Source organism: Lampetra planeri, chromosome 40 (assembly GCF_965212315.1).
Source record: "Lampetra planeri chromosome 40, kcLamPlan1.2.h2, whole genome shotgun sequence".
Taxonomy (NCBI): Eukaryota; Metazoa; Chordata; class Hyperoartia; order Petromyzontiformes; family Petromyzontidae; genus Lampetra; species Lampetra planeri.
The window spans coordinates 1,080,013-1,363,456 of NC_136146.1; the positions used below are offsets into that span (position 1 = coordinate 1,080,013).

Consider the following 283,444-nt stretch of genomic DNA (forward strand, 5'->3'; position numbering starts at 1 on the left):
TGGTGTTTTTGGGCCTATAGGTCCTGTGCTCAGCAACTATAATAAAAAAAAAACAGAATATTATAAATCACCCATATTTATGGACATTAAACCCATTGAAATATATCGTTGTATGGAAGTTCCGAATAAGGCAATACAATGTTTTAATAAATACAAATTACAATTGTGTCTGCGTAACTTATATCCTGATACTCCTCCAATCCCTGCCCTCCTAAACGATTCAAACAAACATCGACGAATGGTTTGGCGACGCTGCTGCGTTCCCAGTGGGTGCATCAACACAGTCACAAACAAAACGAAACTGAACACGTGCGTCAATCACACTGTGGTCTTAAAAGAAAAACAAGAATACTTCACGGGAAACATTTTATGCAATGGCCCTTCTTGATAGCACATAGTTGGAGACATCCGATTGCCCTTACGGGAATTCTTCCGATTGTTCGAGCCGTTGCGTGGATAAAAGTGATGACCTTAACATTACAGAAACTTGATCATATCCACGTTTATCCATTGAATTCCTGCTCGGATAATAGGATTAAAAAAGATCCCCGGATGAATATATGCAAAAGCGTCCGCCCCTTATCACCTCCACAAATCAAATAAGAGTGGTTGCTTAACTCGTATGGAAGTCAGGTTCGGTTACATTCTCAAAGTCTGTATAATCTGGTCTGCATGCTTTAGCCTGCCGTGAACCACGATTGCCGCTGCACTTGATCGCGAGTGGCTCATTGTACGCTCACCTTTTGGGGCTTTTGTTTCTTCTGTATTTGATATTTGGGGCTTGTCTGGCCGGGGGAGGCAACAGGCTTGGGGAGGAGGAGGAAGCAGAATCGGCATCTGTATTTAGACTGGAGGAATCCGATGAGCTATTAAGCTCTTTTTCACAGATGTCCAGTAGTTGGCGGGTCACAAGGTTACTACAGGAAACAATACGAAAAACATGATAGGAGTTGCAAAGTATAGGAAATGTAAGCAAATAACTTTTAAAATAAAGTCACGTAGAAGGGAAATAATAAAATAATACAAATATAAAACAATACAAATTATCACGACGTTTCGACTGCAACACAAGTAATCATCATCAGGTGTGAAATCCACAGCAAGAACATTGGATGATGATTGCTTGTGTTGCAGTCGAAACGTCGTGATTTTTTTATATTTTTTTATTTTATTATTTCCCTTCTACATTACTTTACCGAAAAAAAACTATAATATGAATCCCTGCAGTCACGAAAGCTTTAAATCAAAAAATGTAAATAAAGTTTTATTTTTATTTGACCCAGTTAAGCCCACTGAGCTATTAGCTTAATTTTCAGAAGCGACCCGGCTATCGTGATGGCTCAACGAGGCAGCTCATAGCGCGGTAATTTCTAGCGGCCAAAATTGTAAATCTAAACAACCTAAAACGCGTGTGTATTAAGTAGTGTGGCTGGTAGTGAGCTCCTCGGTCGATGATGATGCCTCCAGTCTCGACACTTTCACCTGCCAGCAAGCGTCGCGTGACAGTTTTTGCTCGAGGCAAAATCGCGTACATTTCGGTTGCACGGCACAACCAGATCCGTTTATCGCATTTTGGCTTGTTGGCAATGTCCTGTTGACAAATACACGCAGTCCTCGAGTGAGGGTTCACATTAAATGTGTAACTCGCCACCAAAAACACATCTGTTATCGCGGGGATAATCTTAGATTGCTCTAATTGCTATCGGGCACCTAATCCTTTCCAAGCTGCACCAACGCCTGTCCTAGCCTGGATTGTTTCCTTGGGCATTTGCCCAGACGAGTAAAATTGCAAACTAGCACTAAATGAGGCTGGGGCTTAGTTGCTTTGAAGGCCAATCCTGTAATCTTTCCCGACCGCATTATTATTTTTGGAAGAACTCCATCCGACTTCCATTCTCTCTTTATAAATTTTATACCCACGCCTCTGAATTATTACACCGCGTTTGCACATCATAATTTTGTCAAGACTGCCTATACTTTAAATAAAGCCCCTGGATACTCGCTGCATTTACTTTAAATATATTATGGGAGGGCATTTTCAACCATGACCACCACCACCACCCTCCCACCCCACCCCCACCCTTAAAAAGTTCAAGTTTACATAGAGAAATGTTCAAATAATTATTAATAAACGCATGGCTTCATGCTGAATATTGCGTTCGCAATTGCCGTTAACGCTTCCAGTTGCTGGATGACTCACTCGGCACCCTGTGCGCGCGCTCGCGTTCAGACAAAATATTTTCTTTGGGGGGGTGAGTGGGTGTGATTTTCGCGCAGGTGATGCGAATTATCCGTGCAGGGGCAAGCCCCCTCTGCTTGCTTTGAAACGCGCTGCGGTGGCAGGCACGCGGCACGGACAAGCCAGACGGGTGACAAACTCGGAGAGTGATCTTCGGCCTTGGCGGCAGACGTCATTTGATGCTAAGTCCGTATAATTCTACGCCGCGGCATCCTGGTGAATCTAAAAGGGACGTTCGTTGACGAATGAGGAGCGGTGACACTGCTTTGTTGCTATGTGCAAGCAATTTGCACGCGGCGTTAGAGAGGCGAATGAAGCACCGTGAATTTTGGCCACGTTCGCTCGGCGGTGGCGCTAACGAGCGACTCGCGGTCCGAAGATTGCGAGCTCAAGTCCTGGTTTGGGGGATTTGGCTCGGCTCATCATCGCAACATGGTCGATAAAGCTTGTATCACGTTTTGGCTGCAAGAGTCACGTGAACCCATCATGTCTAATGTGTATGAATAAACACACAATAAAACCCACATCAATTCTTACACGTGTTTCAATACACACATAGTATGACTTTGGATAATCAATATTCACTGCATATACAGTAGTTTGTCGTTTTGTTTCAGCACGTGTGTTCATAAACGCACGTATGTGTCCTTGCAATTTGCATCAGAGAATTGGTGTCAGGTGCAACATTGTTGTTCAATTGCATTTAGGCTTCACCATTTGATTAAATCATGTGATAGTAGTCTACTTATAATTGTATTTAAATATAAAAAAGTAAAGGTGCAAGCCCTGAAATGACTCGCTGAAGGCACTGCTGGCAGACGGGCCTCCACACAGAGCCTTTGTAGAGGACATTTTGGCCTACTCTTCCACGCTGGTTAGGCGTTCTTGGAGCCTGGCCAGCACGTCACTTACCGATCCACTTAATTGTGGACAGAGGTCGGGGAGGGGTACACGGAACTCGCCCATTGCTGGAGATTATTGAGATTATTTTGGTGCTGTAAATGTCCAAATGATGGGCCACTTTGTTGAGCTATTATATGTGGCCATGTGGCTTCTAAAAAATATGTTCGTACCAAAGTGGGCTTTGCCTGGTAGGATGGGGACGGTTTAGTTTACTTTGTAAGTGTTTGGGTGATTTGTTTACTTTACTTGTACTTTGCACTACTATAATGTGCTTGTGCTGATGTATTATTCTAATTTTCTTACCCGCCCTTCCTGGACATCTGTGAAAACAGGCTTTGTAGCTCATCGGATTCGTCCAGTCTGAACACATATTTTGATTCTGAAATATTCATAAAACTGCCACACCGGGAGATCGATCGACACTGTGGCCTTTGCATTGGAAGGCCAGCGTGCTAACCCTTAAACTACTAGCGCGGCATATCGATGTGTGAATACATGTGGAGCGTCAAAATGCGCAAATACATTTTACAGATTTGAAACAGACACGGCACCCCTGGCCATCGTGCGTTTTGAATCTTAAAAAAAAATATCGTAGCGCAGTTCACGAAGATCTTTGGGTGTAACGATGAATCGATTGGTGGAGTCGAGTTCGATAGTTAAGCACGTGATAAATGCACCTTCGACTTGCGTGAGTAATTGTTGACGTTTTCCCATCTCCATGCATTGTGTGTAAATTGGGTAGTGTGACCCTTGCAGCCACTGGAGGCACTACAATCTACCGCAATGGTGGAAATACGAAAAAAAGTAATATTATTTTACAAATCGAAGGTTAACCCTAAATTATAACAATTCATAGAATTGCAAGGGTGTGGAGGAAGCGGGGAGGCAGGGGCGTGCATTGTTTTACTCTGACACACAAGGCAAAGATCCCCCACGTAGCCTATTTACTTTTGGGACAAGTGCAGTTAGCGGTCAATTATTAAGGCCAAAACAGCATAGGAGGAGGTGTTGTGACCAGCACTAACTTATGGCCGCCTTTGTCTCCCTAGTGTTGATGTTTACACACCGCACCAGGTACTTATTTGAAGCTGAGTCGACGTAGGGGAGGCCCAGGACCGGTTCAGATAATCGTCACTGGTGTTGGCCGTGAGTGGGAATTGAACCCTGGTCGCCGGGTTCATAGCGCGGCGCGCTAACCGCTACACCACCGCTCCCCACAAGTCGCACACAACAACAACCGCCATTCGCCACTAAGTGGCGGTGACGTCACCAAGACGCTTGTGCCAGGCTGGGTGCACGTTGAGGCCACGTGAAGTGTCGATCGCCCGCTGGCAGGAGGTCACGGGGCAGACCGAGGTGCCACGGGTCGACTGTCTGTCGCACAAAGATAAAAAGATCCCCCATATAGCCTTGACAGACTGTGGGGGCAAGTGCTGTTAGCGAGCACCTATGAAGGCCGGAACGGTACACGTGGGGGTGCGTGGCAAGCACCACGCCCGACCGCCTTTGTCTCCCTAGTGGCAATGTTTACACACCGCACCAAGAACTCATTTGAGGCTGAGTCGACCTAGGGGAGGCCCGGGACCGGTTCAGATAATCGTCACTGATGTTGGCCGTGAGCGGGAATCGAACCCGTGTCGCCAGGTTCATAGCGCAGCGCGCTAACCGCTACACTACCGCTCCCCACACACACGCGCACACACACGCGGAGTGATGTCAGCATATCGGTACAAAGCTAAACACTCGACATTCGAGGCGTTGGTGCACACTTAGACTTGTGTCGTCTGCCAACGTCGCTGACCCTTGGATGGGAAGGACAGGCTTGCGGTGAGTGGTAGTTGTACCGCGCCGCTTTAAATTGCAATATGAAACGTGAGCTACATTTTAGCTGTACTTCTGCCACTTTTCTGATGTTTAATTTCCATGAGATGTATCCACTTTGCTATACCGCAAGAACTTTTTTTATCATTATCTTTGATGATTAAAATCGGATTGAGTGCCGGTCATGGCATCTATAAAATTGAACATTGCATATCTGGCGGATATATATACAGTATATATATTCATTTATCATGATTCACGGTTTAATGAGCTACTATACGCTAAATTCCTTATTTAACTAGATGCTGACACATTGCAATATTTAAAATGTGTAGTTTAATTTTTGATATACTTAATCATAAAAAGTGCATTTTACTTTTTCAGCTGTCTTGCAACGACCCTAGACACGCAATTTATATTTTAAATGTCTCCGAAACGTGCAGCAAGTACAAATTAATAATTGAATTCAACGTAAAAAAAACATAAGTTTGTCAGCAGAGTAGAAATTTGCGAAACACCACGGCGCAATGCGAATACAAACAGGAGCTAAGTCACGTGTATCGTTACAGACAGGGCGATGGGATCATTAAAACATTCACAAAGCACCGTGCGCTAATTGCTAAGAGGACAGAGTATCAACTTGCATTTCTGGCATCCCTTCAATGGCATTAACAAAGCCACTTGAGCCGTAGCTCGAGAGAAAACATGATATTTATTTGATCGTACACCCATTCAAATTGCATCCACAAACATCACTTTATCACTTACACACAAACAACACAACACACATCGCTCGCAATCACAAATAAAATAAAAACTACTTATCGAATCCACCGCGGATCTCTTCGAAATGCGAGGGCTCTCGATAGCAACTCTGATTTTTGTTTGCAGTTCAAACAAAACTGCACGTTATGGGGCCGTTATTTCGGCCAGAGTGCAATTTTTTTTACACCCTTAATGGGACGCTTATTCCTCAAGGCAGTGAGTTTCTGCCTGAGAGAGCCGAAAGAAAAGGGGGTTTATTCCTGCCCCCACCCCTGCCGCCACCCCCCGTCTGCCCAGAGAGGGCCTCTAAGCTGCCCGCGGTGTGGAGGGGCAGGCCCATCACGTATCTTGCACACACAAGACTGTTGTTGTTTGCGCTAAGTCTCGATGTGTCTGGGTGGCAATGCCTCGGCAGGCAGGCGGAGGAGCCGGGGATCAGATGCCAAAGGCTAGGCGGTTGGAATGCGAGGTCAACCGTTGTGCTTTCTTATGCAAGCAACCAGATGCACAATTGAATTAAATGTAAAAAAAAAGCTTAAAGGCAGTTTGGAATGAATTATATGCACCCCCCCCCCCCCATTGCTCCCCCCTCCCTGTTTATGCAGAGCGGGACACAAGACCCTCACAGTGTGTATTTATGCATTTATTTGTGTTAACGTGCGTACCGTTTGGGTGTTTTATCCTATCGCAAAGGTTGGCTTTTGAGTTTTGTCTCTCTGTTGTTTTGTGAAATCGTGCAAGCTTCGAAACTTAAACAGGGTGTACAGAATATGTACAAAATAAAAAAGATATATCATATTTACCCATTCACCCCAATCGAATCTCCGCCACTCCGCACCACCACGCAACGGGTTCCGCATGAAGAAAATTTTGAGTTGTTGCTTGTGCGGTTTTATGCTTGTGTCGCGGTGTATACCGCATGCCTTGGTGTTTTTGTGCCATTAGAAAAGCATTTGCTCGGCTCTTTAAGCCTTGGGCATTCCCCGTTCATCACGAGAAATCCTTTGCGAATTTTTTTTTTCGCGGAATTTCCAACGACACAAGATACCACCTCGTGGAGAGAATTGGTTTACTGCTTTGAGTATCAAGTCGTCATCACCGGCAGCCGTGGTCACTCCACTGCTGGACGAAGGCTTCCCTAGGCCACCACCGCCGCCGCCACCTCTCTCGGTCCTGCTACGTAACAAGAATAGCAGTTACGTTTTCTGGTAAAAACTAGAAAAAAAAACTTTAACGTGTATGCAAGACGCCGTTGGTTTGTCAATAAACTGCTGGACAAGGACCTTCCCTGCCGCGCGCAGGTCGACGGAGCCTATTTGACTCGACTTCACCACGCTGGTCGTTTGCGGGTTGTTGAAGGCGGCGAGCATAGACATGGGTGCTTTGAAGTACAGTACAACAATCAACTTTGCTGGTACTGCCTTTCACTGTGCACTGCAGCGTACAAGATCTGTTTCCTGCAGTGGGTCGCCCATCCAAGCACAATCGAGGCTTAGGGCTGCTTAGCTTGTGTGACCTGACGGGAATGGGGTGCGTTCCGCGTGATTTAGCGACTCAGTCGTGTTTTAAAGTGAAGATGGATTTAACAGTTATCGGTCACTTCCATCACGGAGCAGTGCTCACATCTCCCAATTACAATCGCGAAGAAATAGTAGAAATTCCACATTTCTATGGCGGGGGCGAGTAGATATTTTTTACATATAACTATGGCACAACCTCCGTTAACTTTCCACAGTGATATAGAAAACACACGATGCTGTTCATACACTAGTAATATACTGCATGACAGATGTATAAGGCACATATAAATAAAAGTACCCTTCATTTTCGTTCAGAACATAATACGTTTTTTTAAAATTTAAAATTAAAGCAACTGCTCGAAAACCTTTGAAGACTCCACGGCGATATTAAAGGACGTAACACTTCGAGTGTAACAGTGATTCTACAACAATCAAAATTGTTGGCATTGAGAAATATCACGTAACATGTATCCATTAAAAAATAAAAGACCCCCCCCCTCCCCCCATCCCCCCCCCTGCCTGGCAGCAAGAAGGTTGCATCGAAATATAAGACGTTTAACTTTGCCTTATTGAAATTATAAGGATGAATGATTTTGGCTTTCTCTTTGCAACTCAATCTGTATTGTGGGTGGTCTCTTCACGGTTCTTCGGTTTTTTTTTAGCACTGATTGTTCTCATTCGGAATGGGTGTATCCGTTCCTGTACGCACTCAGGAAGATAAACAGCAACACATAGGCACACGGAAATTGTATTATTATTTTATACATTTTTTTTTCTCAACCCTCGCATTGAGAGACGGTTGTGTAACCTTGCACGTACAAAAATAAAAATCACGTTGCTGCATAAATCACAGCACGCGGTTTGCTCAAGTCGCACCGTACGGGACATTTGCACCGATGATATCGGCTGCGAGATCCGCTGATCCGAATTGAAATTTTGCATCGACAAGTTACGTGACGACGTTTTAATACGTTTGTCCAGAAAGCAACGGTAATGCCAATCATTGCGGAGAGTCCAGTCACATCGAGTTGGAAGTATAGAGTTGGATGATGAGGGCCGGTGCCGGAGAACGACAGGGGCAGTGGGGATGGTGGGGGAGGGGACATGCATCACCACAGCGGTCACTGAAGACTGTGATTCCCCACCTAAGACAGTGCGCAATGTTGAAGAAGCATGTATAATCAGGTCACAAAAGCAATACACAGATCCACTGCTGTATGAAGGCCTAACCCAGGGCGTGATGGATCATGGGGGACGTCGTTTGACCATACTTCGCCGCGCTGGTCGATGCGGGGTTAGCGAAGGGTCTGGGATGGCATCAGCAGTTCAGCGATCGCTCGCTACCTACCCCCGTCATGGTCCGCGACGAACAAACCGAGTTCGCTGCGTTTATACGAAGTGTATATTTGTTCAACACAATGGAATACAACTTGAAGTGTATTTAAAAAAGAGGAGTAATAAGGCAAGAGCTGTCGAATTCATTTTCAGGAAATGTACAAGACGTGAGTCCTTTTTTGTTGCGTTACATTTAAACACTGGGTAGAGAGTCGAATAGACCGCATAGCAACGTGAAAGTTTTTTTTTTCTTTTTCTCGGACATTGAAAGCAGCAGTGAGGAAGAGTTGACCCCGGGTCAAGCCGACCATCGGTTAGAGGGGGAGGAGGCCGAATATTCTGGACTCTGGCGGAATGAACTCTGAGCCCGGTGACCCGAGTTTGGTACCTGGCCACGTCTGACATCGGCGTGAAATGTAAAACCGCCCTGCGCCCACCTTCACGAAACCCCACGTTGACCGCGCCTGGTGAAGTATGGTCAAACGGCCTCCGTTACCCCCCCCCCCCACACACGCACACATGCAACGTACGAAGGCGCTCATATCAGCAGTGGGCTGACAACGGGCTCTACACAATTGCGAATTTTGTTTAAGTATCTAACGCAAGTGACCAGGCATGCATGCACTTACTGTACACGTGCACTCGTCTGTAAATACTCAGTTTGAAATAAAAAAAAACACAACGCAAGGGGCTTCATGAAGACAAGCAAATGCTGACTTAGTACCGAGTTCATCTGTGTCAGAGGAAGTATTCTCTCCCGTGGTTAGCATCGGCGGCATGCACCCCTATCGCGAATAAACATTCAGCTCCAGGGGATATAATTCCCGTCCAACAGGTCGCATCAAGTGTGCGCCGTGGCCTCAGAAAGTGATTTTTTTTCGCTGAGCGTGGCTGTAAAAGGGGGAGTCTTATTATGTCTCTGTTATGACAACAGAGACGCGAATTCACTGCACGTATGTGTGTATGTATGTGTGTGTGCGCGCGCAGGGCGGGCGGGCGTATAAAACGTACACTTATTATAATTACTTTCATTGTAAAATTGCACTTACGAGGGTGTAAATAAATTGCCATGCGGAGGGATTGTTATTGAGCAACGTAACCCGTGGCTTTTTTGCTCGCGCGGAGATTTGCTTGGTGCCGCAACCGGCGATGATAATGATGTGTGGCTTGCGCAAGTCTCTCTATTATTATATTTTTTAGAGGCACGGCCTGGGAAAAAAAAGTGCCCGGCTACACCCGCTGCTACAACTACCCCCCAAAAAAAAACAAAGATCCCCCGTATAGCCTCACAACAGACTGGAGCAAGTGTCGAGCACAACACACGAGGGGGTGGGTGGCTAGCACCACGGCCCGGCCGCCTTTGTCTCCCTAGTGGGGATGTTTAAACACGGCACCAGGTACTCATTTGAGCCTGAGTCGACCTACGGGAAGCCCAGGACGGTTTTAGATCATCGCCATCGGTGTTGGCCGTGAGCGGGAATCGAACCGCTACGCTACCGCTCACTACTACACCCCACAACAACCACCACCACCACCACGGGCACCACCACGGATACCACCACGGTATAAGCTGTCGGAGTCCCCGGTAAGAAAAAAAACTGCAGCGTTGGCTTTCACGGGAAGGGCATTGAGCAGGGTCAGATGCTTCCCATGCTTAAGCCCACCAGATTTCGGATTAAAAATGCCAATAAAGTAGTTTTTTTTAAAGTGGCTTGCATGCAATCAGCTGGTAAGGAGACCCTATCGCCTCGTAGTTTGACCCGAGCTGGTATAAACCACGCAGCGCCATGTGTACCGAGCGGACCGGTGCCGTTGCCCGAAATGCTTTCTTCTCCACGAGACCCAATCAGTCAGTGTTGCTCAAAGAAAACAACAACAACAACAATGCACGAGCGGTCGTTTGTCAGTGCACTGCTGGATGAAGGCCTCTCCGTATGCCGTGTCACTCGTGAGGTTCATTTGAGCTCCATTTACCGTAACGCCCATGACCGACATGGCTTCAGGAGGCTTTCGTCCATTGTTGGATTGATAAAGGTCTGTAAAGTATATTTTTTCATTGTTATATACAGTATACATATGCATTTTTTGCACAGCATATATAGAGTAGAAAGATGACCGTTTCATTTTGGAGCAATTAAACATGTTAATTGATATGATTCCGAGATGCCTTAAATGCACGACTTTATTGCCTTGGACCAGCAGCCAACAAACACGCGTTCTATCGTACTGTGACTCATCAGCAGTGTGTGCGGCCACACACTGCTGATGAAATGTTTCCGTGCGGAACGGTGAATTTGGAGTCCCTCTGCGAGCGGCTCTTGGCGTGGCATAGCAGTAGCACCGTGTCGAGCAAAAATCCACGGTGGCATTGCGAGATTCTTTAGCTGAGCTGACGAGGGAGGGGGGTAGGTGCGTAGAGGGGCGAAATATTATTTTTTTTTACAAAACTCTGACAACTGTTGCAAAAGCTATAAAGCAGCTACTTCGGTATAAACCATGCATCACCAATACGGGTTGGTTCAAGGTTTTCCAAACAACATTCCGTTGTATCAATAAAACTGAAAAGCTCGCTGCCTCAAGATGTTTACATTTCCTCTAAGGCTCACACATCTGCGCTGGATATTTGGCAAAAAAAAATGTTTGAAGTGAAGAGGGGAAAAATAAAACCTGAAAGGCCATATGTGGGCATTTTTTTGTTTTCACCCCCGTGGGCTCCGTGCTGAGGGAACAAAGGGGGGCGCGGGGGGGGTGACACAAAGGGCTTTGGTTTTGTTTTGAGAAGATGGAGGTTTTCTCGGCGTGTATTGAAGTGTCTGCGTGACGGGCGACATGTCGCCGTTGCCGCGACACCGCCCCCACCTCACCTCCGTTCCAAAAACCTGCGACCAAATCCGCCTCGCGACGAGGGGCACGTCGTCGTGATCATCGTGGTGAATATTTAGAGCCCCGTCGTCAATCCACTGCTGGATGAAGGTCCCCCCCCCCACTCTGCCGCCACCGCCGCCCCGCAATTGTTCATAATAGAGTTTACACTTTGGCTTCCCCCCACCCCCGCCACCGCCTCAAATTGTGTAGGCCACGAAAGTTGTTGCACCGTGCTCATCATGATGAGCCACTACCGTTCGCGGAGCCATCATTTGTGATCGCCAGGTCGCTGCTGAAACATAAGCCAATGGATTCTAGATTTGAAGCTTTCGTGACTGCAAGGATTCATACTCTTAGTTTGATACAGCAAATCTGGCAGTTACGGTTTCACCTGATGACGGAGACTTGTGTTGCCTCCGAAACGTCGTGATTTTATTATTTTATTTTATTAATTTTAATTTCATCTTTTACCTACGTGACTTTATCGAAAAAACGAAGAGTATAAGCCAATGGCTCAGTTGGGCCTCTACCTGGAAATATATTACAAAAGTTTAGTTTCATTTGTGTGTGTATATATTTTTTTGAAGTGAATTGTTTACCCATTAAACAGGTGTTTTTTTTTAGTTAGATCCCCAAAAAACCTGCATTACGGATGATATTGGTCACAGAAGCCTACGTGTTTACCTTGCTTATACTTTTCACTCCCATCGTGTTGTTGTATCGTTTGCTGTTCTTACGTTCTGACCCCGTGCCCATACTGGGCATCTGTGGAAAAGAGCTTAATAGCTCATCAGATTCCTCCTGCAGTTTATATACAGATTCTGATGATTCTGATACATCGATACACTGGCAAGTGCGGGTTGGGGAAGTGGGTGGGGGGGGTGCAAGTTCAGTACAGATATTGCTCGCCACATTGAAGTTAGCCTTGGCAGGAAATCGAGCTCGGGGCATGAGGCGCATGGTGCAGTGCACAACGCACTCGGCAAAAAAGGCTCCGAGTTACGCGATTACATTATTGTGCCCGTATAGTAGTGGTGGGTGCACTGCCACGAAATCTAGCGGCAGAGAAATCGGATGGCGATTAGAAGGACGTGAGTCAGACATCTCTGGTTGGGGGTTGACTTCGTTCGGTAAAGTCACGTAGAAGGGAAATAATAAAATAAGAAAAATCTAAATAAAACATAATAAAATACAATTCTCACGACGTTTCGGCCAGAACGCAAGCAGCCATCCTCAGGTAAAAAAAAGCAGAGCTGTCTCTTCTACGTGACTTTACCGAAAGAACCAAGAATATATATTAGCTCATCGTCTCTCCGGGGTCGATTGAAATGATTGTCCTGTGGACAGCAGTGACCCCGTCATGGAAATGTGAAATTTCCACCACTGGCTCATTTCAGTCGGAGATCACTTTGACGTTTTTACATCGACGCAATGTAAATGCGCACCTTCTGCAGTGAGTACATATTTGTTGTGACTTTTAGGTTTGTGGTTTCTTTGGATTATAAGACATGCAAGACTATTTCCACCTGTATTTTAAAACAAAAGTTGGGGTTTCATGTCATGATCCTGTTGGGGTGTGTCTGTGTGTGCGGTAGTGTAGCGGTTAGTGAGCTACTCTATGAACCCTAGGTCGACTCCGCCTCAAATGAGTACCTGGTGTGGTGTGTAAACATCACCACTGGGGATACAAAGGAGGCCGGGCGTGGTGTTGGCCACCACCCCCTCGTGTGCCGTGCCAGCCTTCATAGGTGCTCGCTAACAGCACTTGCCCTAGCAGTCTCTTCAGGCTATACGGGGGATCTTTGTCTTTTTTTTACCAGACTTGTGTAACTTTATTGACACGGGACGCAAGTTTGAGGGTTTGCCTTGCTTAAACATTCCAGAGAATGCAGCAGCTGATTTGCATAGTCTCATCTATAAAGCGGATGAGTTGTACTTGCACAGATTTGCAAAGGTGCTGTTAACAGCCTTGCATCTGCACGGGTGCAATACGCGTCAGTTATTCCTTACACCGTTAAAGAGCCATTAGGTATTACATTTTATACCTTTTGTAAAACATTTTTTTTTTGCCAGGCTGGAATTCCAAACGCGTTAACAATGCGCTCAATCTGTATTCACAAAATGCTCCTGATTTCAATCGCTTTGCTAAGAAAATCCGTACGTTAAAAAAAGAAATCCCATCGCCAGGTTTTAATTTTTATTTTAACGTCTGACTGGGTAATTCCTTTGCTAAAGCACGGCACTTTTGAGAACACATCAATATCCTTGCGCGAGGAGCAATGAACCAATAAGAACAACAAAGGCTTTATTTACAGTTGTTTTATCCCATCTTCGACCATCTTTCGGCTGCCCCCTGCTCAAGACACATTTGCTGGACATATGTCCCAACGGCAATACGGTGCCACCACAGACCTCCTCCCATCAACCGCCGCGTAATTTAAACAACTCTCGGAGGTTATTTAAAGAGGGAACATTTTTTTTGAAGCGTCGATGGCAAGTAAATAAAAAAAAGCACGCAAATAAAATTCGGTAGAAGCAACAAAAATGGGGTCAGTTGGTTGAGTTTTTTTTTTGCTGTTGTAAAGCAAAATCTGCCACACGACGACGCACAGACGTTTTTTCCACAACATTGTGGATCTCCTCTCGTCCGCTACCCCATTCCTCCTATTATCCGCAAAAAAACACGTTGTCCTCAACGGAGAAGTGGCGGTAAATCCACTTTACATCGCGGAAAACGAGATCCGCAATGGCCGTGCCCCACATCAACGTGGATGTACTGTACTCGACACGACTCGTTACATAAATGTGTTGCGTAATGCGATCGTGTTGTGACGATGCCGTGCGTCAACATATTAGCGTGGATGTTAAGCACACCCGATGAGGGATGGGTTGTGGGCAGTGGTTTTTGGTAGTTTTATGCTGCTTTGTGAGAATTTCGGTTCGTAAGGCTTCAGATAAACGCGTTAAAAAGTCACTCTTCGTACGCATTCAGTCGAGACAAATTTGACCATTTTAAATCAACGCTTCCTATCTACGGCATAGTCGCATTTCTATACCAAGCGAGTGATTAAACAAGTCACAATGTATGCGTGTTACTATTCTTTGGTTCTTTCGGTAAAGTCACGTAGATAGAAATTATACAAATAAAGTGAATAAAAATATCACGTTTCAATCGCAACACAAGCGATTCGAAATATGTTAGGCCCAATACTTATGCCGTGGCTGATCATTATTTTAATGCGGCTGGCTCACGCGAAATTTATTTCTCTAAGACGAAGGTACTTTGCAAGCCTACCGGCTATCAACAAAGATTCATTCATAAAGCCATCCATAAATACAGACACAGTTTCAACCAAGAGGAAAGTTATACACTCGGCAATCATTGGAAAGATGTCATCAACCACTTTGGGTCATGACTTGACTTGTTTCGATGTAAAGCTTTCGTGACTGCAGGGATTCATCTTCTTGGTTCTTTCGGTAAAGTCACGTAGAATGGAAATAATAAAATAATAAAAATAAAACATAATAAAATAATTCTCACGACGTTTCGGCCACAACGGCTGAAACGTCGTGAGAATTATTTTATTATGTTTTATTCTTATTATTTTATTATTTCCATTCTACGTGACTTTACCGAAAGAACCAAGAAGACTTGACTTGTGTTTTCTTGTCAATCAACCTCCACCGTCAGCAGTGTGGTGTGGGGTGCAGGGATTTCTTGGTGGCCCTTTGCTGCATTGGCATGGCTGCTGCTTTGGCATTGCTGCTGCATTGGCATTGCTGCTGCATTGGCATGGCTGCTGCATTGGCATTGTTGCTGCATTGGCGTTGTTGCTGCATTGGCATTGCTGCTGCATTGGCATTGTTGTTGCATTGGCATTGCTGCCCTGCCCATACTCCTGGTGCTGCTGATACACTTGGGCTACGCCCATCTCCAAACCTTTATAAACAGTTTGCCTTTAGAGGCTGACTCCTTTGCCTGATGACGACCGCTTGTGTTGCGATCGAAACGTCGTGATATTTTTTATCACTTTATTCGTATTATTATTTTTTCCACCGACGTGACGTTACCGAAAAAATCTAAGAATATGAATTCCTGCAGTCACGAAAGTTTTGAGTCAAAATTTACGCGTGCACATTTACATTGGCAAATCGGTCAAGGAAATGTTTAATAACTCAATAATAATCCGTCCGTTTCCGGCGAGAGCGCAATGCTCTCGGTATTTCATTTATTGACGGGTATTTTTGGGAGACTATTAATGTTACTATCGCCTGACCTCTGATGTAATTCTGAAAAAATGAGTTTCCAGCTGGGAAGAGGGTTGTCGGTGAGTGGTGGATGTGGCCAAGCTTCGTTCGGCCGAGTCGATGACAGAGGTGGTGTTATGGGGGTCGCCAAGGTCATTTATTTATAGCGCGGAAAATACAAATGTGCTTATTCGAATGAATTGACTTTTAAGTTCCCAAATCGAATAGCTGACTTGGATAGCTTAGCAGGAGGGGGGGGGGGACACAACAACAACGCAAACAACAACGATCGCCATTCGCCACTGGCGGCGACGTCACTACGACGCTTGTGCCAGGCTATGTGCACGTTGATGTGTAGAACGCCTGGACGGCAGGAGGCCACGAGGCAGACCCAGGTGCCACAAAGACAAAGATCCCCCGTATAGACTTAACAGACTGTTTGGGGCAAGTGCTCGCCAACAGCACTCAGCAAGTGCTGTTAGCGAGCACCAATTGAGACCAGAACGGCACACGAGTGGGTGGGTGGTCAGCACCACGCCCGGCCGCCTTTGTCTCCCCCAGTGGCGATGTTTATACACCGCACTTACACACACACACACTCACACTCTCTCGCTTGCCTTCCACTCACACACACCCCCGTGCCATCTCTCGCTATTCCCTCGCTCTCATTTCTGTGGCTGAAAGCGTTGTGGCGAGTGTCTTGTGCATCGGTGGTTCCTCTTGTGTGTGTGTTGTTTAGGATCACACAGGGGTATTACCACATCACTCGGGCATCTGGTGTGCACTTGGGCACTGCCACAGCAAATGGATTTAAGGGGGGTTATTTATTTCATTAATCTCATCCTGCTGTTGTACTCAGCATATTTCCGTATGTTCGTCAAAGTGTATTATTATTATTCTCACTGCACGCGACTCTTAAATAAAATAACAAATCTCCTATGAAATGAAGCACTTAAAAGAAATGCGATCTTGTCTTGTGCCGAGGATATTTCAAATGGCAAGCACGCTCCCAGCACAATGACAAGTGACGTCCCTCTGTCTATCCACTGCTGGCTTGCCCGTGCAATGTCACTCAGGGGGTCCCTTGACCATGCCTCAACGTGCCGGTCGGCGTGATTTATGAGATGCAGCTGCATTCAGGCCGATGGTGCTCAACTTCTTGTTTGTCTGTGTACCCCTACCAACCCCTACCCCTGTCTATGAACCCCTACCAGCCCCTACCCCTGTTTGTGAACCCCCACTCCTGTCTGTGTACCCCTACCAGCCCCTACCCCTGTCTGTGTAACTCTACCAGCCCCTACCCCTGTCTGTGAACCCCTACCAGCCCCTACCCCTGTCTGTGAACCCCTACCAGCCCCTACCCATGTCTGTGAACCCCTACCAGCCCCTACCCCTGTCTGTGAACCCCTACCAGCCCCCACTCCTGTCTGTGTACCCCTACCAGCCCCTACCCCTGTCTGTGTAACTCTACCAGCCCCTACCCCTGTCTGTGAACCCCTACCAGCCCCTACCCCTGTCTGTGTAACTCTACCAGCCCCTACCCCTGTCTGTGAACCCCTACCAGCCCCTACCCCTGTCTGTGAACCCCTACCAGCCCCTACCCCTGTCTGTGAACCCCTACCAGCCCCTACCCCTGTCTGTGTAACTCTACCAGCCCTGCCCCTGTTTAGCAAAATCTCTATCATCCAACAACAAGTAAACACTTACAAAGTGATATTTTAAACTGCAACAACACTTCAAAAAATGAATCGCCGCTGCACAGTTCAAAGCAGAGTCACTTGCACCCGGCACCCCCAATTGCCCCGGTTGTCTAGGTACGGCGCGAAAGACGTACAGCCGTACATACCCCAGCTTGCTCTGGGGTTCGCCGAATTCCACGTTGCAGATAATTCAATTCGCTTGTGCCTACGGGCGACGCAGCATTACTTTAGTCAGCCACACGATATGTGACCACCAGCGTTCCGTGATTTGTCTCCCATAGCCCTCCCCCCCCTCTTAGAGAGATGCCACGAGTAGCCCACCAAAGGTTTCCGACCGCCAATGTAGACGCCATATAATTCCAAATTGTATTTTAATCCTTCAATACATCATCATATCATGAGCCATGCGTGTTTGGGGCGCAGTGTTCGTTGTACCGAGTACTCTTCGTGGCAATGCTTGAACAGTGGTTCCCTTTGCAGTGATTAAGAGGTGGAAACAAATCAAAAGCCTCATTTGCAAATGCTGGGATTTTGCCCAAACCAATCAGCGGGCTGCTCTGTCCCACCGAACACAGTGAAACGATTTTAATTATAATACAACACACGTGAAGCGCTGCCTCTCTCTCCGCTGTCTTTGTTCATGGTTGCAACTTGCAAGTGCCACCTTCTTTGTCAACGACTTGCGTTTAAAATCGCCAATGCTGCCGCCGCGGTGACGTGGACTTGAATACGCCGATTAGGGCCCTCTTAAAATCCCTTGTTTCTCTCCACTCTGCCTCGAAAATCTTTTCATATGGAAATCTACTTACACATCCAAAATCTGTGAATGGCCATAACACATGGTGTTTGCTATGGCTTCAGGTCAGCAAATCAAACACAAAGACTCGAAAAGGTCTGGGTTTTATTACGAGCTCACACTGGAAAGACATTATCTTCCCACATGTCTGCTGCAAAAATATGGCAATGCTAAATAAATTGTCATTGTGGTTACTACAATAGCTCCCCATAATTAAGTACAGTCATATGTAACAGTGAACACAATTAAACTCCAGGCTTGCATTTTAAACGTGTGGAGTAAAAGAAATCGGCCTCTTTGGCACACATGCCAGAATACATTTTTTACTGGGGGAATCCGATGAGCTATGAAGCTCTTTTGCACATATGTAAAGTAGTTTGTTTTCTTTAGCAGATGTCCCGTATGTATATACGTTGAACTTCTTTCGCACCCTACATCGTCAACCGTGCTAGACGGAGGCGCGGGACAAACCCGCCGTGAATCGAGCACGGGTCGAACGGTGGCATCGGTTCTTCTCCGCTCCAATGGCTCGCTCCACACGCGTGCGAGGGATCAACGCGTGCCGTTTCGTTCGTGCGCGCCACATGCACGAATCCCGGCAGCCACTGGCGGCTGCTAAATTCGCCCTCGCGTTAAACAAAAAAAGACTCCTCGTATTAAATCGCCGGCGGCCCTGAATTGTGACCATTCATCGAAGCACCCGGCGGGGGGGTGAAGTGATTCATCACCGCACCCCAACCACCCACCCCTAGTATCTATTCAAGATAGAATAAAAAAACATTGCTCATACCCCCCCCCCCAACCCGGACCCCCTATAGAACATTTCAACACGACGATGTCTGTCAACGAAACGGGTCGAAGGCGCAGCCCTGCAATTGCCTGTGGTAAGCCGCTGCTGGTGGACGGACATCAACTCGAGGGAGCTCAAGCGAGCCTCCCTCGAGGGCATATGCGATGCTCTTGGACACTGGGCCAGACGTTTCGGAGGAGGTGGGAGTCGCTACAGTCACTCATTGCTACTGATGAGTGGAGCAGAGGCGGGGATGTTGGGGGGGGTGTGGATTTAAGCCACTGACTTGCCCATGGTTTTTACTGCTGGCGGGAGATCGAAAAGCTGTACCATTCCTCGGTGTCCACCAAATATCTGGTGCATGGCTAAGGACTCAGATTATATTTAAATTCGATCTTTGTACATCGGAAACCTGCGTTGTCTGGGGCAGTCCGAAGGCAAATACTTTCGGGTTTGTATTGTAAGAAATAGACTTTATAATTATTATTGTTCTATGGTTCCTGGATGGTTCGTGTGTTCATTCTTGTCTGCTTATACAAGCCGGCTATTTCACTGCCCTCCGGTGGTGACAACAGACACTGCAGAAATGCTCCCAAGAAAATTTGTCCATTGACGCCCACAACAAAGTCCGCATGCTGGCATCGTTTATTTATTTTTGCTTCAAAGTGTTGAAGGCTATTTACTAAACACGAGTGAATTCCGCCGTAAAATTTCAGCCGGCATCGCGACCCTCTTAGAGTTGCTTGTCCGTTGAGATGATCACCGCATCACGCGCGTTCAGATGCGCTGCTGACGCCCTCTGGAACGCCCTTCCTTCCGATATTCGTAAGTCACTGGGAGCCACACACTTTTAAATCGCCTACATTGAAAACTCCTTTCTTTGGAACTGCTTTTTTGCCTTTAGTTTGTTGTCTCTGCCCGGCACCTCCAATTAGCACAGTTTGCTACGCACGGTGCAAAATAAGTTCAACGTACATGCATTGAATACATTTGCCTTTTTGCAGGTGGCGAATAATGCCAGATCGGTAAAGGCGCAGCCCTGGCAATGGCTCGCGCCGCTGCTGTCGGAATGGCCCTCCACTGGAGACAGCTCCAGAGAGAGCCTTCATAGAGAGTGACCGATTGTAATAGAGGCTCAAGTTGGTAGGTAAGCCTTTGTGTGGGGCACACAAGATCAAGACGATTATCGTTACGTTGATAGAGGCCAGAGCGCTGAGGTGGCACGGTAGAGTTTCCTGGGTTCAAACCCAGGCAGCCACATCTTATTAAAGCGGTTTCTTCAACTTTAGTTAGTTGATGGCTTCAGCCTGGTCATGATGTTTCCTTTGAGTTATGCACTTAATTTGGCAATATTTCAGCTTTCAGAAATACATATACTGTATTGGTTTCACTGTCACGCTGTGAACATTCGTCTGCAGCAAAGGGGGTGGTGGGAAAGCACTTCCAGTGCTCGTCGTGTGGATCAGAGGGCACTTGAAGGGATCTCAGAAGTAGTTCTGTTATACCTGCTTCTGTGAACCGCTCTCAAACATGGGTGGTCGCACTGCTCTACTAGAGTTCAGAACGTAGTGTGTCTCGATATGGCATCAATCGCACAATGAGATTAAAATATGGAGACATGCAACTTTGTTTTTCAATGCATTTATTTTCAATTAACGCTGCGATAATGATAACATTCACATCATTGTTGCATTTACTGCCACTTACAAATCATGCGTTTTGTCTTTTAATTCAAACTGTATGTCGCAGAGCTTTATCCCTAAAGCATTTTGCGTGTGTTGTGAATTATTGCAGTGGTAGTGGCTGATCGGTAGAGAGAACGCATCGCACAATCAGTTCACGTGGAGGTGCTGGGTGAATTATCCCATCGCGGGATCGCAAAACTCGGCGGCGGATTGGGGAGGCCTTCATCCAGCAGCGGATCGACCATGGCTCCCGCGAACTCTGGTCATCCTTGCAGCGGCTGCTTTTTATCCAGACATCGAACAAAGACGGCCACCGTATGACGCGGCCGTCTGGAACGCTCTTCCTTTCGATATCAGGAAGCCACTGGGTGCTATGCACTTTTAAATCTAGATGGAAAATTCATCTCTTTAGAGCTGCTTCTTCTCGTCGGTTTGTTATCCTTCTACCGCACCTCGGATCATCACGGTTGAGCAAACACACAATCAAGAGCTGGAAAAGACAGCAGCAATATTATTATTTTGCAAAGGTACTTCTGACGGGGTTGTTTTATATCTATATTATTTAATTATTTCCCTTCTACGTTGACTTTACCCAAAGAACCAAGAATATGACAGCAGCAATAGTTTGGCTCTGCGTCGTGGTGCGCTGCTACCACCACGATGGTGTGCTGCTTAGGGCGTGGGTGCGCGCGGGGGGGGGGGGTTCCACGAGAAATGCAAGAACACCCCTGTTGTCCGGTCCGCCACTACCTCCCCACCCCCCCCCCAAGGGGATCGCAGGGGCTCCCATTGTTTCAGGGATCGTATGGGCAGTAGCGATGATGCCGAGGAACGGGGAGTAAGGGTGGGTTGGGGGTGGCTCGGAAATGACAGGGGGCCCCCACCCCGTCAGAAGTGCATATGGAGTGAAATTGACTGTGTGTCAGCAGTCGGGCCTTCTCCTCGTTGGCAGCGCTTCCTGTTTAGGTTGGAGGTGCGTGGGTTCGCCCGAGAGGACAGTAGGAGGAAGGAGGCAGCCTGGGGGTTGTTTATTTACCCTCCGGATGTGGGATGGGGACTCTTTGCTGAAACTTGGCACTGCTGCTGCAAAAAGGGCAACACAAAAAAATGAAATAATGAAATGAAAATATACACAAACCTTAAAATGACAATTTTTACGCACGCTGTATATTTGAATGTGTGTCTAATGTCAATAGATGTAGAAGCTCAGTATATCTGAACGTGCGGCATTCACATGGACGCGCTCATTCGCAGTCTCACATCGTAACGCACGACACGTGTGCGTATGTATACGAGCGTAAATACCATACGCAAATCATGCGTACACATTATGTAATGTGCGGGCACCACGGTGGCGAGATGTTAACTACCTCGCCTGGTATACAAGAGGGTCGTGGGTTCGATCCCGACCCTGACGCCGGCTGCTGTATATTTCGAGTTTGCGTGTCTCTCTCCGCGTGGTCGCGTGGATCCTTCGATGGTTCCTCCGCTTTTTCACTCCACATTTAGAATCGTGCGTTTAGAGTATTCGGCTGCTGTAAATTTCCACGTGATAGTCCACTGTCTTGAGCTATCATTTGTGGCCAGGTCGCTTCTAAAAAAGGTATACATATCTCGTAAAACAAAAAATATTTTTTCGTAAGTTACAATTCATTCTCCTCCACTGTTATGTCGGTCCGATGAATGATCCCAATTCAGGGTTGCAATTTCCTTCGATAATCCATTGAAAAAAATCTAAATATAATCAAATTATTTGCATTGTTTATCCTATGTTATCGTTTCGTATACTTGTGTTCTCCACATTACCCGAAATGCAACGTCAGCATAGCAGCCACGTGATGCTCGACGTAAAATGTCAACGATCGATTCTCACCCACGAAATTCGACGCACGTGTCGTGAGCTGGGAATCACATTCGCGAGGTGGCTGGGTGACTCCGAGGTCAGAGCACTGAGCTTGCCACTGCCGAGACTCTGGGTTTGAGTCGTGGTTTCAGCCACAGCCCGTGATTACATCGGAGTCTCAAGTTCAGTGAGTTTAACGGTTTAAGCCCAATCACCAGTAGCCACACCTGGCAATCACGTTGTATTTTCTTTTTCTCTTCATTTGCCTAAATTCCAGCTCTGAGAAAACTATTAAAATATGAATCAATCTCGCAGCAGAGTGTGTGCGAAAATGCGCCACCGTTGTGTGGACGTGAAGAGGCCAGGTGAATGTTTTTTTTTTGCAGAATAATTTCAGTGAAAATCTTTCACGCAACCATTCCTGGCCGCACGGTCTCGCCGACGCTCCGTGAGATTTCCTCACGGATTCTTTGTTTCGTGACGCGATGCCGATGATAGCGCATTGGTAGAAATGACAGATGAATACCTTTGCAAAATAATAATAATAATCACGTTTTAAAGATTAATATAAATGAGTCATCATTGCAAGCATAAACGTACGTACACACGCGTGTAATGTAAAGATTTGCTCTGAAAATAACGTGTAGGCAAATATTGTGCAGAGATCAAAAACCCATATACCCTACAGGTGCCAAATAATAATGTTTGGGTGTAGATATGTAAACCACTGGGTTTTATGTTGCTTCATTGCGGAAATTAGTAATTAGCCATATTGCCTAATGTTTGAGAAATTCATCGTTATTATAATTACATAATTTACTAACATTAAATAAAATGTATTCGAGCAATCTAGAAAGGTGTTAACAGATTAAACACATTCGGTTTCGCATATTTTTTTCCAATTTAAAGTTGATGGCAAGATTGCGTTGAATAGCGAGTCAAATGAACATAATAAGAGTATATAAAACAAAAAACCATTAAATGAAATGCACTACATTTTTACATCATTGCCTGCTCTAAACATCTTGACGTATACCCATAATATTTCTCACGTAACTTTTGCAGAGCGCCGCACGCTAGCCTCTCTTGGCACAGCAACCGCGTGATAACTCGCAAAACCACCTCTGCAAACGTAACCTTGGTATGCCGGTGGCTCGGAGTGTTTGATAAATTCACTCCGACATGTCTTGCTTCGGCGTGGGCCATTGGGGGGGGGGGGTGGGGGGGGGCATGGCTTTCGCTGCGAAGCGCACGAGTTACAGCCGAACGTCAGGAAATGCGTCGAGAGCTCTCCAAGCTCGTGCCAGGTGCTTCCTGCAGAACTGTCTGCCGGCGTCGTGCAGACAAATTTATTTCGATGTCCGACGCAGAACGATATGTCTGTCCCCCAACTGTAGGTGCGTTGCAGGGATGAGTTTGAGGTGTAAACCATTTCGGTGCATTCAGATCTTGAACGGAAAAAGTGTTTGGATATGACTTATCGTCAGGGTAACGTAATAGTTTAACGTGTTTGTGTGCTATCAGGAGTGATGGCACCCGATGGCGAGTGACTCCGCTGTCAGTCGCAGACGCGACGTAGTTTTCAGATAATTGTGGTGGGTAGCTGGATTTCCATCGATGTCATATTTTTCCGATTGTTCCGTTAACAAAAGCAATTTTTTTTGGGATCATCCCAACTTTCATATCGAGGCGAAGTTTTCCAAATTTTTATTCCCGCTATTTCTCGTTATTCCAAAAATCACGGCCACTGTTTTCACACCATCTCGTGGCAGACTGCGCCGTGCACGGCAACGCGGTAATCGTGCGGCGGTCGCGGCTGTGCATTCGGTGCCGAGGGCCGGACGTTGCACTTTCAACATGTAAAGTTGGACCAGGACCACTTGAAGGTTAAGCTCACAGCGGCTGACACTTCTGATGAATCACCAGCCGGGAAACAAATGGTTTGAACCGTCACCCACAAATCGGCTTAATTTGAGAATTGCTCGCATCATCTGCGTGCTGCGTGTATCCTTTGCGTGCGCGCACGTAAAGTGAAGAGAGCTGACCTAGTGCTTCCTGGGCTTGTATCAATGCATTGATCCAAAAATCGATCAATGTGCTCACAATGTATGCGTTGAATCAACGACAGGAGAATCCCCCCCACTCTCCCTTTCTTGCGCTCGTTCGGGGCAAGTTATTGACAGATCCCGTTGCCCGCACCTACCTCTCTGCATTTCCATCCTGCTACCCGGGTGAAGAGGCAGCGGACGAGCATGGATAAATGACTGTGTAACAATTTTTTATTATATATTTTTTGTTGCTAGGTAGAAAGTGTTATTTCCTAATTGCTTATGCCTCCAAGGTACAGAAAATGGCCTTTATTCCCCGCAAACGTTGCTTTTGTGACCAGGACAGTGATATTTTGAAATTTACCTATTTTCCAGAACATTCCAGATAGATTCAGTGCTGAGTAAACTTGGAGTAACTTCTAGAACATTCTGGAACCTTCCAGTAATATAAATAGTAGTATAAATACAGGGGCCTTAAGCCCACCAGTGCAGTTTAGTTCCAGCTGCCTAAGTGGATACATATCTGCATTTTTCTGAGAGGGCATCAAGAGGCTGCAAGCATCCGGCAGACACATTTTGCGATGTCTGCGGCCAATGTATCAAGACAAGAGAGAAAAAGTACTCTGTGGAAGCATCTGCTAAGATGTGTGAGGCCTACAAGGCATATTTCGGCATGCCTATCGGGGATCAAGACAAATCCTGGGCACCTCATTTCACCTGCGAGCAATGCAAACAAACTCTGGAAGGTAAGATGGACAATTGTTGCTCGGAATTTTACGTTATAAAATTTGTAAAAAAAATTATTGTAAAAGTTTTTAACTTTAAAATGTTTTACAATTTTCAATGTTATTGAAAAGATATACTATATATGAAAAATGTTGCGAGAATCTCTTACACATTAGTCATGGGTGAAATAAATGTATTTTTGTAGGATGGTATAGACGGGAATAGAGAGCCATGAAGTTCGCTATCCCAAGAATGTGACGGGAATCCACTGACCACTCAAGCAACTGCTACTTCAGCATGGTGGACCCTTCCAAACGTCGGACTAGCAAGAATACACCTGCTATCACGTGTCCATGAGCTCCCCATGCCCACTCCTCCGGAGAGAGAGCAGCCGTCTTTAGAAGAGACCAGCAAGTCAGAGAGCGAGGAAGATATAAATCCAGATGACTATTTCAGAGGTGGAGCTGAGGAAAGAAACCCATACTACCCCAACCAAAAAGACCTCAACGACTTGATCAGAGATTATTATTTGTTTCTTTCGGTTAAGTCACGTCTAAAGATAAAATAATAAATTAAATTAAATAATTTAATTTATTAATTTATTATTTTATCTTTAGACGTGACTTAACCGAAAGAAACAAATAATAATTCCTGCAGTCACGAAAGTTCTAAAATTAAGATTGATCAGAGATCTTGGTTTCACCAAGTCCAATGCCGAGCTTTTGACGTCTAGGCTCAAACAGTGGACCTTGTTGGATGAAAGTGTGAAAGTCGCAGATGAGAGGAAGTGTCACCAACCTTTTTGCAGCTTCTTCACCCATCAAGATGGGCTCTGCTTCTGCCACAATGTGACCAGTCTGTTCGAGGCAATCAGAATCGGCTGAAACCAGAATGAGTGGCGCCTCTTCATTGACAGCTCATCCAGGAGCCTCAAAGCCGTGCTGCTCCATAATGGTAACAGGTACCCGTCTCTTCCCCTGGCTCACTCGGTGCAACTCAAAGAGGATTACAACAGCATCAAGACCTTGCTGGATGCCATGAAGTATAATGAGTACGGCTGGGAGGTCATCGGAGACATCAAAATGGTGGCATTCATGATGGGTCTCCAAGGCAGGTTCACCAAATGTCCCTGCTATCTTTGCCTTCGGGACAGCAGGGACACCAAGGCGCACTACCACAGGTGGGACTGGCCACAGCGGACCGAGTTCTCTGTGGGGAGAAACAACGTCAAGTGGGAGCCACTGGTGGACCCCCGGAAAGTGCTGATGCCACCACTGCACATCAAATCGGGCCTTATAAAACTATTTGTCAGAGCTGTAGATAAGGAGTCGGCAGCCTTCAAGTACCTTCATGACTTCTTCCCTAAGCTGTCTGAGGCAAAGGTCAAAGCCGGTGTCGTCGTCGGACCACAGATAAAGAAGATTTTGGAGTGTGATGAATTCCCCAAGAAGCTCACTAGTAAGGAGAAAGCGGCTTGGGACAGCTTTGTCGCAGTGGTCCGTGGCTTCCTGGGCAATCACAAGGTCGAAAGCTCTGTGGAGCTGGTTGAGACTCTGGTGAAGAATTATGGCACAATGGGCTGTAGGATGTCCCTCAAAGTCCATATCCTTGATGCTCATCTTGATAAATTCAAGGAGAACATGGGAGCGTACTCGGAGGAGCAAGGCGAGTGCTTCCACCAGGATATACTGGACTTTGAACGCCACTACCAAGGACAGTATAACGAGAACATGATGGGAGACTACATTTGGGGGCTGATTCGTGAAAGTTATTTACAGTATAATTGTACATCTCAAAAAAATAGTCACTTCTAAATCTTTTGTAGTTATTTATTTATTACTTTAGTATGAATACATGTTAATTTTGATTTATATGTTTTTTTTCTAACTTTATGTGAACGAAAAGACACAAATTCGCCCGTTTTCTCATTGAAAATAGGTAAAATTAAAAATATCACTGTCCTGGTCACAAAAGCAAAGTTTGCAGGAAATAATAGCAATTTTCTGTACTTTTTAGGCATAAGCAATTACGACATCACACTTACTACCCTGGAACAAACATTGTGTTACATCATGTAACAGGACGACTTGGCCATTACTTCTGCGTAAGCGTGGGTAATTTGAGGATGCCGAGAATAAGAAGAGGCAGACAAATGGGGTGGCAGGGAAGCTGATGTTTTTCCTGCGTTTTTGAATAAATGTGTCTGCACAGCCTTTTGGACGTACACCACCCGACTCCATTGCCTTCGTGGGGGTTACGTGATCATACTTGGCTGCCACGGTGGCTATGAGATGTGACCTTCCTCGCCTAGTTTGCAGGAGGTCGTGGGTTCGGTACCGACCCTGACGCCTGCTCAGTATTTGGAGTTTCCGCGTCCCTCTCTCTCTCACCACTGTCACGCGGAGTTTTCTCCGGATCCTCCGGTTTTACCCTCCGCATTTAGAATAAACGTGCGCTTCGTCTGTTTGGCTGCTGTAAATTCCCACGTGACAAGCCGCTTCGTTGAGCTGTCCTTTGTGACCAGGTCGCTTCAGAAAGAGAGCCACATAGCACAGTGGGGCCTTACTTAGTAAAATAAAATTGTATCGTGACTTAAAGCTTTCGTGACTGCAGGAGTTCATAATCACGTAGAACAATTTTTTTTTACTAAAAACTACGACCTTTCGATCGCAACATAAGCAATCGTCATCAGGAGAGAAACGTCGTAGTTTTTTGTAAGAAAAAAGTGTTCTATGTGACTTTACGGAAAGACCCAAGAAAAATGTATTATCTTCTTGGTTCTTTCGGTAAAGTCACGTAGAATGGAAATAATAAAATAATAAAAATCAAACATAATAAAATAATTCTCACGACGTTTCGGCCACAACGCAAGCAGCCGTCCTCAGGTCATTCAGACGCTGTCTACTCGACAGACCTGCTCTCCACCTGAGGACGGCTGCTTGCATTGTGGCCGAAACGTCGTGAGAATTATTTTATTATTTATAATTTGTATTATTTTATTATTTCCATTCTACGTGACTTTACCGAACGAACCAAAAAGATGAATCCCTGCAGTCACGAAAGCTTTAAATCGAAAAATAAATTAGTTCAGCCTTAAACACAGTGTGCGCCGAGCGCGCGCGAAGGAGATACCCTCATCGCCGTGCTGCTGTAGCCACGCCGTAGGGGGTCTGCTGCATTCAAGGTCTGCCACCTTAATGCGATGCAACCGAGGTTCACGTTGGAGTGACTGGGTGGCCCAGAATGTTACCCGCCTGCCTCCTCGAGTCCCAGTGTATTTAATTTCGAGTTCCGCCGCTCGAACCTTTCCGTAAATGAGTTCCAGGCACGTCAACAAGACAGCAGCAGCAGCAGCAGCCAGTCGCTCTGTCCTTGCACCGTGCAGTTCCCACATTGCATTCACAATGGTGAGCCATTGTCCACCAGAGGTCACGTGCAAATGAACTTTGCAATATGGATTGTATCCCGCCTGAAACAAAAACATGGCTTTGCCGTCTTAACGAGATGGACCCAGATGAAGGGAAACACTTGAGGTGAAGTGAAAGTGGTGGAATAATAACGTATGCCTGGCTGCGTGCGTACAAGAAGCGTTGTGTGGGTGTTAGACGAAGTCTGGATTGTGAGCAGCAATGTGATAGATAACCGGTTTGTATGTATGATGAACTTCTTTGGCACCGTACGTAGCCAACCGTGATAATTGGAGATGTGGGGTTTGTGTGTGTGCGTATTGTTTGCGGTAGTGTAGCGGTTAGCGCGCCACCGCTACGAACCTCGGTGACGTGGGTTCAATTCCCACTCACGGTCAACACCAGCGACGATTATCTGAACCGGTCCTGGGCCTTCCCTAGGTCGACTCAGCCTCAAATGAGTACCTGGTGCGATGTGTAAAGATCGCCACTCGAGAGACAAAGGCGACCGGGCGTGGTGCTGGCCGTGCCGCCCATCATAGGTGCTCAGAACAGCACTTGTCACAACAGTATGTTAAGGCTATACGGGGGGTGGTTGTCTTTGTATTGTTTGCACCTTTATTCGCACTCTTCCCGAAACATTTAGCAATTCAAATGTAAACTATCATATTTCAGGTGGGAATAACAGCTAAGCACTGAAATGAGTGAAGCAAAACGGCACAAACACTCACACACCACACGCACACTTGTGTTCGAGTGAAACTCTCGCTATCCGTGTTGATGCTGGGGGCACTATTGACACATCCTATAATCCACTGAAATAACTTATCCTGCCATGTACAGGAGGTTTGCCCGACAACTGATGGCATCTGTTGGACGGACACCGATGGAAAGCACACGTTGGCGTGCTCATCTTGAGCAGTTATTGAAAGGCGAAGCTCAAATGAAATCATGAATCCAAGAGGTCGACGAGAGCAGATCGATGCCCTTTTCTGTTTTGGGAAAGCTGCAATTAATTATGAAAAGTGACACATGTCAGCGTTGCTAATAAAAAAAAAAGTGAAACGTTTTTAATCGGCGTGTGTACATTTACCGCGATCGCACGCGGATCGCGAAACGTGAACGTGGAACGGGGATCGGTAAAAGTGCGCACAGAAGCGTGGGGCAGGTGCATCATTCACGTGAAACCAGTGGTCCTTAACCTTCACTGCAGCCTTGCATGCCTTTGTTTCTCAATCGTTACAACATTTATAATGTTCATAAATACATTGGGGTTTGATGAAACAAAGTAGGTGTACCTACGTGCCACGTGCTTAATTTGTGTTTTAGATTATTTACCTTTCAAAAAAGACACCGTGCGGGCCATGTCTCGCACCCCCCCCCCCCCCACAATAAAGGGCATCACGCACCCCCAGGGAGTGCGTGCACCCCAGGTTAAGGAGAACCACCGGAAGGCGTGTTACGGGGAACTCGTGCAACATTCGAGACTTGACGTTGGCTGTTGAGACAAGTGGGCTTGTGTCAATGCCGCGAGAAGGGATGATGGGGGTGGTCGTCAAGACGAGTCAGCGGAGTGGCATCCAAGGTGGGGAGGGGGACAGGCCAGAGAGCACGTCCACCGTGGAGATGGAGCGACGGCATCAGAGTGTGAACTTATTTCGCACCGCACGTAGGCAACCGCGCTAATCGGAGGTGCGCGGGAAGGGCAACGGACCGAATACAAGAATAGCAGTTGGACAGAAATGTATTTTCAATCTGTGAAGTGTTGCAGTAGCTAGGAATATCGTTGCGTCGTGAGACCGTGAGATATGGTGACGGCTTGGGAAAGGCCTTGGTCCAGCAGCGGATAAATCACAGCTCACGATACTGATGATCCCCTACGGCCATCCGTAGATTAAATGCAGATAAAAAGGATAAATATTCCACGCGACTTTTCTCGTCCACCCGCAAATGCAGGTGATGGCGTGGATTTCGTGCGACTGAGAGCGTGGATTGATATGGGCAAGGTGGTAATTTTGACACCGTGGGTGGTGACACATTTTCCGGTGTAACGAAACTTGTGGACGGGAAGATCAATTTGATTGCGTGACCTATTTTCCGTGCGATAACAAACAAAACAACAACCCGCAACATTTCTCACACCCGCGATCATCGCGGTTGGCTACGTGCGGTGCGAAAGAAGTTCAACGGAGTGTGCATACACACTGCGAAAAGATGCAGGCGGCATGCCCACCGATTGTTGTGCAGGTCCAGGGTTCGGATGTGGCGGCCGCCCCGGTTAATACTGCGGGTCTGCAATCACCGTAATAACAGTACGCGGCGTCTGCTTCACAGCGGACAATCGAAACCCGCGACGTCATTCGCAACAAGAGTCAACTACTGAGTGCCGGCATCAGGGTCTAAGCTTTCCATCTACTGTCAGACTGATGCCTCAGGTCACGCCTGCATATTGAGACTCATCCTGGGCCCTTGAGTATTCACCTGGCTACACAAGGTCCCATTCGAACTTGAAACTGTTGGATCAGTTCACTGCGCAGGGCGGGCACTACTTTGGGTTGCACTAAATGTCTGTAAATATCGAGAGGAGGAATTTTTTTTCCACACGACTCATCATAGCCACGTAAAATTTTGAATAATAAATGGGAGATTTTGCAGATGGATTAGGACATGTTAATACGTTGGAAGATTGGAAATAGGATTTTGTCAGTATCTGGTAATAAATATGTTTCGATTTAAAGCTTTCGTGACTGCAGGGATTCATCTTCTTGGTTCTTTCGGTAAAGTCACATAGAATGGAAATAATAAAATAATAAAAATATTTTATTAATAATAAAAATATGTTTTATTTGTATTACTTTATTATTTCCATTCTACGTGACTTTACCGAAAGAACCAAGAAAATGAATATGTTGTTGGTAAAAAAAAATGAATTTTTTTAATTCATCCGTAGTCGATCCACTGCTGGATGGAGGCCTCCCCAAGCCGTTGCCACCTCTCACGATCCTGCGATGTAACGATCCACCCAGCACCTGCTCATGAACTCATATCATTGCTCCATATGTTCGGTGCACGCGCTCGTGGGATGCGTTTCACTCCTTCACTGCCACTGTTATTATTCTTGACTATCGGAAATCTGTATATATAAAAAAGTAAAAAAAGAATTATGCTGGGTTTTTTTAAACAAAGGTTATCAAACAATGGATACTGCCTGACATTTTTCGAGAGATTTTCCCCATAAAGTGAGGATTGATGCCGTTCGTCGAGACGTCTTGAAAATGATTTTCATAACTAAATGTAGTGTTTGCCTGGCTTCACACCGGCCAAGTAAAATTGTCCCAGGAAAAGGCAGTGTAATGCCAAATAAGTACTTCCAAAAGGTTAGGGAAACATGTGGACGAAAATTGGTTCCGAGGGCAGTTGGCAGTTGTGCTGCTGATTCTTTTTTTTTAAACGCACCTTTGAAATAAACGTGAACAAGTTGGGTTCTCTTCAGAGGTGAATTGAATGTCTACGTTTTCAACCGATCCGTTTAAATCCTACAGTGATTTTTTTTTACACGCAAAGTCGGCGATCAATCGTTTTGTCAGAAATTATTTAGCGAATTAAGAAGGAGGCTCGTTTGATCGGTGACTGGTCTAGCCCAGGTTGTTGTCTACTCGCTGGTCAAGAAGGCGAGATCCACAAATCTGCCTACGTTTTTAATGTTCCAGCAGCGCATTTAGACAGCCATGTGGATTCTGTGCACTTTGCATCACCAATCGTCATCTGCTTTGGTCCATCCCCTGCTAGATGAAGGCCTGCTTAAGTCGCAACGCAAATATCACGATCCGACGATCTAATAATCCACCAAGCATCAGCACACACACCGATTTTATCGCTTCCTCTCCTTGGTGAATGCACTCTCTCTCTCTTTGATGCATTCCACTCCTTGGTTGCCACTCCGGCATTATTATTCTTATCCCAGGCTACGTCTGCCAATTCTCTCTCCCAATTCGACAAAATTTGATTCGCCTTGACGGGGTCACCGAGTTGTTCTGCAGCGATGGTCCACTCCAGAAGACCTCCCCGCTGCACCCAGTGATTCTTTCTTAGTGCCCCGTGCTATTTAACTTCCCCAACTGAGCCCACCAGTCGAATTAAACATTTTTAATGCTCGGATGTCTAACATTACAATGAATACTTTTTTCTGATCCACTTTGCACCATTTTCACTCCCGTACTTTTTCGAATGGTTTTTTTTTTTTGACCGTGCGTGGTTTTTAAAGACCCGTCGCCCCCTTTCCTAAGGCGGTACAACTTGTGCTATGAAGGTTGCACGCGTTTGTTTTGTTCCTCGATACCAAAGTCCGTAACTTATCTTTCTGTCCAACTACCGTCTGTTGGTGCGGGGGGGGGCGAAGAATCTAAAAAAAACAATCGGCGCAATTCGCGAACACATTCTGATCGCTAAGCAAGCCACTCGATGGCAGATAATCTGCGTCAAGGTGTCAACCCGCCGAGTGAAATGAAACATTCTCACGCAAGAAAATAAACACCGCCAACGCCGCATTTTTCCACACCTGGAGTGAGTGCCGTCGTAAATCCAAGGTGGCTTGTTTTCTTTGTCAGAGTGCGGTTTAATTAATCCCCTGTAAACCATTTGCCATTTCATTTTTTCCCCTTGCACGTCACTTTTTAATAGCTGTAGGAAGCCCTCTCGAGGCAGCTATGTCTGAGGAAGTGTCACTTGCCCTCCTGTGTTTTTACTCCGACGCTTTGTAAACAGTTCTCCAACACCCCCCCCCCCCTCGCGCGGCGAGGACTGCACGTTTAATAGCGAACGGAGTGCTTTTAAACGCAAACGAGTTTCGTGGCAAATTTTGTAAAACACCCTATCTGCATCCTGGCCTCTGCCTGACTTTACCGGCAGCGGTTGGCCGCTTGGCAGAAGACAAAAACGCCCTCAAACAACATTTTCACTGCGCCGCGCAAAACAATGAGGGCTTTAGCTCGCGTGGGTCCCATCGAGCGGCCGTGCTCGTATGCTCGAACGCCTTTTTTGCGTTTCCTTGCCGGGAAAAAAAAGAATATCCATAATTGCATTAAAACCAATGCGATGTTGTGAAAACACGCGTGTTGTGCCGATCTGTGTTTTATTTTTTTATTTTTGCGCAAGACTTGAACTTTAACGGACAATGAATGATTTCGGTATTTTAAAATGTACAGCATCTATCCTTGGAATTTTTTCCATATACATTTTTTTCTGGAATACCTGCACAAGCCAGAGCTTGCCCTACGAAGTTAAGCAAACACGGTGCCATATGGTGCTAGTTGTTGAAGGATCTCTGCTTATTTTCCAACCACTTGCCTTGACCGTTTGCGAGACATTTTTGACGAGATGAACTCCCCTCCTGCCCCCTTCCCCCCCCCCCCCGACTGTTTTGACTGTTCCCTCTGAGGCCAGCCTATTGGGTAGTCTTGTGGCTGAGACTAATTATTTCGTACCGAGGATAACATTTTAAACAAAAGAGGGGGTGGGTGGGGGTTTGGGGCAAAGAAACAGATTACTCAGCCGGTGTACAGTGCTTGGAACCAACAGGGAGTGTGGTCTTTGTCACGGTCAACTTGTAAATCAAACGCGAGCGCTCTCCAACTCGCTCCGAAGAATCCTGTCCCAGATTCACCCCGAAATGTTTCGAGCTACAGGTGTGTGCGCGCCGTGCGTGCGGGCGGGCGGAGTGAAAGACCCTCCTCCCCCCCCGTCGATGTCCGTGAATGTTTGTTATACATAAAGTGTCCATGGGCCAACGTAGCTCCCGAAAAGTGTCCCTTATGTGGAAGTCGCCTCGTTGAACCTGTGCGACTCTGCAATGTGCTCAGGCCGAGGATATATTTGTATTCTCACCCCCGCCCCCCCAATGATCCGCACCGATTAAGAGTTGCATCTTTTGCCGCTTGAGCAGCCGAGCAGGACGATGAGACGAGGCTGCTTTTTCCCGTGCGTCGTTGCGCGTCTAGAAACATGAACTCATTTTTTTTTATTTCACCAGGTAAAGGCCCACCGAGCTATGTAGCTCTTTTTTCAGAAGTGGCCTGGCCACTGGTGATAGCTCAACGAAGTGGCTTATCGTCACGTGGAACTTTATAGCAGCCAAATAGCTCTAAAATGCGTGTTGATTCTAAATGTGAAAGGGAAAAACCGGAGGACCCAGAGAGAAAGAAAAAATCCACGTTACCACTGGGAGACAGACACGCAAACTTTAAATTAACAGGTTTCAGGGTCAAGATCAGACCCACGACCTTCTGTAAAGCAGGCAAGAGAGATAACAGGTAGCATTGTAAATGTTACTCGAATAGTAAATGGTGTGGGCTTACTCTCCAACACACCGGTGTGCTGAACTAGTAACGAATTGGCACGTTTTGTTTACGCGACGAACCCCTACTAATTGGCTGTGTCGGGTGGTGGCGGATTTAACGACACATTTGTATATAGGGTGCTTCAAAAACATGTTAACACTTCCGAGAATTTGCAACAATGCCACGAGAAATTGTGCCCTCCGGGCTCTGGAGACCACCTGGAGAAGATTCCAGGCACGTGTTGACAATGATGGCAAACAAGCAGAGACCCTTCGACTTTTTGAAGCTATTAACATTACATTTATTATCATGTTACAGTGTATTATCCGTTATTTTTCCATTACAAACGATAGTCCCATATGAGTGTTACACATTTTTTTTTAAGCACCCTGTATATACGGGATCTAACCCACCAAAAAAAACATTATGGGGACAACATTTGCTAGCCACCGACACTTTGGACTGTAACCCGGTTGGTCGCCTTCGGCACGAAGCCAAAACACTCGCTGAAAGTCGCTCTCCGGGTCGCCCTTTCGGGTCGTGCTCCCCACGTGGCGTTCTCCAGCGGCAGGGGCGATGCCCTTTTGTTGTTGTTGTTGTTGCTGATTGCATTCACGTGCCGGGAGCTTCGGTCGTCACTCTCGTCAATTGAGTCGGCCAAACATCCTTCAAATGTAGAGCAGGGACATCCTCGCAAAAAACATTTTTGTTGTCATTAAGACTCGTCGAGACATTCCGAGATCATCAAAAAGGGACGCGTTTAGTGTCGCCGTGTTCTTGCAGACGCACGTGTATCTGTGTTATCGTTCGCTCGAAAGGAACGCTGTCATTTACTTAACAACACCAACTACTACTATTGCAATTGCTTGGTGCCGAATGCCTGATAAGAGAAAATCTAAATCGCACACCAACTCTCTTCTTAAATGTCGTCTCATTGTGAATTGTTGAAATGGGTGCGTGCCAGTCAGAGTATTCGAGCCTCTCCATCCCTAAGAAGCAGGCGCTGCCCAATACGTTACTCAACGCGAGTGCTCGTGATTTAAATTTCACTATCAAGGCGACGTTATCAATTTTCATACGCAAGATCCTGCGTTAGAAATAAACAATAACGACGAGACGACTCTTCGTAGTTTCGTAACACCGTGATGCAACGCGGGTCAAAGTTCGTCTCGTCGTTTCCGAGGAGAATCGTTCGATTTGCGTCATTCATGTGGAGGTCATCGACAAAATAATTTTGAGAACGAATTGCATTGCTCTGCACAAAATGGTCAGCGCTGTGCTCTTGATGATGCTCGCGGTTGGCTCTTCTGTGACCGGCAAGCCGCGCAAAGCAACGCTCCAAGCGAGCGCTTACTAAAAAAAACGATACACATATATACACCACAGCTACAAAAACACTTGCCCCAACATATCAGGCAGCAATGAGTCTCCGTTCCCACGCAAAGTAGCTGCAAGCACGTGTAAATCATTTGTCTTTATCCGTGTAACACAATTTAGCAGCTTGCCAATGTGAATGAATAATGATGATAGCAAAACTCCTACGACTTCCACCCTCCCCCCACTCCCCATCACAACAGCGGACACCAGCGGAGAACCACGTTTTCCGAAAACACTAAAAATCCGCCTCCCCCCCCACCCCTAAAAAATAAAAACGTATCCGATCATCTGTGTCAATATCACCCGACTGAGCAATGTTTTTACATGCTAACATAAATCATTTATCTGTGATTGTGCTCATAAATGTAAACCGTTGGCATGCGTGCAAGCTCACAAAGACAAAGATTTCCCCCCACCCACACCTATAGCCTTTAACAGACTGTAGAGGCAAGTGCTGTTAGCGAACACCTACGAGGGGGTGGGTGGCCAGCATCCACGGCCGACCGCCTTTGTCTTCCCCAGTGGCGATGTTTACACACCGTACCAGGTACTCATGTGAGTCTGAGTCGACCTAGGGGAGGCCCAGAACCGGTTCAGATAATCGTCACCGGTGCTGGCCGTGAGCAGGAATCGAACCCGGGTCGCCGGTGTTTATAGCGCAGTGCGCGAATCGCGACACCACCGCTCCATACACACCACACATGCGCACGCATACACAGGACCATTATGAAAAGCAACGTCTGTCGAGGGCTTCACCAGAGATCGTGAGCTTGTGAGCGGTCATGTGTTGGATGCATTTAGTTTTGGTGGCCACTAACCCGAGCCATTATTATTTGTCCAATGCACAGTTTAACACTTTCAAACCTTTTTTTCTCTCTCTCATGGTCCATTCCTCAAAGGAGTGGTATTTTTCTTACTGTGTTCATTCCTCTCCCCTCTCAGTAATTAATCAGGCAAAAACCTGTCAGCCGCCTCAATTGAACGAGTCAAATATAACTATTAATTTCCTAACTGGTGTTTGTAGGCGTTTTTCTGGCACAGTACTCGGCTGGGAAAACCCTATAAAAGACCTCAGCCTCATATTTAACTCCCAACTACAAGCTTCCAGCTGTTACATTCAACTTCCCAGGAAGCTTAGAAATCATTTGTCCTGCGCTATTGAAGTGCCGGGTGCGTGGGGGTGGCGGCTGGGGCTGTGAGATTTGCGATAAATGCGTTAGGCTGCGGCGCTTGTGTGTATGTGTGTACGGTTGAACTTCCTTCGCGCCGTATGTAGCCAACCGTGGTCATCCCAGGTGCTTGCAGCCAACGCTCAAATTACCTTTCTTGTACTTTGCACGACTGTCTTGTGTTTGTATTGTTTGTGTTTTAGTAACGTTCTTACCAACTCACCACGACCGCAAAACTGTGGATGAAGAGCTTTATAGCTCATCGGATTCCTCCGGTTCGTTTTTGCGGCCGCACTTTTCATTTTGCGATATACGACACGAAAGATGCGAGACGTGGGATAATGCAGCTCCCCCCCTCCTTCCCCCAGCCTGGATACGAGGTCACTCGGAGGGATTTCAGAAGTAGTTCCACAACAGCTCCCTTTCGCGCGGTTGATTTCCTCTGGCACACGCGTGTTGTACCGCACCGCTCCGCGACGCTTCCACATGGACAACTTTGTTTCATGACACGATGCCGATCGCGCAGCTGCGGCAGAGCCGTGGGAGAGTTGGTCGTTTAATTTTTGTTGTTACTTCAGACGAAACAAAAAATGGATCGTATGGTTAAAACGATATTGGCACAAGCGAGTTTGGGGCTCTTCCTGGACATGTAGAGAGCCTCTTAGTCAGCCCACTGCTGGAGGAAGGCCTCCACACGCTGCGTCGGTCACGGGGGTTACTTGACAGTATGTTTGACCGCATGTTTGACCGCGTTGGTCAATGCGGGTTTTGGCGAAGGTGGGGACCATATCGTACAACGATTCGTTTTGTGGCCTGTAGCGTCTTAATATGCGCGCAGTGCTCGCCCATGCCAGCGCTCGTGCAGGCTCACACCTGCTCAGCTGCTGAGATATGATGAGAGATCAGAACCGTGCCACGTGTTTTAGTAAAAGGCCCTGCTTTTATATACAATGTTTATAAAATTAAATTGACGTGTGAAGTCGCTTCGTGCATAACGCTAAAGCAGTGTGGCGGTCGTTTAACACAGGCGTGATCTAGTTTGCATCATATTCGAGCTACTTTGATGGCATTTCTTTTGGGCTCGATATGCAATTTATATAAATTAAGTACATTTTGGGTGGGGCGGGGTGGGGGTTTAACAAGGTGAGCTTCGTATCTGTTTAAGTAAAGATTGGGTAAGATCTTGACTTAAAGCTTTCGTGACTGCAAGGAATTCATATTCTTTGGGTCATTCGGTAAAGTCACGTAGATAAGTTCAAAGAAAATAACAAAAAAATAACATTAACAGATTGAATTTCTCACACCAACACAGCCACCTCGCGCGCTCTACTCGACGTTGCTGCTTTGCGATCTTCCATTAACATCCGAATCTCTCACATTAACATAGTCACTTTGGCACGCTCGGCGTTCTTACATTAACATGCATTTTTTTTTACCTGGCAGCCCTTTGATTGGTGGAAAAACCCACCTCGGTCGTGGTCACTGCCCACCACTCACATTAACATTAGCTGCCCCACCCATGCTGCTGACATTTGGGCTACGCCCATTTAAAACCTTTATTAACATACTCTTTGGTCCTTTCGGTAAAGTCACGTAGGTATAATTATATTTTATTGGTTCTTTCGGTAAACTCACGTAGGTATACATGTATTTATATTTATACCTACGTGAGTATGGATCCCTGCAGTCACGAAAACTTCAAACTTTTATGAACAGTTTACCTTGAGAAGCTAACTCCCCTTTTCCTGATGACGACCGCTTGTGTTGCGATCGAAACGTCGTAGTTTTTTTTGTTATTTTCTTTGAACCTATCTACGTGACTTTACCGAAAACCCCAAGGAATATTGGGTAAGATGCAGAAAATAAATACGATAGCTGCTGGATGAAAAGAAAAGTGCGCGGAATACTTTCTCCCCTGTCATTTACGAACTCGTGCAGATTTTTTGATTATTATGATTAAATATATTAGCGCGCAGTATTTTTAAAATAAACAACGCTCCATTGCTTAACCCTCCTAAGGGAACTTGTCGAACAAAAAAATACAACTTCAAGACGGGTTTTATGAGTAACCGTTTAGCCGAGTTTGAGTTATTGGAGCTTTGGGAATTAACTGTTTGCTAACAACAAATTAGCAACCCAAGTCATTATTTCAGGGTTGGCTCAACACAAAAAAAAAAATCATTTGACAAATAAGCACTGAAGAAATGCTCTCACGTCCCCGAAATGACAAATTGGGTCAAATAAAATATTTGTTACTCGCCTTATTTTCGAGTTACAAGCCAGCGGATTTGTCCCGACGATTTATTTTCCCTTTGAGGAAATATCGCACGCGTGGTTTAAACGCGTAGGGAGATACATCCTGCACTAAATTACCTAACCTGTCTGCCGATCTTTTTTTTTTACAAATCTCCAGTAGAGGGCAATTGCGATATGAAGAAGGCAAGACTAATCTACATTGGCTCAATATCAGACGGCGTCTCTGGAGATCCCGTATGACAATTACAGAGAAATGGATTAGTAATGCAGTAAGTGGCAAAATATGCTGCACGAATCCCCTAACAGCTCCCAGTGGCAACTCTCGCTACACCTTGCGTTCGCTTTGCATTACCTTCACGTCGGTACTGTCAGCTGCGTTGCGTTTCTTTGACCACGGCCAACAGGGTGATCGAAAACACACGCGGCACAGCTTCGGACGTGTGCCCCCATCTCGCCCCCCCTCCCCAACCCCTTCGGTGTGGAGGAAGGCGTGGGAGGGGTTCATTCACGTTCCGTGCAGCGGCGAGCTGCTACCTACACCCACACACGCCGTCGCTCACCTCCTTCACCTCCTGCTCTCTCTTCTCCTCCTCTTCCTCTTCACCGAGCAGCATGCAGGGGGAGATGCATTTCACTTTCTGTCAGTCCCCGCAGCGAAACTGGAATGTCTCAGAGAGTCCTAAACTGCATCTGGTGTTTTTCTTTTCTGGACCACTAATCTGCTCAAACAATGGAATGTCTGTGCAGCTCGCCTTTGAAATTAAATACTCTGTTTATTCTGTGCACAGCCCTGGCTGGAGTGCAACCTTTGCAAAGCTGTGGACCTTCTGAGTAGGCCATCTCTCTCTCGTACGCCCTCTCACTCACTCATTCACTCTCTCTCTCTCTCTACGGATTCTTGTTATACAAATCTGTGCATAGCCCTGTTGCAAACTGATGTTTTTTTCTCTTCCATCAATTCCATTTTCAGCTGTCTTTCACGCTGTTTCCTCGAATTTTATTTACCGTTCACTTTGCTCCAATGTCCTCTCTCGACTCCACAAATCCGTCAACTTTGTACCTCGAGGCATGACTTCATTTTTTGTCCTCTTCCTCTGCCGAGCCCACTTGGTGTGGCTTGTGCCACACGTTCCCTTTGCGCAAGCTCGCGCTGTCAATGTGACCTATTGGACACCGCAAATCGTCGCGACGTCTTTAACCCATCGATACCGTTTGCCACATTTGCTTTCGATGGCGTCGTCTTGCACGGCTTGGCTCCGTTATGATCGGACGAAAGGAGGCTTCTGCGGCAGAAGTTAGATCTGGCACGAAACGAACTGCAAACGCCTTTATCACGCGTCGCCTCGGGCTGCAGCAATGGTAGAGAAAGCAATTTGGTAGCGCTTAACGACATAATGCCCTGTAACCTGATTAATTATAATTCGAATTTTGGCGATGCGAGCGTATTGGCAATGATTGCAGGTGCCCATTAGGCCATGGCGTTGAACGTCGAACTGCGAACAAGGACCGGTGCCAACATCGACATGAATGAGTTCATAGAAAATACTGATGCGAGTCGCGAATTGAAAGTGTGCAGAAAGTTTTTGTGACCACTTCGTAAGGATTAAGCGTATCATGCATGTGCACGCTAGTTTAGATGAGCAAAACAACGCACTTATTTTTTGCTATAATTTATTCTTTACTTTAATTCTTTGGCCGATGTTCCGTATCAAAGGCGGAGGCCAAAAGCTACTGTTTAAAGTGCCAACCTGCAGAGTTGCTGGCTTTTATGCGTGAGAATCGAGGGATAGGAGAGAGCGATAGAGAGAGGAAATCCCCTGCAACGCCGAAGCACCACCTTGCAACCCGCAGTCCCGTTAGATTAATAATTCATGTCATAATAAATTATTCTTCCCAGTGATGTTCGACTGGATTATTATCAGCCCTGGCGGCATAATGAGTTGCATGCAAGGGAGAGATAATGAGACGGTGGTGGATGATAACACGGGGGGAGCTTCGCCTTGCGAGTCGCCACAAGTCAGAGGCACCCACGCCGTTGTTAGCTCTGTCCGGTAAAACAAAACAACAACAACAACAACAACAAAATACTCCGTGGATGCCAAGCCACCGTTAACCACCGTTAAAGCAGTAACATCTGCATCGCTTTTTTTGTGTGACCAGGGGAGGGGGGGTCTTGAAAAGAAAACAGCGTGGGAGCACACAGCGTGTGTGACGTGGATTTTCCCGCGTTGGGCGCAAATTGAACGGGGGGGGTGGGTGTTTTTTTCCGCTGCAAGCGGCGTGGTGTGTGTGTGTGTGTGTTATCGTGATTATTGTTGTCAGATGACGGCCTTCTGTCTGGCGGGGAGCCTTGGGCGAGGGTAAGTGTGCACCGGTCAGTTTCGGGGAACAAAAATTTAACTAACAATGTTTAGGAAAATTTAATGGTCAATAAAAGTCGCAAAGATGAACGATTTAAGTCACGTAATTATCTCCAGAATGTACGCAATGTTGAACTTCTTTTGCACAGTACGTAACCAACCGTGCTAATCGGAGGTGCAGGGGAATGACGATGAATTTAACACAACCAGTATGGTTAGTTTGCCCGAATCTAAACTGAAGTTGATTATGTCTGCTGCTTGTTTTGTAAAATACCTTGGATACACAACGCTCACACACAAATTGATTAAACCAAATATCGTCCATCAATAATACTAACTCCCTGTCTTTGAAGGAAAAATTGAGCATTCCTTTTGCGATTTTAATAAAAAAAACTTCAGTTTTTCGGAGCCTTAATTCGTGACCGCAATCCATCGTTCTTTAATCTGAGATCAAATTAACAAGAAATGCCATCTTAGAAATGTCGCGTCTTCAAAGGACACGTGTGGTCTTTCGCCGAAGACTGTACACCTGGATGAATTGAAGTCACACTTAAAAACAGATGCAATCGCTTTTATTCGTAGCGATTAGCGCAGTAAATCGTCTCAATTGCCTTTCATTTTAGTCTGAGTTACGCGGTGCGTTTGGGGCAAATCTCTGGAGCGTATTTTAATCCACCTTTAGACGACTCTTATACGTAGGCGTCAGCATGCGTTTGTCTATCTCTTAAATGCCTCGACAGGGCTTTTTTGTTCAAGACATGTTGACTCAAAACGAGCAGCCTCACGCTGCGTTGGGCGAAGAGTACGTTTGATATTTGCAAAGGGATGGCAAATGCCTTGCACCACTGCGACTGACTTTACCTACGCATTTGTTTGTTTGCTTTACTTATTGATGTTGTCTGCTGTCTCCCTCCCTCTCTCTACCTCCCCCCCCTCTCTCTCTCTTCACCCCCCTCTCCTCCTCCGCTGTCTTGGAGTGTTTGTGTGCATGGCTGTCTGGATTGTGCAGACGGGCACTTTACCACACTAATAGCGGCCTAAATATCTTACCTCTCCTCCTCCTCTCTCTCTCTCTTCTATTTACAAAATCTTCCCAGAGGAATGTGTTGGTCGGAAAGCAGGGTAAAATAAGCAAGCGCCGCATCGCTAAGTGGCACTTGCCACTTGTGATTGGCTTACGCCGTCTCTGATGGTCTGTCTCAGTGGATTGGCTGTCACGGCTTGAGGTGCCTTTTCTCTTTTTTTATTCACAGCCTTGTATTTTCCATTCTAGATTTGAAGCTTTCGTGACTGCGAGGATTCATACTCTTAGGTTTTTTCGGTAAAGTCACGTAGGTGTTGCCTCCGAAACGTCGTGATTTATTATTTTATTTTATTTCCATTATTACTTTTATTAACTTTTAATTAAATTTTTTACCTACGTGACTTTACCGAAAAAACCTAAGAGTTTGTATTTTCCATTTCCGCACCGACGGCGTGTTTTGTAGACGCTGTGTAACGACCCGGGTCGTACAAGGAGGTGGCGGTCACCACGCAATTTGTTTTTGTTTGTTTTGAGACGCGGTGAGATTCGCTTATTGAAGAGTTTTGTTTTTACTTAAACGCATGTGTGGGACAACGATTCGAGTCTTGCGTTGATTAATTTGCAAGTAAAACGTTTTTATTTGTTTTCACAAACGAATAAGCCTGCCTTCCACAGTTCTATTGTACACGTAGGTAAGTGGCTTCGCTCGGTCGCTGAACATGTATAATATTTTACCCATTGGCAACTTTGATCATCTTCAATTCGTTCGAGGCGGCTATGGTCCCGAGTTTCAACGTCACCCCTTCTCATCGGCACGGCGCGCCCTCTTGAAATAAGCCAAACGTTGACGTGGTGCGGCCTGACGGACCGATGCGTTGACATGCGATTTTCCTTATCGCAAAAAAACATCACGACCCCAGCGTGCCTTGCGTCTGAGAGTTGTTCTCATACACAGGGTGTGCAGAATGAGATCAGTGAGCGAAAGACTTCAAATTTTCTCCCACCTTCAAATGTGCCAAAAAACTTTCCCTCGGGACAATTTTTGTTTTACATTCACTTTTACTTCGGATAAGCACACGGTACAGACGCTGACAATTGCCGGCAAGTCATCGTTGCTCGTGCTCTACTTATCTCTCGACAGCAGGGGTGGGGAACGTCCGGCCCGCGGGCCGTATAAGGCCTGCAAAATCGTTTGGTCTGGCCCTGCCAAGGCAACCGCAGGCGGGACTCGAAATTCAATAAATCTAGGAGCAAACCTGGAAAAGCAGTTGCGAGTAGCAACATCATCAATACCAGCTGACATCACACGCCTCACCAAAGAGAAGCAGTTCCAGCCATCACATTAGGGGTGAGTTAATTAAATGTTTGACCAAATATAAACAGGCTAATTTTTTATTTGATAATTTTGTATGGCCCGCGAATGATATTATAAATATCCAAATGGCCCTTGGCAGATAAAAGGTTCCCCACCCCTACTCTACAGGGGTGGTGGTGCAGCAGTTTGCGCCGTAAACCCTAGCGCGACTTGAGTGCGATTCATGACCATGGTGACCGAGCGATATTTGAACCGGACCTGATTCCCACTCCATCGCGAAGCCAGACTGACTGGTGTGGTGAAGTATGGCCAAGCAACCCCCCATGTCATGGGGAGGCCTTCATCGAGCAATGGATTGACAAAGGACTTTAAATTATTATTGCGTGGTATACTATTAAATTTTGGCTATACCGAAGCATATCATTTTTTTGTATTTTTCTCTCAAATTGCAATGGGTTCAGTATTTATATTACTTTCAATTACTATGTAGGTGCAATATGATGTCTTTGTTATTAAACGTGTAGCGTTATTGATAGAAAAAAAAATGATTTTTTTAACGCCCATATGTGTATCATTTCTAAATAGCAAAATTACGCCGAATGGGACGCAATTTTATGCATGCGCGACTTTAATTTTAATTTAATTGTAACTTCAACTCTCGGTAATTACGTCGGAAGTAGATGCTGGTGATGAATGTAACAAACACAAAAAATCCGGAGCGAAAATTACTCCGCTTAATAGCGCCCATCAGTTAATATCGAAGAAATGTGACGGTAGGACGAACGCCGTCACCTTGACTTGAGCGTCTGGCCCGTATCGCTGCACGGGAGCCAGCCGGAGCCACAAGGGAGCCGGACAAGTGCGCAAGACGCGTGGGCGTTGTGAGGCAGCGAATGAGTAGAGACCGCATGGCCGATGGCCTCGGCCATGCCCCCACCACCGCACCGCGCCTTTTAATTTACCTTGTTGCAATGTCGCCGCACACTGAAATGAACGACGCCTACCCACCCCTCCTGCATAGAATTTAATTCACAAAAGGGCGCATTAAATAAGATCGACGAGTAGCAGCAGCTACAGCAACAACAACGAAGAACCACGGGGGGTTCCCCTGTTACCCACGACGTCTTCACTTGCCGCCCTCAACTGTCGCAGCGACGTCGCGTCCCCAGAGCGTCTCTTCCCTCGCAGTGTGCGAGCGCTCACATCTTTTTTTGTGTGTGTTTGTTATCGTCGTACATTTTCCCGATTTGGCCCGGCCGTGACATCTTGATTCATTTAAAAGTGTCTGCGGTGATTGCTGCCACTTGGTTGTGCATTATTTATTCGGTTACAAGCCTCAACTTCTCTTGTATGTGTTTTCAATGTTTTATCCCTTTCCCTGCAGGTATTTTAAACACAAAAAAGTTGCAAAGAATTGAAATGCATAATGTGACACCCCCCCATAAGTTTAGTAAGCTGCTTGAGGATATTAGAATGCAAGCGCTGTCAAACGGCAATACCAACAATGGAAATACTCGCAACCGCTGCGCTGGGGCATATTTATAATATCGTTGTGCACACGGCAAAAATATAAAATCGTAACATCCAATGGCGTAAGTATGTAGGAGCTCTCCGTCTGTTCTTGAACGCGTTTCTGAGATTGGAGAAATACTCAGAGACCCGTCGGCCCAAGCATCTAAAAGAAAAAAATGATGCGGGAACTTCATTGAAAAAAAAGGCCTTGAAACTCGTTGAGGCTTCCCGGCATAACAAAAAGAAGTGCCGGATCAAAGGGTTTGGCAAGGGACTCTGATAAAGTGAGTGAAACTACTCGCTGATGATACCGCCAGGCATTAAGCCATGATGATGAGAAACTCATCCACTCTGGCAATGCCTCTGAGGGCAGTTATTCATACCTACTGTCTGTGACCTGTAAGTCGTTCTTCGTCACGGCTCAAGACAGCTCTTTGGCTTGTACCGTATTCTTCGGATTATAAGGCGCTCGGGAAAGTAAGACGTACCCAAAAACTTGTGCCCGGTGTCAATAAACGTATAAAAATCTGGTCTCATACACACACACACAACCTACCGGATGGCACGGCATGCCTCAAAATGTATGCTTTAAAACACAGGACAAGAATGTGCATCTTCTAACCTGGAGATTACGGTAATATTGGCCATTGAACAGTGAAATATGTTTTGTGGTTTAATAATTGCGCATACATTAAAGAGGGCCGTGTTCACAATCGCGCGATTTTATCGATGCGTTTTCATTCACACGCGGACTATTTACGCGTGCGGCTCACTCACGCATCCGTGAGTGGATGCAGCGTCTGGCGATTTGCTCACACAGCCTCCCCCCCTCGCTCCGTCGATCTTCTCGGATATCCAAACGCCCCTTTTACGACTCACCAGGTGAGCGTGCGTGTGGCGCCGGGCACTTACACGCCGAAAAGAAAGACTAGATTCGAAGCTTTGGTGACTGCAGGAATTACTCTTTGGTTCTTTCGGTAAATTCACGTAAAAATGAATTAAATAATAATATAATACAACGTTTCGATTGCAACACAAGCAGCCGTCATCAGTTACAAATGAATGAGAAAACAAACAGTAAACTTGTAAATATAATGCAATATAACACAGCGAGTCGACCAACATAAAACACCCCACCTGGTTGATTAACGTTCTTCCAAAGATTGCTACATTTGAGAGAAAGACAAAACATAGAGACGGAGACACACAAACAGACACACAAGCAGAGAGAGACTCACACATAGACAAATAATGTAATGAACCAGGTGGGATGTTGACTGTTGTGTTGGCCGACTCGTTGTGTTGTATTGCATTCCATTTCCAAGTTTACTGTTTGTTTTCTCATTCATTTGTACCTGATGATGGTTACTTGTGTTGCAATCGAAACGCCGTATTCTATTATTATTACATTTCTTTCTACGTGACTTTAACGGCGAAAAAAGTTTAGTTTTTTTGTCGCAGCAACAACAACAAAACCCACACACGCGCCATCCCACGATGACTCGTGACGTTTGCAGTTGATAGGCGAGAGGGAGGAGTGTGTTGGTGTCATTTAATAAGGTGCGACAACACCCTTGGCTGGCATTGGCCTGTCAAAGTAGCAGTGGCACCAGATGGCAGCATTTGCTGCCGCAATTGTGCTTCTTTTGCGCCAGCGTGCAACATTTCTAGGCTCAAACTCGACTCGTATTTTGACACGGTGACATCACGTTGTTGTGTTTATGGGAACATGAAAACGGTAATTGAGGACGCCCATTTTTTCATTATAATTCAATACGTTCATTATTTAACTTACACCCTTGCTTATGGGATGTAACACTGAATTGCACATTGTTCATATCCATTTTTATAGCGTTACTGAGCGGTATATTTGAAAAGTGTATTAGAGTGGTATATTTGACACACACATTCGCGTGCAAGAGTTGCAATGTTACATCGGCATTCCGCAGTATCCTCTGCAATGGTTGAGGCTACCTTTGTACTCGTTTTGCATGTTCCATGAGAACATTACGTTATATCTATTCACATTTTTTTTTTGTAACAAGATGAATGAGCATATTAGCAAAGCGAATTAATGTTGTAATTTCTCAATTCACAGCAAAGTTGGCCATTCGCAGTTGTAACGTTATATTTTCATATATATTCTAAAAAAATGAAATGTTCGTTGGCATAACCTGTGGGAAAAATGTGTTGGGGATCCGTAAAAAATACAACTTCATACGTATACATTCTCAAAATTAAGTGTCTTTCAGCAAAATGTGTTCAGTCATAGGTTTTTGTAGGAACATATTTTAAATATTTTTTTCTGGAAGCGAAGCAATTTGTTAAACCCAGAGCAATAGAATATTACGTTCTACACATTTCACGCAACATTAAAACAAGTTTTCACCTGACTTCCTTATTCATCCTCCGCCGCGATTCATCGATTAAACGCGAGCGCTTCCTTTTAAACAAGTCGGTGCAATTGTTTGCGAGCATCCACGGTGATGTCATTCAACTTAGGTGAAGGTAAAAGCGCAGCCCTGCAATTCCCGTCTCATGCCACTGCCGGTGGAAGGACCTCGACCGGAAGGGTGCTCGAAAAATCCCCTCGGGGGGGGCGGTGTATTTTGGCCTACTTCTCCACGCTGGCCAGACATTTTTGAAGAGGCGGGAGGAGTAACCCACAAATACCTCGTCACACACGTGACCTGCCAATCAAGCAACTGTGGCGGACACATTGCTGATGCCGGCTTCACAGAGGTGGGGGAGTGGGAGAAGCAGGGTTTTAAATAAATTAATAAAAGTTGCCCATTGCTCTCACTGCCGCGCCAGGAGATTGCACCGGCAACCTCGGGATTGCAAGTCCAATGTGCTCGTAAACCATCGCGCAACGGCATGCATCCACAATACCACTATTTTGTGGATATTTGACAAAAAAAAACAAGTGGATTTTTTTGGTAAAATGTTTAGAAATTGAGCCACAGATGCCCCGGGGTGTTTGTAAGAATACAACCCCTTGTGCCTTAAGGTGCCCGCACAGGAATGTTGACATGCTTTGTTCTCTCAACAAAGTGTCTGGGTTCAATGTATCATTTCACACGGCATATCTGCTCAATAACATGTTGCATTGTGTTTCTTTCGCGTGGTAAACTAATAAACCAGTTTTAAAAGAATACTTTGAATAGTCTTAGGTTTTTTTTTTCTGATTAGATGTGATTGGATTCAATACCGTTGCGATTTGATGTTGAAACTTGGCTTGCAGAAGTTCACACTGTGATTATAAGCAAAACATAAGAAATGGGGAAAAATTGGACTAAGGAAGCTAATGTTTTGAAACAATACATTAGGCATTTAATTAATTTATTGGTTGTGTTTGCATTTCGAACTGTCGGGGTGGCCCGTTTGTAGGCAGGTGAAATCACACAAGGCGTGTGTATGTTTTTTTTCTCTCTCGTAAAGCTAACTTACATTTTTTTTATCCTGGTGTAAAAGTGGCAAGCCGGTATCTATCCATTTTACAAAGTACCAATCTCATGAAGTGCATTGGCGAGGGCCAAATGTGCACTTCAAAAATCCTGACCTGTCAAATTCGGGCTGAACACCCAGAGCCAGCGGGCATCCCCCGCTCGCTGTATTAATCTGTCAGCTTTGTTGCGGCGGAGAAAGGAGTGGAATGGTGGTGGTGGTTGGGGGGAAGGGGGATTGTGGGAGGAGAAATCAAAGGGATGCGAAGAAAACAACACAAAACACAGAACCTTTCACTGAAAACTCAACCCCCAAGCTCCAGTTTTAAACTCCGCAGAGCTAAAAAAAAACGACTGTGCGATATCATTTTTTGTTTCTGTTGCGACTGCTGTTGCAACGGCTCAAATGAGCCCGTGAGTTTTTCCAGACTTCACTTTGAACCTGCTAATGCACAGCTTTTATCAGCAGCTTGATTTATTTATAACAAGTAACTACACCTGCAACGGATTTATTACGTTACGCCGATTGCCCTGACAGTGTTTCCCCCCCTCGGCTCCAGCGTGTAATTTTTTCAGCTTTTGTTTCCAAACGTTGTTTTTGAACCGCCTCGCAGCAGGTAACACAATACACGACCAAATTAGCTTCATTATATTATATATAATGTTTTCTTTTAATCAAGCTGTACTTCGTAAAACATCTGCGGGCTGAAAGGGAATCCAACAAAGACTTGTGGGGGAAAAAAAGTCAAACCACCATTTTTTCCATTTCAATGCAACTATGCATTGTTTACATGACCACATTTGTGCTAGTAGTTAAGCCCTCGCCTCTCTCTTGCTTATTTATTTATCTAAGTAAATACCAAAAAAAAGGAACAGTTTACAAAAACGTTGAAGCGTGGACTTTGAGCGATCATTCGCACATGTGACGTGTTACGTAAAATTAACCTCGCAACTGTAACCTTAACGAATATACTCACTTTAGTTTCGTCCGCGCGGCTTGATCGTGTTTGTCATTGGTTCAAAAAAAATAATTTCTCCAGCGTAAGATGTTAACAAAATAGTCTTACGCATCGGCTTAAAAAAATAAGAGTGAAGCCGAACAAACTTGCTGTTTATTTCCTTTAGAGGAGAGGAGAAGGGGTGGTGGTGGTGGTGGAAGGAGAGAAATGAAAAATAAAAAACCTGTTTTTCTTTACTTTTTTTTCTCTCGCTGTGTCTGCTCGACTGGCGAGCTCGGGTTTACGTGGGGTCAAGATGCGAAAAGAATTCAGACGGCGCCTCGTGCACGGTGCATTACGGTAATCCTGTTGGGAAACTCCCCACAACTTTGCCACTCTCCTGCTCGCGCGCGCCTCTCTCTTTACTTTTGGAGAGAAACCTTGCACCCACGATCAAGAAGGGGGGGGGGGTGTGGGGGGGCGAGGTGGGGGGGTCGGCTGCATTTTGTGTTCCCTTGCCAGAGGACTCACCCCCCCCCCCAGCAACACAAGTCACGCGAACCGCGCGATTTGTTTTAATTACAGAGAGCCTCGGCAGCGAGCGCGCGCACAGGCACTCGCGCGCACGAGAGAAAAAGGGGGAAAATAATAATACTTCGTAAAATAAGTAGGTGATGGAGCGTGCTAGCTAGCTAAGCAGCGAGTTTAGCTAGCGAGCAAATAATAAATAAAGTGGATAGAATACAGGAGGTGAGGGTGGGGTTGGAGTAGAGTGGAGGAGGGGAAAGAGAGGGAGGGGGGAGAGAGAGAGAAAAAAAATCGCAGACCAGCAAGGGCAAGGGTGGACCAACTGCAGAGTAAATAAGAGCACAAAATAGCTCGGCGCACGTAACACTGTAGCCAGCCACTCACTGTCAAGGCGCAGGAGACGACCGCGGGTGTTCTTAGCTCGTCTCGGGCAAGAAGGCTGCTGTTTCAAATGGAAACGTGGTGACGGCAACAGAAAGTATACGTTCAAAATAGAACTTCTCAAATAGGAGGTAAATGTTGTGCGTGATAGTTTTTAAAAATTCATACGTAAAGTAGATAGGATCGAAAGAATAAAACACCGCAGGGAGTGGAGCGAGCGACGAGTTAGTGGAGAGTGAGAGAGCGAGTGAGACCAACAAATCAAAGTTTGTATGACGCCGACCCATGCTGGTTCCTGTCTGGGTACCCGACTGACAGGAGGTAAGGAGCTAATTTCATTGCGCCCGCTCGATTGCAATTACTCTGCTGGTGCTGTGCGGGAAGTTGTGGTGGTCGCCCCCAACACGGATCGGCGCTCTGCTGCTACCGCTGCTGCTGCTGCGATGATGTTGGGTAGATGGTGGTGGTGGAGTTGGTGGTCCGTGGGCCAGCCTGCGAACTTACTGATTGATTGAGAGCCCCTTTCAGAGTAAATGTGTGGCGGTGGCGGTGGGGGGAGGGGGCTTTTGTGACGGTCGTTCCGACGGGAGAGAGTAGATTGTCTGGACGGGCTTAAAAAGTGTTTTTTTTAAAGGTTGGTGGTGGTGGTGGTGGGGAAGCAGGAGGAGGGGGGAGACAGCGGAGGAGCTTTTGTGGAGTTGAGTGTAAGCGTTTTTTGGCGAGTTCTAACAATAACAACAAAAAACTAAATCTTAAGTGTTATGATTTCTTAAATGTTATGAAATCTGAAATGTTTGGATGGTGGTAGGTTTCCCTCCTGATTATTGTTATTAATGGCGATAATTTACTGAATATAGTTTTAATTGCGGTAATCCATAATAGGAATGATTTAGGGTGCCTCGTTTGTATGTTTTGTTGGCTTTTTTTTGTGTGAGCCAAAACAAAAAAGAAATATTTTGCATTGAAACCAGCCCGAGTGTAAATTCTGGTCACAATAGTTTCAGCTCCACGTCAAGCAATGCCCTGCGCAGTGCATTGTCTTGATTTATTGGTGTCATACGGTGTTGCACAAGACGCGTTCTGTTCAGGCAGGGTAGCACTTGTTGTATAGAAAGGGTTCAAATGTCTCTTGTGGGATAGTGGATCTAGTAACGGACTTCCCGCACAATAGCCTGCATTGCGTCCGGGCGCATGGGGTGTTAAGTGTTCCCAATCAGATAAATAAAATGCTCAGAGCCTCTCCCACATGCAGTCAACGTCAGGTTATGAACCTCACAAAACTCAGACGTGTAGATGCAATGTTTGTTTTGTTATCCATTCATTCCGCCAAAGATGGAAGTCTTTAAATATACGGTTGTAGATTTTTATTTTACGTGTGCGTCTGTAAGTATTGCTTTTCAAGGGCCTGGTTTGTTTAACATTTTTTTTGTTCTAAAAAGAACCCCTCCGGTCTATTGTTGCAGCGTTTTTCATCAGAATTGACTGCGCGTTGTTAGGGTTTCCCCCCCCTTTGCAAAACCAGTTTAGTCAGTCTTGAGCCGAGTCAGTCAGAGGGATACGAGGCGCGGGTGTCGGACAGGCGATCTTCCGGGGCGGTTGAGTAAGCCATGAAGGTCATTTCCAGCTCATGATGCATAAAAAATAATCAACGCTGTCGCCCACCGCACAAAGTCGGGCAGGATTTATACGGCGCGGCTGCTCGTACAGTAATTGTTTCATTCTCATTTGCCTAGTCATGGCTTTTTTTTTTGACAAACCCGAGGACGCCCGCGTTCAATGTGTGCGTGCGATAAATTTCCATCTTTGCGCCACTATTTCGCCGTCGCTGCAGTTCGGGTGGTGAGGCGAGGCTCGGCCGCGTCGGCGCGCGCGGCAAACTTCTCCTCCTCCTCGCCGTCGTTCGCCCGCGGCACGGGGCTGCTGGGGCAAGCCCCGGGGTAAGGGGAGGAGAGCGAGCGACTGAGCGGGGCACGTCCGGACGGACGCGCGCGAGTGGGGGTTAAGGAAGAAGAGGCAATACAAAAAAACTGGGGGGGGGGGGGGTGGGGAGTGCGAGTAAAAATCGAGAGAGAAACGAAATAATATAATAATTAAATGGAAACCAAAAATTTGTTCTCGCTAAATAATTTAAGAAACACATAGAGCACCATTTAAAGCGATGGGCTAATTGTGGAGCGGGGGGGGGGGGTTACGGCGGCGGCGGCGCGCGCTTGCTGCTAATGGGCCAGATGTGATGAGCGTGTCGCGTCGGCAGATCGCCGAGGAAGTGATCTCTCTCAGGGCGCAGCAGCCGCCGTCTGGAGCCGCTGCCGCAGCAGCAGCTACCACAGCCGCCGCAGACGCAGCCGCCGTTGGCCGTGGAGTTTTTTGTTGTTTTTGTTGTTGTTGAGTGAAATGTCGCTGAGCCTGACCTGGTGGGTAACGAGAGCTGCGGCGCGTTCCCAAGGCTGACGGAGCTCTTCCCTTCTTCCCTCCTCCCTGCTGCCGCTACTGCTGCTGCTGCCGCTGCTCACGTGCGCACTCGTGCAGGTAATCGTTCCGCCTCGCCGAAAGTGTTTTCTGATTCGGAGCGGTACGGTGGCGAAACGAGAGAGAGAGAAAACAAATGTTTTGGTAACTTTCGAAGCGGATTTTTTTTTGGCGTTTTGCGCGAGTGCACCGGTTTTTTTTCGTGACAGAATTTTAGGAAAATTGCGATTGGCATCTGGATCAATTAAGGGCGCTTAATTCGGCGTGAATGGTTTTATTTTGAGGTTATTTTTTTTCTTTTGCAATGAACGCTGTTAACATTTTTTTGCCGGAATTATTTATTGTAGCATGGAATACGTCGCAGAATATTGACTGTATTTAAATTATTCCATATTTTACATGACGCGCTTTAACGTGTTGCTAACCATAAACCATTACATTTAATCGATCTCAATTATATGAATCGAATAATATTTTGTTGAAATATTCCTGTGTAAGCTAGTCTATGTTTATTACAGATATGAATCGGGCTATTTTAAATGTTTGTTGGGAAATCATTCAAATATCGGTCACAAAACCAAATGTTTAAATTCAAACATGCATACGGGCATATATTACCCCTGTCTAAGTTGTCAACGCATTTCAAAATCTTTCTAAAAAGGAGCCAGAAGGGAAAACACATTTAATGCAAACAAATGCTATTTGGCAAAACGTAAGCAGATAAGCACAATTTTTATTCATTTAAGAAATACGCTCTTCAACGCGTGCAATATTTAAAGGTGCCCCCACGGTGGGCAGTTTTTTCGTACGTTCCCATCTTTAATGCCGCTAATGAAGGACAAGCGCGTGTGTGTGTGTGTGTGCGCGCATATATATACGTACAGCAATTTTTTTTTTGAGCGTATGTAGTTTGGCTCATTACGCAGCAAGTTTCGTTGCAAAGGGCCCCTGTCCCTGCCGTGTGCCGGCAGGCGAAGGTTCCCTGGGATTCGCTGTATGGGGACCGTCTTTCCCTACCCCATAATTAATACTCTTGGCTCACGAATGTGGCCCATCATTAGCTGGCACATAGGCCACTCCGCGGAAGCCTCCCAACACGCCAAAATCGAAAATCGTCCACATTGTTCTCAGAGGCTTAAGTCACACTGTCCACACCTCCCTTTGCCGTGTAGGGTGAAAAAAAATTATAGAATAAAGAAAAGAGTACCTACCTCTGTGTTTCAGTAGCCACGAGTTCTTAGAAGCTCAACACCAAAAATGCCTTGGAAATGTAAATTTGATGTACCTGCTGTGCAGAGCCGTGTGTCTAAAATCGTTGGCTTCTGTTAAAAGTCACAATTACGTGAAGGTTCTTTTTTCCCCCGACCACGACAGAAGAAAAGAAAAGCGATACATTTAAGGCGTTGCATTTATTTACGTGTGCGTCCTACGTGCGCTTGCAAGTATCCGTGCAGTCAAAAGAAAATTCGCTGCCCAAAACGAACATTGAGGGCGGGTCTCATCTTCTATTCACAGCCCTGAGGCAGTGGTGGAAATTCCACCTTCCTATGGCAGGGGGTTAGGCGATAACACAGGGCATCCCACCCGTTGACTTTTCCACAAAGTGGTTCTACTTTTATCGACCCTCGAGGGACGATGGACTGAGCCGCTCACTCGCTCTTCCACCACTAAGCGCACCCAGCCAAATGCACGCCGAATCATTAACCTCTAATTAACACGCGTGTAAATTGCGTGCACATTGCAACGACACATGTTGTCACTTATGCCTCATTTGGGAATCGTCGTTAACGAACAACCCACTGTCGACTTCTCCACAAAGTGGTTATCTGTAGCCATATATATGTACATATGGTTGCATGAATGCACATGTGTGTGTGTATACATATACACACACCGCATATTTGCGATTCCTCAAGATAAAATGTTTAAAAGCTGTGATTATAATTTGTAAAAAAAAGTATCGTCATGTGACTTGCGCCTTGCTCAACCACGTGACGGCCTGAGTAGTGGGTTTAGGGTAGCAGACTGACACCGGACATTCTCGCGATTGTTTGATAGGATTTTTTCATAAATACTCGCACGCATTGTACGGTCAATCACATGTGTTTTTTTTTTATTTGAAGTCAAGGTGTGGAGTATAATTGAACGGTTGGTAACAAGGAACACAAGTGGGAGGTGTCCGTACTGGGCCCGATATCATCACAGCCTCCTGTATTTCACACCTAATTTCATTTGATAGCGACTCATTTACTATGGTGGTTTTGTTTTCAGAAGCTTATCGGTATACAGATCGGCTTGCTTTCAAAGAAAATTACTCGCCGCTTGTTAATTTGCTCAACTTGTTGATTTTAACGTCGCCTAAAACTTTGCGTCTTAATTATGATCGTTTACGAGTTACAAACAACAAAGGAGGGGACACTTAATATCTTGACCGAGAAAGATTATCTAAAACGTAACGATCATTTTTGTACAAAAGTCCCGAGAGAGTTTTAGGGGAATGCATTTTCAAAATTTGTATGGGATCCTTGGTTTGCAATAGGTCTCCAGGGCATTTGGAAACCTTTAATCAACTGTCATTGGCAGGACCGGTCAGCCCAGGCCTGTGATTGTATGTTTTTGTTCAGGAGATCCTGTGCATTTCTCGGTTCAAAACCACAAGGTCACAGCATTATCAACTCACAAACCCTGGGGATCGCTCTTCCATCGCTGAGCCAAAAATATTCTTATTACCAGCATCTTGGGATCTAATTGGTCATGATATTTTGGCCTGAGTCAAGGCCGGTGTTTTTTTTATTTCTAAGCTTGAAGAGAATGTTTTCTCTGTAAGTGGACCATAGCATTAGCAGCTGTATTTATTTATATATTTGTAATATATATATTTTATTACTCATCCGATGCACGTGATATGCTTTGAGTATCATGGTCAGAGCACGTCTCCGCCACGCTGAAGTAATTACAACTAAGTAGGTACATCTGTAACGCCGAACATGGCATCTTCTTGAGATGACCGCTCTGTTTGTCGCCAAGTTTACATTAGCGTGGGACACGACGCTGAATCCCTCTCCTTGTAAAGCTTTCACTGCCGCTGCTGCCGCATGCACACGCACAGAAGTGCGCCCAGCGATGAGGCAAATGCGTATCACATGGTCATCGTGAAACTCATAAAGGGCACGGTCATGCAGAGCGAGGTCGGCGAATTCCTCATTCTGCGGGCTAACAAAAAAAACACACACATCGTTTCGTTGATTCGTCCCTACTTTCACGGATTCGTATTCGCTCGTGCTGTTGGTGATTAGAAATAAGGCACTACTGTTGTTATCATTATTATTGTTATTATTATTGTCACCACCAACGTTATTATCGTACTCTTCTTCGACAGCAGCGTTGATATCGGGCAATTTTCGACAACTGCTGCATAAACGCCTTGTTCTGTGTGGAAATCATCAACTAACGTTATACTCGCATATTTACTGATATCAACATTGTATCCCCTCTCCCCCCCACCCCCTAAACAAAACTTTGGATGCTCCCGAATTTACGCTCTCTTGCTTGCCGCTCCGTCTCTATGACGTGGACTCTGCCCAAGGCCCGCATATTATTCTCGACAGCTGATGGGATGTGGACTGGGCAAATGAGTGACCAACTCTCTCAGGCCTTCAACGCCTGTCGGACGCCTGTGGCTGAGCTCCCGCGTCCCGAGGGCCTCCGGCATCTGCATCTTGTCGGAACTCAATGCCCGGTGGCACTGCTCGTGCGACGCAGCGGTTGCAGGACGTGCCACCCTGTGGAAGGCACTCCGCTAAACCCGCACCGCGTCGCGTGTCGCTTCTAAATAAGTCGAGGCTCAGCGGAAGAACGAGTGGCGCGCAGTTGGAATGCTCGTTTTGGGGGTTCGCTCGTCTCATCATCCATCCGGCGTCGCTAAAACACGTACCACTTTGTGGGAGATTCATCAGTGGTTGTTCTGTGGGTAGACTCGCCCCTGCCATGGCAATGTGGAATGTCCACCACTGGCTTTAAGCAGTAAATGATCACCACTTCGTGTGAGCAGGAGACCACTTTACCTTGGTTTGACACTGGCCGGGTATAGGTTGGGGGCTTTATGCCAAATCTCCACGAACCACCTTGGCTTCTTGTAAACAGGTTGCCCTGTCAGGTTACCTGAACTCCACACAACAGCAACGATCGGTCGGTTTTTTTATTCCTTTGAGCTATTTTTGAAGCACAATCCATCTCTCTCTGCCGCTCGACCACACCTGGTATACAGGAGGCTATGGGTTCGATCCCAACCCTGACGCCTGCTGTATATTTGGAGTTTGCATGTCTCTCCCCGTGGTTGCGTGGATTTTTTTCTCCGGGTCCTCCGGTTTTTTCCTCCTCATTTTGAATCGGTGGTGCGCTTTAGAGTATTTGGCTGCTACAAATGTCCACACGATGCGCCACTTTGCTGAGCTATCATTTGTGGCCAGGTCCCTTCGGACAACGAGCCACGTAGCTCAGTGGGCCTACTCCCGGTAAAGCAGAAACGGTGATGGTGAATAACTAAAACGTGCCGCTTGCGTCTTTGCGTGCGTTTTGCGTCTTTGCGTGCGGCGCGCTCGCTCCGCTAGTTTGGCGTAAGTCGGTCGGTGAGCCTCTCCGTGGCGACCAGTCTCTGGAGATTCTCTCGTCCCCCGGTCGCAGCGGCGATGTTGAGAATCCATCTTTATTTTTTTGACAGCGTGCGCTGTTACTCCCCCTGGTTTTTTTTTAAGAAGGAGAGAGAGAGAATGATTGATTGAATTAGGTCTTTTGACGTGAATGTTACCGAGGTTATGAGTAACCTTCATTCATTGTGCACCTGGGTAACTTCCCCCCCACCACCACCACCCAAGCAGGAAGAGCAATGCGTCCTCTGCCATCACTGGTCTGACGCCATCCTCACGTGAGGGAGGGGGGCGGGGGAGGTTCCTCAATTCCCGCGTAATTGCCAGGACGTCAACCCATCTGCCCACAGCCTGGCCCAACTTTTCCCAGCTTCTGCCGCGCGTAGCTTGCGTGAAACGCAATGAGAGTGCTACCGGATAGGTGGTTGCCAGCTGCTTTTGCTTTGCGTGATCGTCATCATCATCAACCATGGATAATCCACTGCTGCACTGATAGATTAACCCCCACCCGCACTACCCCAAGCCGCTGCCACCTCTCATGGTTCTGAAATGAACGTATTATTCTGCCCAGCACCTGCACAAACACTAATTTCACCGCTCTCATCTCCTCGGCAGAAGTCTTTTTTCGTGCTTTCCATTCCTTGGCCGCCGCTCTGTTATTTGTCTTGTCCGTCGTATCAAAGTTTGGGTGATGTCATCAAACACTTGAATGTTGTCGCGTCCATGTGCTCCTCCTTCGGCGACTCAATGTGATTCTGAGCGTGCATCTTTCCATGCTTCTGTGGGCGCTTGGCAGGTTCATGTTTGCGTCCCGCGTTTTTCACGAGCGCCCTCGGCGTTTGCGAACGCCGTCTCGCAGGGCTTGACTCGCCGTTGTTTATATTCAAAGGCCGTTGTCATCGAGGGAAGCGTTGCCGGTTACTGATAATTTAGGAAACAGCCGTCGAAGTCAATTGAAACAACAACGATAATACGATTGAGCGTTTAACGTTTTTGGGGAAATGTGTCACGTAAGAGGGTGAAAAGGTCCAGGGAGAGCGAGTGATAGCCGCTGTACGAACGCCGATTTAAAAGTCTGGGATTAAAATGCAGTGGGGGGGGGACTCAACTTTTTAAAGTGGCTGATCAAAGTAAACCAACAAAATTAGATTATATTAAATAATAACTGATAACTGTGCTTCGAGGCGGCAAATTGCAAAGCAAAATTATTCATGTCAATATGCATATTGTGTTGCTCTCCTTGTGAGTGCATGTGTTTGTTTAAATTATGGATGCAATCTGTGCAAAATGAATGACCAATTTTTTCCAAAACCTCCAGAAGAATAATACAAAGCTACAAGCGTGGCTGCTTTTTGCTTCATCTGTCCAAACGCGTTGACGTTTGGACAGATCGTCGGCCTGAGGCATCGCGACGTCGGTGCACGTTTGTAATTAATGACAATAAATGTACAGCCCCCCCCCCATTTGCCAATTCACTGCCGGACGACGACCTTCCAAACGGAGTATTGTTGGCGATGAGTACTGTTTCGCCATACCTCACCTCCGATAAGCACATTTGGCTACTACGTACGGTGCGAAAGAAGTTCAGAGTACCTACATGCATACGCCGGCCAGTGTGGATTTGGTTCAGTGGTTAGTCCAGTACCGGGGGCTCAAATATCGTTCACCAACTGATGCTTGCTGTGGCTGGGAATTCAAACTCAGGTTACCAGCGCTAAGCACTAAGCCATCACTCCGTGCCCCCCCTTGCAACTCAAATCCACCTTGGCGTTTTGGTGAGAAAGTGATTCGCAAATGAATGGCGATTTGTTTAAAGAAGATAGGGGGCTTCTTGTTAATTTTTGACCAAAAAAATAGATCAACGTTTGTTCAAGTCCATGAAGACGAGAAGAAAATGTTGCACTTGGCAGGTCATTACCAGTAGGTTCCTCGTCTTTGCAATCTACCTCCGGTCATCAGACATCCTTCTGAAAACGTTGTTTTCGCTTGGAGAATATCGCTCGGCGACTCGCTGCGATCGAGTTTGCGCTATTGCTTGCGCACGTTTCGCGCTACGTTATTTTAATCTCACTTGTTTTTTTCAAACCTTACTCCGCGCGACGTAACAAGGAAGAATAAATTCACTTCCCGACTAACGTTTCCTTCCTTACCTTGTCAAAAATGTCCTTGCTTTCGCCCGTTAAATACCGGAGCGCGCATTTAGTACAACGACGTTATCCATATTTGCCCCAGTAGTAACACCTCATGATGTGCACACTTTGTTACGTTTCTCCACTAACGTTTATTTTACTACGTCGTTGAAAATATCTCTGCCTGTGCGGGGGGGTGGGGGTGGAGGCTGTAATGCATTAATTATAATGTAAACGTCATTACTATAGCAGTATCAGTAGTAGCACAGTATTGTTGTTGCGCGTTCTAACGGTAACCAGAGACTGTTTCGGAAGAGTCCGCTCGGCGATTCGCCGACAAACCAGCGCCGGCGTTGCGAGCAAAGTGGCTCGCGCGAGCCGTCGAGACGAAAGATAACACGACGCGTGTCGCTTTCTTTGGCTAATTAATCATAGCACCTCTGGCGCGAGCAATGTCCTCCGATGCCAAACCGCACGGAAAAGGATTTAGCTCTTCTGGACCCCGTTGCTTTTTTTTTTGGGAGTGGGGGGGGGATCCAACACTCCACCCCCCTCCACCCGCAACGCTCCACCGGTTTTTTTTCCCTTCTGTTTTATACCCAAAAATCGTGGCCGGCTCCTCGTGAAATCCGGACTCCCCCTTCATGCACACCCCGTGGCCTCCACGCGTTGCTCACAAGGGCAGCTTCTGAAACTCGCCGAGGGTCTTCCAATCAAAAGAAAAGTGACACGCTCATTATCCTCGGAGCATGGTCGGCGTCTTGCCCTCCAAAAAAACATCAGAAAGCCGCTGTTAAGAAACGATTTACAATTAATAATGAGAAGAGTCTTTTCGCGAGGATCGGTTGCGGTTTTTTTTTTCCATTTCGTCAGAAAAGAGAACCACGTCGCTGATTTCTCACCAGCTCATCTCTGCTTACACCTTTAAAAAATCCCATTTATAGATTTGTAAAAAGTGCCTTTTTTATCTACGGGATGGGTCACGGCAACAATGAATGTCGAACAGCCTTCTTAACCGGAATAATTTGAACAGTTAATATATGGCAGGTTCATTTATTATATATAATTTTAATATTCAAGCTGGCTCCACGCTGTTAGCCAGGTGGCAGGGACCATTTTTGGGAAAGGCTCCAAAAGCAGAGAGTTTTGCGTGCCAAATGGAACACCTGTGTCTCACATTGTCCTTGCGTGTTGACGAGCTTCGGTGGTGATGCCATGGGAGGCATTGCGAGCTCGTTATGATCTACCTGATTGGGACGACTGTTTTTCCAACAACTTCCTGATGCCTTCTTCCTTGGGAATTGCACGCTTTGCAAGGATTTTTTTTTTCACAACAAGGAGCAGGAAGCGGTCCCAAGGAATAATTAGATTTCGGTTGAACATAGCGTGCGCGCAAAGGATTGCGTCCGTCTGACGATAATAATGACGATAGTTTAATCCTTAGTAGGATTTCCCCGACGTGGAACTGTGTTTTTTTATTGTGTAAAATGCAGATTCGCACAACATAAGGAGACCGATAAAAATAAACCTTTACATAACATTAATAATGCACGAAATTAAGTCGGAGCTTAATTAAGAGTGTACATGTCATCGCTAATATCAAGCCGGTGTGTTGGTGCAAACAATTTAAAGATATTAAATTTCTCGTTCTATTTTCACCTCACGAGCATTTTATTCTCCACATATATCTGTGCTCAGCAAAAATATAATTAATTTAAAATAAAGCCCGCATATTCGGGCTTTTAAATTATACATATATGTATTAAAACATCGAAATTAAGCAGAGTTTTTATATTTTAAATACATAAGCAATAGCAAGATACGTAAGAATAACAACGGCTATTCACGTACCGATAATATATATCAATCGCTCTGGCGTAAATTTCCAGTCAATAGAACCGGAGTGAATATCACGCGTGGAGCGTGAATGTTGAAAGCATTTAGAATGTGCAGTGCTATTCGACGTAATGTGACGTTCCATTGGTAACTTGACAGATCTGCAAATTTCAAAGTCCCAAACACGGTGAGAATTACATCCGGGTAATTCACAAAATAATGCAGCGCTAACGCTCCCTGCAGAACTTGACAGAGGCGATAAACAACACTAACATTTATACATTTTGATTTAAAGCTTTCGTGACTGCAGGGATTCATATTCTTGGTTCTTTCGGTAAAGTCACGTAGAAGGGAAACAATAAAATAATACAAATATAAAACAATAAAATTATCACGACGATATCGTGTTCTCGGTAGAATCTTCCTCCTCGGCGTCAGACGTATTGCAAAGCCAGTGACGAACTTCACCGTGTCACGCTCCACCACAGGAGGCCAATTCCTCGGTTCACTAATGATGGGTGCACGACATATGGTTTAGGTGTTTAGCACTTCAGACATGAAACGATTTGCAACATGAGGGTGACCCTGCCGTACGAGTAAAGTTTAAATTGACAAGCACGGCGTGGACTCTGAGTCATCTACCGAGCCTAGCTGGAACATTACTCGGATTTACATCAGCGGCTCATGCGTGTTGTGTGTAGCGCGTGTCGTGGTTGTGACAGGCTGTGATTGGTGCAAGCTTTCGTGTGTTTATTGATGTTCATGAATCCCCCAAGACGGGAATTGATGAAGGCTGCTGGCATTTGTGTTTCAAGTCCAATTCGTTATAAAACAAAATCTAAACGTCACTTTATCAGATTTTTGCAACAATTAAACAAGTTGTTTACATTTTCTCTATCCACTTTTTTTTTCATATTTGTCCTTTTTTATACTCTGACAAATAAAACGAAGTTCATGGAATTGGTGGTGTAAAAAATAATTTGTTCAACCTGTGTTGATTTGCATCTGCCTTGACTCCCTACTCGATCTCACCTTCACATTTCACTTTCCCTCTTTGCTCGCCGCGCTTTGCTAATTCCATTATTCTCTCTGTCCTTTTCTCTTTTGTCATTGCTCGGTGTTGCCCTCGTGCAAAGAAGGGGTGACGCCGTGAGTTCGTGCGTGTGTGCGAGTCACCCAGTGGTTGTTGTTGTTTGTGTGTTACTGCAACTCTGTCTTGCATTCTATTCTGTCGTTGAAATCTAAAAAATGAAATATTAAACGAAAAAGCATTAACTTACGGCGATTTTTTTATGTTTTAAAATAATATTTAAAATTTAATATCCCCGTGTCTATCCTATTGTAAAGAGCATTCGGTTATCTCACTCCGAATCCCACTGTAAATCGCGGAGAGAATGCTACTGGGAGTTAAAATTAAAATTTTACGGTCACTGGAAAGGGAGACAAAAAAAAGTCATACCTCCAAAACACGCGAGGGAAGGTCACCCACTCCCCCCAATGTGGCTAATCGCGCAGAGAGACTGTCTGGAGCAGTGTGTATCCCTTGCGAATAGATTCAGACCTTGTGTCGGAGAAACAATTTATTTATTTATATTTCAAGACTTGTCTCAAGTGTTGCGGTGCCTTAGGGACGCGGGCTGATTGATAACCAAAACGGAATGGTGGTGGTCGCGTTGTGTACTGCGCAGCACGTTGGCGAGTCGATCTCGTCGTCATTGTGCCACCGCTGCGTGGCTATCCGCGCTCGTGATGTCTGGGGGGGGGGGGGGTGCCGTTGGTTCTACCGCACCAACACCGGCACACGGTGTCCGACGTTTCGCCGCAGGTGCCCGGGAGCTTGTTTAGGGTGTGACTTGAGGAGCGAAAAACAGTGTCGTCCTTGGGGTTTATCTCCACCGGTGTGTGTGTGTGTGGAGCGTGCGAGCGTTTGCCTAGGAGGGCTGTAGTGGGAATCTCCTCGCTAATTTCACACACAAATGACCTGGCGGTGTGGATGTTGGTTATACGACTTAAACGGAACTCGAGATTAAATCCTCTATTCCTCATAACTGCGGTGCCATTTTTTGTTCATTACAATATAGAATGTCCCTTTAAAGCAAATCAATAAATGGTCCCCGTATATATCGATAAACAAACTTTCAATTACGACAAAACACAAACAAAATGACAAACTAGAGTTTCACGGTGGTAACCGTCAACTTCCAAGAGCTGGAATTGTAAAAAAAAGAATATTCTAAGTGTGCGTGCTTATTTCGTTACTAGATTACAACGTAACCGATCAAATAAATGAAAGACCAGAGCAATAGCAGCAGCAGCAGCGGGCTGGAATTGCAATGTGTACGAGCACCCACCTCTCCCCCCCAGTGTTTAAGCTTTGCATTGCGATAAAGAAGTTTAATCATAAAAATCCCACTCATGGCGTATGTGTTTGCATGAGTGCGCATGCAAACAGACCTGCCCGGCAGTATTTACTTTCACCATGGTGACAATCAAGAGGCTGGGAAGTAGGACCCTTCATGTGCTTCTCTAAAAGCTCTGCAACCTCAGCTGGGGTTTTTTTTCTCTCCCTTTGGCCTTTCCCCGCAATTTTATTGGCAGTTCTCCCAGGTAGCAGAATTTTTCCCATAGCCCCACCTGACATCACATTCACCCCCCCCCCTTAGATTCCAAAGCGAAACTCTCCCCGGTGCCGACTCCGTGAACGTCCGTGCAATGAAACCCGCAAGTGCTAACTAACGCACGCGCCTGTGATGAGTGTAAAGTGGTCCATTTAAATTAGCATTTAATTGATTAACAAAAAAAAACATCCCCCTCAATGGCTAGATCCTAGATCAAATACGTTGCGCGGTGAATACGATGTTTTCTCTGTTTGGCGGTTAATTTAAAAGTGTACAAGAAATACAAAAAAGGGTCTAACGCTGAACATTTTTTTATTTTCATGTTTTTTTTAACTCTCTCTTCCATTGATATTGATCAACGTAAATCAGTCAGGTTGATTGATAATGCAGCACTCCACTGATGCACTGCAGTCACTGACCGCCCGTCAGTCGTCTCTTATTCACTCTTCTATTGCTACTGTCGTGATTACCGTTTGCTGTGAACTTAACTCATTGATTGTTCCAAGAATGTAGAGAATCCGGTCTATCAGACCGACTGTTTGGTGTCATCGACCACATTGTGTTCAACCACCACCACCACACTGAAGATCACAATACTTATCATTCTGCTGCTTGCCAATCGCACAGCTCCGCTTTGCAATTCCCTTTCCTATCATCGTCCACTTTTTTTCCAATGCTCTCGGAATAATGGCCTTACTGAATTCGAGAAGCGTGTCACACTCTTTATCTATGGATATATGTTGAACTTCTGTTCGCGCCGTACGTAGCCAACCGTGCTAATCGGAGGTGCGATCTGTCACAGCTATATAAAGGTGCTGTTTTATGGGCCTGTGCTCAAAAACTGTTTAGATAAACAAATAAATAAATACTTCCAAGTTCAAGTGCGGAGATAAAGGAGGGCAGCTTCCTCACCGAGTGAAGCTATAAACCATTAAACCATTTTTATTTTACAGGAAAGACCGACGGAGCTATATAGGATTTTTTTTCATAAGCGACCTGGCCACATATGATAGCTCAACAAAATGGCTCATCGTGTGGAACATGCAAAGCAGACAAATGCTCGAAACGCGTGTTGCTAAATTTGGAGGGGAACAAAATCCACGCGACCGCGGGCAGAGAGAGAAATGAGAACACGCGCAGCAAGCTCCAAACACACAGCAGGATCGAACCCACGAACCTCCCTGCATACCGGGCGAGGTAGTTAACATCTAGGCGAGACGACTCAGGTGTTCGAGAAGTCTCAGACTGCCTCCCCCACCCACCCCCCTCTCTAGATCATCTTGCAGACGTCTCCCGAGCGAGAGCAGCGGTGGTGGCGGCCGTGGCGGCATTTAGCGGCATCACCATCTTGCCCTGCATGAGACGTCTCGTATTTCCTTAAGCACACAATCCCACCCCGCCTGCACAACCCCACACACACACGCGCACGCACGCACGCGCACGCGCGCGGCAGCGAATGTGTGGGTAAGTCTGGCCATGGTGTGTCAGTTCCCCCCCGCGGCAGCAGCAGCCGCCGCCACCCTCCCAACCATCCTCCTCCACCCCCAATGCCTTGAGGAATAGGAATTCCTTTGTTGCACTCTCCCCTCGCCGTCGGTCTAGGAAGGAAGTGAAGAAATTTGCAGTTTACAGTGCGAAAGACGCGTACACTTTGGCGGAAACGATGTAATGCGTTACTCACTTGGCGAGGTGAGCGGATGGCGGCCTTCTCCTTCGCTCTGGGGCGACGCGTGGAGTTGCTTCTTGGCGCAGTTCTCAGCGCCGTGTCGCGTGTTGGGACACGCTGCGCTACGAACCCGGCGTCCCGGGTTCGATTTCCCGCTCACCGGGCAACGCCGGTGACGATTGTGATGAACCGGTCATGTGGCGTCCTTCCCTCGGTCGACTCAGCCTCAAATGAGTACCTGGTGCAACGTGGGAACATCGCCAATGGGGAGACAAAGGCGGCCAGGTGTTGGTGCTGGCCACCCACCCCCTCGTGTGCCGTGCCGGCCTTCATAGGTGCTCTCGCTAACAGCACTTGCCCCAGCATCCCGCTAAGGCCTTACGGGGGATCTTTGTTTTCGTTATATTCAACGCGGCGTAATTTGTCGGTCACAATTATCGTTTTGGAAACAATGCCGCTCTGTATTCTAATGGCGTGAACTCCAAAGTGAGCTTGAACAGCGCGTGATTGCTTTCACAGTTAGGAAGAGGTCACCGAGGCCGTCACGCGAACACTCTTCGCCCAACCTGCGCTGACCAGCGTGGTGAAGTATGGGCAAACTACCCCCAATGACGAAACAGTGTTGAGAAAAAAGGTTTTAAAGCAGCGTACATTTTAGGTCACGGACATGCACACACGCACACCGATGGGGTGCGCTTCTTCTCAAAATTAAAGGATTAAATAAACCTTCCTTTCAATCCAACCGAATTTTGTTTCATTTGTGCAGACGGTCAGATGTACGTTTGAAGCGGTGTTCGCGAATTTGCGCCGTCACACGACTACTTGAGCGGAATTACCCTGACGCGCGTGAGAATTCCTCACCAATTCAGTTCGGTCCGACAAGGGCGCGCCACCGGTTTTTTTCCTGTCGTTACGTCGAAGTGAAATCGAATTATTCCCGGGTAAAAAAAAATTGTTCCCAGGAACGTTTGCCGCAACGTTTCGCGCAACATTGTTTTGTCTTTCGTTATTGGAACGGTGCAGATGAAGCAGTCGCGAATTTTCATTTTTGCAATTGCCATTGCCGTAGAAATGTTTGTTGTTGTTTTAATACGGAATAACATAAATGAATGAATAAATAAATAGATTGGCCAGTAGTACTTACTCAAAGAGCTAGAGTGTAAAAAAGATCTGCACTTGGGTGAATACGATGAAACATTCATCATTTTAAATACGGGTGCCCTATGCATAATTTATGCTGTTTTAGCATAGGCTCCGGCGATAATATTCGTGACGGGCATTATTTTCATATCGTCTCTCTGAATATTACTGCAGTAAATAATAGTGGGAATTAAAGGCGCACGCACGTGTCTCTTTTTGCCAGTCATTTATTTGCTTGTTTAGTAAATTAATTGAGTGTTAATTTGCATTGACTCGGGCAGTGCAACATAATTGCTCTCAGCGGAGATGATTTCTTTTTACATAAAAATATTTATCCTAACGATGATGCTGTGAATCGCTTTTTTTTATAAATGGTCACTGCCACCTTTGCAAGAGTCCGTATCCACTTTCTTTATCAGCCGTATGATGCAGAGAATTTGTCAGTTAACATTTTTTTTTTACAATTCCCAAGACTGCATTCAAAGCAGTGACCTTCAGAATGTCCCTCAAATCAAATTTTCTGCATTATATCCAAGCGAGGCTTTTCCTTTTTATCTGCAAGCCCTCTTTGATTTTTTGACAGGAGCCTGATTAATTTAATCATGGCATTTTTAATAATCTCCAACAAATGGCCATCAGCTTTTTAAGCCGTCCTTTCTCGCACTCTCCTATTATGCCTTAATCAAATAAATAAGCCTCACAATTAATGCCAAAATTACTCCTCTGATATGCATCTCTGAAAATAGCACACGTAATCTCACAAAAAAAATGTGTTTTGTGCCAATTTGTCACGACGTGAATCTAATTTCGGATACAATGTGCGTCTTGGCATCATAGAGGCAATCTACTCAAATTGTTTAATCCGCAGGAAGTAAACATTGAAAATGCTGTTTAGTGACGTCACACATCGGCACGGAAATGAATTAATCCCACGGTGGATTGATGATGGCTGGTGATGGCGGTGATGATGACAATTATGATAATGTGCTATATGTTGTCGTTATCCGAGCTGCACTTTGATAAGCACGTGTCAACTGAAATTCTTAAATGTGTGTACGTGAAAACGTTCTTGATTTTGGACGCACGGAGATGCAGCACTAATGTAGGTGGTTAGATGTTGATTATTAAATGTTTTCTTACAGTGAGAAGATATTTGCCTCTGTTTGAATGTCTTTCCTGACAACACTTCATTATCATTATCACTGCTGGATGAAGGTTGTCCCACATCACCATCCCTCAAAATCCTGCGATGCCACAACCCATCTCACTTCAGCACGAGTTAATCGCATTGCTCTTACCTAGGTGCTCTTCGTCTTACTCTTAGGTTGTTTCGGTAAAGTCACGTAGGTAAAAATAAGTAATAAAAATAAATAATAAAATAATTGAAATAATGATAGAAATAAAATAATAAAACACGACGTTTCAGAGGCAACACAAGTCTCCGTCATCAGGTGGGACCGTCACAGCTAAAATTGACTGTATCAAGTGAGGCAAAATTCCTGGCATTCGTCTTGGTTGCGTTCCTTCCCTTTGGACTGCCACTTCAACATTCGGCTTGACCGCTGGGACGCGTCCTGTCGAAATCCACTCCCTTCGCTCCTTCCGCGCGTTTGTCCCACTCACGTGGGGCTGTTCTGCTGTCCTTGCCAACCTTCTGCATGCTGCCCTGTCCTGCGCCCTTCTCTCTTTCCGCTCAACGTACCGCCGAGTACGATCGCACCGCATCGCCCTCCCACCTCTGCTACTGCTTTCCTCGAAATCCACTCACTTAAAAAAAAAATGCTCAATACGATATAAAAAAATTATGTTGTCTGATATATATCTTTTTTGTGACCAAAATTATTCATAAAGGATTTTGAGTTACATTGCGTAAGTAAGAATGTGTCGTAACCCTCCACCACCCGACACAGCCAATTGGTAAGGGATTTGTCACGTAAACAAAACGCCAATTAGTTACTACTTCAGCCCACCGGTGTGTTGGAGAGTAAATCCACAACATTTACAATCTGAGTAGTACGACGTTTCGCTGGTAATTACATCAACCAGTATCATCGGGCGATTTGCCAGAATAGTGAAGCAATCCACCTGCTTCAGGTCTTAAATAGAGCAGCAGGGTGACGTCATCATCATTATGATGATGATGCATATAATTTATTGGCATTCACAGCATGACATCTATACTCTTAGGTTTTTTTCGGTAAAGTCGCGTAGGTAAAAAATAAAATAAAATAAATGAAAACAACTAAAGTATTTTATTTTTTACCTACTTGACTTTACCGAAAAAACCTAAGAGTATGAATCCTTGCAGTCACGAAAGCTTCAAATCTAGCATGGCATCTCTCCCGGGTTCTTTTTGTACCTGTCGGTTTTTGTTTAAATGTGTTTTGTCAGCGTGCATGTTTACAAACTCTACGTCCACAGCAGGCAACATGCACTCCTTCCGTACGGCTTACTTAGATGCAGGGCAACAGCTTCGATTTCACATTCAGGTGGTCAGGCCAGATAACCGGGTCACGAGCAGCGGAATGTGTATCTGCTTCATGTTTGTGGATCGGGGCATTACGTAGTTACACTTTGTACAGACGCTTCAAATCAAGGTTGTACGGTCTGTTCTGGATGAGCACAGTCGCACACTGCCGGAGAGTTTTTAATTTTCCATTTGTGCATCAGTTATCCGCATCTGCCGTGCTTTGTGCACTGATTGAAAACGTTATCGTGCAGTCATATTGGTGTTCTGCTGATCATGATTAGATTAAAGTTTCTAAAGATACTTCACCCTTCTCCTGCTCACTTCGTCATCTTTATGCCAGTCCACCCTCGCTGTTCGCCTGGGGTAAATGTGCTCTGTTGCCTTTTAAATTTCTATCCCTCCAACAATCGAGGTGCTTTGTTCACCAAACTTATTGTGAACGACTTTTCCCCCTCTCATATTTATATCTTGAGACCGAGCCTGCATCATTCATCGACGAGTTCTTCGCTAATTTTCTGTCGGCTCATTCCCCCTTGGGTGTCATAATCCCCGTGTCGTGAACAAATAAATACATCTGTAATCATTCATATCGTTCCCCATTCATGTTTATGCATTTTTTTTCTGCACATCAAATTTTCTGAAGTTATCTTCTTATCTTGCCGTCATTCGGCTCGGTGGGAGCGTATCAGCTTGCTTGATGTTTCTTCTGATCTGTAGTTTTTTTTTACTTAGTCACGCAGTCGGAATGTAGCCTTGCCATCTTTTGTAATGATTTTGATCATAATTAAAAATATATGTGAAGCCAGTTTTAGGCGTAATAATTATCATCATTCTAGCATTTATTTCCGTAGGACAGTCTCACTGAGTCTCAAGATGTTTGTTTTTTCATCCGTACTCTGAATTGGCACGTTTTGTCAATGACATTGATGTGTGTTTCCCACGGGGGAGAAAACTGGCGTGCCAAGGAGAAAAGCTCTCACAAAACAGTTGGAAACACTCAGCGATCGGCACAGATAGATTCAAGAATCCATCGCTACACTGCCATATCATGGCCACCTCGCATGGACATGTGTATAGAGTATTTGGCTGTGATAAATGTAGACGTGATAAGTCACTTCGCTATATAACTCATTGGGCCTTACCTGTTGAAATAAAATAAAATAGTTGGAGTTTAGTTACGTATATATCTAGTTTAATCTGATAGCAATGTTTATAGATATTCACTTGACGGCTTGCTTATTTTATTTCTCATTAATTTTCCGAAAAAGTTATTTTTTTTCCGCCTCCGATTTCACACACGCAGAGACGCACAGGTGCAGTGAATTCCTTTGGATATTACTCCATGTTGTTCGCGCAGTGCCCTGCTAGCTTGGGCCCTTGTGTTGCTATTCATTATTGGGCAGTGACAAAACATTGCCCACGTCCCTCCCCCCAAGAGAACATTGAAACGCTGCCACATGGTCACCACAACCGATGGCAAAACTACAAAAGCTGCTCAGCATTATGGACCCGAGACTTCGTGAAATTGCATCCAGTTAACCCTTTCCCGTCTCGATACGCCTGCAAGTTGCAGGGTGTGGGTGTCCCGTTCACCGCTGAATCTCGGAACGTGCAAGCAGCTCGGCTTTCACTTTATTTAGAGAGGTGTAGCGCCGTTGTTTTTAAAGACATTGTTACTCACCGCAGAGAACAATAGCGACACGACCACACTCTATGTAAGCCGGAGCCGAACTGTGCCACATGCCCTCCCGCCTGGCCTTGTGGGAGCCTCGGTACGTCTTCCGACCTGAAGGTGTACCAATAAAGTTATTTTATGACGTACGTCACCGAGAACGGAATCGGAAAAAAAAACTGATGACGTACACCTACGTCATCGGAATGGGAAATGGTTATTAGACTGCCGGAATAATAAGCAACTCTAAAAATCACGTCCCTTCTTGGACAATTCCACAAATATCTCAAGTTGGTGACAGTGGAAACAAGATGACAGAAGGCCGCATCCCGTTGTGGGTGATGACACGGCCCAGGGGTGACGCCGTTCGCCGCTCGTTGCGGAGCTTCGCTGTTCAAATCCGGCGGCCGCCCTGGTTATTACTGCCACTGACTAAGAGATGTAAACGCCTGATATGCAGGAGGCCATGGGTTTGATCCCGAAGCTGACGCCTACTGTATATTTTGAGTTGGCATGTTATCTCTATCTGTTGTTGCGTAGATTTTTCTCCGGATTTCTCTGGTTTTTAACCTGCACATTTAGAAAGGCTTTCAGAGTATTTGGGTGCTATAGATTTCCATATGATAAGCCACTTCACTGGCATATCATTTGTGGCCAGCTCAGTGGGCCTTACTTGTTTAAAAAATGTGTTTAAAAATAATTTTAAAGATCCCATGACGTTATCCGCAAGAGTGGGTATTGTGGGTGTGTATGTGTTGAACTTCTATTGTACAGTACGTAGCCAACCGTGCTTATCGGAGGTGCGAAATCATGGTCCAAATTGACCAAATGTTGAACAAATTCTCCCCGCAAATTACCCAATCGTGATTAAACACGGCAATTATCGCCAACCCCCCCCCCACCACCTCTCCTCTGTGAAAACCTGGCAGCACCCACTTGTTAAGGAGCCATGAGAGCAGGCGAGGTTCTTCCGTGCGAACGAACCGTAATGGAACCTGGAGCCCTTCCTCTGTCCACTGCTCAATGAGGGCTTACTCATGGCGTACTTCGCCAGTCGCCGCGGGCTTAACTTGCCGACCCGCCCCTACCGGGACATCCGTGGAGAAGAGCTTCATAGCTCATCGGATTCCTCCTGCAGGCTCAATAAAGATTCCGATTCTCATTCTGATGGCTGTGATATCATAGAAGTACAGTAGAACAATGGACTTTGTTGCAATGCCCTCTACTTTGCACGGCGGCGTTACGGGAGCCGCTTTTCTCATGTAAATCAGACTTATTCCGGGTAGTTTGATCATGGGCAGATTGACGATCGTTAAACGCTCTATCATTGCAGTTAACATCAAATTTAATTGTAAATTGTATTGCTTAATTGTGCTATAATCTTGCGTATCCGACCGCCACATATCTGCCCTGACCAATTAACACACCCACACCCAGTGTGGTGTTTGTGCATGGTGGTGTAACTGTCATTGTAGATGTTCACATTTCCGTCAACGCTAAAATCGCCTGTGAGTCTGACTTGCGATGTTGTACGTAGTATAAGTGTCTAATGCGTTTTCAGGTCGTGAACAATGCCCTGACCTGAACAATTACATTTTCCCTAAGAAGCCGCAAGCACTAGCAACGAAACGTCGGACGTCAGCAGTGGCTGTGTCATCGTTTGAGTTGATTTCCGTCAGCGTGCGAGCCTTTCCATGAGTCGTTTGTTTAAACGGATGAGACATTTGCGGTTTTTGAAGACCGCATAGCGAGAATTCCCCGCTAATTTCAAATCCAAATGGCCTAGGAAAGTGGATTTCGAAAAGAATGTTGTATTTCAATGCCACTCGAAAGTGACAAAGAGAGAGCGCGAGAGCGAGACACACAAAGCCCAACCGCGACACCTACGTAGAATTGGCCTGACGCGAAATTATCTCTCCTCTTTCTCCTCCCGGTGACGGTCGACGGCGGCGGCGCGCGACGCAGACTCTCCTCCACCATGCAGGATGGCGGGATAGAGACGGGAGGCGGCAGGGTTATTGCGAGCCCGGTGAGGATCAACGGCGGTCAGCTGGAGGGCGGGCGCGAGTTGGGCGGCAGGATCAACGGAGACGTCGCGGCGCTGGAGATGAGCACCGCCGAGATGCTCCACCTTCAGCAGCAGCAGCAGCAGCAGGTACGCGCACGGAGGACTCGACGCGGGAGAGCTGGGGCCGGCGGGTGATCGGGCGACAACTCGTGGCCGTCGGGTGCGAGCTCCTTCGAACGACTTAGCTGTGCGCGGTTGTGCGAGGGATCGGCGTGTTCGCGTTGTCGGCGTCTCCCGACCCGATTTGTATTTTTTTTTTGCGCAGAGACGCGCGCGAAACGTACCCCCGACAAAAAATAGTGCCACGCCGCGCAGTTCCTGAAACGAGACGAAAACCGTGGCCGTGTTGCCCGCAGTGGCGGGCGACGAAGCTGCGAGCGTGCCTCGTCCTCGTTAGGAATCATCGGTGCAGGCGCGGGGCGTCGACTGCATGCAGTGGCAGTCATCTCGAGCCACCGTCTCGCCCGATTGCCACTCTTAAGAGGTTGCCAGTAGGTGGCAATGCAACAAATGGGGTTGCTTACCTGTACGTGTGGATTTCGATGTTTATTTACTGTTAAAGTGATTCACTTTTAACGTGGCGATTTTCTACCAGGCATTGCAGCCTTCTCTCACGAATTGGCCAAACATCCTAGTGGAGCTGGAAGGGCCTTATAACTCAGCGCGGCTTCTGTGCGCAAAGACTTTTGTTCTTATTTGTGCTAAATTCATCAGCCTGCTCCACTTTGGGTCAAGGAGGTAAGAACTCTCTCGTACCGCCAAATCTAGCAGCCGCGGGAAGGATTGAAGCGTCGAAAAGAGAATCCAATGGACTATGCAGGATCGGAAATCTGAAGCTGTGAAATACCTCCGCTGGCATCATTCTCACTCGCTCGCCTATTTATTATTCTCACGAAAGTTGCTTCTTGGTATTGTAGCAGTCATTTCTAACGAGGATTCCCTCCTCCTCCCCCCCCAGAGTTGTTCCACTGAGAGTTAAGATGTCACCATTTATAAAGGAAAATTAAAAGGTACAAATGAACAATATCTTAAAAGCCCTTCATTCTTTTCATCTGCATATCAACAACACCACCAACAACCGTGATCTCTCACTAAGTGGTGGTGATGTCACTATGGCGTTTGTGCCAGGCTAGGTGTACTGTTGAAATGTTGGAGGCTCGCTGGCAGAAGGTCACAGAACAGACCCAGGTGCTCTGGGTTTACTTTCTGAGATGTTTGACAGTATGTATACACACATACACATTCTATAAGCTCACTGCTAATAAATGTTCTGCTTTATTTAAAGCATATATTACGACAGTTTATCATGACAACTTGGCGGGTAGAGTTCTGTGCAGTGGTTAGCGCACATTTCCATTATGCAACTGGAATTATAATGTAAAAGTATATCCGATTAGCACGGTTGGCTATGTATGGTGCGAAAGAAGTTCAACGTACATACACACAGACATCTGTGGGCAGTTGCATCTGAAATGGTCCTAACCACCTCATTTATCAAGTGCGACCGAGCAGCGTGGTAAAGTATGACCAAACGATCCCCATCACTGACACGGTGTGGGCAGGTCCTCATCCCACAATGCAATGGCGACTTCCATCCCTTATTACGTTCTCGTACAATGCGCGGAGAGATGCGGCTTGAAAACGGCGCTTGTACCGCACGCTTACGCGCACTTTTAATATCTTGCTATCAAAACGCTTTGACTGTCTCTCATGCAAATATGACTTTGGAACATTATCCGAAAGAGCGTGCAGGTTACGCGTGCATCCTGCAAAGTGCTTACGAACTCGGAGGAAATAAAACAAATGCAAGCACTCCTTGCGGCTGTATCTACAAAACAAAAACGCGCGGGGCATTTTTAATACGGCTTGTGGCAGCGTTTTATTGGAAAACAACGCATGCCAAAAATCACAAACAAACACGAGTGGCCCCATGCAGGGGAGTCCGTCTTCGTTTTTCAAGCTCTCGCATCTCTTTCCTCGCCGCCGGGCGCAGTGACGCTCTCTCCTTAAAGGACTGTCGATGGACATGTTCCACCTGGTACCCCCCCCCACCCCCCGCTCGCATACGCTGTCGACGCAAGCGGGGGTCTGTAGGACACACCGCAGAGTCAATGGCACGGGGGCCAAGGTGGGCTCTTGCGGAAAGTTGAGTCAGGCGCGGTGGACATTAGCAGTTTATTATTTCTTATTCGACATCTTATCTTGAAGGAATTTATGCAGCGCCTTACCCAAGGCACATTACACAGAATTAACAACGGTACACGGTACGTGAGGATGTAATCGTGGAGATGGGGTGAATAAAATAGACGAGCGGATGCAATGGGTGCAAGTCTGCAGTGTGCGAATTTGGTGAAAGTGAAATTGATGGCAGTGAATGATGATGATGAATAGATTGAACGAATGGGGAATTAGTGAAAGCCGTGTAGTGAGAATATGAAGAGGGAAAAATAACGATGGCCATTATGAGGGGGAGATTAAGGGGTCGTGGGGTGAGCTAGGGGTAACAATACGTGAGTTTTGAGTGCGGAGCGAAAGCTAGTGAGCGAAGGTGACCGCTTTAAGCGGAGGGGGAAGTTTGTTTCAGCGTAGGGGGTTGGCAAAAAGAGAGAAAGAACGAAAGCGTGGATTGAGCGCGAGGACAAGGAGGAACTGAGAGAGAGAGATAGCAAAGAGACCTTCTAACAAAACAGCCAGCGATCGGACAAGATGCTTCGGCTGCAATTTGCTCTGGCCAGAGGTTTCGTGTGGGTTTCTTTCACAAACGGATGGAAAGCGGTGCATTCCAATGGATCGATAACAATGAGAAAAACATTTTCTTGATAAAGTCTCTTTGGTCATTCGAACAATCGACGGGGCAAGTGCTCGTCGCTGTCGACGATGGACATCCCCCAAATGACCCGTGACGCAGAGGGTGACCCGCCTAGTCCTCTCTCAATGCGGTAACTCATTTTACCGAGCCCTGAGAGATGATCGGCTGCGGTGACTTTCGGCCGGGGATTTGAGCTCGCTACCTTCCCGCTCGCCATCCCGTTGCTCCGGCCATGCCGCTGCCCAGCCGGAATGAGATTAATAATAATAATAATGAACGAGAGCCAATTACTATCTTTGCATGAGGGACATTTGAAATTGACTTAATGCAATTGAATATCCCTCGGCCGTGCTGTCGTAATGGTTGCGTACCGTTTCCGCCGTGAACGCCTCGAGAGGGAGACGCATTAGTCGGGACGTTTGCATTATTTAACATCGCCCAAAAAAAAATCGGGATTGAGATTCCGAAAATAGACGTGACGATTTTGAGATATGCATATCTCCGTAGAGTGTATGTATGCGATCACACGTAGACGATATATTTTAGATATACATCTCTCGTCTCTAAAGCCAAGTGGAACTGCTGGAGGTAAAACGTGTGTGTGTGTGTGCTCGCCAGACTGATCATCGCTCACAATCTGACGTCAAAAGTTTTCAATTTAAAAAAGACCCTAACGCTGCTGATGAAAGAAGACCGACTGAGTATACAAATTAAGGGCAGAACCGTATTGATAGCTCCGTCAAAACAATCATGATTCACATTATTTGTATCAATCCACTGGTGGATTAAGGTCTCCCGATGCCGTGTCGGTAATGGCAATAGTTCGGCCGTACTTCACCACACTGGTCAGTCGAGGTAACAACGCTCCGTGTGCTTGGGAGCTTCTTCGGGAACTATTCAGTTCCTAACATCGATGGCGGATTTTAATTAAACGGGACCCGGGGCCTCCCCTTTACCTATCCCCACTGACCAGCGTGGTGAAGTATGGTCAAGCCATGGGGAGGCCTTCAGTTCGTCGTGGGTTGACAAAGATCCGTGACTGCGCTGTGAAAGAGCCAACGTGGAAGACGATCGCTGGGGTTTTGTCCTTCCACGAAGCTCGTGGTCCACCCTGAACCGCATCCACTGCGGCAGATGCGCGGATCCCCGATGCACAAATGCGAAATGAAAAACACTCCGGTAGTGTCTTCTTCTTGGTGCTTTCGGTAAAGTCACGTAGAATGGAAATAATAAAATAATAAAAATAAAACATAATAAAATAATTCTCACGACGTTTCGGCCACAACGCAAGCAGCCGTCCTCAGGTGAAGAACCGGTGTGTCGAGAAGACAGAGTCTGAATGAATGAATGAATACGTCGTGAGAACAGGTCTGTCGAGAAGACAGAGTCTGAATGAAGTTCATTCATTCAGACTCTGTCTTCTCGACACACCTGTTTTTCACCTGAGGACGGCTGCTTGCGTTGTGGACGAAACGTCGTGAGAATTATTTTATTATGTTTTATTTTTATTACTTTATTATTTCCATTCTACGTGACTTTACCAAAAGAACCAAGAAGATGAATTCCTGCAGTCATCAAAGCTTTAAATCGAAACTCCGGTAGTGTGCGACTGTGGTCATCCAGAACCAACCGTACAACGTAGAACGACGCAAGTGCCCCGATCCACAAATACGAAGGCGACATCACGGCGATGATGATGCACCACTCTGCTGAACGAGTACGATAGTCGTTGCTCTGCATCCACGTCAGAGCCACAACGAGCAAGAAGAGAAGACTGCGCTAATATTTGACAATCTCGAACCGATCCTGGGGGGCCTTTCCTTCCCCAACCTGTGCTAACCATCGTGGCCGCTTGGCAGGAGTGCGATCAAACAAGCCACCCTTCTCCAAGTGGGTGGGTGGACTGACAAAGGGCAGTTAAATATTAATCACGATTGTTTACTAATCTCACGGCAGGCCCGGGGTGAGTTCTTTTTTTTGCGTGTCGCGCGCTCGCGTCACACAGGACGTGAATATCTGTGCGGCACGGCCGACGTCGCGAGGATTTGTCGAGTGCCGCGTTGACCGTCGCCGGCTGAAATCTCATCTTGCGGTTTCAAAACAGGGCCCCCCCCCCTTCTGACTCCTCGGGAGGGGGGCACGGTTTGACGTCAGACGCGCACCGCCAGCCCGCGGCAGGTCGGTGGGGGGGGAGGAAATATGAGCAAACAGTTGAGCCAGGTTAGTGTAAGAAATTCCAACATTTCACTTATCTCTTGTGCAGGATAAAAAAAAAGCGGGGGAGGGACGGGGGTGGGTGGGTGGGGCTGGGTGGGGCGCCCCTCCCCCCGGGCAAATGTTTGTCAAAGAATAAACAAACATCGTGAGCGCGGGTGTGCTTGCCCATTGATTGGGTATTGATTATTTGACGGGAGGTGTTAAAGGTGCACTTGCCTAGCAGCACCGAGCAAACAAGCAGAGATCTCTCCCCGCAAAACCTTTCGCTCTAAATAAGTAAATGGCCGCCTCCGCATGTTTCCTGAGATGACAGATAAATATTGAACGCCTCGCCTGCTAATGCCTATAACTTTGGAAACAAAATAACGTGGTAATTCTGCCCTGCGGCATGGACTTTTTTGACTTTTTGTGCGGTTGGCAGCCATTTAAAATTAAAAAAATAACCACATGGGGAAAAAAACCGCGGCAAACTTTTGAGAAAGCGAGAGAGAGAGAGGCGTTGATTCTCGCTGTGGACATGCGGGCTTTGTGGGTTGTGAAGGAGGGGTGGGGCGGTGGTGGTGGCGGGGAGGGGGGCAGAAACTTAAGAGAGAAAAAAAACATCCGTCTAATTTTTTGGACGTGAACGCTTCCATGAGAGAATCTAAATATTGGCGTTGCGTGAGATTCTTCAATTAAATCGCCACCTGCGATGAGCTGATCCAGCATTCCGCAATTCTTCCGACGCTGCATAAAAAAACAACAACTTTGCTTTGGCCACGTGCGCAGTGGTGGCGGCCTTACAAGCCAAGCCCGTCTGCTTGGCTTAGCGCTCCGTGCACTCTGGACGCATTGCATTTCAGCGCTGTTGGTAAATCAAAATGAATTATAGGGCCCAGGCTACGTTTTCAAAGTGTCTCTCTCTCCCCCACCCCCCCCCCCTCATTTTTGTTGCAGCTACCCTTGACGGGTCTTTCATATGTGCAGGCACACTTGTGGGGGTTGGGGACGGAGGTTGAAAGACCAAGGGCCGCCCGTTGCTCCTTGCAGCGCATGTTCTCAACGATCGCCCTCCTTTGTCCATCGCCACATCGTTTATCTGGAATGCAGATGGAAAAATTATTGTTGGTGGGTGACTTTTGGCCCTCTCTTTTCGCTGCCCGCTCACCATCCTGGTGCGTGCGTGCGTACGTGTATCATTTAAATACGTAGGCTTTTGCGGCCAATATTATCCATAATAGAGGTTTTTTATGGGTCGTTAGCCTTCCACCACCCGACACAGCCATTTAGTAAGGTTTGTCACGGAAACAAAATAATGCCATTTCGTTACTAGTACAGCACACTGTTGTGTTGGGCAGTAAACCCACAACATTTACAATTCGAGTACGACGTCTCACCAGTAATTACAACCAGCATCATCAGGCGACAGCCAGGGTTGTAAATGTTGTGGATTTACTCTCCAACACACCGCTTAGTGCTGAACTAGTAACGAATTGGCATGTTTTGTTTACGTGACAAACCTTACTAAGTGGCTGTGTTGGGTGGTGGCGGGTTTCACGACACATTTATATTTATGCGATCTAACCCAAAAAAACCTCTGTTATGGTCATGTGTGTATGTATGTTGAACTTCTTTTGCACCATACATAACCAACCGTGTTCCTCGGAGGTGCAGGGGAAGGACATCAAACTAAACACAGCAATCAGCCCTAAACAAATAAGTTGTCAATCTAGAATTGAAGGAGCATAGCTCCAGTGGCTTCCTAATAGCGGAAGGAAGAGTGTTCCAGATGTCCGCAGAAGCGCATCTGAAAGCACGCGATGCAGTGACCACCGCCTTTTGTTCGATCGTTTGCCAAAATCCGCTGCTGCGACGATGATCGGAGTTTGCGTGATGATGGTTCACGCTCCTTGACGAGAACGGCGAGGTATTGTGGTTCATTTGTGGCAAGCAATGCTTTTATGCTGCCGCTCACTGCCCAAACTCTCACTGCGTGCACAAAAACGAACAGCGAGCGAGCGGCCCGGAGTTTCTGCGCATCCCTCCCTTCGTACGCGAGCAGCACTGCATGCACGCCTTTGCCCAGGTAGCCGAATAAGCCAACGCGGCTCAATTCGCACTGCGGGGAAGGGGGGAGGGGAAAGCTTGTACCATTAACCTTGTTGACCTTGTTCGCATCACACCCATTGAGTAGTCGGGCGAGGTAGGAAACGCTTAACACTTACGAACCACAGTGCCTCGCAGATGCGATTCTGCGTCCGTCTGGAACGCTCTTCGTTCCCATATGAGGAAGTCGCTGCAGCTAGGCCACTATCAAATAATCTACATTGAAAACTCATTTCTTCAGACACTGCTTTTTGTATTTAGTCTGTTTTCCGTCCGACCATCACCTCCGAAGAGCATGGTTGGCTACGTATATTGTGAAAGAAGTTCAACGTGCACGCGATAAGCAATAAGTAAAGGGGCGAGGCAGAGATGGAGGGATGCGGTGGAGAGAACAAGAGAACGTGAGAGAGAGAAAAATACCCATCGCTTTTTGAAAGTAAAAAAAAAATAGTTTGCTTTGTATCACCCCGAGACATTGTGGCAGTGGCTGAAGTGGAAGCGTTTAACCAAACTGCCATCTCAGACTCAATCAATAATGCATACTGATGAGCTTTCTGCAGTGTATCCCACTTACATTTCAAAGCTCGTGTGTTTAAGGGGATTTAGTTCTCCTGCAGTTGAACAGTTACTCTCTAATTGTAGCAAATAACTGGGAGGTGGCGTGGTAGGGATGGGGGGAGGAGAGAAGGTGGGGGGGGGGGTGAAAGTACTAAAGAAAAGAAATGGCAGCAATTTTAATCAGAAACAGGACATATTTCACGTGCCTTTCTCGCAAAGAAAAGAAAGAAAAAAACAATCCGGGCGCTCCGCGCTCGCCGTGCTTTGCCCGTGCGCCCGTCGGCTCGGCCGTGGCTTCTGACGGCAGGTTCACACGCTACTTGTTGCGGGGAGAGGCGCGTGATGGGTCAAACTGACAAATCGTCACTTCGCACACGCGACTCGTGTTCCAGTTAAGAGGGAGAGCGCTCGTGGATCGATACGGCTTTCCCACCGTTGACTCGGTGGGGGTTTTTTTGTTGCATCAGCCACTCCGATAGTGGGGTGATTTTTTTTTTTTGCGCGACGCCCACGATAATAACGCAACATTAGCGCGCGGATGAAAATGACTCTCATTTCTGCCATCACCCTGCCCCCCACCCTTCCCCAAATCCCCCCACATAACCGCCCCCCCCCTCAAATCACCGCACTTTCAACGTCGACAATGAAACAAACCTGCCCCCCCCCCACCCCAAAAGGAAAAAATACACAGCGTGGAACACTGCGAGGCTTTGTAGTCTGCACGACGGTCCGACGGATTTGGATTAATAGAGTCTTTCTGCGGGATGTGTTCTGCGGGGAGTGACATTGTCGGAGCTATTCGTCATGTTTGTCGAGATTGGTGACTGCGGGCGGGACTTTTAATTAATGCGCGTTAGAGAGGGACAGGGAGAGCGATGCACAATTGAGTTGCGCTCACTTCGGAAGAGCGAACGTCAACCCCCCCCCCCCGCACATTATCCCCGAGCGAGAGAGAGAGGGAAATGAAAATTAAAAGCAACGCCGCGCACCATATTTCTGGGCGACGGGGAAAAGGCGAAAGAAAAAACGCAATTGCACTCAAGGAACTAAATGCATTGATGCAAATTGTAATTTGCCCCTAAGCACAATTCTCCATGGTGTAATCAAGCAGTCTGTTAATAGTCTGAATGCATCACGGAACATATTCTTTCCACGCAACAAACGGTTTTTGTTTTAATCGTGGTTAGCTCCCGCGGGTGTGGGCGGGTAAGGGATGCTTATTTAATTATTGCAATTTAGAGTGGGGCATTAAAACTGTTTGCTAAAAGATGATCGTTGAATCATTTACGCACAATCGGGAAAAAAGAAAGGAAGAGAGAAAATTTAATCCCATGCTGGCCCGAAACCGCAGTGCGCAAGATTGAGACGCTGGCTGAGTCCGGACCGGCGCTGATCATCGTGTTCCAAGAGGTCTCCCGGTCTCCTTGGGTCAACCCCGCTTCGTTGCCAGCAACAATTATTCCCCCCCCCCTTCCAACCCTCCGACCCGCTCCGCCGCCGTTCCCTCTGATAGACGTCGCGTGGAAAGTGCCGCTAAACGGGCGGTGAGGGGAGGGGTGGGGGCACGTTTTTAGGGAATGCCTCCCTGTGGTTGTTACAGCTGCGTGAAGTTTTCCCTGCCCTATAAATCTCTCTCTCTCGTATTTTCAGGTTGTGTACTTCATGCCTGAACGAGCACACGGTGCAACCTGAAAACACGTCAAACGGCCCGGCAGTTATCGGTTAAGATTGCTAGTGCACAAGCGGTCCCATTATATTATTTGCCAATGGGATCGTTAAGTACTGTTGCCAAACTACACGCACATACAGGACTGAGAACGCCCGCTTAACATGCGCTCGACTGAAGTGAACCACCCCTACGATGGTTACATCTCCATAGCTCGCGCCTGCTACTCACTCGTTGTGGTTGTTACAGCCACTGTGCATTTTATAATCTGGCATCGGCGTAGCCCCAGCATTCATGTCGGGAACAAAAATGCAGGTTTGTGGTGCCCCCCTCCCCGTCCTGGCTCCTGCCCTTCCCCGTTACACTTTGTCGTCCCAATGCAACGACGCCTCACTACTTTTCAGCCCCGCAGCTTTCTGACGCCCTGCCAGCTACGACCATGTATGTACGTTGAACTTCGTCTGCACCGTGCGTAGCCAACCGCGATAGTCGCAGGTGCGGCGGAAGGACGACCAACAGAGCACAAAAAGCAGTTATAAGGCAATTCCTTTGTCAATCGCTTCCTAATATCGGAATGAAGAGCGTTCCAGACGGCCGCAGGAGCGCATCTGAAAGCGCCGCGCGATGCAGTGGCCGCCGTCTCTGTTCGATGGTCAGCCAAACCTAAACATTCCGGAATGCTTTTGTAAAGGCCTATTCAAAACCTCTCCTTATCAATCCCTCCCGTTCTACTGTCGTCAAAACTTCACCGTCACTTACAATAACGCAATTCTTCATTTCAAATCATTACCATGCTGTGTACAGTTTTAGAATTGCTGCAAAGCGCCTTGGTAAAGGGTCCGTATAAATCTCAATAAGATAAGATAATATTTCATGAATGTTGTCCAAAACAAATGTTTGGGTGTCTCTTAGCAATATAGAGTATAGGTATTTAGTGGGTGTCCAGACACCCATGACTCCAAAGGCTTGAGGTTGGGGGTGGAGGGAGGGACAGTGATGTTATAATATTGGGGGCCCCACTTTGTATTTTAAATTCCTCACCCCTTGACTGTTTTACCATCACATATGCCCCAAGCCATGTTAAACGTGATAGCTACAAATTGCACGAACACAATGCACATCAATGCTTTCATTGCCAGATTACTTCTCGGATTGATCACAGTTGCAACGAGGATTGCATTTCAGCCGTTACAAAGCGGTTTGTATTCATGGGAGCGTGCTGGAGTGCTTTTTTTTTTTGTAAAGCTGAACCTGATAATGTGAAAGTAACAGAACCAATGTGTCTCGAGAAGAAAGTGTTTAATCAGCGCGTACTACCCACTATGACACGCGGTTCACGAACACCGAGGTCATTAACGAAAAATAAATAATAAAAACTTAAAAGAGCTCAAAGCAGCATGGAGAGATGCATGCTTGGAATTACGTTGACAAACAGAAAGAGGAACTCGTAGATTAAATAACAAACGCAGGTTATGTAAGCTAAACTTCTTCCCCACCTGCACGTAGCCAACCGTGCAAATCGTAGGTGCGAGGAAAGGACAACAAATTAAACACAAAAAGCAGTTCTTAAGAAATGACGAAACAATCTAAATCATTTCAAAGCGCACAGCTCCGGTGCCTTCTCAACATCGGAAGGAAGAGCGTTCCAGACGGCCGCGGAAGCGCGTCTGAAAGCGCGCGGCGCTTCACCCCGCAGCAGTGGATTGACCGCGGCTCACGACGTCGCTAGATTTTTTCGAGGGCCTCTCCCTCTGGCCCTAGCCCACACGCGATCAACCCCGGGGCCACCGGATGACACCCGCACGGTGGCTGCCCGCGGCGCCACCGTCAATCCGTGGCTTACATCGCGCGTCGCTGGCGGATGTCCTCAAATAAAAAAAACCGTCTGAGCGCCGTGGCGCTCGGAATTAATGGGCTGCTGCCCTTGCTTCATCTTCGTCTTCTTCGCCGCGCGACGGAAGCGCCGCGTCATCACGGCGCTGTTGGCGGTCCGTGCCGCGGCTGCCGCCGCCGCCGCCGCCGCTTGCTGCGCTATATTTGTACATTTCACCACTTCTGTACTTAAGGTGATTAAAAATCCATTGGGGAGGTCTGCAGTGAAAGTGGCTTCTCCGCCCCCACCCCCACTACAACGCCCTCCCTCCTCTCCTCCTCTGGGTTCTGGTACGTCCAACCTGAGCTGAACAGTGAAGTCATCTGCCGCCGGATGATTTAAAACAGCGGCAACGGTCATAATCATCATCATCATGATAATCAGCCATGGTAAATCCACAGCTGGGTAGAAGCCTCTGCCAAGCTGCTGCCACCGCTCACAATTCTCCGATGCAATATTCCACCCGGCGTCTCCGCACGGAGTGATTTCATCACTCCATCTACTTGGTTGACGTGCTCTCAGATGCATATTATAAACTACGGGTGTATTTCTTTTGTCGTTTGCAAGTGCTGAGAGCAGCTATCGTCATATTTTTTTTTATATATATGTGGAAATATATATAGAGAGTTTAGCAGGGAACTGTGGCACAATGGGTATAGCACTTTGACTATGCTCTGGACCAGGTGACCTGAGTTCAATTCCCGACTAACGTCAAATAACCAACCGCCTTGCCCCCACTCCTCCCGTGATCCTATGAATCATCACGATTTTGTGGCAATGATTTGTTCCAAGACTTCCAAGAATATTTGTTTTCATCTTTCTTAAGTCGCTTCATTTTTTCATTTGCATACGACAGCTGCGAAAGATGCGACGTGACCGCGGTCGTTTCCAGCGCACGCGAATTCGACGCGAGCGCTGCAAACGCAGTCCTCGGTTTTGATTCAACGGATCGACGCGCCCCTGGCACGGCGATAGGCATTTACCGCGGCCGCAGAGGCAGCGGCGTGCCTGTCCCAGCGATGGATTACGTTCGGAGAAAGCGAAGAGGCTGCTGATGAAGCTGCTACTGCTGCTGATGATGCTGCTGCTTCTGCTGCTGTTGATGATGCTGCTGCTAATGCTGCTGTTGATGATGCTGCTGCTGATGCTGCTGCTGATGTTATTGCTGCTGATTCTGCTGGTGATGCTGCTGCTTCTGCTGATGATGATGATGCTGCTTCTGCTGATGATGCTGCTGCTGCTGCTGATGATGATGCTGCTGATGATGCTGTTGATGCTGCTGCTGATGATGCTGCTGCAGATTTTGCTGCTGCTGATGCTGCTGCTGATGATGTTATTGCTGCTGATTCTGCTGGTGATGCTGCTGCTTCTGCTGATGATGCTGCTTCTGCTGATGATGCTGCTGTTGCTTCTGCTGATGATGCTGCTGCTGGTGATGCTACTGCTACTGATGATGCTGCTGACGATACTGCTGCTTCTGTTGCTGCTTTTACTGCTGCTGGTGATGCTACTGTTGCTGATGATACTGCTGCTTCTGCTGATGATGCTGCTGCTGCTTCTGCTGATGATACTGCTGCTGCGTTGGGATGCAAGGAGCCGCGCGTTCGTAAAGGGGATCGTGCTGGATACTGCCAGAGTGCGTGAGCGTGCTTTTCGGGATGAACACGAGCAAGTCGGCAGTCGGCGTGCTGCCCTGCCTAGAGATGCGATGCGCTGGCGTGCTGATTACGACGATTTTGTCGTGAACGTAGAGGACTGGGGGGGAGGGGTAGCAGATGCGGGGTGGGGGGCGGATAGGGGGGGCACTTTCAGGTGCCTGCATTCTCTTGTCTGTTTGTGTTAGCGCGATCAGCATGGACAACTCGTGAACAACTCCCTCCTCTCCCTCCTCTCCCCTCCCCTGCAGCCCACCACTCAGTTGCCTTGACCAGCCGAAATTCGCAGTTTTTTTTTTTCCACGAGGGCTTTTAACCCTGCCGAAAAGCCGTCTATGAGCGAAGCCGCTCCCGCGCGTGGAGGCTTTTCCATTCCCCGCGGCGTCTCTGGAGGCACCGCGAATGATCACGCAGTGGCACACTGAGGCGCGTCGTTTGGAATTCGTTAGGACTCGGCTGCGCGCTCCCCGCTCGCGAGGCCGACGCTCGTCCACTGGGTTCCGTGGGTCCCAAACAGACTCGCGCTACAACAAAAACACATTAGCGCCACGCGGTGCAGTAAGTGTATGAGGAAGATAGAATGAGACCATTGGTGTTTTGTTGTTGTAGCTTTAACTTGCAACCCACCCCCGCCCCTTCACGCACACTTTCCCATCTCACCTTCTCTTTCGTACGGCCCGCCCGTGCCGATGCAGAGCGAGCACAACTAGGATCTGACATTCGGGCGGTCGAGCGTAGACTTCGCGTGTCGCTGTGACGATGTCGTATTTGTGGATTGGCGGTCGCGTCCGCCAAACGCTGTACCGTCTGCCCATCTCCCGAGCTGTCTCGCACACACACACAGGGGCCTCACCACCCACGCGCCGACGAATGCGCACGAGTGAATCCGATCGACTGATCCGCGTCCCACAACGTGAAACGCCGCGTGAATGCGTTGGAGAGATTGTGCGAGCACGGACAATGGAAAGGGAGACAATGAGAATTGTGGAATCGGTGCTGAGAGACAGGGGGGGGGGGGCTGGGTTGCGAGGAATGGGGAGGGGGGGTGGAGGGGGAGCTGGTAGTGAGCGTTAGACGAGTTGAGAATCGGCTGCATCTGCCGCATCTTCTCGCCCAACAAAATCCACACCACCGAATTGTACAAGGAGACCCGGTTGCCCTATTATCGCACACGAGACATCGAGGGGCGGCGACCCAGATGGCTCGGACCTGTACTCAGAATGGACCAGGGGATCGAATACCCCCAAAAATTGCCCCTAAGATGGACACCGCCGGGCCAAAAAGGGAACCAGGTAGACCCGGAGAACACCTCGAGCGAGACGTTGAACGACGAGCTGGCGGCAGCGATCGACCTCTGTCGGGGCGAGGCTCAGCACGTGGCCGAGGACAGGGAGAAGTGGAGGGCACTCATTGCGGCCTTGCTGTCCCACAGGGAACGAAGAGGATGAACTGACCAACCAGCGAGCCTGTTAGGCGAGTTGAGCTCAGCAGCGCGCGTCGGTGCGAGCGCGTAGTTTAGTCGGGAAGCGTCGAATACGTTCCTCTTTGGCGCGGAACGGAGGGGTTTTGTCGAGGGAGGAGCGTGGGTGAGTTGTCAGGTGTGGTGGAGAAGCGTGGGTCGTGCGTGGAGGTGTGGTGGAGGAGCGTGGGGTGAGCGTGCACGTGTGGTGGAGGAGCGTGGGGTGAGCGTGGAGGTGTGGTGGAGGAGCGTGGGGTGAGCGTGGCAGGTGTGGTGGAGGAGCGTGGGGTGAGCGTGGCAGGTGTGGTGGAGGAGCGTGGAGTGAGTGTGCAGGTGTGGTGGAGGAGCGTGGGGTGAGCGTGGCAGGTGTGGTGGAGGAGCGTGGGGTGAGTGTGCAGGTGTGGTGGAGGAGCGTGGGGTGAGCGTGCAGGTGTGTTGGAGGAGCGTGGGGTGAGTGTGGCAGGGATGGTGGCGGTGCGTGGGGTGAGCGTGCAGGTGTGTTGGAGGAGCGTGGGGTGAGCGTGCAGGTGTGGTGGAGGAGCGTGGGGTGAGCGTGCAGGTGTGTTGGAGGAGCGTGGGGTGAGCGTGCAGGTGTGGTGGAGGAGCGTGGGGTGAGCGTGCAGGTGTGGTGGAGGAGCGTGGGGTGAGCGTGCAGGTGTGGTGGAGGAGCGTGGGGTGAGCGTGCAGGTGTGGTGGAGGAGCGTGGGGTGAGTGTGCAGGTGTGGTGGAGGAGCGTGGGGTGAGTGTGCAGGTGAGCTCTGCTGCAGAGAAGCGTGTTCGCAGGTTCACCTGGCACCTGGGGTGACGCGGGTGCAGGCAGGGTGCGGAGATTCACCCATGGCGCGATCACAGTTGCTCTATTTTGGTCGCATGGCATTTGAATCGCTTCTACGTTGGTGTTGGGGTGGGGGGACTCTCTGCAATCGTTTGCGAGCAGTTGCGGTTACTCGCAAGTGGTTGCATGCAGCAGAGACAGACTCGGCTCCCAAGACATCGATCTCCTCGGTCACGAGCTGAAATCGGTCGTTACTGAACCCACCGCTGAATTTATTTCGTTGCAACGAATCGCTCCATCAGATGGGGGCCGACCAGTTGCAAGCAACTCTTGCGTGATTTTAAACGATATACTTCATTTGCGCAACTGATTTCTGAAGTATGGGCGTTGCAGCACATTGTTAGTGGACAGAAGGTTGCCTTTGTAGAGGATTATTCGATTATTTATTCACTCATTGTCTTGCCGGATTATTGATTCTTAAATTGAAAACTAAATCTCTTTCTAAAAATGTATTTCTAAATGCAAAATAAGAAAGTGTAATGATCATGATAATAACATCGGTTGATGCACAACGCATTTAGGATCTATGTAGCGAGATGAATTTCAACAACCACACCTGGATATTGTCGTTTTCAGGCTCACAGCTATAATAGACTTGAGGATAAGTGGCATCTTTTTTATGAGCACAGTGTATGTCTTTACACGCCGCCAGAGTATCATTTCATCAGCGTAACATGCATGCGATGTGATTTGCTGTCCATGGGGCATCTGACGAGCGGTGGCTGGCGTTTGTTAAAAGTGACGGATCTGCAGGTGCAATAGTTTACAGAGACCTGAGATCTTTCACCTGTCACACGTTACGTCCTCAAATGCTGCCTGTGTGCGTACGTGTGCGTGCGTGTGCGTGCGTACGTGTATGGGGAGCGGTAGTGCAGCGGTTGGCGCACTGCGCTACAAACCCGGCCACCCGAGTTAGATTCCCGCTCACGGCCAACACCAGTGTCAATCGGTCCTGGGTCTCCCCTAGGTCGACTCAGCCTAAAATGAAGACCTAGTGCGGTGCTTAAAATCATCGCCACTGGGGAGACAAAGCCCCTCGTGTGCCGTGCCGGCCTTCGTAGGTGTCACTCGCGAACAGCACTTGCCCCAACAGTCTGTTACAGGCTATACGGAAGATCTTTGTCTTTGTGCGTGCGTGTATTCCACAATCCTGTCGGTGTGTGCATTGATAGCGACTTGTGAAGGAATGTCATCACTCAGCCGGAAAGAATCATACGTTTACTCTGTGACTGAAAGCCACACCGAAGGAAGCGGGACGAAGGAAATGTAATCTACGAGCGCCACGTGTCCCGAGGAAAGCCTCTTGGCTCTTACATTTACCTCCATTCCCACCCCCCCCCCGGATCGAATGTTATCTTGATTAGCCGAACACTAATTAAGTCATGCAGATGCAGCGATACATTTCTAACGGCGCACTTGGAAGTTTCACCGCTCCGTCTCTCCCCCGATGGAGCGCCCTCTCGGACGCGTTCCATTCTGGGTCGTGAGAGGCGGCGGTGGCTTTGGGCGAGGCCTTCATCCAGCAGCGGATTGAGCCTGGCCGCTAACGATGATGACATCGACGGTGTGAAAGTTAAAGCGAGCGACGATTTATTATATGGATTTCTCGAATCGTTTGCTCGCCCGCACCTTGACATTTTTTTTCGTGTCATCGCCGTCGCGTTCGCGTCGCGACTTCGCGGAAGTGCGCTCGCCGCGAGGCTGACGCCGAAGCTTTTGACGCACCCCCGGATTAATAATGCATCGTTAAATTAATATCGCGCACTTTGGCAACGCGGCGGGGATTAAGGGAACTAAGTGCCGCCCGAAGATTCCGCTTCTCGCCCGCGCTCGCGCGCGCATCGAATTTATTAAATCCAACAAACATGCCGCACGAACAATACGATCTGTCAGAGGCTCGAGGGGCTTATCTCTCCACAGTTCTCTCCTTTCCATCATCCCCCCGGAGATTTGTAAACCAGACCGGTACCACAGCTGTTGTTTTGTAAAGAACGCCTTTTTAGCCGCTCGCCCTTTTCACGAAAGGCCACACTCCCGAGGCAGAGTTCACAGCTGCAGTGATAGCATAGCACCAGAGTCTCCAGGCGAGGTGTTTACCTTGGCCGTGGGCTGTCTGTGCACAGAAACCCCCCATGACCCACGCGCACAGACACACACACGCCGTGTATTTGCGCAGAAGCAGGGAGAGGAGGAGGAGGCTTGCCTGCCTGTTTGGTTTGGAATTTACGTGCCTGGGGAAAGAGAGAGAGAAAAAAAATGCGAGAGCCTTACGATGAACCAAACAGGCCTCTGTTATTCTTGTCTCCAGTGACGGTGTGATGTTACATACTGCAGATTCATATACGTATGCATGTGTCCGTCTGTGTGTGTCTGTCTGTCTACGAGTGTGTACATATGTATATGTATATATGTGTATATATATACATAAAACCCACAAAGTGTGTCGATTCAAAGTGGACCAGGCTTGGTAGGGGCAGTTGCCTGATACCTTCACCGGAGGGCTTGGGATTTCATAGCGGATTCAGGGGGGGGGGGGGGTGATCTCAAGTTGTGGTTTTGTTTACTCTGTGTGGAGCTAATAAAAAAATTCATCTGAAGGGAACGTTTACACACAGCATCCTTGTTTGTCCTGTTTTATTAGCCGTCAGAAGCAGGAGCTTTGTAAAATTGTCCACCGGCACAATGCAAACAGATGCTGGGACCGGGGTTAGGAGGGCTGTCAGATATACAGCCTCGTGCCAAAGGGTCAAATTAGGTACCTATAAATAATTTCAACTTTTCATGTCTTTTTTTCCACCACCCTCGATTGAAATTCCAGGCACAGCTGTCATAAATATAAGTCTTTTTGTGCTCGTTAAAGCCTTGTTTGTGAGAACGTTACTAACGCTGCCTTTTCAGAAGTAGACGGCATTTGTTCTCAGCGCGTTCTTGCGGCGCGTGTTGGGTTGCACGTGTGTGTTTGTGGTTTTAGGGGCACATAAACGAAACTATTTAAACTGTAAACATTGTTGGGGTATTTTTACCAGGTAAGGCCCACCGAGCTATTTAGATATTTTTCAGAAGCGACCTGGCCACACATGTTAGCACAACAAAGCGGCTTATCGCGTGGAAATGCAAAGCAGCCAAATACTCTAAATGCATTCTAGATTTGAAGCTTTCGTGACTGCAAGGATTCATACTCTTAGGTTTTTTCGGTAAAGTCACGTAGGTAAAAAAGAAAATAAAAATTAATAAAAGTTAAATAAAAAATCACGACGTTTCGGAGGCAACACAAGCTTTCGTCTTCAGGTGGAACCGTCACAGCACGATTGCTGTATCAAGTAATTTTTATTTTACTTTAATTCATTTTAATTTTATTTCTTACCTACGTGACTTTACCGAAAAAACCTAAGAGTATGAACTCTAAATGCATGTTGATTCTAAATGTGGAGGGGGAAACCAGAGGAGCTGCAAACGCCAAATATACAGAAGGCATCAGGGTCCCAAACACAGAGTGTCCTGTATACCAGGGGAGGTAGTTAACATCTCACCACCATGGTGAGATGTTAACTCCCCTCCACCTGCAAATTAAAATTAAAAATTCGACCGCAGGGCATATTTGCCCCGTGAGAATTGTAAAATTAACGTTAAATTACACTTGAAAAGATATATATTACAACGCAGTGTTTTCCACCTTTATGCACGGCACGTATTTTTATTGGAGCGTTTGTAAAGCAATTTGAAAACGTTTGCAAAAGTTTAGTTAAATATGAAGTTAACAAGAAAGTAAATAACTGAAGAACTAAAGCGTGCTGTATATCAAAGGAATGTATTTCTAAAATTAGGTTGGAATTTTTACGTAAAGAAAATAATGTATTGTGATTTAGACACAAATATTAATCTCTGCGCTGCATATGGATAGTCAACACCCTGACTATATACGCTGATCAAATAGAGCATATATATATTCAAGATGCAAAATTAAATGAAGTTGTAACTTTAAAAGCACCAATTCAAATATAACGAAGGTCGAATTACATGCGATTTTGTATAAAATAACATCTATGCCTTCCCTCCGGTAATGGGCACAAAGCAAATCTGATTAAAGCTTGCGAGCGACGATGTAAGACGTCACACACAACACGCTATCGTAATCCTGCATCCAGCAGTGTTGGTAGCGAGTTGCAGGGCAGGGGTATTGGATTGATGCACCCATAGTCTGGAATTTCCTCCCCCCCGCCCCCCCCGTAAGTGCTGCTGGCTCCCTGTCCCTCGTCAAAGCCAGGATAAAGACGAAATAACGTAACACTGCACGGCATTCCCTCGTTATTCGCGAACTTGCTATCCGCGATTTTGGCTATCCGCGATTTTGGCTATCCGCGAATCGCATCTGGAAACTCTACACGACTGCATCAGAGAGAGAGAAAGACAGAGAGAAAAAAAGTGATGAGATAAAGTGATGACAAATAAAGAGAGGGAACTTCTTGAAGTTTTTGAAGGATCTGCAGACGTTGCCTCAATGCACGTACGATACAGCCACATAAATGTAATCGCTTATATATGTATCTATTTAATGTAGGCCAATATCATTCCACGAAATGTTCTATTCACGAGCATCTCCGGAACGTGTCTCTCGCGAATAATGAGGGAATAATGTCGTTAACTCTGCCTATCACTGCCTATCTCTATATACAATTAATTTGCACGCTGCAACGTGTACACATCCAAATTGTGTTCTATCTTAAAATACATTTTAATCACATCTGGTAGATCAGGATTTTTTTGCAGGGTTGATTCTGCTGATGAGACCAAGAAGGCCAAAACTGGTGAACAGATTCTCCCTTCAGCATGTGCCACTGCTTATTGTAAGTCGACAAAGCCAATAGGCGAATGGACAAAAGTCTAAAATTTTGTAGAGATACGGAGTGGATGGATGACGCTGCGGTGGTTGGCGCTCTGGACTTTCAATCCAGTGGTTGCCGGTTCGATATCCTGGTGTGGCAGTTGTAAGAATGGACAGCGTTTTTAAATCCTCCTACCTCTGTCTACCCAGAGATGATCGGCAGGTCAAACGCGGTGGGGTAAAGTGTGTGTAAGCGGTTAATACGATTAATTAGTTCACGATTTTCGACCAGCGCGGAAGAGAAGAGACGAGCAGCCTCACATATCCTCGAAAGGAATTGCAGGGCTGCACCTTTACCTTTTACAGAGTGGAGAAACATTTCTTAATTTACCCAGAATTCTCCATTACACAGTGTGATTATTTTGGTATGTATATACAGACAAAGATCCCACGTGCAGCCTTAACAGGCTGTTGGGGCAAGTGCTGTTAGCGAGCGCCTACGAAGACCGGCACTGCAGACGAGGGGGTGGGTGGCCAACACCACGCCCGGCCGCCTTTATCTCCCCAGTGACGATGTTTACACACCGCACCAGGTACTCATTTGAGGCTGAGTCGACCTAGAGGAGGCCCAGGACCGGTTTAGGTTATTGTCACCGATATCGACCGTGAGCAGCACGCTAACCACTACGCCACCGCTCCCCACACACAGTGCAGTACATTCGTTTGTGACTTCATCATACGATTGTCAGGGTCTAGTAACACATTTCTATCCATGGCAATCTTGATGTTATGCCCAGAAAAGGCGAAGGCAGCCAAAAACATAACCCCATGATCAGAAAACAGTGACTCTGCGTTTGTCACGGGTTGCACGAGTTAAAAATAAAAAAAACATATTCGACGAGTTCTCATCCGCGTCAGCAGTCCCCAGCCACGTGTCAATCCACTGCTGGATGAGGACCCCCCACGCCGTCGCGCTCCGTCGGGGTCAGTCGGACCTACCCGCGACTGACCACGGCCGGGGTCAGTGTGGGGCAGATGGAGGCAAAGAGCGTAGCGCAGTCCAACTCCGGAATGTGCTGCACTGCCCCCTGCTGCCCACAATGCAACCCCCACCTCCCGCCCCCCACCCTAACGCCCCATCACTTCCACAACAACCGTCTCGAACATCTGATTTTATCCGTGACGTCCGTCCTTTCCAAGCAATGTCCAGGCTCAAAAATCACCGCTTAGCCTCTGCGACCGGGTACATTCAGGGGTAACTTGGCAGCAGAAAATCCCTATGACCGTTGACCAGTCCATATGGCAACAACGGTTGAATTCCGACAAACCCGCCCTCAATTTTATTGATTCCAGAATAACGACAAGGCTGACGTTGATACCAGAACACCTACGGTGGCGTGAACGCCGCGCCTCGGTTATTGCGGCGTGCGTAGTGCGCGCGCGCGCGCGCGGGCCTCCGTTTGTTCTGCAGGCGGTTTCGTTCCTGAGCGCGCGTGAGCGTCGGTAAGCGGCTGGCTCCGCTCGCAAGCGTTGTGGCTGTGCCTGTGAGGTGTTAGTTTGGGGCGTGCGTGTGACTTCGCTGAGGTGGGCCCTCTGGGCTCTGGCGTGAAGGGAGTTTAGGTATGAAGCACAGTGCGTTCGCCACAGCCCCGCCACGATCATCATCCGGCGTAATTACCTCGAAGTCATAAGAAGGCGAGGTGATTTCCAGCTCAAATGACCATTGTGGAGGTGCTTATCCACTTGTTAACGGCCCTGAGTCAGTCGTGGAAATTCCCCATTCGTATGGCAGGAGCGAATATTTCCATAGCAGAACCAATGTTGACTTCATCACAGAGTGGTGCTCATTTTATTTTCAACCCCCAACCAGAATGTGAACTCGAAACTTTTCGATTGCGAGCCGGTCGATTCTTCCGCTCGGTCAAATTGATTTTTTTTTATTTCCGGGTCCTCCGATTTTCCCCTCCACATTTAGAAGCATGCGTTTGGATAATGCAAATTATTTTGCTGCTGTGGATTTCCACACGATGAGCCACTTCGTTGAGCTATCATTTGTGGCCAGATCGCCTCTGAAAAAAAGAAGGTAATAGTTCAGTGAGCCTTATCTAGAACGAAAAAGAAATTGTTACGTTTTATTTGTTCATATTTTTTAAGTTACAGTATATGTTTACCTTGCCGATCATTTTCACTCCTATTGTGTTTTTTTGTACCTTGCCCCTAATGGTAATTTGTGAAAAAATAGCTTTCTAGCTCATCGGATCCCTCCAGAAAAATACACTCAGAGAGGGTGCGTTCGGTGCGCTATCGCGGCGTGGTTAGCTGTATTTTTTTTGTCGGCTTACAAAGCTTCTCCAAAATGGAAATTCCGTGCCAGGCAGCAGTGTGTGCCAGGTGCTATACTGACAGTGTCAACGCGATCAATCGCAGCCTTTGCTTATGAGCAGGTAAACGCCCACGGGGGATTTGCCAACATTTCCTTACTCGACGACGTGGATACGTGGCGTGTTTTTTTTCCGAACGATAATTGATGGAGTGGTGGCACTGTGATTAGATCACTCCTTAACGGCAATATCAAACTGGCATGCCGAGTTAAATTTACGGTCAACGCTCACAAAACTGGTGAGTGGCATCTAAGCGGGTTATGGGCCCTCTGCCCTTTACCAACCTCCCATTGACCAGCATGGTGAAGTATGGTCAAACAAACCCCTATGACTGACACAGGGTGTAGACGAGGCCTTCATCTAGTGGATGATCATACAAAGCTGTGTAAATGCATTCTTAATAGCAATGATGCAGCTACGATTAATATATTTTTATTACGTATTTTCTCTATATTTTGTAATACTTTGATATTGGCAAAAAAGGTCCCATTTTGTAGCTGCTCACCACCGAGCTATAAATGATCTGATAGTGGCATTGCCCTTGTGCTGTTCGCTTTTTGGTGTTCTCTGGTCTGACACTGGTGGTGATACTAGGCACTAGAAAGAAGGCTGTCTCTGGTGTAGTCCAATCAGTTTCAAAGTCAATGCATATGTTATCAGAGCCACGTGTTTGTTTGCATGTTCGCTACAAGCACTGTGCGTGTGCTTAATGCGAACTTGATTCCTTGCCAGAGGTTTCTATTTGGTGTTTGAACATCTTAACACAACTCCTGTTTTATTGCCAGAAAGGGTAACAAAACCTATCCCTATTTTTCACAATGAACGACTGTTTTCGTTTTATATTACAATCCAAATTGAGTACGAAAAAAAACAAGGGAAAAAAAAGTTCGAGCGTAACCCGTAACGCTGTTAACGTTGTCGAAACAGTGTCCGTGTTTTGATGTCGCTCTACAAACGCGTCTTGGTTGACGGTAATGAATTGATAACGGCGATAAATAAATAGGCGCAAGGAGTGCACTTTGGACAGCTGCCTCGTTGATATGCAAAGCAGAATATGCTTTTGTACATAAGGTTCTCGTCGATAAGGGAGGTAACATCTTGCAAATTGATTTACGTAGATACACACGGCAAGCATTTTGCCATTTTATCTTATTTCTGTTGGGGTTTTTTTTTTGTCCCAACAAACCTCTGGCTTTGTGTTAACTGATTGTCTTGCTGCCAGCCTTCACCAGAGATTTTGCCCCCACCCCCTCTCCCACCCTCCTTTTCTCTTTCAAACTTGCTGTTTTCAACGTAAATCCGACGGCATCCATCCCATTAATTATCCTTCCCGCTCCTATCGCAGAACCGCATTATATCGCTGCCACGAAACGGCTCCGTTTATCCTCGCAGCAGCCACGCGGTGAAGCCCCCCACCTACGTAGGTAATTGTCTGTCACGAGTTGAGAAAGTGAGTGTCCACTGTTTGTCTTCGACGCAGAGATCTTTTTTTCGTGCCCCCCCCCCCCACAAGTTCCACAACCCCCCCTCTGCCCCCCCCCCCCCCATCGGCCCGATCCAAATGCCGTTTTTTGTTCCGTGGAAATTATTTGGTTCAACGCGCAGTCGCGCGTCTAATGCGACACTGAGTTTTGTTCCGTTACATTTGACGCGTTGGGTTTTTTTTTACGTGACCACTTTGCAAAGAGGGTCATTAATCATGCACGGTCATTGTCCGATGCGCCATACTCGACCCCGGCCAGGGGAATGTGGAGATGAGCACCGTGCTTTAGTTTGAGATGGAGGGACACGTTTTGCTTTCTCTATAAATTAACGACTTAATGAAAATAAAAAAGCTAAAGGTGCAGCCCTGCAATTTCTTTCTCATGCCACTGCTGGCAGATGCGCCCTCCATTAGAGGGAACCCTAAAAGGGAGCCATCCTCAAGGCTATGCGTGGTCCCGCTCTTCCACGCTTGCTAGGTGCATTGGAAAAGGTTTAAGGTAGCCACAGTTTACCCCACCACACGCAACCTGTGGGTCAGTTCACTCTGGTGTACTCATTTATACTGCTGGGTGGATGGGGGCGGAGAGCAGCATTTAGATTTTATTAATGCAACATCTTTGCTGTGCATTTTGGGGAAAAAAAAACATTAGTCGACATATGTGTCAAAGAATGCATAAACGGCACACTTTCGACTCGATACCAGAACACAAATAAAACGTTGTAAATTACGCTTTACTATACTCTTTGGTTCTTTCGGTAAAGTCACGTAGGTAGAAATAAAACAAAATAAATCACGACGGTTCGAACGCAACACAAGCGCCCGTCTTCAGGCGAAAATCGCGATAGCCTCACAAGGCAGCAGACATCGCGGCTATCGCGATATTCACCTGAAGAAGGGCGCTTGTGTTGCGTTCGAAACGTCGTGATTTATTTTGTTTTATTTCTACCCACGTGACTTTACCGAAAGAACCAAAGAGCATGGATTCCTGCAGTCACGAAAGCTTCTAATCATGATTACGTTTCACTCTTTATTACTACTATTATTATTTAATCTGACTTTTGATTGTCCATCCAGATCACACAACTGCCCCGTTGTGTCTACGGTGCCAGTCGCGGTGCACATTCTCGGTAGCTCACCGCCCCCCTCCCACCCCCCCGGCAATGGCTGCGCTGCACAACCACGCACCACCACCGCTCTTTCAGTTCTACAGGGACTCCTCCACTTACGAACGAGTTAGGTTCCAGAGGTCTGTTCGTAAGTCGATTTGCTCGCAAGTCCAACTTTACTCCTGTCGATTACAACCGCGTTGTACGGCGTGTACACTAAACACGGGGGGATAGCTTTAAACGTTGTATAATCTCCCGCAGATGTAGATGCCACTGGTTCTTCTTACAATCACCCTCAACGCTTTCAGCACTCTGACGCTTCTGAGACACGACGGGGGGTTGATGGTGTTCGTGAACAGCACGCAGAACGTCCCGTTCGTGAACCGCACAGCGACACCACAACAACAGACGATGGGCGGCGGCCCAGGCGGCAATGCTGGGCATACCGGGTAACGACGCGACTCACGGTCCGAACAGGCGACTGGACATACGGACAGACTTGTCCGTTTCTCTCAAAGTTCGTAAGTCGAATGTTCGTAAGTAGAGGAGTCTCCGTACACATTTTTTTTCTTCTTCTCGCCCCTCAGCTGCCCCCGCCCCCCTCCACAACCGACCCCTGCGTGCCCACCCGCCCCCACCACCCCCGCAATACCCGCAGAGCCCCCCACCCTCCTTTATCAGCCCATTCTACCTTATTTGGGTTTGTTTTGGCCGCGGCCTAATGCAATGTTGAAAGATGCGGCCGCCTGTCCAAACAGCACGTCGGGGCTTGGTAAACAATATTTTGTTCCCGGGTGGAGGAGAGGAGCGGGGGGGTGTGCTGGACAACCCACAAGCGGTGCTAGTCTCCGCCTGGTATCACACCGACACACACTCACACGCACGCAGCACCCTGCTGTGAGAGGCACAGCTTAGGGGGGAGGGGGCTGGCCTGGCCGGGCGCGTTGGCGGCTTTACGACCGCCGGCAACGTGGGTTATGGCCACTCCTCGAAAGAAGAAACGCAAACCGCAGCCAAAACAAAACTAAAACAACGCAACGTCACAAACAATGCCGCCGAATCGCCTGCGGCGTGACGGAGAAACCTGCGCGCGGTTCCGTGAGCGTGCCCGCACCTTGCCCTGCGACCTCGAGCTCGGCCGTCTGCACGCACGTGGACGCACGTGAACGCGTGTGGACGGATGTGGATGCACGTGGACGCACGCGCACGTGGATGCACGTGAACGCGTGTGGACGCATGCGGACGCACGTGAACGCACGTGAACGCAAAGCACACGTGGACGCACGTGGACGCACACGCGACTGTCTGCTGCGAGCGCTTCGGGAGTAATCCGAGCACCGGTGCCAACACCGGCACTGCCACGTTCCCGCTTGCCTGCAAGCGCCGCCGCTTAATATGAGAGCTTTGACAATGATGTAACAATTGATAAGTGCAGCTCCCTTTGTAGTTCCACCGCTGGATAGAGGCCTCCCCAATCGTGGAAGGGACGTGGAGTGGGTTGTTTATTACCCGTTTACCCGTAACTCCACTACGCTCGTCAGCGCAGGTTGCACGCATTTGCGTTGAACTTCTTTCGCGCTGTAGGCGTTGGTGGGCGCGTTGAGACTTTGACCGATTCAGAAGCCGCTCGTTGCTGCTGTGATACTTGGACCGGAGTCAAACCTCGTGCCGCCAGGGATCGTGGCACAGCGACGCTGAACCACTGTGTTCAACGGTCCCTCGCAACACGGAATTACCTGTTCGAGCAATTACGGAGGGTCGAAGGTGAAATAGAAGGCGCGCTACTTAAAACTGCGGACTGTCTGCGCTCGATGATGTCGCCTCAAAGTGACCCTCTCGTTGCCCTGTTCGGTTATAATTTATGTGATTCCTGAAGCTTTGGCAGGGAAGACGAAGCGTCCGTGGGGTGGGCGCTTGCGTGTGCTTCGGATTAATCGGGAAGCTGTGGGTTTGAACATGCAGTCGGGCTGTATCCCGGCCAACATCATTGATTACTCACGGGGCTCCCAATCTGCCCTTAATGCTGCAAGGGGTCAACGTCATGGAAGTTGTTGTTGTTGCTGTTACTGTATTCATAGCGTACTTAATAAGTCAGTACCTTCGGAGTCTTGATATGTTTTATTGCATGGTTTTCACAGTTTAGTAGTACTGATAACAAAGTGAACAATAATGATTATAATGATTTAAAGCACTGTGTCAGTCCACTGGTGGGTCAATGACTTTACCATGCTATACCACTAATGGCGATTGCTTGACCATACTTCCCCAGTCTGGTCAGTGTGTGTTGGCAAATGGGGAGAGGGATGGTCACGACTGGTGAGATAATACTCACTACCGATGTTGGTCGTGGTCGGGAATCAAACTTCAGGTCGCCAGGTTCAAAGTGTTTTGTGCCAACCACTAACACCGATTCCCCATTACTGGGTTGGAGTAATATTGGGGTCACGTGCTTTGCTCATGAAATTATATCGATGGAAAAAAATACATCGTGTTACTCTTTGGTGGTTGTTTAAATGGGTGATAGAACACACTGAACTCTGAAATAACCTCACAGACTCTCATAACACTAAATATAATATCGACTTGTAACGCACCGCACAGTCATTATCTCAATCTCAAGCAGAGAGAACGACTCGGAGAAGCGAAGGACCACACACACACAGAGCTCTCAGTGTGGGTGCTCCCATCTCTTCTAAGGCGTCTGGCCAGCGTGGGAGCTTGAGACAAATGTCGTTTAGAGTGGTTCTGTAGAGTGCCCTCCAGTGGAGGTTCTCCCATCACCGGTGGCATGAGCCAGTAATTAATGGGCTGCACCTTTTCCTTTTTTTATTTTTTTGTTGAATGAGTGTCGGTTTTAATCTTTTTCCAATATCAGATTTGTGGATTTCGGCCCAATTTCAGAATTTACTTATCATTTCGAAATATTCAGATGTGAATTTGTTACACGCTGATAACTGCCACAGTTTAAGCTCTAAATGTAGACGATTCAATGCTATTAAAATATCAATATTCTTACTGAATGGTTCTTTCAAAGTTCCGTGAGAAACAATAAATGTAACGTGAAAAAAAAACATTCGTGTACTTCCGTCGTGGAGTGAACTCTGCTGGACCCCATCTAACCTAAACAAGTGTTGATATTGATTATATTCACTCAACTTCATTTTATTATGGCACAGGTGTCTTCACTAACAGGCTTGATGGCCTTCAATCATAATAATAAGTGACTGCTGCCATTCATATAGAGTACAGGTGTGTTCCTGAAAGAAAGAATAAAAAAACAATTGTGAGTATAAAGTCTCATTGTAGTCTCTGCAGCTGGCCAAGAATTCTCTGGAAACATAATTTTTATTTCAGCTATGCAGATTTAGACCTGTGTGCCCCAGTGGTCAAGTATTTCAAGGATTGTTTTCATCTTCTCCGCAACGGGGAATTTATTTATTGGCCTCCGCTCAACAAAGTGTGACTGTTGGAATATTTAATAAAAGTGCACCGCAGTGTGGAACATTCGCCGTGTGTGCGAGAAGGGGAGCCCACTGATGTTACGCTGGCAAAGGCCTTCGAAACGCATGACAATTGGTGGAGCTAAATGATAGGGAAGCAGTGAGAGGAACAGCCCTCACTGCATGCCAGTGCGTCGCTCGTGAAGTGACGCATCTCACGCCTGCAATGGAAGCCAGGACAATATTTATAAATTGCATTATTATTATTCTTACTTCTCTGGTGGAGGCACGTATATCTGTAGGACAACCACTGTTAGATTATCCATGAAGGAGTTGCTCACAATGATGAATATTAATAACGATTCGAGGATGATGATTGATTGAGTGGTACATTAATTATAATGATCAGGTTTGATTATATGGTAACAGCATTAAACAATCAGTGTAGCAGAGATAACATTAATTGTTTGTGTAGCCAGAGTTTGTACAGGTACATTGCAATACTCTACCAATGCTCTTTATATTGTTGGTTCTTTCGGTAAAGTCACGTAGAAGGGAAATATAAATATATATATAAAACAATAAATTATCACGACGTTTCGACTGCAACACAAGCAATCGTTATCAGGTGTGAAATCCACAGCAAAAAAATTTGAAAAAAAAATGCTCTTTGTTTAAAATAATGGAGTTCAATGCAATTTTTTTTTACAGTCCTTAAGGTAAAGGTGCAGCCCTGCAATTACGTGTTCATGCAACTGCTGGGGGAAGGGCCGCCACTCCAGTGCACTCAAGGGCGTATTTTAGCCTCGTCCTCCCAGCTGACCAGATGCATTATAAGCATGCCTACATACAGCTTTTGTCATAGCATTGTCCCTATCCATCTCCATGGACAGACGTCTGAGAACGACTTGAATTAGCTTTGAATATATTTTTCTTTTACCGACAAAATCCTCACTTTCACATTTGTACTGTTTGGCCAATTCCAGGTTCAATATTTTCTCTCTCACATTTTTGCCGAGACCACAGCGGCCAGGCTAAACCCCCGCCACGCGAGTGGAGAACACTCAAACACGGCACAGAGAGATCGGCGGCCTAATTTCTCCAACTGCCTCGCATCTCCGATTAGCACGGTTGGCTACGTCCCGTGCGAAAGAGGTTCAACGCGCGTACACGCAACACACAGCACGGCGCCGAGCCCCGGCTGTAAACATCGCACATTCTGCCATTCAACAATAGTAACAATTTTAAGGGATTATTTCGGATTCTTACACGTGAAGAGAAACGCGTGCTGAAGGATAGCACTGCTAAGCATTGCCACGTAGCCATAAAAAACAGAGATCCGTGGGTCACATGCGAGAGTGTGTCCATGCCTGATGACAATAGCCGTACGCGCGGGCCGCATTGCTCTCTCGCACGGCTTATTCCGTGGACAGTTGCTTGTTGATTTGGGCGCATACCGCGAATAATCGCCTTAGAAAAAACACGACTATAAAGATACGGCGGTGTCAGAGCTGGCCGGCTTTACTTGTCTACTCAAATTGCTTTTGACAGGCATATTGACTGGAGCAAGGACCATAATCTAAACATTCCACTACACCCCCCCCTTTCCCAACCCCGCGAAATAATTTCTCACGAGAGCTGGCCAGTATTGGATTTCCAATCGCGTCACATCTTCAAGCAATTACAAACAATTTGCTTCATGAACTCTTTATGCATTTAGGGCTCACCGGGGCATTTTGTTGCACCGGTAAAGTATTGCAAAGTGGTATGGTGTGGGATTTTTTTTCATTGTGTTATTGCAAACAAGACCAACGTCCTGTGGCCCTGGGTTCTTTTGCGTAAAAAAGTGGTGACGAAAGACAGGGCTTGACCGAGACATCAGTGGCATTTACGAGATGTAACTCTGGAATATTAAAGCATAGCAAAAAAAAGTGTCCCCCCAACAGCCAAGTTTACGTGATGAATTGCACACGGGAGGCAACTAAAAGGTAGGGAAACGTAAAAGGTTAACTTGATACTTTTGTTTAACCGTGAGGACAATATTTTTCTTACTTAATGGAACCCCAAGTGGAAGGGTAAGCTAGGGCTGGTAATCTTTCACAACAATTGAAATGTTTTCTTGCCCCGAACCAGTGGTGGAAATGTCACATTCCTATGGTCGGACAAGCCTCTCCATTGGACAACCGATGTTAATTTCCCCACAAAGCGGTACCCCGTTTTATCGACCCTGGAGGGGTGATGGGCTGAGCCAGTCTCCCCGCCTGCAAAGCTGCCCTCGCTCTGCCGATGGACCACCTAGCCGGTGTCTCGCGGCTAATGGCAACCTACGACTCTTTCATCTGAGTGGCGTGCAACGTGCGCGCATGTTAACACTCCGTGAGTGTGTGTACAATTGAGTATTGTCCCTCTACTCCATTCCACACCTCCTCCTCCCCCCTCCACCCAAGGAAAATAAAAAAAAACGACACGCTGTAATGCTTAGAATCGACACGGTCAGAAAATTTGAATTCATTAGCATATTTTAACACGCGGCGCATTTTATTTTGCGGGGCCTTCCTTCAACTCATCAGGGCCATCCATGCCCCAAGGAGACGAAGGAATTGGAAAATTGCTCGTTACCCGATGTTTTATTCATGAAATTTAATGAAATAACAATCTGAAACACATCCTACTTATTGGGGCAGACTGGACCGCAGCTGTCTTGTTGTTGACGACGGATGAATGGAAGGATGCAGATTCTGTAATGTGTCCAAGTAATAAGCCTCATCCCTCGTGAAAGGGAAGCTTATCTGTCCTATTCATCTGAATGTGCGCGCGGCGGTGGATGGCGTTTGCTTTTATGATTTCAACCCACAATGGGCTTTCAATGTCACAAATGCAGATTAGCTGCAATTGCTTTGGCCTCGCTGATTTTTTCTTTCCCTCCCCCCACTCCTTTCCCCTCCTTCCCATTTTTTGTTTTCTTTGAAATTGCGCGCGTGAGCATTTGACAATGCAACGGACACGCCATGCCACTGATGCGTTTCTTTTTTTTCTCACTGCCTGTGATTTTGCCTTTCATTACAGGGGATTAGGGGTCAATTGACCTCCTGTGAACTTTGACCAAGGTCTTCAGTCCCTGTGGTATATTTTAGCTCTTGTAAGGATTATTTTTATTTCTTTCCCCCCAATTTACGATGTGCGGCTCCGCACCACCAAAACGAGAGATCGCTGCCCGTTGTGTAATAGCACGCTGGAATTGCATTCCGTAGGTTTCGCCGGCTCTATTTGATCTCCCGGCGCGGCAGCTGAAACAATGGTGCTGATAGTTTCTTAGAATGCCGCCTTTCTCTCCGCTTCTGGCCATTCGTCGATCGGCGGTTTGCGTGCGGCGGGGTTAATCACAGGCACTCTCGCCTCTCACCAAGGCATCTGGCCAGCGTGGAAGAGGAGACCAAAGACCCTCTCGAGCAGTGTTCTTCACTCATTTTCGCCGATAGGACATCGTCATCGTGAGAGCTGCCACACATTTGAAACCAATGGGGGTTTGACAGCAGCACGGCGATGATGATGATGATGATGGGGGGTGTTGTCACTCTCTGTGTATTGTCGGGGGTCCGCACGTCAGCGGCAGCACTCAAGGCCACCAGGGGCCGCCAGTGGTCCCGCAGGGCCTTGCGATGAAGAAGACTGCTCTAGTGGGACTCTAGAGCTCCATCTTTCCGTGGCACGAGCAGGTAGAATCGCAGGTCTGCACCTTTGCCTTTTACCACCCAGCTGTGAGATCTCCTGCACACTCAAATGACTGCGCATTTCTGCATGCTGTTGATTCCAGCTGGTATCCAATCTAGGTTTTATTGGCCTTTGCTGTTAGAAACATTACACCTTGTGGGAGTTTGGTTGTGTAAAGTAAAGCCATTGAATACATAAATGGGCTGCTACATAAAAAAAACACACACACACACACGCAAATAAGTAAATAAATAAATAACATTTTAAATACGCATTCTAAACGCTTCGGCCGTTAAAAAAAATGTCTCACACTTGCACGTGGCTTCTCTCACCCCCAGCGCGCTCACGATGATTTCCATTTCGATTTAAATGACGCTTTAATCGCGCCGCCCCCCGAAACAAACACACTCACAACTTAGTTAACCGCAGTGACAAAATATAAATATATATACACACACGGGAGGGGTGGGCTTGGTAATGTAAATAATGGAATTGGCGCTTATCCCAAGGGAACTAGGCATTGGTGGAGGGCTTTGAGGACCTTGCTACATCGCCTCCTCCTCCTCCCTCCTCCTCGTGATTTCAATGCGAAGAGTCCCATTGATTCTGCGAGCGACACGGCATTCCTGGGCGAGACTCGTGCTAACAGCTGAGGTGGGGGTGGGGGCTGCAGCGGAGGCGGTGGACACAATGTGGGGGGGGGGCTCTGACACTCTTCCGCTGTCTCAGACGCCGACGTAGCCCGCGGATCATGGGGGGGGGGGGGCGAATTTCAGTCAGTTCACTGATCATAGCGTGAACCCTGCTGGCTTGTGCAAGGATCGACAAGATGCATTTCAGTGGAACAAAATGGAGAGAGTGAGAGAGAGAGTGAGACGAGAGAGGGAGGGAGGGAGGCAGTCAAGAGAATGGAGGAGATGCTGCCTCGCGCATTCATCGTTCAGACATTCCGAGTGAAGAGCTGTTGGGGGCGCCGCTAATTTTGTGTCGGGGTTTGTTGTTGTTGTTGTTCTTCCCATTCAACAAGGCTGGAGAGCACTTTAACCAAACGACACGCTGTAACTTCTGTGAAACTTAAAATAGACGTGAACAAAAAAGGATTCAATTTTAATGTGCATTCTTTAACCCGATGGGATGGTCGGATGGGGGCATTCTTCGAGTTAAAAAAAACTCCACTGTCGTTACAATTGCCATCACACCGTTCGTCTAAGCCTTTATTGCCTGCAGTGTTTGCTTTGGCTTGCAGCGAGGTCTTAGGCAACAATATATGGGTTTTGATTGTAAACCAGACACAGATCTCGGGTAATTTAATTTTAGGTCACTCCTTCAACCTTATATTACTACAATAACACTCTGCTCATGCTTACACATTTTGTAGCCACTGCTCACCAAGCCTGTTTGGTCTAAGAATAATCATTCCAGGAAATCAATTAACAGAGTTTACAATGCACATAAAAAGCGGTGTATGTAAAAAAAAATAAGAAATACATTCAGGTGAATGCCATTCCTCGCTTTGCATTTATATAAATATCACGAGGTTGTGGATTATGCAGTCTGGAGACACGCGTGATGGCATTGTCTCATTTGTTCCGGTTCCGCTGTGAGTGAGTGCTCCAGTTGTGTGGCCTGTGGCCTGCGAGGGATCCTCAAAGCAGAGTGCACTGCTGGTTAATCACGTGCTTCGGTGCGGAGTGGAAATCCTCTATTGTGGCCACCCAAGCGAGTGTATGAAAAATAAAGCTGCTCTCGGTGGTGAGTTGATCTTAATGTGCAAACCCTCAAAAGCCACCCACTGTAATTAATCACGTGGTAGTTGAGCGGCCGTGTTGGAGTCGGGTCGGTGTAATAGCGAGGCCGCTCTTAAGTGGGAGTAACACGAAGTGATAGCTGGCTGCGTGGAATCACGGGCCTGCAGTAGTGCTGAGCTGCCACCGCTGAGATGCCGGGTTCAAGTCTGGGCGGTCACCAGCGATTAAGCCGCCTTCTAAAGTGTGGCGACTTGACCGCCTTGGCCAGATTAGCAGTGGCCGCATGCAAAATATATATTCAATTTAGTTGTTTCGCATGCGATAATAATAATAATAATTGTACTTATTTATCCAGGAGAGTCACGCAGAGTTATATAACTCGTTGACAGGAGGGTCCTTCTGCTGCTGCTGCTGCATTGGGTTTTTATTTTAAGATGTTTTCAGCCAATCAGAATTTAACATTTCTGTTCAATTTACATGCGATGTTAATGATGTCGAGGCAATTATAACATGCTCCACTCGTGTGGTGAAAGAGATTTATTGAAATTAATTCCAAAAGTAGTTTTGTGATGTCAAATTCCACGGCCATTATCGGACACAAAGTGATGCATTGGTAGCTGTGAGTTCCTGATAACACAATTTGTCAATATGCTAAGGATGTGTTCCAGATTTCTCAAAATAGTTGGGAGTGTGCCCACCCTTCAGTGAAACACAGATACAACTGTAGATTGGTTTGGTGCTTAATAATACTTTCATTTTATATATCATCATTCATTATATTAGCATCCCATAACGCTGGACTCCCATAGGTGCATTGATTTCGCTATGGACTCATCAGTACAGCGGTCATCAGTGTTCGCCACTGCCACGTGTCTCCATGAACGCGCATATATATGGAGAGGGCTTCCAAGTACACGGGTAATGTTGGACAAACGTACATACAAACACACGCACGCACGCGTACTTGAAGTGGCTGTGTAACGACGCGAGAGCGAGCGAGGTGCGCGAGCAGGCACAACGGATTGCGTGCACGGGCTGCGTCCTGTGATCATCGGCCGTTGTTGTAAACAGAAGGCGAGCCCGAGCCGCTCCTCCCCCGAGGGCTCTCTGCCACTTCAGAGACACGAATGACTTTTTTTTAATACAAAAAAAATGTATTAACACTTTTGAATTAGACAACTTATCAGTCTCATTGCAAGGTCCGACGGAGCGTCACGTGTTGAAGTCGCGTGGGTTGTGAGTTTCTCCGCTGTAGCAAGTGAGGTTGGTGGGAGGTGGGTTTTTTTGGTGCTCGTTATGATGTTTACTTGTCATTTCTTTCTGCGGTTCGCTTTTTTTCCTGTGCGCTTGCAGTGCGGTCGCTTTGAGCCGTGCCCAGGGAGGTTTTTTTTATTTAGATGCTTTATAAAGACAAGTTTTTTAACAAGTTTCTGCATGGAGGCAAATAAAGAGGTGCTTTGTTTGGCCACGATTTTTCCTCCCACCACCGTCCATTTATTATACAGAGCGTTTTACGATAATATCTTGACTTTGTCATCGCAATAATTTCACACACATCAATCGGAGGTCTCCCCTTTCCTCTGCTGCTCCCACTGTTGTCCCCCCTTGTTAGAAATATCCTTCACCCAGCCACCCATGCTGCCCGTTCCCTGGCCCGCTGCAAGTGCGGGCTGCGTGAATTCCTCTTCTCCTCCATGACCTTGGTAGTCTGTCTCCCATCTCGAAACGAAATTCAGTGGCATCCTGCTTCAGTCATACAAACACCTCCAAACGCTACAAAAGTAATCGCGCGAACAGCAAAACGTCCCGCTTTTTGTAAGAAGAAAAAAGTGTTTGGAAATGTTACAGGTGCGTTCGCTATGCAAATGCAACAGTGCATTGTACTCTCACACCAAGGTTGAGCTTGCGAGAGCGATATTGCATCTGAATGTTTTTCTTCTTCTTACCAGATTAAATTCCAACGACCGAATAGATCGATTGCCTTGGCGCGTGCTGCATTGGTGCACGCGCTGTCGGTGTGCGTCAGCGTGTGTTAATGCGTGTCGGGCCATCAACACGCACATTGGTGTGCGTGTACGCGCTGCGGTGCACGCGTGTGCAAAGCGGTGGCGCTACGGACCCGGCCACCTGAGTTTGCCGCCTAGCCGTGATTGACACCAGCGGTGAGCGATATCTGCTGAACTGGTTCGAGTCCTCGTCTAGGTAAACTCAGCCATACATGAGTACAATACCCAGTGTGCTCCTCGTGGCCCTGCCACCCCACGTGGCTTTAATAGGTGTTCGCTGAAGGCACTTGCCTCAACTCCCTATAAAAGAAGGCTATAGGGGTGTTTGTGTGTGCATGTGCGGGGAGCGGTAGTGTAGCGGTTAGCGCTACGAACCCGGCAACCCGAGTTCGGTTCTCGCTCACGGTCAACACCCATTGATGATTATCTGAACCCGTCCTGGGCCTCTCCCCTAGGTTGACTCAGCCTCAAATGAGTACCTGGTGTGGTGTGTGAACATCGCTACAAGGGAGACAAAGGCGGTCGGGCGTGATGCTGGCCACCCACCCTGTCGTGTGCTGTTCCGGCCTTCATGGGTGCTCGCTAACAGCACTTGTCCCAACAGTATGTTAAGGCTATACAGGGGATCTTTGTCTTTGTGTATGTGCACTTGCATAGACAGCGTGCAGCGGTTAGGGCGTAGCGGTTAGCGCGCCGTGCTACGAACCTAGCGACCCGAGTTCGATGCCCGCTCACAGTCAACGCCATTGGCGATGATCTCAATCGGTCGTGGGCCTCTCCGAGGTCGACTCAGCCTCAAATGAGTGCCTCGTGCGACGGGTATGCATCGCCACTGGAGAGACAAAGGCAGTCGGGCGTGGTGCTGGCCACCCAATCCCTCGTGCGTTGTGCCGGCCTTCATTACAGCACTCGCCCCAACAGTCTGTCAAGGCCATGGGAGGCGGGGGGGTTGGTCTTTGTTTTTGTCTTAGCGCGTGCACGCGCGAGTGTGCGTGTGTCAGTGCATTTGCATGTCTCCCTGCTCCAGGCAGGGAGTACGCCCATTGAAGAGCACAATGACGTGCAGCGTGCTGCTCATCACGATGACAGCACCGCGCACGAGCTAAACGAGTGGCAAAGATTTGAGCGTGTGTTTTTAATCCACACTTACAACAATAAAAAAAATCTGCTTCCCCCCCTCCTCCTCCTTCTGTTCATCTCCTCTTTCCCCCCCACCCTCCACCTTCACCTCATCTCCCTCGGGCAGGTGCTACAGGCTGCTGCAAGACATTATTTGCTCCAACAGCAAACGGGCGGAGGACTTAAATCACCCAAGTCGACTGAGAAACCGGCTCTGCAGGTCAGAAGCATGCGCCTCCTGCATGTGCGCGTGTGTGTGCGTGCAGTGTCGAGGGTGCAGTCACGTGGTGGCTCGCACGATGCGCTACACACCGGGCATGTCGAGTTCGATTCCCGGCCAAGGCTAATATCAGCGGTGATTATCTAAACCAGTCTTGGGATTCCCCTAGGTCCACTCAACCTTAACATCGGCGGTGCCTGCCACACAAAGCCCCTTTAGTGCATCCCACCGGCCTGCAATGGGCGCTCGTGAACAGCGCTTGCATTCACTCTTCCATAAAAATGTGGAATATCTTTGACTCGGAATGAACACCACACGTGCTTGTTCAAACATGGAAACACACTGACTTCACTGCATACAGTCTACATGTATGTGTGTGTGTGAACCCCATCCTGCGTTGTGCCAGCCTTCACATTGCACCGTACTCACATAAGCACATGATCCCAAACATTCTCCAACGATTATTCAGGGATCTCCTGTCTTTTCTTGAATAGGTGGTGGAACAGCATTGGGGGCACTGCGTTACCCTTCCCCTGAGCTGGGTTCGACTGCTGGTCACTCCTGAGACGGCACTTAGGGTGATGAGGCCTGAAACGAGTGTCCCGTGCAGTAGTTTTTAAAATAGGCTGTAAGGGCATGGTGGTGTGTGTTGTGCCAGAATTAATCGGCGCTTGCAAATTGAACGTGCATCTATATAGCTTCATCGAGTTACAATGGCAAGGTTCTTTATCTTTTTGTGAAGTTTATTGCAGATGCTTGACAACAGCGAGCATGGCAGGACCTGCTCCTCCTATTCCGTGGCCATTGGTGAAAGAATTGAATTGAAAAAAAAAAATGTGATGCAAAACTTAGTTGCATTTTGCAAGAGTGACCCGAGCATTAGTCTGCCGGTAGGGTTGCGTTGAATGCTACGCGCAATCTCCAATTTGAGTCATTCGTGGGTCATGTTCAAATTTGCCAAAGCTTGGACCGTGACACTAGCACGTAGCGGCATGCCCTTGCGAATGCCATCAGGGCATGTGTAACGTCCACTGTGAGTGAAGAAGACGGCATGTAGTAGTATTATAATTATTCACACGCCGCAGTGATGATCAGGACGGCTGCTGGATTCTAAAACGAAACTATATTTTATTTTACCAGGTAAGGCCCACTGAGCTATACAGTTAGTTTTTTTTGAAGCGACCTGGCCACAAATGATAGCTCAACAAAGTGGCTTATCACGTGGGCAATGTATAGCTGCCAGATACTCGAAATGCATGTTTCTAAATGTGGAGGGACAAATCGGAGGACCCAGAGAGAAATCCGTGCAAACGCAGGGAGAACATCCAAACATGCAAACTCCAAATACACAGGCGTACGTACGGGTCGGGATTGAACCCACGACCTCCTATATACCAGGCGAGGTAGTTTGTTTGTTGGTAATACGTTTCTTGTGTATATCTGCAATGCATCCAGGCTGTGTCTCTGGTATCTGTCAATGTGACCGGTGCTGACGATTTTATCAGTGACTGTCTGGGACCACGACTTTCTGCGCAGGAATGTTTTTCTTCCCCCCCCTAAGGTTAAAAGGTCAACAGTTATGGGCAAAGTGCTCTTGCCTTGAATTTGTACTCAAGTTTAGGTCAGAAGTCCATGGCCAAATGTATCTAATGACTGTTGCAGGGAGAGGCAATATATTACATATAAGCCAAGTTAATGTGTGTGTCCTCTACGAATGTTTGAAAATGCCACTACAAGCTTGCATTAACTGCAGAGTTTCGTGAGAGTGGAAGATCGAGTGTGTGGGTGTCTGGGCGCGTAGCAGTATCTGTATGTGTGTGGGTGTCTGTGGGGAGCGGTGGTGTAGTGGTTAGTGCGCTGCGCTATGAACCTGGCGACCCGGGTTCGATTCCCGCTCACGGCCAACACCAGTAACGATATCTGCTGAACTGTGTAAACATCGCCACTAGGGAGACAAAGGTGGCCGGGCGTGGTGTTAGCCACCCACCCCCATGTGTGCCGTGCCGGCCTTTATAGGTGCTCGCTAACAGCACTTGCCCCTACAGTCTGTTAAGGCTATAAGGGGGATCTTTATCTTTGTGCACTTGCTCCAACAGTCTGTTAAGGCTCCACTGGGGGATATTTGTCTTTGTGTGCTGTGGGGAGCGGGAGTGTAGCACGGTTGCGTGACGAATCCGGCGGCCTGGGTTCGATTCTCGCTCATGGCAAACACCAGTGATGATTATCTGAACCGGTCATGGGCCTCCCCTATGTTGACTCAGGTTGGCAGTCTTAATAGGTGCTCGCTAACTGCACAGGCCCCCAACATTTGGTACGTCTATATGGGCGATGCCAGTTTTTGTAGCAGTGATGCAATGGTTCATGCGTCGTGCTATAATTCCTCAAGACTGGCATTGGATATGTGACCCCCCGCCCTCCCCCCCCCGGACATCTGTGGAGAATGGTATCTGAACCTCGCTCGGTCAGCTCATCCTTTACCGAGTATCTGCCATTCTGTGTAAGCATCGGCACCGAATCACGCTACCTTCCGCCTCGCTGTGCCGTGTCGGCCTTTGTAAGGTGCACGCTAAGAGCAGTTTGCCCCGACGGTCTGTGGGGATAAACGGGGATCTTTTGTTTAGCGTGGGGAGGAAGGGGTGGTGTTAAAAAAAAAAAATCAGAAAATTCTACGGTATTAAAATGTTATTTAGTTGCGGGTTGTTTTCGTTCATTAAGGCATCGGGCCTTCTCTTGTTGCCTCGTTAAGGATGCCCGCTCTTCGGTTTCCAATCCCCTTTGGATTTCCCACCTGAGAATCTCAAGAATCCCAAGTCTCCCTTCTTTGAAAACAATGCGCTTTGTCCGCAGACAGCCAGCAGGCAGTCGCACCATTACGGTGAATTGCACGGTTTCTCAGCAGGGGCGGTTAGGTCTGTAATTAGCATTTTCTCACACTCTCTCCGCGCCACCCTAAACTACCCCCCCCACCACACCGTCTCTTCTCACCCTACCCCAACACCCATGCCACCCCGCCACTGAGACCAACACCACCAACACCACCAACACCACCTCAGCCACGACAATCGTCGTTGCCACCACCACCGCTGTCCTCTCCCTCCCCCCCACAGTGATCGTAACCCCCCAACCTATAACGTGCAAAGTGCACCTTGGCTAGCACTAATTATCATCGGGCGGAGCAACCAGGAAGGCCGCCTCATTAGATCCGAACACTTTGAATTAGAGACCGCATTAAGATTGAAGAGAAGGCATGAATAGGACATCAGCGTCACAATTAATCGCTCGCTGATGATGTTTTTTTTATTTTATTTTTTTCGTAAATAACAGCTGGCACCACGCAAGCCCTGCTCGGGAACAAGTTGCTGTCGGGTGCTAACGCGCGGGGACTTTAGTCTGCACGCCCGGAGCTGGTCGCCCGCAACGACGTGCGGAGCGGAACGCGAGATTCGCGCGCGCGCGCGCTCCTTAACGGCGCGCGGATGGCGTGAGATAAATGAGCGGGATGAGTGATCGCCGGCGATGGTGACGGATTCCACGGCGTGGGATCGCTTTCGCGGCGGTAACCGCCGGCCGCGAGTCGTCGCCGGCGCACGGTAGAGGCGACGTTTCGGGGAAATGGCCCTTCTTTACGGCAACAAAAGCGAGCAATGACGCTTATCACTCGACATTGCCACTCTCCATAGCTATTGCCTATGAGATATTGTTTTCCTTTTAGGGTAAAAGGGTGAGTGACGGATGCGTTGCGTGGCTTTTCTTTTTTATTTGCGCTCCTGCCCCACTGCCAGCACGGTATCACGAAAATATTGTGTAACTTTGCTACGCGTATCGTCGAATGGGTGAACGGCAAATCGTAACGTTCTCTCTGCCAAGAAGAACAATGGTTGTTAAGCAGATTGGTATCCTGCTGATGTATTTGTCGGCTATAACACGGGTCGTTTTCTGATTATTGTTGTTGTCGTATCACAGTGCCGTTGATGAAGTTGAACCTGTGATAGGGTCAGTCATCAGCGACAAAAATCTAAAGTAAATCGTTAAATTTTTTTTTTTTAAACTTCACACACTCCTCAACAACACTGCCTTCGTATGAATATATACACATATAATTGGAAATGTTGTTGGGCAATGGTCCTTCTTTAAAGCACAGACACAGAGTGCCCACATAGATTGAGGGGATGAGGGTTTGAGACTGGACATAACACTTTGGGGCCTCATGAAAAGTTAATTATAGTAATGTTTCCTTACTTACAATTTTTAAACGGGCATATTGCTTAGTTGATGAGTGTAATTTTTGTCCATGAACTGTTCTTGCACTCCACTGCCAAACGCAGCATCGCCAAACAATTCATTAAAATGTTAGGTTTTATTACAGGGCATTGCAACGCCACTCTGCCGTGCCGTATATTTTTTTTTTGTTCGGCGGCGGCGTCAACGACACGTGAACATCGTTGCGGACAGACTTCATGCCACCGCAGCTGAGTTCTCACACGCGTCAAGGAACACGCCCGCCGTTTAATCAGGTGAAGCAATGGATACATTCATGCGTGCATCCCAATTTACGAGAACCAAGCCCCCACAACATGAACAAACCCCGATTGGTGTCGGCGAGAGAGAGAGAGAGCAGAAAACTGGGACCCATTAGCGAGTCTGCTATCTGATTCGACAGGGATGGCGGGACATTTTGCGTGCTTGTGGGTTTTGTTGTTGTTGTTGTTCAGGTGCTGCATGGGAAAAGGGCTTCCACCTTTACACGCCATCAGTTTTGCGGATCTGTGTTTCATTTCCACTCAACGCGGGGGGCTGACAAGACTCCGCGTTGAGCCAGTCGCTCACGGCCGGGATGGCTCAGCGAGGGGCAGTCACCTCCTGATCACTCTTCTATCGCTGCTACAAGCACCACCGTTGTTGCGTTCCTGTTCCCCCGTGAACTCCACTCGTTGATTCCTCCACCCACGTTGGGGACTCGGTCCAGCAGACACTGACCGTTTTCTCTAATCCACCACACTTGTGTTCAACCACCACCACACTGTGTTCAACCACCACCACCACACTGTGTTCAACCACCACCTCCACCACCACACTGTTCAACCGCCACCACCACACTATGTTCAACCACCACCACCACCACCACACTGTGTTTAACCACCACCACGCTGTGTTCAACCACCACCACCACACTGTTCAACCACCACCACGCTGTGTTCAACCACCACCACCACCACACTGTGTTCAACCACCACCACCACCACACTGTGTTCAACCACCACCACCACCACACTGTGTTCAACCATCACCACCACCACACTGTGTTCAACCATCACCACCACCACACTGTGTTCAACCATCACCACCACCACACTGCGGGCCCACCACAACACTCATTCGTGCAAATACAAACACACGAAGATCCCCCGTGCAACCTTACACGCGGGATCTTTGTGGCATTATTATTTGTATGACTGTGCGTATCTTGCTGGCATGCGGGTTACATGACGTTGCCACTTACACCGCCCTGTCCGCCGCTATCGTCCTTTCGCCGCGATGACTTCAAGATGAGCGCTCTGCAATCCCCGCTCCGTCTCACGTCGCCTTGACCCCGCACTATTGTGCACTCTTTCGGTAGTCTCCCATCGTCTGTTGCTCTGCCACTCGCAGATGGCAGTGAGGTGGTGGTGGTCGTTGCACTGTTGGTCTCCAGGTCAGGTCATGGTCCTCACATATGTTTAAAGGTGGTTTTTTTTGTGAGTAAATTATCGGGTTTTTGTTTCTCTCATTATTATACCACTTTTGGTTCCTAGGGTATCATCGGAATGACAGGCAAACAGACATGCCGATACATCGACAGTAGAATGATGATGATGGCACTCAGCCTTCTTCCAAATGTTATAAATATACACTTCATTCCATCCCAGATCAGGTTATATTCATATCAACTGGAAGTTTGAATATACGTGGTGCTTAATAAAGTATGCAGTGCGTGTTCACTCTTGCCCATAACTGTACTGTGCCTTCTTCACATGTCTGTCCCTTCAAGTGAAATGCATATTTGTGAAAGCAATATATTTTTTAAACATCCCATCAGCCACATGGCCTTCTGGAAGTAAATTGAATACATTCAGCAGCATTGGTTCAACAGAAGCAAACTGTGGACCCGGTGCCGTGTTCATCACAGTTCATCTACGAGTACAAATGGCGATAGACTTCAACGAGACCTGTGCATCTGTCTGCGTATAACCGTGATGCAACGGTTCCCCGTGCAATGCTCTGAACCTGGCCACTAGTGATCGAATCCCATCCGAGAGTGCCATCGGTGGCAAAGTAGGAGCTGCACTTGCCCTGCCTGGCTCTCCCGTAGGTCAACTCAGTCTTTAGTTGAGTACCTGTCGCAATGTGAAAACATCAGCACTGGGGAGGCGGCGGGGGGGAAGAGGCAATCATGCGTGGTGCTGGCCACACCACCCCCGTCTGTTCCGGCCTTGATAGGCGCTCGCTAAAAGCCCTTGTCACAACAATCTGTAGGCCTACACAGGGGGGATCTTTGTCTTTGCTTTACGTGGGTGTGTGTGGGAAGAGAATGGCCGGTTGTGACATCAGTATGACGTTTTGTCTGTGGTTTCTGCAAAAAGGCTTAAGTAACAAACACACACTTTACAAAGCACACAGTGTGCGCTCCTGGCAAAGTCGAATGTTACGACATTCGTGAAGAAAGTAAATTCACAAATGACCTATTAGCTTGTTGCCTATACAAGTTAATTTGGCTCTGGTCTCGGGTTCGGTGATTAATCGGCATCCCGATGAATTAACCGCACCGTTGTTTAATTGGTCGGAAAATATCCACGGTTGAAAAATGGGCTTTGGTGTTTGGGAGTTGTTGCCTAAAATGTAACCGAATTCACCCCCAGAGCTCTATATTAGTCCTGGGTGGTGTAGGTAATTCCATCACCACGTGGTGGGAAAGGATGTCCCTGGGAATATATTGTTATTATGATCATTCAACCCCCTTTGCCAATATGCTGTGGGGAGTTGAAGGGCGATACGTCATTCATGTTGTTATTATTGTTAAAAAAGAAACGTGAATACACATTTAGAAATGTTGAAACAAACGAATTAAAGCGCAATCTCAAAATGCATCGCTAGATTAGCTATTCGTTGAGTAGCAGACAAACTAAAGGTCAAAGCACATGTTACAAGAACCTGACAATCCTGCACTATTTGGCATCAACATTATCTCCACAGCATGCCTTCTTACTTTCGTGCAACTGTCGTGAGTTTTAATTGAGAGACAATATTTTGTTTCTCACCTTCCCCACATTCAATTTGCCCTGACCTGAAGTGCTAGGGAACTCTGGCGGGGTGAGACACTCAACTGCTGATAGATGTGAACACAAAAAAACCACCACCTGAGTACGAGCACACCGTGTCCAAGCTGCACGACTGCGATGGTAAATCTGCCACACTTGCGCGTCCTCTCCAGCGGTGGACATTTGTCGCGACCGCTGTGGTTGACCAGATTATCTTAGAGAATTGTAGATTGAAGCTTTCGTGACTGCAAGGATTCCTACTCTTAGGTTTTTTTCGGTAAAGTCACGTAGGTAAAAAATAAAAATGAAATAAATTAAAATAACTAAATTAAATCACGACGTTTCGGAGGCAACACAAATCTCCGTCTCACAGTAAATTTGGCTGTGACGGTCCTACCTGAAGACGGAGACTTGTGTTGCCTCCGAAACGTCGTGATTTAATTTAGTTATTTTCATTTATTATTATTTTATTATTATTTTTTACCTACGTAACTTTACCGAAAAATCCTAAGAGTATTATCCTAGAGAACCCTGCAAGGGTTGAATTTCTCTCCCCTTTTGCAAATCGGAGAAATGCGCAATGGGCGGAAGTGGCCATCGCAAAGCGTCTCAGCCGTTCGCGGCTGAGACATCTCCACCACGAACTTCGCGGCTCTTGAAATCTGGTGGCGAGTAACGCGTACACTTAGCACAAGAGAGGTGATCCCTCTGTTCTGTTTTGTAGTGCTCTTGCTATAGTTTGAACCTTGATTATAATAAGTATTATTCTGCCGATTATTATGATTATTATCAGTGGCTAACCACAATAATAACAACCATTGTTTATTTTAAAAAATCTGCAGAGACATTGCATTGTATACATGAGTGCAAGTCCTGGTTGCGATTCAACTCAGTCCACCCATTCCTCTGGTCAGAAGAGACCAGCGATCATCCTCCCTCCGTGTGGATGTTCCACTGTTCGTTGACAGCCATCAACGGCCGGTGACTGTCTTGATTAAAGACGGTCACTGCGGCCGTCTGGAACGAAGCCACTGGAGCTATGCAATTTTAAATCATCTAGATTGACAAACTCATCTCTTTAGAACCGCTATTTGTCTTTAGTTTGTGGTCCTTCCCCCACGCCTCCGATTAGCAAGGTTGGCTATGTACGGTGCGAAAGAAGTTCAACATACACACATGGCTGAGCGGTAACGCATTTGCTACCATGTTAAAGGAGGCCTGCGGTTCTAGCCGAGTAGCCACCCCTGGTTAATACTGCCAGTGTATTAACAAGATTTACATTTCCTCTGCTTCACGGTGGGCGTCAGAGATCCCTTGTCGTCGTTCGAAAAGAGTGGGCCACGTGCGCACGGTGTCATGGTCAAAATTTGCAAAAGTATTTGAAAAATTATCCGTAAATTGCTTGCATTTATAAAACTACGCAGCAAGACGGCTCCCTATTTGCATACTATACTTACGCAAAAAAATAGCGCCTACAAGCATGGCATGGATAGCAACCGTGCGGTTTTATTAATGCCAATAATCGTCGCTCCGTGTTCGCTTGAACGGGGTGTCACTGAGGAACGGACGAACACAATACCTGGCCCATTGCTTCTGTTCGCGTTTCGGACGTCAGACGGTTCAAGGGTAGTGGGGGCTTGGAAACCTTCACGGGAGGAGGACCTCCAGCAGGTGTCTTTGACTGGCCTATCGGTTTGCACAGGGACACAACACAACATTCCATTTCCACATCCAGACCCTGGTTCATTATCCTAGGCAGCCCTTCTTCATTCTCCGCAAACCCAGCCCCCCCCCAGCACTGGTGAGCTTGACATGCCGCTCATTAGGCCCTACATGGGCCTTACATGCCTCTGTGGGCCTCTTTAGGAATTTTCTCTGCACGCTGCCACCAGCCTGACCCCCCACCACCCTCAACCCCTTTCCATTCTCTTCCCATCCTCCCCATTCCTCCCCATTCCTTTACCCTCCACCCTCAATCCCAAGACAAAATATTCTCGGCACATTCCTACAAGTAAAAAAAATAAAAATAAAAAGCAGTTACCGATGGCATCTGGGCACATGGTATCGCTTGGATGTGCACACTGCCTGACACGTCATGGTTGCAAATCAACATTTCAAGAGTTGAGGTATAAACCGGTCGCTTTGATCCGTACGCACAGTCAGAGGGATTTTGATGAAGCTGGCACCCGCCTTGGAGAAGCACAAAAACCTTTGTGGAGAATTTGTGAACATGGATCATGTAATGAGTCAATTTAAAAGAACATGTACATTCTTAATTGTTAATCATTAACATGCAAAGCGGGCACATCCAGCTATTTACGTAAAAATAAATATGCATTGGTTTATATATATTTTTTCACGTGATCCTGTATTGCATCTTAGCCGGGTGTTAGGTGGCACATGCCTGTAATCCAGCACTGTGGAGGTTACGTTTGGCCGATCGCACAAATGATGTGAAAATCCCTTCCCTTGGGCATCGAGGTGCCACGTCTTGTCTCACCAGGAGAAGTCGGTACAGCAAGTGATGTCTCTCGCGAGTCCATTTGTATGGGATAGAGTGTTTCTCCCTTACACGCGCGGGTTTTCTCCGGGTGCTCCGGTTTACTCCCACATGTCAATGCTCCATTGATTTAATTCTAGATTTGAAGCTTTCGTGACTGCAATGATTCATACTCTTAGTTCTTTCGTTAAAGTCACGTAGGTAAAAATGAAATTAAATGTTTTATTTCATTTTTTACCTACGTGACTTTACCTAAGAGTATGCTCCATTGATTTGACCGATAACACCTTCATATATAGAAGAGAGGACTGCAAAGCTTGGGCGGTATTTGGCACCGACTCACCACGCGGCTGTCTCTCCCGCTCGTGCGTGGTTCCTCGCTCTCTCTCGGCGAGAGTGAGCGAATTCTGTGCACGTTACACGTTGCATTCATGACTATTATTTTCACATTGGATCCTGTTTTTTCGGCGAAGCATATTTTAATTTATTTCACCAATCCTGTTTTTATTTGTTTAACCCCTCACTTTTATTTATTGTACTTTTGAAACTTTTTTCCAGTTGGTGTATTTATTTACCCAGGTCTTCAATAAAGACCCTGGTCTGATTTTTATCCACTGTCAACATCAGTGGTTTGTCATATCCAAACTTCGCCTTCGCCTCACCTAGGTCAAGCCAGCCTGAAATTGGTACCTAATTCAGTGTGTACAGCTCAGCACTGGGCAGGCGAAGGCGGCTGGCAGAGGTACTGGCCATGCCACCCACCCATAGACCATGCCAACCTTAATAGGTTCTCGCTAACAGCACTTGTCCCAACAATCTATAAAGCTGTAACAGAGGATCATTGTTTTTTGTGTTCTGTGTGCTTGTTTGCAATGTGAATGGCTACCAGCACTTCCTTTTTCATTTGTTGCCAATTGATATCATATGACTGCCACGGTGCAGCTGAACAAAGGCTTTACTGAGCCAGGCGAAGCTTGTTGCATGGACACACACACACGCGCGCACAAGAGTGCAGTGATTGTACGCTCTCCGCTACGATCTCAGCAAGTCGGGTTTCATTCCTTGCCGTTCGCCGCGCCACACATCGAGAATTGACAGCGGAATCGAACCGGTGTCTCTCGTAGGTCGCCTCGGCCCAAACTGAGTGCCTGGCTTGACAATGTGTCGTGATCCCCGCGAGGGAGACAGAGGCGAGTGTGATGATGATACCCGACCCACCAACTGATGATTCCTTGCCCGCCTTAAGAAGGTCAACAACACTGCCCGAAGACAATCACGTAATAGCTGTTGTTTGGAGCAATGGGCCGTGTTCAAAGTAGGGGGATGTTATCAGATTCTGAATCTTGATTTATACTGGAGGAATCCGATGCCCTTTGAGGCTCTTTTTCACCGACGTCCGGTCAGAGGAAGGACGATATTATTGCCTAAAGCGTCACCTATTACACATTATATTGTCTCATTTTCAGCACATTGCCAATGATGCATTTGTGGACTTTTAGTTAATGATGCTTGTGTACCACTTCTAATGCAGTAAACACATGTTTGTCTTAATAGGTGCTCACTAACAGCCACTTGCCCCCTATGGTATGGAAGGCTACACGGGGTGGGGGTGGCGGGGGGGAGGGGATAGAGGTGGATCTTGGTTTTTCATATATACGGATATTAGGGAGCCACTGGAGCCATGCACTTTTGAATATCGATTGAAAACTCATTTCTTTACGCCTGTCTGTTTTTGTTTAGTTTGTTGTCCTTCTGCCGCACCTTCCAATTAGCGCAGTCAGCTACGTACGGTGTGAAAAAAGTGTAACATGCATACATATTATAGAGACCCAGAGACTCATCACACAGAGACCCATAGGTAATCACACAGACTCATAGACTGGCATAAATGTTCTATTGAAAACTAATTTCTTTACAACTGCTTTTTGTGTTTAGTTTCTTGTCCTTCCCTCGCACCTCCGACGAGCACGGTTGGCTACGTACGGTGCGAAAGAAGTTCAACATACACACGTACACAGAGACCCATAGACTCAACCCGCGCGCGGACCGGACAGCAGGAGCATTGTCCCCTTTAGAGGGCTGCACATCATCGTGCTTGTGCCCTGCCACACGACATCAGCCACCAGTATTCAGTTTCGCTCCGACCGAAGGATGGGGGACACAAGAGGTGAGGGCCCCCCCCCCCAATACTCTGCAGCGACCAGGGAACCCGCCCCACCGTTCACGCTGAGACGTGCCCATTGTACCAGAGCGATGGGCGGCAGTGTTCCAGATCATTATATAGGGGGGGTCTCTCCGGAGCCTCCGGTGATGAGTGAAAGTGACATTGGCTGGCCGCGGGCCACAGGACAGAGAGAGACGGAAGGGTGGGGAAGAACGGTAGACAATAGGCGGGTCAACCTTGGGGGGGGGGGCTTGTAGGGCAGGTTTTTTTTAAACGAGGCAAGGCCCTCTAATGTGCACACCGACCAGCCGCGGGTTTTTTTTTTGGCGGTCGGATTTTTCCTCGTGCGTTGCTGCCAAATCACTCGCACACGCGAGAGGGATGGAGAGAGGGCTTTTCTTGGAGATAATGACTAAAGGTTGGGGCAGGGCAGTGAGCAGCGTGGGGCGCAAAATGGATCGTATTATTTTTGTGTGTCTGCTTTCTTTTTCAATCTGCGCGGTTTTGCAAAAAAAAAATGTATAGTGTGTTGTAATAACGGCAAAGGCTCCTTATGATATGCAGGAAAGTCTCAACAAGTATCGAGTTGCTTATATCGGAGGGTCCTGCTACATTGGGATGTTTGGCCAAATCTTCTAATGAGTGTTTGGCACTAGAGGTAGCTCCTATGGAGGATATGTTGGCCGACTCATCCACGCTTGATACACAGAATGCTTGATTACAATATCAATCATTCACCTCGACAAGTAGCATTGAGTCTCAAGGCTGCATTCCAGGAGGGTCCTGTCACGTTGGGATGTTCGTCCCATTGTAGAAGGAAACCAGAATATTCCTGGATAAAATCCATACATACGAGTGGGTGACAGTCAAATCTCCATTCAGATGGATTTAAAAACCTACATTATATCCAACAATCTGTGCATTTGGTTTAAATGTGCTTTAGTTAACGAGGCAAGAATACATTGTGTCTGCTTCGTAGGGAGATCTCAGACGATGACACTCATGTCACAGCATCTTTAACGTTTTGGTCGAAGAAAAAATCCCCGAATCGTCGGTAGCATTCAGTCCGTTGCTTTTTTACGTACAAATCGACATGGTAGCAGAGTTCATTGGGCAATTGAAAAGCCGTCCACTTCAGCCTCGGCTCTAATTGTGTGATAGGCGTCGCGGGTGACGGAACGATCTGCGGATCGATGAAATTATCGTTTTGGCACATTTGCGAGGGGGCTTTCGGGGTAGATCGCCGGCAATCGTGAAGGTGGATTTCTACTCTCCGTGCCCACGAGTGAGTCGTCATTTCATTCTCTCCCGCGCCAACTCCCCATGTGCTGCGCTCATCGTGCGAGCATCTGACCCGAAGCTTCATTCGGCCACTGTCTGCGTCAACGATGACCTCATCGCACGTCGCATTGAGTGATTCGGTGTGCGTCTCGTAATTCGTGCGCGGCCATGCTCTCGTTAGTCACCGAAACCGACGCGCACATGCTGCGCGTCGGTTTAATTCCTCGATTCAAGGACACTTCTTCTCTCGGAGGAAATCTGCATTGGGGTCAAGTATGCGGTGAGGTATTTGAGGGCGTACGTTGAAATCTTGTCGGGTGGAGCGATGGCACCGTGGTTAGCGCGCCTGACGCTATTAACGCAAGCGATGTCAATCACGAGTCACGGCTAACATCAGTGCCGAGCGGTATCTGGATCGGTTGTTGGGAACCTCTGCCCCTTCACATGTTTGGTGAAGTATGGTCAATCAACCGACATGGTGTGGGGAGACACACATACAGCAGTTGATTGACAAAAGGCTGCATGGTAACATGAATATTGATCTTGATTAACATTTGTTTCAAAATACGTTTTCTCCATCGCCCCCCCCCGCCCCCCCCCCCCGTGTCTCTCTCATTACGTTCGAGCCACTCTTCTGCATTGCGCATTCGTCAGACAACTGTTTTCCTCCGTTGGTGATATTATCTGCACTGCAGTGCTGGATACACCCGAGATAAAAAAAAACAAATCGGAACAATGAGTTCTCGGTGGGAATCAAGGCGTTGTGGATGTGAGGCTCACGCTGGAAAGCTCGTCGCATTGTCTCGTCTCTCGGTAAAAAAAACACGCTTTTAACCCCTTGAAGACGCTATCTGGCGTCCGCGCATTCCAGACAAGCAGTGAAAGCCAAGTTTAAACAGTTTCCCCCCATTCTCCCAGCTCCCCATTGTGTGGTGATCTCTTCCAATGCCAGAGTTTATCCCGAGTAGATAGAATATCTCACATCCCACACGTGTGGTACGATGCGAAGACACACCTGGCAGTGGAAACACTTTTAAACCAATACGCGTGTTGTACAATCTGTAAAAAAAACACATGGATTGTGTAAACTGGTCTTGACTCTGGAAATACTGGTAATTTGCTCGTGGTCTGACTGGTTATAATGCAATGATTGGCATCGTTATTATCAGCTATGGTCAAGCCGCTGCTGAATGAAGGCCGCCCCGAGCCGACGCCACCTCTACGATCTTGCGTTGCAATAATAATCCACCAGACTCCTGCACGCAAGTATTTCGCTGCTCCATCTCCCGTTACGTCCGCCTGGGCGCGTTCGATTACTAAGTTGCCACTCCATGATGACTGTTGGCCATCAGCCATCATTCCTTCCTGTGGGATGATGGCGTGTATTGCCCAAGCTAATACATTATTTCTAGATTTGAAGTTTCGTGACTGCAAGGATCCATACTCTTTGGTTTTTTCGGTAAAGTCACGTCGGTTAAACAAGAAAACAAAGAGATTAAATCACGACGTTTCGGAGGCAACACAGAAGGCGGAAGCTTGTGTTGCCTCCGAAACGTCGTAATTTAATTTATTTGTTTTCTTTTTTAATTAATGTTTCTTCATAGTTTGAATGATATTGATGTTGATGACTGAATTAATCTGCATATGTTCTCTAATCCATGTGTTCTTCTTTCTGTATCTCTTTAAACTCCAATTTGACGAGACAATACAATTGGGATTTTTGCAGCGTCTGACTACAACTACATCTCACGATGCTGTGCAAACAGTGGGACTTGTGCATTACAGGGTTGAAAGGGCGTCAAATAATTCAAAGAATGTTTGTGCTAGGAAATAAACTCAGCTGTAGATTTCATACACAAACTTCATTCGGGTATGACTGTGTGTGTGTGTGTGACGTGAGTACAAGCTGTTGCTAAATTTGTGTTGGTGTAAGAGTATTTATTTTAAAGAATCTTGCTAATGTAGTAATTGATTCTACTAATAATAATAATAGCAATGCCTATTATATATACTTCATATGAAAGCCACAGTCAGCTTTAAAATACATATTTTTCAAGTATGGTCTTACATTGGGAAGTTGATGTTTGGCCAATGCATTCGGGGAGATAATTATCCAAAGCTCGTACAGAATCATTCGCTCTACTGCCATCACCTTGCATGACTGACTACTAACCAGGCTCGACATTGCTGAGCTTCCGGAGTCTGGACAATATCGGGTCCATTCAGGGTCATCTGGTTTTGTTAAAAAGCGCATTGTGAGAGGTGGCATTTATCGCTTCGCACATACAGGCCGATGTGGATTGGCTATGCAGGCAGTGCATGTTGTGTGACGCTACTTCAGGCAAGACTCTCAATGCTTTGGCATTGAACCGAATTAGCGCTTTCAAAAACCGCACAATTGTCCAAAAATACACAATTGTGCGTGTGTTCTTTCACACAGAATGCAGCAGCAGCAGCAGCCTTCACGATGTACATACACATCTCAAGGAGCGAGAACGCAAGTTCAGGTGGCAGTCACGGCTTGTGCTTCCTCACAAAACTGGATGCACGAACGACACCAATTTTTAACCCATTCCAGCGAGGCACCTGCAAACCTGCGCTCGGGTAGCCGGCAATTGGTTGAGATCGTTCAGGTCAAATCTGGAAAGAATCCCAACGCGTGGCAAAATGAAACGCACGCCTCTGTACGATGCTTGTTTGATCTCTTCACCCTACCGCCTTCCTTCCTCCGTACCACCCTTTTTGCCGGACATTTCCGCGACCTCTCGCGCGCCGTGGAGTGTCACAGCCGCCGCTACAACTATTCAGACCGCCGGCGATGCGACGAGGTTTTAAGTTTTGTGTTTGGCACCACGAGCCGCTCGCAGAAAAAGACAAAGAAGTTCGCGTTCGCTCACGGCGCCCACGGTCTAGCGCGACCAGTTGCGAGACGGCGAGCCGGAGGGAGAGAAAAACAAACAAACAGACCAACAAACAAACACGTAGGCGGCCGTAATCTAAATCTGCGGCTTGCGACAGACGCGTGGGGCGGCGGGGCGGGGGGCGTTCGTTCTTTCTTCGCAGCCTTGGTTGACTCCTCGCCGTTTGAGTGGCTCGAGCCGATTGGATGCGAGAGGGTTAATGGCTCTCGCGGTGTATTCTTGGTTGAGGCTGAACCCCCCATCCGCCCCCCCCCCCAATGTGTCCGAGCAAGGACGCTCGTCCGTCGGGCGGCGTATCGCGTGCTCTTGGCCATCGAGAGTTGCGGCGGGGCAGGTGATGAGGGATTAATGTTTGTCAAAAGAAAACATTCTGTCTCGCGACAAAAGGGACTCGCAAACTCAGGGGGGGGGGGGGGGGACTGGAGCTTGCGGAATATAAAGAGCAATTCATTTAGCTATTGGACATTTCAGCTCGTTTTTATATCTCGCAGTGTTAACCTAAAAAAAAAGGTTGATGAAGCTGTCAAACCATAATACGTCGCATTGTATGTATCCCCCCTTTGTGATATCTGCATTGGCGAAAGCAACCTTGGGGTCCTTATCCACACGGTCGATGGGAGAGTGAAAAATGAAATAATTTCCACATTGTCGTCGGAACCCATTCCTCCCACTCTCCTAGCCACGTGAAATGCTTGGTTATGCGATTCCTTTCAAATGGGAGAAATAAATAAATGTTTGAATTATGAAAGGCAAAATGAGTTTACGAGACCAAAGGATTAAGCCTGTTAAAGGGGAGGAATTTATATTAAGCGTCCTGATAATTGAAAAATCTGTCGGGAACAATAAAGTTTGTTAATATTCATCCGTGAATTCGGGTTGGATGTTGAACGTGACTAGTAGTAACACTATTGGCGAGACAACCTTGGAGGCAAATTCGTATGAATATGATTGCCTTGACACTTGCATCTGTATACAGTGCATTGCCTCTTTACTCATTACCTGCTCTTATGCCATCATAGTTGGATTTTGTGGATGGAACATGGCTTTGTAAACGGTTGCCTTGATTGTAACAAAAAGCTACAAATACCGATTTAAAGTAGGGCCATAATAAACATCGACATTAAAGTTTGCAAGCACCATTTCAAAGAAAACAAAAATGTAACTGCGTTTGGGTGAAATAAAAAAAAAACTCTCTGGATTCTGGTTTCCTTGATTGTAGGTGGCATTTGCCAGGTGATTTCCACTTCTCAGTTCTGTAATTCATTAAGCGTGCCTTGTTTTCATTCGCTCCGCGTGCACAAGAAAGTGTTGTCCGGTTTTTTTCTTCTTCGATACTTAAGTTTCTGCCAAAAAAGCTTCTTATAGATTCCAGTATTGGGTGAGTAAAGACACTTTTTTTTTCCCTGCTGCAAGCTTTTCCGGTCCAGAGAGTCAGAGGGGAAACACAAAAAAACCCATATGGTGGTTGTTCTGTGGATACTGTAAAGCTGAATCCTGAGTAGCCCTGCTCCGTGCCAAAACACTCAGAAGGAAAAGCATTAAGTATCGCGTAACGCAGGAAGTGACATTATTCTCCTATTAAATTGAAAGTGCCGTTACTTATGCACGTGTTGGCACATAGAAATGTGAAAATGCTTTACCAAGCAGATAATTGTGAATGCCAAAACGCGCAGTATATGCATTTATTATTTATTTCACTTTCACCAAATTCGATAAGTTTTTTTTATCCGTTGAGTTTTGTATGCTATAATCATTCAGGTTGGTGGGTGGGGGTCATTGGCAGCTGGGGGTGGTGGGGGGGGGGACGTCTTACTTTTCATACGTACGGCATTAAAATAAAGGTTTAAGTTAAAAAGTGGAATATTTTGCTTGGCAGGGTCCACTATCTAAATCAGTCTTCATTACTTTTTTTTGTTTGAGCGTGGCTCCCAGTGGCAGCCAACGAGTGGGTTTTTGTTCTTACGGTTGGAGCTGACGCATTGTTTGTGGAAACTTTGCAAATCGCAACCCAACAAAAGCAAAGTGTGTTTTTCCGCCCACTGTCCTGTGTTTTTTTTGGGGGCAAAAAGGACACCGTGGGATATACACGTGGTGCATTCTTCGCCTCTTACTACTTCTCGTTGTGGAACAATAATTATTTTTATTTTGGACCCGTTTTCAAAAACAACAACACATTTTTGCGGGGGGGGGGGGACAAGTTTTCAAAACAACGTTACAATAAAACTCCCCCGGGGACAATGGCCATTACTGTTCCGCAGGATTTAGGTTGTCAAAATGTAAATCGAAGAAAAATGAGCCTAAAGGAGGCTCGGTGTTATTTACTCTCCCACCCCCCAATCCTCACTCACTCACTCCGCCCCCCCACGCTCACTCGAAGCGTTTGTTTGGTGAGGCTCTTGACCGCCCGGGCGGAATGGAAGGGAGAGTCTTGGTCGGGGTGTGGCGACCGGTGTTCACTGGGGAAGGGTGGAGAATGAAACCCCAGCCCCAGATGCCCGCCGTCTCGCGCTCTGAGGCTGCAGGCGATGTTGTCATGCACTCACGCTCACTCTCTCTCTCTTTCCATGACTAGTGGTCGTCACCGTGGAGGTGGCCGGGTTGGCTCGGATGTTCGTAGAGCACTGAGCCGTCTCGGCGGAGATCCCGGCTCTGGATCTGGAGTTTCAGCCGCCCGTGATTAATCCGGGTTCTCAAGTGGAGTGAGTTGATGGTCTGAGCCTGCTCACCAACGACTGTACGGAATAAGTAATCAACTTTGCTTTATGTGCTTCATATTGCCAAAACTCCTGCTCTTACTATTATCTGTTTGATTTGCCATATGGCGAGAATTACTGTCATATGCAAAGCTGGTGAGATGGCGTGTCCCTATGCTGTATGAGCCAGAGATTGTAGTCGTAGCTCTGTGATATTTACTTACACGGGCCATTCTCCAACACACACGGACGGACTGCTCTGTGAGAGATCCAGATGGATACTTTTTGTCTCATGGCATGACACTGATTGCGCACTCGGGATAAAGTTAGCGGAAGAAAGGCAAAAAAATAAATATATTAAAGTAGTGCCCGCTGTCCTTTTCACTCGACAGACACTGTAAGTCCCATGACGCCCGTTTGTAAGAGTGTGCCGACGTACGCTGCAGCCAAATTAACCACCTGCGCCAAGTCATATTTCACTAAGCAAACGGGGCCTTCCGCCTGTGATCTCACCTGTTATGGGGCCGAGGGGTTGTGGCATTGCAGTGTAAGTGGCTCGCACGCCACTGCTTTCATCGCAGTAATCTTGGCTTCATTCCACCAAGCAAGGTCGACACTTTCTGTGATTAATACTCCTTTTTCCCCCTCTATATATCGCGTAAGGACTTTTTTCTTCTTCTTTCGTATGGGGTAAGAGGCTCTGTGAGCACTCCGTCGCTGTGTGTGGTGCGTTGGATGGTGAGAGTGAAACGGATTGGATTGGCATGCCTGTCTTTCCAGGCCCTCTCGTCGGGCGCTGCGATGAAGCACCTGCTCCATGAATGGCACTCGCTCCCGCACACTGATTGACAGCGTGTGGCTCTGCCCGGCTCATTCATAAAATACGGTGAAGTGTGAACTCCGATGCGGAGAATGAAAAATTAAGGAGTGTACCTCATTGGTTTCTTAATGCTGACATATACTCAAAAAATATATTTCGGACAATGGGCCATCTTCTGGATTGGAGACGGAGAGAGCGAGGGGAGGGAGATGTATTGATTTTATGGTGGGCGATCATATTTTACACTCAACACATTCCTCAACAACACTGTGGCCGTTAAAGGGAAAGTATATAATAATAATTGGAGACGTTTTGTGCGATGCTCCTTCATTGTATTTAATATTGTGGGAAGATGCTGAGACGATTGACACATCTGTTCCAACGTTTCATGGACTGGTAACAGTACGATTGTAATGGCCCGTTTAATCGGCCATCCTTTTGCTGACGAATATTTAACTTTAGAAAAATCGAGTATATTTGGCTGCTATGAAATTCTCTCGCAAGAGCAAATACAATAAGATTAGGTCGCTATCGACAGAAAATGCAGATAGATTATTAAATGTAATAATAAAAAAAATCATGAATTATTGTTGCAACCCACCCCCCAAGAAAACCTCAAATAATCAAGCACCTCCGACTAGCACAATTGACTACGTACGGTGCCAAAGAAGTTCAAAATACATACATACAAGCAGGGGCGGTTTCTTCATTAGGGCGATTGAGCGACGCACCACCAATGTCATTCAACCACAGAGTCACGCTAGCCGTCACTGTGCCTCTGGATATAGTCCAATCAGCGTCATGCTACGTTCTGTGGAGTACCGCCTCTTTTTGGGCGATTTCCCTCCGGCTGAGAATCGCCCCGAGTGGTCCCATAGACTTACATTCAAAGATGTTTTTTTTCGAACGGGGGCGCTGCAATGCATTCTCTATGGCTTCCGGGAGGGCTCGCCCTAACGTGCTTACGTCATCATACGTGCTTACGTCATCATACGTAAGCACGTTTCATCCAACAATATAATTTGTCGCCACCTAGTGGAATCTTTAATAAAATAAACTTGAGTGGTTTGTTTTAATAGTGAGTATAGAAACAAACACGATGTATTGTAAGAGTCACTTTATTTTTCATTAATATTAAAGAAGTGAAGTTGCCTTTACATGCTTAAGCTGTTCATTTATCCATTGCATGGGTGGACCTTATCCTTATCAATCATCCAGACATTTGCCCCCCCTGAGAGATTTTGCAGGAGCCGCCACTGCATACAAGCAATACAGTAACGTAAATGTACTGCGTATTTTCTAGCAAGTATATAAAATGAAATGTTGGTCACTGACCTGTTAAAATAAAATAATAATTTACCGCCGAGTGAATTCCACTGCAGGATGATGGCCTCACCGCACTGTATAGGTCGTGGGGTTGTTTGACCATATTTCACTGTGCTAGTTGGCGTGGCTCTGTGAAAGTGTTAATGTGGGGAGGGGAGGGGGAGAACTGGGTCGTGAGGTGCCACCCTCCACGTGACCTGCCGAGGTAATTAAAATGCAAGCGAGAGATCAGGGGGTGTCGTAGATCGAGCGCAGTGCCATGTGGCGCTCTGCAAACGCACCAATTTAATAGGTGTTAGCAGGGGCTGGGTCACAGCCGTAGTCACATAGAACCGGGCTCGGCGAAATGTATTGAAGGCTACGCGCTCATATAATGCCACACATGGCATACGCTTTAACATGCCAGTCGAACCGATGTGCTTGCCCTGAGGAGCAGGGAACACTATTTAACAGTCAAGAATGTCGGAAAGGATATTGTCGAGATGCAGACCGCTGCGAGAGGGTGAAAAATACCAACTTAAAGCTTGAGATGCAGCGGTCATCTTTTCATATTTTATTTATTTTTAGCTTCATATCAACGTATGCCACTGCCGCTGGAGGGAATAATTGGCTGCTGTTCAACACTGGCCAGACTTGTTGGAAGAGGTGTGAGCACCCACACTTGACCCCGACGCACGCAACCCATGGCACGACAGAGCTACACTGCAGGGTGGCCAGAGGCATTAGTGGAAGGGGAGGCTTACTCCTAAACTATAAACTAAAATATTTTATTTTACCAGGTAAGGCCCACTGAAATATGTAGCTCTTTTTCAGAAGCGACCTGGCCACAAATGATAGCTCAACGAAGTGGTTTATCACGTGGAAATGTACAGCAGCCAAATACTTTAAAACGCACGTTGATTCTAAATGTGGAGGGAAAAATCGGAAGACCTGAAGAAAAATCCACACAACCACGGGAAGAACATGCAAACTCCAAATATATAGGCATCAGGGTTGGGATTGAACCCATGACCTCCTGTATATAAGGCGAGGTAGTTAACATCTCGCCACCGTGGAGCCATTGTTTTATCTGCCGCACCGGGAGATAGAATAAAATCGGCGAGCTGTGGATTGCAAGTCCAGCGTGCTGACCATTACACCACAGCAGCATATATACTTGGTAGAATCATTGATGTTTTATTGATCATTATTATTTTCTCGATTTTATTCTAAAAATAGATAAAAAATGTTTTACAATATATACTGCTTACAACAGACACGCACACAATGTTCATTGCAAATGGTGTTGATTGTGAAGAAAGGAAGTGTTTGGAAAGGTAAAATTAAACAATTAACACAATATAAATAGTTAGAATTTCTTAATTCTCCGAAGGATGGATGGATTAACGAGATAATTGTCCTGGGACGAAGTCACCTGAGAGGCGTAAATGCAACTAATCACAAATGTGCAAATCAAAAGATGTAGTTGTAGTGATCAAGGTAATGATTAGGCTCTACAAATTCATGTGATTTTTCAGTCAACTTCCGTTGAAAGCTTTTTAATGGAACTCTAAATGCATATAAAACTAAACAACGATTAAACTGTTTATTATACGAAAAAAAAATGCCAGGTAAGGCCCACTGAGCTATATAGCTCTTTCTGGAAGCTACCTGGCCACAAATTATAGCTCAACGAAGTGGCTGATTTCGTGGTAATGTATAACTGCGAAATATTCTAAGCGCATTTCGATTCTAAATGTGAGGGTAAAAACCGGAGGACCGGAGAAAAATCCACACGGCCACGGGGAGAACATGCAAACTCCATAATATATAGGTGTCAGAGTAGAGATTGAACTCACAAACTCCTGTACACCTGCCGAGGTCATTAACATCTCACCACTGCGGCATCTCATATTCCATCCAAAGCCACAATCCATCCCATGTCTCTTTATATTCTTAATGCAATGTTGGCTTTGTTTTAACCTGTCTGATAAATACGTACACACAACAGAGTGCTGAGCCAAATTGAATATGAATATTAAAGTCAGTTTTCATTATATGCATTTTATAACTTTGTTCATATACACATTAAATGCTGCTCATTCAGCAAACATTTTCTTATTATCAATACACATGTATTTATATTCCCATGGTGCGATGGTTAGCACACTGGACTTGATATACAGAGATTGCCAGTTCAATTCCATGTCCCGGTGTTCCAGTTGAAACAATGGGACAAGTTTTGAAATCCCCCCCCCCCCCCAGCCGTATGAATGGATTCACTGCGGTGGGGTAAAGTGTGGGTACTCGCATATCTTCCTAAGATGTCTAGCCATGTGAAAGAGTAGGCCAATATACCCTCTAGACGGAGCTCTCTAGAGGCCATTCCACCAGCAGTGGCATGTGCAAGTAATGCACCTTTAGCGATACAATATTTATTTAAACATGCATTTGTGGATTTCAACTGATATCGATGCACGACAGCCTCTAAGAATACTTACAACAAATACCACAAGGTATTTGAACCCACTTCACAGCAGACAGTGTGTGGTGATCCCCCGTAGAAATTACCAGGCTGCTTATGGGAATTGAACCGTTGACTCTGTGAAAATGTGTCTCAGTGGTGGGATCCCTAACGACTATGCTACCCGGTAACAGCCTCGTTTAATGCGAATGTATCAGTGTGTGTGTGTGTGCAATGGTGGGGCTGGCCCATGGGGGGGGGGGGGGGGCTTTTGCACATTTTTACTTTTTTGAGGAGGGGGTCCCTTTTCAATTGATAAACTCCTATGAAAGAATTCGATATAGATGAGATAGAGCTGCATTGAGATGAGAGAGATGTGGACGGAAGGTTGAGGTGCAATGAGATAACAAAAGAAAAGTGCAGATGAGACGGAAATGGAGATGGAGTGAGATGACAGAAGAAGAGAGATATAGACTTCGAAAAATGAAAAGTAAACCATGTTTTATTTTACCAATTAAAATCGGAAAGCTATTTAGCTTTTTTTCAGAAGCGATCTGGCCACAAATGATAGCTCAACAAAGCGGCTTATTACGTGGAAATATATAGCAGACAAATACCCTAAACGTGTGCTTCGAAATGTGGAGGTGAAAAAAAGAACAGAGGACCCGGAGAAACATCTACGCTACCACAAGGAAAACAGACCAAACTCCAAATGTACAGCAGGCGTCAGGGTCGGGGGATCTAACCCATGGCCTCCTGCATACCAGGCGAGGGAGTTAACATCTGGCGAAAATATAAATGTGAGAAACAAGTAATTAGCATGTTTATGTTAATTTAAATTTTAAATGTATGCAAATCTGCTTGTATATTCGGTGCGTCCATTTTTCGTCATGAATCTTGGGCTCTGTGAGCTGCTTATAGGGGCCCTAAGCCCTTGCTTAGATTTCTTCTTCCTGGCACCCACTCCTACTGCAATGTGCCTGGCTGGTTTCACGTTCGTCCACAGTGGTCACCCGTGGTTCCACGTTGTGCCCCATCTTTCCCAACGCTCAGACCGCCCTCACCTTCCACCCTACGATGAATCTCTGCAGGGGTATCGTGAATCGAGTGAGCGGTTGGCTAATCCGCGCGGACATTGAGGGCCCCTGGATGTTGTTTGCAAGATTAAGCGAACGGTGCGTGCTGGTGTTTGTGGCTAATTTGGGAGAATTGCTCCACAATTACCAAAATTGTTCTTGAACGATTGCCAGAGCAGAGCTGTCACTCTCAGTATGGAGCGTGGGAACTCCCTCATGGGATTCCCAGTCAAATTTGACGAGGCAATACTTGGCATATGAGGAATGATGACGGTGGTGGTGATGATGATGATGATGATGGTTATTATGAAGATGTAGGCTGCATTTACTGCAATTTGTGGCTGTTTCCTAACCGCCCATTTGCTTAGATGTATCCATCATGATAATTACTGCAGATAGTTTAATTTCAAAGAAACTGGCAATACGATTATGCCAAGTAGCAGTGTGGATCGATGTGCTTGAACATGAAGTCAATAAAAAAACATGTATAGATATTGTCCATTAATAATACGTAATATTTTGTTTCTCGCCTTTGTCAATCACGTGCTGGATGAAGACCTCCCCACTCAGTGTCGGTCGTGACAAATTGTTTGACCATACTTCACCACGCTGCTCAGCGTGGTTTGGTAATGGGAGCAGTAGTGGTGGAAGTGGGGGGGTGGTGGGCCATGGAACGATTCAAATATAACTCAGCACTGGTGTTAGCCATGCCTGGGAATTTTGCTGAGATCACTGGAACAGTGTGAGTATCCTGTGGAACTTCTTTCGCATCGTACGTAGCCAACCGTCCTAATCGGAGGTGCAGTGGCACTGTCCTAATGCTCCCCTCTCTTATTATGATTCACACACGTATATATAATATTTTATCATATATATAGACAGTAGTATCAGCGCTTGCCACTGTTTTGATTGTGGGGTGGTATGCTCGGGAATAATGTGCTAATTGTCCTCGCCGTATGACCTGATTGAAATCGATCATCACTGCGGCATTGTGTCCGCCCTTAGCAGCTGACCAAATCAGATGACGTGTATAACTGGCACGTCAGATGTCATGCTTTTTGAAAGAAGCATTTCATTAGGGTCGACGGGATTTTGTACATCGTTAAGCGTGGCAGTTATTATTGGGCTGCGCCGTGTGTCCGCGGGTTGTGTAATTAACAGCATAGCAGTGTTTTGTGAAACGTGTGAATTGTAATAAAAGAGGCGTCTGTGCTGATGAAGCTCGTTGCTAAACTAACCCTTTATTCTGCCTCTCATCCATTTGAACTTTAACACACATCGCGAGCCGATCGCTTGTTTACGTACAAAGCGGGATACTTTTTATAAATATTATTTCCGCGCTACTTAAGTGTTTTTCTTCACCAATACCTCGTATATTAATTTGACGGGTCATCACAATGTTTACCCAATTTGGATGGAATTTTAATTGTTATACAGTATACTTTTTTTAAAATATTGGTCTATCGTCATTTGTTTAGACATTGTTGGATGAAGCCTTTACCATCCCATGCTGACAAGTCGTGGGGGTTGTTAGACCATACTTCACCGCGCTCGTCGCAGTGTGCCAACCGCAGTGCCACCACTCCCCTGTGTTGTGTACATGTGGAGATCCTTCGTTTAAAACCAGTTGAGAGCTTTGAGAACAAGTACATTTTAGTGGTAATATAGCGATTTCTAACAACAAATGTTTTACTTCATTATATAATTTAATTAATACGTAAAGATAGGGATTAAACCCCAGTCACATTAGGCTGTGCGTTTGTCACTGGAATCATTTGGTAGGAGTGCATAAATATTGCATTGAGTTTAATTTGTAAATGTAATCGATTCAGCTAATGCATGCTATTTCCATTGCTCATGTTAGATCTGCTTTGCTATACAAACCTTTGCATTGCCCTGGAATGGTCTCAGTGAAGATGCAGTTTATGAACAGCTAATCTCTGTCCGTGTGGAGTGGTGGCAGTGGTTAGCACGATGGATCCAGTGACCTCAGTTTGAGTTAAATCCGAAACGATCCTCCTTTTACCGACCCCCACTGGTCAGGATGGAGAGGTATGGTCAAACAACCTCTGTGATGAACATGGTATGGGGGAGGCCTTCATCCAGCAGTAAACTGGCAAAGGACTGTAAATAATTTTGTATGATTGCTTCTCTCCACCACGCTTAACACGACATGCCTGAGCGTACATCTTTGTGCAGTAAAATACACCTTATAAATATTTTAGGCAACATCAGAACAAATTGCCGTGCCCTAAATTCATTCGATAATAGTTTCCTTGAAATGTAGTTTTTTTTCTTCAGAATAGCATTTAAGTGGAGGGAGTGGGAATGTGTGTGTGGGGGGGGGGGTTCTCTTTGTTGTTGTTATAACCCCATAAAAAAACTAAGAGAGAGATAGCAAATCATAAATGTGGTAATGATATCCTATTGAGCCCTAGACATTTTTTTATTTGCCAGGCGGAAAGGTTTTTTTTTATAGCCCTCACAAAGAGCCACCTGTTGGATAAATTCATTCCTTCCAACATATGGCAAAGCTCTGTGCAATACATACATTCCACATGTGAGTCTTGTTCCACTCTTGAGAATAACCAAACAGACTTACAATCTCGACGGCGTTGCGTTCAGTGGGGGGAAAAGTGGAGGAAAGGAACGGGCGGTAGTGGGGAAAAAATGAGGAGCCCCCCCCTCTCTCTGATGCACGCGCTTGGCCGGTCCTCTAAATTTGCGCGTGACCCACCACCACCAAAGACAAAGATCCCCCGTGCAGCCTGCAACAGACTGTTGGGGCAAGTGCCCTTATCGAGGCGGGCACGGCACGCGAGGCGGTGGGGGGGTCAGCACCACCCCCGGCCGCCTTTGTCCCCTTAGTGGCGATGTTTACTTCACAGGTACTCATTTGAGGCTGAGTCGATATAGGGGAGGCCCTGGACCGGTTCGGATAATCGTCACCGGTGTTGACCGTGAGCGGGCCGGGTTATGTAGCCGCCACCACCACCAACTCCACACACACCACAGAACAACTGTGTGGAAGCAGAGTAATATAGACCCCACCTGTTAGTCAACCCATCTGACGGGGCGGCTATGGGATTGTTTATTTTGGCTGTGACGAGGATTGTGTAAACATACCAAATCAGCGTGTGCTCGTTTGGGGGGGGGGGGGCCCATGGAGGCTTTCTCGGTGAGAAATAACTAGGGGGGGGGGAGGGATGGGGGTTAACAAACAAGCGTTCGTCGACAATGTTTTAATAGGAACGTTTTGTGCTACCAAGCAAAATACTTTTTGTGTGTGTGTGTGTTTTTGTGTGTGTGTGTGTTTGTGTGTGTGTGTTTGTGTGTGTGTGTTTGTGTGTGTGTGTGTGTTTGTGTGTGTGTGTGTGTTTGTGTGTGTGTGTTTGTGTGTGTGTGTTTGTGTGTGTGTGTTCTTACAAATAGAATTGTGCTCGCGGAGACAGGGATGAGACAACGTTATCTTGTTCAAAAACGACAACAAAACACGTGTCACGAGCGGCGTTGCGTCCAAGACGTTTTAGTGTTACGCTTTTGCGTTAAGCGAGCGTTTATATTGTAGGCGGTGAAGGTGCCGGGCCTTGCAATTCCTTGCTCACACCACCGCTGAAGGGAAATTCTAGCGAGCCCTTGAAAGTCGATAGTGTGGATATGGGGCCGTCCATAAATGACGTCACGCGATTTTGGACGATTTTTGATCCCCCCCCCCCACCCCCGTCGTCACGCGGCGTCACAAAAAGTCAGACCCCCTCAAATATGACGTCACAAAGCTCTGCCCCCCCCCCCCCCAAATAATAATATAAAACATGTTTCAAATCGCTTTAAACTATTGTCATTGTAGTGCGTATTTAATGTGGCGCTGCAATCTGATGTTGTAGGAGAAAACATTTATTAAAAAGTATATTTAATTAAGCAGAACGTGTAGTCTATATTTATTTAAAGTTGCGCATTTTGATGTGACGTCACATTTCTAACCCCCCCCCATTCATCACACATCGTCACAAATGTCCCCCCCCCCCCCCGCTTAGGTGCGTGACGTCATTTATGGACGGCCCCTATGTTTTTTCACCTACTCATCCTTGGAAGAGTTTTACTTTGTTATATTTATGCAAGTGCTCACTGTTGATTTGTATGGATGATTCACGAGGTTGCGAGGTGCGTCGATTCATCGGCTCACGGTGCAATGTGGAATGTGCCGTGTGTGTACGCCTGTTGTACGCCAAGTCTTATACTGGTAGGAACCACCTGGTTCCACCTGCCCACAGGGGATTATTGTGTCCGTCCGTCTGTCGTGCATCCAAAAACGGGAGAGGTCGGGCTGGGTGGAGAGGGGAGGGTGGGAAGGGGCTGGGTGGGGAGGGTGGGGAGGGGCTGGGTGGGGAGGGGAGGGTGGGGAGGGGCTGGGTGGGGCTTGGTGGGGAGGCGCTGGTCACCCCGTGGTGCCCTTATAAAACTCAACGTTTAACCTACTCACGCCGGCTTGTGCCCGCCCTCACAGTCGGCCATATTTGCGGAATACACCACGCCGCCGTTGACCCTGGCCATTGACCGAGCAACCCAACGTTCCTACCAGCTCCCTCCGCAGGAATGTGTTTTCCTCATTCAGCACCCTCACTAACCAGCACAGTCAAAGGCAGGGGCGGTTTCTTCATTAGGGCGATTGGGCGACGCACCACCAATCTCAGCCGTTACTGTGCCTCTGGATATAGTCCAATCAGCGTCATGTCACGTTCTGTGGAGTACCGCCTCTTTTTGGGCGATTTCACTCTGGCTGAGAATCGCCCAGAGTGGCCCCATAGACTTACATTCAAAGATGTTTTTTTTCGAACGGCGGGCGCTGCAATGCATTCTCTATGGCTTCCGGGAGGGCTCGCACTAACGTGCTTACGTCATCATACGTAAGCACGTTTCAGTCAAAAATATTATTTGTTGCCACCTAGTGGAATCTTTAATAAAAGAAACTGAGTGGATTGTAATAATAGTGAGATAGAAACAAACAAGATGTATTGTAAGAGTCACTTTATTTTTCATTAATATTAAAGAAGTGAAGTTGCCTTTACATGCTTAAGCTGTTAATTTGTCCATTGCATGGGTGGACCTTATCCTTATCAATCATCCAGACATTTGCCCCCCCTGAGAGATTTTGCAGGAGCCGCCACTGGTCAAAGGTGATCCGCACTCAGGGATGGCCTTTTGACAATGCAACTCTTCAACAACAACGACGACGATACTGATTATGATGATAATCAGAGTCGCAAAGCCACGGCCTCACTCCGATTAAAAAAAAACTGCTCCCGCCACTTTTATAACATGATGACGACCACAACCTAAGTTAACTACACAAATGTGTAAGTTAACTACATATATACGTGCGTGTGTGTGTGAAAGTTGTTGACTGGTACAGTAGGGGGTACAGCTGGTGCATCTACCGGTCATCTCAGCCAACCCACGGCACCTGCAGGGTCTGTCCCGAGACCTCCTGCACCTAGCCTGGCACAGTAGAGGAGTACAGCTGGTGTGCATCTACCGGTCATCTCAGTCAGCCAACCCATGGCACCTGCAGGGTCTGTCCCGAGACCTGCACCTAGCCTGGCACAGTAGGGTAGTAGAGCTGGTGGTGCCTCTACCGGTTATCTCAGTCAGCCAATCCATGGCACCTGCAGGGTCTGTCCCGAGACCTGCACCTAGCCTGGCACAGTAGGGTAGTAGAGCTGGTGGTTCCTCTACCGGTTATCTCAGTCAGCCAATCCATGGCACCTGCAGGGTTTGTCCCGAGACCTCCTGTCAGCGAGCCTTCGACACTTCACGTGGCCTCAAAGTGCACCTAGCCGGGCACAGGCGCCGTGGTGACGTCACTGTCACTTAGTGGCGAATGCCCGATATTGGTACGTTGACTACACATGAAAAATAAGGTAAAATTTTAACATTTTATGGCAATAAAACAGGAAGTGTTAAGATGTTCTTGGTTCTTTCGGTAAAGTCACGTAGAAGGGAAATAATAAACTAATACAAATAAAACATTAAAATACAATTCTCACTGCGTTTCGGAACGTCGTCGTGAGAATTGTATTTTATTATGTTTCATTTTTATTATTTTATTATTTCCCTTATACGTGACTTTACCAAAAGAACCAAGAAGATGAATCCCTGCAGTCACGAATGCTTAAAATCGAAATTCAAGTGTAAAGATGTTAAAACAAAGAATGGATACCCTTTTGCAAGGAATCAAGTTCGCATTAATCACACACAGCGCTTGTGAACATGCAAACCAACATGGTCTGATAATACATGAATTGTCCTTCTTGAGTTTCAAAGACAATGCATATATTACCAAGCATATTTGTTTGCGTGCGTGTTCAGCACAAGTAGCGTGGTTAATGCAGACTTCATTCCTCGCAAACAATGTATTTGTTTGGTGTTTGAACATGTTAACACCTGTTTTATTGCTACAAAGGGTATCCAACGTATTATTACGTTTCATACTTTGATACTGGCAAAAAAGGTCCCTTAAATATTGACACGTGTGTTGAACTTCTTGCGCACCGTACGTAGGCAGGCGCGCTAATCGGAAGTGCGGAATCACTCGAGCGGGAATCTTGTGGTGTGTGTATCTTTCTTTGTATGAAATGGACTTTGGTGACCCCCCCCCCCCCGTGCAGCCACAAGAGCAGTGGTTCTTCTTAACATGTGGAGTGCACGCTTCACTCACTGGGGGTGCGAGGCATGGCCAGATTTTCTTAAGAAGGTAAATCGAAAACACAAATTCGGTACAGGCACGCAAGTTTCATGAAACTTTCATTAAACCTATGCATTTATTAGCATACCTTTTTTACGTTTAACCACACGTACTTGTGGTGATCATGCTAACAAACATGCTGTGATAATAATATATGCATTGTCATTGAAACTAAAGAAGGCTGTCTCTAGTGTAGGCCAATCAGTTTTTATTTTTACGATTGAGAACCAAAGGGGAATTAATTGCCGTGACATTGGGTTCACGATTATAATTTAATGATATTATAGTTTTTCGTAATTTTCCGAATGCGATGCCTCTGCTGGCATTAACATTCAGGATGATCTCAATAGCGATGACGTATGCCAAGTGTTGTTCGTACACGTGGGGATCGCAGCCACCTCCTTTAAGCCGAAGAATCAATGTTAAGTGATGAATTGATGCATCTTCACACGCAGAACATTCACTATCACTCCACGCGGAGTAATAGGTGTTGCCATTTTGTTGTTCATTAATTTGTTCGCGACATATTTTTTTAACTGGAGCTACTTTCTGGATAAGATACAGTGTCGAAATAAGATATATGTATTTGTTTACATAATATAGCTTTCAAAGATTTCCATTTTCTCGAGTTTTATTTTTTTGGCATTTTATTAACCTGTCACTCTAGACGAATTCGCTCTAGGGATGCACTTAGGGTGGTCTTCACTTGTCAAGCCTAAACAAAGCATGATCTGTTGTCATAAATGAACACACAAGAGGCAGTGTGCTCTAACATGCTCTCTCCTTTGTATACTTATTTTATTTGATTTGTAAACCTTGATCATGGGAACATGTACAAGGCATGCTATAATTATTTATCAGCCTTATTCGTTTCCAAGGCTGTTTTCTCCTTTTTACGCAAGTCTGAATGTACGGTGAGGTCGTTATAACAATGATGCAAGTTTCTAAATCCTCCGCCTCTACCCAGCAGGTGAAATGAACGCGCATACCGCCGTGAGTCGATCGACGGACCGCGTGCGGTGGGGTAAATTGTGGGTACTCTCCACCTATTCCGAAACGTCTGTCCAGAGTGGAAGAGTAGGCCAAAACACCCTCCAGAAGAGCTCTTCACAGCTCCCTCTAGTGTAGGTCCTTTCGCTAACGGTGGCGTGAGCGGGTAATTGCAGTGCTGCGCCTTAGCCTTGCACAATGTACCGCACAGCGGAAGGGCTGCGGAGATGAACGTGGTCTGACACCCTCCGATTGTTTACTGGACCAGGCTTCCGAAGGCGCCAGATGCGTTCGTGAGTCTTTTGTCATGTTCCGGCTCCGGTGGGGTGCAGCTATGGATGGGCAAAGGTAACCAGCGCTGTGGTGTGTCCAGGCAGGGCGACGTGGAATTCCACCGCATGAAAGGACACTGCAGTTTGATGCCGCTTCTTGATAGCGGGGGTATTTTTGCTGCGGCACGCTGAGTGAGATTGAACGTCTGCACCTCTGCCAAAGTCGGGCTCGCATTAACGGTTTGCTTGACGTCAAGTAAAACGGTGACAGATTGAGTGATGATGATGATGGTGGTACAGTCTTGCAGTTGGCCAGCTTAGGCACTCCGTGGCAAAGCAGGCTTTTTTTGTAGCTTGTAAGATTTCATGCAGCTTATTTAACGAGTGAACATTTTTTTTTATGCACTTGAAATCTCTTACCCCTGTGGCAAATCGCCCTACTAGGTTGGGCTAAGTGTCTCCATTTGGCTAAGGTCCGCCTGTGGATGTCGGGCATGCGTACGAGCCAAACAACGGACCGTACATAAACAAAAAAATACAGAATTAACATCACAACATCTGAAAGCATTTACGCAACGCTTATTTTGATATACTATGCTGCCGCTTGCTGGAGCAAACTTCCAAGTTCTGCCAAGCTGTGCGTCGCTACGTTTTCTTTGCTGAAAATATCTTTGGTGTAACGCATCCCCTAACCCCCCCCCCCTCCTCATTCCCACGAGCAGTTTAGAATTTTCACAATTACCTAGTATTTTCGCCACATGCTTCAGTGTGTCCTTCAACGATGGACATCATTGTATTTACTAAAACTATGTTAATTTTATGTAATGGACACCGTGTATGAGCTGGTGGATGTGAGACAGGACCACCCTGAAAAATATGATATCACGTCTCGTTTTGTCCATTGCAGCTGGAAATTTCAAAGGTAAATAAACGCACGAATCACAGTCTGGACCGCAAAATAATAAACAACAATAATTGTGACAAACGGAACCACACATGTGAAGATGCGGTCCACTATTGGCCATAAACAATGCAGTTAAACGGATGTGACAATTAACTCCATCCTCGCTGACCGCGCAAGGGCATCACCGTGCGCTGATTTGCCCATGTGCATAAAGCAGCATATCCTCGTCGTGTTGGAAATATGACCTTAGATCCTGACATCCCATAAAACTTTAGTGTAGGTTGTGACTGGAGCAGTTTTTTTGTTTTGTTATATTTCGAGGTAAAAAAAAAATCCAAAAACCCATAAATGGTTTACAGCTAACGCACGCGGCCGCGCACGCACGCACACACGCACGCACGCACATACACACGCACGCACACGCACACACACGCACGCACGCACACACACACGCACACACACGCGCACGCACACGCACACACACACGCACGCACGCACACACGCACGCACGCACATACACACGCACGCACACGCACACACACGCACGCACGCACACACACACGCACGCACACACACGCGCACGCACACGCACACACACACGCACGCACGCACACACGCACGCACGCACATACACACACACGCACACGCACACACACGCACGCACGCACATACACACGCACGCACACGCACACACGCACGCACGCACACACACACGCACGCACACACACGCGCGCGCGCGCAAATTGAATTTTGGCCTTGGGTTAATGTGGCTGCCGCTTTTTAAGGCAGGTTTGTGAAGCAGTGAGGGTTAAAGAAGGCACGCGGCCTGCCAAACCAACGACGGCCGCTGTGATTGATAGTACCCTCAAGTCCCAGGGACTCAAAAATGAGGTGAGCTTTAATGACCCATATGTTGATAAATCGGTCAGTGGGCTATGGCTAGCGATCAATGTCATTCACGAGTTCTGATTCATCACGTAAACTTTAATATCGCTGCACGTTTCATGGCTGTTTGTTTTGCTTATCCGCCGTGTTTGTATTTCTTGTCGCTCTGTGTTGTGTCAAATGTGCACAAGAATGTGATTATATTTCTTGGGAAATAATTTAATGTTTTAAATTATTAATATTTTGTAGTGGTGTTTTTTTTCCCTTCCTTTGTCTGCTATGACTAATAAGCAACTGTTAGAATTGTATTTGGATAGCGGTGGTATGGTGGGGATGGAGGGGCTATCATCCAGGCGCAGTGGGTCGACTGGTGATGATTGTGAGAAATGCGTTTTATTTACCTCTGTACAGGAAAGCCTCATTTTTGAGACATTGTGAAAGGCACCTAATAAGTGCAAATTATTATTGTTTTCGAGTCGCAAGAATGTCCTGCATTAGGATGTTTGGTCAATTCCATTAATGAGTGTTTGGCATGGGGGAGGAAATCAGTGAGTGAAGAAAATAAACGCACGTAAGGGGATAACGCAAAACTCCGCATAGAGATAGATTCACGAATCCATTGATGTACTGTCATGTCCTTTCCACTAGGTAGCCCAAGCCGACAACACCTGACTTTCCCTGCCAATATCCCATCCAAGTTCTAACCAGGCTCAACTTCGCTTACCTTAGCCTAGCTGCTGAAAAATATATTCAAATCTAAAATACCGATTGGTTTTTCTGAATTATTCCACCGTAAAATGTATGGGATAGTTTCTAGGTTTGCCTGCCTGCCTGTCTGACCATCTTTTCAACCCACTCCTTTTCTTTCGTCTCTCCAACATTTCCTATTCCCCCTTTTAAAAACATGGACTTTTTCGAAGTGAGGTTAATTCAATGGAAATGAAGTGTCGTTTAACGTGAAGCTTCCATACACATCCAGTCGATAAGACGATCCCATGATGCCCTTCACAAGAGCAGGCCATTACGTGCCACATTCTAGACTCAATTTGCCTTACCCCATCGGTATTAAATATACCACACTCGTCCACTGAAACAGTGCCCTCCATCAGTGTCTATTGCACTACAAAGTGTCTCTGACCATGCTGCAGCCTAATGGTGCAATTCGATGAATAGGCAAAGAGATATAGACGGATAAATGTTGTCCTCTTCCAAACGACAATGATGCAAATGAGAATATTTGCGTAATGCAAATCATCACCGTTTCACCTAATGCAAATCGCCTAGCAGCTACCCCATCAATTTTACGGCATAACAATTTGTTTCCAATCCACTGTTGGATGAAGGTCCTTCCCATATCTTGCGGACAACCCGTATCTTTCCCCCCTGAAATGTTCCGTGATTGCATCGCTCCACATACATTTTGGTCACCTTGTTAATATGGAAATATAATGCATGCATGCAATTTCAGTCATCTGCTTTGGCTACAGAGCCTCGCCAATTCATCGTAATATTTGCATGTCATTGTTGACTCTCTCCCCCAATCAATGTGGTTTACAGTGGGTAAACCTATTGCCGGTAGCCAATAGGAATGTGGCATGAATTAAAATTAACCTGCCGCGTGAAGCATTACTTTCAATAGAAATGTCAGAATTATACATGCTGCTACTGCTGTACAGAATAATTTAGTACAATGAATGAATGTGCATATATATGGGACGTTTTTTTTTTCGCAGTAGGACATTTTGTAAGATGTAATCATTAGGTCACATGCACTGGGATCCTCAAGAGATTTACACACACCTCTCACACAGTACCAGAGTGAAGCATTTCAGCACATATATATGCAAGTACAGCATTGGGGTAAGTCCATAAACAAATGTTATTGATGTGACTTTAAACGTTTTAAGTGGTATAAGCACTTGAATATTACTGTGAATTTTCCCATGCAGTTTTTTTTTTAATATGTACTTATAATAAGTTGGGGGGGGGGGGTGGTGGCCCAGTTATTGGCGCATTGTACCATGAACTCCGGCCACGACTAACGTTGGTGTGCGAGTGACGTCTGGACCGATCCTGAGCTCTCGCGGTCACCAGCGTGGTCAAGTATGGTCAAACAGCCCTCATGACCGACAGAGTGCAAGGGAGGCCCTCACGCAAGCGGTGTAAAATATTAATTATTGCCATCATTTATACGTTTGCACAGGACATTGTGCTTGCTATATATATATGTAAATCTGCGCTTCGCTAGGATTTTTTAGCCACCTTTAAAAACAAAAATTTCTCTGGTGTCTTGAAACACACTGGGCAAAATGAATGCGACCCTAACCGTGGCATTATTAAGATTTATCAAAAGGCAAGCTTTTTTGTTGGCGGCAAAGAAGAGAAAGGGTTGGAGGATGAGGGGTGGAGGAGAGAGGGAAGGGGGGTAACGACTGGGGTCGATCAGAAATGGCTCGAAACAGTGGCGATGGAGACAGGCAAAAGTAAACACGCATTCCTCTGCCCAGGTGCTGTTTTATTTTGCCTCGTGGTACCCAGCGGTGCTGAACAAACACTGGACTCCCAGCAACAACAAAAAAATCCCACTTTTATCAGCGGTTATTATAAACAGCTGTGTAACAGCCGGTCGAAGGAAATGGCTCGATAAAATTCTGCCTGGCCAAGAGGGTGAACGGTAAGATTACTACATAGCATAGCAAAACATTGTTAAACGGTAAACATGATTGTTAATTAGGATCGTATGAAGTGGTAATAGATAAAAAAAAATGAAAAAAATATAATTTGGTGAGACTGCGTTTGGCAGTGGTGCAAAAGCACAGACACGAATAGCCTTTGCTTGAAATGTTTATAAAAATAATAATTGTTAAGGCAATATTATTGATTCATGTGTTGAGTTTTAGTAATAGTTTAACTTTGTATAACGATACAGTAATTCTCATTGGCATATTGATACGGTAATGGACATGTACAGCCTTTTGTCAATCCACTGCTGGATGAGTGCCTCCCAGTGCATGTGGGTCGTGGCGGTTACTCGACCATACTTCACCAAACTTTGTCCATGTTTGTTGATACTATTAATTTGTACTCTCATGTATTTAACATTTTACAAAGAAAGTTGTATCCCACTCCTGCTTTATGTGCTTAGTTGAACCACACGATAAAGTAATACCGTACTGTGTGTATACATATGAGTGAGCAATGCATAGGTACTGAATATGATCAAATAGCTTTAACATTTCTATACTTTTCACGAAATGTCATGGAACATTATTTTTTCTACAATTGCAATAATGCATTCTACATAGTTTAACTCGGAGCATGTGGAACGTTAACCATTTTCCTCTTGGTTTGTGGCATTTATGAGCATAAAAAAACACATTTCTCAGTCCAATACGTTGCGCTAAAAAAGTAACGATAAAATGAGTACTCGCATAATGCCTCTTAAAAATGTAATATTCGGAGACCGTTGATATTTTAAAAATAAATTATTATAGGCTTTTCGCTAGACATATGGCAAAGCTTATTGTAATGTATAGAACAAGACTGCAGGATAGATTTTGGCAGCTGTAATCGAGTGTGATCCAAAAAAGCATTGTGTCTATTGCAATGTATTAAAGGAGGAAAAGGCAGAAAGGGGGCTACAGTGGTACAACCAACGATTTTTTTGAGCCAAAACTCGCTTGTGCATTTATGGAATACAGATTTGTGGCAGGTCATGATCCAACACACTGGACGATTGGAGTTGACAAGCCAGATGCAGGATTTGAACCGAGCAGAGCAGATGTTACGAAGCACAAACGTTGCTCTCAGATTCAAAGTTGATATGCTACAAAAATATATTGTGTTTTTTTTTTAAAGGATTTAAATTATATATATATATTTACTGGACTTATGTGATCTGTTCTACACATTGGATTTGTTATTTATACTCTGGGAAATTAAGTGTTATCCATTACAGTAGGAGATGCAACTATTTGCACGGACAATGTGTGTATTCAGCATATATTTATCTATTTTATGTTCTGTTGTGTGTCCATTTTTAGCAGTATAATCGTTTTAATTAAATCCAATGTGGTATTAGCATGCTAAACAGTTGCAGTGTGAAATTTTACTCAACATATTTTGATTATTGTGTTTAAGTAAGACATTTGGCCTTTTATTAGTGCATTTTCACAACTTAAACTTGACATACAATGTCTTGATTTTTATTTCTGTTTTGTATTTATGTATGTTGAACTTCTTTCGCACGATACGTTGCCAACCGTGCTATTTAACATGCACTGTCCCAATCCAATGTCTGATTTTATACACTCTATGTTGTCGACATAAAGCGTGCACGGCAGCCCTATAATTCCCCGCAATTGCGCACATCAAATGGTACCTCTTCTGAACCTGTTTTAGGTCGACTCAGCCTTAAACAGATCCCCTGTGGTATACACAGTACAGAAACTGCACAGCCATTATCCAGTGCTTTGGATGAAAAGGGTTGGTGAATCACCAAGGCAGTGTGACGTTTATGAGTGGTCGTCATTTGTGTTTTTGTGGATTATCAGCAGCTATAGCAGCAGTATTATTTGTTGCCATCTTCATCATGATCATCATCTTCAACGTGACTGTTATTACGCTTCTTTACCCAAACCTCAAAGTTTACCGAGGAAACCATCATTATCACCATCATTGTTGTCGTAATTAGCCATCATTTTCGCCATCGTTATCCATTATCTTCATAAACTCCATGAGTATCCATCATCTTCAGCATCGTTATCATTGTCCATTCTCAACAAAGGTTTCCTCATCATCATGGTTGTGTTCACGTTTGAGACTGATGGCACAGTGGGGAGCACAGGTGGCGCATCTGCCAGTCATCTCAATCAGCTAACCCATAACACCTGGGTCTGTCCCATGACCTACAAGCGAGGCCTTGAAGCTTCACATGGCCTCAGAGTGCACCTAACCTGGCACATAAGCCCGATGAAAACATCACTATTGCTTAGTCGTGAATGGCGGTTGTTCCCCGTTGAAATAGTTGGAGCCTAAATGGTTGGCTCAGTCCATCGGCAGAGTGAGGAGCGTTGATGCCAGCATACATGACCATGATTCCTCATGCAAACTTCTCCAGATACTGATTGGCTATGAGGATTTTCTTTTGGGTATGGATTGTGGCTCCATCAGTGCTGCCGCAATGGCCACCACGAGAGGGAGCTCTCGAGGTCCCCTTCTGGAGGATATCTTCACGTATACTTCCATGCTGGCCAGCCTTCTTGGAAGAATAGAAGTACCCACGCTTTACACTACCGCGTGAGACCTGCCTGTCGACTCTGGTGTAGCCATTTATACTGCTGGGTGGACAAGATGTGTGTTTGGTTTTTTGTGGGGATTTCAGAAACTCGCACCGTTGTTTCAACCGCCACGGCTTTTATGGCCCAGTGAACCTAGCCATAAACGTGCACTGCTATCGGGCGCGGTCACTTTGGCATTATTTTTTACTCGCATTGGAATTTCGCAAAAATGTGAAAACAAACTCCGCATGAATTGAGCCTTAAAAGTTTGAAACACTGTACGTAGCTGAGCTTTTATGTTTTGTGATATGCTGGCAGGGAGTTGCATCATAATTTGCCTAGCACTGTTGATATCATCAAACGGCCGTTGTCTATCCACTGCTGGATGAAGGCCTTGCCAATCAATCTCCATTCCTCATGGCCCTGTGATCTGACAGTTCGTTCCACCCCACATCGTTTTGCTCCATCATCGTCAGTGTCCGTCCTACGGTGCACATTCTCACTTTTCGCTACGATTCCATCACGGGGTTCCGTCTACCGGCCATCGTCCCTTTTAATGGGGCACCACGATGGCAAGATGTAAACTACCTCGCCTGTTATACAGGAGGTCGTAGGTTCGATCCCCTCAACCCTGAGGCCTGTATATTTGAAGTTCCCATGTTCTCCCCATGTTCTCCAAATGGTCGCGTGGATTTTTCTCCAGGTCTTCCGGTTTCTCCCTTCACATTTAGAAACGTGCGATACACTTCCACGTGATAAGCTTCTTCGTTGAGCTATAATTTGTGGCCAGGTCGCTTGTGAAAAAGAGCTATACAACTCAGTGGGCCTTACCTGGTACGATAAAAAAAAACTGTTTCGATGTGGCTTTGCCCAAACTCGTATGTACGTTCCTAAACAGACGATATGACGACTCCCATTTGTGTTTGTTCTCTGATCCATGCGTTCCCCCTACAGTCCCTCTGTGTCATTCCAAGCATGCCTCCACGTTTACCTTTGCATGATTCCTCAACGTTTATTCTATGTTCATTGCAGAGCCAAATTCCACCGTTGTCACGATGCACCGATTGGAAACTTTTTTTCTGCGAGCACGTAGGTGTATTGTGAACTTGTGAGAGTATTGCATCTTGCTCTGCAGCTCCAGTTTGCTTTAGAACAATGGGCTATTGTACGAATATTGTGCGTGTGTACACTGCATTCATCACCCCAAACATAGAAGCAAATACGGTTGTATAAACTGAGCAAAGCCACAGTGCACGATAGCCAAATGCATTCTTCAGTGCACAGGTCTGCTTGGTCAAGAGTATTCATTAAAGTGCAGTTCAGTGGTGATATTCGATTATGCATTTCTACTGAGACATTGTCCCGTCTTTACAATTTCGGGGGGGGGGGGGGGGGGGCACAGTCTAATCGACACACTTCGAAGTTCGGGTTTTGTTGAGGTGAGTTTTTTGGGAAAGACAGGAGAGCAGTGAGTCACTGTGTCACGGTGCCACAGCAAATGCACTCACAACAACAACAACCGGTGCTCATGTGCACAGAAACTGGCGTTTCAGGATGCAAACGTGCACACACTATGTATACAAAAAAGACAAAGATCTTCGGTATAACCTACACAGACTGTTGGGGCAAGTATGGTTCGCGAGCACCTATGAAGGCCGGCAAGGCACACGATGGGGTGGGTGGCCAGCACCACGCCCGACCGCCTTTGTCTTCCTCGTGGCGATGTTTACACACCGCGCCAGGTACTCATTTGAGGCTGAGTCGACCTAGGTGAGGCCCAGGACCGGTTCAGATAATCGTCGCTGATGTTGGCTGTGAGCAGGAATTGAACTTGGTAATGCAGCACGCTAACCACTACGCTACAGTGTCACTAACTGTTGGTCCAATGTGTAAACATATATGCTCACAGCCACACAAACGTGCGTTTTTTTTCCATCTTAATTTCTACTTATTCATTTTTTTATCGAGTCTTAAATCGGACGATTGTCATCGTTCTTTCTTTAGCGGCTATAAGGGATCGATTGTTGGAACGCAAGTGCAATTATGTACCGAGCCTGATGTATGGTATTGCTCATATTTTACTGGAAAATCACGTTGGCCTTTGCTCTGGACACTAACGTCCTCGTTATTTGCAGTCTGTGAATGAATGTGAATTAAAAAAAAACGCACTCGGCAAATAAGAGTGCTCAGCAGATATAATGACTTATAATCATTTTCAGCTCTTTGTCAATTCGTTGATGGAAGAAGGCTTCCCGATATCATTTTGGTCTTGGGGAGGGGGGGGGGGTGTTTGACCATATTTCACCATGATGGGCAGTGTGGGTTGGTGAAAAGGGGGTGATCTGGACCGGTTCAGATTTCACTCACCACTGATGTCAGCTGTGGCAATGGATCAAAGTTAGTTTGCCGGATTCAATGGATATAGTGTGCTGTTATAATTATTATTGAGCTGCAATGGCAAGTACAGTACATTATTCCCTCGTTTTTCACGTAGTTACTAATCCACGATTTTGTCTATCCGCCAATCGAATCTGGAACACGGCGCGACTGCATCGAGAGAGATAAAGTGATGAGAGATGATCAAGTGATCAGAGATAAAGTGATTAAATAAAGTGATGAGATAAAGTGATGAGAGAGAGAATTCGATGCGAGGAAGTGATTAGATTAAGTGATATTTTTCATGTATTTAATTGCTTGTTTATGCACTTATGCAAGGTGATTCACTACAACGCTAGGTTTCCGTAGGCCACTGTCATTATCCGCGAAATCTTCTTTCCACGAGCTTCTGCGGAATGTACCTCTCGCGAATAACGAGGGAATATTTCGATTTAAAGCTTTGGTGACTGCAGAGATTCATATTCTTGGCTCTTTCGGTAAAGTCACGTCGAAGGGAAATAATACAATAATAAAAATGGAACGTAATGCAATGCAATTCTCACGACGTTGCTGCTTGCGTTGTGGCCAAAACGTCGTGAGAATTTAATTTCATTATGTTTAATTTTTATTATTGTATTATTTCCCTTATACGTGACTTTACCGAAAGAAACAATAATATAACGAGGGAATACTGCGGCGCCTTCGCCATGGTGAAACCCACACAGACACTCTTGCTGTCATATTCATCACCACATCACTGTCAACATAAACACCCTCAAAAGCCCGTGCCATTGTGAGCTCCATTAAGAGAACACATAGGTACGATGGGAGCTTTTGTTTCGGTCCAGTGTGTCATGCAGCTGCTGCTCTCGAAAATACCATAAACGGCTCTGCGCTGTAATGACAACAGCATGCTTCCGTCAAATTCCTCCACATTGTGGAATCATTTAAGCCACGTTCTGCATGTGTACCTGCCCTGTGCACCAGCGCCAGATGCGTGACGTTAACGATTGATAAAGGGAATGTGCAATAAACAAGCGGTCAGGAGTGCTTGTTTATTGTATCTGGGTGGGCAGTTTCATGCTCAAAGACAAAGATCCCCCCGTATAGCCTTAACATACGGTTGGGGGCAAGTGCTGTTAGCGAGCACCTATGAAGGCCGGCACGGCACACGAAGGTGGTGGGTGGTCAGCACCACGCCCGGCCGCTTTTGTCTCCCGAGTGGCGATGTCTACACATCGCACCGGGTACTCTTTTGAGGCTGAGTCGACCTAGGGGAGACCCAGGACCGATTCAACTAATCTTCACTGGTGGTGGCCGCGGATGGGTGGGTGCGTGTGTGGGATTCATGCCCACACACGTATCCGCCCGCCCGCCCGCCCGCCTTTAATATTTCTCGGGGGCTTGCTGCGGTGGCCAGCAACTTGCACGTGACCTCGTCTCGCTTGAGGGGAGGCAGTGCCCTCGCTGAGTGGCACGAACCGCGCACTCGTTCCCGATGGGGGCCGCCGGATGCTCGTGGCCCCGGCTGCCGGCGCGATGCCACCTCACGTGCCCGCTTGCACCGCGCGAAGTTTGTTCGAACCCCAACAGAGAGCGGGGAGAGGGCGCCCCCTTGCCCCCCCTCTCCCCGCAACAGTAGCTGCCATCTCCCATCGGACAGATGAGCAGAATACATGCGGAACATGTGCGCACTGGGTGTGGTCTGCAACTACTGCCAAGTAAACCATAAGATGGTGAATGAAAGCAGTTTAATATTTATTCAGCCCCTACCCACCTCCCATGGACCCCCCCCCCCTCCGATATACCCCCCTCTCCCTTTCTCCTGTCACTCCTCAGCCAAAAGCCCCCCCCCCGCCGCCCCTGGCCAAAACATTGCAATTGATGGCAGGCGCAAGTGCCAGTAGAACATTGACCAATAAAGTGGCCAAGCCGAATTTCCTTTGATTTTGTGCAGCTTAATTTCTGGCTTGCTCTGAGCTCATTAGGGGAAGAGAGGGAAACGGGAAGGACAGATGCTGTTAATGTGCTTGAAAAAGCCCTCCATTGCAGAAGCCTTGTAATTATGGCTCAGCTGAAATGAACAGTGTAATTTAGTTTAACCACAGTAATGCAGAACCCATTATGCCGTAATATAGTAATTAAAGCATTTGAAGCAGGGCTGGGCTATCCTTTAGCATGGTAAAGGAGAAGATTTTAATTCTCTTATGAATGTAATACAGTAGTTAACGTTTATTGATAATATTTAATTGAAAGCAAGACTGGATACATTGAATTTAATTTACAATTTTTTGTTAGCATTTTTTTTTATTGAGCGTTTAAATAAAAAGTAGAACACATACGCAGATGTTTTACAGTGGCATTATTTATTTAGTTTTTACAAAATAATTTTACGTCTTTCCATATTTATCGCTATAAATGGCACTCAGTATTTAATCTGCATATAGCGCATCCATTACGTGTGGCACATGGCATGTAGATATATACGTGCAATTCAAATGATTACCATGAGAATTAGCACATCCTGCATACAGTGCTTGATAGCACACGTGTCAGGCTGAAAAATTGCCTTAAAATATTTTGCGACTCAAGGTTTAAGTTATGTGCGCATAAAATTGACTCAGCTGCGATATTAGTAGCATTAATAACTTGAATGAAATATGCAATTGAGGTTCAATATGTATGTTTTAATAATGTAGAATAAACCGAATTACATTTGTCAATAATATTCTCAACACTTGGGGAATTAGGTATGATTGAGCCGCGGTAGTTTTTTTTTTGCTACAGGAAGTTTCAATAAATTATTTAATGTACGAGTTAAATTACTGAAACTCTCCATTCTCTACTCCCATTATAATGCCCATGCTTGCTGAACAAATGTGAGCCCTCCAAAGCGACCGTGGATTTTTTGACACAACGGGACGAGCATTATTAACATGACAATTTTTTACAAACTAGGACATCACGACTCTCATAACAATGGAGTTAAGAATTTTGTTTTAGGACATTATTTATGAAGAGGGGGAGAAAATCAATGGCATTCTATAAATCATGGGCTGTAATGTACTTTTTGAACGCTAAGAAATACCCGTGGGTTCTCTGTGCCGGCATGTATTTTACACTTGTTATTAAAATGCACAAATTATTGGCTCGTGTATGAGGGCACGAGTATGTCCTACTGCTTACATTACGTTATCTACATGAACGTGTTATGAAATCATTCAAAGGTTTTTATCGACCACCATCGTCAGCTATGGTCGATCCCCTGCTGGATGATGGCCTCTTGCAGGCCGCAAACACCGCTCAGGAAACCTACGATGCAATCATTCACCCAGCACCTGCACACAAACTGATTTCACTGCTCCTTCTCTGCGGTGGACGTTCTGCCATAGCAGTTCACAAAAAGTTTGCATGAATAAAATACACGCGCCACAGCAGATATAATGTCGAAGCAAATATCCAAATACCGCTGATGTTGACGTAATCAATAACACTGGTCAACACACTTTTTCTGGCATAAGGTATTCCAACGGTTTTAAGGTAATTTTGGGGTGCTGATTCCAAATCCGGCTTCAGTTTTTGTCTATCACATCAGGTTTTTGAGATATCAAATATTGCATTTTCAATAAAAACTGCAAAAGAAAAATGTTAAATAAATGTGGATATCTACATAAAATTATATTATAAACACACTATCCTAAAAATACAGCACCATATTTTAACACTAAAGCAGTCACTGACTCGCAACAACTTGCAATCATAAGTGACAGAGTTAATTTCGGGTAAAATCAATGAAAATGGGGTATGCCGATAGCATAAAAATGAGATGTGATAGAGCAAATCTGAGATCAGATTTGGAATCAGCACCCTGAAATTAGTCTAAAACAGCTGCAAAAGTCCAGGCCAGAAAAAAAATATTTTTTTTGTTGACCAGTGTAATCAAACTTGGATCCCCAGACTCAAGGCATAATCATCACCAGGTTCGTAGCATAACGTATGAACTACTAACACCACTACTCCGCCCAAGATAAAATGTACGTCAATACTGAAAAAGGAACTTCATTAAAGGTAAATACGCATCCTAAATACCCTCTAGTGGATGCAGTGAGCAGTGAAAACTGCAAAGTGTGGGCAAGAAAATAATTGACCTGAGTTTTATTTACAAATTCCATCAACTGTTCTTGGATATTTTGCTTTTGTTTAGCGAATTATCTATTTGTCTTTGCGCATTTATACCGTATCTACTAGCGGAGAGGACATTTTGTTCACGAATAATTTTATTCACAAAATATCCAACGAAAATCGGAAATAAAATTGGGAGTCAATTGAATGATAGTTTTCACAAACTTGAGTCAGTAACGAAAGGTAAATCAGCAAATATATTCCAACCAAATCACCATGAATGCACCCAATCTGATATCTCAGAACCGAGTATGGTGGATACCTGGTCGTACATGTTTGGGTGACCAACATTGCATACCAGGTGTTATAGGTACTGTGTATTGCTAAGAGCGGTAGTGTAGTGGTCAGCGCGCTATGAACCCGGCTACCCGAGCTCGATTCCTGGTCATGGCCAACACCAGTGTCGATTATTTGAACAGGTCCTGGGCCTCCCCTAGGTAAACTCAGCCTCAAATAAGTACCTGGTCTGGTGTATAGTATACATCGCCACCGGTGAGACAAAGGCGGTCAGACGTGGTGCTAGCCACCCATCCCCTCGTGTACCGTTCAGGCCTTCATAGGTGCTCGCTAATAGCACTTGTCCCAACAGTCAGTTCAGGCTATACGGGGGATCTTCGTATTGCTAAGAAAACTGCAAGTTGTGGCGAGATGACAGCACAACAGTGGGTGTGGTACACAGATTTGTATTGAGTCTGTGTAATGATCTGTGCAGAGTTTAGAGTGTTATCTCCCTTGCATGCTACGGGTTTCTCCGTATCCTGTTGTCGCCTTCCCCCACTCACATTGATTATTGGAATTGGCCAAACTTCTGCTTTCAGGACCCTCCTGAAAGACATTCTCGAGATTCAGTGGTAGATGCCTTGGTAATTATTGATATTACCATGAACAATTTCCCTGCCTTCTCACATCACAAATATCTTCGTTGATTTTTATTTGTGGGTGCATGACAGCAGCAAAGTTTTTTTTGGTCACAATCATACGCCTCGCCGACATGATAATCTTTTGACTTAAAACTTTCGTGACTGCAGGAATTCATATTCTTGGTTCTTTCGGTGAAGTCACGTAGATAGAAAATAAAAATACAATAAAAAATAAATTAAAATTAATTTATTAAAAAATATATATTTTTAAAAAAATAATTAAAATAATAAGACGTGATAGTCATTGCATTTATTTAGGCGTCTTCAAAATGTAAAATGATTGCATTCATAAATAATAATATTTTTTCGCATTTTGTGCTCGGTTGGCAGGTTATCTGCCCTTATCAACATGTTTATGATCGGCTGTTTTCCCCATAGGGAGAAAGGCATTTTTTTTTCTTTTTGAGTGACTGGGGCCCCGTGGCTTCATTAGGGCTCTCTCTCGCAAAGGCCACTGTGTACCAAGAGGGCTGGGCCAGTGTTCTCATTAGAGGCTCGTTTGCGCCGCTCTGCGCCAGCCAAATAGCCACCTCTGGCTATCCCCCTCAGGGCACGTGGGTCGCGGTACAGTCCCCTCGACTCTCACGCACAGCGACACGCACGTGACCAGATCACCACGCGCCCTCCGCTAGCGCCGAGCACACTTATCCTGTGTCTCCACTTACCTCCAAACCCACTTTGCGACTTCCACATCCAACGCTTTCTCTAACCGATGGGATAAACCAATCCCAGCAGGAGAAAGGGAAGAATCGGGCCAACGTGTTTCAGCTCTTTTCCTAACTTGTAGCTGAGACAAGGCTGAGAGCATATGTACATGCAATGTGGGTGGTCACATGTCATGCATGAAAGGCATGATGGGAGTCGTGCCTTCCTGGCCTTTGTAAGCATACATTTACGTGTGGTAAAATATACTACGTGCAGTGGCGAGACTCGTGCATCGCTTGACGCTGGCGCAAATGCGATGGGCAGAGTGTCTGTGTGTTTTTTTATTAGTTAGTTTGCCTGTTTGTTTACCTCTTGAAATTGAGGGCACATTTTTATTTTATTTCCAAAAAGGTCATCCTTCACTAGCATAACCAGTGTTTGTGTCGCCTTGCTCATGGGAGAATAATGTGGATTGAAGAATCCCGAGAATGCTGTCCGCAATGACCAGAGCCGGATTCAGTTTGAGTTGGGTCTTGGAACTGGGGTTCCGCTTTGTGTATTGCAGTTCCTTTCCTTCACGGGTTTACCACCAGCCATGCCTGATTCAGAGGTCGCAAACGGGTTTTTATTTCTTACCCGTACCCGTACCTGGCCGCACCCGACTACCCGTGCCCGGCCGGGTACGGGTAGCCGGGTATCGGATAGGGTACGGGTATCGGGTACCCGGTTGCGACCTCTGGCCTGATTATGCCACAAATTCTATTTTCTTATTCACATATATTATTTCAGCCTCGCTTTTTAAAGGCAATATACAAATTGTTAACCTAATTCAGACAGTTGAAAGAGGCAAACTGCATGAATTTTGTTACGTAATTTTTAGCGATACACATAGTGATGCTTTAGTTTAAATGACTAAGTTATCTGCAGGATCTATCATCACAGTGCTACAGCATTGTGTTTCATTGTTTGTTGAACTTATTTCGCACCGTACATAGTCTAGCGTGCTAATCGGAGGAGTATCTACATCTTATTTTTTTTGGGGGGGGCTCAAAATCCGTGGCCCCCCCCGCCCTAACTTATGGAGTCGCTGCGTTAATCTTATACTGGCTGTATGTACGCGTGGAGTGGTGTCGTTTTTATTTAATATATCGGGTGCAACTCCACCCAAGTGCCCCGAGTTCAATTCCGGACCATTGTGACAGCAGTGCCCAGTTAGAATCTGAATCTGGCCTGGGTCCTGGATTGAGGTCATCAGCCTACAGTGAGCACCTCGGTGCAAGGGTTTACCTGCTGCTGCAATTAGGAGGGGGTAAGGGGAGTGAGGTCAAAGACAGCTCTAGGTGCTGGCCATAACGTCACCAAGTGTGCCTGTGTTAACCTTGATAGGTGCTCGCGACGAGTGCTTGCCATAAATGGGCGGTCTGTGTGTATGTGTGCATGTCGGACAGCTGGGTCCTGGTACCTGGAATAGGCAGTGATGTTAATACATTCGGTACCATTTTCTTTATTTAATATATTTTATTTTTTATGAAATAATCACCATAGCTGGGAGCAATTTTTGAATTATTGTTAACTGCGTGGCATTGAATATCACTCATCAACTTAAAAAAATAGATATGCAAATGTATAAGAAAGCCGATTTTATTTAACAAGGTTGACTTTGCGAAACACAATAGCCCAATTTTCGAATGGATAGCATCCAAGGAATGTAGTAGATACGAAACATTTACCAAAATATGTAGTCATTAGTATGACCTTGTTCTTTCAAAAATAAATAACACTTTTAACGCATTTTTTTCGGGCGAGTATTTAGCATAATAAAAGCGCGGGGTTGTAAAATATTTTAATCATTTTATTTTGTTTCTGTGCTTGCACCTAGCATTGACCTCAGATGAATAATGAGAGGCAATGAAATCTACTTGACCATTCCTGCTCATTTCAGTCTTCCACTCCTCAATTCGGGGTTAAAGAAAAGCGTCGAATGACTGAGGTGTATTACACCGGTAATTATCTTGTCTCGAATTAAATGTAACCGAAAGCGCCTGTAATGCACACACACAAAAAGTTCATTATAAGGAAGGCGGCGAAAAATAGATAATAACCAAGCAAGCCATTAATTTTGCCACTCTCATTTAAGCGGGCTTAATGTATGTCTGACAGGAGTGGAGGCCAGATAATGTGATTTGCATTTAGTGCATCAGAACGGAGGCCAAGCATGCTCATTGGTCGTCTAAATCTCAAGGCACTCCACCGCCGCGCTTTCCGAAACGACGAACCAGAAAAACTGTCATAATGCGAGGTGTTCGTCACGGGCGTGTGTTGCCCTCGGCACGTGTCGCCTTCATTTTAATATTCATCGGTGAGAACGTCTGTTTTTTGGGGGGGGGGGTGGACGCAATTGGACGCACGCGTGCGACTGCCAGACGACCGAGCGCCCGCGCGTTATTAACGGGAGTTGTTTAATGTAGGTCCTGCTGCAGCATATACAAAAAAAATAGCTCTTTGCATGCGTTAACTTTCACCGCACACCTGCCTTCGAGGTAAGACGTCGCCGAATGTGTGTGTCGTCGTCGTCGTCCCCCTCCCCCTTTATTTAATTATCAACGGATACTCTAACTTATTTATTTATATTTGCGTTAAATACTTATTTCGTGGGTGCCCCCCCGTCTTGTGTTTTGCCTGTTGGGTTGTTGCTAATGCTTGTTGTTTCGTAATTTGGTTTGCATGTTTAAAAAAATTGGTATCGTTTTAAAAATGATTTAAGCCAGGGTAAACGTTACCTCTTTTCTAAACAACCGATCGAATGCCGTTGCAGTGTTTAGTAGACATATCTGTCCGGAGCAAACGTATCAGTGTAATTGTTACAGCTTTTTGTTCCTGCAATGTACACAAAAAAAACGTGATTTTTCGTAGTCTTACCAGAGACTACTTTCAACGGCATGTGCATTATAAAGTAATTTGTTTCATACGTGTGATGGCTTTACATTTAATAATCATGGTTTTATAAACTGAAAAATATCCAAACGTAATAGATTTTTTTTACGGTAATATGAGTTTTTCTTAAATTCTACGCAGACAATATTACATTAAAGGTTTAAGTATGTGTTTATAATATTTTTTGACCGTATAATTTTTTTTTTTAACTGGCTCGATATAAGATAAGAAATCTACGACTGAGTTCATGAAACAGTTATTGTTTTTTACATTTTTAAATGGACGGGATAGACATGCGAATGCCACTGCCGTTCTTTAAATCTTGAGTTTGCACATTTTAGACAGCATTCAAGCTTAAAAGCTATCTGAGGCAATGCGCCATTCAAAATATGTCAATCGGTGGGAAGATGACGTGACATTTTCAGGTGCGTTTGTTGACGCTAAATGTGTTATTATGGCACTAAACGAAACTGCCATGGCGGGACGGCACATTGGCCAAATTAATTGCACAAGCTCTTTGCCTCCTAATGATAGTATTATTATCCAGTGTGTTCAAAGAAAAATAGTGCTATCTCTCACGTAATTTTATTCACCGGCATTTATAGTTTTTTTTTGGCGGAGTGCTCTTCTTTCAATAATGAATGGGTGGCTAATTAAATGAAATGTTAAAGCGGGAAAGATAAATCATTGTTGATCAGCGTCTGAAGCTTCAAGCGTATTTGAGTAAGGCCCACAAAATAGGAGGGAAATTGGTTTCTTGGAAGAATAAGACAAAAAAATGTCTCCGACGTAATTTTAATTTTCATGCATTTGCGCTAATCTAATTCATCAATGCTAATCAGCATCTGATAATCACAACTTAAGTGTGAAAGATCCACTGAGCTGATGGTGTCGAGAGCTAGTGGCTGAAATAGTGTTATAAAAGGCTATGATCTAAGCCTCTTGCCTGCCATCATTAGCAAAAGGCCAATTTTAGCTGCTTAAGGTGCACTCTATGTTTAAGTGGGGTAAGTTTTTTGCACTGCTAATTAAACCCTCTGAGAGTAAAAAAACGCAAGTGGTGGTGGTGCCCTCTCTTACTCTCCTTGGTGGCTTTTCTTTTTTTCGTCTCCTTGTCTTTGTTGTGGACCTATTGCTCCAGATGTAAACCTCGCCTGACTTCTCAAGGCAATGATATCGCCGGGGGCAATTCACTTCTCACCATTTTTGTTTTGGATTGTCGTGACGTTATACAATTTTACGACGCCGCACCCTTTCACCGTGATACGTATAACTAAAAAAAAAATCGGAATACATTTGTAGGAATTTCGATTTAAAGCTTTCGTGACTTGCAGGGATTCATCTTCTTGGTTCTTTCGGTAAAGTCACGTAGAAGGGAAGTAATAAAATAATAAAACATAATAAAATACAATTCTCACGACGTTTCGGCCACAACGCAAGCAGCCGTCCTCAGGTGAAGAACAGGGCTGTCGGAAAGACAGCGTCTGAATGAAGAACAGGTCTGTATTTCCGACAGACCTGTTCTTCACCTGAGGACGGCTGCTTGCATTGTGGCCGAAACATCGTGAGCATTGTATTTTATGATGTTTTATTTTTATTATTTTATTAATTCCCTTCTACGTGACTTTACCGAAAGAACCAAGAAGATTTGTAGGAAGGTTTTTATCTGTATGTGACTGCAAAGGGAATAAGGTTTCAGTTATATTTTATAATGATTGTCACTGGTTATGAATTTACTCTTCATATTGTGAGTAATAATGAAACAAAACATGACGTTATTCGTTTTAACAGAAACAACAACAGATTGGGCTTGTCAGCTTCACATTTGCAGCAAAGTGTTGGAAAATAAACATACGGTGTAAAAAAGAAATGCTCAACCAATACCTTAAATATATTTTTTAATTGTAATTGTATCATGATTATTGCAATTGAATACAAAGTTTAATTTCACTATCCAGATGTACAAAAACAAAATGCACAAGCCAGTTGTAATTTATGCCATTCGTATCGCCGATTGGCACAATTTGCAATTGCGCTAATTATACGCAACCATGTCTACATCCATTAACCTGCCAAATTTCCAACATTGTTAGGATCAAGGACTGAGGTGCGATATTTGAATGTAATAAGGACGAGGGCAGTTTGTTTGAGAGCTCTGATACACAACCACCAAGTCTCCCCCCCCCCCCCCCCTGAGTGTCTGAAACACTCAACAAAGCCCTCCACGCCTATAAAGCGATGATGGGAAGGAGTCATTCACGAATGGGGTGACGGGTTCAGGGAAGACATACTCAGGCCTGGCGAAGCCTGGGTATTAGACTTCTCGAAAGCTATCCGCAGGCCTCTCTGTGAGTACTTGAGATTTACTTATCGCTGTGCTGCAAGCAAGATGTTAGATCTCGCTTACATCTCCCTTGCTGTAAATGGTTTAGGAGTCATGTTGTAAGTCCCATGAGCACTTTTCATTGGAAGCGCTCACAAGCAATTTCATTAGCAGCGATGTAAAAGCGAAGGTTGATTTGCTTTGGTGTTTATGTTGGCAAGACTGCTCCAGTTCACCTCGATTCAGAATGTCCTGGTAAAGATTTTCAGGTTTTTTTTATTGAATTGATAATGACATGACGCAAATCGAAAGCGGTGTAGCTTATTTGTCACAAGGGCGGTCGTGAGAGGGGTTGCATGTGGAATGACGAGGGCATTGACTGCACATTCGCTGGGATGAGGAAAAAATAAAATAACAGCTCCAAATCGTTGATAGACCCTAAACTGGGACAAACCGTGGCGGTTTAAAAAAAAAAATAACTCGAAAACCGGGTCCTTGAGGTATTTGGGTTTACCTATGTCTGCTTGTCACTGCGCCCCTCTTTGAAAGGCACAGCAATCCAGGTCATTTGCATGCTAACCAGTGGAGAAATGTGTCGGAGGGTATGGGCTGAGAGTGGGGGACAGGAGAAAGTGAGGGAGAGCGATGCAGGCTGGAAATAAAAAAAGAAGTGCTAAAGTTTGACCTTCATTTGTGGTTTTAAATTAGGGCAGATAAGCTGAGGAAGGCAATCAAGAAAGGGAAGGCTTATTGACTGCAAAATGAGAAGGGCCACGGTTGTGAGTTTGCATACTGCCTGCAGGCACGACATAAAAAACGAATGTACAGAATGGAAGCTACTGCACCAGATATAAAAAAAGCAAAAGGGACATTTGCCAGGTTTTATGAGAAGGATGGATATCTGCCCCACTACACCCGCAGATATTGTACCTGCTTTATAGCTGCGTGATGGAAATTGATCATTTTTCAATATGACGGCTAACCAAGTTTTTCAGATGCTCCACACGTAAGTCATTAGTTATTAGGTATGTTTACAGCGCATCTGTTTGTTTGTTTTCTTCCAGGGGGGGGGTGGGCATCAACATTTTCCTGCCGTTAATGTTGTTCGTTCTATGATTTCATCGCGGCAGGCCCGCCGCAGAGTTCGTGTGCTCAATTACACTCGTTGTGATAACAAATGTACTCTGGTCTATGTGCATACCTCGAGGATGCTTATGAGGTGCTCTTTAGTTAAATGCATGTAATCTAAATATCAACAAACCCACTGTTATGAATCAAAATAACAACCTTTGAAAAATCAACACAAAATCACAGATTTGGAGATTTTTCGGCAATTAAAAAAAAAGAAACATGAAAAACAATTTTTTTTCGTTACCGTTGAATTTTTCGTTAAAGATTATTTCTGAGGAAAAAAAATAAATAAACGCAACTGCGCTCCAAAATGGTGTTCAGATTCCTGTTGGAGCATCGTCTCTGAATAAATACATGCACATATAACCTCCCCACCACTTAGATATCAAACTACCTCGGTTACCTGGTAATTGTCCTACCTAAGCTATCCCACAATTCCCAGAGGAGAGCCATGCATTTGGAACATCATGGGATCGCCAATTATGTTGAGCAAAATTTCCAGTCCTGAAGGGGACTTCCAGGCAAAAGAAGGAGAGCATGAGTTGAGAGTAAAATCGAAGGGTGGGGTGGAAGAAGATATGAGGAGGATGGTTGATGTGAATTGAGGTAGAAGTTACACGAATAAAGAGAAATCTGCCAGTCATGAATCTTCTAACTTAGAAGAAAATTAAGCAGAAAAGAGACTCGGTGCCATGTTTTAGCCATCCCGGTCACATATGTACGTATGTTGAACGTCTTCAATACCGTACGTAGCCAACCGTGCTAATCGGAGTTGCTGGGGAAGGACAACAAACTAAACACAAAAAGCAGTTCTAAAGAAGTCAGTTTTGAATCTAGGTTTAAAAGTGCATAGCTCCAGCAGCTTCCTAATATTGGAAAGGAAGAGCGTTCCAGACTGCCTTAGAACCTATTCTCTGTCACCTCATTCAGCTCTCCTGTTCAATATTGTTGGCATTGTATCCTGACAAAATACATGGCCACTTAATGTAATTTCACGAACAAATTAACAGATTCTCAGTTCAACCGTAATTTGTATTGAAGACTTCGAATATACAGAACACGTGTGCACGTGACTTTTAAGTCCCGTGTCATTCGTTACGTGGCGAGCTGTTGAAAGCCCTTTCAGTTTTGTGCTTCTCAATGTGTCGATGCTGACCAGTGATGCTGACCATACTTCACCACACTGATCATCGCGTGTTGGTGAAGGTGGGGGGCATAGACCTGTGAGCATAGAAGTACAATGTGAGAACACATTTGGTTGGACTGCCCTCTGCTGATTACCGGGGAGCACAGCCCTGCAGCTGCCTATGACAACCTGGCATGCATGGTTATAACCCATCATAGGGCTATCCAGAGTCAACCCTGCATCAGGTTCCGAGATCAGATGAGATCAGATGTGCTTCGAATATCCTGAGCATGTTAATGCCGGAGCGTATCTTTACGGTATCACTCAGGCGTGCCACGTTTGATAGATAAGGAAGGTAAACTGATAAAATCATGGAACACATCGTAATATTCAAATTGAGACTATCCATCTATGTGTGCACTAAATTCCCACGGTAATATCCCAAGAACTGGGAAGGTGCACACCGTTTTTTTTCACCATTCCATCTGTGGACTACTACTACACGAAGAAGAATATGTTGCTTTGCTTTTGCAAAAAAAAAAACACTCGATGCCCGAATGTTTGTTCTATAATCGAGGCGGGTGTCACAGCTGGGTAGAGCTAACAGCACGTGGACATTGTGCAGGACTATTCTTGCAATACATTTTAAACAATAACTGCCTGCAACATACAGAGGTACGTCCACAATGGTAAATGGCAAAACAAGAGACAAGTGGTCACCAATGCTTGCCACCTTGGCTTCGGCGGGTAGAGAAGAAAGCTCCAACAAGTCCCGTTGGGCTGCTAAAGAGCGCTTAAGGGCTAAGTGTGTGGGGAGAGCTTCGCTTGGTCAACATGTCAGTGGATATATTACCTCTCACACCTTCACTCGCTCGCCTGAATATATTGGAAGATGAAAAGGGACCTTGTATTGAAATTCGTTCGAGAGGGCGATGTGACGGTTGTAGCCATTGCAAACCACTTGTCCGTTGGGCCGCTTTTTCCAGGAGTTCCATGCTGAATGCCTCATTAATCTTAAACGGAACTGAATGCTGTTTTATTCTTGCCAGGCAAGGCACACTGAGCTATATATCTATTCTTCAGACGCGACCTGGCCACAAGCGATAGCTCAACGAAGTGGCTTATCGTGTTGCAATTAATATCAGCCAAATAATCTAAGCGCGTGTTGATTCTAAATGTATGCATGTATGCTGATCCATGTATGCATGTATGCTGATCCATGGGGAAAATGCAAGCTCCAAATATGCAGCAGGTGTTAGGGTTGGCATCGAACCCATGACCTCGTGCATACCAGCCGAGGTAGTTAACATCGTCGGAGGATTATTGTGGTGTGCCAGCCTAACAGCACCATCGGAGTATTTCGGCGTCATAGAACGAGATGCTGGTTCGTGTAGGCGCAGAGCCTTGTTGGACGCGGGCCACGGAGATTGAGTTTGTCGACACGTACTCCCGTAGGTAGCCAGCCCGCCGGCCACTGCAGCCACACGAAATGACGGAGCCAGGATTTTCAGATAAGAGTGCAACCCCTCCAGCAATGAAAAATGATAGGAGTTGTTAGTAAGTAAGGACTTGTCCCTTGCTTTTTATTCGACGCGTGTGCGGCGATGGCGCAGCCATCGATCGATGGTCGAATTCGAACCGCGTTGTGTGATCGGCATCGCGCTCGCTGAAGGTGAATGCCTTCGGGGAAGTCGTGGACTGTATACGCAACTGCGCACAATTATGTGAGCCACTTATAACTGCTTTGCCGTTACTTATTGCCAATTATGGACTCAGACTATTGTCATATCATCTCATAGAGTCCCTGGCACGTAATAATAGGCTACACAGTGGCAGTGGGGGTCGCAAAATGCCGATTTATTATCAATAAACCCCAATGATCCGATCCAAATTAGGGATTTCGATCGGATCATTAGGGGGCCAGGTGCCACCCCACCCTCCCCCCCTCACTGGCTCCGCCAGTGGCCACACGTAGCGGACGCATATTTTCTCATCAATGTTGAAGAAAGTACGCTTCCTCCTTAACGAGCAGTCTCACCCGCAATTATGAGACTTTGCTGCTAAGTTTTGTTTTTACTTAAACCCTGCGTGCACGTCCAGTGGAATTACTCAAACAACTGTCAGGTGTTTAGCAAAACATTTCGAGGAAGCTGCTTGTCCGTGCAGCTTACATGTACAATGTGCCGTACTCAGCGGATTGTAAGGTAACGCTGAAAGTAAGATGCACCACATGCACACACACTCGTGCCTAGTATTAATATAAAGTTCTCAAAAAAATGTGAATTTCACACAAACGGAACTAATGGATAATAAGACACCCCCCCACATTTGCTTTCCAAAAAAAAAGAACGGGAGAATTTATTTAGATAATGTGGAGAATACGTGACACGCATTGCATTGAAGTCGAGCGGAGTGATCTACTTTACAACACGTCTGTAAAATAGCTGTTAAATAGGCAACATTTCATCCAGTGACCCTTCTGTACAACAGAGCGATCCCTTCGTAGCGGAGAGAACTCTCAAGTTATTAATTCGCATTCCGTTCTTTGATGCAATTGCCAGAGTCGTTGCCGGTCTTCTTTACACATTCTTTTTCTCTTCCCGAGGGCAGTGTTTTGACGAACATGTTGATTTCAGTTGTCGCTTGTGTTTTTGCACCACTGCCAATGCAGTATCACAAAAAAATAAATGCGCCTACGTTACGATAATAATTTTTCAGGCTCAACCCCCGTGTGTGATCGTTGGCCAGACTCAGTGGCTTGGCTATGCACAATGTGGTTGCAGTAACTGTGCGTAGCTGAACCTGGCAATGGGTTTTCAATACATTTTGTGAATGCCGTTGATGTAAGGATGAAACAATGCAAGTATTGCAATATGGGGATGTATGCAATAAGATACATGTTTTAATTGTTCAGCAAAAAAATGTGCATATGTAATCTATATATACATATAAAATACAGTTCTTATAATATACAGTCCTTTGCCAGTCAGTTGCTGGATGAAGCCATTGTAATGCTGTTTTGGATCACGGTGGTTGTTCCAAAGTACTTTACCGCACTGGTCATTGTGGGTGGGTGATACGGGCACCCAAGACTGGTTCAGAGGTCACGCACTGCTGGTGTGAGCCATGGCTGGGTTTTTAACACATGCAAATGTATGCATTGTAATCATCTGTGCGGGTATGAATGCTCATGTGTATGACACGAGCATCTGTTTGGCATGTAATCAATAGACACATTCACGATGCAATGAAGTCGTGATTCGACTCCAGCACTGATTACTTCTTGACTCATTTTCACTAACGCCTTTGTATTGTTTTTTAAGGTTTCTTTTTTTGTTGGTGCGTCTCGCTTGCACAATTCCGTTCACTCTATTAGCCCAAACACCCAAAGCATTCCTTATACAATCCACGTATATCCTTTCCGTAAATGACACGTGTCTCCCCCGTCGCCCGTCACCCAGTGCGCGTATAAGTATATCTATATATACATACATCCACGCGTGCATCACGAGCGTGAGAATTAATTTTTAGTTTGGCGAGTCGACGTGCCGTCACGTGGGTCGGCATCTATCAACATATGTGCGACGTGCTCGAGTGTGGTCGTGTCGGTGGCCGCGCGCGCGCTCACCGCAACGCGGCCGATCAATCAGCCGGGACGACAGCAGCGGCCGGCGTTTAACGCCACGACGCTTATTGCGCGCAAGGCCGTGATTATTCGACCGAGCGAGTGACTCCGTGGGGGGTGGGGGGGGGTTGGGGTGGAGGTGTGGGCGTGCTAAAATCTGGACGGTCTGCCGCTGTCTTTTCCTACAGGTGCCGGTGTCCATGGCTATGATGACCCCGCAGGTGATCACGTCTCAGCAGATGCAGCAGCTGCTGCAACAGCAGGTGCTCTCCCCGCAGCAGATACAGGTCCTCCTGCAGCAGCAGCAGAGTGTGATGCTGCAGCAGGTGGGTCGAAAACCCGAGATCCCAAAGCATACTCCCTCCCTCCTGCTGCTGATGGATATATATAAACGCTGCTGCGCTTTTTTTTCTCTGCGAAACGTGACAATGTAACACGGGCGGCCCCCGAAACGAATGCACGTCGGTGACTGCCGGCCTCGGGTCCGACTTTCTAAAGAGAGAAAAAAAAATATCCCTAAAATGGCACTTACCTGGCTACATAACGGACGTTTAATAGGATTACAGTGATTGAATGCGAACGATGGTGATAAGTGTATGATGGAAACAGTAATGCAATTGGCGTTGAGCAAATGCATCAATGTGATTGATAATGCCCGATTGCCGTTATTTAAGCCGGGTTAAGAGCCCATTGAGAACAGGAGTCTTTTTTTTCATTTTTTCAATGGAGACCTGGGTCAAAAATCAATCACAGCACAACAGAGATACGTCGCACAGAAAGAATAACAGGTTCCTCGGTGCAAAAACTATTACAGGTGGGGAAATGAAATAAATGACAGGAACAATACATACCGATCTTCATATTTTCTCAGATAAGGATACTCCTTGAATGTGTTTACATTCAAAGTGAGTTAATCTAATGATAATCATGATAACCAGCCATGGCCAATCCACTGCTGGATGAAGCCCCCCCCCCCAAGTCGCCACCAGTCCCGTGCACACGGGCCGATTCCATCGCTCCATCTCCTCAGCGGGCGTACCAACTTGGTAGCGTTCCATTCCTTTGCAGATTACAAAAAATAAGATGTCATGATCTCTGTTAGAGGTTTGATAATGTTATTTATATTTATTCTTTATATTTTTTTTACTTTAGATTGAAACCACTTTCATTTTTTTGTACAATTTTAAAATAAATGGTTAGATGACTGACTGTCTGGCAGCAAAATCTGACAAAAAGACACAAACATGAAAAAAAATCAGGCCAACATCAAATGTATTATCACATTTTTGTTCTCAATAGATTAATGCCCTTAGCCCATTGCAATAATAATCGACGTTGCTTTGTGCATAGTTCAATTCAGTGATAAATGTTATCGGCGTATATCCATTTGTAAACTACAGTCCACATTAAAAGCATTACAACACTGCCCGACAAAGACGTGTTCTGATCAAGTTCAATTTATTTGGTTTGATTCCTGCATGCGACTTTATTTTCCAACGCCTTTTAGAAGCCTCTCCGCTTGTTGTTAAGCCTGGCCCAACTCACCCCGCCCGTCACAACCCTATACCACTTTTCAAAAGCATGTCTTTTTTTTCTAAACATATATATAACCATCAGGAAAGCTACCTCCCTTAGCCATCCCTTTAGATTCAGGCGCTTTTCTCAGTGCATGTCCTTCAGAACTGGGCTTGCGCCCTTTTGTGCTGGCTTGTGTTCTGAAATTAGCACATCAGTCATGCTTTTTAGCAAGTTGCATAGGAAGTGGGGCTGTGGACCACTGATAATGCACGCTCAGTTGGGTGTGCGGGTGCAGGTAAAGTCATTCACGGCCGCAAGATAAAAGGATTGCTGTTTGCCTTATTAACATGTCCTTCAGCTGGCGGGAAGGGCTGGTATTTGAGGGGGGAGGACTTTTCAGTTTGTTCATTTGCAAGATTCTTATCGCCTGGGAGGCCCGGGAGCGAGGAATTGCTGACAGATTAATTAACATTGTCGGCAGGTGTTGGCATCCTGTTGAGTATAAGATAATGATTGCTCAGTCACACAAAAAGGAAAAAAAACCCTAACACCTTGGTAGGTCAGAGGCCTCAATAGGATCTGCAGTTGACCTGAGTGAACATTGGTAATAGAAGGGAGTAGAAAACTTAAAAAAAAATATTCTTAAATCAAATTTGCATAGCATTTAATTTTTTGGTACCCTCTTTTGCACAATGTGTTCAGCAAATTAGACGATTGTGTAACTAAAGAAATCCATTGTAATGACATGTTCAATTAGGAAATGAAATTTATCAGTATATTTATACAGTGGTTTGAAATTCATTTCTGTTTTATGTTAATTCGTAGATTTGTTTACATTAAATTAAATGTAGAAAAAAACGCTCAATATTATCTGTCTAATGCTGTCGCTTCGATTTCTCCATTTCACAGCCGATCTCGTCTTTTTTTCAGCAACAGCTGCAGGAATTTTACAAGAAGCAACAAGAGCAGCTTCACCTGCAACTGCTGCAACATCAGCAACAGCAGCAGCAACAGCAGCAGCAACAGCAGCAGCAGCAGCAACAGCAGCAACAACAGCAGCAGCAACAACAGCAGCAACATGCTGCCAAGCATGCAAAGGAAGTACGTGTTTTATATCATTCTCTGACAGTCGCAAACTCACTGCATATTCCATGACCAGGTGTTAACTGTTCTTCAATGGATGTATTGCAGGGATGTTAGTTGCCTGTGATTCCCCATTGAGTTTGACTCGTTGCTTCAAACTATTAAATGGGCAAAATGTTAACTCCCTCACCTGGTATACAGGTGGTCGTGGGTTCGATCCTGACCTGTATATTTGGAGCTTGCATGTTCTCTACGTTTTTTCTCTCCACATTTGGAAGCATGAATTTAGAGTATTTGGCCGCTATACATTTCCACGTTAGAAACCACTCTGTTGAGCTATCATTTGTGGCCAGGTCGCTTCTGAAAATAAGCTATATAGCTCAGTGGGCCTTACCTGGTAAAATAAAACAAAAATAGTTAAATGGTTGCGTGCAGTACTGGATACGGTGACATTTCCCAGTGTTTGTCCTTTGGAGGGTTGGTTGCCATGACGTAATGGTTTGCAAACGGGGATTTTCAATCTTAAGGTTGCCGGTTCGATCTCTTGGCAGGACAGATTCAATAATGTGCATCTTTCTCACATCCACTCGCCTCTGTACAATGCTATTCGTCATCGATGGGCAGAACATGTTCGGTGGGGTAAAGTGTGGGAACTCCCACCTGTTCCGATTCATCTGGCCAGCATGGAAGAGTAGGCCAAAAACCCTATTTTGGGGGGGGGGGGCTCTTATAGCGTGCCCTCTTGGAGGCCCTTCTTCCAGGCTTCATATATTATCTGTTGGCACCGACATTATCCATAAGGAAGGCATTATCTGGAGCACAGAACACTGTCGTGGAGAGAATCCAAACTCGGCACGTTTTAGAGTGGACATCTCAAAGGAGCACTGTGGCCATCCGCGTGTTCAGCAGGACCCCGTCACCTCTGCAAATCAGAATCAAAATATTTATTCGTACTGGAGAAATCAGATGCGCAAATACGTTAAAACAATGAACAGTAAAAAAAACATGATTTAAGTGAAAGTATAGGAAAGGTAAACAAATCACATTTTTTTTTGTTATTTCACCAGGTAAAGCCCACTGAGCCATGAGCTTCTTTTTCAGAAGCGACCTGGCCACAAATGATGGCTCAACAAAGTGGCTGATCACGTGGAATTAAATATCAGCTAAATAAACTAAATACTCTAAGTGACCCATGTGCAGATAATCTAAGCGATCAGATCGTCAGAAGGTTTTTAAATTGGTGACCTGTGGGTCAAGTGCAGTGCGCTGCGACGACTCTTGAAGTGGTGCCTTGAGTTTAAATCTGTCGAGAGATATTTTAAAAAAGATATATACAGATTACCGACATGATAGAGAGATGAACAAGAGATAAAGATGAGGGTCCTGGAGAGAAGAGATGCAGATTAGTTAGATGACATTAGATAAACTAGAGATAGAGATAAGAGAGCCGCCCACAAGAGATGTAGACTAGCAGTCACATGTATAGATGTCACGACACCACGTGACGTTATATGTCACGACGTCACATGTCTCCATCGGTACACACCAACTTTGTTACGTAGCCTGCTCACAAAGAGGGTTGAAGAACGCTGTGATAGTCGATTTGGAGATCTCGTTTGTTTTTGGGGCGAAAGATTTTCGCGAAACATCTTGAGTGGAACTCGTGGGGCAATGACGACCACTCTGGATTTACGATCCAGAGGTTGCCGGAGCGACCTCCCGTTGTGGCAGTCGAATCATGGGAGCGAGTTTCCTAAATGCCCCCTGCTCCTCTGTCCATCCGAGCACTATGAATGGGTCACACCACGTTTGATCGCCAGGTTGCGTGCGTGGTGGGCTGGGTGGCTCTCACCTCTTCTGAGACTTCTGGTCAGTGTGGAAGAAGAGGCCAAAAATACCCTCTAGAGGGCCTCTCCAAAGCTCTTTAGTGTTGGGGGGGGGGGTGGCTTTCCGCCAGCGGTGACGTGAGCAAGAAATTGCGGGGCTGCACCTTCAGCCCGCTTTACAGCGCACGTTCACGGCAGATGCTGTTCACTGACGGGAAAAGTGCGTTCGATACCACGGTTGCGGGCACTTGATGCCCAAGTCCCCGCCACCGTTTGTCACGTTCACTTTGCCGTGCGTCGCCGCGTTAGGCGCGCACGCGCGCGTGGCGGCTGGCGGCGGCCAAGTGAGTGGAGCAGAGGTTTTGCCAAAAAAAAGAAAAACGGCTCGTCCGAAAAATCCTTTACTGCGCCGAGTACAACGCGGGACTCGCGTTTTCCGTGATGTTATTCATTTATTCCAAAAGCTCGACCTTGGCTGTTTGCAAGCGTGCTGCGGGTGATAGCTCGGACTTATAACACGATGACAGTTGTTTACACTGGGGTCCGGGCCCTGTGACTGGAGTGCAAAGGATCTGAGTGCTGAAGACGTCCACAGCCTTGCTACAATTAGCTTTCGCGCCGCGGCTGTCTGCACCGTTCTTTGCGAAATCCAGCGAGAAGGGACAATATGTAAAATGCCCGTCCCTTCACCAGTGGTTACTCAGGATAGCAATAAATAGAGAGAAGTCACAGCTATTTCTTGCCCAAATGAGCATGGAGACGTTGCTCATCTTGTGTTCACAGCCCTCAAGCAGTGGTTGGAAATTCCACATTCCTATGGCCGGGGTGAGTCTCTCCAAAGGACAACTGCTTGATTTGTACACGAAGTGGTAACCAATTTATCGACCTTCTAGGGACTATTGGCCAAGCCAACTTCAAACCAGGATTTTACTTTGCTACCGTCAGATTGTGACCTGCTTGCTTACCCATGAGCCACCAAGACAGAATTATCCTGATATATTACGTTTTTTACTGAAATAATACACCTTGGCATCGTGCCCATTGGATATTAAGCCGAAATGTGTGTTGGTTTAAGCCACTGCTGGTGAATGGACCTCCACTAGAGGGAGTGCTAGAGAGCCTCTCCACGAAGGGTGTTTGGCCTACTCTTCCTTGCTGGCCACACATGGTGAAAGATGTAGGAGTACCCACACTTTATCCCACCACACGCGGCCTGCCGATTGATCAACTGTGGCGCACCCACTTATGTATACTTCTTGGTGGGCAGTGGAAGGGGGGGGGGGCGATTTAAGACAATTGGTTCCACTGCCGTGCTGGGAGATTGATCCGTGAACCTCTGGATTGCAAGTCCACTAGACAGTGGCAGAAGCAGCATCCCACTGGCTGAATGAGACGGGTCAAATAGCCTCGATTGTTCAAGTGTTTTGGGATATCTTATTGAACTCAAGTTTAGGCTGTGGGATTCAAACTTGCGATCTGTCGCACTCAAGGTGGTTGGCTGTTACCAGACGCTCCGTCGTAACGTATTTGAAAAAAACGCTAAAACGCGCATTTAGAAGGCAATCTGTTTGGTAAAGGTGACATTGATTTCAATACGTGACATTTGATTATTTGCAGCAGAAATCTCCAGTGCTTTAAAAATGTTGGAAGTGTGTTAATGAATCAACATAATCCCATGATAGATATGTGGTAGGAATCCTGGGGACTGGAAAATGACACACACACGAAACAAAAAAAAGATCACGCACTGTCATCTGAAGGTTCGGGAGCAATGAGCTGCGTCGTTGTCGGTGGAGGAGATGTTGCCGGTGCCTTTGTGTACCTTGAAGGTGTGCCAAATTACCCTGACATTTCAAACCGTGAAAGTGAGTTGTGATACAGCTGAGAACCCTGTTGTTGATTAATTGACTGCCTTGACTTGGGGGTGGGCTTGCACAGGCTTTGAGCCGTGCCTTTTTGGAAAAGTGATCAATCAATCTGACAGTGAATGGGTTTGAAAAAAAAACGTATGCCCTACTCACACGTTGGGGCTAGGGTCATCAACACGAGTCATCGCAGACATTCTACCAACAAACATTGTTTAATTTCCCGATAATGTAAAGCGAATTAGTAGAGTGAGATGTGCAACAATGTGCACGTATATATACGGGGTGGCCAAAACATCAGCACTCACAGGTTGCAATATTTATTTCAACAAATCTCGTAGGGTTATTTAAGTTATTCTGACACATTTTCCAACTGACTTCAATTACCATTAACGCGTGCGTGGATTTTCTTTTTAAACGAATTCATGGAAACAAATTGTTATTGCCAAGATCACAGGTGTAATCTCTAAACATGAATCAATGAATTACGTTTTGTCTCAACTAATGCAGGGTTCTTGGTCGAGTTTTGTAAATTACGAATTTGAGGTGACCCCCACAAGAAGAAGAACATTTCTATTAACGATGATAATAGATCAAATAGTAACTTAAATAGTGAACAATTAAACAGTTTTAATGCCAGTGTTAAAATAAATTAAATAATCACGTGTGTACTGACTTGTGCCACTCTGTATATGCATGCATGCATGTAAGAGGGATAGTCTAAACGTTTTGATATCATTAAAATAACACAAATATCACTGTACATTCGTTTTCTATTTAGTAATCCTTAAAACAAATGTGATAGTTTTACTGCATGTTTTCTGCATTGTCTGACTTTGAATATAATAGTCTATTCACGTCCAAGTCCATTACTTTTGTGGAATGTGCTCCCCTGATCATGTCATTTTGTGCAAATGAACCTTATGGCGGTACCCCGGGGTACCATAGTTCCATAATTACCCCAGCTCTCGCATAATTTCCGTGATGCGGTAATTTTTAGTCTCTTGATGATCGGCGATGCGGCAATCGACTCATCTCGACGAGCTGTACACGATGCACCACTACGGCGCGTACCGCGAGCGTTCAGGGTTTCGTCGCAATCGTCCTCGCTGCGTTTCGACATCGTGGAGTGTGGCACTGATTTCGGATTGATTGGTATCCCAGTCGCGGAGTTAAGTACACCCCTGGGGAAAAATAGTGTCCCAGAAATTAAATATTTAATTGCCTCAGCCATTTTGTATTATTTGGTACCCCGGGGTACCGCCATAAGGATAAATTGTGCCATCATCAATCATCAATCCATGGTCACTCCACTGCTAAATGAAAGCCTCCCAAAGCCGGCGCTGTCGCTCATGATCCGACAAAGTAGCAATCCACCTATCACATTGCATACGAGCTGATTCATTGCTCCATCTCCTCTGGACGCCCTCGGATGCGTTCCATTTCTCAGCTAACACTTTATCATTGCGGTCATCAGTCCTTTCAAAGATGCAATTAACCTGCATATTGGCCATGACCGTGAATCGAACTTAGTTTGGCCAGGCTCATAATGCATCACGCTAACCACTGCACCACCGTTTCACACCGCCACAACTAATTATTGCCGAATTAATGCATTCGTTTTTCTATATTGCAGCAGCAACAGCAGCAGCAGCAGGCGCAACAGCAGCAGCCGCAGGCACTTACAGCACAGCAACTGGTATTCCAGCAACAGCTCCTACAGATGCAGCAGCTTCAGCAGCAGCATTTGATGTCACTGCAGAGGCAGGGTCTGATGCAGCAAGCCCTCCAGCGCCCTGGGCTGCCACAAGGTAATGCAATTGGGCACGCCTCGTGCACACACGCAACGCAGGTACATTTAGGGGACACATGCAGTGGACACAATTAGTGCACACGCGTGCTGTTTGCTGACCCTAAAGGGTGAATTCTCCCTGTGTGTGAATTCATTCACCTCCAGTGATGTGATGCATCGCCGTGATGTGAAAGTTTATGATTTGATTTAAGGAATCTTTTTTTTTTTTTATAAAATTTGCTTCTCGTTTTGTATTTTTTTTTACGTATTCCCATTTTATTTGCTGAGTTTTGTTACCCTTGTTGACTAACTGTAATGGCAATTTAATACAAGCGTGCATCGTCAACATATCTAAAAATTGTTTAAAATATATTTTATGTTTTTCACAATGTTATCTTGATTGTGTTATCGGTGTCATGCGTCAGATGAAGAATCCATTAAAAACTCTTAAAAAGTTGTGCAACCTGCCGTTTTTTTTATAGAATTGCCCCAGGAAGCGGATATCTGAGAGCTAATTCTGAGATATATGTCAGGTACCTAGATGGCCACACTTTCCCACCCACAATTTGACTGAGTACTGTTCTTCACAGGACAATAAAAACGAACATTTTACATTTTCACAGATGTAAATCACCATCATAATGTGCAGAAACACATTTCATATGACGGTGTTTTTTGCAGTCTTTTGGTGACCTGGCTGAGACCAACTCATTGTACCTAAAAATAGGTGTTTGCTTTGATTCAAACGCAGCATTTCAGTGCTCTGACCTCTTAGCAACCCGGCGATTTAAAATAAATTAGAACAAATAAATTGATTTATCATTACATGCTGAGTCAATTGACGATGCAATGCCATTGTTACCAGTTTTGTTGAATGATTGTCATTTTAAACGACAATGGTAAATGTAAATATGCCTGTATATAAGTTTTATCCCAAAAATATTCGTGAAAAATATAAGATAACAGCTTCGGTATGTTTGCCACGGAACAACAAGCTTCGCAATCCATTAGAGCGATGTTGAGCAGAGAGGTCTGTGCAGTTTTTTTTTTCAGCGAAGTTGTCAGTAAGAATTCCACTTCCGTTGGAACAAATGTTATCAGACGGTTGTCTCAAACCGTGGGGGCTGATCGCATGGTTCATGCGCAGTCTGCTGGAATTCGCAGTTCAGGCATCTCATCTGCCCCCGTTGATGCACACATATCACGGAGCATTGCGGAAAGTGCAGCATCAGGTTAACTGGGTTCATGAAGTCAATTCTTCATTTGAAATTTAGGGAAAAAATGGAGGCAGCCAATTACGAATCTAATAAACAAATAAAACAAGGTTTTTTGTGTGGCAAAATAGCATCATTTAATTACGAAATTATGATTTGCGTGAATAAATAAGTAATTACTCCATTGGAACCTCCTTTGCCAGTAGCAAAAAATGATAATAGTTTTTTTACCCTTTTATCTGGCAACAAAACTGACACTTTTTTTTTTAGTGCGCCTTTTGGCGTCATCTGGTCCAACACCATGTGAGACTCGGCTCTAAGAAAAGCTGTTTCGGGTGTGGACCAATTAATTTCAAGGACAGTACATACATTACCGGAGTTGTGATGTTTTATGCGCATTCCGACCGCAGGTATTGTGGTCAATGCAAACATGACTCCTTGTAAAAAAAAGGTGTTAGTTTTGTTGCCAGATAAAAGGGTTAAAAAACAATTATCATAAGTCATTACTGTTTTCAAGTGTTAAGCAGTGGACATTACCGAAATGTGAGGTCGCAGGGTACTTTGCTTTGGTGCAATGGTCCCTACACTGACCTGGCAAGTCATACGTTGTCATTCTGAGCTTTTTGCATGACAGGTGAAGCAATGGGCCCACATTTCTTAAACGGCTCGCCTCTGTCCACTCAGTAGGGTATACGGTTGCAGCCCAGTTAGTCAGTCAGCAGGTAGATTAAAGTGTGGGTACTCTCTCCCTCTTCCAACGCATCTGACCAGTGTAGATGAGAAGGTAAAATACACTCGTGTGACCTTATTAGGTGGACCTTGTTAGGTCAAAGTTGATTAGAATAAATGTGTTTTTTTATCTTTTTATGTATGTATGTAGAACTTATTACGCACCATATGTAGCAGACGGTGCTAATCAGAGATGTGCGGTAAAAACAACAAATGAAACACATAAAGCAGTTCAAAAAAAAAAAATGAGTGAGATGTGTAGGATAGCTATTTGTTTTTGTACCATCAAACATTTGTTTCGCGATTTGCCTCTGCGCGTTGACCGTGTGGATCCAACGCGTCGCTGAACGGCGGCTGTGCTTCGCAGGCCTCCTTCCGTCAGACCTCCAGCATCTCTGGAAGGAAGTCTCCTCCTTGGGGTCGCACTCAGAGGAGGGCCCGAGTCTTACCAAGAACGGTGGGGGCCTGGACCTGTCGCTCAGCAATCCCGTCGTTCCGCCAGGCGCTCTGTCACTTCCCAGGACCTCACCCACCCTGACCTACTCACCGCTGACTAATGGGCAGCACACCAGCATGGGATCACACATCCAGCGCAGGGAGAGGTGAGTGGCAATTTGCATTTTTGCCAGCGCAGTCCTAAAACATTGTTCCTGGAATCGCCTTTGCACGCCACATCCGTCTTGCTTTACTTTGTCCGTAACCTCTTCATTGGATTATAGGAATGTAGGTTAAGGATCATGGATAGGTAAACCTGTGCTTCACGCCGATAATCTCTGTTCCAAGTGAGCCTATCAGTGTTTGAGATACTATCAAGTGAGAAATTAGACCCGTATGCCCTTAATACAAGTTGATTATATTGGGTTTTTTTCATAGCCACAACACACGCGTTTTAAGATTCACATTTTTATGCCATAGCAAAACTACATAAATTAATATTATTTAATTTTCACCCCATTGCTGCGAATGGAGTATTCTAATAAAATAATAATTGACATTCGCAAACGTTTGGATCAGGCCCAACGCTCTCCTCTTTGACAGGATTGAGAACATCATTCAAGCGTCATTTTATCTTGACTTAAAGCTTTCGTGACCGCGGGAATTCATACTCTCTGGTTCTTTCGGTAAAGTCACGTAGTTTAACACGTAGGCTTTCGCGACCAATATTGTTCATAATCAACGATTTTTGGGTTTAGATCGCGTTATTTATAAATGTGTCGTAACCCTCCACCACCCGACACGGCCAATCAGTAAAAAAAGTGTCACGTTGACAAAAGACAAATAGTTCAAATAGTTCAATTCTGGCGAATTGCCCGATGATGCTGGATGCAATTACCAGCGAAACGTCGTACTCAAATTGTAAATGTTGTGGTTTCACGCTTCAACACACCGGTGGGCTAAAGCAGTGAACTATTTGTCTTTTGTCAACGTGACACTTTTTTTACTGATTGGCCGTGTCGGGTGGTGGAGGGTTACGACACATTTATAAATAACGCGATCTAAACCCAAAAATCGTTGATTATAAAGTCACGTAGGTAGAAAAATAAAATAAAATAAATAACGACGTTTCAGGTGCAACATAAGCGTTCGTCATCTTTCCCCACCTGATGATCAAAGAAAAATGATCAAAAACAACAGAAAACTGGGACGCTTGCGTTGCGATCGAAACGTCGTAGTTTTCTGTTATTTTTCATTATTTTCTTTGAACCGATCTACGTGACTTTACCGAAAGACCCAAGAAAATGTCATTTTAATCTTTTACACAGTGGACGGGGTCACATTTCCCCCATACAGCCCTAAGGTGACTTTCCCACGACGGGAAAACTGATGTCTTAAGTCTCGGAGGTTGAAATTTAATCAAATTATGTGCAAAAGCAAACGTATTATGACGGTTTTATTTTTATTTTTGAACATTCATTGGTGACCAGGTTGAGGGCATCAACTCAACGGCTCTTGAGAGCCCTGTTTAATCACAGGGCAGCTGCTCGGATTTGAACTCGGGATCTCAGCCATGCTCATTAAATTCAGTGACCTCTGAGTGAGGCAGCCAGCCACCTCCAGTCCCATAGTGGCTTTTCTCATGGGTTTTTTTTTCTTCCCGGCAGCCACCATAAGCAAATGGTACAAATGGAAACAACACGTTAAGTACTGGTGAATCAGTGTGCAAATGTGTTGTTGTTGTTGTAAGAAACGCTGCAAGAGAACTTCACCGGTGCAATAGCTTTCACGAGTTGGGAAACCCATTAATTTTGTGTCATTATTTGCAATCAGTTGTTGCACAAAGTAGGACTCTCTCAATCGTGGGGTTATCAGTTCTGAGCCCAGCCAGGGTCGACTGAGATGCATCGTCATCTCCCTTGGGGCAGTAAAATACTAACATCTGGTGAGTGCTGTTCGGTGGGAATTTTACATCGTTTGATCTGTGGATACACATTCCCTTGTCCTATAAATGTGGAATTACCATGACTGGCTCAAAGCCACCGAGGCTTATGAACACTTTGCGTGCTTGTTTTACACATGGGACCACATTGACTTAACTGCACAACACATACACGTTGCATGCTCATGTGTGCGTGTTTACGTACCCCGTTCTGCATTGTGACTTGGCCTCCTCATGTGCTCACTAACAGCACCTGCCCCAACAGCCTATGCTGGCGAAACAGCAAACTGGGACCTTTGTTCGTGTGTGTCTTTTGTGTTCAGCACACCTGTGCTATAATACAGATATGTGGACTGGTATACACGTTTATATTTTCTTATTATTTTCAACGTCAAAACTCAAGAGACTGAAATAGATTGTGTTGTTACCCATGTGTTGATGAGTAATGTTTTTCCATACACATTCCCATCGTGAAATGAAACCAAAACCAACCTAAATGGATTTTTGTTTAAGTAACAAGTTATTCAATAACTCTAAAACGATGCTAATAGAAGATGCTTCATCTGAAATAGTTAATTTCTTAACACCCGGAGACACTTCCAAGGCCAAAGGACAACTTAATGGATTTAGTAGGCATTGTATATGTACAGCTGTTTCGTCTTCCGTTCATAACCAAATTCAATAGATGCATGTGTAAGTCTCTGCGTTGTCCCTGTTAGGACACAGTCACTCACCGGCTCTGAAGGGTTAACGCTGTAAAAATGAGTGTGATCCATCACAGCTTATATCAAATAATTCTGGCATTTTAAATCTAAGGGGATTAGAAAATTAGAAAGAGTTGGTGTTAGCAGTGATGCCTCGTGTGAGAAAGAATATATCTTGGCCTTGATAAGTTATTTCACAGGAGACTTTCTTGTCTTGTGAAAGCATTTTCTTTTATGCCTTTCGAAAGTGAAAGAATGAAGAATATAAAACACGCAGCCATGCATTTATGAGAATCCCATAAAAATGAAATGATTATTACACTTTCTACAATAAAAAGGGTGTTATGGTGATTAAATGGCGAGCATCGTACTCAAGGAAAATTGCAGAAAAGAATGCATTTCCATTTCCGCCGATATTTTTGCTTTACACATTCATATAATGCTTGAATGTATGGCATCTAATGGCATTTTAGGTATTTGAAACGTGTGTACGTTAATGCACCGCGTGTAATTCCTTGGCGTTAATAGTAATGACAAGATGGATAATGACATTGGCCGGCGCAGTCATTTTCTGCGTTCTCTGCGCGTAATCGTACTCAATGCGTGTGTGATGCATTGCACAAAAGTACGGCGAAAATCGCACCGGAGACTCATTTGTTTTCTATCTCGCTGGAAAGCATCCGTTTAAATTCGACGCCATTCTGGAGGACGCATTCGGAGACACATGCTCTTGTCGATTGAAACATCCGTCAAACGCTGCGTTTAATTATTAGGAGTTAAAACGTATAAAGTTTTATTCAATTAGTCTCATTTAATTGATGAAAGTGATGTGCTTGTTCTGCGCTAATTGATCTACGAGAACGTAATTACCATTCTGTCGTATTTGCACAACCTTTCCAGTTTCATGAATAATTAGAAGCATAAATAGCAATTTGTGCAATTAGCATTCCTGTTAATTGCCCTAGAGTAATTAACAGTGCCGCAGCTAAGTAAAAAGGCCATTCAGGGTCTGGCAATAATTGCCATTTATATTAAGCCACTTCCCCTGGAGCCCCCCCCCGCCATCCATCCACCATTAAGGGGGGGTGGGGGGTGGAATCAACGTAAATTAGTTGGCAGCATTGTGTGAGTAATTTTGAGTACAAACAGCGAGCCTTCCGTGGCATTGAGGCGCACCCGCTGTGAAGTTGAGCGTTTGTTGCGCTCCACTTGTGGTCACGACCAGAGACGAGAGGACGAGTTGTTGCGGCCGCGGTTCAAGGTGTGATTGTTGTCAATTTCGTTTTTTTCTCTCCGTTTTTTTACGTCTGATTGCAGCTCTTCGCACGAGGATTTCGGCAGGGACCACGCTCTGTACGGACACGGCGTCTGTAAATGGCCTGGCTGCGAAACTGTCTGCGAAGAGTTTAGCCAATTCCTCAAGTGAGTAACACACACTCCTCGTTCAGCGGCCACTGCTGCAGCATGTACCGTGGGTGAGGTTATTAAATGCAGGCGTACACGACAGGCACGTGGCACTGTTTATTTTCACGCGGTAGTCACCATCTTTCATCGATTCATAATTCGGACTTCGCACGTGAATCGGGGCAATGCATTATGTGTGTGATTATTTAGAAATGTTGTGCAATTAACAAAATGTTTTGACATCATACGTGAAACATGTTAAAAATGTTAACCGGGGGTTTTGTTTTTTTCTGTTCTGTCAATGCTAAATTGTAGACATCTGCTGTGAATAATGTGAACCAGACTCCGGTGAACAAAAAACATATTAAAACGTGTGATGGTCACTGATAAAGCATCAAAAGGGGCGATGCTTTGGATACCAAAGACATCGGTCGGAAGTGCTTTTTCAAGCTGGAATAAAAGCATGAATATATATGAAAAAAATTAGGGTGGTGGAATAGGATGTTTTAATTAAAAAATAAATCCTATCTGATTAATGTTTAAGCGCTTTCGTGCACCGTTTCATAAGGGACTTGGGGGGGAAAAGCGTGTTTCCGGTTGAGTTGTTTTTCAGCATTTCTTAAACGACCGTGTTCTTTAGAAGATGTTTTTTTCTCTCTCTCCCTTCCTCTAGGTTTAATCTTTAATTATTCTTCAATTGGATGTATTCCCCAAAGCTAATTAGGCTCATTGTGGCTCAGAGTCGCCGTCTGTGATGATTCCAGGTCACACGAGTGTGCTAGGTAGCTTCAGGGGTCACTGGAGAGGAGCTTTTGAGTCCTGTGAACAATTACCCTAATTAGCTCATTATTAGTAGCCTTGATGGGCAGAATAATTGTGCAGTTATCGGGTGCTAAGAGCAAGAGGAGTTGGGGTCTTGGCCTTTTATTGTAAAGCGCTTTCCACTCAGCCAGCTTTAATCCTCCAGACCCTTGGATATTATGAATAGTCAATTCAAGGATAAAAGTGCCTCTGAAATAAAAACAGTCTAGTCTTGCCGTATGTGTTTTTTTTTTCTCGAGTGTTCATAACACAATCTTCAAGTGGAGACATTGTGTACATTTAACGCCGGTTAGCAGGGACGTTGTAGGCAAAGAAGAAAGTCAATTGGGCGGAATAGTGGTTTGCAGTCCACGGCTAACTGCAGTGGATTTTCCCATCCAGCAGTGGATATTGGACTATAAAAACACACATCACGTAGCGCCAACAAAGATGTTTCAACTTTGCGTTACATTGCTACAGCAGCTGCACACTAAAGGGGTAAAGGTGCAACCCTGCAATTACTTTCTCATGCCACTGCTGATGGAAGGTGCCTCCACTAGAGGGAACTATAGACAGGGTAGTTTGGCCTACTCTTCCACACTAGTGACGTGGTATGCAGGGTAATAATGCCAAATAATTATTGAGGAACGTCTCTATGACATATCTTGGTCACTTTGCATATCCAGGCCTACAACACATGGCAAGCTCTGGTTGTTACCCATCCAAATGTTAACGGAGTCCAAGCCGGCTTAGCTTCTGAGGTCTGACCATACTGGGCAAAGTTGGAGTCTGGAAACTTGTAGACCACAATATCCACCCATAAGTGATTCCTACAATGTTTTTTTGTTTGCTAACAACATTCATTATGCAACTGGAAAACACATTTCTACACAGACATTATGTTCAGTCATTGACTCCGTGGGTTAATATTGCACACAATACGTGTATTTATGTGAATTGATACACGCATGTACCATTTATACCCTTCATCACGAGTGTTGCCTGACTCCAACAAAACGTAAGCAAGTGAAAACGCAACAATCATCGTTCATGGCAGCGCCTACAATCACGCGATGGGGAAGCTTTAAGTGAACTCTCCGAGATGACGATTTCCGCTAATAGAACGATTGTACGTGTCCGGGCATCTCAAACCTGCACGGGAAACATTATTTTTTATTTTCAAAGTGTGCGTGTTAAATCAGCCGTACACGCACAGGAATCCTTCCCAAGTAAACAAATTGCTTTACGCATTATTTCACGTAGACCTTTGTTTTTTTTTTGTTTTTGGAGGGTGGGGTGGGGTTATTTTCCCCTCTCCCCGAAATTGTTTTCTTGTTACGGGAATGTTGTTTCCACATTTCGACGCGCCCCTACCGCCGTTAGAATATTCCGGCAATGTCCTAATGTTGCAGTGCACTTATTCGCAAGCCTAGCACCACGCTTGAGAGAATTCATAAATATTTTATAGGGAGATGTCTTTGCGCAGTAAACACGGGCAAAGTAACGCAGTTTATATCTGACAGCTTACAGGCTGCGGAACATCACTATTCCGCATGCCACCTTTGTTATCAAATAACCATTAGAATCGGGGAGAGAAAAAAAACAACATTCCCTCTTGTGTAAATACATACTCCTATCTTTGAAGAGAGTTGTAGCAGTGAAATAGAGGATATATTTAGAAACATTTACATCGTCTGCAACACGGTCTGATTTTTTTTTACGGAAGACTGGCGGCGAATTGTTGGCTGCTCACATTGTAGGAGATTCTGTGCAACGTGGATCGGTGGCGGAGCAGGCGGCCCGTGATGGGGAGGTAGCGAGTTCAAATCTTGGTTGGGAGTTGGCTCAGCCGATCATCCCTCCTGGTTGATAACGTGAATACCACTTTGTGGAAAAAGTCAACGATGGTTGTTCCATGCCATAGACTTGCCCCCCCCCCCTGCTCCCCACCATATGAATGTGGAATTTCCCACACACGCTCAGTGCTGTAAACAAGAGATGAGCACACCACCTCAATGCTTGATGGAACAGGGAATCGCTTACACTTTAAATGTAATAAAACTAAGAAATTAATTTCTGATTCGCTTTCCTTAGGAGCAGGACATATACTCATAATATTCATAATGAAGGATTTTTGGGTTAAATCACGTAAGGATAAATGTGTCGAAAACCCTTCACCACCCGACACAGCCAATTAGTAAGGGATTTGTCACGTAAACAAAACGCCAATTAGTTTACTGCTTCAGCCCACCGCTGTGTTGGAGAGTAAATCCACGACATCTACAATCTGAGTAGTACAACGTTTCCCTGGTTATTACATCCAGCATCATCGGGCGATTTGTCAATTGGCTGTGTCGGGTGGTGGAGGGCTTTGACACATTTATACTTACGCGATCTAACCCAAAAACCTATATTATGAGTAATATCGGTCGCGATAGCCTACGTGTTAAACTAAAATGATATATACTGCTTCCATTTACTGTACTCATATATATTATGTTTATTTGTCATTTATACTATTCCACTTCATGTGAGATGGCTTGCTGCAGTGATATCTTACACGAGTATCGTTAACTACTTATGCTCGGGCTAGACGCTGCATATGACCTCAATGGCATTGAATGACTGCTTGAGAGAGTCAGACTCTGTAGGCTTGTGCTGTGAGGTGACCGGGAGATGGCGGTTTAAGCAATGGTTGATCGAATCCATCTATCTTATCAGTGAGGAGCTTGTGAGTGTTGTCTGTCATGCACGTGGATTTTCTCTGCACCCTCTGGTTTCTGCCTACATCGACGCGAACACCCAATGGGGTGTGGCCTGCAGAGCCCACCTGAATAGGGTCTCCAGGCCAAATGAGGCTTTCCTGGGTAAATGAAGGGCATTTCTGCGTAGCCATTTATCGGCCCAGTGTTGCCCCGCAACGGTTTTGTTCCAAGGCAACGTTCTTTTTGCTTGCAAGGTAATAACCGAGCTCGTAAACAAAACATTTGGCTGTGGAATATTTTTTTATGATACTAATTTCATTGTCACGTTCTTGCATGTTGGGAGAGCACGCTCATGACGCGAAATATAACAAAAAAGGTACGTGTCTGCCTATGCGTCGGTCTGTACATTCATACGTATATGCGCGTGCACAACTCTTAGATTGATAATGACATGGGTTTTTGGGCTAGGGTCTTGATCCCTCAGTCAGTTAGCCAAGGCTTGGCCAACTTTCTTCATTCATTAATTCCCAAGAGTGTTTGATGGCACTTTGCTCAAATATTCCCCTCTGTAAAGAGCTTACAGTTGGCTCTCAATTACTCCCGGGCCTCGGTGGGGTTCCAGCAAAGGGTCTTCAAGACTGCCGTGCTCAATGCTGGAAATGCATTGCCAGTAATTGCGGCAATTCAGCTCACATATAATTACACAGGGCCCAGCAAGCGTTTAGCAGTGTCTGTTACTCTCAGATGAGTGATCTTTTGTTTACGTCAAATTTTTTGTTCAAGCGTCGAGAAGATTTTTTTTCCTTATTTCAGTTTCGTTTCTTACAAAGAGCACCAATTGGGCTGCTTACGTAAAAGGGTTTATGCAATAAAACCCGTTGCTTTGGTTTACAATCGCGTTAAATGAGACCACGTGGCAAACAATGTGAGGATAGTTGCATGATATATGAGGCTATATGTTGCGTTTTTTTGTATTTCTGTCTGCAGGTAGTTTAATATACTGGTTTATGCTTTAATAAGAAAGAAAATAAACATATGTTAAACTAATGAATACAGTGATATGTGTAATTTAATTAAAAACATGATTGTCCTCTCCAGAAGGTTCCCCAATGCACTGTTGCAAGAGAATTAAATGGCCGAGTAGAGAAGAGCATTTGCACTTGAATATTTGAAATGATTTCTTCTTATAAAATAACCTGAAAGTTCAAAGGCAGGATCACAGAGAATTACCAACCAGCTTTTTTTTATGCTGGATTAGGCAGTATACACAAGTCAGCACAATGTAATGTTGATTTGCGATCCGTGGTCGAGTGTACGTCCTTTTCAGTAAGAGTGATGCGGCACATTTACCTAATATTTGCTCCACGAAGCCCGAATATTTATATCAAGGTTTTATTATGAAATCTAGTCCTGCAAAAAAAATGCATTATTTTCTTCAATAAAGTTGCACGAGCAAAGAGCAAATCGGTGAATGCCTGATTATAAATGCTTTAATCAAATTTGACCAATCTGTACAATGATTACAAATGTTCGCCAGTGTATGAATTTCACTGCGGTGGTAGAGTTTGTTTATGCGCGTTAATGATTAAGCAGAGCATTCCCCCCCCACCTTAACTGATGCCCCAATTTGCCCTTGAAAATGAGTCTGGGGGTCTTTAACTATTCATTGAGATTAAAATCACCTTAGCGTCATATTTATTTGAAATAATTAATATAGCGCCGTTTAAAATTTCAAAAATTGCCAGCCATGTGATACATTACGAGCCCTTTGTGATATCGGTGGCTTACTTTCGTGGATGAGACTTAGAAGATGGCGTCAGTTTTCGCCCATATTGGATTCCCTTGACTGGTGCTCCGTTATAAATATATTCAAATTGTTAAAGTGTTTAATGTTCGCCATCGCATTAGCAGTAGGGGATAATAAAGCACTGACATGAAAGGGCATTTGCAACCTCAGCTCAAAGCGCACATTAGGGCCAGGATTAAATGATGGATGAAATGCTACCAGGGCCCACGTTCTCCCACAGTAAATCTGTAGTGCCTAGATTAAACCCTGCAATCCCATTTCCCCCCCTTCTTTTCCATGCTTATCGCGCTCACGTTTGTATAAATTATGAGGAATTCGCCGTACGATGCACCACTAGTTACTCATAATACCACGGTCGTGGCAGGGCCGGGAGGCGGCGGGGGGGGGGGGGGTCGTGAAGGGGGGGGGGGGTTTGCCGGAAAAAATAGAGGAAAGAAAGAATGATCAGCTCTGCGTGAGGTAATCGCGTGTAATTGTATTCATAATTCACAGCGCAGACGGGTTCCATCTGATTTATCCCTGTTGTCTTTATGCCGCGTCTGGCTCCGCTCGATTGCCACCGCCGTAATGACATAATTATCTCATGGACAGGGCGAGGGAACAGGCACGCTGGCCGTGGCTGGGATTAAAGCAACGGGTTGAGGTCTCCCAATCCCCAAGCTGACGAGACTCTGAGGCTCCGTGAACTCTGCTCTTTAATTGCCGATGGCGCGAATGTGAGAAATATTCACCAAATTTCTCCCATCTTGGTTATTTTTAGCTGATGATGGAGTACGCTGTCGCTCGCTGTGTTTGGGGCGATTGCTGCGGATCCATGGACAAAAGTTGTCCTTGGCTTGTTGTGAATTGGAGTTGCACCGTATTTCTCTAAGCCTTAAACAAAATGGAAATGTGTTTTTTTTGTTGTATGTATATTTTCAACACCAATACGCAGACCCAAAGAATGGGGAAACACAGTGTCCAAATGACATTGTCCCCAACTGCAATCCTCCAGTTAGCACGGTTGGCTACGTACGGTTTCGAAAAAATGTCAACATACACCTAAAAAGCTAGAGAGAGATAGGTATTGAGGAGGAGAAAGAGGGAGAATGGTTTGAAGTTTTCGTGACTGCAAGTATTCATACTCTCTGGTTCTTTCGGTAAAGTCAAGTAGGTGAAAAAAATAAAATAAAAAATAAAAATAAAATAAAAAATCTAAATAAATAAGAGCTACTTGTGACAAGCGATTATATAAAGTAGCTCTCTTTGCTCACTACAGCAATTTGTTTCTTGCTGTGGTTGTCCCACCTGATGACGGAAGCTTGTGTTGCTTCCGAAACGTCGCGATTTTATTGATTTATTTTCAATTTTTTTTATTCTTATTTTTTTCACCTACGTGACTTTACCGACAGAACCAGAGAGTAAGGAGAATGGCATTATGGGAGAGAAATGGGAAATAAGTAAGTAAATAAAAGACTGGCGCAGCAGGATAACAAATGCAATAGGGGAGGGCCAAATACAATCGATATTGAATCTGAATTTGTTACACAAATGCTATTTCAAAATTAATGCAACGTAAAATGTTTGCCTTGATTTATATGCTGCTTTTAATATAACCACAAAAACTACAATGCAAAACCCAACGGGGCAAATTATTGATTATCTTTTGTGACCACGTGTTTATATGTACATGTTTATTGTTTTCTGAAGTCAACAATGCGATGAGGACCCGGACATATGGCTTTACTCAAATCGCCAAGCTGAGCTATTGATTGAATCTCAGGCATGATTAGGTTTTCTCTAAGGTATCCAATGTCTGCATGGCCGCAATTGACACAAGATAACAACAATTGTGCAATTTTTAACAGGTGAATGCAAATCGAATTTGAAGATAAACTGCGCATTGATGAATCTTGACCCAAAGCTTTCGTGTCTGCAGGAATTCATATTCTTTGGGTCTTTCGGTAAAGTCACGTAGATAGGTTCAAAGAAAATAACAAAAAACTACGACGTTTCGATCGCAACACACCGCTTGTGTTGCAATCTAACCTATCTACGTGACTTTACCGAAAGACCCAAAGCATGTGCATTGGTAGTCCTGATGATGACGATGATGTAATGCAATGATGGTAATGACGTCAGTTTTTTTCTTAGAATTCCGTGGTCGATGACGTACACAAAGAAAAACTAAACTAAACTAACTTTGTCAGCACCGAGTCTCCCGCAAAGCCATGTGCGAGCTCGTGTGTTACAGTTTAGCGCCGGCAATCAAAGGCTGCAGTCGTGTCGCTCCAGTTCTCCGTTGCGAGTGCGATGTCTTAAAAAAAAACAATGGAGCCACGCCTCTCGAAATTAAATTAACGCGAACTGCTTGCGCGTTCCAAGATTCAGCGGTGAAACGGGAGCCACCCGGCAAACTTGCAGATGTCTCGGAACGGGAAAGGGTTAAACTGGGTTCCCGGGGATAGCAAGTTGTTGGTCTCAGTTTAACACGTAGGCTTTCGCGACCAATATTCTGGCGAATTGCCCGATGATGCTGGATGCAATTACCAGCGAAACGTCGTACTCAAAAATTGTAAATGTTGTGGTTTCACACTTCAACACACCGGTGGGCTAAAGCAGTGAACTATTTGTCTTTTGTCAACGTGACACTTTTTTTGCTGATTGGCCGTGTCGGGTGGTGGAGGGTTACGACACATTTATAAATAACGTGATCTAACCCAAAAACGTTGTTGGTCTCAGCCATGGTCACTGGTATCTTTACACGCAAACAACTCAATTACGATGTTGTATCTACTGTAATGGTTTATTCCAGATCTGAGGATGGGAATAATTTGCTTTGATTGACACGTGATGAACCCTCTATGCAGGGTATATAGAGGTCAATTGCAACGTCGCCTACGATATATTGTTCATTGTTTATTTTTAAGGCAGTGTTATTGACGATTCTGTAGAGGTATTCTTGTTTTGATATTTGCGCTTACGCACCTCTGCCAGCGGAGAATCACCAAATGATTTGTTTCATCCAGTGGTGGATTTACAAAAAGGGGTTGCGTGTATTTTATATATATATATTTTGCATATGCCACCACATTATTCGGTCGTACCATATGCGATGTGTTGCAAAGGAACGCTACGCAAACTTAAGTCAGAACACGGTTGGTTTTTGAATTTTTTTTCAATTTGCAGTTTATGTGCTGGTTGGCACCATAAACACGTGGGTGTTATTTATTTAATTTCCCGCATTTGCATACACTAGAGATTTACTGCGTGAGCACAAAATAAATTGGTATTAGCAAATTATTTACCTAACGTTTATTAACACTAACATGCACACAAAATTAAGTTATTTAAAAAGTGTTATTCCTCTTAGTGAACTCCCAAGGTACATATGGTGAGTCTGCAAGGTATGTTTGTCAGCTTTTGTTTTACATGTACATTACCTCCTTTTCGTGCCTGTGATCCCTCGATGGCTCTGTACGTAAATTATGTTATGATACTCGAATCACAGATGATGCTGTTGCCTTATAGTAGTTTGGGACTGATTAAAGATCGGTCAAAAATATATGTTTTCGTTTTGGAAGTGCTTATAATATATAACTTAACGTTAATTTACAGTCCTTTGCCAACCTACTGCTGGATGAGGCATTTTACAAATCCACTGCTGGTTGAAAGCCATATCTCATGTCGTGAGGGTTGATGAAACAAACTTCACCACCACGATGGTCAGTGATGGTTTCGGGAAGGGATAGGGGCCCAGGACTGGTTCACATGTCATATATGGGGTGTCGCCATGGCGAGATGTTAACTACCTCGCCTGGTATACAGGAGGTCGTAGGTTCGATCCCCCGACCGTGACACCTGCTGTATATTTATAGTTTTCATGTCCTCTCCGTGGTCCTGCGGATTTTTCTCCAGGTCCTCCGGTTTTTTTTCTCCACATTGAGAAAGATGCGTTTATAATATTTGGCTGCTATAAATTCCCACAGGATAAGCCACTTGGGGCTATCATTTGTGGCCAGGTTGCTTTTGACAAAGAGCTATATAGCTCAGTGGGCCTTACCTGGTAAAATAAAATAAAAATAGTTAACTTTATATGTCACTGATGTTAGCTGTGACCACGAATAGAACCCAGGTTTCTGTGTTCTCAGTGCAGTGTGCTATCCACTGCACCACTGATCTACTCCCTCCTCCTCCTATTGCATCTTCCAATGCACCTCCTTAATGGTCACAATTACGCATCTCAATTTGGCTTTCGCATCTCATATTTTCGTCTCGTTTTCACCATCTGTTTGTATCGTGGTTTTTTTCTTCCTTTATTGACTCATTGTACAGTTTTGTCCATTCATTTAGTCGAAATACAACATTGATCTATCGTAAGCATATTGTTTGTTTAAGTCGTAAATATTCAATCTTCTCACCGCATGATTTAATACCTGTGAGCGTAAGAATACAGTTCAAAACGATAACTCGTTTCGTGATTTATACGGCTAGTAATTACTTGCTGTTAAACTATCTTTGCGTTGTCCGCTGTACATCTCAGAGTCGACATGTATTGATCTCTTCAATTGAACTGCGTTCTTTGTGTCAGACAAACGGGTGGTGTAATGTGTGTATCTGCACAGCTGTGTTTAGACTAGGGGTAGTGTAGCGGTTAGCGCGCTGCGCTACGAACCCAGCGTCCCGAATTATATTCCCCCTCATGGCCAACACCAGTGTCGTTAATTTGAACCGGTCCTGGGCCTCCCCCTAGGTTTACTCAGCCTCAAATGAGTACGCACTGTAGACTCTGTTAACCTCCGGTGGGAACGAACCGCGGGGAAAACGTTGCAAGAGCATCATACAACAAAGCGGGCTGCAAAGTTGGGCCTCGGGATAAATCTGAGTGAAAGGGTCACGAACGACACGTTCGCTCAGCGGCTGGAGATGTCAGTGTGAGGAAGACAACAGAAGCAACGCGGCCGAATGTGTGACCCCCAGCACAGCTCATGACGAAGCTAGCGACAGAATGTGTAGGTGGAAGTTAGGCGGGCATGGGGTGTATGTATGACTGCATGCTTAAAATAATATATTGTGCCCTCGTCAAATTTCATGGTCGTGAAGCATCGCCAACGCGGTTATTACATTTTTTTGGGGGCTCCAAAAAACTTCCCCTCGAGTTTCTTGGAACGACTCGGTTCTTGCCATTAAGTGTGGGTGTAAACATCGGCGTGGGTGTAAACATGCCTCTTAAGGGAGAGGAAAAGGGCTGGGGTGGACGCGTGAAGTTATCCTCGGGCCATCTGGACAGCTGCTGAAACAACACTGTTGCATGAGTTATAGGCGAACGAGACCACTGGTCGTGTGAGTGCGAAGGTGAAGGACAGGCGTGATAACCGGCCATGCGGTTTCATCTGCACTCGTGTCTCGGCGGGCATGGCGCCGTACAGATAAAGGCGCTTGTCATTGTGATCGAGGGACCGGAGCTGTTGCAATGCATGTAAATCCTCTCGTGAACAAATAAGCAACACTTTCGTTTTTTATTTTATTTACTAAGATCCTGAGAAAGATATATATATTGTTTGCGTTCGAGTGCCACGTGTGTTTGCTGCGTACGCTCGTGCGCTTCGCTAAGAACATCCCTGTCCGAGTTCGATTCCCGCTCATGGCCAACACGAGTGACGATTATGTGAGCCGGTCCTGGGCCTCCCCTAGGTCGACTAAGCCTCAAATGAGTACCCGGTGCGGTGTGCAGACATCGCCACTCGGGAGATAAAAGCGGCCGGGTGTGGTGCTGACCACCCACCCCCTCGTGTGCTGTGCCAGTCTTCATGGGTGCTACTCACTCACATTACTTGCGCCATCAGTCTGTTGAGACTATACGGGGGATCTTTGTCTTTGTATGGTGCAGTGGTATGCGCACTGCATTGCGGGCTAAGTGTCTTGAGTTTTATTTACCTGCCATGGGTAACATCAGTGACAAGCAGGGTCTGAACTTGCCCTGGTTCTCCTGTAAGTCGACTCAGCCTTAAATGAGGGGGAGATAATTGCCGTCAGACGTGGTGGTTGGTCACGCCACCCCTGTGTGCCCCACACTTGCCTTAATAGGTGCTCGCTAACAGCACATGCCCTAACAGTCTGCATGGTTACACTGGGTATCTTTGAATAGCTTTAGAAACACACGTGGATTGGCATTTGGTATTTAAACCTGATTTGGGCCTTTAGTAGATTGACTCAGCCTCGAGTGGTTGCCGGTTGTAGTGTGATCATCAGCAGCAATGTATGTATGGTGAACTTCTTTCGCACCGTACGTAGCCCAACCGTGCTAATCAGAGGTGCAGGGTAAGTGCAACAAACCCAATGGAGAGGTGGCTGAATATTCATATATCACGGACCACACCACTCCCTAATGTGCCATTGCAACCTGAATAGGAGATTGTTTTGCAAGCAAGATTTCAAAACATTTGAGGGACTATTTGATGTTTTTTTGTTGCCTTCATATATGTATAATTCAATGTAATACATTTATCGGAGACCACTTTTTAGCCACCGCGTCTCAGATACTGATATAATTAACGGTCCTCTTATTAAAACTTTTTGACAGCTCCACATCGATACGTAAATACGACGTGAACAAAATAGTTGCTTTTGCTGCTGCAGTGATTGTCTGCATTTTTGTTTTATTGAAAAGGCTTCTTAACTACACGTGTATTACGATAACATCGATGTCATTTACAGATATACAACAATAGTGCCATGATGCAAGATTAAAGATATACGGGACAAGGTCACGGGCACGGAACGATTGTATGACGCTGTAGGGCCCTGCCTTCAACATAACTACATCACGTTTCCCGCTCAAGTGTGATTTACACATGCCCATTTGTCAAAGTTTTATTGTAAATGTTAGCAATATCTGTATTTGAAGTCTGCGCCGTCTCAATTTTTGTGCTTTTAGATGCTGTCAGGACGAGATTACATTTTCACAATTCATTGTGTGGATCGCCACATCTCGGGCTGTCTTCATGCAAAATCCTGGCGAACTTAATAATTTAGACTTCCGGAGGAAAAATAAAATCCCACAGGATACCACACAGTACCTAAACTTGAATATTACATTTCTGTTTTATGGGATTATATGCAATCTTACAGCTTCTCTTGAATAATCTTCGTAAAATGTCACCCATCAAATGGCGATTATGAGTGAAGACGCACCTCTTTATTTCTCCTTCGTCGTTCTCTCCCCAGTTACTTCTCACTTACTTTCCTCCTTTACTTGCATGCTACTTGAGATTCATTGTTTAAGGGCGCATCGTGAATCCAAATGATGATTGTTATATTTTTAGATGAACATTTCTGTTCATTTTTGACGAAACATTATCATCACTACTCGCTTAAATATTTCGAAAATCGGCTACGAAGACATGCAGACAGGCATGCGTAATTATTGAACGAACAATTGTAATGCAGAGGTGAAGTTTTGCATATGCACAGGATTAATTATTATTTTATTAGCCCAGTGCAACTTGTTTTTTCTTTCTTCCCGGTAGCTAATTCTCAAGAAATCTTGACCGCCCCATGTGATGCTATAATTAATTTATTGAATCTCTTCTTCGAGCGTGAATACTGCAAAACTCAACCTGATTAAATGTCGCCTGCATTATTCTCCACGCACTAAATTGACGTTAAATTGCATGTAACAAAAATATGCTAATTGTAAATGACGGGTGTAGCTCCAAACAAAATGCACGAAACGACGCATTCTCCCTGTGCAATTACCTGCCTGTAAAGTGTCTTCTCTGGTCATGAATTTCCCGAATCACTGTCACAATGGGAAAATACATGTTTTTTATTCCCATTTTATCTTACGCACAAAGTTCGCTCGTTCGTGTCTCAGGCCGCTTGTCCTGGTGAGGGTCGTGGCGGCAGCGTGTTGAGTGGTGGCGGTCCACACCTCCCTCTCCCTGGCGACAGACTCCAGCACTACTACACTATACACTACTATACACTATACACTACACTATACACTACAATACACTACACTATACACTACTATACACTATACACTACTATACACTATACACTACTATACACTACTATACACTATACACTACTATACACTATACACTACTATACACTACTATACACTATACACTACTACACTATACACTACTATACACTATATATTACTACATTATACACTACTATACACGACTACACTATACATTACTATATACCACAATACACTATACACTATACATTACTATACACTACTACACTATACACTACTATACACAACTACACTTTACACTACTATACACTACTACACTATACACTACTACACTATATACTACACTATACACGACTAAACACTGCACTCCTATACACAGACTCTAGCTCTTCCGGGGTAATTCCCAGGCGTTCAAAAGCCAGCTGAGCGACATCGTCCCGCCAGCGTGTCCTGGGCCAGCCCCGGGGTCTTGGCCCAGTGGGACAAGCTGCTGCTGCTGCTGCCCGTTAGAGTTCCAGGGGGAGGCTACCAGGGGGGGAGGCATCCTTACCGGGTGCCCGAACCACCTCAACTAATCAATAATATTTTGATGCAAAGTATCTTGTAGCAAAGTGACTGTCACATTTTCAGTTTGGCGATATTTTTCAGGGATGGATTTTATTCACTAAATCTGGTGAATATAGCGGCCTCTGGTGGCTTATAGAGTCCCTTAAAGGCTTTACGTGCAACGCAAATGCAGTGAGAAATGTTGACTGCTTAACACTTGATTCAATGCATGTAATTGTCTTACTTTAGCAGCTATATTAATTGATGCATCCTCTCATCTGCTCGTAGAGTATGTTCCAGCAGTTGCCCCCCCCCCTGTCTGTATACACGTCCATTCATCTAGAATGTTAGACAACAAAATAATCGGTGATACTGCATTGGCAGTGGTGCACAAACACACACACCAAAAAACTCAACACACATGTCAATAGTTCTTCCCCAAAGAGGAAAAATTCTATACCCATCTCATAGGCCATGTTTCTGGCAAAGAGCCCCTACATAATATGGGCCAATTGTTCACCCGTATAATTTAGCCCATTTAGATGCCCTTTCCAGGAACTAATCAGTCGTTTGTATTGAACTCACAAACAATATATTCTGCCTGTCTATGACCGAGTGTTTTTCAAAAGCAATCAACGGCGTCTGCCGTGGACACTTTCTTGAACGCCGGATGTCTGCAAAACAGTGTCTTGGGACGCTCTCCATTGAGATCCTTGCTTGGTTTTCAGCTCTAATCCGGCACACTTATTTTGTCAATCTCTGATCATCAAGGAGGAGAACAGACTGCCATCACAAGTGGTCTTAATTGCTCGTCTTCTGTTTAATCACCGTAAATTCACACCTGTGCACTCTGTCAAAGTGCTGTCATCTCTGCGTCTTCGGGGTGCCTTCCCAGACGGAAGCGCATTAAACCAACCTCGGACAATGCCACGATTCACTTCATTCATGAGGGGTGGAGAAATACAACGTTTGAGATAAAATGCGAATGTCGTGGAAGACTTAAAAGCATGAGAAAATTCGAAAGCATAAGCAATTTTACTTTTAATTATATTTCCACAGTGTGTGGTATCATACGGATTATACGATGTCATCTCATGATATTATGTATCCTAAACAAAAAGACACTTACAACATGATAATTGGTGTTTTACCCTTCTATCTGGCAACAAAACTGACACCTTTTTTTACAAGGAGTCATGTTTGCATAGACCACAATACCTGCAGTCATAATGCAAACAAAAAACATAACTCTGATAATGAATGTGCACTGTCCTTGAAGTTGATTGGTCCACACCCAACTTCAAGCACAGTGCATACATTTTCAGAGTTATGTTTTTTGCTTGCATTATGACTGCAGGTATTGTGGTCTATGCAAACATGACTCCTTGTAAAAAAGGTGTCAGTTTTGTTGACAGATAGAAGGGTAAAAAACCAATTATCATATTTTTTACTGGCAAATCAGGTTCCAATGGTGTAAACACTCACAACAATTACGAGGGTGTAACGCACAGCACTGCCATCACCTGTCCACACCTCAATGAAGTCTCAGCCGCTCCCGGTAAATTAGTTCGGTCAAGCAAATAAACGCTGGCACAAACATTTCGTACGATTAAGTGAACGGGTGTCGCAGCCTTTCCTCCTATACGCAGGGGACGAGAACTCGAAGGGAACACACGATGGGCAATGAAGTCAGGTCACGTCGCTGCTCATTCTGTTGAGCGTTTACCATTTGATTAGAGTTTGTTTGATATTGACTCTATATGCCCCCCTCCCCGCCGCCGCCCCCAATGAGTCTCTGTATGCCCCCCCCCCCCCCCCTTTTAAACACAGTCACCCGACAAGATCGCTTAACAGCCCCACTCTAACAACACCTAGCAAGCATTCTGCTTTAGCTCTCATACGAGACACATATTGTTAGGTTTTTTCGGTGAAGTCACGTAGGTAAAAAATTAAAATTAAAATTGATAAAAGTAAAAGTAAAATAAAATAAAAATCACGACGTTTCGGAGACAACACAAGCTTCCGTCTTCAGGTGGAACCGTCACAGCACGCTTGCTGTATCAAGTAAATGAGAAATTCCAAGAGATACTACCCCGTATATATACTGGTTGAGGGGGGGGGGGATGGGCCAGGACAGACACATATTAACCAGGCTGGAATCTCTGCTCAGCTTTTGAGATACGACCGGGTGCATTGTTGGTATTGTTTCTCATTACGCTTGTTCACCCGGGGAAAGTCTCACGGAGTCTCAAGACTATTATTTTTTTCAGGAGGGTCCTTGCCTCGTAGGCTCTCAGTGATGGCATCACCTTCACTCCTCTATTTAAGACTGAAGCAGGAAGGCTTCTTCACAATTATGGCAAAAAATCGCCCGATGAAACCTGTTTGAAATCGCCAGCCAAAAGTCACGGTCCTCAATTTGTCAATGTTGTGGGTTTGCCTTTCGACGCACACACGTGTGCTGAAGTAGTAACGAATTTGCACGTTTTGATTACGTGCCAAACCTTACTAATTGGCTGTGTCAGGTGGTGGCAGGTTCATGACACATTAATATTTACGCCATCTAACCCAACAAAAAAACTATTAATGGGTAATATTGGTCGTGAAAGGCTGCTGCTGCTGCGTGTTAAACCGCCCTGCCAAGTTTTTGCACTACGGGGGGGGGGGGGGGGGGGTTGCTTTGCGTAATCCCAATTAAGTAATTTTCAAAAAATGTTTGCGGCATTGGGATGTTTGACCAATACCAGTTAAAACTGTATATAGCTATGTAACTAAACCAGAGAACATGGAGCCAACCCCCAACGGAACAGGTGAAGACAAGTGGGAGAACAGGGGTAGAACCTACAAATTCCACGCGGAAAAGTGCCCGAGTCAGGAATCGAACCCAGGTCATTCTGGCCATGAGGCCCAAGTGTTACCACTGTGCCACCTTGCTGTCCTGCCAGGATGATTTGTGACATTAAGTTGCTTTATCTGTGTTTGTTGCAGACACCTCAACAATGAACACGCTCTTGATGATCGGAGCACGGCGCAATGCAGAGTGCAGATGCAGGTGGTACATCAGCTCGAGATTCAGGTGAGTGCGTGTACACGTACAGGCACTGACTAAACCCACTTCCGGATGACGACTTCCCCGACACGTAAAAATCGGAATCTTTATTGAGACTGCAGGAGGAGGAATCCGAGGAGCTATGAAGCTCTTTTTCACAGATGTCCAGTTTTTTTGTTGCAGCACTGCTCTCCATCTGTCTACCATGTAGCCCCGCAGCAGCCTAAAGCAGACACATAATCTGAATATCTATTGATAATGGAGGAATCCGAAGAGCTGTAAAGCTCTTTTGTCACAGATGTCCAGTAGGGGCGGGTCAGAGCGGTTCAACAGCAAACAGTGCAAAGTCTAGGAAAGGTAAAGAAAACACTTTAACGAATTTAAACCAAAACTTAACTATTATTATCTTACCAGGTGAAGCCCACGACATTATTTGCTTCTCTTTCAGAAGTTACCTGGCCACGAATGATAGCTCAACGAAGTGGCTTATCACGTGGACGTTTCTAGCAGCAACATAATCTGAATCACCAATAGCATCCTGGTTTGTGCACGGTGGTCAAACCTGCTGAGCTGCTCAAATATAATGAGAGCAGTGGCATTCTGGGGGAATTGCTCACCGGCTCGCTTTGAGGCAAGCGGCAGAGGTGCATCCCTGCAATGGACCTGCTCATGGCGCTGACGGCAGAAGGGTATTTTCGAGACGGGGGCTAAAGAGATCCCCTCAAGAGGGTCTCTTGGCCTACCGTCTCATGCTCGCCAGGCATCTTGGAAGGGGTGGAAGTTCCCACGCTTGACCTGACGATGCGCTGGCTGTGGGTGCACGCACCCATTGATGCTGCTGAAAATAATAACAACGTTTGGTCCTCATGTAAACGCGCTGCTATAACGAGGCCTATTCTTGCCCTGTCGGTTATTTGTGCTTGTTTGGCCATACTTTGCCAAGCCGTGTCATGACGGGTTAGGGAAAGCGGTGGTTGTCATTTGCCATGGCTGCGAACCGAACTCGGGAAACTGGGCTCATAGCGCAGTGAGCGAACCTGTTTCCACAGAAGCACAACATATGGAGCTAAGAGTGAGTGGTAAGAAACTTGCCAAACATTTCTAAGACTCGTGACTGGGAATAAACCCCACAGCATGTCCAGTTCACTCGACTCGACATCACAGTGGCTTACATCTGCAGAATAAGCCCATCAATAATTCTTTCATCCTCCGTCTTATTACCGAATGACAAAGCATTAGCCTCAGTTTATCCTGTGATTGTGATAATATTTCAAACTCGAGGCTGTTTATCAAGATGTCTTTCTTCGGTTCAATGCAACGATATTTTTAGAAACAGCAATAGCTTGCCCACACCACCCCATGGCCCGCAGTGTTCCGCATTGCCCTCCCCTCGCGAAGCAGAGACGTAAATGGATATTCCACTGCAAACAGCATGTGTGTTTACCAATGTGGGGTCACATGCGATTATTTCACTGCATAGAGGATTCCCATAATAATACGTAACATCTGAAGGTTCTGGTTATTTCACATACTTATATTTCTGCACGGATGTCTTTTCTCAGCCGTATATTATTCGTTTTTTTTTCGACAATTTTTATTTCTTTACAAAAGTGGAATGTGTTTTATTGAGAGATGGGCAGCCCTCGAGATAACATGTTTTTTTCTTTCTCAAATAAACCAAAAAATTGCACGGCCAACTCTTTTATTTTTTATTTCACACCCAGCGATTGACTTTGTCTAATGCAACATTGTCATCGTATCTGAATGGCACTGTGCTCCCACTCAACGCATCCAAAGAAGTTTGGAGTCGTTTGCATGTTAATGATACATAAAAGCATTCCACGCTTCACTTTAAATACATCCTTTGTCGGGCAGTTGATATTTCTGAGCGCGCCTTGTGATGTTCCGTGATGGAAAAGGCGTCCAAACCCTCCAAGTAAGGAGACAAGCCAATGGTCGTGTCTGATTGCTCTGAAAGAAGGTTTTTTTTATTCTTCTTCTTATTATTATTATTATTATCCCAGAGGGCATTCACCGTGATCTTGAAAGCCGAGTTCTGTGGAATCTTCTGACATTGGGTTTTATTATGTGCATACTTTTTTTAATAATGGCAAAACATAATAGAAAAGAATATATATATGACATGGGGCAGAATTATGCCTTGTGTTTAGTCCAGCGGCGAGCACGCGTCTGACTTGAGCAAAAGCCTGAGATTTGCGCCCGAGCGACTGGCTTCCTGCGGATGCCGCCACTGAGTGGTGGCGGGGTGGCACACGGGCCTTGCGACGCAGAGGTTGTCGGTTCGATCTCATCTCCCGCCGCGGCAGATGAGAAGCAAGGTTTCTGAAATCCCCCCCCCCCCGCCGCCCCCCCTTACGACCGCCCACCTCCTCTGTCCACCCAGCAGCAGTACACATGGGCTCAGCGCACAGTCGATGGGCAGGCCGCATGTTGGTAGGGTAAAGTGTGGGTAATCACAACTCTCCCAAGACGCCGGGCCAGCTTGGAAGAGTAGGCCAAATACCCTCAAAGACATTGCAGGACTGGCACATGCAAATAACACCAAACTAGCTTTCCAAAATGCATCGCTGCAGCCTCTCTCAGTCAGAACACTCACGACCGAATACTTTTTTTACATGCCAGGTTTTGGTTTGGGCACAACAATGCATCATCGATTCGTTGGCTGACAAAGATTACTACACTGACAACGCACGCTGCAAAACACACGTGCCTGAAATGTTAATGGAATGTGTTCACGTGAACTCCTCCAGTTACTAGATGCCACTACATTCACCAAAATGTGATAGTGTATATTTATATATTCTTGAATCGAATCGCGACCCTTGATAATGACAAATCACCGGATCGTGACCGGAGTGAATGTACATCCTTACTGTTTGATAAGGCAGCGGTGCTTTACGAAAATGGATGTTACAGATCTTGAGAAACCATTCACAAGTGTAGGTTATTGAGTGCTCTAGACTAAATCCCACATTTTAAATATAGCCCCAAGTCAAATATGAAAAAGCATCGCACTATCCAGCTATTATCTTCCCTTTTGTAGCATTTATTATAGGTTCATATTAAATTAAAAATCATCCTTGTGATTAGCTGTACATCCCACGAATTCAGAAGAATCATGATGCTATTGCGTATGTTCCCACGGATGTGTTGTGCAGCTCTCTGATGCCTTTCTGGGTTGTACCGCATGGCATTCGGCATGATTTCCGACGTTTCAGTTCCTGAAGAAGCTCCCCAGAACGTCGAGCAAAAACGTCGGACCTGACGCCAAGCAAACTAAAAACATAAACCTTTTTTTACGATACAATTTGTATTTGTAGCAGAGAAGGCTCACCAGGCTATATAGCTCTTTTTTAGAAGTGGTGCGGCCACAAATGATACTTCAACGACGTGGCTTTACACGTGGACATATATTGCAGCCAAATACTCTTAAACACAAGTTGATTCTAAATGTGGAGGGAAAAACCGGAGGACCCATAAAAAATCCACGTGACCACGGGGAGAGACACGCAAACTCCAAATATGCACAACAGGCGTCAGGTCAGAATCGAACCCACGACTGCCTGTATACGAGGCGAGGTAGTTAACATCTCGCCATCGTGACACGCGAACACGACTCAGGAGTACGTGGAAGAGCCACACACAGTCATGCGAATTTACGCCAAATTGCAATGTAGCAGAGTGTAACAGCCCACGTCATTTGACCCACCTGATGGGGTAATTACAGGCGCAGTTAAATGAGAACAAACACCACCTTTATCTCTCAGCCTACCCATCCAATGCCCACTCCACTGAGTCCATAATTGGATTGACAGTGGATTTTTTTTTTCAAACAAGATGTATAAATAAGCAATAGCTTTCCATAAGTAACTGTTTGCTAAAATATTTAATGGGTCATCCTTGTGATGCCTTAAAATACCATCTCAGTGGAATCACGTGAGTTTCAGTGCTATATTAACACATGCAACTACTCAACCTTTTAAAGCTTGTCATGTTTTTGGGTTTTTTTATTTGTATGGAGCATCCAGACTACTTATTGCTATGCCAGGGAAACTTAACTTCCATCAATCCATCCTTTAATTTTGTTAATTTATTTTTCCCTAGCGTACGAAACTCACTGTGAAACTTACGACACACCCTACGCAAAGCTCAATGTGCAGCCCCGCAATTTCTCGCTCACACCACTGTTGGCAGAAGAGTATCCGCTAGAAGGAGCCTCAGAGAGCCACCCTGGCGGGTATATTGGCCTGCTCATTAATTGCTGGCCAGACATCTTGGCGGAAGTGCGGGTACCCACACTTTACCACACCACGCACGACCTTCCGATCCTTTAACAGTGGTGAAAAAAGTGGTGAATCTACTTATAATGTTGAGGGGGCCGGTGGGGGGGGTAGGGGCATTCTCTAAGAATCGTGCCCACTGTTTTAACTGTCATGCCGGGAGACTTTTAGATTTCAACTCCAGTCTGCTAACCATTGCAGCCGCCGCACGAGTATCAACACTCACACATGTGCAGCGTTTTAGGCAAGTTTAAGTAATGATATTACTCTCAAAAATTTCTAAGACAATCTTTAGGCCATGCACCGTCTTGATTAGCGTGTGAGCATTGTTATAACGTTTCGCGTGGGCGTGAGTGAGTGAGTGACGCCTTTTTTTGCATGTCTCCATGCGCTCACGTCTTTCACCGCGGTTGATATCCCTAACCAAAACGGAGGCTCTTTTATATTTAATATACCGGTCAGTTTGTTTGTTGTCAATAATGTCTCCCCATTTCTTTTGATTACAGCTTGACAAGGAGCGGGAACGGCTACAAGCCATGATGGCTCATTTGCACATGTGTCCACCGGAGCCCAAACATCCACTCCAACCCGTAAGTAACTCACATGCGTCTCTCCACGAGATGTTAACGCCCTCGCCTGGTATACAGGAGGTCGAGGGTTCGATCCCGACCCTTGACGCCTGTTGAATATTTGGAGTTTTGCGTCTCTCTCTCTCCGTGGTCGCGTGGATTTCTCTCCAGGTCCTACGGGTTTTCCCTCCACATTTAGAATCAATATGCATTCAGAGTATTCGGGTGCTATAAATTCCCACGTGATAAGCCACTGCGTTGAGCAACCATTTGTGGTCAGGTCGCTTCTGAAAAAATCTAGAAAGCTCATTGGTCCTCACCTGGTTTCAATTTTAAAAAAAATGTTTAAATAAAGACACAAGGTATTTTCAGAAAAGTTTAGTAGCCTGGCCCATTCACGAAAACGTACAGAGGCATCCCACGTCGAATCTGTGTAATTGGCAGCTCCACCTCCCGTCGACAAAAAATCGAGCGCGAGTTCAACGTATAACTGAGGAGCAGTCGGCGTTTGAGAATCTATGTGACACGGCGGCGTGGTTTAACGTTCGTCTTTTGAACAAGCAAAAAAAATGTAGATGAATTATTGGGGGAGCTGTTATTTGATTGACCGACCCTGTGATAACAGTTACATTATTGCAAGAAACCGGGTTAACATTTAACGGGGAAGATGATCAGTTAAATAACCGTCACATGTAACCTCAAAAGCCGGCTAAAGCAGTGGAGAGAGAGAGAGAGGGAGATACATTGTAATCGATAACTATTTTCTCGGTTGGCTATATATTATTTTCAAATTGGAGTTTTTCAAATTGGAATTTCTCTCTGTATTTTGGTATCTTTCTGTCTGTCTGTCCTTCAGTGGGTCTCTCATTCGATTTCTCACCGTCTCATTTTCTCTCTCTCGCTTCACTCGTGACTTTGGCTCAGAATAACTTTGTGCAGTACACGAAGAAAGGCAAAAACTGTTTTACACACTAAATAGGCTTTTTATTAGTTTAGTGTTATTTTGACATTACTGACACAGCCTTGAATCATATAAAGTTTAAATAGCCGAGATTTAACTTTGTAGAAAAATCATTGTGTGGCACATATGGATATTACATTATAGCAGCTGTCAGGCTTTTTAACTTTTGAGCGTCTAAATTTCAAGGTTCCCACATTTGGCCATTTTCATGAATTTTTAATTTTGGTCAAAAGTATCACATTAGTTAGCGGTTATCGCTTTGCGAATGTGATTATTTTTTTCCCTTTCTCATTTTGCACAGCCACAGTCACTTAACATTATTGCATGTAGCATCCTTTAAGCGTTTATTGAAACACTGATTCAAGTTTTACTCTCGTACAAAGCTCACATCGGGATCTAGTAAATTAGGCACATAACTCCAGTCGTATGGATGCTTTCAAGTGCACGGGATCTCAGGCTCGATATATTACTGCCTTTCTTGCGCACCTGATTGGCAAAGGCTGTTTTCAATCGGAGTTTTAGTAGGGGGCACGTGGCCAGCAAAATTTGAATGTAATTGATGAGATGGTGCTGATTTATGTTCTCATATGCAAAGGCTCCAAGCCGAGACGGCACCTGCATTTGATGAATATTGATAGAAGGAATTTATTACCAAGGTGAAATGAGCTCTGAAGATTCATCGCAGCGCTCAGAGCAGCTATCAGTATATGAACATGCTGCGTGGCTATACCAGGCGATTACATTATGTCGTTAACTCGGGCTTTGGTTTTAGCATTAAACAGTGGCTTGTGGTCACGCCGTGCCCAGAAAGGAATTGTTATTAGACCTCTGCATCTGCAGTATAATGATGAGCTAGATGTCTGAATTTCCGGGGGTTAACACAGTACATGATTGAGTGTGCGTGCGTGTGCGTGAGTGTGAGCGTGCGAGTGTGCGCGTGCACTGCAATGTGGTGGCTGTCGTCCAAGGTTTGATTCCTGCCTACGCACATCAGCGGCGCCGACTGGTACACGCGATCGTCGTCTTGATTAACCGTGCGCTGTGTTACCATAAGCTCCGTTGTGGACGTACGACCATATACGGTTCTGGCCGTGCGTCCACTCCGGCTCATGTGCGGTATGCAATGGCAAGCCACAATATTCTATAAGATGAAATGGGCATGCGTGTGTATATTAATGATGTTTACTTAGGTTTGCTGAAGATGGATACGACAGTTGTTGAAAGGGATTAATGAACATGTAAAAAATTTCTTATTTAGTATATATATACTTGCATGATGTATATGACCGGTTGGAAATACCGGTAAAAAATAAATAACAGCACGTATCCCATAAGGAGTGACAAGTATATTGCCGTTGTTTGCATTTGCCAAACAAAAGAGCGTAAACAAAGTTGTGCTACGACCAGCGATACACAAAATTACGCCTGTGCATGCAAAGTTTTCAGATATTTTCTAACCAGATATGAACACAATTGAGACGAAGGCATCTCTTTCACAATGGGCTATCTGGGATGAAGTACTCACATAATGCGTGCAAAAGGGTTCCAGAGTGCAAACAACTCAAAATGTCTGAATGAAACAACATTTTTTCTTTTTAAATGGGTCAAGTCTCCCTGCGTAGACTCGGCATTAGTCTACGGCGGCTCTTGACTGCCGAAGCGGGCGGGCGGCGTGTCAGCTGCTCTGTCGTCGAGCGATCTAGGAATCACTTTAAAACATCATCCCTCCAATTATACCACAGCTTGACGCTGGCCTATTGTAATAATTAGCTGTGACAGCCCACTTCCCCGGCTGCCTGTTGTGTGAGCCAGAAGCCAAAAAAAAAATCACATAGAGGCGTCCAATTGTCGTTGAAAAATGAAAAGTAAGTAAGTAAAAAATTTAATATTGTACCGCTTACATTTCACCGATCTTAGATGTTTTATTTACATTTTTTTGTAATTCTTGACGTGCATTGTGCACAATACCGTAGCTCGTAATTTTCGGCCATTTTGGTGTCAGTGGGAAGAATAGGAAGAAAAAACCCATTAAAAGTTTTATTTACTATACATTTTACATGAAAAATGACACATATTTGCTCTTGACCTGAAGGTGCACATTAACCTGCGTTTGTTTACGAGATCGATAGAGAAAACACGTTGAAGGAAGGCTGCCTCTGGGAACAGGGGGGAGAGGGTATTTATTCAGTTATAGTTGAGTGGCAATCAATTACTTTTGGCATTTCACAGCAGTCGAGTGCGAGCATAATCATGTAATCAATAGTATCGCAAGAATGTCCGTGCTGTACAATGCATCAAGCATCGTTTACGTCAAGCTTTACAGTGAAAGACAACGTTCATTGTTTTTTTTTGGTCGGAAGGCAAATAATCTATTTAATTCGCGCCATTGTGGCAGTCAGTGCACTGCACATGATTTAATCGAGAAATACTTAAGAGTTGTGATTTGCTGTTACCAAATATGACCACGCACTGTATTGATGAGCGTTTTATGTTCTTAACATTTTCTGATGAACTGGAGATCTCCAGCGATTGAGCGTTGTGCTATGAATGTGTGCGCATGCGTCTGCATGTATTTTGGCCAGAACGTTGAGAGTCATTGAATCCAGCTAAACATAAATTGCCATCGAATTGCATAAAAGCAGGTGCTGCGTTATGACCCAAGATGCATTTTTTTCTTAAAATCTAGCTTACAGCCACTTGTGATTAAACTGGGTCCTCAAGTGCAGAAAGTTGATGGTCTCAGCCTGGTCACTGATGACTGCACATAAAGGCCCTCCACCCCCCCCCCCCACCTCGTCAAATCATATTTGCTTCTGCATTTCATTTGCTTTAATTCCAGCTCTGATAATGTAAAATATCACTTTGGGCTGTCGTACAAAAACCTTAATCCCATATGTTGAGCAATTGTGAAAGTTCTGCCCTCCACTGTGTGTTGAAGCAGAGGTCACTTGAACGGATCTCAGAGGTAGTTCTGTGATATCTGCTTCCATACGCCGTGAAATCTGCTTCTATCATGAAGGGTTGCACTGCTCCGCGTGATATTGGATTGAATATTTTGTTGAGTGGAATGATGCCAATGGCGAAAATCGGTATAAAATTTTAGATGAAATAAGTTCACAAAAATTTGTACAATTTTGCTTCCCGTTCAAGTTCAAAAGGAACTAGGGTAACAACTCTGTGATCCTACTTCCCCACGACTCCTAATTATCTGATATTTCCCACGGGTTAGGAGAACAAGCTCTCGGATAACATCTCAATTAATAGGATCCTTGATGTTCGTGCTGTGCTTCATCGTGGATAAGAGGAGCACCATTGGTCCAGCGATGCGCGCAACAACGAGCCTCACCGCAGTTTCATTCGCATGAGCCGGCAAGTCACCAAGACGCTTAACCTTGCCGCCGCGGCGCACAACGAAAGAGCAGGTCTACCACTCTGGTGTGTTTTTTTGTGGGGGGGGCGGGGGGGGGGGGGTGTACCGAGTGGAGTTTGCGACGATGTCCAATGTTTAGCTCCACGCCCCAAAAAGAAACTCCCAGCAACCTGGATTCCGTGTCGCAACAGCACGCGGCACGACCCAACAAAAACACATCGGAGAGCTGCACGCCTGCACGGTGGAAATAGGCTTCTCCCGTTTGCGCACGCTGGCGACAGCCAGCTTCAGCACGTTCGCTGTCACGATCCTGTTGCTCACCCGCGTCTCCCGGCTGACTCGTGCACGTCCCTTCCGTCTGTCCCCCGCCCCCGCCCGCCCTGTCCCTGCGCAGCTCAATTTGGTGTCGAGCGCAACTCTGGCCAAGAGCACGCCGGGGTCGCCGCTGCAGGGCAGGCCGCACGCGCCGCTCACTCCGACGGCCACGTCCGTCATCACGGCGCTCCCCCAGGGCCAGCCGGTGCTGTCGCCGCACACGCTGGCGAGCATGAACGCCGCTCGCCGTCGCCACCTGGACAAGTACAGTCTCCCGCTCGCGTCCGGTGAGACACGCACACTTGACTCGTTTCGCCTCGGCTCCCTTGCGATTTGGTCCCCACCACCCCCCGCCCCACCAGCGATGTTATCACAGTCCCCGGCTAGCAAATTGGTCCCCACTCCCGCTTAGCGCCGGCTGTGATACGACCGGTGCGCGGCTCTCGCGGTCAGAGCTCGCGGCTCACAGTGGGATTGCCGCAAGTTGAAATCCACCCCCCTGCCCATCCCGCCCCCCCCCCCCCCATTCTTGGCCGGGTGGAATTGGAACGTCGCACCTCGCAGGCTGGGAGATTTTGTGGGTTTACTGACACCCCCCTACCCACCCATTACCCCGTGACAATTATCGATGTGGCACAGAGACATGCCTCCAGAATGTTGGACAAACTTCCATGATATTCATTTGAGTGTGTGGTTTTCTGCTCCCTTCAGCAAGGGTGAAAAGAACCTTTTAAATGTAGAACACAGTCGCATGTGAACAGTGAGCTCGGCACTGAGTCAGTAGCCAGTAGTTACTTGAATCGAATTCAATTATAATGCGGTCATTACATTACTTCTCTTATCTGTGATGAATTGGGTACGCACCTCTTTGCAGATCCTTTCTGTAATCTGACCAATAATCAACCAATCGCCAATAGGAACCCCCCCATAACTTATATTGAGTCCCCTGCTTCCACATCAATAAAATGGAGAAGTCAACCGTTGCCATGCCAGGAATTAATTTCCAATGTGGAATGCCCACCCGTGGCTCAGGGCAGGGCCATCGACAGAGATGAGCATCGCTTCATTGGACTTTCCAGCACGGAGGTGCTTAGACCCTCAACTTTGTTTCACTCTGATAGCTTTGCAACCCATTTTTTTTACATGCCTGGAACTACCTGGCCATCCAGATGAACACGTGTACCAGCTTTGGCACAAATCACGCTTGCCAAAACAAAGATATAGACAAGTACATTTCCCTTGAATCCTCATTTATGGGTACAAATAAAGAGATTTAGCAGAGAATGTTAACACATTATTTTTGTTAAGGCGCTCTTCCACCTCCAACCCAGTTTATATATAAGCTCCTAGCTTGGTAGTGTCTCATTCTTCACCTGAAGACGGCTGCTTGCGTTGTAGCCGAAACGTCGTGAGAATTATTTCATTGTATTATGTTTTATTTTTATTATTTTATTACTTCCCTTCTACGTGACTTTACCGAAAGAACCAAGAAAATGTTTACACCGTTAGTCAAAATAAACATCTGTCATGCGTTTTTTTCCTTAACATTTTTGGTTAAAATAATCATTCAGAGATGATGACATTCATGAATATCCTCCCTTCGACATTTACATTTTCTAAGTTTTTTTCTTTTGCCAAGTACATTTTGATTGGTTGCATATAAATATAGCAAAAACTGAGTGCACATTGATAACTTGTGTAACGATTGTGTGTGTGTGTGTACGCCTCTTCAACAGAGCTTAGTCAGAATGAAGAATTTTACCAAAATGCAGAAGTAAGACCTCCCTTTACCTACGCGTCTCTGATTAGGCAGGTGAGTATTGCTTTCACACCGTGCTCATTAAAGCGAATCCATGTACAAGTAAATAAATAAATTAACAACCCTCCATATATTTTGAGAGAGAGAGAAAAAACATTCGGAGATGGGTTATGGAAATGCGCGTGGGTCATTGTGTAATGGCGGTATTAATGTGTGGCCTCGACCAAGTTGGAATGTAATAATGAGGAGGCAATTATTAATATTTGATGTGCCCTTTGCATTTATTTCAAAGTGAAATCGGCAGGCCAGAAGTGGAAGTGATATAATGCCTTTGTTCTTCCCCCATGCAATGGGTCCGCCAGGCCATCATCGAGACGCCCGACCACCAGTTAACCCTCAACGAAATCTACAACTGGTTCACTCGCAAGTTCGCCTACTTCAGGCGCAACGCGGCGACATGGAAGGTAGGCACCGAAGCGAGTCAGCTGTTGTTGTCGTTGGTTGTCGTTGGTTGTTACCGTCCATCGGCCTCATGGGCCTTCTCTGGCCGCCAATGCTTTCTGAAATTGGATACGGATTTTGGCATTCGTCGAGAGAGAGAGAGACCCCAATTGCGTCAGCAACTGAAGGTTCCTCACGGCACGTCTCAATTCGATCGTTCCACATGGGTTGGCTGCTTAAGTAAATGCTGCTCGAGAGCATGGGGTTCAGAATGAGCGGAGGCTGATGGACAACAACACATCGAAGTCGTTGTTTGCTGGACTAGCACACTTCCTGTCACCTCATTTTATATTCAAAATGGACTTCCGGTCTGGTCATTATATATTCGATGGTACAAAAACTCAACCACATTCGTCAATAACACTGCCATGAAAGGAAAATAAATATTTAATATGATACATTTAAGGAAATGGCCCTTCTTAATTCGCACCGTTGCCATGAACAGCACCTATTATATGTTTGATTATCAAGGCAGTGCTATTGGCCGATGGACGGTGCTCAACCACTGCTGGCAATGCAGTATCACAACAAACAAACAAAGTGTTATATTCAATATGTTCCTGCCTGTTCAATCATCTATTCGGTAAACATGATCCTCCACGACGTAGCACAAGAGTTTGATGTCTTTTTAGCTAGTCTGCGTGTTTTATTTATTATTGTCAGCTCCGATTAGCGCACCGGGAATGTGGCTTTCCATCATAATGGTACAAGTTAGAGACTGGTGACACGTGCCAGAGCTTCTCAGTTTAGCCTGTGCCGCCAGTCATCCCTGCTGCACCGTTGTGCTTGTCGTGTCGATGTGACGCTTGTTTCCTGAGCCTCAACGGTGATGCAATCCAAATCATAGGGGATTTGTATCACTGGTGAGCAAAGGTCTCTCCTAGCTCCCGTCAGGCAGCTGGACAGCATGCAGTGGGTTGACAGCTATTGACGATCAACCACCTTGCACAGAGGCGGTGGTACGCTTCCCGGGGACAAATGTGAATATGTATATACCACCGAGTCCGTGTGAAAATAATAAATAAACTTGCTGGGGGAGTAAAAGTGAATGCAATGTTAAGGCGACACAAAAATTGAATGCAACATCGCTAAGCGGAAGAGCGAGCGGATCCTAATCAAAGGGATGCGACTTTAAATTCTGGTTCAGGGTTGACTCATGAGCCCATTATCCTATCAAAAGTTGATCAAAAATGAGTTACCAGTGTGTGGGGAAGTCAACCGTAGTTGTCCAATGTATAGCCAATAGCACTGTAGAAAATAAGAAATAAAATAATAAAAATCACAGCAAAATATCTGTAGTAACACTACAGTTATTTTGCTGTGCCTTTTTACACCTGATGAAGGAAGCTTGTGTTGCCTCCGAAACGTCGTGATTTAATTGATTTATTTTCATGTATTATTCTTATTTGTTGCGTGACTTTACCGAAAAAAACCTAAGAGTATGAATCCTTGCAGTCACGAAAGCTTCGAATGTAGAAGCACTGTCGAATTTGCACCCCTGGCTCTGGGCTGTGAAGAGTTGCGATGAGTAGCGCCTCGACGCTCTTGTGAGCAGGAAAATCACTCAAACTCGACTTGGCTTTGACTAAACATGCAGCCATTCTTTTGGGCCAACATACACAAATCCATCCAAGTTTTTTTTCCTATTTTGTTTGGCCTCCCTCTCTCTCTCTTACATTTGTGGTCCCCTCCACTCAGGTCGCGTCATGGCACCTGCTAAGCGCAGTGCTGGACATGTGCACCGTTGGTTTTTGACGTTTACGGTGCGAGATCAGCCTGTGCCACGCTCGCCACAGGCCACCCGGCGGCGCTTGTGGCGGCTGTGAGAGAGCGTGCTGAGGTGCTTTTTGTCAGCCGTGAGCGGAGTTTTTTTCATGCCATCGTCGCGCACTGTTGGCCAATTCGGGTTCCTGCGGCCGTCACGCGGACAGGGGTCAAGCGCGCGTGAGGCCAGCGTTTTTGTAAAGCTCCATTTTTAACAGACCGCATTATCACCACGGGAACTTGTATATGTTTAAAAACATATACTTACATATACGTCGAAATATGCGGGCGCTGCAGTGACAAGATGTTATCTCCCTCGCCTTGTATGCAGGAAATCATGGGTTTTATCCCGACCAGATGCCTGTATATTTGAAAATTGCACGCCCTTTTTCCTGTGCCTCCATTTAGCAGGGTTGGCTACGTATGGTGCGAAAGAAATCCAAAATACATACACAAAATGACAGAACCCTGCCAGATTTTGAACACGGGAATTGCTGCGCATATTCAGCCTCACCCGAAGCAAAGCGTAATCGCACGTGCGCACTTGTAAGCGTGGACATTGATACATGAGCCGCACACAAGCATGCTGACATTGGCAGCATTCGCGTTCTTTGCAGGTGTAAACATGGGTCAAGGACCCTTATTGAGAATGTGCTGCAGAACACAGCACGCCTAATGGAAGTGCCATTTGAAAATAACCAAAGGTGATCCCTTATGCAAGTAAATCCCAGCCAAGTGCAATGCTCCTCTCCGCTTTCCATTAAACGCGAATCAACGAGAGTGCCTGAAGAGACAGAAATGGTATTATTTAAAAAATCCCTGCACGTGAATGTTTATTGTTTTTCGCTTGCTCAGACTTCAAAAAATATCTCACAGTCCGTCGGTGTTAAACTTCCAGTGTGTGGGGCCCATTTTAATGTCATACCGGTAGGATTTCAAAATCCTTGCAGGCTGACGGACGTTAAGCGGAGTTAACGTTAAGAGGCATCGAAGGGAGACGGCTACTTGCCCAGATGTCACGATTTTGAGACTGTAGCCCAGGGCTGATATAAATCGAAGTGACATGCACAGAGTTGTGTATTTGCTGTCTTTCCCATTCTGCCTTTGTTCCGCAGTTTGTTTACTTGTGTTAAGTCAAGCGGGTTTATGTTCGAAAATAATCTGGGAACAGAATTGTTAATGATCCTACATTCTTTTAATTCAGTGTCCTAAATGTGTTAATTAGCATGTGCCTAGAAATTATTTTGGAATAATAATATAATACGAAGCGTACAGCAATGCCTTATTTGTGGAGGAGTGGTGGAGCAGTGATTAGCACACTGCGATTCAGAACCCAGGAACCCGAATTAGATTTCCAGCTACAGCTTATGTCAGTAGGGAGATGTTAACTCCCTTGCCTGGTATGCAGGAGGTCCTAGGTTCGATCCCGACCCTGACATCTGTATATTTCTATGTGGATTTTTCTGTGGGTCCTCAGGTTTTCCCTCCACGTTTTGAATCAACAAGCGTTCAGAGTATTTGGCTGCTATAAATGTCCATGTGATAAGCCACCATCATTTGTGATATCCAGGTCGCTTTTGAAAAAGATCGATATAGCTCGTGGACTTTACCTGGTAAAATAAAGAGAGTTCAGAGTTTATTTTAGTTTTTATATTTGAAATGTCTTTGGGCTCCCTGCCACCACTTTGCCAACCCAGACGAGTGAGGTATGGTGAAATAACCTCATGGCCCTGATGAGGCCTTCAACTAGCAGTGGATTGAAAATGGATTGATAAGGTTCTGAAAAAAACGGTTTAAAAATGTCTATGTTTACAGGGTTTGTGTCTTTGTGCATTTCAAGAATGGAAATATCCATAAGTGTGGATGTATTTGTATTAATATGTACACGGGTTAAATGTTATCAACGGCAATGCATTAATTTATTTCAGTGTTTCATTTTTTGACATTTACAAAAAAATAAATAAAGTTGTTGTACCGAAACTTGTTAGCCACAGTATATTAAACTATGCCAAAAATCAAAATTCAAATTTTTTATAGATACTTTCTGGAGTTGACAGTACTGTGACATTAAAATTGACCCAGATGTATCATGTTTAAATTAACACAGTAAGCAAAATTACTTTTTTTCTTCTGCCTTGATAGATATCACCCCCTTTGGTATCTGTCAGCGGGTAGTAACGCGATTATTGGTCTCGGAGCTCATTTTCACTTCTCTATCAAGCATTCCTCCAGAAGTGATGGCTGGAACCATGCTCCTATTGCCTCTTTGTGACACATGCTTAACAGTTTCATCACCCAGCGCTCCACAAGCCGTGCCACTCCTTCAGAGGCCAAGGCGCCCACAGAGGGCCTCCACCTAATTAGATCCCTGCACACCAAAGTGGGGCCCTTTTTTTCTCTCAATAAATTAATGAATTAACAATCGACCCTTGTACGGCAGCCGCAGCCGATGCGTTTCATTCACGGCTCACCTTCGTCACATTTGCACCCACCTGTGCCCCCATTCGGGCAAAGGTAGCATGGAGGCCCATGCAGACCGGCGGGCGAGCGAGCGGGTGGCCCGGCTCCGTCGCAGTTTTTTTCGTGAGCGAAACGACGGCGAAACGCGAAGGGAAACGCAGAAAGTAGAGGGTTAATTTGGTGCAATTAATAGCGCACTGCCGTTTGGGGTTGGCATCTGAGAGGTCTCTGACACCGTAATTACGGCTGGATGGCGGGCGGGCTGAGTCCGCGCTGAGAGCGGATCGCCTTTGAGGCCCAATTAACGCAGGCGGGGGGGATTGCCTCGATCATTGCTGCAGGGCAATGTGAGAAACGCTGCCTTCCATCGTCCACCTTCTTGTTTTTGTTATAATGTATTTATGCGAGCACCATTGACCTTTTTTCGCCACTTAAAGCTGACGCTGCGACTGATCGCGGACCGCGGCTCTCGAAAGGGCGGAGTAACTTCAGCTGACGTGAAATTTGCATTTTTCTAAAAAAAAACAACTTAGGTTTTGTGGGGGTTGCAAATGGAAGGGTGGATGGAGCGCTTGGAACAGAATCAATTTAATGATGAAAAACAAGCGCAGGCGTTTAAACAATGAGGCACAATTACATGATGAGTGATTGATGTGCATTGATATAGTATTGGTATTACATTCTTGTTAATATGATTTTAGCACTTTAATGTTACTAGTTATTATAAATATGTAATAATATGCCTCCCGTTACATGTTATGTAATTTAATTGCATGTCATGTTAAGTCCCGTATGATAATGTGAATAACGCCCCAGCTACAACCATCTCATTATAAAAAGGAAAATAGCATATCCTGAAAAACATTGTAAATTAATAAGACAAATTATTTTTAAAACTTTTAATAACCGTTTAATTTAAACTCTCTCCATAAAAAAGCCATTTTTCACAAGTTTTCGTGTAATTATCGGACCCATTATTTAATGCAGTAAAAACAAAACGAAAAAATGTGGATCGCGAGCTTGAAAGGGATGGGAAATATAGTGCAATGCGTGTTTCTGTTAACCTGCAGCGCCTTTTGAAATCCGAAGAGCAATCTAAAGCTTGCGGATCAGGCCCCCCCCCCCCATGCAAAAGCACGCGGCAATGTTTCGTCTGTGAGCACTTCATTAGTACTCTGAACGAGGACAGTGGACCTCGTGGCTAGGGGCTACGCACTCAAAAGCCGACCTCCGGTTATTTACGCAAATTGTAGGGCAACGTTTTTTTGTTTTGGCGTGGTTTGGCAGCCAAGAGAAATGAAACCGTGAAGACATTCAGAAGGGTTAAACTTTGCTAGTGTGGACCGGATGATAGGGGGGGGGGGTGGATGGGATGCAGTTTAGCATGCTTTATTAGGTAGCAGTTGTGGCCGCATACTCATAAGGCTGATGCGCTGTGCACCCTCCCCCACCGTCGCTCTCAACCCAACTCATTTGCATGGACATCGCCATATAGCAGAGCGCAGCCGCAGGCGAGCTGATCAATCAAGTCACCAGGACCTGGGTCAGGCACTATAACCACTCAGTCTTGCCTTTTTTTATTTCCTCGTTAGAGGATGCTAGCAGCCAAGGGTGGTCTGTCTCATGCAAATGTGTGCGCAGAAGTGCGGACATATATTTATTTATTTTCCCAAGTAACAAAAAAAACATTTGGAGACGTGTCTTATTTTGTCCACAACTTTGTCGAGTTCGATCATTTACTAAACAGCAACAACACCGAACATTGCGTAATAATCATGACGCGATTATGGGCTACAGCGGGAATTTGTTGGCGCTTTTCTTTCTTCCTTCAAATATTTTTTTCCCTTCTCCTCCTCCCTCCTCTCCGCGCTGCCGCAACCTCATTTACATTTCTGTTATGCATTATATGCTAATGAGACGGAGCTCTTTGGGTGTTCCGGGAAAAGGTCAGACTTTCTTTCCCTCTGGGCTGGACAGAAAGATGAAGCTCGCTATATTGAGTGCGACGCTAAGCTAAGCCCCGAGGCTGGATTACCAGCCGTTCTGAGCAGTTAGTGCGACATAATCGTAGCACGGGCCATTTTGCAAGCGTCGCAGATCAAAAATGGACCGCTGCCTCCCTCCACGCTTCTTACGGCCACAGATTTGGCGACGACACAACGTAAAGAGGGCAACATTGCGCAGATAAGGGAGTTCATTAGATAATTCCCTGCCTTTGCTTTTTTCGATGGCCTGCGTTGTCAGGTTGTATCGCAGGTTGTGTGCGTTCAGTGCAGCCAATCTCGGTTGTGTTTAGTGGAACGGGCGAGAACTCTGGAACGACGACGTTTGGGGGGAGAGATGGGGGTGGGAGGTGTTGCCTGGAAGGCATCTTGAGATTAAATAAAATAAATTATTTTACCAGGTAAGGCCCACTGAGCTATACAGCTGTTTTTCAGAAGGGACCTGGCAACATATGATATGAGGCACAAAAGCCACAAATGAAGTGAACAAAAATAGTACTATTTTTTTTTATACCTACGTGACTTTACCGAAAGAACCAAAGAGTATGAAAAAGAGTACTTAAAAAAATTGCTTTCGTTTAAAAAATATGTTTGTATTAAAACACGTTACAAATGTAAGAATTACAAGCTGCTTATTGCATGTGTGTGGTTTGATTGTGAGTGTGATTAGTTAAGCTTAAAAACCAAATTAATAGAAATATGACCGACTATAAATGGTCATAAATAGCCTTTAATGGGTGTGTGCAAAGTATTTATATAAATTGTGTTAAATAGAAATAATTTCAATTCTGTTTCTGGATGATAAGGTGGATTAATCCTCTCTTTCTCTTCATAAACATGTATTTCATTACGTAATAAAATATTAAACGAAAAAAAAAACAGCATGCTTCCGTTTGTCAATCCACTGCTGGAGGAAGGCCTGCCCACGTCGAGTCAATGATCACTGTGGTTGTGTTACCATATTTCACCGCACTATTCAGTGTGGTTTGGTACGATTAAAACTCACCACTTATTTTAGCATTGGCCAGGAAGTAAACTCAGGTTGATAGTTTCCTAATACAGTTGTGCTAAAAACTGCACTACCCCTTCACGCCCAGTTTAATGTGCATTGAGAAGCAATTTCCAATATGCATGTTTCATCTTAATCAATGTTTTCTTAATGTGTCATTCAGAATGCTGTTCGGCACAACCTGAGTCTACACAAGTGCTTTGTTCGTGTGGAAAATGTAAAGGGAGCGGTGTGGACCGTGGATGAGATGGAATTCCAGAAAAGACGGCCACAGAAGATGACTGGGTATGGTGGACTACCACACACCATCGACACAATCAACTCGCGTCGGATTTATCTTCCATTGTCAATTCATGATCATCATCAGCCGTGATCTAATCCACTGCTGGATGAAGGCCTCCCCGAACCTCTGCTATTTGGCACGATCCTGCAATGCAATAAACAATTTTGCACATGAACTGATATCATCACTCCATCTCCTCCGTAGACCCTTTGCTGTGTGGATTCCATTTCCTGGCTACCGCTCCGATATTATCCTTGACCATCGGCCAATATCCATTGTCATCTACCGCGACACTGCGTCAGCAGGCTGCGCCACAGTTGTTCGTGAAATTGAGTGTTTTTTTTTTAAATGAAATAATGATTGTTGTTTGTCCTTGTGTCTGTGACGTGCGTTGTGAACAGAAGTCCCTCACTAATCAAGAGCATGCAGACAAGTCTGGGATACGGTGCGGCCCTGAATGCAACACTACAGGTTTGTGTGTGCCGCCTTTGTGAAACGGTGATATTTATTAGCGATTTCAATAATACATGATTTCGATAGACTCTCTCGCTCGCTGTCTTTCGTGGAATGTGAAGAGCGACCGACGAAACATTATAGCCGCACGTTGAGTCTGGTAATCCATTCAGTGGCATCAGAGGTTTCTTGATGTAAAGCTTCCATACCCGCTGTGTAAGCGTATAATAAGCAGTGGTCGGTGATGTGATGCATATATTGCGTATCACCACATTCACAACTGGGCGACTCTTTCATTCTACACTTGTAAAGGGAATAGCTGCACCTGCAGTGTGTTGTTTGGACACGATTACGCAGAGACCCGTTGTTTGAATAGACTTATTGTGGCCATCAAAAATATCTACGCCTGATTGACCAGTGGTCATGCGTGTCTGTTCGTGGTGGCTATCTCTCCTGGGTGATTGGCCAGATCTTTATGCGTGCCTGACTCACTGCTGCCCGGCTACGTGACATCGCCACTCAAAAGGATTTTGAGTCTCACCGATTGGCCATCTCCCAGCAGTTTAAAGCATACCTCCCGCCAACATTGGTTGAGAAAAAAAATATACACATCGTGTTTATTTTAAACCGTGAGAGCATCTCAACCCAAATTCAGATAGCATTGTTTTTTAAATGTTTGTTACCATTTATCAGGAAGATTGCCGTGGTGTAGTTCATTCTCAAGACAGTGCAATTCCGGAGGTCTCTGGTTCAGTTCTATATCCCGGCGTGGCAGTTGAAACAATTTTGCGAGTTTATTCAATACCCCTCCCCCATCCATCGCCTCTGTCCACCCAGCAGCATAGATGGTTCCACCACAGTTAGTCGTTCGGCAGGTAGGAGTGTGGTGGTGGGGTCAAAAGTGTGAGTACATCCTCCACCGCTTTGGCGATGTCTGGCCAGTGAGAAGGACAAATATTCTCAATGAGAGCTGCTCTAGAGTTTCTGCTAGTGGAGGCCCTTCCGCCAGCAGTGCCATGAGCAAGCAATTGCAGGGTTGCACCATTTACTTTGCTGGCCATTAGAGCCAATCGGATGTTTTAACAATTTTTTTTTTAAACACTCCACCAGTTGATCTTTAACAAGTCATCGTTGTGGATCGTTCCTTTGCTCTCCTCTTCAGTGCCCAGGAAGCGCTGGTACCTCAAGTGATTCATTAAAGGTTATTAATTCTGAGGCTGCGTTAAGCTAACAAATTATTATTGTCGTTATTATTAGAGTGTGAGCTATTTCTGTAAAATGTTACTCGGCAAAGCTCGACGTTTTGATAATGAACTCAATTGACGGGTGTTTTGCATGCCAGTGTGTCTCCATGTGTTTGTTGATGTGCAGCACGGGGATCGGGAGCGCAACAGTTAGCGCTACGCTGCGCTACGAACCCGGATACCCGAGTTCGATTCTCGCTCACGGCCAACACCAGTGACGATTATCTGAACTGGTCATGGGCCTCCCCTAGGTCGACTCAGCTTGAAATGAGTACCTGGTGGGGTGTGTAAACATCGCCACTGGGGAGACAAAGGCGGTCGGGCATGGTGCTGGCCACCCGCCTCTTGTGTGCCGTGCTGGCCTTCATAGGGGCCCGCTAACAGCACTTGCCCCAACAGTCTGTTAAGGCTATACTGGGGGGGGGGGGGTCTTTCTATTGTGTGTGTGTATGTATATGTTTAGAAGATGCAAGGAAGTGAAACATGGTTTTAAACGTAATGGAGACATGAAAAATGAGAATAGGTTTCATCGTTTGGTAATGGGGAAACATATTTACATGCCAAATAAAGCATCGCTGTTCATAATACCGTATGAAACAATAGCGATGTAATAATACCGTGTGCATCTAAAATAGTCCACTTAACTTTCATTGAGTGTGCTATCCGATGTCTTTACAGGAGTGTTTTTATAACACCCAGTGCTCCAATCAAGCCATAATGAGGCAATGCATTGCCATCAATCTGAATGGGATTAAAACAACATTTGTTGCCTCATTCATGTCCCAACAACGCAGACAACGCAGGGCTTGTATTACAGTCGGCTGGATTTTTACCTTGAGAATGTTTTCGTGAAACAAATCATGTGGAAATTATTTCATCTAATGCGGGACATTTTTTTCATTTCGGGAAAAAATGTAACTGCAAGACACAGTTCCATGAATATTAATAATGTCCACGGTAATGAATTTGCATTACTGTTTTCGCTTATGGCAAATTATAAATTTTTAATCGCATTCAGCAATGGTCCACCGTAAGATGTGGCTGACGAAATGGTGATGGGTTTTTTCTTTGCCTCTTCATTTTGCTCTGGATTTTTTTCTTCCTCCCATCATACATTTTCAAATAGACACATGAATTGCCGAAAACAATATAGAATATATATTTTTCAAACAATAGCACAAGGCTGGGTAAATCTCCCGTTAGGGGAGGACGTTGGTTACTGGCCGTTGATTTGGTCGTATTAACGCATCCGCGATGGCTTTTGTGTTGCTCGTACGGCACAGGCCGTTCTTCAGTAATCTGACCGTTAGCCGACATAATGCGCAAAGACAGCTGCTACTTATGAAAATGTCCTTGATTGAAGAGACGAGACTGCTATAAAATATGCATGCAGGGGAAAGCGCTCCGTTGAAAATTTCATGCAACTGGAGCACTTTTGATTAAACTAACAGCGAAAAAAAGTTTTTTTTTTACTGCTCACCCCCCCCCCCACCACATTCCACACCCGGGTCATCTCGTGCGTAGAATCGCGGCCTCTGGTGCCACAGTGGTTTCAGAGGAGTCGAAAATGTGGCACATGAGGCGGCATTTAACATCCCACATCAGGCCGTGTCATCATCACAGTTGTCATAATCATTGACTCGTCAGTTCGTTAAATTTAATCATTAAAACGGCCCGCGTTAACATCGTTTCTCGTCCGTGACGGGGGTATGAATGATTCCACTGGTTTTTCAACTTCATTTTCCCCAGCACACGGTCGTGCTAATCATATATTTAATAAGATAGTGCAGAAGAAAAAAATCACGCGGTTTGTTTAGCATTTAAAATGAACAGCTCACATGAATATCATTTGGACGATGGGAAATGCCAATGTTAGCTTTTTTATTATTATTTTGGTCTATTCCATGTGTCTGTTTGGGTTAGATAATGTAAACACTGGATGCGTTTATTCATTTGAGTGTTTACCCACTAGTCGTGAGATTTACCCACACTTTTTCGTCACTTTGATTAAGCCGAATAATTATCATTCGAAACGATTAACGCGCCTGGTTGTTAAGTTACCACAGCGTTTTTGATAATAATGGGAAGTCAATTACAAGTCGCGTGAGTTATTAGTGCTGGGAGACAATTTTTATTCCAATTTAAAATGCGGTAATGTGAATGATTGCAAATGCAGAGGTTAAAGTAATAATAATAATATTTTCAATAAAAGTTAATTTTAATAAAGCCAGATATATTTGACAAGCGGGAAGGTGTGTGGTAATTCATCATGAGAGCACGCGCGGCTTATTTGTGATATTGTCTTATTATATAAATGTGGATTCATCTTTGTTTAGAATTTTCCTCTCAAAATTATACGTTCCTGTGTAAGTATTAGATTCTTAAAGTTTTAGTCCTTCCTGCGCTTGGCAGCACACTGGGCAAGACTGCTTTCCATCTTCTGCCAACCAAACCCGCTTCATCCCGTGCTATTCAATTAAGTGACGAATCGTTCGTAATGTAATCTCTCCAAATTATATAGTGGGTCTGCTTCTTTCCCTGGTTCTGTTTTCCCGTTCTCAGTTCATTGCGGCAGTGGTAACACTTTTAGTTGAGGATCTGTGTTCGATTCCTGACTTGGACACCTTTCTGTGTCGAGGTTATAATTTCTCCCCCTGTTGTGCATGGATATCCTGTGGTTTCTCTAGTTTCCTTCCCTAGAAAAAAAGAAACATGCAACGTTAATGCTCTTGGCCAAATTGCCCATTGCTGCCATTGACCCAAACAGATCTCTCGGATTGGAAACATTTGCATCGTGACTCATTCTCCAAGACAATGTCTACATAAATACAGCAGCAGCTACATCGTAACGCTCTTTAACATTCGTAGTGCTGCAGTGGGGGAAAAAATATACATATACATACATTGCCGTTCACTTGGCACAACTATTGCGGCCCAATATTTACAGGCGGAGAGTTGTAGGAAATGATGGTGGGTGGGCTTATCTTCTGTTCCCTAACCCCTGGGACTTGGTCTCCCCGGGCCTAGGAACTGTAGCACCAGGTATGTCCGTACGTATGTTTAACTTGTTTTGCACCGTACGTAGCCAACCGTGCTAATCGAAGGTGCTGGGAAGGACCAAAAACGAAACTCTGTCTGCTTCACAGTGGAAGCTAAATATTCCATGATGGAGGCCATTTCTGGTGGCATAATGGTCCAATTTCAGGTTTGTTCAATTCCACTTCGATTTAATAAAATGGGGAAAACCATGTCGCAACATCTCCTCCCTATTGGCAGCCTAATGCTTATTTACACACTGGTCCTGTGTACACCTTGTGCCGCACAGGGGCAGCTGTCACCGATGGGGGGAGGGGAGGGTCCCCCTCGGCTAAACTGCAGCAGGGCGTTGAAACGGTTGAGTCGAGACGTCAAGTGACATGAGCCTCGTTGAGTTCGCTCAAGCAGATCAAGCAAGCGGGTCGCTGCGAACGCAAGTCCTAATGCCCCACTCGCTCCTCCCTTCGGCCGGCTCCTCGAATGCAGGCGGCGCTCGCAGAGGCCAACCTTCCCCTGCTGGGCGGCTTCGGCAACTCCCTGGTGTCGGCGGCCGCCTTCATGGGCACTGCCCCCGAGGACCTCAACGGCCTCCTGGAGCACAGCAGCAACGGCAGCAACAGCCCCAGGCACTCGCCCTCCCATGTGCTGTGAGTGTGGATGCATTACCACCGCCTCCACCTACCCACCCACCCCTCCCCCCTCGGGCCTACACACAGGCTCGGTGAATCCTCCGCACTTTGGAGAGGCATTTGCACGTTCGTTGCCGTCGTCGTTGTCGTCAGCCATGGTCAATCCACTGCTGGATGGAGGCCTCTCCAAGCCGCCGCCACCACCTTTCGCAATCTTGCGGAGTAACGATCCGCCTTGTACTGGCACGCGAGATGCTTCATTGCTCCGTCTTCTAGGTGAATGTTCTCTACGGCGCGGCGATCCGTTCCTTGGCTGCCACTCCGTTATTATTCTTGACCACCAGCCATCATTCCATCCAGTGTTGTGCCCTGCCAAAGGAAACCTTACTTTCTGAACATTTTGAATGATTGTAGGAATCTGTATGTGTTCCATTCATATTCATTCCTTTTTCTATCTCTCGGTGTAATTCCAAGCGTGCATCTCTCCCTGCTCCTTTTGTGCAACATTCAGTTGTCTCTCCATACTTTTTATGAAGGTCAACATTTTTTAGCCATATCGTCATAGCAGGTAGATCACAGTATGTTCTTTTCATTGTGAAGTTAAGCTTTCCAAAAGCACTCACTCAAACATAACGAATGGATAAAAATGACTAAGCGCATGTACAGTAAGTGGGTTCCGGATTGCTTTTCAAAAGGCATGACAGTGAATTAAATCCGTTTAGCACTGGTTTCGTTTTTGTCGTTTCGAAAAGTTTTGGGCAACCCTTTGAAAATGTTTTCCGTCGGGTGAATCGGGAATTGTCAACGCAACTTTTTGTTTTTACTGAAATTGTATTGACATTGGATCGTGTTTATGAGAGTTATTTGTGACCGCCGTGTTATAGACAGACGTATTAACAGCTTCAAACTGAGTTGCAAAGTGTGAACTATCCCCACATTTGTCAATAATACTGTATTATAATGGAAGTGAGCTGATGTTTCGGGAAATGACCCTCCCTCAGAGCAGAGAGAAGGATCAGGAAGGTTACATTTATTTAGCCGGAGATCACTGTACATTGTGGGGATCCTGAGGAAACGGTAACATTTGAAGGACATTGACACATCTAAAGCCCCAGTTTGAATTGACATACGGGCATTTTTTTTCATGAAAAGCTCCCCCGTATTAAACACATCTTAGAACGTTGTTTTTACACTTTAAAGGCATTCACGCTTGCTTTCCGAGGTACTAATAATTAGAATAAACTCAGTTTTATCCGTGGCCTTCATTTATTGTGTGTGTGTAAAGAGAGAAAACTGGCAGAGATCAACACGGGATCTCTGATGGCTTCAGGGGGTTACAAAGGAAGGGGGACAATTTACATTGACGGTTTCCAGCCGGGGGAAAATTGCGAGCGCCTTCCAATTGCCGCTCGTTCTGTGGACGTCCGGATTGCCGCCCCCCCACCCCCCCGAGAGCCACTTCCCGCGAGGCTCCACGACTTGTCCCTCCCGGCTGTCTCCTTGGGGGGGGGGGCGCATCTCCCGTGTCCTTTTGCAAGCCGGTAACCGGTAACGCGCCGTTAACGCCGGGGCTGGGCATCCAACGCCTACATCGCAGAGCACGTAAATATGAACGTGACGGTGGCAAGGTGGCGAGATGTTAACTGCCTCGCCTGGTTCCATCTTGGCCCCGACGCCTGCTGTGCATTTGAACGTATTGACGGTACACCGGTGGCGTGCGGTATTTAAAAAAAAAAGGAAATTGTTGCAATGGTGATTTTTATTTTCCCCGCGATTCGCAAAACCTGGGTCGTCAGAAAATCTTGCGGGGTGGTGCGTCACAGTCAGTTCTCGTGATGGCAAAGCAGTCAGAAGGCGAATATCAGTGAAAATTTAGATTTCGTGCTGCTTAATGAGGACCAGTGTGTTATGCCGCACTGGTGTCCCGCCCATACGTCCATTTGGAGTTTGTGTGTTTCTCTCCCCGTGCATTTTTCTCCGGGTTCTCCAGATTTTCCCTCCACATGTAGAATCAACGTGCTTTTAGAGTACTTGGCTGCGAGAAATGTCCACGCGACGAGCCACTTCTTTGAGTTATCATTTGGTCATCTGTGACCAGGTCGCTTCTGAAAGAGAGCTATAGTACCATTGGAACCTCATTTGCCAGTAAAAAATATGATAATTCTTTTTTTACCCTTTTATCTGGCAACAAAACTGACACCTTTTTTACAAGGAGTCATGTTTGCATAGACCACAATACCTGCAGTCATAATGCAAACAAAAAACATAACTCTGATAATGTATGCACTATCCTTGAAGTTGATTGGTCCACACCCGAGACAGCTTTCCTTAGAGCCTAGTCTCACATGGTGTTGGATCAGATGACGCCAAAGGCGCACAAAGAGCTATAATAGCTCTAGTTTAGTGTTTTTTAGCACAGCAGTTGCAGCGCACGCCTTTTAACAATCGGTGTGGCTGCTTTTGTATCTTTTGCAAAGAAAATATAAATATATTTTGTTCCCAACTTCCTCCGCCCCCCCATCATATTATTTATCTGCCTCAGCTCCCACTTGCAAATTACTTTAATGGCTATTGGATTACCCCTCTTGGCACGAAGGCCCCCTAGGCTGGCTCCTGTCACCAGCCCCGTTTGTGTGCCACGCAAATAGCCTGACATATATACTCGCCCATGCTCGCGCTCATAAACAGCGGCAACCTCAATTTGTCTGCAATTAAAGTGTACAGGTGTGTGAGTGCCTTGTTGTGTTAGAATAACCTGCGATCATTAACCCCGTTTAAAAACATCGGGCGGTCGCCTGAGTGGGTGGGGGAAGTGCTAGGCAGTATGGGGTAGCAAGAGCTGTAAACATTTTTTTTTAATATATATAATAGTACTAATAAGTCGGTGTTGTTAATAATTAAGCTACTGAAATAATTATGATAATTTATTTGCTTATGCCTCATGAATTGTGCATTGTGTTGCTTAAAAACTAAAAAAATTGCAATGTATTTTGTAATCCGCCAGGACCTTGGCTCCGTCGTGTGCGAAATAATGCAGGAGCGTTGTTTCAAATGCTAGCAACTGGCAACTTATATTATTTATAACTCACTGATATGTGCGGCATTCATTGCTTTGACTTAATTAATGTGGCTTGTCAGATCACAATAATCTAGTCACATTTTACAGTTGACACTTCCCGGAGGATAAAGTAGCAGCAACTTAAAGTGTGAGCTATATTTATCTTGATACGTCTAAGCAACATACTGCAACCGCTCTTCCATAATCATTATAATAGCTGTCACAAGCCATAAACACTGTGCCAATCACACTAATGACTTCTAACGGATGATCCCAACATCCCTCAATTTCATAACTAAATTCAGTGTTGCAGAGCTGTGCATACCTCTGGAGGGTAAAACTCTGTACGTGTACGGGTGACTGAATCTTGCAGTGTTGTCATTAGTTTCAAAATCATAGAGGACCTCTTTAATGCTTTAATCAATGTGCTGTCATGCTAACTCAGACATCAGATGAGTCGTGTTTATATAATCTCGTGAATTAATTGGTAATTCATTCTTCTGTGCATTTCAATTCATGTAACAGCTCAGATTTGCTCATTTACTTTCGAGCTCGTCAAACAAGCTCAACATTCCTAGAATCGGGCGTCCGTGTGAGTGTGTACCACGTAAGAAGCAGTAGTGCAGCGGTGGTGTCGTGGTTAACGCGCTGTACTGCGAATCTAGCGACTCGGGTTCGATTCCCGCTCATGGCCAACACCGGTGACGATTATCGGAACCGGTCCTGGGCCTCCCCTAGGTTGACCCAGCCTCAAATGAGTATCTGGTGCGGTGTGTAAACATCGCCACTGGGGAGACAAAGGCAGCCGGATGTGGTGCTTGCCACCCATCCCCTCGTGTGCCGTGCCGGCCTTCTTAGGTGCTCGCGACAGCACTTGCCCCAGACAATCTGTTAAGGCTACACAGGGGATCTTTGGCTTTTTGAACCACATGAATGGTGATGGACATAGCAGCCCTACAAATACACGAGAAATAGCCCAAAATAACTTCAGTGAACGGACTTATAAATATCCCACACCTGCATCTAATACAAGCTTATAATGTAGGGCTTTCATTGCGGAGTTCACCGCTGGTTGTCACGGGGTGTTTTCCCTTCCCACTACAGTTCCCCTGCTGCCACCAGTGAATAATGACATAACAGCCTGTAGGTATAAACAACCTAGTGAAAACCCTGTCTTGTACGTGTCACCAAAACTCGACACATTCATCAATAATGCCACTGCCCTAAAAGGAAATATATACCCAATAAATATGGAAATAGCTGGTCCAACGTCGGGTCAACATTGGTTCCAAAAACGGTTCCAACCGTATGGTAATGTTAGTTCATCGTTGCATATTTACTGGGTATATAGTGTACCATATAATATGTGGCATATCCAGCTATGAAGCACGTAGAGAGGCCAGAGATAATGGGTGAATAATAGTTGAAGATTGCAGGATATACCCTGGGGTCCTGGTACAAGTAAAATTTTGAGAACGTTTCCCTGTATGTAACAATTGTGTGTCTGATATTGTTCGTGGTAACTTGATGCAAATTCCCGTAATTATTGGGTAAGTAAAAAAAAAACCTTTAAAGCAGAAAATTCTGAACATAATTCTTTTGACCAAAGGAATTGTCAACCATATTGATCATTACAGTGGGTGCAAGACGTGTTGTGTGCGTGCATGATCACACTCCTTACACACACCCACAATGCACATCATCTCTTTTGTTGCTATAAATATGACGCCATCTCATTTGCAACTGCACACGCACGCAAGCGCGCACACACGCACACGCGCAAGCACAGATATCTGTCACCTGACGCACTCCCTGCCGCGTCGGGCGATGTCTCGCCACTGGGTTCCGCTCCCTCGCCGCACACTGCCACGCCGCTAAAAGATGTTCATTAATCTGCGGCAGAAACAACATGCATCATCTCGTCCCAGGGAGCGGTGGTAGCGTGACACTGATTGATGGTCGGATCACCTTGTCAGGGCTTCCTCTGTCTCTGATGGGGCGACGAGCCCGGTCCGCGGCATGCTAATGAGGAGCGTGAGCCCTCTTGTCGCGGCGTGAACAATTTATTAGTTGTTGCCACTTGCCGATAGCGTCTGATAATAATAGCGCCGAGCACTGCCCCCGCGCTTCAAACGCCCCGGCCCATTTGGCGCCTTGGGAACGGCTCGCAATGCCGGATTCCCGGCGCAAGCGCTCGCTGGCTGCTTTGCGAGAAATATAACTCGCTCTTGTCGGTAGATATCAAGATACAGCAAATCTGGCTGTGACGGTCCCACCTGATGACGGAGACTTGTGTTGCCTCCGAAACGTCGTGATTTTTTATTATTTTATTTTTATTAATTTTAATTTCATTTTTTACCTACGTGACTTTACCGAAAGAACTAAGAGTATGAATCATTGCAGTCACGAAAGCTTCAAATATAGAATTAGATATTAAGAGTTTGTTTTGCGAGCTCGATGGACATTTAAACGAGCTCGAGGTGTGTCTATGAACTAAAAAAATAAAAATCGTGGTCTCGAGAAATCTTTGCCTATTCACACTTTAATGATGTTCATAGTGATAGACCCATTGTATATGCGAGTCAAATGAAAAACAATTGTTATCGATTTAATGTTTAGCGTTGTTCGTGAATAATCATCGATGTTACTTTTATGGACACCCCGCATTCACATCTGTCTCATTAGTTATGTTGAGTAAAATCTGAATGGGTGGGGGGGAGTGGGAAAACATTTATTTTAACACGGGCTCTTTTCCATCCCCAACAAAACATATCACAACATTATTTTATTATCCCCCCCCCTCCCTCTCCCCCCAATTTGCATCAACTGCTAGAAATCACGCAGACTTTCCCGATGACCACGATTGCCCTCGTGTTAACAATAACACCAGCCCTCGCTTTTGTTTCAACAGACACTCCACGAACGTCAAGGAGGAGCCGTTGGATGAATGCGAAGGCCCCCTGTCACTGGTGGCGATGGGAAGCCAGAGCCCCGATCTGGAGGACGATAGGGATCTCGATGACGACCACAATCTCATGGTGGAGATGGAATGACGGCCTCGCGAAGGAGACTCCATGGGGGACGTCAAAGGGGGTGTGGACCCAAATCGAGTGCGTCCTCTGAACTGCGTTTCAAAAGAGCTGACGATACAGGGAAACGACATGCCATGATTCTGAGGACGTTGGTAAGATGCCAGCCTCTGTTGCGGTCACAACTTTAATGGTTTAATTTTTTATTTTAATACCGTTATTATTTCCTCTTGTTGATATTGTCATCGTTGTAAACGATGTGGGCATTTGTCGAACTCTTTAACTGAAGAATGAAGCATTTGCACATGTCAACAAAAATATAAAACATTTTGACTGTGAATATTCAAGAATATGGAGGAGGACGAAGAAGAAACCAATGTAAAGCAACCTCTGTGTAACGTTGGACGCGACTCCATTAAAATGATCAGAACTGGCTTTCAAACAAACTGTTGCAGACAGTTGAAACAACACGTATTTGTGCGGTAGTTCTTTTTATCAAGAAAAATGTGGACAGTTTATTGTGAGCAGCAAAGATGAAGGGAAATGGGGAAGGAAATAAAAACAAAAACCTTGTCAGTCGTTGACCTGAATTAGCAAAAAGAATGCTGGTGTTTTTTGTTTGAAAAGCTACTCTTTGCCTTGCTGATGAAATGAAAGAAATAATAATGCCAGCTTGCAGGCAGAAGAAAAAGTAACTTCCCACTGACCTTGTCTCAGAAGGTCTGACAAATGTATTTTTGTCATCAAATCCAACTAAATGGAACCAAATGGTTTTTGGCAGGTTTTGCCCGTGAATTTATCTGAGTGTCTTTATACCTCGGCAACCTTGCTCACCTCTCTCATGGAAAGGAGTCATTTGCTTTCAGTGCTGGAGCAGACCAAAGGTTTTCGTAGTGTTCCAAATTGTTTGTGGAAAATGAAAGGAAAGGAAATGTTAAAACAAAACGACAGAAAATACAAAAATGAAGAAACGAAATCCCCTCCCTCCTCCTCCTCCTCAACGGCAACCATCTAATCTGCTCCGTCAGAAGTTTCAACTCAATTCGATCGCTCGTGTGGGCGAATGCACGAAGAAGCCTCGGGAGTGGTTCGCTTTTCGTTTTGTTACATATTCAGAGCAACGTGAAAAAAGTTCTCCGAGTTTGGCCGGTGATGGTGAACAGAGACCTAAGGAATGTAAATAATAGCATCACGGTTATAATAACCCTTATAAATGTCACACACACACACAATAAGTTATGTTCGTTGGGACGTATTTCCTCCTCGGCGATGCCACTTGGCACGAAATGAAATGTATCGTCGTGAAACTTTTATTTGCGTGTTTTTTTTTTACGCGGTGAAGTGAAACGCTCCAAGGAGCGCACCGTCATCGGGAAACGGCGGCCGTGAGAAGCTCAACGTCGCCTCTACGTAAATTAGCCTGACCAATGCTCTTTTCCAAAAACCAAAATAAATGGTAAAACATGAACCTCCCTCGGAGCTGACCTCAACAAACCACCGGCGAAAGGTATTTTATTTCAAAATAGGTGCTTTGTAGTTATACTACCAGTGTAATCATTACTATTTATTTTAATTGCTTCCCTAATTTACCTATGGTGTTTTTTTTTAATTGCCAAAGATATTTTGTTTATGTTATTTTAATAATTTAGCCCAAAAAATAAACGAGAGGAACAAATGAACACGTGGATGATGAATTAATTCATAATGGGGCTGGGTATTTTGCCATCAAAAGTGTGTTGCCAGGCTTAATTGATGTTTCATTGAACCAAAGTTTTTATTCTTTAACATTATTTTCAGTGTTGAAAAGGCTACGACACAATGGATTGCAACACATGCTTTATTATTTTGAAACTACAGCACTATGAGATAGCCCCTCTATTTAAACACTAGACGTCATACCAATTGCACCAATGTTGCAGGCTCAGTGTAAAAAAAGAAAAGTATTACCTTTGTTGTATAAGCTTAAATCGAGACCACGTACTTTCTATATCATCCAAACCCTATAATCATCACCCTAACCCTCTTGAGCAAAACAAATCCTGAAATATATAAAAACAAATTGTGAAACGATGGTAATAATTTGATCAAGGTCACGATTCCAGTTTTTATTCAGTGGCCCAAGTGGTTTCTGCTCATTCCTCACGATTTAATACATTCTCAACGGTTATATTTTGTTTGTTTTTTGTGAGTACTGAAGGATGTGTTTAGGTGTTTCCGATTTAAATTGTAATTAGAATTTTTTAGTATTTGTCTGTGAAGCAGTGTGTACGAGGCTACAACCAGACATTGCCTGCCCAGAACACTTGCATTGAGTACATGATTGGGTATTCTAAAGGTGTGAGATGGGATACGTTCTTAGCACTTACAGATCTAAGCTTTTTTTAATGTCATTTCCTCAAAGGCATTCGCAAAAAAAAGTATAGAATCTTAGTGAAATTGTTTTAACAAAAAAAAGGAATCAAAAAGAAAAAAACTTATTTAAAAAAATGTATTTTTCAAGACAGGGACGCATCAAAAATTGTGTGCGATCAAACGAAGGCAGAGTGAAAACGTGCATCACAACTTTACGTGATTTTGTAAATATTACTACAGCCTCCCAAAAAAAACCTTACTCTTTAAATAACATCTCTTTTTTAGAATGCATACCTCAGACTAGATAAAACCTCTCTGAAATGAACTACCCTCACAGTTTTGCACTTAGCTGTAAAATACGTTGCATGAATTTTAGAGTATAAACGCCATTATCAGTAGCTTAATCATTGTTTGATGGTCGCTTTTTCATTGCTGTTTAAAACAGTGTGCTCAGATTTTGGTTCGTTATCCAGCAAATGTTTTTTTTGCTTTGAGCAAAAAAAAAAAGAGACGGTATTTTTTGTATTAACCTTTAAATGCTTGGCAGACATTGGTTGAATGCACGAGGGTTGAAACTGCGGATGGTTTAAACAAAACGAATTACAGAGATATAGAACAAAAACTAAATGCACCACCCGTCACCGTTTATGTCTACCACCGGGTATATGATTTTAAGAATTTTTGCAATCTTGATGTTTTCTTCTATAATGTTGTAGCATTAAAAAAAAACGATGAGAAAAATTACGAAAAAAATACAAATATATGCTTGGCATAATGTGCAGAAGCTTTGTATTTAATGTATTGCTTGTAGGGATGTACTTTGTGCGTTTTACGTGTTGTAGCAGGAAAAGAAATTCAGCGATTTTTTAAATGTTCTCCTTTCTTAATAAACAATGCTCTCGAAATCCTTGCTTGATTTTTAGACGAACATTTAGGTATTAAGTCATCATCATCGTCGTCGTCGTCACCGTCACTTAAGTTTGAATAGAGAGCTTTCTTTTATCCTCTCATAATAACAAAGATATTTTGGTGAATGTTTTTATTTCTTAATGCCACTGCCAAACACACTTTCGCCATTGTTCCAAAGGCACTTGCTGTCCAGTTAAGCAGCAGTGTGCTTTAAAATGAACATTTCATCACTACTTTTCAACAAATATTCCCCGGACCAATCAAATGAAGGGAATAGTGCATAATCACCAAGGATTATCTTCATATTTTTAAATGATGAATTTAACCTGTTCATTTTACTTTATTTTTTAAGTGCCAAGGAATGAGTAATAAAGTGGATGATCCTTCATTAACGTTTTGTGTATTGCGTTTATACGTAACGCACTGAATGTCGTTGAAATCCCATCATCCAAAAATCGCGTTGGTGTTTTTTTTCAGAATGGAGTTCATATCACCGTGGTAATCTTGTATAGTAACCTAATTGCCGTTGCCTTTAATGTGAGTAAATGTAAGAATGCCCTCTACTGGAAATGTTGGATTTCAAGCCTAGTTTTGTGAAATACATTTTTCGACCCATTGACTAAACTATGAATCCATGAATCTTCCTTTGGTAGTAAAATTATGTACAGTACTGTGTTGAACTATATTAGATGTTCATGTATGTATGTTAAACTTCTTTCGCACCATACATAGCCAACCGTGCTAATCGGAGGTGCGGGAGAAGGACAAAAAACTAAACACAAAAATGAGTTAGAAAGAAATGAGTTTTCAATCTGTAATGTTACAGCCCTTCGTCAAATCACTGCACCACGCTGGCCAGAGCGAAGGCTGGTGAAGGAGCTCACGGGCCCGGAGTCATTCAAGATTATCGCTCGCCACTAATGTTACACGTGACTGGAAATTGAACTCAGGACACGAGGTTCATAGCGCAATCCACTAATTACCGCGACACCACTCCCCCAAACATATCTTCTTTTGGAATGCCCATACTATGCACCTAAATTGAAAATGCAACATTAAAGGCGGATCGATCGCGTCGCACACACCGGAAACACAGCAGATCTAAAATATTGGAGAATAATCGCCTGTACACACACCACAGAAACCTTGCCATCGTCTTAACAGGAAGGTGTACATACATTTGTTAATCCACTGCTGGACAAGAGCTTCCCCTAAACCGTGCGGGTCGTAACGAGTTATGCGACCGTACTTCAAGTTGGATTGGTGGTGGCAGGGAGATGCATGACCACGGATTCACCGCACAGCAATGGATTTCCCTGCACTGCCGACTACTGCCCGCGACATAGCCCCACAGCCGACGACTACCTGTTGTGCATGTTGTCCGCCCATCCAAGCACTCACTGTCCGGGCCCAAACCCTCCTCAGCGTGCGGGATCAGTACACACGTTGAACTTCTTTCGCACCGTACGTAGCCAACCGCGCTAATCGGAGGTGCGTGCGAAGGACAACCAACTGCGCACATATAAGCAGTTCTAAAGAAATTAGTTTTCAATCGATATTTAAAAGTGCATAGCTCACAGTGGCTTCCTAATATCGGGAGGAAGAGCGTTCCAGACGGCCGCAGAAGCGCATCTGAAAGCGCGCGACGCGGTGACCACCGTCCTTGATACGATGGAGCGTATTCTGGGCAGTTTTGCCAATGGCAGCAGGGAAATCGTGTTTCTGTAAGTGGCATCGTCAAAACCTGCAGGTAGATTTGCTCATCTCGTATCTGCTTTAATGTGAAGGCTACGAAGTTGCCGTACGTGGCACCTCGCTTTATCTCAACTGAACTGCTTTCGGACAGATGGTATAAATGAATGGCATGCGGACCACTCTGTTAAGTAACACCGTGATACAAGCGGGACATCTTGCTCAAGCCCAGGTGTGTGCTTTGCCATTTTTTTGGGAATATCACTGGTGCCTGGACAACTATTAAAGTCTCTGTGTGAGTTTTTTTTTTATACCTACCCCTAAAACAGCTTTTTTTTGGGTTAGATGGTATAAATATATAAATGTGTCGTTAAACCCGCCACCACCCGACACAGTCAATTAGTCAGGTTTGCCATGTAAACAGAACGTGCCAATTCGTTACTAGTACAGCACACCGGTGTGTTGGAAAGCAACGTGACGAATTGGCACGTTTTGTTTACGTGGCAACCACTGTTACTAATTGTCTGTGTAGGGTGGTGGCGGGTTTAACGACACATCTATATATTTACGTGATCTCACCCTAAACAAAACCTGCATTATGGATGATATTGGTTGCGAAATCCTTCGTGTTAAACTGACCTACCCCATCGACACGATCATTCTACAAGATCTCCCCCAGGAGGTGTGCCCCCCCCCCAATGATCCACCTTTGCCGAGACCAAATTTTCGCTGACTTGGGGGAGGGTGAATTGAACACGCCCCGCGCTCGGCCATGCAACACAATCTTTATACAGCCGACTTCCCCTGAAACTCACTCCAGTACAGGGGGGGGGGGGGGGCACAACATACCCCCCCCCACCTCTTCCCCCAGGGAGGGCTCAACGTGATCTTGACATTCATCACAGCCCGAGGTTGTGCCACGCGCATCTGACTGCACTCGCAAGCAGGCACATTTCGGGAACGTTATTCCGACGTGGAATGCGCTTCAGTTGCACGCGTTAGAATTGTGCAAACGCAACGATAGCTGGAAGAGGTTCAGCGCTGCAATTGCTTGCTCATGCCATTGCTGGTGAAGGGGCCTCCAATAGAGGGGGGCTCTAGAGAGCTCTTTCTATAGTGTGTTTGGCCTGCTCTTCCACTCTGCACAAACGTGTTGGGAGAGGTGGCAGTGTCCGCACTTTTCCCCACTGCACGTGGCCTACCTATCGACGAATAAATGCGCCAATCTACGAGTTGCAAAAGCAACATCACGTGATGCTTTAATCCCAAAAAGATTTCCACAAATGCATTTAGAAAAATAGCATGAATTCAAGTTGTATTGTAAAAATAACATTTAAATATCTGGGGTGTTTAGCTCTCCTAAAGAATCAACTTGACGCCCAAACAACAGCGGGGCTGTTCTCCTTTGAACAATGTTCACATCACGAAAAGTTGCCGCTATGTTTGTTTCCCTGATATTGCAATGTGCAAACTACAAGTGTATATGCATTGTCTGCTTCTGATAAGCATTGAACCAAAACAAGCGTGGAAAGTCAACAGACCATCCCTTATTTTCACTGCTTGCAGAGGGCACGATGGGCATTTCCCCATCTCCCTTGCTCTCGCTCTCTCTTCATCTCTCGTGAATTACTTGAAAAGCCAAATTAAACTTGCGTGATGCAACTGTCCGTTTGCGTTATACCTGGAATACAAAAACATATTTATACAATTTCCCATGGTCCCCCCCCCCCCGTATGGCTGTCAGGATGCGTGCATTCACGCCACGTAGCGTCGGGCCGAGCCTCGCCTGCCTGCCGGCGATGACAATGCCCCGAAAACTTCGGCAAAAAAGCAAGGCGATGTTTTCCCTTGCTGGGGGGAATTGGGGGTGGTGGTGGTGGTGGTGCGCTGATAAATTTTGCATCGCCTCCAGTTTCCGGTTCATCGGCACGAGGTTGTTGGCACCACGGCGCTGCAAGCACCCACCCACACCACCTCCCCGGTACTGTCAAGAAATAGCAAGCACTTAAACGGTTAAGATGCGGTGTTTAGTGATGTCAGGCCTATTTGACCTTCCCCGCAGACTCGGTGCCTTTATCCGCTTTGACAGGCGGCCCTGTCGGCAACTGCCTGCTAGTCCAAGTCGAGTCTCGTTGTTTAAAGTGTGTCTTGAGGAAATAAATAATTCACCGCCATTTACGACGAATGTGTAGAAGAAGAAGGGAAAAAATGATCGGAGCTTGTGAAAATATGCCCCGTTTTACAATTACAGGATGATATGCGCTCGTTATTATTTTTTTGCTTTTATTTTAATAACAATTTGACGTTATTTTAGTGTTACATTCTTCGCACTAATGTGTCACGATTCTTTCAGCATAACTTAACACTCGCTCATCACGCAAATTAGCAATAAATTAACAACAACATAATTTTACACTTGAAAAATGTCTCATAACAAATCTTGTGCTTCCTTTAATGGTGCAAAGTGTTGCATTTTTGCAAGTAATGATTTCATCACATCACAACGCGCGTTTGAATAATTGTAAGTAACTTTAAATATCGTGTTAACTACACAACGAGCTTTAGTCACATCCCCGTTTTATGTGCAAAAATTACGTAATTGCCATAAACTTCATTAACTGCTGTCTGGTTAAGGTCCATCTGATCGCAGCAAGCGCTGCCCCAAATTTACGTGGCGTGATTGGCCTCTGAAGAAAAGTGTATATAAAGTGTACGTAGCGAAGAGTATATAAAGTGTATATAAATTAGATGTGTGCATTATGTTGCATTTGGTGAGCTTGAGTCAAACACAGAACGCATTCTTGTTTTTTTTTTTAAAGAACACTTTGGAATTATTTTAGTCGAACGGACGATAAACATGGCTTGCCCATTGACTCGTCTACAACGGAGAATACACGCGCATTCTACACGAGGCTCAAAAAAGCAATAATGAAAAAGACATGTTTCTCCCCACGCTCCCATCCTCCATCCCCTCCAAAAATGTTACCGGTTCTTGCAAATGTACAAAAGTAACACGCGTCACATTCATGCCACGCAATGTTTGCATCGTTCATGTAACCATGTTTCACGGTGCTATGGAGTGCCTGCGGGCGGGCGTGGAAGCGTGGCGACGGAGTTATGGCCAGCGAACTTGGAACCGGTGTTCTCTGATGTGCCCTTCTTCACTTGGATGCCGCCACCTCGTGTAACCCCAGACTGTCATCGACCTAAATCGCACTTTGTGGCCGAGGTTAAAATGCATCGCAATGACTACGATTTCTGCACTCCTACCTACCATGACCGGCGGCACCTCTCTCTCTCTCTCCAAATCATTTATTTAGTTTCGTATTAATTAATGAACACGGGCAAATCTGTTGATACAATGGTTCAAGTTTCTCAATTCACCCTTTTGAATGAATATCTCTCCACCCAGCGTTATAAATAATTACAACCACAGTCATCCCATTGGCAGGTTGCGTCCGGTGGAGTAAAGTGTGGGTACTCCCACCTCTGCCAAGGCGTCTAGCCAAGCGTGGAAGAGTAGGCCAAATACAGTCGAATGGCTCTCCAGAGCTCCCTCTAGTGGAGGCATGTCTGACAGCAGTGGTGTGACCAAGCAATTGCAAGGTTTCATAAGTACTGCATCGCTTGTGACTGGAGCTCTATCTACAATGTACTTTCCGCCTTTTGAATCAGAATCAGACAATCTGAATATTAATACTGCAAGAGGAATCCGATGAGCTATAAAGCTCTTTTCACAGATGTCCAGGAGGGGCGGGTAAGAACGTTACAACAACAAAGGATGCAAAACACACGATTAGTAGCGCAAAGTACAAGAAAGGTAAAATAAAATCGCACAAACACATACATGTGACAAACACATACACGTGACAAACACATACATGTGACAAACACATACATGTGACAAACACATACATGTGACAAACACATACACATGACAAACACAAACATATGACAAACACATACATATGACAAACACATACACATGACAAACACAAACATATGACAAACACATACACATGACAAACACAAACATATGACAAACACATACATGTGACAAACACATACATGTGACAAACACATACACATGACACTGAATCATCCCTATTCTATTAGGCAAAGCCCGCTGAGTTATGAACGCATTTTTCAGAAGCGACCTGGCCACAAATGATAGCTCAACAAAGTGGCTCATCATTTGGACATTTATAGCAGCAGATGGCTCTAAACAATCTCAATGAGGGCTGGAAAAGAGATCTAATGGCAGACCTCTCAAAGATAAAAAAAAAAATCCCAACGTATCGAGTGCCGATCAAGGCAACGTGACTACCTCTCGACAAAAGGACGTCATGGTTTATGGGGAGGAAGGGGGGGGGGCATCGATTCCGTTGCTTACTCCGAAACAACTTTGATCTGCACATTCTCTAATTTAGCCATGCGCGGGGTGGGTGGGGGAGGGTTATTTTCTGTTCTACTTTGACAAAAAAAATGTTGCTGAGGATAACTTCAGATGGCAGTGGGGTCACATTGTTCAAAACACGCCACAGGGGCTTGTATGGTAATTAGGTAATAACAGATCTGCTGGCAGTTAGGGATGCATTTCTGCAGCAATTTAATGCCTGATGATTGTGTTTGCTTTCCGTTCAGTACCCGGAAACAATTTGGCAAGGGGGCCGGGTAAATGTTATCAGGTGTGAGAAGCACACGGGTCCGAAAGAACTTCTCGCGGAATGGGAGGCGCTGGAGGGGCGGGAGGGTAAAGGCGGCTTAAACAAATACGCCGTTGATTATTGCGGACGGGAGAGAAACGTTCGAAAAGGTTTTGGTTTACTTGTGAGCGGTGACTTTTCCCCGACTCTCTCTCCCTCTCTCCCTGTCTCTCCCCCCCCCCCTCGTTGCCCTCCCCCCCCACCCTGTAAATGTACTGCCTTTTTAGCCGCCCTGTTTTCAGGAGGTCCCGCGCGCACACGCGCGCACACAGCCAAGAGCGTTCTGAATTATTGAGGACAAAAAAATGAAAACAACCAAGTTGACATGCGAAATTCCCTCGGGTGCGGCACATCGTTGCAGGTTATCGAATGCTTTGTTTATCTTCACACGCAAAGCCCCGGGTTAAAATTGGGGTTGAACGCGTTCAATGTATTGCCCTTAAACGCTCTATGGGCAACCGAAATTAAATCAAACTAAAGGTGCCTTTCAGTGAGCGCTCACCAGAATGAGGGCGGTTGGGGGGGGGGAGGTGGGAACTTCTGAAAAGATTTTGTCTAATTATACTACATATTTTATATTAATCAAGAGAGACCATAGCTAATGAGGTACATAATGAGTACTGCAATTACTCCCTCTATACCCTTAAAATTATGCACACATGTACAAGGCAGGTGGTACGCTGTCACGGCAGCACTGGATTATAATTGGCAATAATTGTGCCGTAATTTATACTTTTTTGAAATATTCGGAGCGAGTTATGAAAATATAGCATTTTAAAGAGCAATACTGACGTCAAATACCCCCCCTCCCCCCCGAGCTCCACCATTAAGCAGCAGGCAACGAAGAGAAGTCCGTCCACCGACGAATGGCGAGAGGGGGGAAATAAGAAAAAGAAATCATATAACTTCCAACGAATAATATAACTTCCAACGAACAATGAATTTCCCGTTGCATTTAATTCAGAGGCAGCTGGGAGGTTTAGTAGCGAGTCAACGTGTGTTTGGGCAGGGGACGAGGAGGATATGGGGGGGCGGGGGGGGGGGAATTGCGTCCGTGTTCTTGGCACGAAGGTTGAAAAAACAGCAACTCCAACTTGTTTGGCTGCTTTCCAGCGGGCCTCTTGATTACAGAACTCCGAGCCACGATCGCCTTCAATTAGCGCTCGCTCGCCTGACGAGCCGCAGGTTTCTCTTGCTGCCCGTGGCTGCGTCGTGGACTTGTGTTTTTTTTGTTGTTGCGGCAATTGCAGCAGCAACAATAAAAAAACCCCTAATGACTCTAAAATGACTGCATGTGTGCCGCGTTGCGTGGCAGTGCGGTTGCAGTTTCGCTCGCTCGCTGTGTGTTTGTGTGTGTTTGTGTTTGTGTGTGTTTCTGTTTGTGTGTGTTTGTGACTTCCCAGGTAAACGCGCCCGGCAAAATGGATTTATCCCTGTGACACTAGCAGCGCATCAAGCCGATTTGACGTTTCCGAGATGATGGGCTTCTGGAGACTCGAGGCTTGGCAGCGAAGCTCGGTGTATCGATGTTGCATTTCACGCTTACGTATTGACCCCCCCCTTTTTTACGTCTGTTGTGTGTGTGTACCTGTGTGTGTGTGTACCTGTGTGTGTGTGTACCTGTGTGTGTGTGTGTGTGTACCTGTGTGTGTACCTGTGTGTGTGTGTACCTGTGTGTGTGTGTGTACCTGCGGGGAGCGGTAGTGCAGTTGTTAGCGCTACGCTGTGCTACGAACCGGACGACTCGAGTTTAATTCTCGCTCACGGCCAACACCGGTGGCGATTATCTGAAACGGTCCTGGGCCTCCCCTAGGTCGACTCAGCCTCAAATGAGTACCTGGTGTGGCGTGTAAACATCGCGGCCGCGCGTGGTGCTGGCCACCTACCCCTCGTGTGCCGTTTCCAGCCTTCATAGGTGCTCGCTAAAAGCACTTACCCCAACAGTCTGTTTAAGGCTATACGGGGGATCTTTGTCTTGGTATGCTTGGCAACTGGAAAGTTTGTACCGGTTGCAAACAAGTATATCCATCGAGTACAAATCCTAGATTGGGGTTGACTCGGCCCCATCATCTCTCCGGGGTCGATAAAATATGGCACCGCTTTGTAGGGAAGTCCGGAGTTTGTAATCGTATGGATCGGCTCGCCCATGCTGCAGGTGAATGTGATCTCCACCACCGGCTCAGAGCCGTTGCACGAGAGATGGGCGCCGTCTCAATGCGCATTCGTGCATGGAATGTCCCGTACACATATCTGTATTCGTATTTCGTGTGGCATATGCACGGGTGCATCCGCATGAAGGTGTACGTGCGTGCTTGCAGGTAATGCGTACGATATGTGGCGAGTTGCGTGTAAAAAAAAAGGCTACATATATTTTCCATGCGTACATATGTTTTATTTTAAAATAATAAAAATAAAACATTATTTTATAATGTTTTATTTTTTTTATTTAATTATTTCCATTCTACGTGACTTTACCGAAAGAACCAAGAAGATGAACCACCCATCTATCTTTATGAAGATGGGGGTCCTCGCTCAATGCAAAACATTTCTAGTTATACGTCACTCAAAACATATACGATTGTAATGAAATACGATTGTAAAAGGCCATCATATCCATCATCTATTGTTTGTCATTATCATCACCTTCCCATGCAGTGTGTGTGTGCGCGCTAAGTGCATGTGGGTACATATCAATAAGAAGAATATGTTTAATGAACGCAGTTGTTTTGCTAAACGTGTCTATGTTACCGTTTACCGACTCGTGCGTGAACTCATTGTTTGAAATAACAAAGCAAAGAATAACAGCAACAAAACTGGCATTCCGTGACATTTTTAAGAGGCCTTTTCTTGAACTTTGCGTGCTTGTACATAAAAACAACAATTGGCTTCACTCGCAAATTACCGCGATGACTCACAGAACCACAAGAGTTAGCATTGACTGGAGTAAACTACCCTCTCGACATTTTACGTAAAATACGACGTGTATTTTGTATTATATATGAAACAATATATATTAAATAAAATATAATGTATGCATTATAAATACATATTCATAATTATATAGAAATATTTGTTGGGCTGTTCTTCCCCACATTTGATGTGGTCGCAGAAATACTTTTTGACGAAAATAAAAAGCCTTGCGCACACACAAACTACCGCCGGCTATATTATCGCATTTTTTTTCCTCTCTCTCTCTACCGATTCTCGGAATATTTATGTTGTTTCGAGCAACCTGTGTTAAGACGTTATAAAAATAATTCTTCGACCAGGTCAATAAGTTCCCTGTCATGGCCAAAAAAAAAATGTCCATCCACATGACTAATTCATTAGTTGAATGATTTACCTAAGTGGGTCTGGACACCCGTTGCAAATGAGACACGCGCATCTCAATGGGTGCGCATCTGGAATAAAGTGTAGTTTAGGTAAATAATCAAATAATATCACCACTCGTCACTTATTCAGTCACGTGGCTTGGCCGTAGAGGTTGCGAGATCACATCCTGGTCGAGCCTTATTAGGCCAATCAACCCTCCGTATGTACGAATGTATTCATAATAGAGGTTTTTTGCGTTAGATCGTGTAAGTATAAATGCGTTGAAACCTTGTAAATGTTGTGGATTCACTCTTCAACACACCGGTGGGCTGAAGTAGTTAACCTTTTAGCGTTTTGTTCACGTGACAAATCCCTTACTGATTGGCCGTGTCGGGTGGTGGAGGGTTTCGACACATTTATACTTACGCGATCTAACTCAAAAACCTCTATTATGAATGATATTCGTCGCGAAAGCCTACATATTAAACTCTACGAATGTATGTTTAACCTCTTTCGCACAGTACGTAGCCAACCGTGCTAATCGGAGATGCGGGGAGTAGATACAATGATTACCACTTCATGTGGAAGTCAAAAGTCGGTGTCCAATGGAGAAACCCGCCCCTGTCATAGGAATGTGGAATTTCCCCCCGTGGTTGAGAGCCTCAAACGAAAGAATGTGGCGCTCCTTTGTTCGTGTATACCTGTTGGTAAATTTAATCCAAAAATAGATCTCAGAAGCGAAGCTAATTTGATGCTGGTTAACGCTTGTATGGCCGACTGCTTGGGAATAACAGATGTTGTTGCAGGTTTGGGCTACAAGGTTAGTAAGAATGTGGCAGTACAAGCTCAGGACTACATTTTGATTTAAAGCTTTCGTGACTGCAGGGATTCATCTTCTTGGTTCTTTCGGTAAAGTCACGTAGAAGGGAAATAATAAAATTATAAAAATAATACATAATAAAATAATTATCACGACGTTTCGGCCACAACACAAGCAGCCGTCCTCAGGTGAAGAACAGGTCTGTCGGAAAGACAGCGTCTGAATGCTGTCTTTCCGACAGACCGAGTTGGTCATGATTCTGTCTTTCCGACAGACCTGTTCTTCACCTGAGGACGGCTGCTTGCGTTGTGGCTGACACGTCGTGAGAATTGTATTTTATTAAGCTCAGGACTCTAAACAGGAGATAAGCACAGCGTCGATGCTAATTGAGAAGGAAATCACTTTGATTTTTTTTGTCACCCCTATTCGGAACTTGCGTGTGGTAGCTCATCGCACGGGGGAATATGGCCTCATTCCTTTGGCCCTGGGTGTTAATAAGCATCCATGCAGGTGTATGTCTGTCGTGCTCAGCGTGTTTGCGTGATATTCGCAACTGATTACTTGGTAATTGCATATCACATTCTTTTATTGGCATAAAAAAAGAAAATTATACATCCGGTAAAAGTTCAAGCCGTCGCAATGAAAACTAATAATGTGTGCCACCTTTAAAAAAACATTAAAAAAAAACATTTGTGGGGGGGGAGGGGGGGTTTGATTTATCAATCAAAATGACGCAATGGTTTAACATCTAGCGGCAAAATAAATAAGTGGAAAAAAAACAACACACACACTCACAATCTCCCCAATGAATATTTTGGTGACTCTATAATAGGCATATTTTTGGGGGGGTATTTAATTGAATTTGCCACTTTTTTTTCTTTTGCAGAGCTCGCGAGTGAATTTTCATCTGTCATCCTCCTCCTCCTCCCCAGGTACTCGCTGACTGTAATGGCGCAGACATTCTTGGCCGCTTCATTTATTTTCGCATCTGGGCGATAATGATGGTTAGGCAGGTTGTGCATTAGCATTAACCTTCATCTCCCCCATGGAACATCAAGCTACCTCTCACACAATGAGTCTCATTAAGTGGCACACAGCAGATACTGTAAAAAAAATTATGGCTATTGCTCACTATATACGCTATAGGTCAAATCATGCCCACTCAAAGATGTTGGTAAAGCCTTCCCGGAAATGTTAACAGCTGAGATAATGTGATATTTCTTTTTTTATATATTTAAAACGATCAGAGAAGCATTAAATTAGGCGTCGTAAAACTAACCATCATTGAACGCTCAAATACGGGCCACCTTTAATATGGAGGGCATTATTTATAACGTGGTATAAAGTAGGGAGTGTGGCATGTGGTTTATTTATATATTTATTAAAAACATTGGTCACGGGGGTATTCAATTAAGATAGATGAAGAGGAAAACAAATTCAAAGTCGAATTGAATCAACACGCCTTCTATTGTAACGTGTATTTTAGGATATCCAAGAGCGCAAGTTGCATTGATAACAGACACAAAAATCACACTGGAAGCTCTGCAACGATTGTGACTAACACAGGTTTATAAGGGGCAACGTTCAATCGGTCAACGTGTGCGTAATGTTATCAATGGCATTATACCTCTTTTAAAATTGGACCAAAAAGTAGTACTTTAAGTCATGAAGTGTCTTGGCTGGATATTGGACTTGAACCACAATCATGGAACTCTTTGCACTCCTGAATCACATTCTCTGTGGGGGTTAAATTCAGGAACTTCAACGAGCAAATCGAGCTGCAAAATGGTTGAGAGATGAGTTCTTTGAGGTCCTATTTTTGCATTTGGATGAGACGAAATTTAATATCTGATTTGAATAATGAGGTTCCTGCCTTGTTAAAACCTTCCTCAACCCACCAGCCTCCAGCTCTTTCGGGACATTCTAATTCACGCCTCCCTCAGCCGTGTGGTAATTTTTCACCTGAAGCAACGTCTCATTATTATGGTCCTCCCGGTCCAAGAGAAAAAAAAAATATGGGGGGGGGGGGGGGTTGAGGGTGGGCGGGGGGATGAGCGGTGGAGAAAAACCATTAGAATGCAGGCGAGATTAGGCGTCTTGTCTTATCAAATTGCAAATCTCAAAGTGGGCACTGCTGCCCACTGCTGCACCTTTGCCTTTGCTCACATTGTGCACCCCAGAGGCCCTTTCGGCATCCTTACGATCAACTCGATAATTGCCAGGGGTGTCCCTCAGTGCAGCAGCCCCTGGCTATGTCTATTCAAATGAACAATTATAGGGAAAGCCATCACTGCCCGGTGCATATAGAACCGATGGAGTGGAAAGGCAGCAAGCGGCACTGTGTCCTGATCGCGCAATGCTCGCACCCGATGCTTTTTGTTGAGATTTTTGTCCAATGTGTCAGGCAGATGTGTGAGTTTGTTTATCTGTTCAAGTGGTCAAGCGTCTTTAATCCGGACGCGTTTCCGTTCGTCCAGCGGGATAGAAATGCGTGCATCACCGTTGATCGGTGGGTCGACGGACGGTGGGGTAAAGAGTGGGTAAGCTTCACCTCTTCCAAACTCCTGTGGTAAACGTGGGAGAGCAGGCTAATTACCCTGTGGATGTCCCTGTAGTTTGGAGGATCTTTTTTTGCCAGCAGTGGCGAGAGCAAGCAATCCCAGGGCCACACCTGCGAGTGCATGACCTTTATATATATATTTTAAACGTTTTATATTTAAAAAGAAAACCATCAGAACTATCGATGTAAAGCTTTCGTGACTGCAGGGATTCATCTTTTTGGTTCTTTCGGTAAAGTCACGTAGAAGGGAAGTAATAAAATAATAAAAATAAAGCATAATAAAATAAAATAATAAAAATAAAGCATAATAAAATAATTTTACTATGTTTTATTTTTATTATTTTATTACTTCCCTTCTACGTGACTTTACCGAAAGAACCAAGAAGAAGACATCAGAACTTTATTTAGTTATTGATGCCCCGACATTACGTTGAGTGACACTTTTGATGCATCGCTGGCCACCGTTCAACGCGAACCAGTCGTCGAAATTAAAAACGGCGCTTCTCAATAACTCTGCCGCTGCGTTGCTTGAGGACAGGTTGGGTCGGAACAACAAATTCCGACGAAGGCTTCACCAAACTTAAACAAAAAAAATGCTCCCAACTTTGTGGGTTTGCTCGTTTAATTTCCGTGCGTGTTCATACGTAAAAAAATACATAAGGAAAAATACGTTAATAATTATTATTTTTACTACAAAGTCAGTGCCATTTAAGATTCACATATTTATAGTTCGTTGCCAGACAAAACTGACTCGAAAATCTGTTTTATATTTTGTTTACATAAAAAAAGCAAGCAAATGTAATTTTTACCAAACAACGACAACGTATTACATGATTAAATATGTTTGCAATTTCACTCGTCACTGACCTGGGAAAAAATATTCCATTGCATAAAGTCTTCATTAAGTTAAGCTAATTTGACAAAACGTACTGTAATTTGAAACATTTCCAACAGTGGAGTAGCTCAATTATTTCCAGATACTTATATTTTTTTAGTGAAAAATACTTTTGATCGTAAATGAACCAACGGTTCATTTAAATCATCATCAGCCTTGCTCAATCCACTGCTGGATGGCGACCTTCCCAAAACCTTCCCGCCGCCACTTCTCACAGTCTTGCAACGGAACGATCCATGGAGCCCCTGCACACGAGTTGACTTCGGCGCCGTTCATTCGTTTGTGTCCAACTTATTGTCACGCGCCAGGTCGGCGACTTGACATCTTTCGTGTCACTCCTGTGCTGTTTCGGGGGGGGGGGGGGGGGGGCAGGCAGGGAGGGGGGGAGTGCCGTGCTTCCGCACATGCCGGTTTCTACAAACGTGGTGAAAGGCGTCCATGGACCGATGTTGTATGGCAATGGGGTAAGTGCATTGATGTGGCGCAATTTTTACGTTTTCGTAATGATGGGAGATCGGTCATTTGGCAAGTGCCCTCTTTGCAAGGCTGAATGACCTCCACTGGAATCTTATATATAGATATATATATATATTTCGTTTTAGCCCAATAGATGTTGTAATTCAACGAATCCCTTGCAATGCTCAACGCTTTTATTTTACTTTATATGAAGAAAAAAACATATATCCAGACCACAGACATTATATATATCTGAGATGAGGTTCAATTCAGTGATTGTTTTTATAAAAGTGACATTTTGAACGCATGACATTCAACGGTAGAGGCTTATGGCCCACGTAGAGCGGTAGAAATGTTTACTTATTAAGGCATTTTAAAGTTTGCTTTTATCCCTAAACATTATGAAACGAGGTTTCATAATTCGACGGGCGCAAATGGAAAGGTCGTGTTAGAAAAGGGCAGCGCGAATCCTCGATGAGTGTTTTTTTTTCCGAAGGTCGTGGCGAGAGCAACCATCTCTAGCATTTGATCAAGTCTTACACGTACCTGCTGCTGAAAGGTGAATGCTCGTTGTTGAATGATTGTCGCGTACACAATCAATGCTTTCAACGGTAGCGCAGGCAGCGGACATGGGTGCATTCAACGGACGTTGAATCATGTTGCATTGGCCGTGTACCCTCGCTTTAAAGTGCGCACATTCTTAGTAATTAGTCTTGCATTATTACAAGTCAAAGTGATTGTTTTTGCCCAAATTAACAACGAGGCCATGCTCATCAACTGCTTACAGCCATGAGCCAATCGTGTTGACTTTCCTGTAAAGTAGTAGGTATTTTATCAACCCTTGAGGGATGATGGGCTGAGTCAACCCCCAAACAGGATTGGAATTTGCGACCTTTGACATTGCGAGCTCTACTGCTGAGCCACGTGACCAGGGCATCGAGCAAACATTTAATATCTTACCATCAATTAGGAAACAATTGGTTCCTAACATGTGTGTACTTACATTCGTCAATTTCAAAATGCAAATCAACATGCCAATGCGCCTGAAGAGGAACGTTTTCGATCAGTGGGTATTTCCCCTCTTTCACATATGGGTTAGAAACGTGGACAACTGACAAAGAAGTAGGAACAAACGCCGTAATTGTGTTCGAAGAATTACGGAGAGATGCAAACTTGTAATGAAAGTGAGAGGCACAAGGAGGAACACGTGGTTCAGATAATAATTGCAAATCGGTGGAATCGTATTGACCGTTAAGGGGAATCCCGTGTGTTTGTGCGGGACAATTCGTTCAAGCGATGATGCCTGATGGGTAAGACTGGTGAAGGAATAGCAGCCAAAAGGGATTCATGTGCCCTAGAGACCGGCCAAGCACCCCAGGTGTGGAACAATGTGATGAGTTTGTGTATCGGAGTGAAGTGGAATGTAGCAGCAGCAGCAGCAGCGAACCGCGATGTATACGGTGACGACAACAGGGCCCCTTCATCGAGCAGTGGATAGATAATGGCTGATAATGATGATGATGCTGCTGGTGCTGATATCTATCCTGACGTTATAAAATGGCACTATTTAAGCCCGACACACATGCCATGATCTGATTAAGTGTGTTTCATAAAGCACAATCTCGGATCTGAATTTTCAAATTGATTGATTCAAATTGATTCTAAGTGAACACGTGCTCTGTCGGAGATCAAGCAAGAGAGAACACACCCAACATTGACGTAGTCACCTTTAAAGTATTGTAAATGCATTTTTTCCCTCCCCCAGCGTCTGCGTCGCGCGATCAGCAAATCTGTCGCTTTCGCGATTCGTTTGATCGCAAGGACGGCACGCGCATTGCAGCCGAACTCTTGATTGAGAACAGCCACTCTTGACCCGCGCGACAAGCAGGTGACTTTAACAGACTGCTTCCAATGCATTCATCCAGAGGCTCGTGAGTCCGCGCAGCAGATCACACGGAGTGAGCAATCGGCTGTCCCCCTAATTTAGATTTGGACCACATCTAGCCACCCCCTGCCCCCCCCCCCTTGCACGCTCCTGCAAATCGTTCCCATAAAAAATAATTGAATCCCCGACTGAAGCTGCGACTTGAGACCATAAATATCGTGTCACAATTGTTACGGTCCTCTTTCACGGAACACTGCCTGTTTATTAGGGGGCGGGAGCTGACGGAGGTGCTAATTCCACTCAGTAATGGAGCGTGTCCTAACCTAATGGGCCGGCACCTCACCAAGGACTGTACAGAGAGAGAGAGAGGGGCAGAGCCAGAGAGAGAGTGACAGAAAAAAAATGAAAGGACACAGGCAAATGATGATGACAATAATAACGCTATTACTAATAATAATAATGATCACGGCGATGATAATGATGTAAAATGAAAGCCGGAGGCGGCGTGACTTTGAGCGCATTGGAAAGCCCCCTGAGTTGATGTGTTACTGCCATCTACAATCATTTACCTGCATTGCATTTGCTCAGTAACCTGAAAACAGATCAATTGAGAGCCGCCGCCGAGAGATGCATCATCGTTTGTGGCTCATTGTTGAGAAAAAAATGGGCGTATGCTCTACGGAGTCAAACGAAAGTCAAGCCAAAAGTGATGTCCTTCTCAAATTAGCATTCAGGTCGCGATCATCTCCACTGTACATGCCTTCACCAGTGGTGGTAATTCCATATTCCTTTGGCGGGGGTGCGTCTGTCTATCGGGAAACCACTGTTCACTTGCTCACAACGTGATGGACGTTGTATCGATTCCTGTGGAATGATTTGCCGTGTACAGGTACCCGTATACATACATATGTAGTGCAGTCACATGTTGACTTTGAGACGTAGAAACATAACCTGGAGGATGTTTTGGTGTCGCTATGGTGAGATCAGGTGACTCGCAATGGGAAGGTGAACAGCTCTGCTCAGCGCATAGCCATCGTCTCTCTCGAGATTACTAATTGGGTTTCCACTTCGTGCGAAGTCGACAGTGGCCACCTTAACGAGCGAGAGAGGGAGAGTGGCCAACACCGATGGGACGTTGGATTTCCACCACTTTCTCGGGGCCCACAACAGATGAGGCGTTGCTGTCCCCGGTAGCCGGTCACACCTTTGGCCAAATTCACTCTGAGCTGGCCTCGGAAGCTGAGCAAAATCGAGCCTGGTTAATACTCGGATGGAAGACTTCCCGGGAATTACACAGATGCAGGCTTGGGTTGCGAGCTGGCCAGAACATGGCAGTACCGCAATGGATAATTGAATCTACACGTGCGGGAGAGATTTGGGTGTTATCCCTTTGTACGTGCGGGTTTCCTCGAGGCACTTTAATGGAACTGGCTCCATACCTCAAACATGCAGGGGGCCCCTTTGACTTGTCTGACAAATCCCGCACAACCGATATTCACACTCGCGTGGGTTGCTTTTGTAATTGTGCGCGCGGGAATCTTTCACATCCACGTATAACCGTATCCGTCGCAATCGAGCTAACAGAGTGCGAAGCGTCCTGGTTCCTGGTCACGATTCAACATCAGTGGAGAATATCGACACCGGGAGTGAGCCTCCACGAGGGTCACACACAGTGCAGTGTCGACTACATCAACGCCTGGCAGATGAAAGGTATAACGCTTGCCACAGCCACCCCTCCGTTGTGCATCATAGGTGCTCGCTAACAGAATTTGCCCCGCGAGATTGAAATAGCTAGACGGTGGGGGGGGGGGATCTTTGTGCATTTACATGTGGGGCAAAATTAAACTTAGAGCTGTGAAGAAGAAGATAAAATAAAAATGTCCACGTCTAAATGGCGAATCTACTCTCGGTGGCATGTTTTACGGCGCGATGTTTTTCATCGAGACCGCTTCACCAAATGAGTAATCCACCTCGGCAAGCAGAGCTGGAACGCCGCGTGGACGAAGATGATGATGACGACGACGCGCCGGCAACTCCTTCAGTCCATATCCGCTCTTTTAATTTAGAAGCGCGCAGGCGGGCGGCAGTTAATGCGGCGATGTCCCATTTTTTTTTGTTCATGGCAGGGTTACCGCTGATCAAATGGAGTGGATCATGATGGGGGTGGGGTGGGGGGGGGGTGGGTTGCGGGGTTGGTGGTCAGTGTCCAGAAGGACCCGTTTAGGGGGGATTATTAATTGCCGATTAATTAACAGCGGCGGCCGGTTTCATGGCGTCGCCTCTGCTCACCGGACCGCGATGCGTGACGCCACTTCACAACCCACCGGCTCCACTCGGTTGACCTCACCGGAGGGGTCATCGTGCTCGTGCTGGGGGGGGGGGGGCACTTGTGAAGAGCGCCCCACCAAGTATGAGCGCTTTGTAACGGAGTCCCTGCTTTTTTTTTTAAGCAAAGTGATTTCCTGCTCAAAACTGAGCACGGAACGCGGTGCTTATCTCACGTTTGGCAGACCTCTGCCAGTGGTGGAAATTCCACATTCCTTTGGCAGGGGTGAGGCCTCTCCATAAAATCAGGCCTATAAACGTAAGTTGCCCCCACCGGTAGCCCGGATTGGCGTCTGCACCTTTGCGCGAAGGCGTCACCACATTATTATTTCTTATGAACACCCACGACTCCGATTTGTCGCCGCCTCAACCCCCACGGGCTCGCGTCGCCCACAGCATCGCCCGTCCCACCTCGTTATCCTTCGCCTCTCAGCCTTCGCCTCCTCCACTCACCTACCCACCAACCCACCCACCAACCCACCCACCCAACCACTAACCCACCCACCCACCCACCAACCCACCCACCCACCAACCCACCCAACCACCCACCAACCCACCCACCCAACCACTAACCCACCCACCCACCAACCCACCCACCCACCCACCAACCCACCCACCCAACCACCCACCCACCAACCCACCCACCCACCCAACCACTAACCCACCCACCCACCAACCCACCCACCAACCCACCCACCCAACCACCCACCAACCCACCCACCCACCCACCCACCAACCCACCCACCCACCCACCAACCCACCCACCCACCCACCAACCCACCCACCCACCCAACCACTAACCCACCAACCCACTAACCCACCCATCAACCCACCTACCCACCCAACCACTAACCCACCCACCCACCAACCCACCCACCCAACCACCCACCAACCCACCCACCCACCAACCCACCCACCCACCCAACCACTAACCCACCCACCCACCAACCCACCCACCCACCCAACCACTAACCCACCAACCCACCAACCCACCCATCAACCCACCTACCCACCCAACCACTAACCCACCCACCCACCAACCCACCCAACCAACCACCCACCAACCCACCCACCCACCAACCCACCCACCCACCCACCCACCCACCAACCCACCCACCCACCCACCCATCAACCCACCCACCCACCAACCCACCCACCCAACCACCCACCAACCCACCCACCCACCCACCAACCCACCCACCCACCCACCCACCAACCCACCCACCCACCCACCAACCCACCCACCCACCCACCCACCCACCCACCCACCAACCAACCCACCCACCCAACCACTAACCCACCCACCCACCCACCAACCCACCCACCCACCAACCCACCCACCCACCCAACCAACCAACCAACCACCCACCAACCCACCCACCCACCCAACCACTAACCCACCCACCAACCCACCCACCCACCAACCCACCCACCCACCCAACCACCCACCAACCCACCCACCCACCCAACCACTAACCCACCCACCCACCAACCCACCCACCAACCCACCCACCCAACCACCCACCAACCCACCCACCCACCCACCAACCCACCCACCAACCCACCCACCCAACCACTAACCCACCCACCCACCAACCCACCCAGCCACCAACCCACCCACCCAACCACCAACCCACCCACCCACCAACCCACCCACCCACCCAACCACTAACCCACCCACCAACCCACCCACCAACCCACCTACCCACCCAACCACTAACCCACCCACCCACCAACCCACCCACCCAACCACCCACCCACCCACCAACCCACCCACCCACCCAACCACTAACCCACCCACCCACCAACCCACCCACCCACCCACCAACCCACCCACCCAACCAACCACTAACCCACCCACCCACCAACCCACCCACCCACCCACCAACCCACCCACCCAACCACCCACCCACCCACCAACCAACCCACCCACCCACCCACCAACCCACCCACCCACCCACCAACCCACCCACCCACCTACCCACCAACCAACCCACCCACTCCAACCACAAACCCACCCACCTACCTCCTACTCCTGCCCTGTCAATCGATTTGCTTGACGTCGTTTTCGATATTCGTCGTCGCACCTTGCAGGAACGCATCCCCTATGGGGTTAGCCCCCAACCCCTTAGAACGCCACTAAAAATACCGAACCACTTTTACCACCGATCACACGCTGGGCCCACTTGCATTGTTCTGAAGAAGGAAGCAGCCGCGTATTTATTTACTAATTTGTACATATCAGGGTTGGAATAACGCATGGATTAATTGAAGAATGTTCCACCTCATGATGACGATGCGTGCATACAATCACGTGGATGAGAATTAAAAAAAAAATCGGTTCGTATACGGTGTATGTAATTGGGTTCATCTTGTCTCGTCTGCAAGTCGCTAAAAGCACCACTATTCGCATCCTCCTCATCTGGTTCGAGATTTTCTGTTGTGCGGTGATTGTTAATTACGCTAAGGCGAAGAACAACAACAACAACCTCTCACCCGAAGAGAATGCTGCAGATTCAAGTTAAGGGTGGGATTTTGAATTCATGTTCTCGGCATGGTCGGTTCAGCTTTACTGACACGCATTGGGACCCCCGAGTGACCCGCTCATGTCTGGAAGAGCCATTTCAAAAATGTTATTAAAATGTGACGTGGCCGGGTGGCTCAGAGGTCGGAGCACCGAGCCGGCACCGCGGAGATTCTGGGTTCAAATTCGAGCAAAGAAACTCGTAACGCCAGCAGCTGTGGAGCCCGTTCATCTTAGACGTGCTGATGGCCTTCGAACCAGGAGAGAAGTGTAGTACACCCCTCCCCCCCATATGATGATGGGTGGTGTTACAATGAAGAACACTCCCCAAGGCGTTGAGGCAGAACGCACTGCACAGCACTCTCTCGATCTCTTAATTTGTTCGCACGTATGTTGAACTTCTTTCGCACCGTACGTAGCCAAACCGTGCTAATCGGGGCTGCGCGGACGCCACTGATGATGATTATCGACCACGAGCACTGTGATGACCGCCCATCCTGGTGGGCTTAGAAGACGCCAGTGTACTCATTTGAGGCTGAGTCGACCTAGTGGAGGACCAGGGCCGGTTCAGATAATATAATTCGTCACCGGTGGTGGCCGTGAGCAGGAATTGAACTCGGGTCGCCAGGTTCGTAGCACAGCGCACTAACCACTACACTACCACCTCCCCACACGCACACACATACTGCACACACACACATTCATGTACGTACAAATGCACGTTTACACTCCAGCATTCATAGGTTTAAGAAGCACCATGACAACAATCTAAATCGCAACAGTTGCTAAAACAACTAATGCGCATATCGCTTGCTGGTATATTGTAATAAAAGTGTGCAGTGTGTGCAACATGCTACATGAATAAATTGCGAGGATTTTGTTTAATTTTAACTCATGGGGGAATTCATTTTCCCGCGCCTCCGATGAGCGCGGTTGGCTACGTACGGTGCGAAAGAAGTTCAATGTGTGTACACGTTCGTACTCCTACAAGGAACGGCTGACCTCCACACTCCTCCCTCCACTCTCTTCCCCGTAACCCCCAAACCTTCCGCTGCCATCGTTGACAATTTAGAGAACACGGCTGCAATAATACAATAAACCCACATGGTGTGAATACGTCTCAAATGTTCTCGATAAGCTTGTGTGGATTGTGTTCATTGTGTTTGTTGTTTGTTTCATGTGCCAACATACTGTGTATACATACATACATCTGGCCAGCCAACCCGGATTCTCACCCTGCAGGGAGTTGATGTCTCAGCCCAGTCACAAATAACTGTACAAAAGAAGAAAAAACCCCGAAATATTTCATTACATTTTTCACTTAATTTGGCAATAATTCAAACGCTGAGAATTATATGTTTCAGTTTGAATTGTTACAAATACTATTTCTAGGAAATAGTAAATGAGTCCTCGTATTGTGTTTATAAACGCCACGTGAGGTGACCTCAGAAGTGGTTCTGATACACTGCTCGCTGTCAGCGTTCTGAATGGGTTGGCGGTGATCTAATTAGGTGACACTAACAACGCAATTGGGATACAATTTGGGGCAAAAAAATGATTGCCTGGTTTATTGCCTCTATTGTATTCGTGATCAGTGTTGATGGATAAGAAATATTTGGCAAGAGTAGGCTAATATTTATACCACACTCCCATTGTCCATACTTAATATATATAATAGGATTGTGTTACCGGTTTTTTGATTTAACAAAACTAAAGTGAAAATCAAGTCTTGATATGAAATGTCGGATGTTCTAAAAATATGTATCATTTTCAGTTTGATCCGAAAGTGTGACATCTCTTACATTGTCACTTCTGATGATCCCAAAATTCAAAATTAAGGACTTGTAAATTATCCATAAAAATTCTGACATTTTTGAATCCCTAAACTCATCCCGAATATGGGGCAGTAGCACGGCTGAGCGGGAGCGTGTTTGCTGCTTGTTTAAGAAGTTCAAGGTTTAAGACCCGTGGCCACCCTGGTTAATATTGCGGGTATATGATTCATAAATAGGTGACGTCTACTACGCAGTGGATGATAATTGTTTTTTTACCCTTTTATCTGGCAACAAAACTGACACCTTTTTTTTGATAATGTATGCACTGTCCTTGAAATTGATTGGTCCACACCCGAGACAGATTTTCTTAGAGCCTAGTCTCATATGGTGTTCGACCAGATGACGCCAAAAGGTGCACAACCCAAAGACAATGCACCATCAGAGTATGAGAGCTCGGGGTAAGCATTTACACCATTGGAACCTCCATTGCCAAAAAAGCTGTCTCGGGTGTGGACCAATCAATTTCAAGGACAGTGCATACATTTTCAGAGTTTTGTTTTTTTGTGTGCATTCCGACCGCAGGTATTGTGGTCAATGCAAACATGACTGCCAGATAAAAGGGTAAAAAAACAATGATCATAGTTTGCTTCTGTCAAAGGAGGTTACGCAATGGATGTTAAAGATCACGTGACATTCCCCTCCAAGTGGTAATTGATTATTAAGAGCATTCATTAGGGCCTTTAGGCTTAGGAAGACACCAGGGTTGTAGAGATTATTGAAGAAGTTTATTGAAACGTGCGGCTTAGACAGGTCTCCATTGCACTACGATCCGTAAAATGTGTGGGTTGTGCTGGTGTCAACCCCCAATTGATGTCATCGCTGTGTTGTGCACCTCGAAATCGTTCTGTGAATAAAATACTTCTGGAGGAAGTATATTCTTAGGTTTTTTTCGGTAAAGTCACGTAGGTAAAAAATTAAATTAAAATTAATAAAAGTAAAATAAAAATAAAATATAAATCACGACGTTTCGGAGGAAACACAAGCTTCCGTCTTCAGGTGGAACCGTCACAGCACGATAGCTGTATCAAGTAAGAGAAATTCCAAGAAAACCGTGCTTGTATATATACTGGTTGAGGGTGGGAGGAGCCAAGGCAGGCCCTTGGATATTATTATTATTGTGAAGTTGGTGCGGCTAAAGCCGCTGCTAGGAATGAGCCTTTGTTGTGTAGACTGGTTGAACTGGGAGGCTCCAAGAGTTGTTAAGGTGCGCCTGATGTAAAGGTGTGGCTGCTGGAAGAAGAACAACAAATCGGAACGAATCTCATTTTGGTTGCCACCATTCCCGTGCAGGCAACCCGGGACCATTTCTCAGCCAGCCGCACCGCGCAGAGGCACTGCGATGCATTTGAACACAGCAACGGCACCAGATATCGATTTAAATCAGTTCATGCTACCCGAACGCAGATGCCCATTCCCGGACTGTTCAGGCACAAGCACTGATCTGATTATGTTTTTATTATATTTGGTGTTAAAATAAGTTCTCTGGATAATCCCTTGAGACGGATAATTAATTAATTAATGATTTACAAATCTGTCCAAGACATTACAGTGATAGGTTGAGAGTTCAAAGTTGACAGATTGTCCCCATCGTTGTCACCCAAGGATACGCTTTTAAATCTCAGGGTTGATCAAATGTATATCAAAAGGGGGATTGGGGAAATGGAGAGTTGTGGGTTAGGATGCAGAACCATATAAAAACGATGATTTATTGAAAGATGTTTGTCTGCAACTATGACCCATGACCCGAGGATAAACAGTAAAGGGTGGTCCAGATGTCTTGTGACCCGCATTTAATTCTCTAAAACTTAAGATCGGCCAAAACTAAACTTTTAATGGAGAGAATAAGCTTGATGACGAAGACTGCCTCATCGCCATCTGCGAGTCTGAAAGCAATAGGTATTGAGCAAATACCAGAGGTGCACACGAGTGCATGTATGGACATGGCAAAGAGAGAGAGTGGAGATTCCATCCCAATCATCATACATCGATTGCGGCAAATATATAACAACTGTGGACACAGTGGTGGTAACGGTATAGCACTGAAGATGCTGCCTCTGCTAGAACTAATTTAGCCTCTTTCCTGCTCCCTATAGACAAGGTATTGATTGTTATACATTTAAACTGCCTATAAATGATATCACCTATAATGTGCCCAATCATATCGGATTTCAGAAGAACAGCAGGATCAAGCCTTAATTGTCCTTGAATGGGTGATCAATCACCTTGCATAATAGGTGTTATCGACTATGGGTAATGATGCGGCCTGTATTGTGGGCAACAGGGACAGGGGAGAAACATAGTTGTCTGTACTTCTATGTTCCCACGTTTATGCTCCTGGGCTTAGCCGACCAGCTTGGTGAAGCATGGTCAAATAAGCCGCACGACCTGCACAGCATGGAGAAGTTCGCATCCAGCAATGTGCTGGCAGAAGGGTTGTGCATACGTGTGTGTGTGTGTTTAAACCGCAATGCGAATGAAACAAATTAATTCGTCAACTGCGCACGCGCGCACACACAGGGCATTTTCTAATTAATATTTCCAGGAAACTCTGTGAGCAGACCACGCTTAATGCCGGGATATTACTGTGCAGGCATGGGACCCTCTCTTGTGCCTGGATCATCGTCCTCAGCATGACAACACCGCCATCGCTACATTATGACACTGAGGTCAGAGCACACAAGAAGTTTAATTAAAAGTGGCCCATGTTGCAGCAACGACACATGATTTCACTCGCTATTAGTCAATGTCGTATACAACCTTCAAGTGTACATTGGTCAGATGTTACCACATTACAATTGATGGAAGTCTCAGGACTTTTTTCAGGAGGAACTTGTTCAATTTATGCAATGTGGAGCGATTATTTTTACGTGTTTCTACCCCCAAATGAGAAATTTGCTTTATTTTAAGCATCTGGATATGTTGGACTACGATGCCCGCTCCCGTGGCCAACTCTATTTCAAACAATGTCACAGGGTATTTATTTTCCCTTCTAAACGCATGTTGTTCACAAAAACGATTCGGATGCACAATACACAGGATATGAAAGCAGGTTGACACCAGCACAACCCACACAACACGGATCGCAGTGCAATGGAGACCTGTCTAAACCGCACGTTTCAATATACTACTTCAATACTAGATTTGAAGTTTTCGTGACTGCAGGAATCCATACTCTTTGGTTCTTTCGGTAAAGTCACGTAGATGTAAAATAAATTAAATCACGACGTTTCGATTGCAACACAAGCAATCATCATGAGGTGGGAAAACCACAACAATAATCTCCCACTTCAGCTAAAAATGTCTTGCTGTGGTTTTCCCACCTGATGATGATTGCTTGTGTTGCAATCGAAACGTCGTGATTTAATTTATTTTATTTTATATCTACGTGACTTTACCGAAAGAACCAAAGAGTATAGAATTCAATACTCTCTCCAACCCTGGTGTCTTTCAAATCTCCGGTACCCCTGCAGGAGAAGGAACCGAGTGGAGAGGAGGCTAAGTGGGGAAGTGCCTAAATGCCCTCATGAATGCTCTTCAGAATCGATGCCCACTAGAGGAAAGGCTGTGAAGGAGATTCGTTCAGATTTTAGGAACTCTTTATAGCCTCTGGCAGCAAGCTTCGTATTGCTCTTCGGAGTCACCTTCATTGTGATTGTGTTTTCACAAGGCCGAGTACTGCTTGTATCAACATGATGAGAGGAGCGATATTATGATATGCCACCCTGTACCGTGAACTTGTTGAAAGTTGTTTAATAGCGGTAGGGGCACGGTTGCAAACGTAGGGTGTGAAAGAAGTTCAACACACGTACACCATGTTAAAACAGGAACAAAAATCATAGGCGAGCCTACACTTGCGTGCTGATTCATTGAACTTTATTCATGGCTATGGATGTTCGCCAAACTGGTGAACTTTGAAGAAAAACCGCCAACCGTGTTAAATATTACACCGATAATTTTCTGCCTTGACGATGAAAAAAAAGTTAAGTAGGCGAGGGTGAACCTACAGCAGCGGGCGGACCCAGCCTCTCCCAGCCTGCCACGGGCACTCCAGGGCAAATCACTGAGTGGCTCATTAAAGTTTTAATCGGCCAAGTGACTCACCGGTAGAGCAAATTGGGCGCCACCGTAGCGAGATGTTAACTACCTCGCCTGGTATACCAAATCTGTCAAACCCTGATCAGTGCCCTACCTTATTACAGGCCAATTCAGGCATTGTTGGTCACCTCCGTGCCAATGTAAATCTCAACGTTCATCCTACAAAGTGCCATCACAAGGGAGAAACACAGACAAATAGACAGATTGTTTTTTCCCCATATTGAAGCGTCTGTACGCCGTATGGATCTGAAAACTCAATTTCCCTGTACACGAAGACGGGTAAACTGTACGGGTTGCTCGAGATGGTGTACGGAAGCTCTTGGATTCGATCCCGACCCTGACGCCCTGAACATGTGCGGTTTGCGCGTCTCTCTCCCCGTGGTCGCGTGGATTTTTGTTTTCCGGGTCCTCTGGTTCGTCCCCCCACATTGAGAATCAACATCACGCGTTTCGAGAATGTGGCTGCTATAAATGTCCACGTGATAAGCCGCTTCGTTGAGCTATCATTTGTGGCAAGGTCGCTTCTGAAAAAGCTCGGTGAGCCTTAACTGGTAAATAAAAAACAAGCTTAGTTTTTAGTTTAGGCTGCGAGTTTGTATCCTCGTTGTGAGTTGATTTAGCCCATCATCCCTCCGGGGTCGATAAAATAGACACCACTGCGGGGGAGTTGCTGCCTTTGCAGGGCAGTAAAGAACGGGACAAGCACTGCCTCAGTGCTCATTTGAGCAGGACGTCACTTTGCCCTTTGAAATCTCAATTAGCATAATAGTGTCGCGGGCGCGTATATTGCATATCCAATTGTGCTGCAGCAATCGCGTGATGCTGACACGTGAACACGCTGGGGGTGAGCCACACTCGGGGTAGTAGAAGTTTAGAGCGCTATGTTGTCATGCGTAGGTCATAAAGGTGCAGCGCTGCAATTGCTCATTCACGCCACTGCTTAGTGGAAGCGCCTCGCGTAGAGCGAGCTCTAAAGAGCTCCTTTCGAAGAGGGTCGCGCGGTGTATTTTTCCACACTCGCCAGACGGTTTCTTTTCATCTTCTCCAAACGTATTTTATTGAACAACACGGATGCAGGTGCTGTGCACACGGAGGGCTTGTATTGGAAGTGACACCAGTACGGGCACAATGCGAAGTGCAATGCTAATGATTACCGACGTTTGATGTTTTTGAACCTGCATGTGTGTTGCAATAAACTCTGCATTGCTGGTGTCTTGCTTCCTTAACTCGGATAACCCTCGAGGGGGAGGAAGGGGCGATGGGGAAGGAGGAAGAGGAGCAGGAAAAAGATTAGGGATGGGGTGGGGGGTGAAGGGGAGGGGGGGGGGGTGAAGGGGAGGTGGGGGGTGAAGGGGAGGGTGGGGGTGAAGGGGAGGGGTGGGGGGTGAAGGGGGGGGGTGGGGGTGAAGGGGTGGTGGGGGGTGAAGGAGGGGGATGAAGGGGAGGGTGGGGGTGAAGGGGAGGTGGGGGGTGAAGGGGAGGGGTTGGGTGAAGGAGGGGGATGAAGGGGAGGGGTGGGGGTGAAGGGGAGGGTGGGGGTGAAGGGGAGGGGTGGGGGTGAAGGAGGGGGTGGGGGTGAAGGGGAGGTGGGGGGTGAAGGGGAGGGGTTGGGTGAAGGAGGGGGATGAAGGGGAGGGGTGGGGGTGAAGGAGGGGGGTGAAGGGGAGGGTGGGGGGTGAATGAGGGGGTGGGGCGTGAAGGGGATTGGTGGGGGGTGAAGGGGAGGGGTGGAGGTGAAGGAGGGGGTGGGGGTGAAGGGGAGGGTGAGGGTGAAGGGGAGAGGTGGGGGTGAAGGGGAGGGGTGGGGGTGAAGGAGGGGGTGGGGGGGAAGGGGAGGGGGGTGAAGGAGGGGGGTGAAGGGGAGCGGTGGAGGGTGAAGGAGGGGGTGGGGCGTGAAGGGGATTGGTGGGGGGTGAAGGGGAGGGGTTGGGTGAAGGAGGGGGTGGGGGGGAAGCGGATTGGTGGGGGGTGAAGGGGAGGGGTTGGGTGAAGGAGGGGGTGGGGGGGAAGCGGATTGGTGGGGGGTGAAGGGGAGGGGTTGGGTGAAGGAGGGGGTGGAGGGAAGGGGAGGGGGTGAAGGGGAGCGGTGGGGGGTGAAGGAGGGGGGTGAAGGGGAGGGGTGGAGGGGCTAAATGCTGGAATGGATGATCTTAATAATAATTATAATCAATGCCCGCAGAAGGAATAGAAGCCGTGGAGGTGTTCCAAGTTTGGTGACTCACTTCTTCCCTGCCCCTTCGTGCTTCACCATAGCGATGTTCTAGAGTGATTATTTCTCGACAGATGTCCACACTTTTACCCTACAGCACGCGACCTGCAGAGCAACCAACTGTGGTGTTACGCGTTTATTCGACCATACTTCACCACAGTGCGGCTTGGTGAATGTGGTCAGACAGAGAGAGCATACAGGCGAGAGCATATAAGTAGAGTACAACAATTGATGTTTCTGTACTACCCTCTGCTGCACCACGACATAGGTCATCAGCTACTCGGGGTGGTCGCCCAATTAACAGTTCTGCGTTTTCGCTTTCGAGATGTGACGTGATCGAGGATGCTCACGATCTTGATTATGGAAGGTTTAGTAGCTGACTTTAATTTTATCCTACGATATCACTCAATTTCATTCTCAGAGTAATAGTTCTGAGGTGAATTATACAATGAATGTGTGGGAAATGACACTTTCCTGAAACATAACCTTGTGTATATCGTCCTTTCTGGGCAGTTGTATTGAGGAATGTTTTTTTTTTCGTGACATTTACATGCGAGTGTTTGTTTACCATGCAGCAAAATTATCGTTGAGTCGCATCACGCATCGCTCGCTCTCTTTTTTTTCCGCCCACGTTTGCGAATTAAATCCACGCCGCCGTGGAGGGGGTCGGGGGCAAGCCGATCGCAACAAGAAGGGCCGTTCATTTCGAACGTCGGTGAAACAAAAACAAACCTCCACCCCCAAAAAAAAATAACCGCCCCAAATATTTCTCAAGAGCCACCAATGCACGGGGTGGCGAATGCGAGACGGTGATGCCGCGTTTAGCAATGAAGAACGGTCACAAAAGCAGCCTCCATCCACCCCCTCCCACTTCCTTAGAGAGCCGCACGCGACTCGCAAGCCGAAGGGATATTGGAACCCAGAATCCGCGTGAGCGACGCCGATCCACGGGGCCATCTCAGTTTTTTGCCGAACGCTGCGCGTCGGTTGTGTTCACGCGCGCCGCTCCGGGGTTCACGTGGCTTGAATTGGTCACTGAGGGTGATCGTGGGGAAACAACCCGTTCAGGTTATCCATAATAGATGGGGTTGGTTGTTTTTTAGAGGGGGGGGGGGGTGGGTTAAATCGCGTAAATATATAAATGTGTCATTAAACCCCGCCACCACCCGACACAGCCAATTTGTAAGATTTGTCATGTAAACAGAACGTACCAATTCGTCACTAGTACAGCACACCGGTGTGTTGGAGAGCACAATTGCGAGTACGTTTCGCCATTAATTACAACAGCCACCAGCATGATGAGACGACAGCCAGGGTGGTGGCAGGTTTACCGACACATCTATATTTACGCGATCTAACACCCCCCCCATAAACAAACCCCTCTATTATTGATACTATTGTTCGCGAAAGCCGACTGCGTGTTAAAACTAACGTCCGATTTGTGCGGCTCAGCCATGAACTACCCTGCGCTGTTGTGTGCATGTCAGTGAAAGGCTACTTGCCTGACGATAACAAACCCGTCGTTATATGCAAGCCTCTTTTCCTCCCCTTTTTCACTCGTGGTCACGCTCTGCTATAATGCGGCGCTTCGCGGAAAGGACCACGTTTTTAAGAATATTTCAAGAATGCTTTTGCTTTTTGACATTTTACGTGTCGTTCGCCGGATGTGACATATCAAGGCAAAACGGTGGTTTCACAACAACTGTTTGGCGATCGTTGGATGCTATACGCGAACTAGTTCTTTGTTGTTGTTAGTTAAATGTAATGCCCTACATCAACTTAATCTTACCCATGAACATATTCGTCATGGAGTGACAGCGGTTTCGTTTAGTGACTCGGGCACTCTTCCAAAACTTAAACTTAGTATTCTCGCCTACGAGCACAATGGTTTTCTGGCGTAATAAATATCAGTGCACTGTGTTGTGATGGGCTGAGATTGGATTCCTGACCATGGCCTACATCAGTGGTGCGTGGATATCAGTATTAGGCTCCCCCCCCCCCCACACTCTACAGAGTGTTTATTTAGATGACTTCATTGAGATTATTTTACTGCTATAGATTCCCGCACGACGAGCCACGATCATTTGTGGCCAGGCCACTTGTGAAAACGAAGCTAATAGCTCAGTGGGCTTTACCTGGTAAGATTAAAAACACTCTTTGGTTCTTTCGGAAAAGTCACGTAGGTATAAAATAAAATAAATCACGACGTTTCGGGCGCAACACAAGCGTCCATCATCAGGTGAGAAAGCTGATGATGGACGCTTGTGTTACGCCCAAAACGTCGTGATTTATTTTATTTCTACCAACGTGACTTTACCGAAAGAACCAAAGAGTATGGATTCCTGCAGTCGCGAAAGCTTCAAATCAAGATAAAAAAATATAGTTTAACTTTATTTGTTTAAGTGATCTCTTTATCTTTCCTACACTTTGCCCTCCTATCGTGTGTTCGTGCTGCTTGTTGTTGTGACGTTCTGACCCCGTGCCCCTACTGGACAGATGTGAAAAAGAGCTTCATAGCTCATCGGATTCCTCCTGCAGTACAAATACACATTCTCATTCTGACGCCAGCATGACTGGCGTGGTGAAGTATGTACAAAGATGGAGACAGCAGGGGGAAACCTCCATGCAGCACATCCTGCAGTGAGTTGGTGAACGGGGGTAATTTATTTTCGTGATTATGCCGTTTTGACAATGCTGTAAGAAAATGTATATTAAGGCTAAAAACCACAGTAAAAATAAATAAGTAATGCGGATGGATGTCTGTTGTAAATGTGAGATCACCTTTTCCCAGCATTTATTTTTGGGTGAATCGGGGATGGGGGGGGGGATTTATCCCTTATTCTTGGCTGAAATGCCACGGTGGGGTGGAATAATGCATTTCGCATGCCCCCGTGAGCCTGCATCACGATCAGGCACCCAGAGATAGTTTACTCAAATTGGGACGTAATGCAGATGTTAGTCCCTCTGGGTCTTTCAACACAACCCTGCCACCCCCTCCCCCTGCCCCTCCCCCTCCCCACCTCAAACTCATGTTAGCCAGGGCACTCATTTAACCCCCAGTAGACTTATGGATGAGATGGGCCCTTGGACCACCGTTATGATAGTCCGTTTAGCCTCTCTCGGGATTGGAGTTCCACTCATTTCAAGGCCTGCTCATTTATATGTAAAGCATCGGGTAGCTTGCGTGTATTAAAATAAAAATAAGTGGCAGCCCAATTGACTGTCCATTAACGCAAATGAGCATCACATTTCATATTCGAGTCAGATTGTACACTCGTGTGGAAGCCGTGGTTGTTGCAGCTCTGCTGGCCGGAAATGCGAACATGGAGAACGAGTTGTACCAACAGCGCACAACGAGGCGACTGAATACAAGCAACGTGTCAACTTGTTCAACTGGACTCTGCAAACAAATGCGCGGCACGCGACATTAAGAACGCGTTCAAATGTTGGCGATCTCTTTCTCGAGTTGAGCACTGAGTCGGCTCTCATCTCGAGTGGTGGATATTCCTCGTCCCTACCGAGGCGGGGTGCGTCTCTCCGTTGGACACCCGCGGTGAAGTCGCAAACCTTCCAATTCGCCAGCTGCTGGCGCTGTCGCTGAGCGACCTGGTCGAATTACGATCCAGTGCGAGTCCATCGCCGTTTGTGAAAAGGTGGTCTGATTTGTAACCGTCTGTGGTGTGACACCCCACACAGCAGGTCTTCAACAATAGGAGTCTTTATTTCTATTCCGTGAAGAAAATTACAGAAACATCGTATTTTGTTTGAACCTATCTACGCGACTTTACCGAAAGACCCAGAGAATATGAATCCCTGCAGTCACGAAAGCTTTAAGTCAAGTCTTTATTTCTGTCAGCGCGAGATACGTGGGTCTTCCAAGGATTCCCTTCACTCTATAGAATCTCGAACTCTCTCGCTGCCCCCTCAAGCCCCGTTCCCGAAGGCTCGTTGACCTTCTACTTTCCCTGCAGCCAAATCACCTTCCCACTTTTCCGAACGTATTCCAACCCTCCCTTTCTGTCAACCTTCCTCCGTTTCCCGCTCTTTCCATGCTGTACTTATACCTCCAATTCCCACTCAATGTACCTGCCTCTAACCAATGCCACGTCAGGCCCCGTTAAGCACCAATCAGAATGCGTGCTTTTTTACCTTCCGACTGTCCGTGTCGTGCACACCGTGTCCAGAACGTCGGGGTAGTATTTTCGGTTGGGGGCCGTTCATAAATGACGTCACGCGATTTTGGACGATGTTTGACCACCCTTTCGTCACACGGCGTCACAAAAAGTCAGACCCCCCCTGAAATATGACGTCACAAAGCTCTGCCCCCCCCCCCAAAACCATATTTCCATTTTAAAAATAAAACATGCTTCAAATCGCTTTAAACTATTGTCATTGCAGTGCTTGTTTAATATGGCGCTGTACTCTGATGTAGGAGAAAACATCAAAAAGTCAATTTTAATTTAGTAGAACATGTTTATATTTATTGAAAGTTGCGCATTTTGATGAGACGTCACATTTCTCACCCCCCCCCCCCCTCGTCACACATCGTCACAAATGTCTGACCCCCCCCCCCCTAGGTGCGTGACGTCATTTATGGACGGCCCCTTACCAAAACACTGATTGAGCCGAGTGCCCAATGCGGGAAAGATGCGCGGACGGAAGTGGTAAATAATAAAACAATGGGTGCGGGGCACGCGCGGACTCACCGCTCTCACCTCCTGCTGCTGCTGCTGCTGTGCGGCCCGGTTCCTAACAGGACACGGACCGGTACCGGTCCGTGGCCCGGGGGTCGGGGACCCCTGCCCTACGTTGTGTGGGGCACTGCACACGTCGCAGATAACAGCGTTCTGTATCGCTTCCGTATTGGGTAACATAGGGGCTTCGTGTTGAATGAGACGAGGGCTCTGTAATTGTAACTGCCTTGTTCAAAGGCCGCCACAAATTAAGCAACTGAAAAGCATTCCCTCTCTCCACATAAGCTCTGTAAAATAAAACTTTATTTTGGGGGTCTTCTCGACCTCGGGTATGTTGAAGAAGAAAAAAAACCGCCTTGCTTCGCTTGGCATTGGCATTTCCCCCCCCAGTGATGTGTTCCCATTTTCAGCCCTGAAGGTCAGATATGTGATGCTGATACGTGGCGAGCTACATTGGCTTCCGGGTGCCGAACGAATACATTAGGAGGTCGCACTCATTACACACAAACTGCTTGCCACAAATCAATTGCAATATCTTGCTGATCTCGTCAAGGAACATAAACCGGCCTTTGGCTTACTATCGAACGAAGATGGTGGTCACTGCATCGCGGCGCTTTCAGATGCGCTTCTGCTGCCGTCTGGAACGCTCTTCCTTCCGATATTTGGAAGATACTGGAGCTATGCACTTTTAAAATGGAAATAGAAAACTCATTCCTTTAGAACTGCTTTTTTGTATTTAGTTTCTTGATCTTCCTCTGCACCTCCGATTAGCACGGCTGACTACGTACGGTGCGAAAGAAATTCAACGTGCATACGTGCGACGTTATACCGTTCGGCACCGCATTTTTGTCACCTGATATTTTTTAATTAATAGTAACTCGGTGTTTATGGGGGACTTCGCGGAATGGTAAAATTGAAGTTATTTGGACGAAAGAAAACCCAACTTGCACATTCTGACACTTGTCAAAGTTCTCGGAGGCAAAGCGGTCGCAAGTGAGTAATAGTGTTTTTTTTCTTCTCGTAACATTTATTACATCGAATGCCTGCGCGCCTTTTAGTCGCCTGTCTGAACAACATATGGGTTGGGGGGAGAGAGGACGAAACCGCGTTGATAAAGCACTGGTAGCAGTTAATAACTCTTGCCAGAAAATTGAAACAATGTAATAAAAATAGTGATGCAATAATTGCGCTCATATGCTGTGAAAATGAATCGTATTGATGGTGCTGATGCGTGGTGGCACCCAATCGCGTTGAAATGCGCAAAAACTTGAAGAATATGTTTGCACAAGACTGAGCTATATAAGCTATTGCAAACAAAACTGACAGCCACATTCGGCTTTGGTTACTCTTTTTTTTAATAAAGGCATCTTGGAGAATGTCACACGATCACACCAAAGGAAGACGAAAAAAACGCACAGACTCACACACACACACGGAACCATGTGTGCACACCATGTACTGCAAGACCGATCTTCATATTAGTTGACACACGATAATGGAAAGATCGTAGCCTTTTTTTTGCCACAGCAAGTGGATGCAATCAAAACATTGTTACGGCAATGGGCTTGTGTGTCTGTGGCTTTTTTTCTCCCACTCCGGGCTCTCTTCTCAGACGGTCGGGGCTGTTCTGGGCACCACGCCAGAGATTCCGGCTTCAAGCCGGTAGCCGGGGAATTATCTCCGCCTTTTAATTACCGTGATTAATGAGTAATTAGAGGGCTGCGTAAATGTTACAATGAGTTACTTCCTGCAGATAAGTCTATTTGTCTCAGGGAGAAAACCCTATTTGAATCTACATTTTAAAATTAATACGGCAGCTCCCATCGCACGCAGCTGCTTAGATAATTGGCCAGTTCTGCTGCAAGGTTGCTAATTAAAATACTTTGTTTAATCTTTTGAAACCCTCTATTTAATCCTAATTGAGCAAATTTTTCGTCGAACTGAGTGTGAAGACCGGAGCTTTGTGTGGAGTCCCTCTTTGTGGGAATGTTATCAAGCATTATTCTATTGCAAATGCTTTCTAATATAGAGCTCATCAAAACTGAATGCACGAAATCGTGTATGCATAACCGGATGTAATGCAAGTAGACACAGGCTTAGCAAAATAATTGCTTCATCCTGACACCCAGTGCTTTTAATATTACTCGCATTAATTTCCCTAACAGCATCTTCATCTTGCATTCATTTATAACATACTGATGCATAATTTTTCTCCCGAAGGAGCAATTTACAAAATGTATGGTCAACAATTACAAATATATACCGTTATTTTAGATGTAGGTATTAATCCATTACGATAACGTATTGCTCGAATCTTTAACGCAAGAATCTATTAAGCGGTTTTTTTGTTTTGCTTTAAACACTGACCTTTTAGGTGTGCGCAATTGAAAATTGCGTTACAGAAAATTTATACGAAGCCGCGAAAGTTGTGTGCGAAGTGCTCACATTTTAATTGGGCTTAAAAAACATATTTTAAAAGAGTTTACAGTCGATCTGTAATTGTTACGTTAAAAGGGAGAACATTAAGAGCTCAGACGTGGCGTTTAGTGCATTGGCTAATGCGTTACGGCACAACCCACATCCGCCCGTGTCGGGCATTGAGTCGAGCTCCACACCAAGAGGGAGTATGGACCACAGGCTGCAGCATGGACACCGTGCAAGAGAGGTTTGTATTTATTTAAATGTCAGTGCCATGGCGCCGTGACAAATCACACTCGCACACAACGTGAACACATGCCTGACTAACACGAGCACGTGCCAGCACACAACGTGAAACACGTTTTCCAGATGCCTTATTGGCTCGAGGTGTGAGCACGTGATCGCTCTGTGTATTGTTGCCTAAAGGTTGATAACTACCGAACTACTTAAAAAGCAACATGTGGAACTTAAACACAATTTATTTTACATTTGCTTATGTATTTAAATTAACATACATCAGATAATGCACATATACCACGCGTAAATTTTATTCCCGATCATAATAATCCCATTAAATTGCATTCTTTTATGCAAAACATACAATCATTCGATTTTTCTCACGATTGTTGTCGCTACTTAAGTCTGTAGTTTTGTATTTATTCAAACACCTCACATTAATGTGCTCAATTTGTCACGCCTAGTTTGCGTTCATTCAAAGGCACGGAGAACCACAGGCAGGATGGAAGGCGGCCAGGACCGAAGCCAATCATTGTTCCTACATCGGGATGTTTTGCAGGATTGTAATTGTTTTCTGCATTGCTTTGTGTGATGTTTAAACCACATCAGCCACCAACTATCTATATATATCCACTGCTGGATAAAGGCCTCTTTCCAATTTCTCACCATCCCACAGTTTCGTGATGCAGCACTCCGCCTACAGTAGCTCCTGCACGTCATCCTCCTGGCGTATTGGAACGTGCTAGAATGTAAAAACAAAAACTCATTGTATCAGTTGCGGTATTTTACTACAGGGAGTTTACTCAATTCCTAACGCCTCCTGCCACTTTGTATTGACATTGTGTTCCTTTTCAGTCGCCGCAAGAACGATCCTGTATCGTGGAGCACAGCTTCCTCCTCCACACCCCCCCCCACCTCCGATTAGCGCGGTTGGCTACGTACGGTGCGAAAGAAGTTCAGCATACATACATACGTACACGTGTAATGCGGAGGTCAGTTAGCCAACTGACTTCCGAGTGGACTGTATATATTCTCCATACAGAGACGCAGAGGGCGCCACGGTGGCGAGATGTTGACCACCTCGCCTGGTGTACAAGAGATCGTGGGTTCGATCCCGTTCCGACCATGACGATGCTTGTACGTTTGGAGTTTGCGTGCTCTCCCCAAGCTCGCGTGGATGTATCTCTGGGTTCTCCGGACTTTTCCTTCACATTCAGAATCATGCGCTTAGAGTATCTGGCTGCTGTACATTTCCGCATGGTGATAAGCCACTCAGTCGAGCTATCATTTGTGGCCAGGTGGCTTCTGAAGAAAAAGCCGTATAGCTCAGTGGGCCTTATCTTGTAAAAAATAATAGTTTGTTTAAATAGTTTCCTTTTATCATTACACCCATGTGTAGTGACACGGTACGTGCAGTTTTAGCCTCTGAGGTACAGCAGCCAAATCAACAGCCTGTGTTTCAGTAATAACTTTACACAGCCAAAGACTTATTCCTGCGGTCACGAAAGCTCCAAATCAAGTTTTATACACAGCCCTTTGCAAATCCAATGATGACTGATGGCCTACCCATGCCATGCCAGGTATGGTCGTTGTTTGATCATACTTCAAACCACGCTGCTCAGTACAGCTTGTGAAAGCCGAGGCGCTCGGCTCAGATGGCAATCGTCACTGATGTTCGCCTTGGCCTGAAATCGAATCCTCGGTTCACGGTGCAGCGTGTTGCACCATTGGTTGAGTCAGTGTGTACTGCGTTTGGCTCTGACCGTGAAACTTAAGCCCATGCATGTCCGGGTCACTCAGACGGCATCGCTGAGCACCTGTTTTCGAATCCTGACTTGGGCTACCCATGATATAATAATAATAATAAAACAGCCTCTCCAGTGTAGCGAGTTGGCAGCCTTAATCCAATCACCAGTGAAGCATAGTTAATTATTATTTTAATTACAAAACAAAAAAAACTTACATATTCGTCAATAATGTGTTGCCTCCGAAACGTCGTGATTTAATTTAGTTATTTTAATTTTTTTTCATCTACGTGACTTTACCGAAAAAAACAACGAGTATGGATCCTTGCAGTCACGAAAACTTCAAATCTAGAATCAAATCTAGAAATAACACTACCTTAAAAGGAAACGTATTAAATCGGCAAAATTTCGGGGCAATGGTTCTGCTTCACATTACGCAAATTTATTTTTTATTTTCCTGAATTGGCCCGATCCAGCTCCGATAATAATAAAAAAATGTCGGGTTCATTGCCAAGCAGCAAGAATACTGGACAACAAAAAAATGCCTTTTGCAGGGACTTTAGAAGCGGTTTCTCGCGACATCGTCTTCTGTGGTTGTTCTGAAATACCCGGCGATTCACTGCGAGCCCTCTGGAGTTCAACATGGAAATGTCTTTGATCTCGTGACCTTGTGGAGGTGTGAGTAACTAGCGCAGCATTCGAAAGACAACGTCGGATGATGGGTCTGGTGGTGCTGCACGCACTAACACTGTGTGTGCCATCTCCATCAGAGTCGGTCATGGTCAATCCACTGCTGGATGATCCTGTGATGTAACAATCCTCTCCGCGCCCGCACGCGGGCTGATTTCAACTCTCAGTCGCGCTCCAATCCTGGGCATGTGTGCTAATGACTCTGTAATAACAATAATCATCATTCATTACGCACGTTTGTGAATAGGCAACGATGCAGTGATGCTCACGGTTAATGACGTCGGGGTGAATTCTTTGGATTCGTAACAATGTCGATCAAACACAGATGATCACCGCATCGCGCGCTTTCAGATGCGCATGGGTAGATGTAGGAATGCTGTCTGCAATGTGAGCTTAATGCGTCGGGGAAATACGTATTCGTTCAATATTGCCCACAGGTAAACATGTTGCAATGCACTTGTCACATATACCCAGAGGCACACTCAATCCAGAATCAGATGTAGTGGGAACTTCTTCCGCTAAGCCAAGTTTGACATATTTCATAATTGCCGTTAACACATCCATCCTTTTTGTTGAATTTGTGGACTGAGTATTGCACCTGAGCAGGCGTGGAATGAGGGAAGCGGTTTAATACACGCGATTGTATGTGTGTGTGTGAGATTTTGACTTTTTTCGCACCATACGAAGCCGACCGTGCTCATCGGAGATGCGGGGAAGTACAACAAACTAAACACAAACAAGCAGTTCTAAACAAATGAGTTTTCGATCTGTATTTAAAAGTGTATTGATCCAGCGGTTTCCTAATATCGAAAGGGAGAGCGTTCCAGACGGCCGCAGAAGCGCATCTGAAAGCGCGCTATTGTTGTGATCGTCTTTCTTCGATCGACATTGTTACGAATCCAAAGCGTTCATCATGACGTCATTGACCGTGAGCAGCACTGCATCGTTGCATATTCACAAACGTGCGTCACCAATCGTCATCATTATTACAAAGTCAATAAAGAAGTAATCGGTTATTCAATGATGAAGCGTGAACATCCCCAAATGTGGTACGGCATAAGGATATATACCGTGTATATAATGGAACATATTGTTGTGCTCAGCGGTACAGTTGAGTCGCTCGCCATCAAAGAGGTTGCGAGTTCAATTTCTGGTTGGACGTCGACTCAGCCCCATCTTCTCTTCACTTTAGATAAACAGGGATTGTGCTACAGAGAAAGTCCAGCGGTTCTGGACCTGGGGTCCACGCTGCACCTCCTGGGGGTGCGAGACGTGGCCAGACCTTATTTAAGAAGGCAAATAATCGAAAACAATAATTAAGCACGGGCACCAACGTACAACTACTTTGTTTCATCAAACCCCATCCATTTCTGAACATTGAAAACCAAATGGATGTAAGGCTGCAGTGAAAGTTAAGAAGCACTTAGATAAACCGACGTCCATCGGAATGTGGAACTTCCACCACTGCTTTGTGACTGCAAACAGCCGATGAGCACTGCTTCAATTCTCATTTGAGCCGTAAATATTTTTCGTCTACCTTGACCAAAGAAATTTGAAACTAAACTGAAAACTAAACAACTGTTTTATATTACCAGGCAAAGGCCCCTCTGAGCTGCGTAGCTCATTTTCAGAAGCGACCTGGCCACAAATGATAGCTCAACAAAGCGGCTTATCACGTGGCAATGATTAGCAGCCAAAATACTGAAAACGCATGTTTCTAGATGTGGAGGAAACGACCGGAGGAGCCGCAGGAAAATCCAGGCGACCACGGGGAGAGAGAGAGAGAGAGACATGCAAACTCCAAATATACAGCAGTCGGGATTGAACCAGCGACCTCCCGTAGACCAGGCGAGGCAGTTAACAGTTCACCACCATGGCAGGTACACGTAGCTCATGTGCATTAAATATATGCGATGTGCATAATTTCACGTGCATACAACATAATATTATCAGAGCATATTTGTTAGCATAGTTTTTGCCGAAAGTATGTGTGGGTAATGCAGACTTGAAGCCTTGGTGTTTGAACACCTTAACACCTGTTTTATTGCCAGAAAGGGTAAAACTTATTTTTTTATAGTTTTTTTCATCATACATATGAACGTATTGGCGGTACACCGGGGCGTGATATAAAAAAAAAATCACAATTTTTAATTTTATTTTTCCGCGATTTGCAAACCCCGGTCAAAAACAATTTTGCTTGGTGGTGCGTCCAAATCAGTTGTCGCGATGTCGGAGCAGTCGGAAGACGAACGAATGTGAGTTCAAAGTGTTGATTGTAGACTCTGTTATGCTGCACCGGTCTACCGCCAATGTGTCCACATTATCCGTGCCAGACAGTCGGAGGGGGGAGGGAGAGGGGAATGGGAGGCTTTGAGCCACAAGACTCTGCACACCTGCCCAGGTGTCAACGCAGCCCTCCCCCCCACCCATAGCCCACCACCCCCTTCCACCCAACGTCAATCGCACCTCTTTAGTTCACGCGGAGACACGTGGACAGAGCCGTCTCCGTCGTCATTAAAATAATGTCCCTACACATGTGGTGTGGGATCGAGGGAGAGTCCCGGCAAGTTGATAACGGCATTGATTTGGATCTCTGACCGCCGCCAGGCACTCCAAGTGGAAGGGGGGTGTGGGGTTTCACCGTGGTGGCACAACAAAAAAAAAATAACCCGTAAAAACATAGTTTTTCACTATAAATCCTTTATATGCGTGGCGGCTAGAGTCCTCTCGTCCTCTGGCTTGAGATGGCTGCCACCTATGGGTCAGATAATTGCCTGCCACCATTAAGCAATTGGTAATTAAATATAATTATTTTTTTCCTAAGAAGTGTAAAATTTTTGAAAAATGTTTTCACGAAAATTAATTGTCACGCACAACGAGTCTGTGTGCAAAATGTCAGTTCGATTGGATCACGGGAAGTTGGTTAAAAAACGACCGAAAGATTTGCACGGTCGTAAGCGCGCAAGCAAGCAAGCAAGTGAACTTAATATAAAGGATTTAAAAACCCTAACCCGCCCGTAATTTTTTGGCACTCACCGTCGTGAGTTCTGATTCCTCTGCGAGCCACTTCTGCGCCGTGTAATTGAACGCAATACAACTTTCTCTGCCGCTGTTTTAACACCCTCCACGCTCACTGTCACCGAAACAAGATAATTAAAGGCATGCACCGTGTTGGTTTTATGCTCGTTACAATTGGATGCCACCCTTATCATTGTGCATGCCGTGCATTGTTATTTATGGCGAACGTGGTTATTTAATGTCGCTGGCGTGCGTGTGTGTGTGCGTGCAAGGCTTTTTTTTTATTAACACTTTCCAACTACGGGTGACATTATAATTCATTTCGGCACAAAAGCTGCGTGGATTCGGAGATCAACCTGCTCTCTCTGCCAAATTAGGTATGGGTGGATCGCGGTGCTGGGCTCGCCCCTCCCGCCGGAGATAATGGCCACGAGAAAAAATTCCCTTCCAGGTCAGAAATGACCGTCCTGTTGATTCCAGCCATGAAAAAAAAGGAGGATGGCAAAAGACATCTATGGTCGCTGCATCGAGCGCGCTTTCAGTTGCGCTTCTGCGGCCGTCTGGAATGCTCTTCTTTCAGGTATTAGGAAGCCACTGGAGCGGTGCATTTTAAAATCTAGAGTGCTGATATTTTGGTTTTGGCAGCCAACATCGGCCGTAATTCTTGCCGAGGTGTATCAGCTGTACCTTCCCTTCTAGCCCCGCCCACCTTCCCCTTCTAGCCCCGCCCACTTCCCCCCCAACCTCCCAGTCCTTATTTAAGATCTTGTCTCCTGGATTTCTCTTCACTTGAGACAGTGAATTTGGCTGTGACGGTCCCACCTGAAGACGGAAACTTGTGTTGCCTCCGAAACTTCGTGATTTAATGGAGTTATATTCATTTATTATTATTTTATTTTAATATTATTTTTTACCTACGTGACTTTACCGAAAAAACCTAAGAGTATTGAAAACTCACTTCTTTATAATTGTTTTTTTCGTGTGTTTAGTTTGTTATCCTTCCCCCGCACATCTGATTCGCACGGTTGGCTACGTACGGTGCGGAAGAAGTTCAACATTGTGCGTATGTAATTGGGAGTCTCTGGAGCATAGCCCCTTGCATAAAGCGGTGTACCAGGGGGAATTTGGCCAGTGTGACCCCCCTGTCTCACTCTGGTGGTAAATCGACCAGGCTGCTCAACACATTTTAATTGTGGATACAGCCAGATCCTTTGTCGAATTCATGCGCCAAAATACTCTAAAAGTGATGGTATAGGACAATCATCCAAAAGTAAACCGCTTATCACGGAAGAATATCTCGCTTGGCTACGTACAATGAGAAAGAAATTCAACTGAACATACAAAAAGTCCCAAACGATTTTCTGTTGATACTCATACACGCTCACCCATCGCAAGGTTTTCAGACTCTCGCTGACATGGCCTGGGATCCTTCTGGACAGCCCTCGTCTCTTGAAAGCATGCCGTTCAATGCATCCCTGACTGTGGAATCAGGATGTGGTGGCAGTACCTCCGCTGAAATGAGCGAAGATAAGGGGAGGAAAGTGGAACGTGTCCCGTCACCGCACCCAACACAGAGTTGCCCGCAACTTGGAAAATACAACTGGCGCGAAAGACTATTTTCGATGCTGGCCAATTTGATGACGTCGTTCAACGTGACGAAAATTGCTGTGCAGCTTTACATTTTATACTGGTAGGAACCTCCTGGTTCCACCAGCCCACAGGGGATTATTGTGTCCGTCCGTCCGTCGTGCTTCCAAAAATGGGAGAGGTGGGGCTGGGTGGAGAGGGGAGGGTGGGGAGGGGCTGGGTGAGTAGGGAGGGGCTGTGTGGGGAGGGTGGGGAGGGGCTGGGTGGGGAGGGTGGGGCTGGGTGGGGTGGGGAGGGTGGGAAGGGGCTGGGTGGGGAGGGTGGAGAGGGGCTGGGTGGGTAGGGAGGGGCTGGGTGAGGAGGGGAGGGGGTGGAGGGGCTGGGTTGGGAGGGTGGGGCTGGGTGGGGTGGGGAGGGTGGGAAGGGGCTGGGTGGGGAGGGTGGGGAGGGGCTGGGTGGGGAGGGTGGAGCTGGGTGGTGGGAGGGGTGGGGCTGGGTAGGGAGGGGCTGGTCACCCCGTGGTGCCCTTATAAAACTCAACGTTTAACCTACTCACGCCGGCTTGTGCCCGCCCTCACAGTCGGGCATATTTGCGGAATACACCACGCCGCCGTTGACCCTGGCCATTGGCGGAGCACCCCAACGTTCCTACCAGCTCCCTCCGCAGGAATGTGTTTTTGGTGAAGTAAATCTGAGTAAATCTGTGGGACACGCACGCGCTTGACGACAGACGCACTTGTTAGTGAGGCAGAGATGATCTGCTTCGTGCGAATGATCAGATACCGTGATTCGAAATAAATCACCAAAAGTCTTTATCCTGGAGGGTGCGTGTGGCGTTATAGTCACGCAGAATGTCGAGAGCAGTCTCATGGAATACAAATTAAAGGTGATTTATAACCTTCATCACATTATTAAAGTATAATTCACGTTGAATTATGTCAGCAAATTAATTCTAATGGATCTCTTTTGGGAGGTGGAAAAATTATTGCGTTTCTGATATGTAACTGTGAAGATTATCGTAATCAATTGTTGTAAAATAAACTGTACTGAAATCCCATTCTAAAAAAAATGTAATTATGTTATTGCAATAAAGTGTACTTATGCACTGTGTATTAGTTATTTCAGCAGCTTGAATCGCGCAGAGCTTTATAATAATTGTGTGCATTCCACATTTCACGTGTATAGAATTTTGTGATTAAAAAATGACAAATTCATCAGCCTGTAGCACTTTATTACACATACTGAGGATAACGTTTTAAACATAATTTTTTAGATAGCATTGGAAATTACTTGCTTCAACATTAATATTTAGCGATGCTTAACGCTGATGTTATGCGGTATAAAATACATTTTAATTAAAAAAATTGCCGCATGATAACACTAATTGTAGCGATCTGTCATGAGTGCCTGAGCTGCATTGTTTTTCAATGAATTTCTGTCCATTTAGTGGACCAATTAAGTTAAGCCTTGACAAACCGTGTTTCTGGAAAATAAAATTGATGCAGCCCATTTAAAAGACAAACTGATAATTAGCCATTTCACTACGGCTGCCGAGGTATTAAAGGGGTGAACACTCGGCACAACGAACATCAATGAAATGTGGAAGGCGTTAATCAAACAAGCAGAGACGGAAAGAGCAGAAACAAAACACGTGGATGAAGAACATTCACAAGTTTCGTGGCATCATTCCAACTACGGTACTAAGAAATGTAAGAGACTGTGGGCCAAAGCGACATTGGTCAACAATAATAATACTCGATTTGAAGCTTTCGTGACTGCAGGGATTCATCTTCTTGGTTCTTTCGGTAAAGTCACGTAGAAGGGAAATAATACAATAATAAAAATAAAACATAATAAAATACAATTCTCACGACGTTTCGGCCACAACGCAAGCAGCAGTCCTCAGGTGAAGAACTGGTCTGTCGGAAAGACAGCGTCTGAATGCTCATTCAGACGCTGTCTTTGCTCATTCAGAGGCTGTCTTTCCGACAGACCTGTTCTTCACCTGAGGACTGCTGCTTGCGTTGTGGCCGAAACGTCGTAAGAATTGTATTTTATTAGGTTTTATTTTTATTATTTTAATACTTCCCTTCTACGTGACTTTACCGAAAGAACCAAGAAGAAGAATAATACTAACAACTGAGTGGCAGCCACAGCATAGAATGTGCCGGAGAAGATATCCACAGAGGAGATGGAACCATGAAATTATCTCCAGTGCAGGTGCTCGATGTGTTACATTATCATCATCATCATCGCAGTCGCAGGATCCCAAGAGGTGGTCATGGCTCGGAGTGGCCTTCCGCAGTGCATTGGCCATGGCTCACGATAATGGTGGCACAATGCATTAAAAAGGATGTCTGCAGAGTCATGCAGTGTTCTCGTGCGTGCGTGCCAAATATATAAAGGGTTAGAGGAACGGGCGGAGGGAAGTGGCAATGTTAATTAAAAGCAGTGCGACTCGTCGAGTAATATTAAGCCTTTTTTTCTGGACAACCTGGGCAATGTACACTTTAGGTCCATTAGCCAGTCTCCCATTCATCATTACGGCATAACACCCCACAGTATTTTATTGCACTTTACACATAGCACTACTTAAGTAATGGGTGGCCAATTATTGGTTTCTCATCAGGCTAAATGGAATATAAATTGGGCGCGCGCATCCCTTGTGGCAATACCACGACCGATCGATTGAGTCGGTGAAAAGAGGTGAAAGAGGTTGATTCTTTACCGTTGAAAACGTATTTGTCGCGAGTATTCTTTTTATACGTATTTTCTTCGTTGAGGGCGGTAAAAAAAACACGAGTCAGTTTGCATGGTGTGCTTCAGGAAAATGTTTAGGCGTTTTGTCGTTTATTTCTCACTCGTGACGTTAAGGAATTGTACGCCAGTGAGCGCAATGGAATTGAAGTGTCAAAGCCAACTGGTGTATCTTGAGTCACCGTTATCACCACGAGTGTTCAAGGAAGACGCGGACTCGCGTTTCGTGCAGGGATTTTGAGGGTACGTCTGCCACCTAGTGGATGTTGTCCAAATTGTCAGTTGAAGCAACCACCCAATCAGTTGGAGCGATACTGAGGCGAGTTGTTGAAACTAACTCGTCCGGTATACCGGAGGTCGTGAGTTCGATGGCTCGATCCAGACGCCTGTATATTTGGAGTTTGCATGTTCTCCCCGTGGCCACGTGGACCCTCCGGTTTGTCCCTCCAAATTTAGAATGTCTATTGAGAGAGCGAGTCTAACGGCTGACAAGGTTTTTGGAACGCTTCTTCATGTGTTTTGGTGGGAGGGTGAGAGAGGGGAATCATTTGTGTGTAGGGGCGCCACGGTGGCGAGATGTTAACTACCTTGCCAGGTTTACAGGAGATCGTCGGTTCTGTCCGGAACCGGACGCCTGCATAGTTGGAAAAGAGTTTTTTGGGTTAGATCGCGTGAATTTATGAATGTGTCGTTACGATCCAACACCACCCGACATAGCCAACTCGTAAGGGTTGTCACGTAAACAGAACATGCCCTTTGATCTGGTCCTTCCTGTCTATTGTGTGTATTAAAATAGCCGTACCAACGGTAATCCCTATTCAAGTATGCTGCCCTTCATAGGCATGTATTTAAATAATGTTTTATTTGATGATTCGCTTGCACGCAGCACTAAGGCGGTAGTAATCCAAACGGTTAAAATTATTTTTATTTCATTCAATTTCGATAGATTCTCTAATTAGTCTTGGCCAGTCGTAGCTAGTTTTGCATATAACTTCAACATTATCAAAATCAATTGAGTGTCCTTGTTGGCACGCGTGTTTTGCTTCTGCTGACATTTGTATTTGGGAGCATTAAATATTTTTCTGATATTCTTTTAGTCTCGTGCTGATCATTCGTCCTGTTTGCCCAACATGACGTTGTCCACACGTGCAGTTAATCCTATACACCTTCTGTTGATCGCTTCAGAAATATATATTTTGTACCAGATATTAACTTCCGTATTTGATGTACCGTGACAAATCTGACTCGGATGTTTTGTTTTTCCAAACATCTGGTTAGTTTATCAGTTTCAATGCTCGTGTTATATGATTTGGTTTTGGCATTCAATGGCCTGTTGATTTGTGCATCATTGTAACCGTTCATTTGCAGCGCTTCTTTAACATGTTGAATTTCACTTATCAGACTGTCACCATCTGACACTTTCTTAGCTCGATGAATGAGCGTCTTGATAAGAGCAGATTTCTGTGTGGGGTGATGGTGTCTCTGCATTCAGATA

General features: G+C 45.7%; 1 protein-coding gene across 1 annotated transcript; it reads left to right on the top strand.

Moving 5' to 3' along the window:
- Positions 1 to 51,390: 51,390 nt before the first annotated feature.
- LOC144731712 (forkhead box protein P2-like) lies at positions 51,391 to 233,191 on the top strand. Its single transcript, XM_078612897.1, has 17 exons — positions 51,391 to 51,653; positions 73,944 to 74,133; positions 111,150 to 111,242; positions 170,284 to 170,421; positions 172,523 to 172,714; positions 178,027 to 178,198; positions 180,490 to 180,724; positions 184,521 to 184,625; positions 201,424 to 201,511; positions 206,292 to 206,375; positions 211,080 to 211,287; positions 212,737 to 212,813; positions 213,122 to 213,223; positions 220,660 to 220,781; positions 221,181 to 221,250; positions 225,999 to 226,159; positions 232,111 to 233,191. The coding sequence occupies exons 2-17, from the start codon at positions 73,957 to 73,959 to the stop codon at positions 232,250 to 232,252; spliced, it is 2,166 nt and encodes a 721-aa protein (XP_078469023.1). The 5' UTR covers positions 51,391 to 51,653; positions 73,944 to 73,956; the 3' UTR covers positions 232,253 to 233,191.
- The last annotated feature ends 50,253 nt before the right edge of the window (positions 233,192 to 283,444 follow it).

Excerpts from the sequence above, each read along its gene's own strand:
- LOC144731712 (XM_078612897.1), top strand. The coding sequence starts at position 73,957 with ATGCAGGATGGCGGGATAGAGACGGGAGGCGGCAGGGTTATTGCGAGC. Across the intron at positions 74,134-111,149 it reads AGCAGCAGCAGCAGCAGCAG|GTGCTACAGGCTGCTGCAAG; the intron begins GTACGCGCACGG and ends TCCCTCGGGCAG. Across the intron at positions 206,376-211,079 it reads CCAAACATCCACTCCAACCC|CTCAATTTGGTGTCGAGCGC; the intron begins GTAAGTAACTCA and ends GTCCCTGCGCAG.